Here is a 258,559-nt window from a genome sequence, read left to right as displayed (position 1 = left end):
TCACTACCGCCACTGCGCGATAGCGATGGAAATTTTACCGATGATGGTGCCAATAAAGCGGAGTTACTAAATACAGTTTTCCGTACTTCCTTCACGAAAGAAGACCAAGTAAATATTCCAGAATTCGAAACCAGAACAGCTGTTAGCATGATTGACATAAAAGTAGATATCTTAGGTGTTTCGAAACAACTCAAATCACTTAAGAAAGGCAAGTCTTCCGGTCCAGATGGTATACCAATCAGGTTCCTTTCAGAGTATGCAGACACAATAGCGCCTTTCTAAGCAATCATATACAACCGCTCACTTGACGAAAGGTCTGTTCCTAAAGACTGGAAAGTAGCACAGGTCACACCAATATTCAAGAAAGGAAATAGGAGTAACCCATTGAATTACAGACCCATATCACTGACCTCAATTTACAGTAGGATTTTGGAACATATACTGTACTCGAACATTATGAATCACCTTGAAGAAAATGACGTATTGATTTAAAACCAACATGGATTCCGAAAATATCGTTCTTGTGCAACATATCTAGCTCTTTATTCCCACGAAGTAATGAGTGCTGTCGACAAGGGATCTCAGATCGATTCCATGGTTCAAATGGCTCTGAGCGCTATGGGACTTAACTTCTGAAGTCATCAGTCCCCTAGACTTAGAACTACTTAAACATAACTAACCTAAGGACATCATACACAACCATGCACGAGGCAGGATTCGAACCAGCGACCGTAGCAGTCGCGCGGTTCCGGACTGAGCGCCTAGAACCGCTAGACCACTGCGGCCGGCAACAGAACCTGCATTCATCCGAAAAAATGACGTTTTGCCATTCGTGCATCCAGGTTCGTCGTCGAGTACACCATCGCAGTCGCTCCTGTCTGTGATGCAGCGTCCGAGCCGATAGTCCGTGCTGCTGCAAACATCGTCGAACTGTTCGTGCAGTTGGTTGTTGTCTTGCTAACGTCCCCATCTGTTGACTCAGGGATCGAGACGTGGCTGCGCGATCCGTTACAGCCATGCGGATAAGATGTTTGTCATCTCGACTGCTAGTGATATGAGGCCGTTGGGATCCAGCACGGCGTTCCGTATTACTCTCCTGCACCCACCGATTCCATATTGTGCTAACAGTCATTGGATCTCGACCAACGCGAGCAGCATTGTCGCGATTCGATAAACCGCAATCGCGATAGGCTACAATCCGACATTTATCAAAGTCGGAAACGTGATGGTACGCATTTCTCCTCCTTACACGAGGCATCACAACAACGTTTCACCAGGCAACGCCGGTCAACTGCTGTTTGTCTATGAGACATCGGTTGGAAACTTTCCTCATGTCAGCACGTTGTCTGAATGCTCTGAAAAGCTAATCATCTTTTTCCTGTCGGTTAAATTTCGCGCCTGTAGCACGTCATCTTCGTGGTGAAGCAATTTTAATGGTCAGTAGTGTACATTACCAACGGATCTATAAAAATTCGTAATTTTTTCTAATGCTGTCGTATAAAGTGTTCTTAGAAACATTCTAACCCCTTGCTTGTACGATGAAGGATGTAAGCATCTCCGACAAAAGCAAAGTACGCTCCTAGCGACCTGGTTTAGGGCGTTTCGGATCTCAAGTTCGCCTGTAGGGTGCGTTGTCTTTTGCCGCATTTAGTACCTCTACCGCGTCGATTTTCTTTTCTCTCTGCTCCCTCGTCCGAGAGGAGGTGGAGGAGGCGTCTGTGCGTTGAGAAGGTGACGTGGGCGGGTCGTAGCGAGCAGAACGAAGGCGTGAGTAATCGCCCACGGGTAGGACAGGTGCCGAGCAGGCTGGGGTACAGGTGAATGCGAGGACAAGTTAGACGAGTAAGAGGCGAGGAGCAGGAAAAAAAAAATAAAACGAAGTGAAATAAAGTTGCAGTCGGTACCTGGATGTCTCTTTAACGGACGCCCGGGAATGGCTGGAAAAGTTCAGACCAAGTAGCGCGCCGCTGCAGTGAATGTTAACGCGCGACTTAGCACCCGGTCGAGGAATCCGGCTGGCGTACTTCGCTTCGTGCGAGCTCGTTAAAAGTCCGGCCGGCGGCCAACAGCCCGACTTTGTTATCTAGCCGAGGCGGCACGTGCTGGATGTAGACGGGGATGGAAGTTTCAGCGCTGTAGCAGCACTCAACAAGTATTGCCATCATTTAATAGCCGTGCAGCTGCTGAGGTGTGTCAAATGCTAAGTTCCGCGTTTCGGGTTTTTTTTCTGTGAAGTCGTCGCGTAAGTGTATGACGATGTCGGTGCTGAGATCATGACGCACCAGCTGTCCAAAATGTGAGAGTTATTTCATTTGTTTTCAGAAGCTGATAATGAGATCACGTCTTCCCGAAACATGCTATGTTTTTCAAATTCACAAATCACTCATTTCAGAAGCTGGTGAGTCATAATTTTCGAAATCACCGACTTTTAAATTCGTAAAAAGACAAGGAAAATAGAGGTTGCAGAATTCAGACTCTGCATTTGCTGAGCATGTACTGAGTGGGGGTCACAACTACCAGTCAGAGGCCCATGTCCTTTATTCGCACGAGGTAATGGCCGCTATCGACAGGGGATCTCAAGTTGATTCCATATTTCTAGATTTCCGGAAAGCTTTTGATACCGTTCCTCACAAGTGACTTCTAATCAAGCTGCGGGCCTATGGGGTATCGTCTCAGTTGTGCGACTGGATTCGTGATTTCCTGTCAGGAAGGTCGCAGTTCGTAGTAATAGACGGCAAATCATCGAGTAAAACTGAAGTGATATCAGGTGTTCCCCAGGGAAGCGTCCTGGGACCTCTGCTCTTCCTGATCTATGTAAATGACCTGGGTGACAATCTTAGGTTGTTCGCAGATGATGCTGTAATTTACCGTCTAGTAAGGTCATCCGAAGACCAGTATCATTTGCAAAGCGATTTAGAAAAGATTGCTGTATGGTGTAGTAGGTGGCAGTTGACGCTAAATAACGAATAGTGTGAGGTGATCCACATGAGTTCCAAAAGAAAACCGTTGGAATTCTATTACTGGATAAATAGTACAATTCTCAAGACTGTCAATTCAACTAAGTACCTGGGTGTAGAAATTACGAACAACTTCAGTTGGAAAGACCACATAGATAATATTGTGGGGAAGGCGAGACAAAGGACACTTAGAAGATGCAACAAGTCCACTAAAGAGACAGCTTACACTACACTCGTCTGTCTTCTGTTAGAATATTGCTGCGCGGTGTTGGATCCTTACCAGGTGGGATTGACGGAGGACATCGAATGGGTGCAAAAAAGGGCAGCTCGTTTTGTATTGTCACGTAATAGGGAAGAGAGTGTGGCAGATATGATACGCGAGATTGGATGGAAGTCACTGAAGCAGAGACGTTTTTCGTCGCGGCGAGATCTATTTACGAAATTTCAGTCACCAACTTTCTCTTCCGAATGCGAAAATATTTTGTTGAGCCCAACCTACATAGTTAGGAATGATCATCAAACTAAAATAAGAGAAATCAGAGCTCGAACAGAAAGGTTTAGGTGTTCGTTTTTCCCGCGCGCTGTTCGGGAGTGGAATGGTAGAGAGACAGTATGATTGTGGTTCGATGAACCCTCTGCCAAGCACTTAAATGTGAATTGCAGAGTAGTCATGTAGATGTAGATGTACTTCACTTAGCAAACAAAGGCCACAAACTCAACCTGATGGAAGCCCTAGAAATTAACAAACATCTTGCTCACAGTCCAGATCTCATCCTAAATGACCAGACAGAGCTCAACACTTCCCCTCTCGTAAACTTCAGATAACATCTTTATTGTTCATTACTTCCCACACTCTCTCTTCCAACATATTTCCATTTTCCTGTTTTCATTAAGTTGTTTTGTTTTGTTGAAGTTGTCTTTGTATTTCATATAGACTATAGTTTCAATAGTTAAGGCTTTCTTTTTGACTGGTATTTCTATTACTGTCCATGTTTAACACATATTTTACTTTGCTCACTTATTTAATGAAAACTGTTACACAACCACTGCTTTGATTATAATGTTATTGTTAAAATGCAGTACCATCACACTCTCAAACTGTAGGTTCCTCAAACACCTCCATTTTCCTACATTTACTTATTTCTGTTTATCTTATTGATATTGCTTAAGTTCCTTATGTATTCTGTAGTTACATTGATAACTGTCTCTTTAATTGGTTGTGTATCACTCTCCATGTTTCATACCTCCTAATGCCGCCTTGTCTAGTACTTCAGAAATGGTTCAAATGGCTCTGAGCACTATGGGACTAAATATCTGAGGTCATCAGTCCCCTAGAACTTAGAACTACTTAAACCTAACCAACCTAAGGACATCACACACACCCATGCCCGAGGCAGGATTCGAACCTGCGACCGTAGCGGTCGCGCGGTTCCAGACTGAAGCGCCTTTGTCTAGTACTAATTTTATTTTATTTTATTACTTGATGTTATTGATAGAAACTGTTATGCAGGCATGCTATTCCTATTTTGTGCTAAAGGTTTTCCTGTCTACTCCATTGTTATTTATGTACTGTTTATTTTTTACTTTTTTTTTTACTTTATCATTGCAAAGATGTATGTTTCTACTTCAGTCTAGATGTGTTATTTCTCTTCCAATGTTGTTTGCTAACGTTTAACTTCTTTGGTGATAACACTCAGTAAATGTCTGAAGATGGCCTAGCCGGCCGGGGTGGCCGAGCGGTTCTAGGCGCTACAGTTTGGAACCGCGCAACCGCTAAGGTCGCAGGTTCGAATCCTGCCTCGGGCGTGGATGTGTGTGATGTCCTTAGGTTAGTTAGGTTTAAGTAGTTTTAAGTTCTAGAGGACTGATGACCTCAGAAGTTAAGTCCCATAGTGCTGAGAGCCATTTGAACCATTTTTTTTGAAGATGGCCTAGTAAGCCGAAAACCGGTTAACAATAAAAGTAATATTGTAGAACAAAAGCAAACTGGCGCTTTTCATTTACCGAAAATCGAATTGTTGCTTGTCGAAATAACGTGTATTATAATTCATTCACTTTCGCGTGAGTTCGACCAGTTCTGAAAACATTTGTTTTATTCTGGTGCTGGTACCTCGATAACACTGTTTTCGTATGATACAACAGGTTAACCGAGCGAGGTGGCGCAGTGGTTAGCACACTGGACTCGTATTCGGGAGGACGACGGTTCAATCCCGTCTCCGGCCATCCTGATTTAGGTTTTCCGTGATTTCCCTAAATCGTTTCAGGCAAATGCCGGGATGGTTCCTTTGAAAGGGCACGGCCGATTTCCTTCCCAATCCTTCCCTAACCCGAGCTTGCGCTCCGTCTCTAATGACCTCGTTGTCGACGGGACGTTAAACACTAACTACTACTACTACTACTACAGGTTATTCGTTATCCGCGGATACTTGTTTCTCATGTGGCTGTTGTTGTTCAACATAGTTACTGCAACCAACATCCATTTCAACCTGTCTACTCTCTGCACATCTTGGTTTCCCCCATCTTCCCTCCATTACCAAACTAATTACTCCCTGTTCTATCAAAAGATGTTTTCTTTCAGTCAGGTTCTGCCATAAATTTGCTATTTTTCCAAATTCGATTTTCTTCTTCCTCATTCCGTATCGGCACAACCAACCAAAACTTCATTACTTAAATTTTCAATGTTTATATTAACACTTTGATCATTTCAGCGTCAACATTTCACTCCCATACAAAGCTACATTCCAGGGAAATAACTTCAGAAAGAGGTTTATAAACCTTGGCTGCCATAAGGAAACGAAAGATACTCCTATAGCAATACACGGGCCAGTGACATTAATGTGACTACTGCCTGTGTTAGGGGTCAACGAGCAGTAGTCACTCACAAATGACAAGTGGTAGCGCTAGCTGTGGAGGGTACATAATACGCGTCGCGGGGATGCGGAAAACTGTGCAGTCGTTATCGTCATGCGGAAACAGAGCGATTTACGTGACGTCCAAAAGGGCATAATCATTGGCTTTCGAACCAAGAGTGGAAGCATTTCAGAAACGTCTAGGTTTGTAAACTGCTCGCGTGCTGCCATGGTTAAAGTATCATCATCATCATCATAGGCATTTACTCCTTGGTGAGTATGAAATGTCCCCTGGTAGCGTCATCTGTGGATTCTTTGGTGGCTAAGTAGTCCTATTCTGGAGCCACAGATTCAGGTTTGTTCCTCTCAAGAGCTCCTGTTCTCTTCTACGATCTCTCTTCCTATTCTCCCACAATTGTCTCTGCTTTTCAAAAGTGTTCCTTGGTGAACAATTTGTCATCATTTGGATCTATCTAGGGTTGCAGTTTCCCAATCATTTGTGTTTGACATTTTGTCATATTTGACGTTAGGACATCTTCATAACGCTTTGTTTGTCCTCCCTGATTGCGCTGACCATTCTTCAGCTGGGGCAACATGATTTGCTTAGGAAGAAGGTAGTTTGGCCTTGAGGACGATATGACCAACCCAGAGAAGTTAGTGTTTGACAATTTTTGCTCCAATGCTGGTGTAGTTGGATTCTTCAAAAATGCTGTTGTCTGTTCGCCGATCCTGCCACTTTACTCTCAATGTTCTCATTAGGCAGCGTTGATGGTATTTTTCTAAGCACTTTAAGCGACGCCCATCTATGTCTGGATTTGCAGAAAGATGGCTTCACACGTATGGAAAACACTCTACTATGTCTAGAGGTGATCCATCAGCTGTCATAACTCATAACTGGAGCTGCTGCAGCGTAATTTGGGCCTGGCTGATACAGGACTTTCGTTTTGCATGTGTTAAGCTCTAGGCCAATGGCTATGCATTTAGGATAGTGTGTAGATCCTATGGTACTGAAGTTCGATGACAGCTGTTGCGGTTATTCTGCTTTTAGGTGAGAGTCTGCTAAGGCTGAGTACCTTACTACTAGTAATTTCAACACCAAAATGGTAGGTTTTCTTTAAAAAGGTGGAGAATGGTTCCCAGAAATATGGAGAATAGGCTAGGTGCAATAACACATCCCTTCTTGACTCCTATGGTAATGTTAAACGATTAAAGTATGTTGAGCATAGCAAAAGACGCTATCCAAAACCAATGGAGAGGCAACTGTATTGCACCACATGCCATAAGGTGATAGGGGCCACCGTTGGGCAACTGACAGCCCAGATGAAGCGAGGGGCTACCTACCAACAGTCTCAACAACCGTTCGTGAATGCTGCTGCATATGGACCTTCTCAGCAGGCGTCTTTCCACACATTCATCCTCACTGCTCTTCATCGCTGACAGAGACTGGAATTTTGATGGCTGTACCGCAACTAGACGCCCACTGTGTGGCGATAGGTTTCATTCTCTCTTGGACAGATGGCCTTTTGCCTGTACGGCCCTGCAACGATTGTCGGAAGGGTCTGCACCAGAGGAGGGAACGTTATGGTCTGGGGAATGTTTTCGTGGCATTCCTTTGGTGATCTCGCCATTCTGGAGGCACACTCGATCAACACAAGCGTGCATCTATCCTTGGGGACCTCGTCAATGTACATGCGTGGTTCGGAGAGTTCACTGTACTCTCCCGGTCATCAAACTCTACAGATTTAAACGCCGTCAGGGATCAGCTGGACCACCTCGTTCGAGCTGTTCACGGCCTGGATCCTCAACTGAGAAACCTAGAGCAGCTGGCCACTGCTCTGGAGTTGACACGGCTCCAAATCCCTGATGGTGCCTTCCAGAACATCAGTGACGCTCTCCCTCGCAGTGTCCGGTGTTGCAAAGCTTTTGACAGGTGGTTGCACTAATGTGATAGGACAGTGTCAATCAGGGGAATGTGCGTACAAAAAGTTAGTTGGTGTATCTGTGATTACATTCCTTTAGTAATATAAAATCATCCAGTGTCAGTTGGATATTGGACTATCTCACAGGGTTCCAGAGATGACAAAAATTTCTTTTTTAGTATTTAATACAGCTACTGACGAATTAAATAAAATTAAGATGCTGATATACTCTCCTTATTAAGAGGTAGAATTTGACGTTAAAGGTTTAACGCAATAAGTCAAGTATCAATGTTAAATATATGTATTGCACTTAAACGTTTCAGCAGAAACGTCTCCGGAACAACACTAGATATGGAAAAACGACTTTCATTGGTATGAATGTAAGGCAGAGGCTCATGAAGGTAAATTGGCGTTAGTTGCATCACAATATGTCATTTACGAGGGATACTTAGAAAGTAATGCACCACTTTTTTTTCTCAGCCGAAAACAATATGCCGAATGCGATGCGTTACGTATGTATTATCTGAAGTCTCGTAAGTGAGTGCGCCAAGTTTCCGTCACTTCCGACAGAAAGCTTAGCTGCAGGATAGTTTCAAAATAGCGTCTGCAGGTGATGTACGTTACAAGCAACGTGCTGTCACTGAATTTCTGACTGCAGAGAAAGAAATTGTGGGGGAATATTCAAAAACGCTTGTGCGAAGTCTACGGAGCATCTGCTGTCGATAGAGGTACAGTTAGTCGCTGGGCACGGAGGGTGAGGTCATCAGAAAGCGGTTTGGCGGAGTTCCACTCATTTCAGCTGTAGGGGAGACCATCCACGGCTGTCACACCTGACATGCAGCGAGCTGATGTTACAGCGAACTGATGTTGCTATTCGCGAGAACAGACTCATTACAAGTCGGCAATTGGCACTGTACCTGTCAAAAAATCAGCAAACAGCAAAGGAAATTCACACAGTGAAGCACTGGCTCCGCCTCTAGAACAAGGATTCGTACCGACAGGGCAGACACGCCCTTCTTTGGCGCTGGAGGTAGGCCATAGAACGGGATGGAAATTACGCGAAAAAATAAGCTGTGTACGTAAAACACCATTCTTCAGTGTGTGTAATTCTCATTGCGTTCGATAAACAATTGTTGGAGAAATAAAATGTAGTGAATTACTTTGTGGGCAACCTTCATACAGCCCGAGAGATTCCAAAGCGATTTTAACACTTGAAATAGACGAAACGCGCCGCTATTGCAAATTCCGAGATGCAAGTGTGAATCCCACACTGCTCATAATTGCAATGTGATTTACGTGCTACGATGCAACAATCACTGGCCTTATTACTGTTTACTCTGTTATTAAGTGGCAGCCTGCCAGGGTAGCCGAGGGCACTAATGCGCTGCTTCCTGGACTCGGGTAGGCGCGCTGGCCCCGGATCGAATGCGCCCGGCGGATTACCGACGAGGGCCGGTTTGCCAGACAGCCTGGATGTGGTTTTTAGGTGGTTTTCCACATCCCACTAGGTGAATACCGCGCTGGTCCCCACGTTCCGCCTCATTTACACGACTGGCAGACATTTGCAAACGTTCGCACTATCCCATGGCTTACACTAGCCGCAGACAGCTGGGGTACGCTAATTCCGTCCTGGGGGATTCGGGGTGACGGCACAAAGGGCATCCAGCCACCCTCTGCAACTAACACTGCCAAATCAATAGTAACACGGCCGACCCAGTGTGAAGAGGGACGTAGGCCCCCAAGAATGAAAGAAAAGACTGTATTATTAAGTGGCCTGGAAACAATACAGGTTTCCAGTCATACAACTATGTACGACTGCCATTTGCCCCGCTATTATATTCTAGGTCAGTCATTAATTACGTCTGCTCTGGCCGAGGACAATTGGTTTTTCGTTACTGTTTGTCCGTTCTAGTACAGCAGTAAAGACCAACAAAGCACAGACGACTAAACCTTTCCTTATTTTTCATTGTGCGTGACTAGAGATCTGCATTGTTTCCACTCCACCTAATAACAGTGTGTAAATAGCAACAAGTACAGCGCTTGCTGCATCGCAGTTCGTCAATCACATTGCGATTAAGAGCAGCATGCTATTCACGCTTTCATCTCGGGATGTGCAATAGCGGCACGTTTCGCCTATTTGCTTTGCAATTTCCCGGAACGTAATTGACATATTGCGGTGTAACCAACATCTCCGTTTTTGTGATTTTTCATGTAAGAAAAATTATAAGGTGTGCATAAAAAAACCTAAAAAAAAAGTTTGTGTTGAAAACAATATTTGCTTTCGTTTTAGAATGTCTCATAGTATTTACTTTCACGAGCCTTTGCCTTACATTCATACACTTGAAAGCTGTTTTTAGGTCTTTATTGTTGTTCCAGAGATACTTGCTCTGAAATGTTTAAGCGGACCACGACGTATATTTTGAAGCAACGTAATTCGTGTCGCACAGGTTACCCAGACCGTACTGAAGCAATATTACAAAATGAAAGCACTTAACGACTACCAAGAAATCTTGGACATAATTGCAAATGCTTTCGAAAGTGACACGCCCCCACGAAATAATGAAAGGAAAGAAGTTTATCGTTTACTACATTTTTTCTTTTCTTGCAGTAAAACTTCAGGTATCAAGGAAGAAGTTTTGATCGAGTATCTCTTTACTACTAACTCCATTGGCAACACATTCCGCAGACATATACCATTGAATGTACCTGCAAAATTATATCATTGTTCAACATACAATTCAGGAAATATGATCATAAACGTTAAGCCACTGTATAGAGCCTTTAGATTGTTCACTTGCCTCCACTAAAGCTGTTTACTTAAACAGGAGCACCTCCATGTACCTGAAATAGGTTTCCTAAGCGCTTTCTGGTACTCTAGGAGTCAGGATATAGTTCCACTTTCAGTAGCAGTAGCTGACTCACTATCTGTGTCCTATGAAGTATGGGGAAGAGGATTTCCGTTTAATGTCCATAACTTGGGGCTATCTCCTTGCAGCATACTACGAAGAACCCTGATATGACAGGACCACTTTGCGGTGTTCACACAGCAATAGCCGATTCCGGTTGTCTTATCTTGCAAATATAGCCCGTTTCTCGCATACTTCGGCGAAAGTTTCAATTCAGTCAAATCTTGATAAGACTTCAAACCGAATCATAGATGGAAACTTGATTTAAATGTTTAAAAATGTAAAATTATGCAATTCACAAAACGAGAAAAATGTAACTAGTATCGTATGGCAACAGCATCAGTGACTCATGATTGGAATCAGTCAACTCATACAAATATCTGTGTTTACTAATACGTAGAGGTATGAGGTGGAATAATAACATAGTATCAGCGGTAGCAGCTGGAAAAACTTCAGTTTACTGGTAGAATACTAAGAAAAGCGCAATGAATCTACAAAAGGAGATTGGGTTGCCTACAAAACGCTTACCCGACCCATTCAAGATCAAATAAACAAACACCGTCAGGACCACTTTTTTTTAATTACCGAGTATCGGTTTCAGTCTATGCTGCAGATAATCTTCAGACCAAATACGAACAGGGAAAAGAGAAACCAACAATAAAAATTGCTATCTGAGGCTGCCCATTTATCAACAAAATATAGTGAGAGCTCACACATACCTGGTGCCGCGAAGTGCAGTTTGCCGACTAACGTAAAATGTACAGGTTGTTGGTGGGGTAAAAAAAGGCATAGCGATGTGACGTGCTCGTATGTCACAGGCCAAAAAATTTGTATAGCCATGCGACGAGTGGGTACTATATTAAAACAGTGTCAAACAGATTCCTCCATCATAAAATAGACTGAAATAAATAATATCAAGGACTTAAAGACACGATTATGAAATACACTGACGCGCCAAAGAAACTGGTATAGGCATATTCAAATACAGATATACGTAAATAGACAGAATAAGGCGCTGCGGTGGGCAACGCCTATATAAGACAAGTGTCTGGCGCAGATCGATTACCGCTGCTACAACGCAGGTTATCGGTTATCAATATTTAACTGGGTTTGAACGTGCTGTTATAGTCGGCACGCGAGCGATGGGACACAGCATCTCCTAGGCAGCAATGAATTGGGGATTTTCCCGTACGATCATTTCACGAGTGTACGGTGAATATCAGGAATCCGGTAAAACATAGTCTCCCATATGGCTGTGGGCGGAAAAAGATCCTGCATGTACGGGAGCAACGACGGCTAAAGAGAATCGTTCAACGTGACACAAGTGCAACCCTTCCGCAAATTGCTGCAGATTTCAATGCTCGGCCATCGAAAAGTATCAGCATGCGAACCATTCAACTAAACATCAGCCATAAGCTGGTGGTGGCTCAGTAATGGTGTGGGGCGTGTGCAGTTGCAGTGATATGGGACCCCTGATACGTCTAGATACGACTCTGACAGGTGACACCTACGTAAGCACTCTGTCTGATCACCTGCAACCATTCATGTCCATTGTGCATTCCGACGTATTTGAGCAATTCCAGCAGGACAGCGCGATAACCCACACGTCCAGAATTGTTACAGAGTGGCTCCAGGAACACTCTTCTGAGTTTAAACACTTCCGCTGGCCGCCAAACTGCCCAGACATGAACATTATTGAGCATATCTGGGATGCCTTGCAACGTGCTGTTCAGAAGAGATCTCCACCCCCTCGTACTCCTGCGTATGAATGGACAGCCCTGGACGATTCATGGTGTCAGTTCCCTCCAGCACTACTTCAGACATTAGTCGAGTCTATGCCACGTCGTGTTGCGGCAATTCTGCGTGCTCGCAGTGGCCCTACACGATATTAGGCAGATGTACCAGTTTCTTTGGCGCTTCAGTGTGTATACACTGTAGCACTGGTTGATGCTCTGCTGTCTTGCTTGTCCTTGCTCTTTATACAGGATGTTACAAAAAGGTACGGCCAGACTTTCAGGAAACATTCCTCACACACAAATAAAGAAAAGATGTTATGTGGACATGTGTCCGGAAACGCTTAATTTCCATGTTAGAGCTCATTTTAGTTTCTTCAGTATGTACTGTACTTCCTCGATTCACCGCCAGTTGGCCCAATTGAAGGAAGGTAATGTTGACTTCGGTGCTTGTGTTGACATGCGACTCATTGCTCTACAGTACGTAGCATCAACAGGTTAGTGTTCATCACGAACGTGGCTTTGCAGTCAGTGTAATGTTTACAAATGCGGAGTTGGCAGATGCCCATTTGATGTATGGATTAGCACGGGGCAATACCCGTGGCGCGGTACGTTTGTATCGAGACAGATTTCCAGAACGAAGGTGTCCCGACAGGAAGACGTTCGAAGCAATTGATCGGCGTCTTAGGGAGCACGGAAGATTCCAGCCTATGACTCGCGTCTGGGCAAGACCTAGAACGACGAGGACACCTGCAATGGACGAGACAATTCTTCGTGCAGTTGACGATAACCCTAATGACAGCGTCCGAGAAGTTGCTGCTTTACAAGGTAACGTTGACCACGTCACTGTATGGAGAGTGCTACGGGAGAACCAGTTGTTCCCGTACCATGCACAGCGTGTGCAGGCACTATCAGCAGCTGATTGGCCTCCACGGGTACACTTCTGCGAATGGTTCATCCGACAATGTGTCAATCCTCATTTCAGTGCAAATGTTCTCTTTACGGATGAGGCTTCATTCCAACGTAATCAAATTGTAAATTTTCACAATCAACATGTGTGGGCTGACGAGAATCCGCACGCAACTGTGCAATCACGTCATCAACACAGATTTTCTGTGAACGTTTGGACAGGCATTGTTGGTGATGTCTTGATTGGGCCCCATGTTCTTCCACCTACGCTCAATGGAGCACGTTATCATGATTTCATACGGGATACTCTACCTGTGCTGCTAGAACATGTGCCTTTACAAGTACGACACGACATGTGGTTCATGCACGATGGAGCTCCTGCACATTTCAGTCGAAGTGTTCGTACGCTTCTCGACAACAGCTTCGGTGACCGATGGATTGGTAGAGGCGGACCAATTCCATGGGCTCCACGCTCTCCTGACCTCAACCCTCTTGACTTTCATTTATGGGGGCATTTGAAAGCTCTTGTCTACGCAACCCCGGTACCAAATGCAGAGACTCTTCGTGCTCGTACTGTGGACGGCTGTGATGCAATACGCCATTCTCCAGGGCTGCATCAGCGCATCAGGGATTCCATGCGACGGAGGGTGGATGCATGTATCCTCGCTAACGGAGGACATTTTGAACATTTCCTGTAACAACGTGTTTGAAGTCAAGCTGGTACGTTCTGCTGCTGTGTATTTCCATTCCATGATTAATGTGATTTGAAGAGAAGTAATAAAATGAGCTCTAGCATGGAAAGTAAGCGTTTCCGGACACATGTCCACATAACATATTTTCTTTCATTGTGTGTGAGGAATGTTTCCTGAAAGTTTGGCCGTACCTTTTTGTAACACCCTGTATTGCACCTCTTCTCTTTAATGTTAGTGGGACAGGCGGGTGCATTGAAGTGGTGGACATCGAGAGCTCGTTGTGCCCTAGTGCATCTCTCAGCCGTCAGAAGCGGTCGCGTGCTTAATTACGCCGGTTTGCGGTTCATTAGTCAACCTCTGTCGCTTTTGAGCCTCCATTCAAAGTAAGCTGATAATCGTATCAGCTACCTGCAGCCACAGTTTCAGTTCTGCTTTGTGATCTTCACTATGACAGGAGACGGAGAGTGGCTTTCGCTTATACAGCCAACCCTCCCCTTCACCACCCCTTCAACGTCAACACAAGCGTTTCTGCTCTGCTGCCCACAAACCACCGCCATGAATTCTGAGTTACTTCTGCCTCGCCACTCTCATCTCTGACGGGCAATAAACGGAGAACTGTGAAACAAATATTGCATGACGTAAAGTCTCGGAATTAGCGTTGTTACTTGTTCCACATACTCCAGTCACATACTTGTAAGAACAGTCTAAGATAAAAAAAAGACGTACCACGAAGAAATTATCCGAATGGGACGGATATCGGTAGACGTGAGATACATGTACAGACAAACAAATTATCATAGTTTCACAAAAAGTAGATGATTTATTCAAAAGAAAGGGTTTCAACAACTGAGAAACTTGGAAAGAACACTTAGAAAATGGTATGGGAAGCCTAACCAAAGGCTACGTTTTATTGGTAGGACATTTAGGAAATGTAACAGACCTTACTAAGGAGACTGCCTACACTACGATTGTCCGTCCTCTTTCAGAATACTGCTGCGCGGTGTGGCATCCTTACCACATAATTGTAGGATAGACGGTTGTTGTTGATGTGGTCTTCAGTCCTGAGACTGGTTTGATGCAGCTCTCCATGCTACTCTCTCCCCTGCAAGCTTCTTCATTTCCCAGTACTTACCGCAACCTACATCCTTCTGAATCTGCTTAGTGTATTCATCTCTTGGTCTCCCCCTACGATTTTTACCCTCCACGCTGCCCTCCAATACTAAATTGGTGATCCCTCGATGTCTCAGAACATGTCCTACCAACCGATCCCTTCTTCTAGTCAAGTTGTGCCACAAACTCGTCTTCTCCCCAATTCTATTCAATACCTCCTCATTAGTTATATGATCTACCCATCTAATCTTCAGCATTCTTCTGTAACACCACATTTCGAAAGCTTCTATTCTCTTCTTGTCCAAACTATTTATCGTCCACGTTTCACTTCCATACATGGCTGCACTCCATACAAATACTTTCAGAAACGACTTCCTGACACTTAATTCTATACTCGATGCCATTGCCAGTCTACATTTAATATCTTCTCTACTTCGACCATCAGTAGGATAGACGGAGTACATCGAAAACGTTCAAAAAAGGGCAACACGTTTTGAATCACCGCGAAATAGGAGAGAGAGTGTCACTGAAATGATACAGGATTTGGGATGGACATCATCAAAACAAAGGCGTTTTTCGTTGCTGTGGAATCTCCTCTCGGAATTCCAGTCACGAACTTTCTCCTCCTAAGCGTCCGTCCCGATAGCTGAGTGGTCAGCGTGACGGATTGCCGTCCTACTGGCCCGGGTTCTATTCCCGGCTGGGTCGGGGATTTTCTCCGCTCAGGGACTGGGTGTTGTGTTGTCTTCATCATCACTTCATCCCCATCCGGCGAGCAGGTCGCCCAATGTGGCGTCGAATGTAGTAAGACCTGCACCAAGGCGGCCGAACCTGCCCCGCAAGGGGCCTCCCGGCCAATGACGCCAAACGCTCATTTCCATTTCCTCCTAATCCGAAAATATTTCGTCGGCGCTGACCTACAGCATGATAAAATAAGGGAAATCGGAGATCGTAAGGAAAGATATAGGTGTTCGTTCTTTCCGCGCGCTATAGGAGAGTGTAATAATAGAGAATTGTGAAGGTGGTTCGATGAACCTTCTGCCAGGCACTCAAATGTGATTTTCAGAGTATCCATGTAAATGTACCGGGTGACCAAAAAGTCTTTATAAATTTGATAACTTAATAAACGACGGAATAATGTTGATAGAGAGGGAAAACTTGACACACATGCTTGGAATGACATGGGGTTTTATTAGGAAAAAAAACCCACAAAGTATTGCTAGACGCGTGCAAGATCTCTTGCGCGCGTCGTTTGGTGATGATCGTGTGCTCAGCCGCCACTTTCGTCATGCTTGGCCTCCCAGGTCCCCATACCTCAGTCCGTGTGATTATTGGCTTTGGGGTTACCTGAAGTCGCAAGTGTATCGTGATCGACCGACGTCTGTAGGGATGCTGAAAGACAACATCCGACGCCAATGCCTCACCATTACTCCAGACATGCTTTACAGTGCTGTTCACAACATTATTCCTGGACTACAGCTATTGTTGAGGAATGATGGTGGACATATTGAGCATTTCCTGTAAAGGAACTTCATCTTTGCTTTGTCTTAATTTGTTGTGCTAATTATTGCTATTCTGATCAGATGAAGCGCTATCTGTAGGACATTTTTTGAACTTTTGTATTTTTTTGGTTCTAATAAAACCCCACGACATTCCAAGCATATGTGTGAATTTGTACCTCTCTTTCTACATTATTCCGTGATTCATTCAGTTTTCAAATTTATACTGACTTTTTGATCACCCGATATATGTAGTACTGAATAACAGATTGGTACACCTCTATCCCTCGTGCAAACAGTTATTCGGCTTGGCACTGATCACTGATTGTTAGAGTTGTTAGATGTCCTCCAGAGATCTATCGTGCCAAAATGTCCCCAGTAGATCATCAAAATCGTCACGGCGGGAGGCTCTACTGCTTGTCTTAATGCTTGGCAAACCATGACTTGGCCAGCCATGTCGCCGGATCTCTCCCCATTTGAGAACGTTTGGAGCATTGTGGGCAGGGTCCTCAAACCAGATCGGGATTATGACAATCTAACGCGCCAGTTCGACAGAATTTGGCTCGGTATCCCTGATGGACATCCATCAACACTGTCACTCAACGCCAAACCGAATAACTACCGAGCGAGGTGGCGCAGTGGTCAGCACACTGCACTCGCATTCGGGAGGCGACGGTTCAATCCCGCGTCCGCCAATCCTGATTTTGGTTTCCCGTCATTTCCCTAAATCGCTCCAGGCAAATGCCGGGATGGTTCCTTTGAAAGGGCACGGCCGACTTCCTCCCTGTCCTTCCCTAATCCAATGAGACCGATGACCTCACTGTCTGCTCTCCTCCCAGAAACAACCCAACCCAAACCCAACCCGAATACGCTACGGTCGCAGGTTCGAAACCTGCCTCGGGCACGGATGTGTGTGATGTCCTTAGGTTAGTTGGGTTTAACTAGTTCTAAGTTCTAGGGCACTGATGACCTCAGATGTTAAAGTCCCACAGTGCTTAGAGCCATTTTTGATGCTGTATAACGTCTCGTTTACTAAAATATACTAGGCATTAGGGTAAACCAGAGTGTGCTTCAGATGTTCGAGGAACCTCTTGCAGTTGTCTTTCGCAGATAGGGACGAAATTGTTGGTTTCAACAACAAATTCATCCGACGACATTAGTTCGGAACAATACGAGGGGAGTTCAATACGTAATGCATCACGTTCTGTTTCTCGGCTAATTTCGGTTGAAAAAAATGCGGAATTTGTTGTGGGATGTCGTGGAATATTCCCGCCTCCGCCCCTGCAGTTTCATGAAGTTCCAATAGGTGGCGGTGCTATACTTTCCATTGAAAATGGCGTCTGTAACGTGTGTACGTTCCAAGCAGAGAGCTGGACGGAAACCAGAGCATGGCAGATATTCATTGGCGATCACAGAATGGCAACGGAGCAAAAGCACGTTGAGTCGTTTGTCATCATCGCGACAAGTGCCGATCTCTCGCGTGCTAGCCGGCTCCACACAGCTGTGACTACAGCGATGTTGGAACGTGCGGACACTCTCATTCAAAGTGGTCGAGTGATTACAGCCAAACAGCTCGCTGCTCAGCTGGACGTCCCTAGTGGTGGTGCTGACACACTCGTCCACCAGTTGGGGTACCCAAAGGTGTGCGCCTGCTGGTTTCCTCGCCACCCAACTGAAGAGCACAAGGAGCGATGAAGGGTAATCTAGCTGTGCGTAATATCTTCCGCGATTCGGGGCTGATGCTGACAATCTTTTGTCTAAAATCGTCACAGTCGGCGAGACATTGGTTCATCACTTCGGACCGGAGGCGAAACGGCAGTCCATGGAATGGCGCCGCACCACCCCTCCTCTGAAGAAAACGTTCGATACCGCACCCTCAGGCAGTAAAGTCATGGCGACGGGCTTCTGGGTGCTGTTGTGACCGACCCACCAGTTGGGGTACCCAAAGGTGTGCGCCTGCTGGTTTCCTCGCCACCCAACTGAAGAGCACAAGGAGCGATGAAGGGTAATCTAGCTGTGCGTAATAGCTTCCGCGATTCGGGGCTGATGCTGACAATTTTTTGTCTAAAATCGTCACAGTCGACGAGACATTGGTTCATCACTTCGAACCGGAGGCGAAACGGCAGTCCATGGAATGGCGCCGCACCACCCCTCCTCTGAAGAAAACGTTCGATACCGCACCCTCAGGCAGTAAAGTCATGGCGACGGGCTTCTGGGTGCTGTTGTGACCGACAATTCGCAGTTTTTTCACAAACAGAAAAACAGAACGTGATGCATTACGTATTGAACTCCCCTCGTATTATTCCGAACTATTGGGTCGTCGGTTGAATTTGTTGTTGAAACCACGCATTTCGTCCCTATCGGCGAAAGGCAATTGCCAGAGGTTCCTCGAACGTCTGAAGGACACTCTGGTTTACCCTAGTGCCTAGAATATTCTAATAAATGAGACGTTATACAGGCTTACAGGCATCATCGGGGAACCCTTGCACTCCTTTTATTTCGTGAATCGTGTAACGTGTTCATATGTTGAAAAGATGTTTTCGGCATATGGTCACCCGCAGAGAGCACGTTATTTTGTTAAACCCTTAAACCACTTCATTCTTCCCCCACCAAGATACTAGAGCAAGTATGCTTTTTTCTACTTGCAGCGACAGTGCACGATACTAATATATTCCAAAAAGCCTCGCGCGAAAATGTGATTATTTTTCGGGGAGTCGTATCTCGAATTCCACTGATCACGCATATACGTGGTCAAGTGTTTAGGATAATATTCGGCCTAGCGACCATTCGTACACCTATCGAGAGAACGGGCGTAAAGTAGATATTCTACAGTACTGGTTCAAATATCGCAAGCTTCCTGCAGCCCAGGCAAATTGAGCAAATCGATTGGTTCTTTTGCATTAGGTGTTGTCTACGATAGTCCTTAAGCAGCTTACAAAAGCACAATTTTTTCATGGTCGTTTCCTGAGAAAATCCCGAAAACCCATGTTATTTGGGTACGAAAAGTACAAACTGAAGGGATGGACACTTTTATAATTCCTGTTCTTGATAGAGGGTCAAAATTTTTATTAAATTTCTGAAGATGAATTCTTGGAAAACTTTGCAACTTTTTTCGATGTCATTAGGCGTTGCCAAGATTCACAGTTTCATAGTTGCCGCACTTACACAGAAATCGGGTTTTAGCCTTTGTTGAGGTAAGTTCACCAGGATGATGACTGAACAACAAATGAAAGGTAACGATAACGATTCCAGTAAAAGTCTCCTAATTAAGGCAAACAAAAGTTCACATGTAATTTTCCACAAAGGTTCGTGGTAAAAGACGCACACACGCACACGCGCGCGCGCACACGCACACACTAGCAAGCGTCCAATTCAGAGACGAAGACGTATTCGTCCTTGGTCCAAGTACACAAGGACGGCAACCGGAATGGACTGAACTTCGGGGCTGTTTCTAGCCCCTAAATAGCTTCTCCACCCAAACAGGTTTTGGCGTAGTCATACTTCCCGCAGGCCGTGGCTCGAGCTCCCCCTGCAGGAAGTAGTGCTCGGAATCTCTGATTCCATTATCTTGTATGTAAATAGCCGGTGTTTACCATGGTGCTTTTGGTACGCCTTTGACACAGACAACCTCGTCCTCCGTGGTGTAATATGGGTTGCCGGCCCTCAGGGGCTACCTTGGCTCTGGCATAACAGGTGCCATGTCAGCATACAAGCCCTCCCAGTAGAGTGGCGTAAGGCCGCTGTATTGAACGAAAATTGTGTTGAAAAATAGTGTTTTGTAGCCAAAAGAGTGATGAGTAATATGGCGTATTGTAATGCCAAATAAAACCAACTCACGTTCTGAAAAAAATACGTATTGCATTACTTATACACTACTGGCGATTAAAATTTCTACACCAAGCAGAAATGCAGATAATAAACGGGTATTCATTGGACAAATATATTATACTAGAACTGACATGTGATTACATTTTCACACAATTTGGGTGCATAGTTCCCGAGAACTCAGTACCCAGAACAGCCACCCGTGGCCAAAATAATTGGATGGCGTGTACAGGTACAGTTGCCCATGCAGCTTCAACACGATACCACAGTTAATCAACAGTAGTGACTGGCGTATTGTGAAAAGCCAGTTGCTTCGTCACCATTGACTAGACGTTTTCAGTTGGTGAGAGATGTGGAGAATGTGCTGGCCAGGGCAGCAGTCGAGCATTGTCTGTATCCAGAAAGGCCCGTACAGGACCTGAAACATGCGGTCGTGCATCATCCTGCTGAAATGTAGGGTTTCGCAGGGATCGAATGGAGGGTAGACCCACAGGTCGAAAAAAAAAAAAAAATGGCTCAAATGGTTCTGAGCACTATGGGACTTAACTTCTGAGGTCATCGGTCCCCTACAACTTAGAACTACTTAAAACTAACTAACCTTAGGACATCACACACACCTATACTCGAGGCAGGATTCGAACCTGCGACCGTAGCGGTAGCGCCGTTCCACACTGTAGCGCCTAGAACCGCTCGGCAACCGCGGCCGGCGGCCTTGAACATAGACAACCTAGTCCTCTGTGGTGTTATATGGGTTGCCGCCCCTCAGGGGCTATCTTGGCTTCTGCATAACAGGTGCCATGTGAGCATACAAGCCCTCCCAGTAGAGTGGCGTAAGGCCGTTGTATTGAATGGAAATTATGTTGAAAAATAGTGTTTTGTAGCCAAAGGAGTGATGAGTAATAAGGTGTATTGTAATGGCGAATAAAACCAACTCACCTTTAGAAAAAAATACTTGTTGCGCTACTTAATGAACGCCGCTCGCAAATGCCTTATTTCCTGCCATGGAAACATTTAGCAACTCTATCATGTGTGTATATAAACTCTGAACTGTAACTCAACTAAGTTCACATCTCTTCCGAAACTTTTGAGGAAGAGGTTAATAGCGAAACGTGTCTGCCGTAGAATCTTCGTTATAGAGCGGTCTGACTTTCGACCGGTGACCATTGCGGGATAGAATATACGCACCCCCTTCAGCCCCTCCCCCCTCCCGCCCTCTGCCCACGGCACGCCCACACCATACTAGCCCACATATAATCTGCCAGTAATGCCCACAGCCCGTGTGCTCCGCTTAGCCTCGAGCGGCTTTGTCCGGCAGAATCGCAGCGCGCCGGAGTACAATCGGTTTATCTCCCCTCTGCCGTCGGCAGTCCGGACGTAATCTGCACCGCACGGCGCAGCGAAGCGACTGACAAGCCGCGACGTTTCGGCCGGCGAGCTCATCGTCAGTCGCGTAAACGCACAACAGCCGGTAAGCCAGCGCCGAGCTGAGGGCCCTCAGTTTGGTGGAGGATGTCGAGGGCTGGACGCTGAACGGGGGCTCTAGGCGGAACCCGGGCTCGGTCGTTATACGGGCTTCCTGTCCACTCGCGGAATGAGGGGCGTATTCACTGCCCCCACTTTCGTACCACTCTGTCCGCCACACGATTCGTTTCGAGGACCTGCGTCTCGAATTGACCCGCATAAGGCTGTCTCGTCACACGATTTTCACCCACGCGGACGTCCGTTCAGAACTAAAAAAGGAATAAAAATTATAGTTAACTGTGCCACGCACGACGGGGTCATTACAAGGAATTAGAGTTGCTCTCTACTAGAACTACAGTTGGGTAGTTTTGATACAGTAAATAAATGACTTAGTAAATGGTAAGATTACCTGTAATATTGGTAGAATTGCTAAGGAAAGAAACATAAAAGAATGTGTGAGAGAGGAACTTGGATTCGACGAACGTCTGTTTTTTGTTTGTTTTCAAAAATGGTTCAAATGGCTCTGAGCACTATGGGACTTAACTTCTGAGGTCATCAGTCCCCTAGAACTTAGAACTACTTAAACCTAACTAATCTAAGGACATCACACACATCCATGCCCGAGGCAGGATTCGAACCTGCGACCGTAGCGGTCGCGCGGTTCCAGACTGTAGCGCCTAGAACCGCTCGGCCACCAAGGCCGGCGGTTACATTTCCAAAAATGGCGATAATCGTATTTGTTTATTTCTGCCCATCAAACCAAATACCTACTTTTGTACGTCTACCTCCATAAATTGTGTTAATAGCGATATATATAAAAAAAAGTCCCATCTTCTATTTCACGGCCTTAGAAGTGGAATATCGAAAAATCCCTTCTGAAACGGTCTACAGTAAAAGATCAACACCCTCTGCAAATCTGAAGTTTATATCCTTACTGGTTTGGTGTGGGCGATGATCTGCATCTACATCTACATCTACATAGATACTGCGCAAGCCACCGTACAGTGGGTGACGGAGGGTACCCAGTACTAATAATTTTCTTTCCTGTTCTACACGCAGATACAACGAGGGAAAAACGACTGTCTATATGCCTCAGCATGAACCCTAATTTCTCGTATCTCCTTCGCGGTCCTTACGCGCAACGTATGTTGGAGGCAGTAGAATCGTTCGGAAGTCAGCTTCAAATACCGGTTCTCTAAATTTTCTCTGTTGTGTTTCTCGAAAAGAACGTCACCTTCCCTCTAGGGATTCCTATTTGAGTTACCGAAGCTTCTCCGTAACACTTACGCGTTGTTCAAACCTACCGCTAATTAATCTAACAGTCCGCCTCTGAATTGCTTCTATGTCAGTCAATCTGACCTGGTACGGATCCCAAACATTCGAGCAGTACTCAAGAACAGGTCGCGCTGCTTCCTATAAGCGGTCTCCTTTACAGGTGAACCACTCCTTCCTAAGATTCTTCCAATAAACCGAAGTCGACGATTCGCCTTCCCTAACCCAGTTCTCACACGCTCGTTCCATCTCACAGCGCTTTGCAAAGCTACTCCCAGATACTTAAACGATTTGACTGTGTCAAGTAAGTTACTGCTCAACAACGGTCCTATCAAATTTCCCTGGGGCACTTCTGACGGTATCCTCGTCTCTTATGAACACTCGCCGTCGAGAAAAGCGCACTGGATTCCTTTCCTTAAGAAGTCTCCTAGGCACTCACATATCTGTAAACTTATTCCATGAGCTCGTATCTTCGCCAACAGCCTACGATGGTGCACCGTGTCGAATGCTTTCCGGAAATTTAGAAAAATGGACTCCGCCTGTTGCCCTTCAAGCAGAGTTTCGCACGAGAGATGGTTTCTAAAACCATGCTGATTTGTGGGCATAAACTTCTCTGTCTCAAGGAAGTTTATTATATTAGAACAGAGAGTACGTTCAAGGATTCTGCAGCAAACAGAAGTAGGGATATTGGTCCGTAATTTTGCGGGTCCGGTGTTTTACCCTTCTTATACGCTGGTGTCACCTGCGCTTTCTTCCAGTCGCTTGGGACTTCGTGCTTGGCCAGAGATTCGTAGTAAATGCAAGCTAGGTTAGGGGCCAATGCTGTTGAGTAGGCCGGCCGGTGTGGCCGAGCGGTTCTAGGCGCTTCAGTCTGGAACCGCGTGACCGCTACGGTCGCAGGTTCGAATCCTGCCTCGGGCATGGATGTGTGTGATGTCCTTAGGTTAGTTAGGTTTAAGTAGTTCTAAGTTCTAGGGGATTGATGACCAAAGATGTTAAGTCCCATAGTGCTCAGAGGCATTTGAACCATTTTTTGAGCTGTTTAGTACTCTTAGTAAAATCGAACTGGGATTCCATCTGGACCTGGTGATATATTTGCTTTTAAATTCTTCAGTTGTTTCTCTACTCCGGGAATGCTTATTACTATGTCGTCCATATGGAGTCTGTCCGATGGTCAAATGACGGTATGTTTGTACGGTTCTACTGTGTGAACGATTTCTGGAACGTGAAATTTAAAATTTCGGCTTCCTTTTTCCTATATTTAACTGGTCAACAAGGGACCGAATGGAAGGTTTAGACCCACTTAGCGATATGACGTAAGACCAGAATTTTTTCGGTTTCTCTGCAGGTTTTTTGCTAAGGTCTGATGGTACCAGTTGTATGCTTCGTGCATATAGACGCACGAATCTCTACTAACCTTTGCTTGTCGTCATTTATGCGCTCCCTTGTGAACGGAGAGTGCAACACCCTCTGCTTCCTCAGCATCCGATAAATTTAGTTATTAAACCGTTGTGGGTTTCTTCCATTCTTCATCCACTTGCTAGGCACGTAACTCTCCAGACCACGGTTTATAATCTGCTTAAACTTTGCCCGTAATTCCTCTACATCCATCTTACTGGAAGTAAGTGATGCCAATTCACAGCCTAAATGCGATGCTAATAACTGCTTATCTGCTCTATACAGCAGAAACACTCTCTAGCCTTTTTGACTAATTTATTAACTTTCACAACCATAGTTGCTATAAAGAGACCATGACTGCAAATTCCAGTTTCTATACCGAAATTATCGATGAGGTCCGGCCGATTTGTAGCTACAAGGTCTAAGATATCTCCACTGTGTGTGGGCTGCCGGGCTAGGTGCTCAAAACAGTTTTCTGGAAAGGTATTCAAAAGTACACTGAAGAGGCAAAGAAACTGATACACCTGGCTAATATCGAGTAGGACCCCCGCGAGCACGCAGAAATGCTGCAACACGACGTGGAATGGACTAGACTAATGTCTGAAGTAGTGCAGGAGAGAACTGACACCAAAAATCCTGCAGGGCTGTCCGTAAGTCCGTAAGAGTAGGAGGGGACGGAGATATCTTCTAAACAGCACGTTGCAAAACATTTCAGATATGCTCAATAATGTTCATGTCTGGGGAGTTTGATGGCCAGTGAAACATTTAAACTGAGAAGTGTGTTCCTGGAGCCGGTTCTAGACGTCTGGGGTGTTACATTGTCCTGCTGGAGTTGCCCAAGTCCGTCGGAATACACAATGGGCATCAATGGATGGAGGAGATCAGACAGGATGTTTACACACCATTACAGAGCCTCCATCAGCTTGAACAGTTCCCTACTGACGTCCAGGATCGATGGATTCATGAGGTTGTCTCCATACGTCCATCTGCTCGATATAATTTGAAACTAGACTCGTCCGATCAGGCAACATGTTTCCACTGGTCAACAGTTACTATCAGTGTTGACGAGCCAAGGCGAGCCTTAAAGTTTTGTGTCGTGCTGTCATCAAGGGTACAGGAGTGGGCCTTCGGATCCGAAAGGCCATATCGATCATATTTCGCTAAATGGTTCGCGCGCTGACACGTTGAAGGCGCAGCATTGAAATCTCAGGAAGTGTTGCACTTCCGTCACGTTGAACGATTCCTTTCAGTCGTCGTCGGTCCCGTTCTTGCAGGATGTTTCTCCGGCCGCAGCGATGTCGGAGATTTGATGTTTTACCAGATTCCTGATATTTACAGTACACTCGTGAAATGGTCGTACAGGAAAATCCACACTTCACCACTACCTCGCAGATGCTGTGTCCCATCGGTCGTGCGCCAATTATAACACCACGTTCAAACACAGTCAAATCTTGATAACCTGCCACTGAAGCTGCAGTAACCGATCTAACAACTGCTCCAGGTACTTGTTGTCTTACAGTGTATATCGCATGATTGTTTGCCTGTACCCTGCGCAATGAATCCATAGACAGCCGTCTGGGATGGCCGAGCGGTTCTAGGCGCTACAGTCTGGAACCGCGCGACCGCTACGGTCGCAGATTAGAATCCAGCCTCGGGCATGGATGTGTGTGGCGTCCTCAGGTTAGTTAGGTTTAAGTAGTTCTAAGTTCTATGGGACTGATTACCTCAGATGTTGAATCCCATAGTGTTCAGAGCCATTTGAACCAATCCATAGACATCTCAGTCTATACTCGGTATGTTGAAAGAAGTAACTAGCATTGCATGATCTTCGTATTTACACGCTATTGACCGTACCCTCCCTTTGTATTGAATGACTCTAGAGCTGTCAGAGCAGAATCGGTGGCAGGTAAAAACATCCAACAATTAACTTGGTTTTGCCTACACCTGTTATAGGTCACCAGATGACTTCACTACCACACTCATCTTCGACCTCAAAAGACATAATATTTTTATCTACTGCAATGAATACTCCCTCTCCTATTGCCTATAATCTGTCGCTCCGGTATACCTCTACGAATCGTTAAATATCTCGCAGCCTTCCACTTCGAGTTGCAGTCAGCTCTCGTTCCCAAGAATGATTTCAGCGCAAGAACTTTCCTGTAGGGCAGTAAATTCGGGAACCTCGTTACGCATAAATTTTAATAATATAATTGTAATATCCCTGGTGTAAATACCTTAAAAACATCTATCTTATAGACAAGAGCGTTGCAAGAACTGCTTGAAAGTAATGTTTTCCCGGAATACCGAAAGACTATTTCTGATTTACTCGTATTTTATGACAATTGCATGTAGTCATAGGGCCAAAGACATACATGGCATAACATACTATTAAAGAATCGTCCATAGAGGAACTTATAATTGTCCTAACATAACTCTAGATATTATATGTTCCAAAGTTAAACTCATAAGTGAGACTAATGCATCCAGTGTATAGTGCTTTCGTTTTAGATACTTGAAAGTGGTACAGTCCTACGTCGAATAAAGAAAATGTCAATCGAACGCATCACGAAATCATTTAAAAACATTATCGAGAAGTTTAGCAGAACCTTGTTCAGGTGAAAATCAGCATATTAGACTTGTTAAAGGCGTAAACATATTACGCACTAGTCCCAGAATAAATAAAGTTATATGAATCGAAGTGGTGGACTCGTTTCATTATTAATAACATAAACAGATTTGTTATTGACATGCACACTTCAGCATGCGTGTCAGTAAGAGTTACATCTACAGCTAAAAGTGAACATGATGTCTTTTAAAAGAACTTTATATTATACTTTAGCAGGTTCCTGTCTTTCACAAACGCTTCTATTGCTGATTAAAACTGTGTGCCGGACCGAGACTCGAACTCGGAACCTTTGCCTTTCGCGGGCAATTGCTCTACGAACTGAACTACCCAAGCACGACTCACGCCCCATCCCCACAGCTTTACTTCTGCCAGTAGCTCGTCTCCTACCTTCCAGACTTTACAGAAGCTCTCCTGCGAACCTTGCAGAACTAGCACTCCTGAAAGAAAGGATATTGCGGAGACATGGCTTAGCCACAGTCTGGGGAGATGTTTCGAGAATGAGAAGTTCTGCAAGGTTCGCAGGAGAGCTTCTGTAAAGTCTGGAAGGTAGGAGACGAGCTACTGTCAGAAGTAAAGCTGTGAGTACCGGGCGTGAGTAGTGCTTGGGTAGCTCAGTTGATGGAGCACTTGCCTGCTAGAGGCAAACGTCCCGAGTTCGAGTCTCGGTCCGGCATACAGTTTTTATCTGCCAGGAAGTTTCATAACAGCGCACACTCCGCTGCAGAGTGAAAATCTAATTGTGGCTTTTATTGCTGTTGCCTATCTGCATTTTCTTTCCTCTCAGTTCTCTACTCTAATGATTGTGTTCACTGCCAGAGTAGCAAAACTCATCAATTACTTTCAGTGTATCATTTGGTAATCTAGTTCGCTCAGCATCGCTCGATTTAATTTGGCTACACTCCGTTGCCTCCGTTCTACTTTTGTTGATATTCATCGTACAAACGCTTTTCAAGTTACTGTGAATTCGATTTAGCTGTCATTTCCAGTTCTTTGCCGTCTGTGACAGAATTACGGTGTCACAGGCTCGAAAGATTTTACTTCTTTCTTCTTCCTGGACTTTAATCTCCTTACCAAACTACTTCTTTGTTTCCTTCTTGCGTATGTGCTTTTTATAGCCTTCGGCTCGTGCGCATGCCTGCAAACATGGCTCTGAGCACTATGGGACTTAACATCTGAGGTCATCAGTCCCATAGAGTTATAACTACTTAAACCTAACTAACCTAAGGACATCACACAGATCCATGCCCGAAGCAGGATTCGAACCTGCGACCGCAGCAGAAGCGCCTAGAACCGCTCGCACACAGCGGCCGGCTGCCTGCAAACACACAAAGCACTCTCTCTCTCTCTCTCTCTCTCTCTCTCTCTCTCTCTCTCTCTCTCTCTCTCTCTCTCTCTCACACACACAGACACACACACACACACACACACACACACACACACACGTTGTACTGGCAGCAGGTTCTCCACTAGGCCCTTCGTCCCATTAAGACCAGCCCGGCCTCTTTGGGTCACTCGCTAGTATTGAGGCCACTCTGCTCCAGAGCGTACGGGAGCGTAAAAGAAGGCGGGAAGCGCGGAGCGTGTGTTCTTCAACCAGAACGACCCACTCGCCTTACCGCCCCCCCCCCCCCGACCCCCTCCCCACTAACGGATGTTCTCCTCGCACGGTCGCCAAGAAAGCGGGCCAAGGCCTAAAGGCCACTCGTCGAAGCTTTGGGGGAAGGGGGATTTTATTGTTGATGAACACTGCAAGTACATAAAAGATTAACGTAAGTAACCAAGGGTAAACACAGCAGCAGCTTGACGACAACATACTGGCCATTAAAATTGCTACACCAAGAAGAAATGCAGATGATAAACGGGTATTCATTGGACAAACATATTATACTCGCACTGACATGTATTTACATTGTCACGCAATGTGGGTGCATAGAGCCTGAGAAAATCACTGGGTGTTGTGTGATGTCCTTAGGTTAGTTAGGTTTAAGTAGTTCTAAGTTCTAGGGGACTGATGACCATAGATGTTATGTCCCATAGTGCTCAGAGCCATTTGAACCTGAGAAATCAGTACCTAGAAAAACCACCTCTGGCCGTAATAACGGCGTTGATACGCCTGGGCATTAAGTCAAACAGAGCTTGGAAGGCGTGTACAGGTACAGCTGCCCTTGCAGCTTCAACACGATACCATAGTTCATCAAGAGTAGTGACTGGCGTATTGTGAAGAGACAGTTGTTCGCCCACCATTGACCAGACGTTTTCAATTGGTGAGAGATCTGGAGAATGTGGTGGCCAGGGCAGCAGTCGAACATTTTCTGTATCCAGAAAGGCCCGTACAGGACTTGCAACATGCGATCGAGCATTATCCTGCTGAAATGTAGGGTTTCGCAGGGATCGAATGAAGGGTAGAGCCACGGGTCGTAACGTCCACTGTTCAAAGTGCCGTCAATGCGAACAAAAGGCGACCGAGACGTGTAACCAATGGCACCCCATACCATCACGCCAGGTGATACGCCAGTATGGCGATGACGAACACGCGCTTCCAATGTGCGTTCACCGCGAGGTCACCAAACACGGATGCGACGATCATGATGCTGTAAACAGAACCTGGATTCATCCGAAAAAATGACGTTTTGCCAGTCGTGTACCCAGGTTCGTCGTTGAGTATACCATCGCAGGCGCTCCTGTCTGACATGGAGCGTCAAGGGTAACAGCAGCCACGGTCTCCGAGCTGATAGTCTATGCTGCTGCAAACGTCGTCGAACTGTTCGTGCAGATGGTTGTTGTCTTGCAAAGCCCCATCTGTTGACTCAGGGATCGAGACGTGGCTGTATGATCCGTTACAGCCATGCGGATAAGATGCCTGTCATCTCGACTGCTAGTGTATACGAGGCCGTTGGGATCTAGCACGGTGTTCCGTATTACCCTCCTGAACCCACCGATTCCATATTCTGCTAACAGTCATTGGATCTCGATCAACGCGAGCAGCAATGTCGCGATACGATGAACCGCAATCGCGATAGGCTACAATCCGACCTTTATGAAAGTCGGAAACGTGATGGTACGCAGTTCTCCTCTTTACACGAGGCATCACAACAACGTTTCACCAGGCAACGCCGGTCAACTGCTGTCTGTGTATGAGAAATCGGTTGGAAACATTCCTCATGTCAGCACTTTGTAGGTGTCGCAACCGGTGTGAATACTTTGAAAAGCTAATCATTAGCGTATCACAGCATCTTCTTCCTGTCGGTTAAATTTCGCATCCGTAGTACGTCATGTGCGTGGTTCAGCAATTTTAATGGTCAGTAGTGTAAAAAAGTCTACAGTCCAATTTACATAGTAGTAAAAAAAATATAACACCGTCCAAACAGGACCAACGGCACCGACCGGCCGCCGTGTCTTCCTCAGCCCGTAGGCATCACCTGATGTGCATTCGGAGGGGCATGTGGTCAGCACACTGCTGTCCCAGCTATTGTCACGTTTCGTGACCGGAGCCGCAACTTCTCAATCAACTAACTCTTCAATTGATCTCACAAGGGCTGAGTGCAACTCGCTTACCAACAGCACTCGGCAGACCCGGATGGTGAGGCATCCGGGTGTTAGCCAAGCCCGACTGCCCTTAGCTTTGGTGATGTGATGGAAACCGGTTCTACCCCTGTGGCAAGGCCGTTGGCTACATTTTAGTACACTGAGGAAAAAAATGCAACATGACTGACAACTGGGTCCAGTTGCACCTGGGTACAACATGCTCACACTGAAGGGTTGTAGTGTTAATGACTCACTTGTGACGGCCATCGGCGATAAGATGGCGTTCAGGAGGCCTGTCTGTGCGCCCTTAGTTTTGGCTCTGCAGGCAGTAACTGTGCTGAGTTTAGAGGTGAACGGTGTCTGCAGCATTCGCTGTGGGGTAAATCCATGTCCAACCGGCGAATACCTAGTGCTCCTGCACAGCTTCAGTCATTTGAATGGGGTTACACAATGCGCCTCCAAGAAGATGGGTGGAGCATCTACTGCACATGTTGGGCACAATGTATCGATGGCGTGTGCTGCTTTCAACAGTGGTCTGTGGAACATACCGCGTATGTAGTTCTGGACGTCCAAATAGTAAACACACATGTCAAGATCAACGCATAATGAGAGCAGCGGTGGCCGACCAGGGACGAACTCTGGGCACGTGTTGCACCTGATACGTCACCAGTGACCATCGGGAACCGTCTGCGTGCGGCAGCATTAAGACCACGTCTGCCTCTGGTCAGCCCACCACAGACACCACGACACTGTCAAGCATGGCTACTCTGGTGTCGTGAAAGAGGTGACTGGAGAGTGCCGGCTGCGGTGGCCGAGCGGTTCTAGGCGCTTCAGTCCGGAACCGCGCGATTGCTACAGTCGCAGGTTTGTATCGTGCCTTGGGCATGGATGTGTGTGATGTCCATATGTTAATTACGTTTAAGTAGTTCCAAGTTCTAAGGGGCTCATGACCTCAGCTGTTAAGTCCCATAGTACTCACAGCCATTTGAACCATTTTTGAGTGGAGAGTCGGTGGCGCTCTGTTGTCTCCAGTGATGAGAATAGCTTCTGTCTGTATGTGAGTGATCGACGTGCTCTTTATGGCGTAGACCTGTTAAGTTGGCTACTCTGGAATGCTTTCACCTGCGACACACAGGTATCATTCCAGGCTTCATGGTGTGGGAGACCATCGATTACTACTCGCAACCTCATATGGTGTTTCCCCCAGAGAAAAGTTACCACTGTCTGGTACACTGTAGAGGCTGTTATCCCCTTGCTGCTACCATTTCCCATTTCTTTTACAGAAAGGTGGTGTGCTTTTTCAGCAGGACAATGCCCGTCCATATACGTCTGTTGCTAAATAACGGAGCCTTTCCGACAATCGTTCTTCCCGCGAACCATGTGCGACTGGAACAGGAAAGGGAGGTAATGGCAGTGGCACGTATGGTGCCCTACGCCACACACCGTTGGGTGGCTTGCGGAGTATAAATGTAGATGTAGACGTACAACAACAACTGCCCTGGCCAGCAACATCACCAGGTCACCCACCAATTGGACACGTGTGGGGCAAGGTGAAGCGGGAACTTACACGTTATTCTAGGGCCTGCAAGACCCACCGCCGGATTGCAACAAAAGGTGCAAGGTCGTTGGGACAATCTTTCTCAGGATGCCATTCGACACCTTAATGATCGGCTGCATGCGAGAATACACTCCTGCGCTCTCCCAGCAGAGGACACACTGTGAATTGATGCGACTGTTTGTGCACCCTTTACTGTGACTCGTGTGTTTGATTTGGTCTGATGGATCATCGTATCACAACGTTAATACGTGAACATGAAAACTGAAGTACCGATTTTGAATATTAGTTGTACAAGGAGGCCAATGATGGTTATGTACACATCGAGGGAGCTGCGTAACATGGTCAGCATCATCCAGGACGCAGAGATAGGGATTTCAGACGACGCTGGAAACCGCCCACGCATAATCATAATTTTAATGACAGTTCTGACACAACCCGAACTGAGGAATGTCTCTGTGCAGGATCGTCTAGAGAAATGACATATCCGAGGACCACGAAGTCATATACAATTCGTGAGTGAAGCTGAAATGCCGCGTAGTTTGGAAGTCGCAATCGGTCGGCGACGGCGCAGTCAAACCTAATATACCGTAGCCGATTCATAACGCCATGGTGGCGAGAGTAGTAGGGACGGGGGGGGGGGGAGGCGGTGGCAATACTACAGGCGCCAGCCTACACCTCTAACAGCGCATACACGGAAAATAACCTCTGATCAGCACTTAGAACTTGTCAGTTATATAAAAATATGATGGGAAAATAGATTCCAGACAGTGTTTATGACCTTTCTGAATTACTCAAAGAACCAAGAACAGAAAATTTAGTTGATGTAAATATTGAGTAACACACAATTTATACACAAAAGTCCAGTAATATACAGACATCAAAAAAAGTTTTGCATCACCCCGGTTCCCAGAACTCCTGAAGATAGACGTTCACTGTGGATATTGTATCATAGACACAGTCCCCTTCTCTCTTCAGAGATGTAAACAACCATGAATGAGGAGCGCCCATTAGACGGAGGGTGTCCGACAGCCGATCAGTTCCAGTCATTCCACCAGGAAGGAGGCACACGGCTCGTGTTGTCTGCAGTTCAGCCATTCCTAGACGAGCAATACCGCGATTCGATCTCGTCCGCACTGTTACTTTGTGTCACGAAGGGCTCTCAACAAGGGAAGTGTCCAGGCATCTCGGAGTGAACCAAAGCGATGTTGTTCGGTCATGGAGGAGATACAGAGAGAAAGGAACTGTCGATGACATGCCTCGCTCAAGCCGCCCAAGGGCTACTACTGTAGTGGATGACCGCTACCTACGGATTACGGCTCGGAGGAACCCTGACAGCAACGCCACCATGTTGAATAATGCTTTTCGTGCAGCCACAGGATGTCGTGTTACGGCTCAAACTTTGCGCAATAGGCTGCATGATGGGCAACTTCACTCCTGACGTCTATGGCAAGGTCCATCTTTGCAACCACGACACCATGCAGCGCGGTACAGATGAGCCCAGCAACATGCCGAATGGACCGCTCAGGATTGGCATCACATTCTCTTCACCGATGAGAGTCACATATGCCTTCAACCAGACAATCGTCGGAGACGTGTTTGGAGGCAACCCGGTCAGGCTGAAAGCCTTACACACACTGTCCAGTGAGTGAAGCAAGGTGGAGGTTCCCTGATGTTTTGGTGTGGCATTATGTGGGGCCGACTTTGGCCGCTGGTGGTTATGGAAGGCGACGTAACGGCTGTACGATACGTGAAATCCATCCTGCGACCGATAGTAGAACCATATCGGCAGCACATTGCCGAGGCATTCGTCTTCATGGAAGATAATTCGCGCCCCCATCGTGCACATCTTGTAAATGACTTCCTTCAGGATAACGGCATCGCTCGACTAGAGTGGCCAGCCCGGGTTCCCGGGTTCGATTCCCGGCGGGGTCAGGGATTTTCTTTGCCTCGTGATGACTGGGTGTTGTGTGATGTCCTTAGGTTAGTTAGGTTTAAGTAGTTCTAAGTTCTAGGGGACTGATGACCATAGATGTTAAGTCCCATAGTGCTCAGAGCCATTTGAACCATTTTTGAGTGGCCAGCATGTTCTCCAGACATGAACCCTATCTAATATGCCTGGGATAGACCGAAAAGGGGCGCTTATGGCCGATGTGACCCACCAATCACTGTGAGGGATCTACCCCGAATCGCTGTTGAGGAATGGGACAATCTGGACCAACACTACTTTCGAACTTGTGGATGGTATGCCACGACGAATACAGGCACGCATCAATGCAAGAGGACGTGCTACTGGGCATTAGAAGTACCGGTGTGTACAGCAATCTGGACCACCACCCTTGAAGTTCTCGCTGTATGGTGGTACAACATGCAATGTGTGGTTTTCATGAGAAATAAATAGGGCGGAAATGATGTTTATGTTGATCTCTATTCCAATTTTCTGTACAGGTCTCGAAACTCTCCGAACCAAGGTGATGTAAAACTTTTTTTGATGTGTGTAATTCGAAAAGCGCTCTACTATAGAAGTACACAAAGCAAAAGTAGTGTGTTTATGTAGCCGTTAAGGGGCAGTAAAAGGAAGAAGAGTCCTTCACATTCATAATGCTGGTGCTACATTCTCTATTACGCATTAAAATCTCCAATACCTGAACATCGAAAATTGAAGAGCTACTAACCTCTCCCTTCTCACATCGATCAGGTGCTACGGTAGAAAGGACGCACGAAAGTAACAAAGTTTCGTGAAGTTGCACTCTAGGGACGTTCATGTTTAAGCGTTGCTGATGGCTCATTTGCAGTAACACACGCATAGTGGACAGCTACAATGCCGCAACTGCTATGTCGTTGATGTTGCTGACGGTGGAAACCGAAACTTAGTAACGGAGCCTCCGGGGACAACAAACGTTGTTTATTAGCGTCGTTTTTTCCCTTAGTTTTCTCTAAGAGTAAACGGTACTAACTCTGTGTTCGTTTGTCGCCATCACCACAAAAGTTAGTGTGTTCCTAATTTTCATTATCTTGATTTTGAGTAGCTACAACGTCCCTTATATTATAAGGAAACTATATTTGTTTTAGGCTATGCTTCGAAGAAGAATATTAACCGATCGGACTGAAAGACGAAGAGCAGAAGAGACTCAATTTTTGTGTGGAGAGTTTACGTGACATAACGGCATTCACATTGTGTTGTCATAAGGGTAAAGTTAATTTGCCGCAAAGCCCTTCAAATGATCGAACAGTTAAAGAAAAATCAAAGAATTATTTCACGAATACACGTAGCTACAATGCAACATATGCCACGGATGAGTTCTGCGACTAAAATTTCCCACACTTTAAGATACATGACATCTGCCATCACAGATAAGGTCCACTGACGGAACTGGTCAAAGTTTGACCCCATGCGATGCCAGTACTCTTTAAATGATGAACTACGTGTAACGCCTGTTGTCAGTAAAATGCCCCTGTTCTTGACGTTGTTGCATTTTTCCCGGAACTGCATTTCACGTCTTTAGAATGTACTTCAGTAATAGTATCATCATGATTTTATCCTCATTTCTCCGAAACGCAGAAGCACTTAAAAAATGGCTCTGAGCACTATGGGACTTAACTTCTGAGGTCATCAGTCCCCTAGAACTTAGAACTACTTAAACCTAACTAACCTAAGGACATCACACACATCCATTCCCGAGGCAGGATACGAAGCTGCTACCGTAGTAGTCGCGCGGTTCCGGACTGAGATGCCTAGAACCGCTCGGCCACCGCGGCCGGCCGTCCAGGAAGGAAGTCATTCACAAGATGTGCACGATGGGGGCACGAATTGTCGTCCATGAATGCCTCGCCAATATGCTGCCGATATGGTTGCACTATCGGTCGGAGGATGGCATTCACGTATCGTACAGCCGTTACGGCGCATTCCATGACCACCAGCGGTGTATGTCGGCCCTACATAATGCCACCCCAAAACAGCAGGGAACCTCCGCCTTGCTGCACTCGCTGGACAGTGTGTCTAAGGCGTTCAGCCTCACCAGGTTGCCTCCAAACATGGTTGAAGGCATATGCGTCACTCGTCAGTGAAGAGAACGTGATGCCAATCCTGAGCGGTCCATTCGGCATGTTGTTGGGCTCATCTGCACCGCGCTGCATGGTGTCGTGGTTTCATAGATGGACCTCGCCATGATCGTCGAGAGTGAAGTTACGGATCATGCAGCCTATTGCGTACAGTTTGAGTCGTAACACGACGTCCTGTGACTGCACGAAAAGCATTATTCAATGTAGTGGCGTTGCTGTCAGGATTTCTCCTAGCCATAATCCATAGGTAGCGGTCATCCACTGCAGTAGTATCCCTTGGGCGGTCCGACCGAGGCATGTCATCGACAGTTCCTGTCTCTCTGTACCTCCTCCATGTCAGAACATCATCACTTTGATTCACTCCGAGACTCCTGCGCTCTTCTCTTGCTGAGAGGCCTTCCTGGCACAGAGTACAATGCAGACGCGATAGAACTGCGGTATTGACCGTCTAGGCATGGCTGAACTACAGACAACACGAGCCGTGTGCCTCCTTCCTGGTGGAATGACTGGAACTGACCTGCTGTCGGACCCCCTCCGTCTAATAGGTGCTGGTCATGAATGGTTGTTTACATCTTTGGGCGGGTTTAGTGGCATCTCTGAACAGTCAAAGGGACTGTGTCTGTGATGCAATATCTGCTGTCAACGTGTGTCTTCAGGAGTTCTATGAACCTGGGTGATGCGAAACTCTTTCTGATGTGTGTATTTCAAACAATTACACATTTACGCTGTCCGTTACAACACTCGACATAGCTTTCTTAATTGTAGGGTAGTTTTTCTGACAACTACCGATATAGAGTATGAGATGTTCGTTCCTCCTTAACGACCGATACATAGTTACCACGTCCGTTCTTCTAGAACACCCGAAACCGAGTTGCGTGACCGGACCTTCAGAAGGTCCGAAACAGAGAGACATGTCCGTCACTCCAGAATGCCCGAAGCAGAGAGACGTATCCTTCCCTCTAGAACGCCAGAAACAGTCTGACTAGCGCAGGCAAAGTACTTCGTCTCCCAGGCGCGCCAAAGCCACCCGAAGCTGTCCGAAGCACTTCGCTTCCAATGTAGTTACTCGTATGTTTCTCTAAACTAAGGACATTTAATAAACAGAAACGGCAGACTCGTAGGGTAACCATGAGATATTGTCATACTAAAAAATGTGGCAAATACAATGAAAAGTATATAAATACTTAATATAAGAAGTTAGGCACACCCGAGTGTGCCGACCAATCAGAAGCAAGTTCAGTACTAGTACATACTGTACTATCTGTCGCGTGTATGTCACTCCACTTTTGTGCCATATGCTACTTAGCGTGTATCAAATGGTTCAAAAGGCTCTGAGCACTATGGGACTTAACATCTGAGGTCATCAGTCCCTTAGAACTTAGAACTACTTAAACCTAACTAACCTAAGGACATCACACACATCCATGCCCGAGGCAAGATTCCAACCTGCGACCGTAGCAGCAGCACGGTTTCGGACTGAAGCACCTAGAACCGCTCGGCCACAGCAGCCGGCTTAGCGTGTATGAAGCTGCATCAAGGTGAGCTTCTAGCAAAATGAAACACTGGCGACCACAGCCAGAAATATCATACCGTTTGAGGTGTGGAACCCTAAAAAAAAGTTTTATTTTCCGTAATATAAGAAAATAAGGTTGGCACATTTCTGCCACAAAATACACTTAAGATACATTTAGGAGTTCAGTGCGTTTCCTTACGACTACTTTACGATGCGAGGTGACTACCACTTTCTTCATGCTAGCCAGTAGCACATGATGCAACTCAATAGTACTTCATTCATACAGTATGGAACAATTTGATAAATGAAATGTATCCGGAATTGCGATTATTGACTGCCATCAGCTTTATAATGGAATATATAGTGTCGGAAGTTCCATGCGACTTTTCGCGGATGATGCTGTAGTATACAGAGAAGTTGCAGCATTAGAAAATTGCAGCGAAATGCAGGAAGATCTGCAGCGAATAGGCACTTGGTGCAGGGAGTGGCAACTGACACTTAACATAGACAAATGTAATGTATTGCGAATACAAAGAAAGAAGGATTCTTTATTGTATGATTATATGATAGCGGAACAAACACTGGTAGCAGTTACTTCTGTAAAATATCTGGGAGTATGCGTGAGGAACGATTTGAAGTGGAATGATCATATAAAATTAATTGTTGGTGAGGCGGGTGTCAGGTTGAGATTCATTGGGATAGTCCTTAGAAAATGTAATCCATCAACGAAGGAGGTGGCTTACGAAAGACTCGTTCGACCTATACTTGAGTATTGTTCGCCAGTGTGGGATTTGTACCAGGTCGGGTTAACAGAGTAGATAGAGAAGATCCAAAGAAGAGCGGCGCGTTTCGTCACAGGGTTATTTGGTAACCGCGATAGCGTTACGGAGATGTTTAACAAACTCCAGTGGCAGACTCTGCAAGAGAGGCGCTCTGCATCGCGGTGTAGCTTGCTGTCCAAGTTTCGAGAGTGTGCGTTTCTGGATGAGGTATCGAATATATTGCTTCCCCCTACTTATATCTCCAGAGGAGATCACGAATGTAAAATTAGAGAGATTCGAGTGCGCACGGAGGCTTTCCGGCAGTCGTTCTTCCCGCGAACAATACGCGACTGGAACAGGAAAGGGAGGTAATGACAGTGGCACGTAAAGTGCCCTCCCCCACACACTGTGGGGTGGCTTGCGGAGTATAAATGTAGATGTAGAACGACAGTGAAAATTTCTGCTGGATCGGGACTCGAACCCGGATTTCCCGCTTATCGCGAGCGGTCGCCTTACCATTAGGCTATCCGAACACGCTACACAGCCAGACCCAAACTCCCATACGTCGCCAGCCACGTGTCTACAACCTGCACTCGTGCATCCGTTACGTATATTCCCGGACAGGGGAAACATTTTAGATGAAAGTCCTTTGCCGAATGTCGGCGAATAAATACATTTGCAGTGCCTGTGTTATTCCGAATTAGGATGCAAAGTTCCTGCTTGTCCGAAGGATTTTTGCATCGTAATTCGGAATAACACACGCTCGGCGACATCTTATCGCGTTTTGATACAGTATTTATTAATAAATTAACTTCTCATACTGGACGAAATATTATCGACCATTCAACTATGGAATATTATATCACTGTTGATATCCCCATCTATGTAAGTGTCCAACATACGTCGATCTATGTGTAAACGTTAGGACACAAACAGTTTCGAAATATTCCATACAACACGATTAAAGGCGTACTGATGTGTTTCGTGTGCCATTGCACAGTCATTTCTCGTAGTACAGTAGTTGTTAAAAAGCAGCGAACTGCTACATATTCAACTTTGATGCCTGTTGTGAGTTAAATGTGCGGAACGTTTTTTTCTATATTTTGGAAAATTAAACGTTTTTCTTTCATTTCAAAATTGCTTGACGATATGGTCTTGCAAGCTCAAAAGGCTACAAAAATATTTTTTCCACTAAAAGGAAAGAATTCATGCCAGAAGGGGTTAACTACCATTGTGCCTGTATTGATTCCAGCCTACAGTCCCACTAGTTTACATCTACGTGATTACTCTGCTATTCACAATAAAGTGCCTGGCAGAGGGTTCAATGAACCACCTTAATGCTGTCTCTCTACCGTTCCACTCTCGAACGGCACGCGGGAAAAACGAGCACATAAATTTTTCCGTGCGAGTCCTGATTTCTGTTATTTTATCGTGAAGATCATTTCTCCCTATATAGGTGGGTGCCAACAGAATGTTTTCGCAATCGGAGGAGAAAAGTGGTGATTGAAATTTCATGAGAAGATCCCGCCGCAACGAAAAACGCCTTTGTTTTAATGATTGCCACTCTTATTCAGCTATCACGTCTGTGACACTATCTCCCCTACTTCGCGATAATACAAAACGAGCTGCCCTTCTTTGTACTTTTTCGATGTCATCCGTCAGTCCCAACTGATGCGGATGCCACACCGCACAGCAGTACTACAGAATAGGGCGGACAAGCGTGGTGTAAGCAGTAACTTTGGTAGACCTGTTGCACCTTCTAAGTGTTCTGCCAATGAATCGGAGTCTTTGGTTTGCACTACCCACAACATTATATATGTGATCGTTCCAATTTGGGTTACTTGTAATTGTAATCCCTAAGTATTTAGTTGAATTTACAGCCCTCAGATTTGTGTGACTTATCGCGTAATCGAAATTTAACTGATTTCTTTTAGTACTCATGTGAATAACCACACTATTATTTATTCAGGGTCAATTGCCACTTTTCGCACCATACAGATATCTTATCTAAATCATTTTGCAAGACGTTTTAATAATTTGATGATTTTACAAGACGGTAAATGACAGCATTATCTGCAAACAGTCTAAGACGGCTACTCAGATTGTCTCCTATGTCGTTAATATAGATCAGGAACAATGGAGGGTCTATAACACTTCCTTGGGGAACGCCGGATAGCACTCCCGTTTTACTCGATGGCTTTACTACGAACTGTGACCTTACTGACAAGAAATCACGAATCCATTCGCACAACTGAGGCGATACTCCGTAGGCACGCAGTTTGATTAGAAGACGCTTGTGAGGAACGGTGTCGAAAGCCTTCTGGAAATCTAAAAATATGGAATCAATTTGACATCCCCTGTCAATAGCACTCATTTCTTCATGAGTATAAAGAGCTAGGTGTGTTGCGAAAGGACAATATTTTCTGAATCTGTGCTAACTATGTGTCAATAAATTGTTTTCTTCGAGGTACTTCATAATGTTCGAACACAGTGTATGTTCCAAAACCCTACTGCAAATCGACGTTAGTGATATGGACCTGTAATTCATGGGATTACTCCTACTTCCCTTTTTGGGTATTGGTGTGACTTGAGGAATTTTCCAGTCTTTAAGTACGTATCTTTCTGTGGGCGAGTGGTTGTATATAATTGCTAAATATGGAGCTATTTTATCAGCATACTGTGAGAGGAACCTGTGATCATGGGATACGTCTGAATGGTGGTGATACAGTTTTTAATATCATTTCAAAAACTTAGTGCTGCTGGTGTTAGTGCTTCTTGACATATCCTCCAACATGACACATTTTCCCCAACAATGGATGACTTGGAGAGGACACCATCATCATTTTAAAAATGGCTGCCAATCAGCGGTTTCACTAGATGTCAAAATGGTAGAGTACAGAGAAGAAGTAGCAGCGTGTGTCACCTTGGTTCTTGGATAATTTCCTGTGACTCTTCCTCTTGACAACCACCAGCAAGCAGGGGTCACGAGGATTTGGTGGTATGCGCCTTCGACAGTTTGATCCTTCTGAGCATATCTTGTCTGCACCACGACATGCCATTTCCAAACAATATCCAGCAGACATGGCCCTGGTTGGGCCTTCGCCTTTTTTAGTGGTGATGAGTCCCAACGCTTCCACTGCTTGGTTTGTTCCTGTGCCTTCGAGTCATAACCACCTACAACTCTTCCCCAGTGGTTAAGGAGCTGAAGCAACCACCTCGATTGGCCTGACACAGATGCAACTATTCCGCTGGCACCTCAGTTTTTCAGGCTTGTTGAATGGGTTTGAGCAATCGTGGAACCTAGTGGTGGACGACCTTTCCCATGTTCAGAATGTCGACCAATATGTTGAAAAGTGATTCCTTACTTATTATCATTCCTTTCACTAATGCGCCGACTGCGAAGTGCCTTTCTTTTGGGCACCAGATCTCTGCGCTTCCACTGCGGTTCTCGATTCTTCACAGAGACTTTGTCTGCCACTTCTTTCTTCGTCATTCAGGCTTCTGACCTATGTAACCACAGCGTCATATGACTACACTTCCACCAACTCAGCATGAATTGTTGCAGCCTGCAAAATTAAAACAAAACTGTGCACCGCACTCTGCTTTATTAGTGGACTGTGGGCCACAGTTTGTAGCCCATTATTAACGTTGCTCGGTCTAGATTGAAAAGCCCGGGTACGATTCCCGACACGGTCTGAGATATTCTTTGTTTCGAGGCTTGGGTGTCTGTGTTCTCCCAATCATTTCATCTCATCTTAATTGACGAGCAATCTCCTAAAGTGGTGTCAAATGGAAAGACTGCCTCTAGATGGTTGAACAATTCGAGATGGGGCGTCCTGGCTGATATTGCCACACATTTATTACTGGGCTACGTCATTTTGTTTTGCTTACTCTAGAGGCATTCGGAGGTACCCTTGCTCCAGCGTTTCATTGTGTACCAATATTGCAGACTTGTACCTCCAGACAGACAAAAAATGATTGCTTGAATTGATTTTTTTTCTTGGTGGTGATTAGCTTTTTATGACCGCCCCTGTTGAGACTGCGTGATGCTATTTTTTGTGAAACCACTTGAGCTCATGACGACTCTCCATTTTCCTTCCAGTTCGGCTACTGACACCAGTACGAACACATATGCCCATAGATGATGGTTGGCTACATGCTGATATTGTTGTTTCTCGGTCATGGATCTTTATGCTCACTCTGTTGTTTCCAGACTGCCATTTAAGCTGTAAGTAGGCTGTTTAGGTTTTTATATTGGTAACGCCATGTAGCGCTCTGTATGAAAATCACTGGCTGTGCTGTGTGCAGTCTGTGGCTGGGTGGCATTGTTGTAATATTCGCTATTGTAGTGTTGGGCTGTTGGCTGTAAACAGCGAGTAGCGTTGCGCAGTTGGAGGTGAGCCGTCAGCAGTGGTGGATGTGGGGAGAGAGATGGCGGATTTTGGAGAGCGGATGATCTGGACGTGTGTCCATCAGAAACAGTACATTCGTAAGAGTGGATGTCATGAACTGCTATATATATTATGACTTTTGAACACTATTAAGGTAAATACATTGTTTGTTCTCTATAAAAATCTTTCATTTGCTAACTATGCCTATCAGTAGTTAGTGCCTTCCGTAGTTTGAATCTTTTATTTAGCTGGCAGTAGTGGCACTCGCTGTATTGCAGTAGTTCGAGTAACGAAGATTGTTGTGAGGTAAGTGATTTGTGAAAGGTATAGGTTAATGTTAGTCAGGGCCATTCTTTTGTATGGATTATTGAAGTCAGATCGCGTTGCGCTAAAAATAATGTGTCAGTTTAGTGTTGATCAGAATAGGTAAAGAGAGTAATGTTTGAGTAAGTTCAGTTGTGCTCAACTGTTTGAAAATCAAATAATGTAAGAGGTTTATCAGCACAGTAATTCATTAATTTTTCTAAGGGGACGTTTCAAAGCTACAGGCAAAAGTACAAGCACATACTTCTGTTGGTGGTCATGTGCTACACAGCGATGTTGTTGTTCCTTGTATTACGTGATCTCATTTTGATTAACTGTGATGTTTCCAGAACACCACATATGTGTCAGTACCAGAAAGAGCACATGTTACTGCTGGTGGGGGTGCACTACACGGTGACGTCGTCGTTCCTGGTCGCACTGGGCTTCACAGTGACTGTCTATAACATTTTCATACCACTGCATACACTACCACAACAGGCACATGTTCCCGCTGGTGATAATGGGCTACATGGTGAAGTCGTTGTTTCTGGGGGCATTGGACTCCACGAAAACTGAGTATTCTGTTTCCACGTCGCCACATACACTTCTGGTACTAGTACAACCACTTGTTTCCACTGGCGGTTATTGGCTACAAGCTGATACTGTTGTTCCTGGTACCATCTGATCTCATGACACCTACCTGTTTTTTTTTTTCAGGTCATCAAACATGCATCAGCTCCAGTAAAAGCACATGTTCCCACTGTTAGTGATATCATCATTCCTGGTGGCATTGGGCATCATCATGACTGTATGTTGTTTGTGGGCGGCCACATATGCTACTGACACCAGTACAAACACATGTTCCTGCTGTTTGTGATGGGCTATATGATGATTTTGTAGTTCCCAGTAGCAACAGACCTTATGATGACTGTGTATTGTTTCTAGGCTGCCGCACACACTATCACCACAAGAAACTAGCATGTGTTCACTGGTGATGACTGACTAAATGGTGGTGTCGTCGTTCTTTGTTCCAAAGAGATTCATGACCATTGTTGTGTTGTGTTTCAAGATCGACACATATATTCCTGGCACACATTCCCACTGGCACTAGCCGGCCGCTGTGGCCGAGCTTCAGTCCGGAACCGCGCTGGTGCTACGGTGGCAGGTTCGAATCCTGCCTCGGGCATGGATGTGTGTGATGTCCTTACGTTAGTTAGGTAGTTCTAAGCCTAGGGAACTGATGACATGAGATGTTAAGTCCCATAGTGCTCAGAGCCATTTGAACCGTTTGAACCCACTGGCACTGATGGGCTGCATGGCAATGTCGTCATTCGTTGTGGCACTGGAATTTGTGATGAAAGTGTGTATTGTTTCTAGGCCGCTTCGAAATACTATCAGCACCAGTACAAGCACATGTTGCTGCTGGTGGTGATGGGCTACATGGTAATACTGAGCTGTGCCTGTTGTTTCCAGGTCGCCGCATACGCTACCGGCACCAGTACAAGCACATGTTCCCGCTGGTGGTGATGGGCTACATGGTGATGTCGTCATTCCTGGTGCCGCTGGGCTTCCAGCTGATGGCCGTGCTGTCAGGCAAGGCGCTTCTCCTCAGCAAGATGGCGCTCGCCGTGGCTGGGATGGCGGGCTTCAAGAGGCTGTTTCTGGGCGGATTTGGTCCGGAGTACCCAGTAGCGCCACCGGTGGTGCACCACGAGACATACCCCATCTACCACGAGCACCATGCCGCTTTTGCCAAGTAGTTGCCACCCAGGGCACGTGGCTTGTGTCTGAATGAACTTACTATATGGGACAAGAAGACCAATAGGTCGAAGAGACTGGGTTGCAAGTTACATCACCAAGGTGATGCTGAGAACGTAGTGCTGGATGTCTACAAGCAACAGGGAAGTTGAAAAGTTGTTATAAACTGAACTATTTTTCAGCTGTGTAGCCTGAGCTGTGGACCACATGGCCGAAATGGTATATGGATTAATAAATGTTGGCTCTACCTCAACCTCAACAATGTGTAGTCAAAGACAAAAAATCTGACTCTTGTACACCATCTAGGCTGGGGCAGTTCAGACAAGTCAGTAGCTGAGACCTGAGTTTCTCCTGGCGTATACAACTTTCAAATAACTTCCGGGAATTCAGCCAGGTAACACTTTCAGCGACCGCCGATATTTCGGCGGGAGAACACCCCGCCATTTTCAAGGCAAACTGCAACGGACAGGCAACGTACACTAGTGCCACCAAAGATGACCAAAGTCAGAGCTATCGACAGCGAGATTACGGATTCGCAGGTGAGGTAGCATTGACTCTGTCCCTCTGTTTTTTGACAAGGGAGAGAGCCGGATTCCAAACAAAGTTTAAACAGAAACCTCCATCCCTGTTAACGAGGTTGCTCGCTAATTTAATCTCAACTGCCTCCTTAATAACACTGTTCCAATAGCTGGACGTGCATGCCAATATCTCGGTGTTATTGTATAACATGAGGTGACCTGTATCCAAGCAATGTTCGGCAGTAGCAGATCTACTTCGCTGCTGTAATCGTGTGTGCCGTTTATGCTCAGTACATCGGTCCTCCACAGACCTGGTAGTTTGACCAATATATGCCATGCCGCAGCTACAAGGAATACGATATACACCAGCTTTACGCAGTCCAAGATCATCCTTAATGGAGCAAAAAAGCGCTCTAATTTTAGATGGATATCGGAAAACACATTTCACATCGTATTTCCGCAAAATACGACCGATCTTGTTGGACGTGTTTCCTACGTGTGGCAAAAAGGCAGTAGACTTAGGTGTTGACTCAGAATTATCATCAGTCGCCCGGTTGATGATAATCTTTCAATTAATCAATACTCAATCAATCTTAGAGATATTATGGGAGACAGTAATCCTTTTCTACCAGTCTTCCCGTGCACCCTCTCAGCGAATTGTCTCTGCTTTTGTTTGTAGGAGACCTTTAGAGCACCACAGACCCTCTAAACAGGATGCCACCATATAGTTATGTGGCCTGCCATAATCGACTTTTTCGGTGCTCATTTCTCATTTTGCTCGTACTTCTAGACGATCTATTTAGCTACTGCAACACATACACACAAAACATTAGATCACATTATTATAATTTGAACAAAATGAAACACTTAACTTTGAAATAATCCACGGACACAGGAATGTTATGTGTATTTGTTACTGTCTATGGACACTAATGTATCACCTGATAGAGTACAACATAATAGTCTCTTCTCTCGATGTCCAGTTGTCCATAAGCCTTACTACAAAGAGAGAATGTAAAATTAAACACCTTTCAGCCTCGTCAGGCCCCTGCCCGACGTGTAGCAAGATTCCAACCTCTTGTCCAGTCAAAATAGAGGCCAGCATTCAATGAGGGGTATTAATAGATTTTTGAGACAGCGATCACTTCACACAGTCACCTGCCCACCATGTTGTTGGTGTGAACAGCACCCTAACTCAGTGATTAGTTATTATCATCCAGTGATGGTAACGAACATTGCACTCGCTCACATTGTTTGATTTCTTTGTTGTGTAGACAGAGTTTTGTCAGTTTCCTGTAGGATTATAAGTTTGTTGTGTGTTGTTTCATGGCCATTTTACAAATGACCTTGCAGCATTCAGACATAATAAGCAACGTTTTAATAGTAACGTAATATCATAAAGCAGGCTGAGGGCATAATGCCCACAGTAGCAAAACAAAAACAGCAAAAAAAAAAAAAAAAAAAAAAAAACACACTCACACACACAGTTTTCAATACATGCAAGCAAGGTGTGCCCACATTCATCGTAAGTAATCACACTATTTATATTTGATATTCAATTAATTCTGGTGCGTTACTATGCTTGTATGTGCTCTTGAGAGTACACTCTTGCTCGAAAGTAGCTAGCTTATTTAATAAACTGGCTTGTTATTCTTTAAATTTATCGTGACTGTCGTGCCTACCTGCAAGAAGTCTGCTTTAGATATACAAAATAATTTGTATTGAATTAATACATCACTGTGAGACCATATAGGGAAACTGACAATCAAAAAACGTAGATATAATCTTCGTAGTTTCGAAATACCTGTTGGAGGAATATAACGTGAAAACTTAAAACAAGTGCCAGAAAAGGTTTAACAGCTCGAATGGCATCAGATCTCGTCATGAATTAATCTTTTAGTGACTACATCTGGGATTGCTGGACTGTTGTCTAAATAGACATAATCAAGTAGATGTATATATGAATTTAATTTTTTTTACCTGAGATGAGAACAAGGTCACTAAATAGTTCATCTAACACACACGAATTTACTAACAAATATTAAAATTCCCACCACAGTTGTTTTGATGTAAGGCTTTTCCACAACTTCCTATTAAATGTGCAATCTGTTCAAATGGCTCTGAGCACTATGGGACTTAACATCTACGGTCATCAGTCCCCTAGAACTTAGAACTACTTACACCTAACTAACCTAAGGACAGCACACAACACCCAGCCATCACGAGGCAGAGAAAATCCCTGACCCCGCCGGGAATCGAACTGCAATCTGTCACTGCCTACACAAAGAAAGTAACACGCATGGAACTACCTTTTCACTGAAGATGAACATCACACAACGCAATTTACTCTATTTATGTTTTATTCATTACCCTATTAAGAAACTTTACAATTTCTCTAAATTTATTGTAACTTCTGAATTCTACCCATTCACCTCTTTTTAATGACTACTTGTATTGAAAGCATTAACTGACTGACCAATGCTTCACTTTTACGACGTTACGAATGTAACAGAATGCACATAAATAAAACCTCAACATAGTACCTGCAAATATAAAATGTGTATACGATGATAAACAACAAATCAAGTGTCAAACTTCCCCTTTATTGTTTTGAAAACTATTTGGTAAAATTGTAATGGTGACTAAAGCTTCTAGGATGTCGCAATTACTGATGCATAAAGTTGGCTCTTTAACATTTAAATATATTCTTTTCAACAAATCAGTGCAGACTGCATTAACAACAGAAGCTGTATGTAAACTTATGGTAACTTGAGTAATGCCTACATGTACTTGTTTTGCTAAAATTTAAGCTGTGCTGCAGACCTAGGAGGCTTCAGCAGACGAAATTTTGCATACGCGATTTAAAATTGTGGACATCGTCCTGATCATTAAATGCACTTTTTGAAACATCTATGTTAACAGAGAGTTTCATTGACTGTCTTGAGCGGCCAATTGTCCTAATTTTGGGCTAGATTTTACATCACTATTCCCAGAGGTGTCCATGTTTAATTGCTTACCTATTTATACCATAACATCAAAATCTGAACAAAAAAATTTAAATTTGTGATTTCACTGTTAGAATATTAATTGGTACACGCTTTTACTATTTTATATAACTGTAAACAATAAAAACTGAGTGTAATAAGTCTTACAAAAAAACCTAATAGTGCATATCCATACTACTTGCACTGACACAAATTCCTCATCATGGATGCGTAAGATTTACTAAGTACAACAATTATGTAACTAGAGAAATTACCAGAAACTACAAAGGCGAATTAAGAGCTAGTCCAGAGAGCAACTTGGTAGCAAGCAAAACAGCATAGGAATAAGTAAAATTTCCACTTGTGTTCAAAATCCACTGACAGAAATATACCCCTCTAAGTACATAAGTTTTCAATGTGGTCATTTTTATCTTGTTGTAATTATCTTTCAGATAGTCATCCTACACTCACAAATTTCTGATTGTTTTTATGACACAGGAGGATGAACAGTAGTAATTAAAATTTTTATTTTCTTTCATCTATTATATTTCAACTTATTTTCTATACCTTACAACATGCCCTGCTACAGATGGTAGCCAACGTTGTGTAAACATTCAACTGTACTTCCTGAATCGTAAAAAATGAAATATAAATAATTATGTAGTAAGTTAAAATTAAAATAATCTTTGGAAACAGTCTCACACACACACACAAATTTATTCTGAAGTGATATTGCAACATCATCTTTTGGTCCTGCAATGGCTTCCAGAACGAAAGAATGACGCGACATGAAGTCATGTCACCATCACCATAGAAGCAGACCGTCCTATGGTATAGCAGTGTTGAATATGAGTTGCTCCAGGGCACCACAGAACCTCTATAAACACAATGCCAAGGAATGGATGTATAGCAGAACCTAGTACAATTTTTCGGGGCGCGATCCTCTTTTTGTACATGCACGTAGAGTACCTTGCCACTAATTTGCTCTTACAGTTGAGGATGCGCTAAGCACACGTTTACAGTTTAATTTTTTTTCATTTGAAAGCTTCTAAACACATTTATTGTTTCAAAATGATGCACTTACATAATTTAGCTGCAGTCTTATAGTTCGTATTGAAATCTCTTCTTTCAGTCCCAGGAATGTTTGAGGGACTACTAAAATCCAAGGAACTGGGTTCTCACTGTAGTAATGAAAATCGAAGTTTCGGTTATGTACAGATCTTCAGCTTTTTACTGTTTAAGCTTTGCTGTCCAATTACAATATCTTGCAGTAGAAGGATTTCAAACTTTCTGTTAAAATTGACTACCATGTTTCCACGAGGCCACCACAAGAATTTTTGCAAAGTGCTCCACCTTGGAAGCACCCACACTAATTTCTGTCTCAGAACTGCTGCTTGACAGGTATGTACCAGGCAGTGTCGGTTTAAAGGCAGAGTAAGTTAACACAAATCAGTAACTTTATACAGTACTGATTGTTGTAATTCACAGAGTTTTAATGTACGTAAATTTTAAATTTACTGCATTGCATCAAATAACATCATGTATTATAATCTGAGTGAACTCGTCACTGTTACGTTTAACCCATTAGTTCGAATTTCAGAGCATAGAATGCGAAGTTATAAATAAATGTTTGATATCACCGCCGCGCGGGGTTAGCCGAGCGGTCTTGGGCGCTGGAGTCATGGACTGTGCAGCTGGTCCCGGCGAAGGTTCGAGTCTTCCCTCGGACATGGGTGTCTGTGTTCGTCCTTAGGATAATTTAGGTTAAGTAGTGTGTAAGCTTAGGGACTGATGACCTTAGCAGTTAAGTCCAATAACATTTCACACACTTTTTTGATATTACTAAACAAATTAGTCTATTCCCAATGATTAAAAAAACTAAGTGACAAGATTGTCATATACTGTCTCTTGGCTTTAGTCAACGTTTATTTGATGATTTTTTTTCTTTCTTTTTTACCTTTCGCGAGCACAAGTGACTGGAATTGTCAGTGATTCACACTGAGCTGCTGGTGGTAGACTGTACTCCAGCCTGTGGAATTAACCACTCTCATTACCGCTGTGGTACTCCCCAAGCCACCTGCAACCGTCGTTCGCTGCAGCTTGGCCATCCAGGATCCGTTCACCTTTAGGCTTTCTTCTTTCTTTTTAAAGCTGTTGACGTTTCTATGAATTTCTATTGCTTCTCTGAACAAGCGGGCGTGATAGCCCTTCTCCACAGAGGGAACCGGCGTGTAGACGAATAGTATTACGAGGTCGGTCTCACGCAGCGTGGGCTCCGCAGCGGCCGATTTCTCCACCTATTCCAGCCTGCAGTGAAACTTGTATTCGGCGATCTTGGTGACGATGGATGGTCCAGTTATATATGGTTTTTCCCCGACATCGCGAGTGGATCCCTCTTGTCTTGTCCCAATCTGAGCTACTCTCTAATCTGCTTGGTCCGATTTTACACTACTGGCCATTAAAATTGCTACACCAAGAAGAAACGCAGATGATAAACGGGTATTCAGTGGACAAATATATTATACTAGAATTGACATGTGATTACATTTTCATCCAATTTGGGTGCATAGATCCTGAGAAATCAGTACCCAGAACAACCACCTCTGGCCGTAATAACGGCCGCGATAAGTCTGGGAATTGAGTCAAACAGAGCTTGGATGGCATGTACAGGTACAGCTGCCCATGCAGCTTCAGCAGGATACCACAGTTCATAAAGAGTAGTGACTGGCGTATTGCGACGAGCCAGCTGCTCGGCCTCATTTGACCAGACGTTTTGAGTTGGTAAGGGATCTAGAGAATGTGCTGGGCAGGGCAGCAGTCGAACATTTTCTGTATCCAGAAAGAGCCGTACAGGACCTGAAGCATGCGGTCGTGCACTATCCTGCTGAAATGTAGGGTTTCGCAGGGATCGAATGAAGGGTAGAGCCACGGGTCGTAACACATCTGAGATGTAACGTCCGCTGTTCAAAGTGCCGTCATTGCGAACAAGAGGTGACCGAGACGTGTAATCAATGGTATCCCATACCATCACGCCGGGTGATACGCCAGTATGGCGATGACGAATACACGGCCGGCAGGGGTGGCCGAGCGGTTCTAGGCGCTACAGTCTGGAACCGCGCGACCGCTACGGTCGCAGGTTCGAATCCTGCCTCGGGCATGGATGTGTGTGATGTCCTTAGGTTGGTTGGGTTTAAGTAGTTCTAAGTTCTAGGGGACTGATGACCTCAGACGTTAAGTCCCGTAGTGCTAAGAGCCATTTTTTTGTGCAACTTTCCAGTCTTTAGATATGTGTCTTTCGTAAAGCGAACAGTTGTATATGATTGCTGAAAATGGTCCTATTTCATGTGCATACGACCAAACAAAACTAACAGGTAACAATCTGAACCGGACGACTTGTCTTTATTGAGCGACTTCGGTTGCTACCGTGCACCGAGGACATTTACCTCTAAGTTACTCGTGTTGACATCTGTTCTTCGTTAAAATTTTGGAATATTTGCAGCACCTCCTCTCGTGAACGAATTTCGGAATACCGTATTTGGTAGCGCTGTTGCAGTGGGTCTGCCGTCAGTAACAGCCGGGCGGATTACTTTTTTTTCTCTGCTTTTGTTACCTCACCACGTCGACTCTACCTTTTAACTGCGCATTCTTTCCCTCTCCTCTCTTCTCACCATACATCCACTCCTCCGTCTATTATTTCACTTCCGTACCATCATTCAGCACCGACTCTGCCTGCTGTAAAAAACCGATCCATGCGCCCGGGCTGTTTATTTTCAAAAACGGCCGTTTGGGAATGGGCGTTTTCCATGTGTAGCATAATTGCACCACTCTCTATGTAACTCACCTGTCTGATCACAGTGATTCAGTCGCTCGTCGCCTCTCTCTTCTAGAACGAGGTATGTTTGTCAGAACAAGACAGTATGAGTCTGTGTTGCTGCGCGTGGAGAGCTTTGGCCGGCTTCAGCCAATAGGAACGCAAGGCGGTAGAATTCGGTTCTGTTTCATCACGTTTCCCCGTAGAAAGAAACCACTTCTTTCTTGTTCGTCGCACGAGGCGGCACGTTTAGCAAATAGTTAGGTAGACATTCGTCTACAGTCAATATGAACGAATTGCATTAGCAAACATCAGTATTATGGTTAGATCGCAGATAGCCGCAAGCATTGGAATTGCATCCATATGATTAAGAGATACCATAGAAGTCTGGTTAGTTAAAGTCTTAGAATTTTCCTATGTGTCTGGTGTGCAGATTTAACATGCAGAATATCGGGTCTCTGTTTCCATTTTACTTGATTCAGAATGTGTGGTGATCTGAATTCCTCTACTGTTAGCCATCTGTAAACTCAAGCGACTTATAAAAAGCTTATGTAATAAAATGGAACACCTGGAGCCGTCCTTACTATGTTATTTATTATATGGCTACCAGTTTCGGTGCTTAAGTACACCATCTTCAGATCTTGACTGACGCTGATGGGTCTAGGCCTCAAGATTGTTTACTGAAGCACCGAAACTGGTAGCCATATAATAAATAACATAGTAAGGACGACTGTAGGTGTTCCATTTTATTACATAAGTGAACGGTCAAAGTCCTTCAGACCTCAATTCTGGAGGATAGACATTCAAAAACCATAAATACCTTTTTCCGCTTAGGCCCAAATTTCAAGAGGGTTTGTGATACACTGAAGAGCCAAAGAAACTGGTACACCTGCCTAACATCGTTTAGAGCCCTCGCGAGAACGCAGAAGTGCCGTAACACGACCTGGCATGGACTCGACTAATGTCTGAAGTAGTTCAGGAGGGAACTGACACCATGAATCCTGCACGGCTGTCCATAAATCCGCAAGATTACGAGGGTGTGGAGATCTCTTCTGAACAGCACGTTGCAAGGCATCCCAGATATGCTCAATAATGTTCATGTCTGGGGGGTCTGGTGGCCGGCGGAAGTGTTTAAACTCAGAAGAGTGTTCCTGGAGCCACTCTGTAGCAACTCTGGACTTGTGGGCTGTCGCATCGTCGTGCTGGAATTGCCCGTATCCGTCGGAATGCACAATGGACATAGATGGATGCAGGTGATCAGACAGGATGCTTACGTACCTGTCACCTGTCAGAGTCGTATCTAGACGTATCAGGGGTCTTATATCACTCCAACTGCGCACGCCTCACACCACTACACAGCCTCCACCAGCTTGAACAATCTCCTGCTGACACGCAGGGTCCATGGATTCAGGAGGTGGTCTTCATACCCGTACACGTCCATCCACTCGATACTATTTGAAACCAGACTCGTCCGACCAGCCAACGTGTTTCCAGTCATCAACAGACCATTGTCGCTGCTGAAAGGCCCTGGCGACGCGTAAAGCTTTGTGTCATGCAGTCATCAAGGGTACACGAGTGGGTATTCGGCTCCGAAATGGTTCGCACGCTGACACTTGTTGATGGTCCAGCATTGAAATCTACAGCATTTTGCGGAATGGTTGCACTTCTGTCACGTTTAGCGATTGTTTTCAGTTGTTTTTGGTCCCGTTCTTGTAGGATTTTTTTCCGGGTGCAGCGATGTCGGAGATTTGATGTTTTACCGTATTCCTGATATTCACGGTACACTCGAGAAATGGTCATACGGAAAAATCCCCTCTCCATCGTTACCTCGGAGATGCTGTGTCCCATCGCTCGTGCGCCGACTACAATACCATGCTGAAACTCACGTCTTGATAATCTGCCATTGTAGCAACAGTAATCGATCAAACAAGTGCGCCTGACAGTTGTTGCCTTATATAGGCATTGCCGACCGCAGCGCCGTTTTCTGCTTGCTTACATATCTTTGTATTTGAATACGCGTGCATATACCAGTTTCTTTGTGCGCTTCAGTGTATTACTCCTTTTGTGAAGCTGAAATGTTGTTCAAAAGGAATGTTGGCTACTCTTGCTCGATGTCTATTCATCGCCACCAAGGAAAGTTGTACATTTAATCCAGTGGTAAATTATACTGTTTATCCATTGCGGTTGTTGTTGTTGTGGTCTTCAGTCCTGAGACTGGTTTGATGCAGCTCTCCATGCTACCCTATCCTGTGCAAGCTTCTTCATCTCTCAGTACTTACTGCAACCTACATCCTTCTGAATCTGCTTAGTGTATTCATCTCTTGGTCTCCCTCTACGATTTTTACTCTCCACGCTGCCCTCCAATGCTTAATTTGTGATCCCTTGACGCCTCAGAACATCTCCTACAAACCGGTCCCTTCTTTTTGTCAAGTTGTGCCACTTACTCCTCTTCTCCGCAATTCTATTCAATACTTCATCATTAGTTATGTGATCTACCCATCTAATCTTCAGCATTCTTCTGTAGCACCACATTTCGAAAGCTTATATTCTCTTCTGGTCCAAACTATTTATCGTCCACGTTTCACTTCCCTACATGGCTACACTCCATACAAATACTTTCAGAAACGACTTCCTGACACTTAAATCTATACTTGATGTTAGCAAATTTCTCTTCTTCAGAAACGCTTTCCTTGCCATTGCCAGTCTACATTTTATATCCTCTCTACTTCGACCATGATCACTTATTTTGCTCCCCAAAAAGCAAAACTCCTTTACCACTTTAAGTGTCTCATTTCCTAATCTAATTCCCTCAGCATCACCCGACTTAATTCGACTACATGCCATTATCCTCGTTTTGCTTTTGTTGATGTTCATCTTATATCCTCCTTTCAAGACACTTTTCATTCCGTTCAACTGCTCTTCAAAGTCCTTTACTGTCTCTGACAAAATTACAATGTCATTGGCGAACCTCAAAGTTTTTATTTCTTCTCCATGGATTTTAATACCTACTCCGAATTTTTCTTTTGTTTCCTTTACTGCTTGCTCAATATACAGATTGAATAACATCGGGGAGAGGCTACAACCCTGTCTCACTCCTTTCCCAACCACTGCTTCCCTTTCATGCCCCTCGATTCTTATAACTGCCATCTGGTTTCTGTACAAATTGTAAATAGCCTTTAGCTCCCTGTATTTTACCCCTGCCACCTTTAGAATTTGAAAGAGGGTATTCCAGTCAATATTGTCAAAAGCTTTCTCTAAGTCTACAAATGCCAGAAACGTAGGTTTGCCTTTCCCTAATCTTTCTTCTAAGATCAGTCCTAAGGTCAGTATTGCCTCACGTGTTCCAACATTTCTACGGAATCCAAACTGAACTTCCCCTAGGTCGGCTTCTACCAGTTTTTCCATTCCTCTGTAAAGAATTCGCGATAGTATTTTGCAGCTGTGACTTATTAAACTGATAGTTCGGCAATTTTCGCATCTGTCAACACCTACTTTCTTTGGGATTGGAATTATTATATTCTTCTTGATGTCCGAGGGTATTTCGCCTGTCTCATACATCTTGCTCACCAGATGGTATAGTTTTGTCAGGACTGGCTCCCCAAGGCCATCAGTAGCTCTAATGAAATGATGTCTACTCCCAGGGCCTTGTTTCGAAAAAAATGGTTCAAATGGCTCTGAGCACTATGGGACTCAACTGCTGAGGTCATGAGTCCCCTAGAACTTAGAACTAGTTAAACCTAACTAACCTAAGGACATCACAAACATCCATGCCCGAGGCAGGATTCGAACCTGCGACCGTAGCGGTCTTGCGGTTCCAGACTGCAGCGCCTTTAACCGCACGGCCACTTCGGCCGGCCCTTGTTTCGACTCAGGTCTTTCAGTGCTCTGTCAAACTCTTCACGCAATATCGTATCTCCTATTTAATCTTCATCTACATCCTCTTCCATTTCCATAATATTGTCCTCAAGTACATCGCCCTTGTATAGACCCTCTATATACTCCTTCCACCTTTCTGCTTTCCCTTCTTTGCTTAGAACTGGGTTTCCATCTGAGCTCTTGATATTCATACAAGTGGTTCTCTTTTCTCCAAAGGTCTCTCTGATTTTCCTGTAGGCGGTATCTATCTTACCCCTAGTGAGATAAGCCTCTACATCCTTACATTTGTCCTCTGGCCATCCCTGCTTAGCCATTTTGCACTTCCTGCCGATCTCATTTTTGAGACGTATGTATTCCTTTTTGCCTGCTTCATTTACTGCATTATTATATTTTCTCCTTTCGTCAATTAAGTTCAATATTTCTTCTGTTACCCAAGGATTTCTACTAGCCCTTGTCTTTTTACCTACTTGATCCTCTGCTGCCTTCACTACTTCATCCCTCAGAGCTACCCATTCTTCTTCTACTGTATTTCTTTCCCCCATTCCTGTCAATTGTTCCCTTATGCTCTCCCTGAAACTCTGTAAAACCTCTGCTTCTTTCAGTTTATCCAGGTCTCATCTTCTTAAATTCCCACCTTTTTGCAGTTTCTTCAGTTTTAATCTACAGTTCATAACCAATAGATTGTGGTCCGAGTCCACATCTGCCCCTGGAAATGTCTTACAATTTAAAACCTGGTTCCTAAATCTCTGTCTTACCATTACATAATCTGATACCTTCTAGTATCTCCAGGATTCTTCCATGTATACAACCTTCTTTTATGATTCTTGAACCAAGTGTTAGCTATGATTAAGTTATGCTCTGTGCAAAACTCTACCAGGCGGCTTCCTCTTTCATTTCTTCCCCCCAATCCATATTCACCTAGTATGTTTCCTTCTCTCCCTTTTCCTACTCTCGAATTCCAGTCACCCATGACTATTGAATTTTCGTCTCCCTTCACTACCTGAATAATTTCTTTTATCTCATCATACATTTCTTCAATTTCTTCATCATCTGCAGAGCTAGTTGGCATATAAACTTGTACTACTGTAATAGGCGTGGGCTTCGTGTCTATCTTGGCCACAATAATGTGTTCACTATGCTGTTTGTAGTAGCTTACCCGCACTCCTATTCTTTATTCACTATTAAACCTCCTCCTGCATTACCCCTATTTGATTTTGTGTTTATAACCCTGTATTCACCTGACCAAAAGTCTTGTTCCTCCTGCCACCGAACTTCACTTATACCCACTATATCTAACTTTCACCCATCCATGTCCGTTTTTAAATTTTCTAATCTACCTGCCCGGTTAAGGGATCTGACATTCCACGCTTCGAAACGTAGAACCTCAGTTTTCTTTTTCCTGATAACGACGTCCTCTTGAGTAGTCCCCGCCCGGAGATCCGAATTATTGCGGTTATATTTCACGAATTCACAGCTCTTAGTCGCGTTACCAGTTTCAGCCGCGTGTATTTGCGCTCACGGTCTGTCGTGCGCTGGTATGCTTTTTGCGTTTTCCTGGACTTGATTTCGGGGTTCCCTGTTAGAGTTTTTCGGCCTTTCTGGCCGAGTGGTTCTAGGCGCTTTAGTCCGGAACCGCGCTGCTGCTACGGTCGCAGGTTCGAATCCTGCCTCGGACATGGATGTGTGAATCTCCTTCGGTTAATTAGGTTTAAGTAGTTATAAGTCTAGGGGACTGATGACCTCAGATGTTCAGTCCGATAGTGCTTAGAGCCATTTTTTGTTATAGTTACTTGTTTTATAAAAGACTTCGAACAAGCAAGGTACTTTGAAGCTGATGTACCCAGAATGAATTTTCATTCTGCAGCTGAGTGTGTGCTGATATGAAACTGAAGATTAAAACTGTGTGCCGTATCGGGAGTTGAAACTCCCCAGACTTTGCCTTTCACAGGCAAGTGGTCCAACCACTAAGTTACCCAAGCGAGAATCACGACCCGCCCGCATAGCTTTACTTCCATCAATACTTGTGAGAAGAATGTACTAGCTAAAATGACCTGAAACCGACACAGGCAACCGATACGGCTGATACACTGACGAAAACGAAAAGCAACACCAAAAAACAATTAATGTACGGTACCGAAATTTTGGAAATACACTACCAGCCATTAAAATCGCTACACCAAGAAGAAATGCAGATGATAAACGGGTATTCACTGGACAAATATATTATACTAGAACTGACATGTGATTACATTTTCACGCAATTTGGGTGCATAGGTCCTGAGAAATCAGTACCCAGAACAACCACCTCTGGCCATAATAACAGCCTTGATACGCCTGGGCATTGAGTCAAACATTGGATGGCGTGTACAGGTACAGCTGCACATGCAGTTTCAACACGACACCACTGTTCATCAAGAGTAGTGACTGGCGTGTTGTGACGAGCTAGTTGCTCGGCCACCATTGACCAGACGTTTTCAATTGGTGAGATATCTGGAGAATGTGCTGCCCAGGGCAGCAGTCGAACATTTTCTGTATCCAGAAAGACCCGTACAGGACCTGAAGCATGCGGTCGTGCATTATCCTGATGAAAAGTAGGGCTTCGCAGGGATCGAATGAAGGGTAGAGCCATGGGACGTAACACATCTGAACTGTAACATCCACTGTTCAAAGGGCCGTCAATGCGAACAAGAGGTGACCGAGACGTGTAACCAATGGCACCCCATACCATCACTCCGCGTGATACGCCAGTATGGCGATGACTAATACACGCTTCCAATGTGCGTTCTCTGCGATGTCGCCAAATACGGATGCGACCATCGTGATGCTGTAAACAGAACCTGGATTCATCCGAAATAATGACGTTTTTCCATTCGTTCACCCAGGTTCGTCGTTGAGTGCAGCATCGCAGGCGCTCCTGTCTGTGATGCAGCATAAAGTGTAACCGCAGCCACGGTCTCCGGGCTGATAGTCCGTGCTGCTGCAAACGTCGTCGAACTGTTCGTGCAGATGGTTATTGTCTTGCAAACGTCCCCATCTGGTGACTCAGGGATCTAGACGTGGCTGCATGATCCGTTACAGCCATGCGGATAAGATGCCTGTCATACCGACTGCTAGTGATACGAGGCCGTTGGAATCCAGCACGGCGTTCCGTATTAACCTCCTGAACCCACCGATTCCATATTCTGCTAACAGTCATTGGATGTCGACCATCGCGAGCAGCAATGTCGCGATACGGTAAACCGCAATCGCGATAGGCTACAATCCGACCTTTATCAAAGTCGTAAACGTGATGGTACGCATTTCTGCTCCTTACACGAGGCATCATAACAATGTTTCACCAGGCAACGCCGGTCAACTGCCGTTAATGTATGAGAAATCGGTTGTAAACTTTCCTCATGTCAGCACGTTGTAGGCGTCGCCACCGGCGCCAACCATGTGTGAATTCTCTGAAAAGCTAATCATTTGCATATCACAGCGTCTCCTTCCTGTCGGTTAAATTTCGCGTCATCTTCGTGGTGTAGCAATTTTAATGGCCAGTAGTGTACATTTGTGTAGGTAACATATTTAAGGGATCAGCATTAGATGGTGACAGGTTAATGTAAGTGCCCGATAAGCTACTGCAAATGTGAAATGCTGGTACACTAATAATCGATGTAACCGCCGGAATGTTGAATGCAAGCATGCAACCGTGTAGGCATTGTTTTGTACAGATGCGGGAGGTTGGTTTGTGGGATTGAGTTCCATACCTGTTGCACTTAGTGGGTCATTGCCGTCTGTGGATGATGCCGGAGTCATCATCCGATGATGACCCATGTATACTCGATTGGAGACATACCTGGTGATCGAGCAGGCCATGACAACATTTCGACTCTCTGTAGAACACCTTGGATTACAACAGCATATGTGGACGATCGTTATCCTGTTAGAAAACACCCCCTGGAACACTGTTCACGAATGGCAGCACAACAGATCAAATCACCAGATTCACGTACAAATTTGCACTCAGGATGCGAGGGATAACCACGAGAGTGCTACTGGCGTCGTAAAAAATGGCGCCACAGACCATAGCTGCAGGTGTTGGTGCAGTGTGTCTAGCACCCAGACAAGTTGGTTGCAGGCCCTCAACTGGCCATCTCCTAACCAACACACGGCCATCGCTGGTACCGAGCCGGAACCAGATTTCAGCAGAAAACACAACAGGCATCCATCCTGCGCTCCAGTGAGCTCTCGCTTGACACCGCTGAAGTCAGAAATGGCGGAGGTTTTGTATCAGTGGAACGCGCGCTACAGGGCGTCTGGCTCGGAGCTGTCCTTGACGTAACCGATTAGCCACAGTTCATTGAGTCAGTGTGGTTACAACTGTTGCTCAAATTGTACACCACACTGCTGCTCGCGTTGGTCGAGACCCAATGACTGTTAGCAGAATATGGAATCTGTGGGTACAGGAGGGTAATACGGAACGCCGTGCTGGATCCCAACGGCCTCGTATCACTAGCAGTCGAGATGACAGGCATCTTATCCGCATGGCTGTAACGGATCGTGCAGCCACGTCTCGACCCCTGAGTCTACAGATGGGGACGTTTGCAAGACAACAACCGTATGCACGAACAGTTCGACGACGTTTGCAGCAGCACGGACTATCAGCTCGGAGACCATGGCTGCGGTTACCCTTGACGCTAAACTACAGACAGGAGCGCCTGCGATGGTGTACTCATAGACGAACCTGGGTGCACGAATGGCAGAACGTCATTTTTTCCGATGAATCCAGGTTATGTTTACAGCATTATGATGGTAGCATCCGTGTTTGGCGACATCGCGGTGAACGCACATTGGAAGCGTGTATTCGTCACCGCCATACTGGCGTATCACACGGAGTGATGTAATGGGGTGCCATTGGTTACACGTCTCAGTCACCTCTTGTTCACATTGGCCGGACTTTGAACAGTGGACGTTAAGTTTCAGATGTGTTACGACCAGTGGCTCTACCCTTGATTCGATCCCTCCGAAACCCTACATTTCAGCAGGATAACGCACGACCGCATGTTTCAGGTCCTGTAGGGGCCTTTCTGGATACAGAAAATGTTCGACTGCTGCCCTGGCCAGCACATTCTCCAGATCTCTCACCAGTTGAAAACGTCTGGTCAATGGTGGCCGAGCAACTGGCTCGTCACAATAGGCCAGTCACTACTCTTGATGAACTGTGGTATCGTTTTGAAGCTTCATGGCCAGCTGTACCTGCACATGCCATCCAAGCTCTGTTCGACTCATTTCCCAGGCGTATCAAGGCTGTTATTACGGCCAGAGGTGGTTGTTCTGGGTACTGATTTCTCAGGACCTGTTGTTGTTGTTGTGGTCTTCAGTGTTGAGACTGGTTTGAAGCAGCTCTCCATGCTAATCTATCCTGTGCAAGCTCCTTCATCTCCTACCCACCTACTGCAACCTACATCCTTCTGAATCTGTTTATTGTATTCACCTCTTGGTCTCCCTCTACAATTTGTACCCTCCACGCTGCCCTCCAATGCTATATTTGTGATCCCTTAATACCTCAGGACATGTCCTACCAACCGATCCCTTCTTCTAGTCAAGTTGTGCCACAAACTTCTCTTTTCCCCAATCCTATTCAACACCACCTTATTAGTTACGTGATCTACCCACCTAATCTTCAACATTCTTCTGTAGAACCACGCTTCGAAAGCTTCTATTCTCTTCTTGTCCAAACTATTTATTGTCCACGTTTCACTTCCATACATGGCTACACTCCATACAATTATATTCAGAAATGACTTCCTAACATTTAAATCTATACCCGATGTTAACAAATTTCTCTTCTTCAGAAACGCTTTCCTTGCCATTGCCAGTCTACATTTTATATCCTCTCTACTTCGACCATCATCAGTTATTTTGCTCCCCAAATAGCAAAACTCCTTTACTACTTTAAGTGTCTCATTTCCTAATCTAATTCCCTCAGCATCGCCCTACTTAATTCGACTACGTTCCATTATCCTCGTTTTCCTTTTGATGATGTTCATCTTATATCCTCCTTTCAAGACACTGTCCATTCCGTTCAGCTGCTCTTCCAAGTCCTTTGCTGTCTCCGACAGAATTACAATGTCGTCGGCGAACCTCAAAGTTTTTATTTCTTCTCCCTGGATTTTAATACCTACTCCAAATTTTTCTTTTCTCTCCTTTACTGCTTGCTCAATATACAGATTGAATAACATCGGAGAGAGGCTACAACCCTGTCTCACTCCCTTCCCAACCACTGCTTCCCTTTCATGTCCCTCGACTCTCATAACTCCCATCTGGTTTCTGTACAAATTGTAAATAGCCTTTCGCTCCCTGTGTTTTACCCCTGCCACCTTTAGAATTTGAAAGAGAGTATTCTCAGGACCTATGCACCCAAATTGCGTGAAAATGTAATTACATGTCAGTCCTAGTATAATAAATTTGTCCAATAAATAGCCGTTTATCATCTGCATTTCTTCTTGATGTAGCAATTTTAATGACCAGTAGTGTAGTACGATGCGCCGGAGCCAAACGCCGAAGACGATGGTCTTCTCTTTGAGGAGTGCCATGCGGCCGTCCGGAGCCCAGTTTTCCTGCAACCGTACGTTCTGTGACCCCCACTGCCAGCAGTCACGTGCAGTGGCTACATTCAGGCCAAGTGTTTCTGCAGTATCGCAGGGGGAACCTCCAGAGTCTCGTACACCTTACACGACCTCATCAAACTCAGCGAGGTGTTGATAATGGCCTCTTTGTTTCCTTAAAGGCAATCTTGACTAATATGAACTCACCACGTCCAATCTCAAAGGAAACTGGCGTCCAGGACTATTACAGCGTGTATTTAAAGTAAACCCGACTTGCATCCTCTACTGGCTCTACTAGTGCCATTGTTATACGACTGGCGCTACGGTCGCAGGTTCGAATCCCGCCTCGGACATGGATGTGTGTGACGTCCTTATGTTAGTTAGGTTTAAGTAGTTCTAAGTTCTAGGGGACTGATGACCACAGATGTTAAGTCCCATAGTGCTCAGAGCCATTTGAACCATTTTGAACGACTGGTGCGAAATTTGAATAGACATCACCTTTCAGATTAAGAAACGCCCGTAGCAGCTTTCGTTTACTCCTTCTTGGTGTTGCGATTTTTTCCCTGTCGATATGTTTGGCAAGTGGCTTGTGTACAATTTAAAATGAAAAACTCTGAGGTATTTTGGCTCAACATTTCCCGACCTCCTGTCTTCTGAGAAAACTACCCCGAAATTTGGTGATGCGTGATCGACTCAGAATTAACGAGATCGGCAGATAATTGAAAACTGAACGCTCTTCATCATCACATGTAGCGCCGAAAGCATCTGCCCGGAAAGTAGGGAACTTGTGTTCGATTCCCCGATTCATTCTGCGGTTCTTTTAGCGGTTGTATTTTTTTCCACAGAGAACTGTAAGGAATAATAAGGTTAATAAGTTAAGTAAATTGATAAGTAATAATAACAACGCAGGCACACGAAGTTCGCATCGACTTGGTTCTATAGAGAATTAACATTTTAGGTCTCGTTGTATAAAAGCAGTTCCGACTAAGACTGCTGTAAAGACGAGCACGGTATAAAACAAAACAAAAAACAAAAAAAAAAAGTTCAAATGGCTCTCAGCCCTATGGGACTTAACTTCTGAGGTCATCAGTCCCCTAGAACTTAGAACTACTTAAACCTAACTAACCTAACGACATCACACGCATCCATGCCCGAGGCAAGATTCGAACCTGCGATCGTAACGGTTAGCGTGGTTCCACACTGTAGCGCCTAGAACCGCTCGGCCACCCCGGCTGGCGCACGTTATCACATTGTTGTTGTTGTTGTGGTCTTCAGTCCTGAGACTGGTTTGATGCAGCTCCCCATGCTATTCTATCCTGTGCAAGCTTTTTCATCTCCCAGTACCTACTGCAACCTACATCCTTCTGAATCTGTTTAGTGTATTCATCTCTTGGTCTCCCTCTACGATTTTTAACCTCCACGCTGCCCTCCAATACTAAATTGGTGATCCCTTGATGCCTCAGAACATGTCCTACCAACCGATCCCTTCTTCTGGTCAAGTTGTGCCACAAACTTCTCTTCTCCCCAATCGTATTCAATACTTCCTCATTAGTTATGTGATCTACCCATCTAATCTTCAGCATTCTTCTGTAGCACCACATTTCGAAAGCTTCTATTCTCTTCTTGTCCAAACTATTTATCGTCCATGTTTCACTTCCATACATGGCTACACTCCATACGAATTCTTTCAGAAATGACTTCCTGACACTTAAATCAATACTGGATGTTAACAAATTTCTCTTCTTCAGAAACGCTTTCCTTGCCATTGCCAGCCTACATTTTATATCCTCTCTACTTCGACCATCATCAGTTATTTTGCTCCCCAAATAGCAAAACTCCTTTACTACTTTAAGTGTCTCATTTCCTAATCTAATTCCCTCAGCATCGCCCGACTTAATTCGACTAAATTCCATTATCCTCGTTTTCCTTTTGTTGATGTTCATCTTATATCCTCCTTTCAAGACACTGTCCATTCCATTCAACTGCTCTTCCAACTCCTGTCTCTGACAAAATTACAATGCCATCGGCGAACCTCAAAGTTTTTATTTCTTCTCCACGGATTTTAATACCTACTCCAAATTTTTCTTTTGTTTCCTTTACTTCTTGCTCAATATACAGATTGAATAACATCGGGGAGAGGCTACAATCCTGTCTCACTCCCTTCTCAACCACTGCTTCTGTCCCATCCCCCTCGACTCTTATAACTACCATCTGGTTTCTGTACAAATTGTAAATAGCCTTTCGCTCCCTGTATTTTACCCCTGCCACCTTTAGAATTTGAAAGAGAGTATTCCAGTCAACATTGTCAAAAGTTTTCTCTACGTCTACAAATGCTAGAAACGTAGGTTTGCCTTTCCTTAATCTTTCTTCTAAGATAAGTCGTAAGGTCAGTATTGCCTCACGTGTTCCAGTGTTTCTACGGAATCCAAACTGATCTTCCCCGAAGTTGGCTTCTACTAGTTTTTCCATTCGTCTGTAAAGAATTCATGTTTGTATTTTGCAGCTGTGACTTATTAAACTGATATTTCGGTAAATTTCACATAAGGTAAATAAACGAACCCCATGTCGCAGTTGACAGTGTACAGACACTGACGCATCATTACACGGCGCAATATCCCCCTCTTTTTCCCATCAGTCTTCTTACTGGCCTGATACAGCCCGCCACAACTTCTCCTGTGCCAGCCCTTTCATCTCAGAGTAGCACTTGCAACCTACGTCCTCAGTTATTTGCTGGATGTATTCCCGTCTCTGTCTTTCTCTACAGTTTTAACCTCTACAGTTCCCTGTAGCACCCTGGAAGTCACTGTCTGATGTCTTAACAGATGTCCTATCATCCTGTCCCTTCTCCTTGTCAGTGCTTCCCATGTATTCCTTTCCTCTCCGATTCTGCGCAGAAGCTCCTCATTCCTTACCTTATCAGTCCACCAAATTTTCAACATTCGTCTGTAGCACAGCATCTCGTATGCTTCTATTCCCTTCTGTTTCGGTTTTACCACAGTCCATATTTCACTACCATACAATTCCGTGCTCCAAACGCACGTTCTCAGAAATTTGTTGCTCAAAGTAAGACCTTTGTTTGATACTAATAAACTTCTCTCATCCAGGAATGCCCACTTTGCCACTTATAGTGAGCTGCTTATGTCCTCCTTGCTCCGTCCGTCATGGGTTCTTTGTTTTCTAGGTATCAGAATTCCGTAACTTCTTCTACTTCATGATCACCACTTCTGATGTTAAATATCTCGCTGTTCTTATTTGTACTATTTCTCATTACTTTCATCTTTCTTCGATTTACTCTTAATCCGTACTCTGTACTCATTACACTGTTTATTCCGTTCAACACATCCTGTAATTATTTTTCACTTTCACTGAGGGTAGCAATGTCATCAGCGAATATTATCATTCATATTCTTCCACTCTGAATTTTAGTCCCACTCTAGTACCTTCCATTTTTTCTGTCATTGCTTCTGTGATGAACAGATTGAACAGTACGGGCAAAAAACTACATCCCTATCTTATACCCTTTCTAATCCGAACACTTCGTTCTTTGTCTTCCAGTGTTATTCTTCCTCTTGGCTCTTCTACATGTTGTGTATCACCCGCCTTTCCGTATAGCCTACCCACATTTTTTTTCAGAATTTCGAACGCTTTTTTCAGGTCGAGAAATCATATGAAAGTGTTCTGATTATTCTTCAGTCTTGCTTCCATTATCAACCGCAGCGTCAGAAATGCGTCTCTTTACCTTTCCTAAAGCCAAACTGATTACCATCGAACATATTCTCAACTTTCCTGTCTATTCTTCTGTATATTATTCTTGTGAGCAATCTTGGATGCAAGAGCTGTTGAGCTGATTGTACGGTAATTCTCGTACTTGTTGGCTCTTGCAATCTTCGGAATTGTGTGGATGATGTTTTTCGGGAAGTCTGATGATACATCGCCAGTCTCATTCATTCGACACACCATCGGAAATAGTCATTTTCTTGGCATTTTATCCAATGATATTAGAAATTCTGGTGGAATGTTATCTAACCTTTCTGCCTGAACTGATGTTACGTCTTTCAAACCTCTTTTAAATTCCGATTCTAATACTGAATTCCTTGTCCCATCTCTGTGACTGGGAAACTGTTGCCCAAAGTTTTCGTTAGATTATAAGAAACGAATGATTAATTTGGTCTTCTGGGTATAGAAAAGATCAATCGTTTAAGCGACTAGTTCATGAATGTGTACGTCACTTGCTACAAATCCGGAAACTGATAAGTTTAGTTTATAAAACATAAACACTTTAAAACAAATCTTTAAACACTTTAAAACAAGTTGTTTCTGATATTGGGCTCATGGGGTGGACAAACTAATACCGTCTAGTATGGCAGATCACGAGGGTCAACTGACATTGCGCGGTAGAAGTAATACCTCGAAACTGCACACCTGTGTATCAGCCATGTGATGTCTGTTTTTATCACCAAATTAAGAACCTTATTTCGAGACTTCAAAATTGCAATCAGCTTCTGGAAACCCAGCGGGAATTGTACAACAACTGGACGCAGTACCGATTCACAGAGTAATTCATGATAAAATTTCAGCACCAATTCTTCAGGTAATATTATCTCATGCGTGGTATACATCAAAATTAATTTCCGAAAAGTAAATATTTTTTAAAAGTAAACGAAATCTGTCTTCCGCCGAATCTTCGGAAGGAACGATATATTTGCTCGAAGATTTGCATTCAATAGATGTTCTTGGTGCCTTGAGTAAATTTGCTTCGAATGTTTGTATGACAGGTCCATGTAGTTGTTCGAACGAAATGGAGGTCAGGTAGCAGAGTGAGGAAAGAACGATCGTTAAGCGACCGGAATTAAATTTTTAATTCTTTACTAATCGGAGTCGTTTGCGAAATTTATTTGGCTACTTTGTTATTACTCCTTATTGATTTATTTACCTTATTAGTCCTCGTATTCTACCAGTTTCTAAACTGCAAAAATCTATATGAAGAAAAATCAGTTGGAGCGTGTATGAAAGATCGTCACTTGAGAACGGCTCGACCGATTTGGCTCAATGTTCCCTCTTTGTGTTCGTAATTGTCATGACAAGCTTTTTATAAAAGAAATTTTTTGGAATTTCCACCGGAAAAGTCAGAAATTTGGATGGTGTTTTTGTATGAAGCCGTTAATGAAAGAAATTTAACGGTCGGTTCCACAGTTTAGCTGTCACATGCTTACATAACAATAACAAATTCCAAGCTGAAAATTGATATTTTGCGAAAAAGAATACAACTGAAAGCGATATTTTAGTGTGTTGTCAGTCATGATCATATCTTTGGCGTGTTGTAAAGATTAAATTGATGTCAGATCATGGTAATTTTTTGTTTTACAAACACCAAATTTATTTTAGTTCGCCCTACATTTCTTTGGAAAAAATGCCACCAGTGAGGTGTCGTGTAACACAAGACAGCTATATCATCGTCGAATAAGTGAGACCTACGAAAAGCGTAGACAGCTCTTTACGGCAAATCGAATATGAATTCCTCTTGCGCGATCCATTGACTCCGGAACAATGAATTCATTTCAGTAAATTCGTTACCTTAGTGAAGCTGTTTAGTTTGAATTTACACAAATTCAATGAAAGGTTCGATTGGATGGATCTCTTCCCGACCAAGTGACTGACTGACTGAATCCTTTCTCGACCAGCTCACTGACTGACTGTCCCGACTGACTGACTGACTGACTGACTGACTGACTGCTAAGCACAGCCCTTCTCGACCATCTGACTGACTGTCGATCTCTTCTCGACCTACTGACTAACTGCCCCAACTGAATGACTGACTGAATACCCTCTCGACCAGCTGACTGACTACCAACACACAGCCTTAACCAATGGATATACAGAGTGAAAAATATTTAAACCGACAAATTCTGGGAGGTTGTAGAGGACATAAAAACAAATATTTTTTCCCATGAGGTATTTTTAAACCGGTAGAGGAAGATTTCTCTGGCGGCAAATTAATTAAACCAACAAACACTTTTCAATTTTTTTTTATGACCAAGAGATAACACATTAACACAACCCAATTCCATTTACAGTAGAGTTTCAGAAATGCCTCCATTGACACGCAAACCAAGGTTACACCGTCGGATCATGTTCTGTCTGGCATGGGCAAAAAACCCCAAGAGTATCTTGAATTGTTCCTGCTGCTGCTACTATCCGGGCAACCAGATCCTCTTCTGATGCAACAGGAGTTGAGCAAACAAGGTTGCGCTTCTCTCCCCACACAAAAAAGTCCAGAGGGGACATATCTGGGGATCGAGCACGCCATGGTACAGGACCACCTCTGCCGATCCACGTTTCTGGGAACCGTCGGTCCAGGAATCGACACACACGACGACTGAAATGTGCCGGCGCCCCGTCATGTCGGAACCACATGTGTTGTCTTGTAGGGAGCGGGACGTCTTCCAGCAATTCTGGCAATGCTCTGGCGAGAAAATTGTAATAGTGCCTGCCATTTAATGGCCTAGGTAGCAGATACGGCCCAATTAAATGGTCCCTAACGACACCGACCCACACATTAACGATGAACCGCACTTGATGAGCGCTAATAACTGTGGCATGTCGGTTATCCTCACTCCCAACATGCGAATTGTGCATGTTGAAGACTCCATCACGCCCGAACGTTGCTTCATCGGTAAACAGCACACAGGATGGAAATGTAGGATGCATTTCACACTTTTCCAGGTACCACTGCGAAAACTGTGCTGTGGGTGGATAATCGACTGGTTCCAGGTTGTGGACACGCTGTAAGTGAAATGGACGTAACAATTGCTCTCGAAGGACTGTTCTTACATTCGTCTGATTCGTCCCCATTTTACGTACAATTGCACCAGTGCTGATTGAAGGATCCCGCTCCACATGCTGCAAGACAGCTTCCTCAAATTGCAGCGTTCTTACCGTGCGACGGCATCCCTGTCCAAGTAATCTGCTAAATGACCCGGTATCGCGCAGACGTTGGTACACAGCAGCAAAGGTCGTATGATGCGGGATACGGCGACTGGGATATTGTTGTTGATAAACCCGCTGTGCAGCTCGTCCGTTGTGGTGCGCTACGTAGTACGCACCAACCATATCAGTGTACTCACTCCAGGTGTATCGCTCCATTAGTAAACAGAGACAATGCACTACTACACTGGTGGACAGCAGTTGCCTACAACTGAAGAGATAATATGCCCTCGAACAACTGAAGATAATAATATGGCCTCTAACAACTGAAGAGCGTAATGCAGCCTACACCGGTATAAGTAATCCTCATAGGAAAAAATGACATTAGGGAAAAATATTTGTTTTGATGTCCCCTACAACCTCCCAGAATTTGTCGGTTTAAATACTTTTCATCCTGTATATATATATATATATGTTATACATTAAACACTTTCCGTTAAAACGGCTTCAAGGATGAACATGCTAAGCTGTGCTGTGAAAATATGCGGAATTTTTTCGATTTCACAGGCGTTTTTAACAGGAAACAGGAAAGTTGAGTTCATGGCCTACCCGTTCGTAGGTGAAAACCATGCAAAATACTATCGTTAAAGCTACTATCCTCAAAGATCCAGCAGCTGTAATGGTCTCTCTCATACCCCATGTAGTAATAATGATTCCGACCGATTTACCCATTCATTTAAACTTCTATTCCCATTCGAAGATTCGTTTGTAATAACAGGAAATAAGGACAGAGTGGAAGGAGGAGCAGATGGGCAGAGAAGGCGGGAGGAGATGGATGTTAAGAAGGGGAAAGAGGATATGGACAAAGAGATGAGAGGTGAGGAGATGGAGACGGAGGGGTTGGGATAAGAGATATAGAGGGCAGGGGAGGGGGTAAGGTGATGGACTGAGATATGGAGGAGGAGGAAGAGATGGGCAAAGGGAGTAGGGGAGAGAACAGGGATAAGAGAGGAAACGCAGAATGAGATTGGGACTTATATCCAGTTACCAAACATATTTAGCAGCTGCGAAGTATAGCCAGGCTCACTAGTATACAAACAGAAGAAAGAAAAACTGCAAATGCATCTGGGAATCGAACACAGATTGTTTTGCTTTCCAGCCAAATGCCTTGCTTCCGCCGAGGAACTTTTACCTTATGGGTACATAAACGAGACTCGCGGAAGTTTCTTTCTTCGATTTCTAGAAAAATATTCGTTTGTGGACCCCCACGTATGGCGATGAAAAATTCTCAGTTTTCAGTTATCTGTCGACCCCGTCAGTTATGAGACAATTGAGCATCATGAACTTTAGGGGTAGCGTACTCAAAAACGGGATGGGAGGGGGGTGAGTTGTTGAGCCAAAACATCTCAAAGTCTTTCGTTTTAAAATCTTGTGTTTTAGGCTGTACTCAAGCAACCTGCCAAATATGAGCAGTATCGGTTGACTGTGTACGAGTTTTTTCCCATGTGAGTGGGTCGGGATATCACCACGTAATGTCCTACAGATGAAAAGTCCTATTTTTCACTGAGTATGTTGACCCATGAAATAATTCTACAACGCAATAAGACTTAAGAAATAAGCTCAACACAGATAAACCTACTTAAAGCAACCGTTAATTGGGCATTTCAAATTATATATTACTTAATCCACACATATTATAAAAATGGATACCTCGTATATAGGTGTATGTTCCACATCTCTTCCTAAACCACTGGACCGATTTCAACCAAAAGTGGTACACATATTCATTATGGTAAGGCAACAATTTCCATGGGATAAGAACCACCTACCCATCACAGTCCAAGAGATATGACATCATAAACAATAAGATTCGTATAAAACTGCTGCGTAGTGCATGACGTTTAAATTTATTATTTCTTTGCTGCTAAATCCATATGCAAAACATTTTGCACATGGTGTCCACATATGCCACTGAATGCACGTACAAAATTACATCATTGAATGCTTCAAATGGCTCTGAGCACTATGCGACTTAACTTCTGAGGTCATCAGTCGCCTAGAACTTAGAACTAATTTAACCTAACTAACCTAAGGACATCACACACATCCATGCCCGAGGCAGGATTCGAACCTGCGACCGTTGCGGTCGCTCGGTTCCAGACTGCAGCGCCTAGAACCGCACGGCCACTCCGGCCGGCATATCATTGTATGACACACAGATTATGAGATATGAAGTTGTAGACAATGAGATACGTGAAAAACTGCCGCATCATGCATGATGTTTAAATTCATTACTTCAATGCTGCTCACAAACCAGCGCAGGAATAGCAAAAACGACTACATGTATAATCGACCAGTGGGGGCGAATATACAAGGGCACGCTGAAAAGTTATGGCGCCGAATTTGTTTATACAAATGGTCTTAAGGCTTTATAAACAAAACAAACTTTATTAACATACTATATATTTATTTTTCATGTCTACATATTTATTTCTGAACATGGTCACCCTGACGGACGAGAGACCAGTTTGTTGATACCGTCACTGTAGAGTGTTTGACTTTGTTGACGGAGCCACAATCTCACTTCCGCTTGCGCCGCTTCATCACTATCAAAGTCAAGTCATCGAAGGCGTTCGTTAAGTTTTGGAACATGATGAAAATCGGATTGGGGACTGTATGGTGGATGGGCCATGACAGCGAACCAGAGGCAGATGTCGCGGTGCACGTGTGAGGGCAGGCATTGTCACGCTGAAGGCGTGCGTGCTCCGTGCGTGCACGAGCTTTTCGGATCGATACTCGATTATAGCACCCTGCTTCCCACGCACATCGTTGTTACGTTACACAGCGCCATGTTACACGTTACAATTGGTTGGTTGGTTGGTTGAGGGACTTATGACCACAGCAGTTGAGTCCCATAGTGCTCAGAGCCATTTTTGGTTGGTTGATTTGGGAGGGAGGAGACCAAACAGCGAGGTTATCGATCCCATCGGATTAGGGAAGCGTGGGGAACCATCGCAGCATTTGCCTGGAGCGATTTAGGGAAATCACGGAAAATGTAAATCAGGATGGCCGGACGGGGGTAAAAGCGATGGCTCGTTAATTTTCAGGTTACTATTCCTTGCTGTAGGGGCTGTGGTTTTTGATATTTTGTCTAAACGAGCAAGGTAAAACAGAGCCCACTACTTCCACCACATCATGTGGACTTAGTGCTCACGTTCTCACACTGAGCCGTGAACACTTTCCAGTTTATCAATGGGGGATTATTGAAAATGATCATTACTATTATCGGTGCCATGCGTGCAATGGTCGTGCCAGGGTCGCGATATTGAGTCTTTATACTATCGTTAATGGCGCGAGACATGCACGACCTTATAGCAACCGTTACAGTTCTGCATTATTCTGTGACACTAGGGGTGGTTTGGTTCAAATGGTTCAAATGGCTCTGAGCACTATGGGACTCAACTGCTGAGGTCATTAGTCCCCTAGAACTTAGAACTACTTAAACCTAACTAACGTAAGGACATCACAAACATCCATGCACGAGGCAGGATTCGAACCTACGACCGTAGCGAGGGGTGGTTTCTCGTAATGAAAGGGAGAATGTAAGATTAAAGGACTCATTTACTAAACAGTTGAAAATCGAACAATAATGCAACCAAACGGGGATGGGGGATGAAAGATTCGAATTCAGCAGCCTGCCCCAACGTACGTTCATAACAAGCCACGATAGCAGGAGAAAAGGAATTTTAGGAACTATCGCCGTATTATCAAATGGGGTCCACTTTACTAAAGGAAGAAGTTGCAGGCATGCAACGACCACCACCATGAATCACCCAAAGACTAAGAAAGATGCCCGGGTTCGACTCCCGGCGGGATCAGGGATTTTCTCTGCCTCGTGATGACTGGGTGTTGTGTGATGTCCTTAGGTTAGTTAGGTTTAAGTAGTTCTAAGTTCTAGGGGACTGATGACCATAGATGTTAAGTCCCATAGTGCTCAGAGCCATTTGAACTGTTTAAGAAAGATGCTACTGTGCGTGAATCGCTAGGTAGCCTCCCGTACTAAAGGAATAAAACCCGCAAGACGCGAATCTATTCACAATGACCTATCGGGTTCCCTCTGGGCCGCAGGGCGCGAATCTACAGTGCACGTCGGCGCTCATGCTTACCAAACTTCATCTCCTGGAAGAGGCACCTCCAGTCTCCGGCACACTAGAACTGCACTACTGCCCCTTTGTCCACTATCCACCTGCGGAGGGCGGAGGGCGCCCGCCCGCGAAAAACGGGCGCGCACCTGAACTGGCCAATCATAGGGCCGGAATTTCACAGGGAGGTGACCTCGCGACGTTCAAGTCGAGCAGAAATAGCAGTTACAAGGTTGGTAAGGCAGGTTGGGGAACTGAGAACAGGAGAAACTTTGCCCACTACTGAACTTTCAAACGACACCAGGTGCTACCCTGGCGATCGGAAAAAGGGTGGGAAACGGGGAGCCGTCATGGCTGCTAGGAAGACTGCTGCCCTCCCCCATAAATAAAGAAAATTCCTGGCGCCGAGCTCCTCTAACAGATCAGTGTGAGACAAGCTGTAAAAATCGTCAAATAAATCAGGCAACCCATAGAAATTATTAATATTGCCTGAATTATTATTTTACCGAATACCAGAATGCTAGGATTAGAAACACGAAATGCGAGCACTGAATGGTGAGTGAAGTGCACGTCCCGTAGTTCGCGCGGACGCCGCAACAAGCCACCGCGCCACTTGCCGGCATCCTTCCTGCTCACACTGATGCAAGTTGCAGCTCTGTAGCTGACGTGTGCGCATCGCTGTGCTACTTTATTATGTTTACGATTATTGAATCGCCCGCCGCGTGTGAGATACGGTCAGTGATACGTTTTTTGACCGCGAGAAGCCTATCAGCTGCAGAAATTCATCGTCAGTTAAGGGAAGTTTATGGCTTGAATGCAGTGAGTGAAGGTAAAGTGCGTCAATGGGTTAGAGAGTTTAAAAATGGCCGTCAAAACGTCCATGACGAAGAACGCCCTGGCCGGCCCTCTGTGATCACTGATGATTTGGTGGCTGCAGTCGAAACAAAGATTCGTGAGGACAGAAGATTCACAATTTCCACTCTTTCTTTGGTATTTCCACAAGTTTCGAGATCGGTTTTGTACAGAATTGTGTCTGAAAACCTAAACTTTAAGAAACTGTGTTCTCGGTGGGTACCCAGACTCCTCACAGAGGACCACAAAGGGAAGAGATTTGCCACTTCATTGGACTTTTTGATTCGTTACGAGGAAGAAGGGGATGACATGTTGAGTCAAATTGTCACTGGAGATGAAACATGGGTATCACATATCACTCCCGAAAGCAAGCGACAATCGATGGAATGGCGACACACAACCCACCCGTCAAGGTCAAAGCCAAACAGACGCTGTCAAAGCGCAAGATTATGGGAACTGTGTTCTGGGACCGTCGCAGTGTTTTGCTAGTGGACTTTATGCAACGAGGAACGACAATCAACTCAGATGCCTACTGTGCAACTCTAAAGAAGCTCCGCAGAGCAATTCAAAACAAAAGGCGCGGCATGCTGACAAAAGGAGTTTTGCTCCTGCACGATAATGCTAGGCCTCACACCTCTCAAAAGACTCGGGATTTGATTGATTCTTTTGGCTGGGAAGTTTTGGACCATGCACCATACAGCCCCGACCTTGCTCCTAGCGATTTTCACCTTTTCCGGTACCTGAAACACCATCTTGGCGGGCAGCGCTTCAATGACGACGATGAAGTGAAAGCGGCCATGAACTCTTGGCTGTCGGAGCAGGCGGCCGAATTCTTTGAAGAGGGAACTAAAAACTTAGTTGTACGGTATGACAAGTGCTTAAATAAACAAGGCAACTATGTAGAAAAATAGATAAAAGTGTGTAGAATCAGAAAATAAAAGTTTTTTTACAAAAGTATTTGTACCTTTTTTTAAAAATAAAAACGGCCGTTACTTAAAAAACAACCCTCGTACAATTCCGATCCCTCTAGCGGCAGAGAGCTCCAAATTTGTAAACATGAAGAACAAAGATGCAGAATAGGTTAAATGTATTGGCAGTTGCGAATATGGATAACCATACGCTGCATAATGGACTGACGGCAACGAAAATTCTGCCGGACCGGGACTCGAACCCGGATTTCCAGCTTATCTCGAGCGGGCGCCTTGCCATTTGGCTACCCGAGCAAGAGTCACGGCCATAAGCCGGCCGAAGTGGCCGTGCGGTTAAAGGCGCTGCAGTCTGGAACCGCAAGACCGCTACGGTCGCAGGTTCGAATCCTGCCTTGGGCATGGATGTTTGTGATGTCCTTAGGTTAGTTAGGTTTAACTAGTTCTAAGTTCTATGGGACTAATGACCTCAGCAGTTGAGTCCCATAGTGCTCAGAGCCAGTTTGAACCATCACGGCCATACCCAAACTGTGATATGACGGCAGCCATGTGTCTACAACCTGCACTTGCACATCCTTTCCAGTAAAGGCAGATAAATACGATGTATTGCAGTGCTCGTGTTATTATGAATTACGATGCAAAGTTCCTTATCGTCATTCCATTACACAACTGATGTTTATCCATATTCGCAACTACGAATACATTTAATGAATTTCATAACGGTTGTAGCCCGCCTCAGTGCCTGTTCCTACGGACATACATGCATTTCCGTGGGAACTTTGTATCGTAATTCGGAATAACACAGCCACTGCAATATCGTAAAGATGTAAAATACTAACATCGATTGGTTTGTTTAAAAATCTTTGAGTTTCCGCATAAAAAATTCGGGGACAAAGCTTTACAGTAGGCCCTCGTAACAGAAAAGTTCTCTCAAGATAAACAGACCCGTGAACATGGTAGACTGAAGTCAGCAAACCGTAACAGAGAACTACCAAATTTAAGAAAAGTTTTCCTGCCTGTTCATTACAGTATCCCTTTCCATATATTTGACATGAACAGTATAAATAACGACATGCGTAATGTTGTGTGAATTTTAGTGCCTAATTCTGATATTAACAAAGTGACGAAATACCTTTAAAGACAATTTATCGATTCTGCTAATAGAAAAAAAGACATTATTCTCCGTGATATAAGATCATATGTGTAAATTGAAGAACTGAACACTATAATCTTTGTTAAATTATGAAAGGACTGGAAGACAATGAACTTAGTCGTCTTTTAATGTTTTCTTGTGTCTTAGCGATTGTTTGAGTGCAGAAGGTACGATTGTATTGCGATAGCTTTTGTCTTGCTCTCGTTTAATTACTAGAACATAATTGATGTGTAAAAAAGTTACGAAAATATAATAAGCTAATCTAGAGTGCAGAGTAATCATTTAAGGAACCCACACCACATTTATTATAACGCAAGAGTTTGTGTAGCAACTGCTGCGGAGCTAGCTGCGATCATCTTTGACTGAGAAAGTTGGCCGCCATTACGCGGCGCATTTAAACTTTTTATTTCCACAGGATATACGACGAAGCCGGAGCAGAAGAACTTATTTAAAAATACTATCAAGATTAATTAGCATCAAATCACAAGATTTATTTTATCATTAAGTGACTATTTTCAGTGATACAATTTATTATTGGTCAGGTCCCTCTTTGCATAAATTTTATTACGCTAACGCTTCTGATATTATTTGTAGGGAGCCTGGCGCTCGTTTTCAATCAGAATTTAAAGTATAATTTGGCAACCTGCAAATATAGTATTGCTTATTTGTAATTGTTTCTTACAAGGTTTTATGAAAGATAGCTTTACGAAATTTAACTTCACGAACTTATAGAAGCCTCATATAACTTATAGCAGAGACATTACATCATCTTGCGAAGGGCAATTCAAAACAAACGTAGGGGAATGCGCCCACCAGCTTCCATGTCTTCCGTTACATGAAGTCACATCTTGGTGGAAAATCATTCCACGACGATAAAGAGATCAAAGATGAAGCTGAAATGTGGTTCCGACAACAGGCGGCAACTTTCTATGACTGTGGAATACAAAAGCTTGTGCACCAACTTAAGAAATGTTTCGATAAGGGGCGTGATTATGTCGAAAAATAATAAATAATCCAGTTAATAAGATGTAACTGACGTTTTCTAAATAAATGTTGTATTTAAGGACTGCGAACCATTGTATCTTTTCTTTTCGAAATGTCCTCGTATATCTCGCGAAGAGACCATGAGGATAAAATCAGAGAGATTAGAACCCACACAGAGGCATACCGACAACCTTTCTTTCCACGAACAATACGAGACTGAAATAGAAGGGAGAACCGATACAGGTACTGAAAGTACCTTCCGCCACACACCGTCAGGTGGCTTGCGGAGTGTGGATGTAGATGGATGTAGACTAGCACTCCTGGAAGATAGGAACTGCGGTGACGTGGTTTAGCCACAGCCTGGGGGATTGTTTCCAGAACGAATTTTCTCCCTGCGGCTGAGTGTGCGTTGATATGAAACTTCCTGGCAGGTCAACTCTGTGTCCTGGACAGGGACTCGAACGTGGGACGTTTGCCTTCTCGGGCAAGTGCCCTAGCGGCTGAGGCGTCCAAGCGGGACTTACGACCTTCCCTCACAAATTTACCTGCACCAGTTCCTCAAAGATCCAAGGTTCGATTCACAATATGTTACGAAGTATGAAGCTGATGCAGTTACTTCGAGATTTTCTCCTGCCGAGGCTGCGTGTATGCAAATGATTGTATTCGCCACAAAGGCTAAATGTTTACAGGATATTAGACATATTAGATAACAGACGAATCTATAACGTGCGAATTATAACACTTGGAGGTTATGTTGTACGTGATTAAGAGCTTCATGGACGTGCTCAGTATTGAACTGTGTTACTTACGAATAACTTACCCCTCTGTCGCGGGTAAGACGGAGCAAAGGCCGCGTTTTAAGGGCAAGGCACTTAGAAGCTGTAACAAATTTAGTAAAGAGACTGTCTACTTCACGCTTGTCCGTCCCCTGCTACAGTGTTGTTGTGGCGTATGGGATCCTTACCAGACATGGCTGATGGAGAACGTAAAATAAGTGCAAGGAAGGGCGGCTCGTTTGCACTATCGCGAAAAAGCGAAAAGAAAGTCACGGATATAATAAGGGACTTGGAGTGACAATTATTTAAACAAAGGCGGTTTTAGTAGCTGCGCGATCTTTTCGCGAAATTTGTCATCAACTTTGTCCTCCACAGGGGAAAATATTTTTTTAACTACCAGCTAATTAGGAAGAAACGAGCATCATAGTAAAGGAAGAGAAGGAAAGCTCGCAGGACAAAACTGAAGCGGTTTTTTTTTTTTGTTTACTGCTTGCTGTTCGAAGGTGGGACGGTAGAGAAATAGAAAGTGCTTCGATGAATCCTCAGCTAGCCACTTCAGCGTGAATTGGAGAGCAGCCAGTCGATGCAGTCCTTTTTCCGTCGCCCGGAACGCTGAATGTCGAGCAAATAGTGCAGCGCTCGAAGGGCGCTGCGCACGTTTATCCTTGCCCTACTGAAGTACCACACACACACACACACACACACACACACACACACACACACAAAACGTATCGACCGACCAACCGACCGACCGACCAATTTCGAGGCAGGCTAAACACGTCCCTATTGACTGCGTTCAGTGTCCTTGCGCTGCTGAAGTGACACACACACACACACACACACACACACACACATACACACACACACACACAAAACGTATCGACCGACCTACCAATTTTGAGGCAGGCTAAACACGTCCCGATTGACTGCGTTCAGTGTCCTTGCCCAACTGAAGTGCCACACACCCACACATACACACACACAAAACGTATCGACCGACCGACCGACCGACCACTTTCGAGGCGGGCTAAACACGTCCCGATTGACTGCGTTCAGTGTCCTTACCCTACTGAAGTGCCACACACACACACACACACACACACACACACACACACACACACACACACAAAACGTATCGACCGACCGACCAATTTCGAGGCATGCTAACACGTCCCGATTGACTGCGTTCAGTGTGTACAGCGCCACCCTGTTGTTTTCCTTTGTTGAGTTAATGTTTTACGAGATGCCCTTTAGTTTTCCACAGAAACAAAAACTAGGTTTTACCTTATCTGTTTTAGTGGTAACAGGGCCAAAAGTAGCTAATACAGGGAAAGAAATTTCATCCACATTCTGCTATTTATGCAGATGCGATCCGATCATTTTGTTAGTTATCTAAGGACGGATGATCGCGCATTTCGGGGCTGCTGAACAACATCAAACCATTCTTAACAAAAAAGGATACAGTCATGAGAGGAGCTATAAGTTGCGAGGAGAGGCTGTTAGCTGCATTAGGGTTTCTAGCCACTGGCAGAAGTAAATTGAGCCTCAGATTCAGTGCTGTTGTATCCCACAATTATTAACTAAAATGATTCCTGAAACCATCTATGTGATTTATAGTTGGAGAAAATACATCACGGCAAAGGAAAATAAATGACACGAAAGACGATCATCTAAACATTATCAATGTATTTATGTACGTAGCATAAAAGATGACCTGTAAGTTTAAGAAACTCTCTACATCTACATCGATACTCTGCAAATCACATTCAAGTGTCTGGCAGAGGGTTCACCGAACCACCTTCACAGTTCTCTATTATTCCAATCTCGTATAGCGCGCGGAAAGAATTAACACCTATATCTTTCCGTACGAGCTATGATCTCCCTTATTTTATCGTGGTGATCTTTCCTCCCTATGTAGGTCCTCCCTATGTAGGTCGGTGTCAACAAAATATTTTCGCATTCGGAGGAGAAAGTAGGTGATTGGAATTTCGTGAGAAGATTCCGTCGCAACGAAAAACACCTTTCTTTTAATCATTTCCATCCCAAATCCTTTATCATTTCTATGACGCTCTCTCCCATATTTCGCGATAATGCAAAACGTGCTGCCTTTCTTTGAACTTTTTCGATGTACTCCGTGAGCCCTATCTGGTAAGGATTCCACATCGCGCAACAGTATTCTGAAAGAGGACGGACAAGCGTAGTGTAGGTAGTCTCCTTAGAACGTCTGTTACATTTTCTAAGTGTCCTGCCAATAAAAAACAGTCTTTGGTTAGCCCTCCCCACAACATTTTCTATATGTTCCTTCCCGTTTATGTTGTTCGTAATTGTAATACCTAGGTATTTAGTTGAATTTATGGCTTTTAGGTTAGACTGATTTATCGTGTAACCGAAGTTTAACGAGTTCCTTTTAGCACTCATGTGGATGACCTCACACTTTTCGTTATTTAAGGTCAACTTCCACTTTTCGCACCATTCAGATATCTTTTTTAAATCGTTTTGCATTTTGTTTTGATCTTCTGATGACTTTATTAGTCCATAAACGACAGCATCATCTGCAATCAACCAAAGACGGCTGCTCAGATTGTCTTCAAAATCGTTTATATAGGTGAGGAACAGCAAAGGGCCTATAACACTACCTTGGGGAACGCCAGAAATCACTTCCGTTTGACCCGATGACTTTCCGTCAATTACTACGAACTGTGACCGCTCTGACAGGACATCACAAATCCAGTCACATAACTGAGACGATTTGCATAAGCAAGCAATTTCGCTACGAGCCACTTGTGTGGTAAAGAGTCAAAAGCCTTCCGGAAATCCAGGAACACGGAATCGATCTTAAATCCCTTGTCAATAGCACTCAACATTTCATGTGAATGAAGTGCTAGTTGTGTTTCATAAGAACGACGTTCTCTAAACCCATGTTGACTATGTGTCAATAGACCGTTTCCTTCCAGGTAAGTCATAATGTTCGAACACAATATATGTTCTAAAATCCTGCTGCATATCGACGTTAAGGATGTGGGCCTGTAATTCATTTATAATTCGAAGCAGAAAAACTACAAACTGTGGTGGCGCACATCATCTAATAGATACAACGGATACATAAGGTATGAAGCATTTAGCAACTGTTAGAACCATAAAAAAGTCAAACTCTTTGCTCTTCATTGCAGAATGCTTGAATACAGGCTTGACTTTTTTTAGCACTTATAACAATGAAGCGGGTGTATTTTATGAATTAACGTCCACTAAATAACGATATTTCTGTTTTCAGATTTCATTTCTGACAAGTTTCGGAAATAAAACCTAGAAACAGAAGTACAGAATGTCGACGGAATTTCATTCTTCCTAAGTGTCACACGAAACCGTTATAGATTCGTTAAAAAAATTAAAAATGTGCTTCATTTCTTGCGTCCGTATTGGTATACTCTTCGTACAAACATCTGCAGTGGCTGAATTTCTCCAAAAACTCTCCTCTTAAAGTTTCGTCCACTTCCCACGTATATTAGAACAGCATTTAAACCCGCTCATAGTGACAAAATACGAACTTTTGTCGGCGGTTCGCACAATTTGTTGGGTGATATGTGGTGGTCCCAACCGCCCTACATCCCAATTAGTTGGTCGGTCGGTCAGTTCGCGAATGTGTAGGGCGCTTTACATATGCCGTTCCCCCTACTAACCCGCGGCGACCTTGTGACGTCACACCAACAGCCCATTTGTCCTTGAGGCGGAGGGCAAATCAGCTGATCAGTAGGCCGTTTGCCACGTGCGGATTCGGGCGCGTTCCGCGACATTTGCAAACGGCTGTCTCGAAAAATTCACTTTGTGTTTTTCATAGCATCATCTCCGTGTCCGCGTCAAGAATATCGTGTGAACGACTTGCTTGCTGGAAGCACATCCAGTTTCGAGCAGCAGAAACAAAAGTGTGAACTTGGTTTTCTTTTGAATATCGTTATCGGGAAATTTGTGAATATAATCGCATATGAGTAGAAGAGAAGAGGCGCATTGTTGTTCGTGATTCTACGTTTCCGCGGAAACAGCAGATTATTTTTTCTCTGTTTACGAGATGCTGCGGTCCAAGCCCGTCGGTTATTAACGCGACAGCATTAGCAGAACGGGTATCATTGTTCGTGTTATGGCACTTTCGCGTTTCAAATTTACTGACATTCCTATCGCTGACCCCCCCCCCCCCAGTCACACGTATTTCCCGTTTGATTCTGTATTGTTTGCTGGGTACCGAAGTTGACTACAGTGGCCGATTTAAAGAGTTCACCAAGCGGGGATGAGTTCATGAATGTATTGTGCGATCATCAAGTTCCCACGGATCGACTGAAAACTTCGGAGAATTCACACACGACTTGAGCTGCGACCGGGATGACGGCGTCCTCGACTACGGAAAGGTAAGTTTCAAACTCTCTTTCTTCCGCCTGCTTTGCTGTGACTGCTTACGAGAAAGTACTGTACTTCTTTTTTTACATGCAGCCACAAAAGTTTCTCTTGGATAACTCACTTTTTATTTCAAAACTCATCTATGGGTCTGAAGGTCACGCCATCGCCATCAGATATTTCGTGCCTTTTCGGTGGTGTTTCCGTGTTCAGGCATGGCACTGAAAGATTTCAAGTGACTTGAAACAAGAAATCGACGAGTTTTTTCCCATAGAATGCAGACTTTGAGCCGGAGTTTACAACCATATTTACAATTATATTCTACAAACGGAAATACGGAAGCGTCCGATCCCACCCGTCTGCTTTGACCCATGACGTCACAAATATGGCGGAAACAAAAACAAACGCACACACTTTCCACAAGAAGCCTAATGACACTAACGGGACAAGCGCGGGAAATGGGGTGTTTTGGGTGGGGGGCAAACTAAATATAAACAAATTTAGACGCCTTGCGTAGCTACAACGTGTAAGTGAAGACAGCCATGCATGAATACCCATCCACCTCCCCAGGGGTCGTAACCCCTGCAACCCATAGAAGATAAAGATGCTTCAGTAGCTGATTAGTGTTTTTTGTCTTTTAAAAAAAAAATTCTCACGGGATAGAACGAACAGATCAGAAAGATAAATATAATGAACTAAAACAGAAATTCGAGGAAACAGATAATTAAAATAAGTAAGAAGTGTTTTTAAATTAAAAAAAAAAATCTCACGAGATAGAACGAACAGATCAGAAAAGTAAATAAAATAAAACAGACCTGGAGACAGCCAAACCAAACTCCGCGCCCTCATGACGTCACACACAAACTGGTCGTGGTCTAGGCACTGAGGTGTATTTTTGTTCTTGGCGTTTGGTCTCCAACTGCGAGAGGCACTTTCAGAGGCAGTGCAGATGAAGATACTTGATGGCCTACAAAAATTTCTTTGGTAAGCAAATTTGTGGACGCTGCACCTATTTTTTTAACGGCAGCGTCCGACTCTACCCGTCTGCTTTGACCCGTGCTGTAGTAGTGCTGTCGTGTGTGACGTCATCGCTACAAGGAGTTTTTTAATTGGTTGTGTTTGTAGATATCGTGTTGTCATTTTTGACACTGCCCTCTGGTCGTGAATGTGGACGTGGTATTGGATTAATTTGAGTTTACGTTGTCATCCATCGTCCTAAAGTGGTTTTGAGTTAAGGTAGTTGGTGCGATAATGTGTGTTGTGGAAGTGTTTTCAGTGTGTTATTTTTTGTTTGTCGTTTTTGTTAGGTCTCATTACTTTGGTGTTTTTTGTGCTGAAAGGAGGTTGCTTTTTTTTTTGTATGGATATGACAGTGAAGTTATGTGTTGGGGGGGGGGGGGGGTGATATGTCATACAGCTTCAGCACATTTTCGGTGTTATTGGTGAACATGTTAGGCGTCACGTTTGTGGCAACAACATGAGATAGACGTGAGTTCCAGCGGTCGGACGATGGATGTGTGTGTGTGTGTGTGTGTGTGTGTGTGTGTGTGTGTGTGTGTGTGTGTGGCCGCAGGCTCTTGTAAAGTAATTTTTGATTTGGTTTTATTCCGTAGGCATCCCCGAAATCAAGACCCTGGTCCTCCAGGTTGGGGGTTGTGCTTAGGGCCAGCGACCCTATCACAGGATCCTGTAGGAGAAAATGGATTGCTACGAATCAGAATGACAAGAATGCTGGGCCACCAAACTTGATGACGAACTTGCAAAATTTAAAGGTTATGAATATGGGAACATGGAATGTATTAAGTCTCTATAGATCAGGATCACTGATAAATGTCATACAGGAACTTGAAAGGTATAAAATGGATTTAGTTGCAGTACAAGAAACCAGATGGACGGGTAATGGAAGTATAAACAAAAATAAGTATACAATAATGTATGGGGGAAATGATACACAAATACATGCACTAGGGACAGGATTTATAATAAACAACAAATTGTTACCTTTTATTAGGAAATTTGAGGCAGTGAATGAAAGGATATCTCACATTACGATTCAATGCAAATATAAGACTTTAAATGTTATAAATTGCCATGCTCCAACAGAGGATAAAGAGGACAATATTAAAGAAGAATTTTACAACAAATTGGAACAGGTATATGATACATTCTCGAAAAATTCAATTAAAATAATTCTAGGAGATTTCAATGCCAAGTTAGGACATGAAAATCATTATAAACCTACAATTGGACCTCATAGTCTACATCAGCAGAGTAATGAAAACGGAACAAAACTTATTAGCTTTGCCACTTCCAAAAACATGTTGATCAAAAGTACATATTTTGCACATAAAGATATACATAAACAAACATGGGCTTCAAGAGATGGCATCACAAAAAATCAAATTGATCATGTATTAATCGAAAAACAACATCATAAATGCATACATGATATCAGAAGTCAAAGGGGAGCAGACTGTGATTCGGATCACTTTCTTGTAAAAGCCAAGTTCAAGATCTCACTCTCAAGACATAAATGGTCTAAATTAAATGGTGTTCCTAGGTTTAATACAATGAAACTGAAAAACCCAAACATTCTCAACCAGTACATTAGAGAATTAGAAACACACAAACCTGAAGTGGAAAGTAAAATTAACAATGATGATACTAATCAAGCCTGGAACGCTCTGAAAGAAAGTATCACACGAGCAACTACCTCAGTTTTGGGACATTTTACTACAACTAAGAACCCCTGGTTTGATGCCGAGTGCTCGAACGCTATCGAAGATAGAAAATTAGCAAGGGAAAAATTCCTACAAAAACCAATAACACAAAACAAACTTATTTTTGAAGAGAAACAGAAACTTGCCAGGAAACTCATTAGGAAAAAGAAAAGGGATTTTATGAATTACAAATTAAAAAGAGCTGAGAATGACCGTACCACAGACTCCAGAGGATTTTTCAAGAGCATAAATATGTTTAAAAGTGGGAATATAAAAAATTATGGACAGTTCATAACAGACCCAGATGGCTCCTTGCTAACAGAAAGAAGTGACATTGCTAACAGATGGAAGGAATATTTTAATGAGTTACTAAATGCTCCAACTATAAGCGTCTCTCAGGAAGATGACAATGAATATCTTACTGCTGACCCATCGGACGAAGAGCCCAGCTTAGCAGAAATTAAAGAAAGCATCAAGAAGCTGAAGAGACATAAAGCTCCTGGAAGTGATGGTATAGACACAGATATATGGAAGCTCAGTAAATTTCCTTTTGTAAACTGCTTACACAAAATCATCACCAACATCTGGAAGCAGGAACAGGTCCCACATGATTGGAAAGAAGTAGTTGTGTGCCCTATATACAAGAAGGGGGACCCAACAAATTGTTCAAACTACAGAGGAATTGCGTTACTAAACACAACATATAAAATTCTGACAAATATACTGTTAGCAAGGATAAGCCCTTACGTTGAAGACTCCCTAGATGATGCCCAATGTGGATTTAGACCTAACAGATCGACTATTGACAATATATATGTCCTAAGGATGTTGGGTGAAAAGAAATATGAATTCAATCAAAATGTACATATGCTTTTCATTGATTTTAAAAAAGCTTTTGACAGTATCAACAGGGAATATTTATGGAAGTGCATGAGGCAGATTGGCATCCCTAACAAATTGATAAATTTAATAAAATCTTGCACTTTAAACTCAAAATACAAAATAAAAGTAGCTGGCAAACTTTCTGAAGACTTTGAGGTTAAAACTGGAGTCAAACAAGGGGATTCACTCTCACCAGTTCTTTTTAACATAGTAATCAATAGAATAATCCAAAAAGTAAAGCTACTACAAATTGGAGCACAACTGGAAAGCAAAATTAACATTGTAGCATACGCTGATGACATTGCATTATTATCTGACAGTGAGAATGATTTGAAGCTTCTTACTGCACAATTAATTAAAGCCACAAATGGCACAGGCCTCCAGCTGAATACAGACAAAACAATGTACTTTATCTTATCCCGCTATCCATCAAATAATAATGTACTGCAAATTAATAACACAGCTTTCACAAAGACAAATGAATTTAATTACCTTGGTACAATAATAACCTCTGACAACTCCATAAAAATTGAAATAGAATCACGAATTCAGAAGGCTAACAAATGCTACTATAGTCTCTTGACAGTTTTCAAAAGCAAGTTAATTTCTAGGAACACCAAACTACAAGTATACAAATCATTGATTATACCAGTACTCACCTATGGATCTGAAACCTGGACTCTCACAAAAAAAGAGGAAAACAGATTAAGAGTATTTGAACGAAAAATTTTGAGAAAAATATTTGGACCCATAAGAGATAGGATCAGTGATGAATGGAGATTGCTAAATAACAATGAAATTTACAAATTATATAAAGACTCCGATATAGTGGCCAAAATTAAAGCCAAAAGACTGAAATGGATAGGGCATGTCATCAGAGCACCACCAAACAGGACCATCAAGAAAGTGACTGAAGAGATTCCCACCGGAAGACGACCTCTTGGACGCCCACGCATGAGATACTTGGACAATATTCAAGACGATCTCAGAAAACTAGGACATGACAGACAGTGGCAAATTACTTGTAAAGACAGAGCAAAGTGGTTCAACATTGTCCATTCTGCAGCAAAAAGCCTTCATGGATTGTAATGCTTAATAATAATAATTTATTCCGTAGTAATTGTGATGTTTTGTGTGTTGTATATTTATGGTAGGTCGGTTGTATTTTAATTGATGTAGTTCATATGGGATGTTTGCGTTTTTCAGTTGTTGGCTTTCGTTCCACTTTTCGGAGTTGTAGCTGTTGGTTTTTTGGTATTGTGACCTGCAGATGAGCTGTACAGGTCAAGGCAAATGTCCGACTCCTCTTTTTTGGGGTTGTAGGTACTTGTTTCTTGGTATCGGAATCTGCGATTGAGCTTATAGGTCAAGGGAAATGCCAGATTCCAGTGGTTTTGTTGATCTAGCGGAATTCTGTAAATTAATTTTTTGGGTATTATTTGTTTTGGTATGGTGCGGTGTTTATTTTATTGTTGTATATTTAGCTTGGCCCCGCCCTAAACCCCAATTTTCCGCATTTGCACGTTAGTTTCATTTTAGTTTTTGAGTGAGACGTTATTGTTATTTTTATTTGCGTTTGTTGGCGTGTGTATGCAGTTGCGTCATCGTTATTTTTTATACGCTGGAAGTAGCCATCTCCGCCATATTGATGTCATGGGTCAAAGCAGACGAGTGGAATCGGACGCTTCTCTAATAGCTGGCTCACCTTATGACCAAGTGGCGAGTGACCTTGACACGGACTGATTTTACTCTATACCCGATATAATAATGCATGGTCATTCGAAAACAAAAACCAATTCGTGGCGATGGAAATGCCGCAGCACGAGCACCAACGTTGCTTCAAATTGCGCGATGTCTTTTAGATTAAAAATACAACAAAACCTGACTGATATCTGAAACCTAATCTGCAAGATAAGATATAAGTAAAAAACATTTCCCGCTTCCTTATTCTGATGTTGCGATCTTCAGTGAGCCAACCACAATATCGAATGTCGGCTCTTTAATTTACACTCTTTTCATGGTATTACAGTAGAACTATTTACTATTTCGAGTCATTGTGGTGCCTTTAGTTTGTGCGTTTACAGTCAGATTGTGAACAGCATTAATCATAAGCAACTGAAAGGCCGGAAAGGGTATTGTTGTTCAGATTTCTTTTCAATGGGCTTACAGGCGTTGCAGTAAATTGCTCTGTTGACTCCTTCAGTTCTACGTGCCACTTTGCCGTTATAAAGCCTGGTATATTACATTTTTGAGTGAAAAGTGTATAAACTGTGCTAGTAATTGAAAGGTATAATTTTTCAGTATGAAACGCAGTGTAGTAGATTTCCGTAAATCTAGTTCCAGGGTTTCAACTACAGAAGAGGGTCTGTGTGGTTCGAAAAAATGTGAAGCTGATAACGGACCATCTACTTCATATACGCATAGTAGCGCCGGAATAGGTATTGTTGAAGATAAAACGCAGTCATGTGACGTAATTACTTGTTATTTCTGTTCCCAACACATACCTAATTATCCTGTTCGTTGAAACGACAGTACGCACGTTAGTGTGTAGGGGAGGCAATTTGCGTTGCTCAGTGCGTAAAGATGAGCAGAATATTGGAGTGAGTAAATCACAGGTAGTGTACATTTCTAAGGATTGGCGTAGTATTTCGATGGGTCCAGTTTGCGGAGGTAAACAAGGTCAATTAACATTATTCAGAAAAAAAATTAATAAACATAGGAATTCCGAAGCCCATTTAACTGCATGGAGACAACGAAAGGCTCAAGCCCTCCTACAGTGCCTACTCTAGGACCATTTACTATAGCCACAGTAACTCAAGTTGAACAGCAGAAAGGCATTTTTGAAACTACAAGGAAAGTGTTTCGCACAGCATATTCTGCAGCAAAATATAACAAACCATATGTAGACTTTCAGCCTTGTCAGTTTGCAAATTCAGAATGGTCTCCACACGGGCAAAACACTGCATAGTAAACTGAGTTGGCCCGCCCGGTTAGCCGTTCGGTAAAACGCACTGCTTTCTGGGTGGGAAGGAGAGCCTGGTCCCCGGCACGAATCCGCACGGCGGATTAGTGTCGAGGTCCGGTGTGCCGGCCAGTCTGTGGATGGTTTTTAAGGCGGTTTTCCATCTGCCTCGGCGAATGCGGGCTGGTTCCCCTTATTCCGCCTCAGTTAAACTATGTCGACGATTGCTGCGCCCCGCCCCCCCCCCCCCCCCCCCGTCCCACACACACACACACACACACACACACACACACACACACACACACACACACACACACACACACACACACACCGTCCCCAGTCAATGCAATACCATACAAACTCAATTGTGGCAACATCATAATAGACTTTACTACGGAAACTGCGAGGAAGAAGCTCTGTTCATCCATAATATAGAATTCCAGGGTCTCTGTATTCATTGATGAGTCTACATCTGTTGCTTCAGTCATTGTAATAGTGTATTTAGGGTCTAAAATCAATGATTGTGTAAATACATTCTTATTGGATATTACTGAAAGTATTTGATTGGAGCATGCAGTGATGATGCTCGTGCAGTGCTGGGTAGGAATTCAGGTGTCTTCGAACGACTTAAGAACCAATGGCATTGTTTGTGCCACCGGATTGAATTAGGGTTTGCTGATACAGTCGAGGTTCCTGGCGTAAATCGTGTTATTTTTTTTTTTTTTTTTTTTTTTTTTTTTTTACCAGGCAATCTGCGTTATGTCATCAACCTCCAAAGAATCAGCAGTGTGAAATTAATAATTTATGTAGTCAACGGCGAGACGATGTCCTTTAAAAAATGCTACGTGGCTGTGAACCCTGACCACGAGAAGTTAATCAGCCGTACTTACTGTTAGCCTGTGATCAGAATGACAGCGGACAGCTTGGTCACTACGCGTCCGATTTCGTTCTTCAGTTTTTGGCGGCTTCACGTAGGACGCTTCTGTACTGGAAGCTTAAAGCTGAATTGCGGCTTTCGCTATTAAAAAGACACTGAATTCATGTGAATGAGTTGTATGTGTATCGAAAAGAGCGTGACACAGGTACTGTACACTCATTCCACAGAGGAGTGCTACGAATATATGAGATGAAGAGAGAGGCGTTCTATTACATACTTGAGATGACTCATAGTGAGATTGAAAAGCAAGATTACAAACACCCTGCGCGACTTCAAGTAAATTCAGCGAACCTTTAATGACTGTCGTTCAGAATATGCACAAAGTTTTGGTTGAAACAACACTAGAGAGAGCGATAACATTTGTTTAATGTGACAGGTTTCGGCTGATGTTAAAGCCATCCTCAGATTTTTTGGGCCCCCCAAAGGTAGTGCTGGCGGCTCTTCGGTTTTTCACGTGATACCATGATCGCACACTGAGGTGGGCTAAGAGCTGGTAGTATTGTTGCTTTATACAGGACTCGGGATGAAAAGGGGGCGTCATAGGAGCGAAATTCAGGAACGCAAAAGCAAAGTTCAACAAAATAGGTGTATGCATGACTCATTATTCGTACATAAATACTGTGGAGTAAGATATCCGTACCAATGCGGGCGGGTGGGGGGGGGGGGGGGGGAGGGAGGGAGGATGTGATGCAGAGTAGGGATGACAGGTAGAAAACGACCTGTTTGTATTTGTTGTTTCCTGCAATTTGTTGGCTTGGAATACTTTAAAAGTAGAAAGCGAACATGTCTGTTGTTTGAATTGTTCACGTCATCAAGCATATCGTCAGAATCAGCAATTTGCTGTCCAATAATTTTGGCAGTGTGTTTCGGGACCAAATATCATGCCACGCGGCTCAACACCACACACACACACACACACACACACACACACACACACTTGAGGCCGCCTCTAGACTCAAATGGTGTGTAAAACAATGGAGAGACTGCAAACATTTTCCTCGAATGGCAGTTACTGGCAGAATCACAAGATTCCTCAGAATACAGATGAAACTGCAGGGCGAAATTTGCTAGAAATGCGGAAGAAGTACGTTTACAAATGTGTGTGAAATTCTTATGAATATATATATAATATATGTATATATATATATATATATATATACATATTTGTGTGTGTGTGTGTGTGTGTGAGAGAGAGAGAGAGAGAGAGAGAGAGAGAGAGAGAATGCGGATGAAATTGCGGACAAAAAGCTAGTATTTGAACAAATAACTATATTTAAATATTAAAGATTTCATCTCAAAACTGAAAATCTTCTCGTTCGTTTCATCAAAGACAATATCGACATTTATTTTCGTATCTCTGGCCCGAGAACTTATTCTCGAAATCCACGAATTAATTTGATGGTCTCACGCCAATAACTCTTGCCAATCTCGCAAGCTACCTTATAGTAAATTACTTCAGCTGTTTTACTTCTCGGCATGTATCTCGGGATTACTGTCTACAATGTAGTGAATTGCTGTCTGCTTTACAATGTCAGGTCGTGGGAAAGATTATACAAATATGAAATGTTACACAGTATGCATAGTGCTAGAGTATCTGTACTACTATACCGACAGATTTGCTTCAAATTTTTACGCGCTACAGTAATAAACATTCAGACGGACATGAAAAATGCGTATTGTATAAGTAGAGTATCGTGTAAAAAATTGATGTAAATAGGTCGATAATTTTTCAAGATTTTTCGCAGCAACTACAAAATGTCTTGTTTTACATAGTAGTATAGATACTCTAGTTCCTAGTATATCAATTGGAGATGTTACCAAAATCTGTAAAAGGCCTTGGACGGGTTACTTTAAATTTTTTATAGGATTCTCTAATACTAAATAGTTATATACTTTTTTCTTTGGTTCCTTAGAAGTGCTTCCATCTTTGGCTGTTGGACTTGCTTTAAATTTTTTAACACAATTTTACTTCATTTCACTTTATTAGAACATTTGGGCAGTTGTCGCCCTTTAAGCCTGAGATAGTGATTGCTACTGGTTTTTCTTTAGCCTATTTAATTGCTTATTACGGCTCTGGGGACTCTCGCCTTGTGCAATTCTCGAGGTTCGACTTCTGCAGCACATTCTAGGTGCCTGGTTATATTTCTTAATCGGTGCATTTTTTTCCAACAGTTCTAGAGATTTTTCCTGTATTTGTTGTATGACTGTTGGCGTATTGAGTTCAGCATGCAAGGCATTTATTCTAGTCCATTGAGGGGCTTCGAGCATTATTCTGAAACATCGGTTTTGACTCTTTGTAGCATGTGTTGGTTTGCGTTGCAAGTTGTCCCCCAAGTTGAACAACCGCGTAGTAGAGCTGCTAGTATTGTTGTTTTATACAGTATTGATTTTGTTCAGATTCCCATGTCAGTGATGGCCAAAAGTGGGAATATTGTATGTACTAGTTTTATCATTTTCTCTTTTATATACGATATGTGTTATAAAGATCAACTTATTGTCCAACATCATTCCAAGATATTTGACCTGATTTGTCCAATTTATGTGTGTTCAATTTATTAGTCATCTGTCGCGTAGTTTTGGTCTCTTCCTCATAAACATAGTTGCTTGTACTTTTTTCGGCGTCTAATTTTGACATGGTTTTCACGTGCCAATTCGTCTGTGGTGCTTAGCTGTCTTTCAATTCTTTTTACCGCAGAGTTCGTTCTACTGCTACTTGCAAGTAAAGCGGTGTCGTCTGCAATTTGAGCCAATGCTACGTTGTGCAAAAGAGGTATATCGTTAACATAAGTTATGAACAATGTCGGCGACAGTACCGATCCTTCAAGAATTTGTTCCAACGATTTTATGTTTGATTGGTGTTTATCAATTTTGACAAAGAATTTTCTGTGTGAGAGAAAGTCATCTATGACTTCTATGTAGGGGTGTGGGATACAATTTATATTTTGTAGTTTTACGACAAGGCGATCTTTCCAGACTTCGTCATAAGGTTTCTCTGCATCTAGGAATGCTATTGCCGTGTAATAGCCATTATTCAAGTTACACGAGATGTTTTCGGATATGCGTAGGAGCTGCATCCCTGCCGATATTGTGGTCTGAAATGCAAACTATTCTGGTCGAATGATCTCATTCTCAAGCAGTGGTTATTTTAGCCTTTGTCGAACTACTCGTTCGAAAACTTCGTGTAAGGTTGGAAGGGAGCTAATAGGTCGTTGGCTCTGTAGCAGTTTTAAATCTTTATCCGGTTTTGGTTTTGGTACAGTTATAGATGTTTTCCATTGCGTCGGGAAATATTTGTGTCTGAGACATCCAGCACTGTTAGCAGCACTGTCGATTTTCTTGGAAGCTGTTTTGTTTGTTTTTTACGCCATCTGAGCCTGGGGTTGATTTTGTGCCCAAATTCCTAATTATTTTTCGGATCTCAGTCGGGGTCTTGAGTTGTGGGGCTTGTTCGTTCGGTGTGTTGCCGATGTTTTCCGCTCTTTACCTTGTTCTATTGTCTTCGGCGTCTGGGTTATCGTTATTGGGTACATAGATAGTACACTACTGACCATTAAAATTGCTGCACCACGAAGATGACGTGTTACAGACGAGAAATTTAACCGATAGGAAGAAGATGCTCTGATACGCAATGGTTAGCTTTTCAGAGCATTCACACAAGGTTGGCGCCGGTGGCGACACCTACAACGTGCTGAAATGAGGAAAGTTTCCAACAGAATTCTCATACACAAACAGCAGTTGATCGGCGTTGCCTGGTGAAACGTTGTGATGCCTCGTGTAAGGAGGAGAAATGCGTACCATCACGTTTCCGACTTTGATAAAGGTTGGGTTGTAGCGTATCGCGATTACGGTTTATCGTATCGCGACATTGCTGCTCGCATTGGTCGAGATCCGAGGACTGTTAGCAGAATATAGAATCGGTGGGTTCAGGAGGGTAATACGGAACGCCGTGCTGGATCCCAACGGCCTCGTATCACTAGCAATCGAGATGACACGCATCTTATCCGCATGGCTGTAACGGATCGCGCAGCCACGTCTCGATCCATGAGTCAACAGATGGGGACGTCTGCAAGACGAGAACCATTTGCGCTAACAGTTCGACGACGTTTGCAGGAGCATGGTCTATCAGCTCGGAGACCATGGCTGCGGTTACCCTTGACGCTGCATCACAGACAGGAGCGCCTGCGATGGTGTACTCAACGACGAACCTGAGTGCATGGATGGCAAAACGTTATTTTTTCGGATCTAGGTTCTGTTTACAGCATCATGATGGTCGCATCCGTGTTTGGCGGCATCGCGGTGAACGCACATTGGAAGCGTGTATTCGTCACTGCCATACTGGCATATCACCAGGCGTGATGGTATATGGTGCCATTGGTTACATGTCTCGGTCACCTCTTGTTCGCATTGACGGAACTTTGAACAGTGGACGTTACATTTCAGATATGTTACGACCCCTGGCTCTACCCTTCATTCGATCCCTGCGAAACCCTACATTTCAGCAGGATAATGCACGACCGCATGTTGCTGGTCCTGTACGGGTCTTTCTGGATACACAAAATGTTCGACTGCTGCCCTGGCCATCACTTTCTCCAGATCTCTCACCAACTGAAAACGTCTGGGCAATGGTGGACGAGCAGCTGTCTCGTCACAATACGCCAGTCACTATTCTTGATGAACTGTGGTATCGTGTTGAAGCTGCATGGGCAGCTGTACCTGTACACGCCATCCAAGCTCTGTTTGACTCACTGTCCAGGTGTATCAAGGCCGTTATTACGGCCAGAGATGGTTGTTCTGGGTACTGATTTCTCAGGATCTATGCACCCAAATTGCGTGAAAATGTAATGACATGTCAGTTTTATTATAATATATTTGTCCATCTGCATTTTTTCGTGGTGTAGCAATTTTAATGGCCAGTAGTGTATTTTGAGCTTCGTAAGTGTCTGGAAATATTTCCGCTTTAAATAACGGATCGAAGACTAAGCATGCTGGTTCCTCGATAACAGTCTTTGGTGGTTTTTGTTGGCGAAAACATCTTACCATGTTCCAGTCTTCTTTGCTTTGTAGCAGGAACTGCTAAAGTCGCACAATCGCGCGACTGTATAGTTCTCGAGATAAGTGTCGTGATTCTCAGTGATTGGCGGGGTTTCGAAAATTGTGCCACCTTTTCACATTCTATTCTTTAAGGTCTTCAGGTCTTGAAGGAGAATTCTGGTTTTCGCTTGTCCATGTCATCGTGGTTCGTCTACATGATGTTTGAATTTTGTGAATGTGTCTATGGCTTCGTGTATCTCTTGTCTATTGTTCAGTGCCAGTGTTGGTCGTACATTATTACTGAGGTACGATGTATATTCGTCCCAATTTGTATGTGTTTTTCGGTGTTGGAATTGTGGTTCAATTGCTTTCGTCAGTACAACCTTTAACTGGATCGTGGTCTGATGTTATATCGTTGATTGTTGCTAGTCTTGGGTTTATACATTGTTTTTTATGATAATTATGTCTAGGAAATATGATCTAGGGTCCTTTGCTGTCGGCAAGTGATTCGGTTCTTCCGGGCCAAGGGTAATACATTGGAGTTGTTCTTCCTTTTCATGGAATTCTGTTCCCCTGAGTTTGGTTCTCCGCGAGCTCCAGGCACAATGTTTAGCATCCCTCTCTTCCCCCCCCCCCCTCCACTCCACCCCATAGAATTGTCATATGCATAAAAAATATGAAATATGTCCCGTTCGATTAGTTGTTGATTGGAACTATGATACGCAGCAACAAATGTTATTCTTCCACATCCTGTTTTTAGCACACTGGACTCGCATTCGGGAGGACGACGGTTCAATCCCGTCTCCAGCCATCCTGGTTTAGGTTTTCCGTGATTTCCCTAAATCGTTTCAGGCAAATGCCGGGATGGTTCCTTTGAAAGGGCACTGCCGATTTCCTTCCCAATCCTTCCCTAACCCGAGCTTGCGCTCCGTCTCTATGCCCTCGTTGTCGACCGGACGCAAAACACTAACCACCACCACCACATCCTGTTTTAATCCCTAAATGTTCAAATTTTGGTTGTTTGCCATAGAGTTGGAGACCCCAGTGAGGGTGTTTAGAAATTTTGCAAAGTCAAATGTTGCAGTTGATTGTTGGCTCTGGGTTTGGGCTTGTGGGTGTCTTAGTGTCCATACATTTTGGTGCTGGGGGCCGTATGTTTTGTTGCTGATGAAGCTCTGTATTTATTATTGGCAGTTAAGGAAATTCACGTGGGTTTTGCGTGTGTTCACACGTCTTAACGCTGCCATTGCTTAGGCCGTTCTGTTTCTGATAGTTTCCCTTTGTGAACTGCAAATTCTGAGGGAGTTTGGGAAAGCATTGCAACCTCCGAAGGGGACAGCGTGTTGTTCTTGGGATTTGCACATGTTGGATTTTTCCCTCTTGACATCTGACTTTTTCTGAAGTGTGGTGTCCTGCACATTCAACGCAGCGTGCTGGTCAGGAACAATAATTAGAGGAATGAAAAGATTGTTACCACCGTTTACATTGGGGAGGACCCTCGTTGTTCCGGTATGTTCCTACTGTTGTTCTAGTATTCGTAATGTGTTGTACATCGTAGATTGTTTTGTTGGCTGGTCCTGGTATGAGCGATGCACAGTATACCGGTTGTGCTATTAACTTGATCGTGTTTATGTCTCCTGTTTTAAAATGATGCACTGAAGCATTTTGAACTCTTCTTCGATGTCTTTCTCGGGGATTTCGTCTCGTAGATATTTGAACACAGTCAGTTGGAGGCTATAAAAAGGGATATTATTTGTTTGAAAAACTGGAGGGAGGATTTTTGATCTGCTATTGTTTGAGCGATGCACAGTATACCGGTTGTGCTATTAACTTGATCGTGTTTATGTCTCCTGTTTTAAAATGGTGCACTGAAGCATTTTGAATTCTTCTTCGATGTCTTTCTCGGGGATTTCGTCTCTTAGATATTTGAACACAGTCAGTTGGAAGCTATAAAAAGGGATATTATTTGTTTGAAAAACTGGAGGGAGGATTTTTGATCTGCTATTGTTTGAAAATGATATTTTACATGATTACCTTTAAAAATTACTTTTATTGGTACATTTATGTGTTTCTTAGTTTCTGTGTTAATGATTAGATGGTGACCGATGTACGCAATCGTTATTGCTGGAACTTTTGTTATGGTTCTATTTGTTTTTGTTTTGCTTTCGTCTCCTCTTGGTGTGTGTTACTTGCCTTGGATTTGACACTCTCCTGTTTCCATTTGTTCTAGTGCCGCTAATGGTGGTCAGATTTATTGGCCGGTTCTACAGCTGTTTGTTTCTTAATTTTCTGTCGTGTTGAGCCTGCGTGTTTTTCTGCTTTGTTCCGGTTGTTTTCGGAGTGACTACTTGAGGGTCGGTGTCCTCGCTGTGGGGTGCGCCCTGTTGTGCAAATGTGGCGCCTTGGGGTTGGAGTCCACGTAATATTTATCTTTTTCATGGTTGTTCATTTCTTTGTATTGTGACGGTTTCGGTAGTTCAGTTGCGCTGCTGGACGACCGTTGATTGTTGTGCTCCCCAAAAATAAACGCTCAACAAAACACTAATAAACAGATTTTCTGTTAAAACCAACTGTGAGAAAGAAAATGATGTGATCTGAAAATGTGTGGTTTCGATTTCTTTTTCACAGCCACTTCCAGCTACGATATCAGGGCATTTAAACCATTACAAAATTGTTTATACCACATATATAGTCCATATATGTACACTACGTGATCAAAAGTATTCGGACACCCCCCAGAACATAAGTTTTTCATACTAGGTGCATTGTGCTGCCACCTACTGCCACATACTCCATATCAGCGATCTCGGTAGTCATTAGACATCGTGAGAGAGCAGAACTCAAAGGACTTCGAATGTGGTCAGGTGACTGGGTTTCACTTGTGTCATACGTCAGTAGACGAGATTTCCACACTCCTAAATAGCCCTAGGTGCACTGTTTCCGATGTGATAGTGAAGTGGAAACGTGAAGGGACACATACACCACAAAGGCGTACAGGCCGACCTCGTCTGATGACTGACAGAGACCGCCGACAGTTGAAGAGGGTCGTAATGTGCAATAGGCAGACATCTATCCAGAACATCACACAGGGATTTCAAACTGCATCGGGTTGCACTGTAAGTTCTATGACAGTTAAGCGGGAGGTGAGAAAACTTGAATTTCATGGTCGATCGGCTGCTCGTAAGCCACACATCATGCCGGTAAGTGCCAAACGACGACTAGCTTGGTGTAAGGAGCGTAAGCATAGAACGATTGAACAGTGGAAATACAGGGTGTTTCAAAAATGACCGGTATATTTGAAACGGCAATAAAAACTAAACGAGCAGCGATAGAAATACACCGTTTGTTGCAATATGCTTGGGACAACAGTACATTTTTAGGCGGACAAACTTTTGAAATTACAGTAGATACAATTTTCAACAACAGATGGCGCTGCAAGTGATGTGAAAGATATAGAAGAGAACGCAGTCTGTGGGTGCGCCATTCTGTACGTCGTCTTTCTGCTGTAAGCGTGTGCTGTTCACAACGTGCAAGTGTGCTGTAGACAACATGGTTTATTCCTTAGAACAGAGGATTTTTCTGGTGTTGGAATTCCACCGCCTAGAACACAGTGTTGTTGCAACAAGACGAAGTTTTCAACGGAGGTTTAATGTAACCAAAGGACCGAAAAGCGATACAATAAAGGATCTGTTTGAAAAATTTCAACGGACTGGGAACGTGACGGATGAACGTGCTGGAAAGGTAGGGCGACCGTGTACGGCAACCACAGAGGGCAACGCGCAGCTAGTGCAGCAGGTGATCCAACAGCAGCCTCGGGTTTCCGTTCGCTGTGTTGCAGCTGCGGTCCAAATGACGCCAACGTCCACATATCGTCTCATGCGCCAGAGTTTACACCTCTATCCATACAAAATTCAAACGCGGCAACCCCTCAGCGCCGCTACCATTGCTGCACGAGAGACATTCGCTAACGATATAGTGCACAGGACTGATGACGGCGATATGCATGTGGGCAGCATTTGGTTTACTGACGAAGCTTATTTTTACCTGGACGGCTTCGTCAATAAACAGAACTGGCACATATGGGGAACCGAAAAGCCCCATGTTGTAGTCCCATCGTCCTTGCATCCTCAAAAAGTACTGGTCTGGGCCGCCATTTCTTCCAAAGGAATCATTGGCCCATTTTTCAGATCCGAAACGATTACTGCATCACGCTATCTGGACATTCTTCGTGAATTTGTGGCGGTACAAACTGCCTTAGACGACACTGCGAACACCTCGTGGTTTATGCAAGATGGTGCCCGGCCACATCGCACGGCCGACGTCTTTAATTTCCTGAATGAATATTTCGATGATAGTGTGATTGCTTTGGGCTATCCGAAACATACAGGAGGCGGCGTGGATTGGCCTCCCTATTCGCCACACATGAACCCCTGTGACTTCATTCTGTGGGAACACTTGAAAGACCAGGTGTACCGCCAGAATCCTGAAACAATTGAACAGCTGAAGCAGTACATATCATCTGCATGTGAAGCCATTCCGCCAGACACGTTGTCAAAGGTTTCGGGTAATTTCATTCAGAGACTACGCCATATTATTGCTACGCATGGTGGATATGTGGAAAATATCGTACTATAGAGCTTCCCAGACCGCAGCGCCATCTGTTGTTGAAAATTGTAACTACTGTAATTTCAAAAGTTTGTCTGCCTGAAAATGTACTGTTGTCCCAAGCGTATTGCAACAAACGGTGTATTTCTATCGCTGCTCGTTCAGTTTTTATTGCCGTTTCAAATATATCGGTCATTTTTGAAACACCCTGTACGTCGTGTGGAGTGACGAATCACAGTACACAATCTGGCGACCCGATGGCAGGGTGTGGGTATGACGAATGTCCGGTGATCATCATCTTCCAGCGTGTGTAGTGTCAACAGTGAATTTCGGAGGTGGTGGTGTTACGATGTGGTCGTGTTTTTCATGTAGGGGGCATGCACCCCTTGTTGTTTTGCGTGGCACTATCACAGCTCAGGCCTACATTGATGTTTCAAGCACCTTCCTGCTTCACACTGTTGAAGAGCAATTCGGGAATGGTGACTGCATCTTTCAACACGATCAGGCACCTGGTCACGATGCACGGTCTGTGGCGCAGTGGATACACGGCAATAACATCCCTCTAATGACTGAGCTGAATGCTATAGAACACCTTTAGGATGTTTTGGAACGCCGACTTCGTACCAAGCATCATTGACCGACGTCGATACCTGTCCTCAGTGCAGCACTCCGTGAAGAATGGGCTGCCATTCCCCAAGAAACCTTGCACCACCTGATTGAACTTAAGCCTGCCAAAGTGGAAGTTGTCATCAAGGCTGAGGATGGGCCATCACCATATTGAATTCCAGAATTACCGATGGAGGGCACCACGAACTTGTAAATCATTTTAAGCCGGGTGTCCGGATACTTTTGATCACATAGTGTATGTATTGTTTCTCACATACATTTGGCTGAGCGGTTCTAGGCGCTACAGTCTGGAACCGAACGACCGCTACGGTCGCAGGTTCGAATCCTGCCTCGGTCATTGATTTGAGTGATGTCCTTAGGTTAGTTAGGTTTAAGTAGTTCTAAGTTCTAGGGGACTGATGACCACAGAAGTTAAGTCCCATAGTGTTCAGAGCCTTCACATACATTTGTAAACAGCAAGTGTCGACTCAACAATGTACTATTCTGTTTTCGTAGTCGGTTTGTCACAGAAAAGAAGAAAATTGTATTTATGACTTTCCAGCTTATGATTGGAAAACTACTACGAAAATTGAACCGTCCGAAACTTTGTCATCCTACCCATTCACAATTACAACTACGCGACATACTGTGAGTGAAGCTACTAACTTCACAGATACAGCAACTGGAGGGGTATATCTCATGTCAATTATCCCAACCGATTTATCCACTCATTTTAAGCGACTTCAGTTGCTAGTCAAGGTTTCGTCTGCAGTAACAATAAATAAGGCCCAGGATGAGAGACAGGTGGGAAATGGAGATGGACAGAGCTAGGAGAGGGGAGGGGGGGCGAGGAAGGTAATTAGAACGTATATGCGATTCCAATGCATATTAGCAATTGTAAAGGGTTGCGGCCTTCGCTAAGCCAAAAAAACATTATGAACACTTGCGATTGCAGTCTTTCTCGGCGTATTCCACTGATGAATTCTTCTCGGGTTATCAGCTGATAACCCGAGAATAATTCATCATTTTGACCACTGCCTACCACGATTTTGGACGGCACCTGGTGGCGTTGCGGGCACGTGACTCGGACACAAAAGTGTACAGGCGGAGCGGACATGGACGGGCGATCACCAAAGCGAATATATGGACTGCAAATGGGAAAATCCACTGAGGTAAGCGACTTTCACAAAGGGCAGATTATAATTAGCAGAACTTGTGAAAGATTGCCTTGAAAACGGCGAAACTGGTGGAATGTTCACGTGCTACTGTCGTGAGCATCTACGGAAAGAGGTAGGACAGTGAAACTACCACTACGCGCTGAATGGTTGGACGTCCACAATTCTCCACAGAGCGTTGGTTTCGGTGGGTTCTCTGCTCTGGGATAGGTGTGCAGGACTGATGAAGCTCTCTGCCAAAAGAGCACAATGCTGGTGCACGCACAAGTGTTTCGGAGGACACCGTTCATCGTACATTGTTGAGCATGGAGATCCGCAGCGGACCAGCCCTAAGTGTTCACATGTTAACCCAACGACATCGTGTATTACGATTTCAGTGGGCACGGGATTCGACCGTCGATCAGTGGAAACGTGTCGGCTCTTCCATTGAATGACATTTTTGCTACGCTAGGTCGCCGGTCGTGTCCACAAACGCAGTCATCGAGAAGAGCGGCGGGCCGAAATGTGCAGCGCGCCATGGAGGTAGGCTGGTGGGAGCAGTATTATGGTATGAGAGAGACATCAAATGGCTCTGAGCACTACGGGACTTAACTTCTGAGGTCATCAGTCCCCTAGAACGTAGAACTACTTAAACCTAACTAACCGAAGGACATCACACACATCCATACCCGAGGCAGGATTCGAACCTGCGACCGTAGCGGTTGCGCGGTTCCAGACTGTAGCGCCTAGAACCGCTCGGCCACACCGGTCGGCAGAGAGACATCCTCCTGACTTTGCAACGGACCTATGGGTAGGAATCGAAGACACGCTGACAGCTGCGAACCATCTGCAGCAGTTTATGCTTGATGCTTTCCCCAACGGCGATTTCGTCCTTCAACAGTGTAGTTGTCCATGTCCGTGTCCGTGTTGTAGTGGTTTGCGGAGCATTATAGTGACTTCACGTTGTCTCGGCAACGAAACCCACCTGATGCAAATCCTGTGGAACCCATCTGCGTCGTTATCGGGGACAATCACCGCTTAGGCCAATCAGCGTCCCGTTATTTACGCGAATTACATGACCTGTGCGTACATACCTAATGCCAAATACCTCCATAAACTTACCAACAAATTATCGGATCCCGCCTATGTAGAATAAGTAACGTATTTCCTTCCAAAGACGGACAAACAAGCTATAAAGCAGGTGGTCATAATGTTCTCGCTCATGTTTATTCCTGGTGTGATTGTTTCGGCCTGTTTAGTCTCGGCGTGCGCTTACTGAAAGTCGCCGAAATGCCCTTCCCTAGCGATCGTGGATCTGGGGCGCTACCTCTAGTTCTTGAACGTCAAATAAACCAAATACTCATTGCATGTAGCCAGCATCAAAAATTTTTATCAAATATTTCAAGAAAAATAATGAAATATAATGCGTAGTATACTACCAGTATATTATTTCTACGAACCAACGGCAATCTCAGGATAACTCTAGTCTCAGTACTCCTTTAGGAAAAACCACAAAATATTTCTACACTACTACAACAGACCCGCATTATGAAACGTGATTTGGTAGTACTCCAGCCTAGTGGAGTCTACTGGCTCCTGTACTAGTCTACGTGCCGCATTTCACCATCTAAATACAACTTTCTATTACTAAATTGGCACAAAGAACACTGTGTGTGTGTGTGTGTGTGTGTGTGTGTGTGTGTGTGTGTGTGTGGGGGGGGGGGGGGGGTAGGTAGGTAAACGTTGCTACAACAGTAGAGCGAACGTTCCATGAGACATGTATTTGTAGGTCGCAAAGAGGCAAAATTATTGTTAATTGCCAGTGATCTTTCTTGCACTGGAACATATTTTTGTGACCTCTATCGTTTCAGCCACGAAGGCAATCCTGAGAGCAGTATCTGCGTGGCTGTCATTGGAGTACTGAAGCCGCTCCTTAAAGACCCAGGAGGTCTGGCATTCCTCGCCAATGATTTCTGTCTGTAGACGTATTCATACCACCTAATTCCAGCCCGCACAGTACGTAAATACCTCCCAGTTCATTCACTAACACGCGACCTTCTGTGAGAGTTGGCAAACCAGTAGTATTATATGTGAACGCTCCAAATGTCAGCCTTTGGTGCTAATTCAACGACTGTCGCGACTCCTATAGGCAGTCGTCAGAGGTTTCTGTGAAATGCCGCCGTGACGTAACAACATTCCCTCAATGCGGTCCGCGTGAAAGGGCGTATACGGAGTTCACAGAAGCAATAGTTCTGTCTACCATCTACTTCTCAGCGCTGAGTCTCCATGTTTTATTCATGTACTGCTGGCCATTGTTTTTCAGCTCCGGGAAGAACAAAACAAAACTTAACGTTTACACTATAGTAAGTAGGAATTTTTTTCTCTTATTAATCTTCTGACTAACCTGACACGGTCCGCCACGAATTCCCTTTCTGTGCTAACATCTCCATCTCAGAGTACCGTTTGCATTCTACGTCTTCAATTATTTGTTAGAAGTATTGCAATCTCTGTCTTCTTCTGCAGTTTTTACCCTCTGCAGTTCCCTCTAACCTTACGGAGTTTAGTCCCACATGTCTTCGCACATTCCTATAATCTTGTCCTTTCTTCTTGCCAGTGTTTTCCCGATAATTTTGCGGAGAACCACTTCATTACTTGTCTTATCAGTCCACACCCTTTTCAAAATTCTTCTGCAGCACCACATCTCAAATCCTTCAATTCTCTTGTCTTCCGATTTTCCCACAGTCTTTGGTTTACTGACATACAACGCTGGGCTCCAAACTCACGTTCTCCGGAATTTCTTTCTCAAATTAAGGCCAATGTCTGATTTCAGCAGACTTCTTTCGGCCAGAAATGCCAGCTTCGCCTGTGGAGGCTTTGTCTGTTAGGCTCATCGAGCTCGAGGCGCAGGCGTCGGCTCGTAGTGGCGTTGGGGCAACTGTGGTGAGACCTATGCCTACTTCGGTGGCCTTGGAATCACATGGAACCCCTGATGTCGCTGCGTCTTCCGGCAGTGAGCATCTTACCGGTCAGCCATCACTCCAGGGTGAATGGCGGACAGTGGTGGGCTCGCGCGTGCCTGGCCGAAAGGCGAAGGTGGGATCTGGCCGCGTGGCAGCTGCCTTACCCCTTTCCAACAGGTACGGGGTGCTTCCTAGTGGTGATGACATCGTTTCCGAGCCACCACCGGATGCCTCGCCTGTTGGGCCAGTGGCCGATTCTCCGGCAAGGTCCCGACAGTCACAGAGGGCGGGCCTATTAGTTATAGGGAGCTCCAACGTTAGGCGGGTTATGGAGCCCCTCAGGAAAATAGCGGGTAGGTAGGGGAAGAATGCCAGTGTGCACTCGGTGTGCTTGCCGGGGGGTCTCGTCCGTAATGTGGAGGAGGCCCTTCCGGCAGCTATTGAACGCACTGGGTGTGACCGGCTGCAGATAGTAGCACATGTCGGAACGAATGACGCCTGCCGCTTGGGTTCTGAGGCCATCCTTGGTTCCTTCCGGCGGCTGGCTGATTTGGTGAAGACAACCAGCATCGCACGCGGAGTGCAAGCTGAGCTTAATATCTGCAGCATAGTGCCCAGAGTCGATCGCGGTCCTCTGGTTTGGAGCCGTGTGGAGGGTCTAAACCAGAGGCTCAGACGACTCTGCGACTATAATGGTTGCAAATTCATCGACCTCCGTTATTGGGTGGAGAACTGTAGGGCCCCCCTAGACAGGTCAGGCGTGCACTACACACCGGAAGCAGCTACTAGGGTAGCAGAGTACGTGTGGCGTGCACACGGGGGTTTTTTAGGTTAGAGGGACCCCCCCTTGGGCGAAACGATAAAATACCTGACGGCTTACCAGAGAGGACATTATCATCGTTGATAAAGAACGTCCGTCCTCAGAGACCAAAAACAGGAAAAGTTAACGTAATATTGGTAAACTGCAGGAGTATCCAGAGCAAGGTTCCTGAATTAGTATCTCTTATTGAAGGAAATAGTGCGCATATAGTATTAGGAACGGAAAGTTGGTTAAAACCGGAAGTGAACAGTAACGAAATCCTAGACACAGAATGGAATATATACCGCAAGGATAGGATAAACGCCAATGGTGGAGGAGTATTTATAGCAGTAAAGAATTCAATAATATCCAGTGAAGTTATTAGCGAATGCGAATGTGAAATAATCTGGGTTAAGTTAAGTATCAAAGGTGGGTCAGATATGATAGTCGGATGCTTCTATAGACCACCTGCATCAGCAACCGTAGTAGTTGAGCGCCTCAGAGAGAACCTGCAGAACGTCGTGAAGAAGTTTCGTGATCATACTATTGTAATAGGGGGAGACTTCAATCTACCAGGTATAGAATGGGATAGTCACACAATCAGAACTGGAGCCAGGGACAGAGACTCTTGTGACATTATCCTGACTGCCTTGTCCGAGAATTACTTCGAGCAGATAGTTAGAGAACCAACTCGTGAAGCTAACGTTTTAGACCTCATAGCAACAAATAGACCGGAACTTTTCGACTCCGTGAATGTAGAAGAGGGTATCAGTGATCATAAGTCAGTGGTTGCATCAATGACTACAAGTGTAATAAGAAATGCCAAGAAAGGAAGGAAAATATATTTGCTTAACAAGAGTGATAGGGCACAAATCGCAGAATATCTGAGTGACCACCATCAAACGTTCATTTCTGAGGAAGAGGATGTGGAACAAAAATGGAAAAAATTCAGAAACATCGTCCAGTACGCCTTAGATAAGTTCGTACCGACTAAGGTCCAAAGCGAGGGGAAAGATCCACCGTGGTATAACAATCATGTACGAAAGGTACTACGGAAACAAAGAAAGCTTCATCATAGGTTTAAGAGTAGTCGAATCATAGCTGATAAGGAAAAGCTGAACGAAGCGAAAAAGAGCGTAAAGAGAGCAATGAGAGAAGCATTCAACGAATTCGAACATAAAACATTGGCAAACAATCTAAACAAGAACCCTAAAAAGTTTTGGTCATATGTAAAATCGGTAAGCGGATCTAAATCCCCTATTCAGTCACTCGTTGACCACGATGGCACTGAAACAGAGGACGACCGAAGAAAGGCAGAAATACTGAATTCAGTGTTCCGAAACTGTTTCACTGCGGAAAATCGTAACACGGTCCCTGACTTCAGCCGTCGCACGGACGCCAAAATGGAAAATATTGAAATAAACGATATCGGAATTGAAAAACAACTGCTATCACTTAGTAGCGGAAAAGCATCCGGACCAGACGAGATACCCTTAAGATTCTACAGTGATTATGCTAAAGAACTTGCCCCCTTTCTATCAGCAATTTATCGTAGATCGCTGGAAGAACGTAAAGTACCTAGCGACTGGAAGAAAGCGCAGGTCGTTCCCATTTTCAAGAAGGGTCATAAATCAGATGCGAATAATTATAGGCCTATTTCGCTTACGTCAATCTGTTGTAGAATAATGGAACATGTTTTGTGTTCTCGTATTATGACGTTCTTAGATAATACAAATCTCCTTCATCATAACCAACATGGATTCCGCAAACAGAGATCATGTGAAACTCAGCTCGCCCTATTTGCCCAAGAAATTCACAGTGCCGTAGACACTGGCGAGCAGATTGATGCCGTATTCCTGGACTTCAGGAAGGCATTTGATACGGTTCCGCACTTACGTTTAGTGAAAAAAATACGAGCTTACGGAATATCGGACCAGGTTTGTGATTGGATTCAGGATTTCCTAGAAGAAAGAACACAACATGTCATTCTTAACGGTTCAAAATCTGCAGATGTAGAGGTAATTTCGGGAGTACCGCAGGGAAGCGTGATAGGACCTTTATTGTTTACAATATACATAAATGACTTAGTTGACAACATCGGTAGCTCCGTGAGGCTATTTGCAGATGACACGGTTGTCTACAAGAAAGTAGCAACATCAGAAGACTCGTACGTACTCCAGGAGGACCTGCAGAGGATTAATGCATGGTGCGACAGCTGGCAGCTTTCCCTAAACGTAGATAAATGTAATATAATGCGCATACATAGGGGCAGAAATCCATTCCAGTACGATTATGCCATAGGTGGTAAATCATTGGAAGCGGTAACGACCGTAAAATACTTAGGAGTTACTATCCGGAGCGATCTGAAGTGGAATGATCACATAAAACAAATAGTGGGAAAAGCAGGCGCCAGGTTGAGATTCATAGGAAGAATTCTAAGAAAATGTGACTCATCGACGAAAGAAGTAGCTTACAAAACGCTTGTTCGTCCGATTCTTGAGTATTGCTCATCAGTATGGGACCCTTACCAGGTTGGATTAATAGAAGAGATAGACATGATCCAGCGAAAAGCAGCGCGATTCGTCATGGGGACATTTAGTCAGCGCGAGAGCGTTACGGAGATGCTGAACAAGCTCCAGTAGCGGACACTTTAAGAAAGGCGTTACGCAATACGGAGAGGTTTATTATCGAAATTACGAGAGAGCACATTCCGGGAAGAGATGGGCAACATATTACTACCGCCCACATATATCTCGCGTAATGATCACAACGAAAAGATCCGAGAAATTAGAGCAAATACGGAGACTTACAAGCAGTCGTTCTTCCCACGCACAATTCGTGAATGGAACAGGGAAGGGGGGATCAGATAGTGGTACAATAAGTACCCTCCGCCACACACCGTAAGGTGGCTCGCGGAGTATAGATGTAGATGTAGATGTAGATGTAGTACTGATGCACTTTTTCGTGTCCTCCTTCGTCTGCCATGTAGCAGAATTCCTTAACTTCGTCTACTTCCTAATTCCCAATTTTGTTGTTCACATAAGCACTTACCTAATGTCTGGTACTCCAAATTATTTCCGTCTTTTTTCGATTTATTTCCTCTCCAAATTCTGTACTTATTAGACTGTTCATCCCATTCAACGGATATCGTAAGTCTTCTCCACTTACATTCGAAGCAGCAATGGCATCAGTGAATCTTAACATTGATACCTTTCCACTCTGAATTTTAATTCCACCCTTCAATGTTTCTTTTATTTCCGTTACTGTTTTATCAGTGTATGGATTAAACAGTAGGGGCGAAAGAATACAAAAACTAAAAACTAAACTCCTCCAGAACAGGCCGTGAATGCCCAATGGTACCGGTCGGCCGCCGTGTCATCCTTAACCCATAGGCGTCGCTGGATGCGGATATGCAGGGTCATGTGGTCACCACACCGCTCTCCCGAGACTTCTCAATCAAGTAGCTCCTCAGTTTGCCTCACAAGGGCTGAGTGCGCCCCACTTGCCAACAGCACTCGGCAGACTCAGACAGTGACCCATCCCAGTCCAACAGCGCTGAACTTTGGTGATCAACATTTTTAATCCGAGCACTTCGTCCTTGATGTTCTAGTCTTATTGTTCCCTCTTGGTTCTTGTACATTTATACTACTGTATAAGACAATCCTTAGTATAACGTTGTCACCAAAAACTTCGAAATTTTCTTGACCGATTTACATCAGATTTTAGCACGAAGTGTATACAATTTGTGCAAAAATATGATGTAAATCGGTCAAGAAAACTTCGAAGTTTTTGGTGACAAAGTTATACTACGATTGTCTTATATATTTGTATAAATGTATAAGAACCAAGGGTATATATATAGTATTGCAAAAAGGTACGGCCAAACTTTCAGGAAACATTCCTCACACACAAAGAAAGAAAATATGTTATGTGGACATGTCAGGAAACGCTTACTTTCCATGTTAGAGCTCATTTTATTACTTCTCTTCAAATCACATTAATCATGGATTGGAAACACACAGCAACAGAACCTACCAGCGTGACTTCAAACACTTTATTACAGGAAATGTTCAAAATGTACTCCGTTAGCGAGGATACATGCATCCACCCTCCGTCGCATGGAATCCCTGATGCGCTGATGCAGCCCTGGAGAATGGCGTATTGTATCACAGACGTCCACAATACGAGCACGAAGAGTCTCTACATTTGGTACCGGGGTTGCGTAGAAAAGAGGTTTAAAATGCCCCCGTAAATGAAAGTCAAGAGGGTTGAGGTCAGGAGAGCGTGGAGGCCATGGAATTGGTCCGCCTCTACCAATCCATCGGTCACCGAATCTGTTGTTGAGAAGCGTACGAACACTTCGACTGAAATGTGCAGGAGCTCCATCGTGCATGAACCACATGTTGCGTCGTGCTTGTAAAGGCACATGTTCTAGCAGCACAGGTAGAGTATCCCGTATGAAATCATGATAACGCGCTCCATTGAGCGTAGGTGATAGAACATGGGACCCAATCAAGACATCACCAACAATGCCTGCCCAAACGTTTACAGAAAATCTGTGTTGATGATGTGATTTCACAATTGCGTGCGGATTCTCGTCAGCCCACATATGTTGATTGTGAAAATTTACAATTTGATCACGTTGGAATGAAGCCTCATCCGTAAAGAGAACATTTGCACTGAAATGAGTGTTGACACATTGTCGGATGAACCATTCGCAGAAGTGTACCCGTGGAGGCCAATCAGCTGCTGATAGTGCCTGCACACGTTGTACATAGTACGGAAACAACTGGTTCTCCCGTAGCACTCTTCATACAGTGACGTGGTCAACGTTACCTTGTACAGCAGCAACTTCTCTGACGCTGACATTAGGGTTATCGTCAACTGCACGAAGAATTGCCTCGTCCATTGCAGGTGTCCTCGTCGTTCTAGGTCTTCCCCAGTCGCGAGTCATAGGCTGGAATGTTCCGTGCTCCGTAAGACGCCGATCAATTGCTTCGAACGTCTTCCTGTCGGGACACCTTCGTTCTGCAAATCTGTCTCGATACGAACGTACCGCGCCACGGCTATTGCCCCGTGCTAATCCATACATCAAATGGGCATCTGCCAACTCCGAATTTGTAAACATTGCACTGACTGCAAAACCACGTCCGTGATGAACACTAACCTGTTAATGCTTCGTACTGATGTTCTTGATGCTAGTACTGTAGAGCAATGAGTCGCATGTCAACACAAGCACCGAAGTCAACATTACCTTCCTTCAATTGGGCGAACTGGCGGTGAATCGAGGAAGTACAGTACATACTGACGAAACTAAAATGAGCTCTATCAAGGAAATTAAGCGTTTCCAGACATATATATATATATATATATATGAAATCCTTGAATTTTTAGACGGTCCTCTAAGAAATATTTATACTGATATTGTCTACATATTTTTTTTCTGACGACAAATTGCAGATTTTTTGTTAAAGCTAACTGCAAGAAAGAAAATGCGGTGCTGTGAAAACGTTCAGTTTCGTTAACATTTTCGCAGTTATTTTTAACTACGATAGCAGACGGTTTGAACCAGTGGACAAAACTATATTCTTTCTCCTTATATGCAGTTTTGTTTTGCTGCCACGTTGTTGGTAGTTGATATTTGTGTTAACACAAAATGGGGAACGTTGTAATGTAACCCATTCGCAGATTAAAGCTATGCGAAATAACGTCGTTGAAGCTACTATCCTCATAAATGCAGCAGTTTGGAGAGGTCTCTCTCATATCCTGCGTACCAATGACGCCAAACACTTTCCCATTCAGGCGGAGGACTGTCATATTGGAAGAGGAAGTGCTTCATCAAGCAGAAGAGAATCCATCGATAAGTACTCGAGTCATAGCACGTGACTTGCACGTGTCTCACACGTCTATCTGGCATGTTCTGTACGAACAGCACCCACATCAGCCTTAGAAGGTACACGACAGATTTTGTGCCACGTGCCCATTTCTGTACGTTTTTTACAGCGTTGTGTGAATTTTCGTCACTCCGAAGAAACGCATTTCAACAGGGAAGGTGTTTCGGAAACTAGAAGTAGCCACAGTTTGGATCAAGAAAACCCCAAAGCCACGTGTACACCAATATTTCTGCACGCCATTTGCGTCAGTGTCCGTGCAGGCATCCACGATGGTCGTGTGGTTGTGCCGTACGTCCTTCCTCCCCACGTAACGGGTCCCAGGTACTTGTTACTTCTACAACAAGTGCTGGCGGAGTTTCTGGAAGACGTGCCGTTCGACATTCGCCACGAATTGTGCTTACAGCATGGTAGTAAGGCAGCTCATTTTGTAGTTCGCGTCCAAAACTATCTGAACGTAGTTTACGGGGACAGGTGGATCTGTCGGGGTGGGCCACCTGCTTAGCCGGCGAGATCTCCAGATTCGACCTCCTTGGACTTTCCCTTGTGGGACCACATGAGTCTTCTTTTGGGACGCTATCGAGTCCGAAGATGATCCGATTGCACGGTTCATGACTGCGGCAGAAGCGATTAACCATATACCACGCATGTTGCACAGAGACTGTGCGAACTTACTGCGCGGATACTCTGGTCGTCATATCTAACGGCTGTTGTAATATCACAGTAAATAGGAGTGAAATCTGTACATCTCGTTTTCCTTGTAACATGGAAATGAACCATTTCCGAACATGGGTTCCTATGTTATACTAGAGCTATGAAAGTCCCTCTACAACGTCTAGAAGTGAAACGCCGTTTATCAAAGGAGGAAGAGTGTGTAAGGTAGAAAAATTCGCCTGTTGCTTTACATGCCCTCCTATCGTAGCTCAAAATGACTGCGAGAAAGAATTCAGAACAGCACAATCTCACAACACAGCACAGAATCTCGACGCCTACTTACCAATGTACAATGTGGATTTCGTAGGCGCCGCTCTGCTGTTGACTGTCTGTTTACCTTGTCCACCTTCATTATGAATAACTTCTTGCGGAAGCGCCAGACAGTGGCTGTGTTCTTTGGAGAAGGCTTACGACACCTGTTGGAGGGCGGGCATTCTCCGCACCATGCATACGTGGGGCCTTCGCGTCCGCCTCCCTCTTTTTATTCGTTCCTTTTTAATGGATCGACAGTTCAGGGTACGTGTGGGTTCTGTCCTGTCAGACACCTTTCGCCAGGAGAATGGGGTGCCACAGGGCTCAGTTTTGAGCGTCGCTCTCTTCGCCATAGCGATCAATCCAATAATGGATTGCCTTCCAGCTGATGTATCAGGCTCCCTTTTCGTGGACGATTTTACCATCTATTGCAGCGTGCAGCGTACGGGTTTCCTGGAGCGCTGTCTTCAGCGTTCTCTTGACCGTCTTTACTCCTGGAGTGTCGCCAGTGGCTTCCGTTTTTCTGCCGAGAAGACGCTCTGTATTAACATCTAGCGCTACAAAGAGTTTCTCCCACCGTCCTTACATCTCGGTCCCGTTGCTCTCCCATTCGTGGAAACAACAAAACTTTTAGATCTTACGTTTGACAGGGAACTTAGCTGGTCTCCACATGTCATATTTGGCTGCCCGTTGTGCCGTTCCCTAAATGTCCTCCGTGTTCTCAGCGGTATGTCGTGGGGAGCGGATCGAACCGTCCTACTTCGCCTATATCGGTCGATCGTCCGCTCCAAGCTGGATTATGGGAGCTTTGTATACTCCTCTACACGGCCGTCCATCTTACGCCGCCTCAACTCTATACAACATCGGGGTTTACGTCTTGCGATCGGAGCGTTCTATACTAGTCCCGTCGAGAGTCTTCATGCTGAAGCCGGTGAATTGCCACTGCCCTACCGGCGCGATATACTGCTTTGTCGGTATGCCTGTCGGCTACTGTCAATGCCCGACCACCCGTCTTATCGTTCCTTTTTTGGCGACTCTCTCGACCGTCTATACCGGTTATATGTATCCGCCCTGCTACCCCCTGGAGTTCGCCTCCTTCAGCACCTTGATTTTTCACTCCCTGGAACCTTTAGAGTGGGCGAGGCCAAACGCCACCTTTCGCTCCAGGCTCAGGTTCGCGTTCACCTTGACCTCAGCTCGCTCCCAAAGGAGGTTACCCCAGCCTGGTATACCGCTCGCGGTTTGTCGACCTTCGTTCGAAGTTCGTTAATACGATCTTCATTTATACTGATGGCTCTGAGACAATGACGGTGTCGGGTGTTCTTTTGCTGTCGGGTCACATAGTTTCCAATACCGGCTCTATGGCCATTGTTCGGTCTTCCCAGCTGTGCTATTTGCCCTCCATCAGGCTGTTCTTTACATCCGCCGTGGCCGACATTCTGCTTATGCCATCTGCTCCGATTCCCTGAGCGCCATCCCGAGCCTCAGTGATCCGTATCCGGTTCACCCTTTCGTGCGCCGGATCCAACTCTCTCTTCAGCAGCTGGCGGACGTCGGTTCTCCGGTTACCTTTGAAACGTCCCCTTTGAAATATTATACATGACTGTCCTTAAACTGACGCAATATTTTTAGCGCAACGCAATCTGACTTTCAGTAATCCCTACAAAAGAATGGCCCTGACTAACATTAACCTATACCTTTCACAAATCACTTACCTCACAAAAATCTTCGTTACTCGAACTACTGCAATACAGCGAGCGCCACTACTGCCAGCTAAATAAAACATTCAAACTACGGAAGGCACTAACTACTGATAGCCATAGTTAGCAAATGAAAGATTTTAATAGAGAACAAACAATGTATTTACCTTAATAGTGTTGAAAAATCATAATATACATAGCAGTTCATGACATCCAGTCTTACAAATTTCAAAACTCCGCCATTTCTCTCCCCACATCCACCACTGCTGGCGGCTCACCTCCACCTGCGCAACGCTACGCGCTGTTCACATTCAGCTGCCCAACACTACAATGGCAGATAACAATACAAACTAACCACAGACTGCACACAGCACAGCCAGTGATTTTCATACAGAGAGCTACGTAACGTTGCCAATAAGAAAACATAAACAGCCTGCTTACACCTTTACGTGGGTTCCTGGCCATGTCAGTATCCCTGGGAACGAAACTGTAGATGCCGCGGCCAAGGCTGCGGTCCTCCAGCCACCGACAGCTCCTTGTTGTGTGCCTTCATATGGTTTTAGCAGGGTGATTTGTTAGCGCATTTTATCGCTGTGGCATGCCGATTGGTCCACACTTACTGCAAACAAGCTTCGGGCCTTGAAACCTCTTCCCACGGCTTGGACGACCTCTTCACGCCCTCCTCGGCGGGAGGAAGTCGTTTTGGCCCGGTTACGAATTGGACACTACTGGTTCAGCCATCGCCATCTGCTGACGGCTGCGCCGGCGCCGTTCTGCCCATGTGGGCAATTACTGACGGTACGCCACATTTTAACGTCCTGTCCGAATTTTAACACACTGCGCATTGATCTTGGCCTGCCATGTACTCTGGATGAAATTTTAGCGGATGACCCAGTAGCAGCTGCTCGCGTTCTTCGTTTATACACTTGACAAACCTGTCTAAGGACCTTTGATTATGCTGTTTTCTTTTAATCCCTTTCCTGTTAATGTGCCTTTAATAGTGTTGTCCTTTTTAGTTGCTGTTTTAACGTTGTGCCTTGCAGTGCATTCATAACTTAGTCTGGGCGCTAATGACCACTGTAGTTGTGAGCCCTAAAACCACAAAAAAAACACAGCACAGAAATTTCTTTTCCAGAGTTGCATTTCACAGAAAACCTGTAAATAAATGTTAAAAAATGTGTAGCCTACGTCTGTCTGAATGTTCATTGGAGTATCGTGTAAAATTTTTTAAAGGAAATCGGTAAACAGTCTTTCGACATCTTTGGTAACAACTTGAAACAAAGATTTGTCTTTGTATACACTGGAGAGCCAAAGAAACTGGTACACCTTCCTAATATCGTACAGGAACCCGGCGAGCTCGCAGAAGTGCCGCAACACGACGTGGCATGGACCCGATAGGTAGTGCTGGAGGGAACTGACACCATGAATCCTGCAGGGCTGTCCATAAATCCGTAAGAGCACAAGATCTCTTCTAAACAGCACGTTGCAAGGCATCCCAGATATGCTCAATAATTTTCATGTTTGCGGAGTTTGGTGGCCAGCGGAAGTGTTTAAACTCAGAAGACTGGAGCAGAAATTTCGGGGTGGCGCAAGGTTGTGCTAGAATTGCCCAAGTACGTCGGAATACACAGTAGACATGAACGGTTGCAGGTGATCAGACAGGATACTTACCTACGTGTCACCTGGCAGAGCCGTATCTACATGTGTCAGGGGTCCCATATCACCTCAACTTCACACGCCCCCACAACATTACAGAGCCATAGTTCCCTGCTGACATGCAGGGTCCATGGATACATGAGGTTGTCTCCATACCCGTACACGTCCACCCGCTTGGTACAATTTCAAACGAGACTCGAACTGCTCCACACACTTATATAGGCGTTGCCGACCGCTGCACCGTGTTCTGCCTGGTTACATATCTCTGTATTTGGATTCACATGCTCGTATCAGTTTCTTCTTCGCTTCAGTGCGGCTCGGCTGCTCGTCAAGTCGCGCGTGCCGGGCGCTCTACTGAGGGCGCCAAACGAAATCTCTGTGACCCATTAACAAGCAGTTCTTTCCATCGCACAACATTTACCGACACACTACTTCACTTCTTGTTTTATACACGGTGAGGGTTGGATTGTTTGGGGGAGGAGACCAGACAGCAAGGTCATCGGTCTCATCGTGTTAGGGAAGGAAGTCAGCCGTGCCCTATCAAAGGAACCATCCCGGCATTTACCTGGAGCGATTTAGGGAAATAACGGAAAATCTAAATCAGGATGGCCAGACGCGGGATTGAACCGTCGTCCTCCCGAATGCGAGTCCAGTGTGCTAGCCACTGCGCCACCTCTCTCGGTAATATACAGGGCGACTAGGGCGACACAGAAAAACGGGAACATTTACACTATCCAATAAAACTAGAAGTGATAAAGGAAAGAAATTGCATTCATAGTAATTGAAACCTTACTACTTTGCCATTTACGAAACAGCGATGACAATTATCATTTCTTAAAAATTACGTCCATCATATGGCGTCGTCCTGTATGAATACATTGGTGAAATCTGCTGTTGAGATTGCTCAGTGACCACTGCAACATCTTAGCTGGGATACTGTGAACTGCCTCCCTAATTCTCTGCTTTAGCTCATCCAGGGTTCTTGATCGAGTCGTATAGATTTCGCTCTTGAGGTAGCCCCACAAGGAAAAAATCACAAATGGATAAATTTAGCAATCTAGGGCACCATGGAATGTTACCAAATTGGGAGATCACACGGATGCCAAACAATTCACGCACATATGTCACTGATCGCCGTACAGTGTGGAATGTCGCTCCGTTCTGTTGAAACCGGGCTTCTTGAACGCTGGGAAAGTTGTTCAATGCAGGTGCAACGAAAGTTCGTAATATCTACACGTAACGATAGGCATTGACAGTTACTGTCTTTCCCAGCTCATTTCCGAAAAAATACGGTCCGATAATCCCATAAGATGAAACACGACACCGTACTGTCATTTTACTAGTATGTAAACGGCGCTCATGAATCTCATTAGGATTTGTGTTTGCCCACTAACGGTAGTTCTGTTTATTCTTGTAACCTGTGAGATGAAAGTTTCTCATCTAACATCCGCAAATTGTTCAGAAATTTATCGTCATTGTTTATTTTTATCATCATTTGTTGACAGAATCCTAATCGTAACCGGCAATCGTTGTCCTTGAATTGTTGGACCATTTTTAGTTTGTACAGATGAAATTTTAAGTAAAGATAAAGATTTCTGCGAACACTTATCCGGGACATTCTAACCACTGCTGCTTGCTTATGAATTGAACGCCGTGGGCTCCATAAGACAGACTCGCATACATCATAAGTATTCGCTGGAGAACGCACACTTGGTTGTCCTCTTGGTCTCTTCCTGAGGACAGATCCAGTCTCTTCAATGTTGTTAATCCAACATTTCATTGCGTGTTTCGACGGAATGGCATCGTGACGTTCTAAATTATGAAAACGTCGAAACTATCTCTGCACTGCTACCAAACTATCATTATTTTTATAAAACATTTTTATGGCTAACGCACGCTGTTGTCCATTCCAATGATCCATGATTACTGAAATTGCGTACTGTTTAATCGCTGTCACGAATCCGCAGTGCTGCCACCCGCACATCGCTCTCACTACTCATTTCAAACATTTCCATTTTTCTGTGTCATCCTGTATTGTGAGAGTTGCCAGAAAGTTATGCATCGCATTTTTTTTCTCATCATAAAACAATGGTACGAATGCCAAACGTTACTCATGTATTATTTGAAGTTTCCTGAGATAGCGCGCCAAGTTTTCGTCACTTTCGACAGATAGCGTAGCTGCAGGACAGTGTCAAAATGGCGCCTGTCGATGAATTTCTCACTGCAGAGGAAGAAACTGTGGGAAATACTCACAAATGACTGTGCAAAGTAGTAGGATGAAACTGTATGTTCTGGACTACTTGACCAATTTTATAAAACATAAAAAAAATACTCTTTTACACTCGCATTTTTTATTTTCCATAAGATTGATCTAATGATCCAGAACATACAATTTCATCCTACTATACCTTTTACTTAATAATATAATAATACAATAACAGCTATAATAAAAAATCATTTATTTTACATACATTTACCATAAGTGAATGTAGTAAATATATAATAAAAATAAATATATAAAATTATTTACTTTCTGCTTTGGCAACCATAAGACTATTATGAGTTGTTGTTTCTAAATGTTTTTTGAAGGAAGATTTATTTACAGTTCTGCCACATTTACAAGTAACTTTAATTTTATTTCGTTCCTTACAGCATTCTTTACATACATATTTATGTCCACCTGTTCGATATTTATCTTTATAAAATTCCTCAATACCTTTTTTAATCATACATTGACTACACTGTCTGAATTGTGGCTTGGCACAGCCTAAAGACTGCTTTAGCTCTCACTTAGTGTTGCCATTTAAATAAAATACAATTAATGAGAGAATAATTTCACATTGTGAACATAAGTAAATTAATTAAAATAAATTAGTTAACAAAAGGTAAATTATATTAAAATTTTTATTTTTTATTTTTTCTATCCTTAAAAGGTTTCAGAAATGTGTATAAACATGAAGTTAACACTCTAATAAATTTTTTGTTTTTTATTCATTTATATAGAAGGAAATGTTAATAATTAAAAATTTTCAGTAAGTATTCTATGTTGCGCATCATATGTAAGATTCATTTTACCATATATAATTATATAGGAAGTGTAGCATTTTAAATTTTATCATTAAAAGTTGCACAAAGTTTCATAGTTGTTTTTTGTGTAGTTACAACAATCTTTCTGCGTGTCACATTAATTACATAAATTGGATAATTATTTACAAAAGTAAATGGACTAATATCAATACATGATTTTAGTAAAGTAATTATTTTAAAATCTAAAAATTCATCATATGCTTTTAGAAAATTGACAGATTAATAATGAAAATTTCTTGAGGAAAAACTTCATTTCTGCCATTTTTTCAATATATATTCTGTAGTTTAACATGATCAAATAATGACAAATCAACTAATTGATTATTTTTACGATTTTTCTGAAATACAACAAATACAAAACATGGCATATCAAATCCTGTGGAGTTACAGTAATTTGTAATATCTAATTCAAAAGTAATTTTACGAGATAATCCAGCATCTTCTTCTTTTGAAGTTGATAAAAGGAAATAGGAATTTTAGGACTTTTAAGAATATTTTCACATTGATCAGGATCGTAATTTGGTTAGTATTTAACAACAGGTACACAAATTTCCATAGATTCTATAACAATTTTATCTTCTTCAGCAAGAGTATCTTCTATTTCAATTACAGCATCATTTTTATCAGGCCAAAGTAGAAGTACATATACCAGAAGATGAACTACATGTAAAAATTACAGTTAAATCTCCTTCCCACATAATTTCTTTATAATTTCTACAAAATCCACCAAGTAATGATAACTGATAAAGAACTTGATTTCTTTTAGTATTTATTTTTCCTCTATTAATTATGTGTCCCTCATCTTATTTTGTCAGTAACAGATGAAGTTACATGTAGTAAAGCGTATGAAGAAGTAAAAGGATGCACAATTCTTGATAAAATACTATTTCCTTTCTTTATCATCAGAGAAACAAACAGATTTGCTACAAAAATATCAACTTTTTTTGTTTCATTTTCCATCATAAGTTGGATAATCTATACAATCATTTCCAATAATACTAAAATTCATGTATAAATGTGCATGATTTGGATGAAGCCAACGATCACCAATATTTATTTCAATATATGTCTTTGTTAGGAACATTTAAATTATTTTTAGTTTTCTCATTCACAGGGAATGAATAAGATTGATAACTTTCAAATTTATACATGACACAGTCTAAGATTGTTTTAGCTATCGCTGATTTATTAAGGAAAACATATTAAGATATCTCTAAAACAATCATTACAGTGGCACCAGTAAAATCAATTAAATTATCATTTTCATCAGTTATAGTAACTTCTATATCTTGAATTGTATTAAAATAGGAACATTTACAGGAAAATTTGGTTAAGATAACAAGTGCAATGAAACAACTTAAAAAAGAATTTAATGCTATTTTAAAAATAACTAAAAGTTATATTGGTTTTAAAAATAGAAATGATCCAACTGATTTAAAACATGTAGTTAACAAACAATACCTACAAAAAGAATGTTACAAAACCTGAATACACAAGTATTCTAACACAATTTAATAATTATTTTATCAAATTAAGAAGTTGAAAAAGCTTTTTCAGATAGTTTCTCAAAAACAGATTTAACTCTATACTTAAATAAGTTAAATAATCGTAAACAAAAAGTATATGATAAACAAATAATGGAATTTACTTTTATGACAGGTGGTGAAAAAATGTACAAGTTTGAATATGGTTTCATACTTAAATCGTTTATTGTTCTTAGTAAAAATATAAACAGAGATTTAAACTTCTATGATTTTGATATAACAGTCAGTGTAGCTGATAAGATATATAAAGTAAATAATAATTGTCAATCAATAATGGTAGATAAATCAAATTTTATAATAGTAATATTGAAAGATTCTGTGAAAAGTGTTCTTGTAGATGTTAATATAATTGTATTTGGTGAAACAATTTAAACTTCAATAAATTTTTTAATCTATATAAATAAAAAATCGTACTTCACACAACTATCATATTTACTGTTTAAAATGTAAAAAGTTTACTGATACACATAATCCTCATAGAGTAACAACAAAAAATGATAGACAAAGAATTAAAATCTTTGTACAGTATGTAAAAGTATAAAGAGTAAATTTGTTAAAAAAATTTTGTAAGTGCTGGTGAAGGTTTAAATAATAATAATGTTCGTGAAAATATAATTAATGAATTACATAAACGAATGAGGAAGAATTTTAAAGAAGAAATGTAGTTTCTTTTAGTATAGATGATTTATGGCAAGCTGATTCAGTTGAAATGGATTCTGGTAATTTAAAGTGAATTTCTAAAATAAACAAATGTTAAAAACATTTTTAACAGTAATTGACATTTTTTCAAAATATGCATTTGCGGTTCCTATTAAAGATAAAACAGCTAAAAATATAGTTGATGCATTCGAAATTTCTTTTATATATATATGACCAAATAAATTACAACAGATAATGGTATAGAATTTTATAATAAAGAATTTAAGGAATTATTAAAAATATAACAATCATTATTCAACTTTTCAGAATTATAAGCTTCTATTGTTGAACGATTTAACAGAACACTTCAAGAAAATATGTGGAAGAAATTTGGTTTACAAGGAAATTATAAATGTATAAATGTAGTTAAAGATCTAGATGATGAATGTAGTAATACAAAACATTCTACAATAAAAATGAAACCAATATAAGTTATGGAAAAAAATTTTAAAATAAGTATCATTCTATATGTAGTTGCAGACGAAAGTCTGCTTCGGCTGACGCTAATGAGATAGCTAAATTAAAAAAAATGATAATGTAAGAATTAGTGAACTTAAAATTCTATTTGAAAAAGGATATGCAACTAATTGGTCAACAGAAATATTTGAAAATGAAGGTGTTACTCATTCTAATCAAATTACATATGAATTAAAACATATAAAAGGAAATTTTTATGAACAAGAACTACAGAAAACGAAATATCCAGATGTATACTTAGTTGAAAAAGTTTTCAAAAAGAAAGCTAACAATTTGTTAAATGGTTAGGTTTTGATAATATACAAAACAGTTGGGTAAATAAAGATAAAGTAATTTTCTAGTAGTTCAGTTAAAGACTAATTATATCATTAATCAATCGTTCTTGTGTATAGTTATCCAAAATATTGAAATAGTTCATATGACAGACCATCCTAAACTTTACTTTCACTCTTTGATACAGATTTATTGAATTAGGAGTATAGCTCAATGTTGACATTTCTTCACAATTTGGATGTCTATCTTCGATTTTATATAGCTGTTTCTGTAAATTTTTTGTTGTGTTCTAATGACATAATAGTTCTAAGAATGAATGCTGATCTTAAACAGTCATCAATTGTTTTAGGAACTACATGTGGTAATAAACTATTTGTTCATTTCTTTTACCTATTATTTATGAAGCAATATTAACTGTTTCTTTCAGATTTGGAATATGATCATCTTTCATTTTAATTCTATCATCTGTCATTTTAGTTCTATCCATCTTTCATTTTAGTTCTATCCATCTTTCATTTTAGTTCTATCCATCTTTCATTTTAGTTCTATCCATCTTTCATTTTAGTTCTATCCATCTTTCATTTTAGTTCTATCCATCTTTCATTTTAGTTCTATCCATCTTTCATTTTAGTTCTATCCATCTTTCATTTTAGTTCTATCCATCTTTCATTTTAGTTCTATCCATCTTTCATTTTAGTTCTATCCATCTTTCATTTTAGTTCTATCCATCTTTCATTTTAGTTCTATCCATCTTTCATTTTAGTTCTATCCATCTTTCATTTTAGTTCTATCCATCTTTCATTTTAGTTCTATCCATCTTTCATTTTAGTTCTATCCATCTTTCATTTTAGTTCTATCCATCTTTCATTTTAGTTCTATCCATCTTTCATTTTAGTTCTATCCATCTTTCATTTTAGTTCTATCCATCTTTCATTTTAGTTCTATCCATCTTTCATTTTAGTTCTATCCATCTTTCATTTTAGTTCTATCCATCTTTCATTTTAGTTCTATCCATCTCTCATTTTAATTCTATCCATCTCTCATTTTAATTCTATCCATCTCTCATTTTAATTCTATCCATCTCTCATTTTAATTCTATCCATCTCTCATTTTAATTCTATCCATCTCTCATTTTAAATCTATCCATCTCTCATTTTAAATCTATCCATCTCTCATTTTAAATCTATCCATCTCTCATTTTAAATCTATCCATCTCTCATTTTAAATCTATCCATCTCTCATTTTAAATCTATCCATCTTCCAATTGAAATATTTCTGTGCTTAATTTATCTAATCCTTGTAGTTGTTGTATACAATTATCTTTGTGTTTTATTTGATATTTATCATCTCTTTTCTAATCTTATAATATCCATATTTTAAAATTGATGGTAAAACTTCATGAGTAACCCATTTTTTAAATTGTTTAGCTTCTTTTTTAGAAGATAAAATCAGTCAATATAATCCTGATTCATTAATGAACATAGTGTTTTTTTCATTATGTTAGATTGTCCAAATTCGACAGTCTGAGGTTTTCTAATAATTTTTTATCATCTTCATTACCATGTTTAAAAGCTTTATGTGTTTGATTATATTCTAAAATATCAGCAACATCTTTTGCTTTAAACAATGGATTATTTTCTTCATCAATCAAAATTTATTGTTGTATGTAAGCTTGCTGTTGAACATATCTACAATCGATTCCATTTAGGAGAAATATTTTTATTAGTTTTGCAAAAATAAATATTATGTGAAATTTGTAGTTTCTATTTATGATTAAATGAAACTGGAGAATTTAACTTTTTATAAATCTAATAAAAATTGTTTCTTATAAATGGAGAACCAAAACGAAATGCAAACTAAACTAAAAGGAGATTAAGTACTAATTGAGGTATGTAAAACAATATTGATTGTCCTATTTGTTTAAGTGATGAAAATAATAATTAATTTGTTAAAACAAGTTGCTAACATATTTTTCATAAAGAATGTATTGATACTGGTTAAACGAAACCGAAAATTGCCCACTTTGTAGAACTATTATAAAAAATAGTGCCTGAAAAAATGAAATAATAGATATTAATGCTAGGTTTGATGCTTTAGATGAACCAACATATTATGATGATGATTATTGGTGATTATTTTTAAAATAATTTATATGAATAATTTAAAATTATAAAAATTCACTTTTTACAATTCTAATTATTTTCTATTTAAATGGAGCACATTCAAGTTAAACAAGATTGTTCTGAGGAAACTAAATTTTGTAAATATTGTAATACAGAAAAATGAATTGATAATTTCACTTTACAAAAGTATACAAAAGATGATTACAGAAATATATGTAGAACATGTTTAAATAAACTTCATAAAAAGCGAATTCCTTATGAATGTGGAAAAAGCATTTCTAAATATTATTTCAAGGAACATTTAAGACGAAATCCAAGTGAAGAATTTACAAAAATGAAAAATGAATCTACAATGAATAATGAAGAAGTTATAACTGAAGAGAAAATGGAATGTCAAATTTGTCAAGAAATTAAAGATTTCCATTTTTTTATAAACCCATCACATAAAGATAAAAATAATAATAAATGCAAGAAATGTACTTTAGAATATAATAAGAATAAGAAAGCTTTAACTTTCATCATAATCATTTTTGATTATCTATCCATCTATTACATAATTATAATTTTATTTAATAAAAATAATGTTTCAAAAACCTAATGAATTTTTTGTAATAAATAGAAGAGCAAACTGATTGTTCAACTAATTGTTTAAAAACTAATTGATTGTTAAAGTAATTGTTTAAAAACCTAATTGTTAAACTAATTTTCTTATTTATCAATGATTAAATAAATAATAATCCTTGTCCATCTATTAAATAATTATTTTTCAAAAAAATAATTTTTATATACCTAATACATTTGTTGTAATAAATAGAAGAATAAAATGGAAAATAATATTGTTGTTCAACTAGATGAAGTTGCAAAACGACTACAACAGTAAGTAGAATCAATAATTTATGTGGATATTCAAGTTTACCTAAAGGTGATTTAATTAGATTTATTATTAGTATTTGTTCACTTATTATTAGTTATCATCCGAATATTGTTAGAAATATTACACCTGTAGTAAGTGAAAATAATACAATTATTGTTAAAAATAATGTCTGAAGTAAGTAAAAATCATAAAAATTATTTAAATGAAGTAAGTAGAAAATTTAAAAATATTAATATTTATATACCTGAAGAAGTAATTGATAATCAAACAAATACTGTTAAAAATAATAAAGCGAGTTTAGTGAAAAACTTAGGAAAAAGTTACCATTTTATGATATTGATTATGTTTTTCTAACTAAAGAAGATAAACCATTAAAAGGAATATTTCCATTTTCTACAAATATATTTGTAAAATCAAAGGAATGAAAAACGCTTAAAGATTACTTAATTGAAAAGACATTTGGATACAGATTACAAACTATAAATTTAGAAAATAGTATGGATATATTTGAATCTAACCATTTCATAAATGCAGCAAAATCAAAAAATTGTTGAGTTGTTAAATACTATTTGATAGTATATCATGGTATAAAGATAAAGTTAATTTATATTGTGAATATAAACTACAAACAAATGAAAGTTCAAGAATTTGGACAGTGTAAATGGAACTATACTATTTTCACAGAAAAAGATTTTTATAAAAAATTCAAATATTGCAAAAGACATATTTTAGAAAAAGTATCTAATTTTCCATCATAAGGATCAGGATGTTCATTACATAGAATTATTGGTTTACAATTAAAATATTAACAAATATGCTCCACCATCATATATTGATTTACCAGATAATATTAAAAATAAATAGCATGAATTAATGTGGAAACTAATGATGAAAAATATTTTCTGTGGTCAATAAGATCAGCTTTGTTTCCTGTAGATGATAATTCTGATAAAATAATAAAATATAAAAATGTTGGTCTTTATCTTGATAAACTTCAGAATCTTAATTTCCTGTATTAGATGATCATATTCCATAAATAGAATAATAATTGATGTACCTAGTAATGTTTATTCATTTGATGGTGAAGATGAAAATTGTCAAGTGTATCCACTAAAAACAACAAAATCTACAAACGTAAAACATGTAAATCTACTCTATTTCAAGAAAGGTAATAATTCACATTATTGTTATATAAAAAATTTATCTAGATTTGTATCAAGTCAAGTGATTAAACGTACTGAAGTAAAATTTATTTTTGATTAATGTTTACTACATTTGAATAGTAAAGGAAAATTAGATGAGCACACAAAAAATTGTTTAACTAATAAACCATTAAAAGTTGAAATGCCAGGTGAAGGAGAATTTATATATTTTAAAAATAATCGATTTACACAAAAAGTTCCATTTGTTATTAATGCTGATTTTGAAAGTTAACTTTTAAAAATGGATAATTGTGAACCAAATCCTGCAACACCATATACAATGAAAAATCAAAAACATGAACCAAGTGGATTTTATTATGTTAAATATATACATGGAAATTATAAAGAACCTGTTGTTTATAGAGGACCAAATTGTCATAAAAATTTATAATGTATAAAACAAAAAGTTGAAGAATTTGGAAGAAAATATTGTGTAATTGAAAAAATGAAGCCGCTTGTTCCTGATGAATACAAACTGTATCTTAAATCTGCAGTTTGTTCACTATGTAAATGTCCTTATACAAAAAGAATAAAAAAGGTCATCATGATTATGTAACTGGAAAATATGCTCTATTATGTAATATGTGTAATTTAAAACAACAACCTGGTTTTGTACCTATTTGTACCTATTTGTACTTACTTATTTACATAATTTATCAGGATATGATTCACATCTTTTCGTAAAACAACTTGGTTATGATGATAAAGAAATAGAACTAATGCCAATCAATGAATATAAATATATTAGTTTTGGTAAACATGCAGAAACTTTAAAAATGAGATTTGTTGATACATTTAGATGTAATACTTCTTCACTTGATTAACTTTCATCAAATTTAAAGAAAAATCAACTAAAAATTTTAAAAAGTATATTTCTCTAGAATTATTTAACTTAGTAATTAGAAAAGGTGTTTATCCATATGATTACATGGATTCATGGAAAAATTTGAAGAAGCACAATTTCCAACAAAAGATAAATTTAATAGCGAATTAAATGATTGTGACATAAGTGATGAAGATTATGAACATGCAAAATTAATTTGGGGTAATTTCAGTATTCTGAATCTTAGTGAATATAATGATTTATATCATAAAACTGATATATTATTGTTGAGTGATGTTTTTGAAAATTTCAGAAAAAAATTATACAGTACCAAGTTTATATTGGGATCCCCTGTTACAAATTACTAATAAAAAACTTCAATTATTATATGATTATGATATGCTTCAATTGGTTGAAAAAAGAATAAGAGATAGAATTTCACAATGTTGTACAAGATATGTAAAAGCAAATAATGAAAATTTAAAAGATGATAATAATAAAGAAATATCAAATTATATAATGTATCTAGATGCAAATAATTTATATGGTCATGCTATGAATCAGTATTTACCATATGGCGATTTAAATTGGAAGAACCAAATAATTTTAATTGTAGAAGAATAAATGAAATGTCAAACAATAGTCAAGATAGTTATATATCTTAAGTAGATCTAGAATAGCCAAAAGAATTACATGATTTATATAAAGATTTACCACTAACTCCTGAATCAAAACTTTTTGCAGGTATAAATGAATTTAAACTAATAACTACTTTAGATAAAAAGTGTAATTATGTAGTACATTATAGAAATCTTAACCAATTTATTTTTAGGAATGAAACTTACAAAAATACAAAAAGCTTTAACATTTAAACAATTGGATTGGTTAAAGAAGTATATAGATCTAAACACACAGTTAAGAACTAAAGCTACAAATGATTTTGAAAAAGATTTCTATAAATTAATGAATAATTCTGTGTTTGGTAAAACAATGAAAAATATAAGAAATAGACAACATATAAAATTAGTTTCAAATAGTACAATATGTGATAAAATTGTAGTTAAACCAAACTATTTATTGAAAATCTGGCTGCTATTCATGTGGATAAAACTAAAGCGATATTTAATAAACCAATTCATGTTGGATTAAGTATACTTGGTTTATCTAAAGAATCAATGTATGATTTTCACTACAGAGTTATGAAACCTAATATGGACAAAATATTGAATTATCTTATCAAGATATATATAGTTATATTTACAATATTAAAACTGAAGATTTCTATGAAGATATGAAATTAATGATTATTTTTATACAAGTGATTATCCAATATATAATATATATAGTATTCCATAAGTAAACCAGAAAGTTGTTTGTAAAATGAAAGATGAATGTAATGGAAAAATAATGGAAGAATTTTGTGGTTGAAGAGCAAAAATGTATGCTGATAAAGTTGGTGACAAAATAGCAATCTTATGGAAAATAAAAAATGCGAGTGTAAAAGAGGAATTTATTTTTTATGAGATTGGTCTAGTGGTCCAGAACATACAATATCATCCTATTTAGCCTATGGGGCGTCTGCTGTCGACAGAGGTACAGCACGAAGGGCATGGAGGGTGAGGTCATCAGAAGGCGGTTGAGTGGAGCTCCACATTTTGCAGCTTTCAGGGAGATCCACAGCTGTCACACCTGATGTGTTACAGTGAGGTGATATTATCATTCACGAGGAAAGACGCATTAAGACTTGGCAGGGTTCGCTGCATCTGTCAATCACCAAAAGAAGTGTGGATGCAATTATTGGCACTCTTGTGTATTCAAAAGTGTGTGCAAGATGGGTCCCGCATTGTCTAACAGTGGATTACAAATCGCACAAAAAAAATTTGTCTTGATTTGTTGAAACGTCTTGCAGCCGAGGGGGAAGCCTTATGGTTCCGGGTTGTGACAGGTTATGATACTTGAGTTCACCATTTTGAGTCCGAAACAAAACGACAGTCGATGCAGTCGCGCCATTCCCACTCCCCAAAGAAAAAATTCAAAGCAACTGCTTCCACCAGAGTAAGGTCAATACCACTGTTCTGGGACAGTGAAGGTGTGATTCTCATTGATGTGATGGCAAGAGGCGGACCATTAATTCAGAAACGCACGTCAACACATCAACAAAACTCGAGACTCGCTTCCAGTGACTTCGGCGCCACAGCAACCCAGGTGGTGTTTTGCTGCAACACGATAACTCTCGGCCCCACACACGTCTGAGTACTGCTGAACACATCGCAAAACAGGGTCAGACAGCAATACCCATCCACCCTACAGCCACGACCTAGCCTCCTTGGACTACCACTTGTATGAGACATTACAGGATGCCATTCGTGGAAGACATTTGTAGGAGGATGAGGAAGTGATTCAGACAGTGAAGCACTGGCTGCACCACCAGGACAAGGATTGGTACCAACAGGGCATACACGCCCTTGTTTTGTGCTGGAGGAATGTCATAGAATGGGATGGAGATTACATGGAAAAATAGGGTGTGCAGATAAAACATAATTCTTTCGTGTGACATTTTCATTACGTTGAATAAAGAAATGTTGAATAAAGAAATGTTGAATAAAGAAATGTTGAATAAAGAAATGTTGAATAAAGAAATGTTGAATAAAGAAATGTTGAATAAAGAAATGTTGAATAAAGAAATGTTGAATAAAGAAATGTTGAATAAAGAAATGTTGAATAAAGAAATGTTGAATAAAGAAATGTTGAATAAAGAAATGTTGAATAAAGAAATGTTGAATAAAGAATAGTGCAGTGCATTACTTTCTGGGTAACCATTGTACAATAATGGAAAGCTGTAACATCAGCAATAAGATGGTTAATCAAATCTCCACCATTGGTAGTAGCTGTTAAATTCACTCATTGTTACTTGCATGTGAAAAAAACCTCTGTACCTTACGATTCTCTGAAAACAATTTTATTATTGGTTATCCTACTAAGCAGCGAATTTTTGCAGTAGTAACCTGAGCATTTAAAACTTTTTATTGACTCATGAAGATGTAAGATGGTGACATCATGTCGTGTTACATGACGTTTCTTTTTCTTACCAGTTACACCTTTTCATACGCAGGGTCTGGCCTCCGACACAGGCTCATTTGACATATGTCTCGTTGAAAGTCGGCAATTTATTACTTCAGAGACCAAACAAAATTCCGTGTAATGTGCAGGACTGAATCGAATCGTTCATTGAAAACCTTACACTTTGGGAAATCTGTCTAAACCCCAATCACAGTGAGTGCTTGACTACTCTTCACGATTTCCTTGCATAAATTCATCTTACCTCGAATGAAAATACGAAGAATAGAAGTGGGGAACGTTCGTAAAAATTTCAAAGACTATTTCGTTGCTCTATCCAGTAACAACAATAGGATTCGCAATCGCTTTGAAAAGACAATAGTTTTAGAATCCACATGTAGTGTAAATCGAAAGGAGTAGCCACTTGAAACCCCCAGTGGGATCGTTGCAGAAAATCTTTGTCACCAATACGTTTCTAGTTAAGCTTAAAGACAGGGTTACCAGTGCTGTCAAATAAACATGTGTATTACCTGTGTCGTCCAGACATCTGTGCAAAAGGTTCTCTTTCTTGCACGTATATAAAAAAATAAATCTAGAATCAAACTTCACAGCGAAAGCACAGTAATTTGAGACACTTTACCTTCTTTGGTTCCTGGTTTCAAAGCTATGCCACATGCAAAGGAGGCAGATCCTCCTCAACCAAGGGTTGAGTCAGTTAATTCCATACTGAAAACTTGCAGATTAACAGAAAAGTGTAAAATACTTAAAAATTGGGTAGTACACCTACCCATTGTGCAAAAGCTTCATCAGTCCTTTCGATGTGGTACAGGTGAAATGCAAAGCATTAGGAATACACTAGGGCTATTAAACCATCTGCACTGAATTCGATTACTTCCATTTTACGGTAAGTACTTCTTTGCGTTACGTCCATCACTTTAACCGAGCGAGGTGGCGCAGCGGTTAGAACACTGGACTCGAATTCGGTAGGACAAATGTTCAATCCCGCGTCCGGCCATTCTGATTTAGGTTTTCCGTGATTCCCCTAAATGGCTCCAGGCAAATGCCGGGATGGTTCCTCTGAAAGGCCACGGCCGACTTCCTTCCCCATCATTCCCTAATCCGATGAGACCGATGACCTCGATGTTTGGTCTCTTCCTCCAAACAACCCTACCCAACCCATCCCATCCGTCACTTTACAAATACGCATTAATTTTCTCTGTAAAGACCCAAGAACGACCTGTTCCTATTATATCAAACCTTCACGATTCTCAAAGAAGTGCAGGGGATTCAGAAAGCAGTTACACAGCTGTGTCGCCAGTCAATCTCGCCTTCTCAGCGCTGTCCGTTTCCCAGTTGAACAGAGCCCTGTTGACACCCGGACTCCTCCGGGTACCCGAAGAGCGGCGGGTGTCGACGGCACATCGCAGTACGCGTCCTCCGTTATCTACATCTACATTTATACTCCGCAAGCCACCCAACGATGTGTGGCGGAGGGCACTTTATCTGCCACTGTCATTAACTCCCTTTCCTGTTCCAGTCGCGTATGGTTCGCGGGAAGAACGACTGCCGGAAAGCCCCTGTGCACGCTCGAATCTCTCTAATTTTACATTCGTGATCTCCTCGGGAGGTGTAAGTAGGGGGAAGCAATATATTCGATACCTTGTCCAGAAACGCACCCTCTAGAAACCTGGACAGCAAGCTAAACCGTGATGCAGAGTGCCTCTCTTGCAGAGTCTGCCACTTGAGTTTGCTAAACATCTCCGTAACGCTATCACAGTTACCAAATAACCCTGTAACGAAACGCGCCGCTCTTCTTTGGATCTTCTGTATCTCCTCTGTCAACCCTACCTGGTACGGATCCCACACTGATAAGCAATACTCAGGTATAGGTCGAATGAGTGTTTTGTAAGCCACCTCCTTTGTTGATGGACTACATTTTTTAAGGACTCTCCCAATGAATCTCAACCTGGCACCCACCTTACCAACAATTAATTTTATATGATCATTCCACTTCAAATCGTTCCGCACGCATACTCCCAGATATTTTACACAAGGAACTGCTACCAGTGTTTGTTCCGCTATCATATAGTCATACAATAAAGGATCCTTCTTTCTGTGTATTCGCAATACATTGCATTTGTCTATGTTAAGGGTCAGTTGTCACTCCCTGCACCAAGTGCCTATCCGCTGCAGATCTTCCTCCATTTCGCTGCAATTCTCTAATGCTGCAACTTCTCTGTATACTACAGCATCATCCGCGAAAAGCCGCATGGAACTTCCGACACCATCTACTAGGTCATTTATATATATTGTGAAAAGCAATGCTCCCATAACACTCCCCTGTGGCACGCCAGAGGTTGCTTTAACGTATGTAGACGCCTCTCCATTGAGAAAAAGATGCTGTGTTCTGTTTACTAAATACTCTTCAATCCAGCCACACAGCTGGTCTGATATTCCGTAGGCTCTTACTTTATCAGGCGACAGTGCGCCTTCCGGAAGTCAAGGAAAATGGCATCTACCTGGGACCCTCTATCTAATATTTTCTGGGTCTCATGTACAAATAAAGCGAGTTGGGTCTCTCACGATCGCTGTTTCCGGAATCCATGTTGATTCCTACGGAGTAGATTCTGGATTTCCAGAAATGACATATACGCGAGCAAAAAACATGTTCTAAAATTCTGCGACAGAACGATGTCAGAGATATAGGTCTATACTTTTGCGCATCTGCTCGACGACCCTTCTTGAAGACTGGGACTACCTGTGCTCTTCTCCAATCATTTGGAACCTTCCGTTCCTCTAGAGACTTGCGGTACACGGCTGTTAGAAGGGGGCAAGTTCTTTCGCATACTCTGTGTAGAATCGAATTGGTATCCCGTCGGGTCCAGTGGACTTTCCTCTGTTGAGTTATCCGTACAGGTGAGCTCGACTACCTGTTGTGCGGGCAACAGGATGGAGGGGTTGGCCACAGCCGAGCTCCGGCGGTAGATGTGGTGCGATGCACAGCTCTGGTACTTGATAGTATTTCAGTAATTACAAAACAGATTCAGATGTGTTCTCTGCTCAGACTCACTCAGTGCCCTATGTGCGTTGTACACCGCCCATACCTTAGTGCAGTGGGTCCAGGAAAGCTGTCACTCGCTCACTTTTGGTGGAGCCACTGTGATGTTTCTGTGGGTCCCTGGTCATGTTGGCCTGCCAGGAAACGAGGCTGCTGACGCAGCTGCCAAGCCTGCTGTTCTCATACCTCGGCCCACTATTCCTTCCGATGATTCCTGTATTCCCTCCGATGATCTCTGCATTACCGTCTGTCAGGAGATGGTGTCCCTTTGGCATCGTCAATGGTCCTGCCTTCACGGGAATATGTTTCGGCTTATTAAGCCTCTCCCGGCGCCTTCGACGACCTCCTCTCGGTCCTCACGCCGGGAGGAGATTATTTTGACACGGCTGCGTATTGGGTTGGGTTGTTTGGAGGAAGAGACCAAACTGCGAGGTCATTGGTCTCATGGGATTAGGGAAGGACGGGGAAGGAAGTCGGCCGTGCCCTTTCAAAGGAACCATCCCGGCATTTGCCTGGAGCCATTTAGGGAAATCATGGGAAACCTACATCATGTGGCTGGACGCGGGACTAAACCGTCGTCCTCCCGAATGCGAGTCCAGTGTACTAATCACTGTCACCTCGCTCGGTTGCGTATTGGGCACTACCTTTTTAGCCATCGTCATTTGTTAAGTGGCACCACCCCACAACTTTGTACACATTGCGCCCAAATTTTAACTGTCCGCCACTTGCTGCTGGATGCCCTTTTTTTTTTTTTAACCATTTACGTTCCAGCTTGGGTTAGCCATGTGATTTATCAGCCGTTTTAGCGAATGAGGCGCGGGCTGTCGACTGCGGTTTACTCTTTATCCGCCGAAGAAATATGGGGAAGGCCATTTAATTTTTAGTTTTGGACCTCCATTTCTGTATGTTGTTTTTAAGCCCTTTTTCCATGTGACTGTTTTTAGCTGTCATCTATTCTGTCCATTGGGACTGTGTTGACCCCAGTTGTTTTTTGCGCCCTAAAGCAAAACAAAAAAGTACAAAGAACCTGGCAGTATGAGCCCAATTATTAGTATGATGTTGCACCGCCCCTGACGTGGATGCAGGCTCTGGTTCGGTTTTAAAGGTGTCAGAAGGCAGCCATATCCTCTCCATCACAAGCTGCCCCACAGTTGTTGTATCTGGTCTTCGATATCCTGGATACTGATAATGGAATGTAGTTAATGTCCAGATGGACCTACACATGTTTTATTGCTGACAGATCTGGGGGACTTTCTGGCCGTGGCGGTACCTCACCATCACTCAGGCAGTTCATAGACACATGTGCCATGTGGGGCATTGTCCTTCCGGAAAAACAGCACCATGCTGCTGTTGCGTGAAAGGTGACGTAGGGGGACGGAGGATGTCCGTGACGTATGCTCAGACATTACAGTTCCCTCAGACTCTACCAGCCGTGACCTAAAGACATACCTGGCGAATCCCCACACTGTGACATGAGTATCCCCACGGCCCCTCTACTGGAAGAATGGGACCTCGCTCCAGCTCCTCACCATACTACTGACGACGACCATCCAGCGTAGTCCAGCACCACGATTCGTCGCAGAACTCAATGGGACGCCAATCATCAGCAGGGCGTGCTTCCCAGTCACGGCAGCACTCCAAACGCAGCCTACACGTGGGACGGTAGTTCACAAGTCTGGCTGCTGCTGGGCTCTGGCGAATGGTGCGGGATGGCAGAGAATGTACCAGGTAGTCCATTACTAGTTCTCAGAAGGCTGGTGCAGATGTGACGGGGTTACGATGTGGACGCAGCACAGTACAGTGAGGGTCAGGCATGGTCGATCGGAACCTTGATGACTACTGTGTCTGCCACAGCCGAATGCCCCACAGATTTGGATATTGCACATTCAGCAGCTGGGCTCTTGAAGAGCCACATGGAGGTCCCTTTCAGTCACTGCCAGAACTAATAATGCTGTCTCACGTGACTACACACTGTTTCCGTCTCCTTCACAGTGGCCACTCAACATCTGACTCTGTTCCCGCCCCCTTACATAGCGATTGAGGCCTTGTAACAGCACTAAAGGCGAAAATACACTACTGGCCATTAAAATTGCCTCACCAAGAAGAAATGCAGATGATGAACGAGTATTCATTGGACAAATATATTATACTAGAACTGACATGTGATTACATTGTCACTCAATTTGGGTGTATAGATCTTGAGAAATCAGTACCCAGAACAACCACCTCTGGCCGTAATAACAGCCTTGATACGCCTGGGCATTGAGTCAGACACAGATTGGATGGCGTGTACAGGTACAGCTGCCCATGCAGCTTCAACCTGACACCACAGTTCATCAAGAGTAGTGAGAGGCGTATTGTGACGAGCCAGATGCTCGGCCACCGTTGAACAGACGTTTTCAATCGGTGAGAGATCTGGAGAATGTACTGGCCAGGGCAGCAGTCTAACATTTTGTGTATACAGAAAGACCCGTACAGACCTGCAACATGCGGTCATGCATTATCCTGCTGAAATGTAGGGTTTCACGGGGACTGAATGAAGGGTAGGGCCACGGGTCGTAACACATCTTAAATGTAACGCCCACTGTTCAAAATGCCGTCAATGCGAACAAGAGGTGACCGAGACCTGTAACCAATGGCACCCCATACCATCACGCCAGGTGATACGCCAGTATGGCGATGACGAATACAAGCTTCCAGTGTGTGTTCACCGCGATGTCGCCAATCACGGATGCGACCATCATGATGCTGTAAGCAGAACCTGGATTCATCCGAAAAAATGACGTTTTGCCATTCGTGAACCCAGGTTCGTCCTTGAGTACACCATCGCAGGCGCTCCTGTCTGTGATGCAGTGTCAAGGGTAACCGCAGCCACGGTCTCCGAGCTGATAGCCCACGCTGCGGCAAACGTCGTCGAACTGTTCGTGCAGATGGTGGTTGTCTTGCAAACGTCCCCATCTGGTGACTCAGGGATCGAGACGTGGCTGCACGATCCGTTACAGCCATGCAGATAAGATGCCTGTCATCTCGACTGCTAGTGATACAAGGCCGTTGGGATCCAGCACGGCGTTCCGTATTACCCTCCTGAACCCACCGATTCCATATTCTGCTAACAGTCATTGGATCTCGACCAACGCGAGCAGCAACGTCAGGCAACGCCAGTCAACTGCTGTTTGTGTATGAGAAATCAGTTGGAAACTTTCCTCTTGTCAGCACGTTGTAGGTGTCGCCACTGGCTCCTGCCTTGTGTGAATTCTCTGAAAAGCTAATCATTTGCATATCACAGCATTTTATTCCTGTCGGTTAAATTTCGCGTCTGTAGTACGTCATCTTCGTGGTGTAGCAATTTTAATGGCCGGTAGTGTAAGTAATGCACTCTGATGCTGTTTTACCTGCGACAGAGAATCTCACCTCTAATCATCCGCCGATAGCACGAACGCGTACGAAGTTACATTCACATCCGATTATTTCTTCTGAGTGATTCCCTTTTTTGGGTTAGCTATGTTAGTGGAATGATTATCCTATTCAAACAATATATTACACATCGCCAACAACAATCATGTTTAAAAAATATCAAAAATTGAACTTAATGTTGAGATAAAAAATATTTCACTTTTAAAAAAATGTTTGTTAATGAAATGGAAGGCAGCAAAAGCAATATAACAATCAAAAAGTTTTACTGATATTTAATTCCAAGACAATACACCCAGAAAACAACTAGCCTTAAATTTGGAAATTTGTTGTAAGTTCCTATGCGACCAAACTGCTGAGGTCACCGGTCCCTAGGCTAGCACACTACTACATCTAACTTAAGCTAACTTACGCTAAGGACAATACACACACACACACACACACACACACACACACACACACACACACACACCACACTCATTTCCGAGTAAAGACTCGAACCTCCGTCGGAGGGGGGATGGGGGGGGGGGGAGACTCACGAGGACCGTGACAGGGCGCCTTTGAACGTGCGGCTACCCCGCGCAGCCAACTAGCCTTGAAATTAAAGCTTCAAATAATCATATTGTCTGATTGTTTTGCACCTACTCTTCATGTTAATGAAGCTACTTATGATATCATTTTATAGTTATGTTAATACGTCGCTTTCAACACCTAGCGAACCCAAACGTTGAGCTTGTCTTTCGGCATTGAGGTTTGCAGGCTGTTATTGATCCATTTTGAACGTAACATTTCTCCACTGCTGTCTGTGACCGTAAATGACAAGTACATATCCAGAGTGATCTCAGCATGAGGGAAGCAATGTTTAAAGTTTTATATATTGCTTTTTTTTTGCTACAGTAAAGAATTTGTAAATCCACTGCTCCTGACTCATTAGTCAGTTTCCTGATAATATTTATGAAGCACATGGTACATAGCCTTCAACTGAATCATTTCATTTCCTGGTTGATCGTCTAAATCGTGGTTATATGTATCACTTAAGTTTTGAGCTGAAGTAATTTTACCGCCTAACCAGAAGATAAATAAATAAATAAATAAATAATACTTAAATAAATAGTAAATCAATAAATAAGTAAAATGAAGCACCCAGAAGATATGGACAGATGTCGCTGTAACTTGGTACATGGTGTAAAGTACCAAAATTTAAGCAGTATGGTACAGCGAAATAAAGAGATGGAGACCACTTTGTTTCATAATGCATGATAATATTATCTGATGAAGCCAACAACACACGCGACTTCCTAGACCAATACTATTTGTGTTTACCGTTTATAATTAACGTGAGCATGTTTAGTTAGCCATGAGTTCAAATAATATTTAAATGCAATATTTCTCAAAGTTATTCATCCAGTTTATTTATCTAAGACGCAACAGTAATTAAGATTATATTGTTTGTGAAAGTAATGATCAATTTTCTTTTAAACGTTCTGGTAAAAATCTTAGTTGCAAGATGGTACAATGAAAATTTGAAAAATGTACACTATAGAAATTCATACATGGAAATACGTTATTCAAGATATTCACTGTTCTAACTACAACCAGTTAGATAGATGGTTCCGTTAAAATATAACTCGTGTAAGACCTTAGGAAGGAAAACCAATAATTAAACAGTGCATTCTCCTGTCAGTATAAGTTTTATATTGTCAAAAAACGCATTTGTTAAAAAATAGTTAAGTTCCGAAGTTTATATATTCCAGAACGCTCCAGCCTAAAGATGTAATTGTTTAAAATAACTATTGCCAGAGTTCTATTTCTTTGTTTTTATTCTGTGCAAAAAGCATATTGCATGTTTAAAATTAAACTTTAGTTAAAAACCAGGCGTAATCAAGATAACTGAAATGACACTATTGACTTCTAGAAGCTTCTAACGCATAATAGCGAGTTATATTTCGGAGCGAAGAAGCGAACGAGAGCTCAGTTTCTTATTCTTTGCATGGAGTGCAGTTCTTTGTTCAGTCAGCTGTAGAATGTCTTTCTCTGTTCTTCACACTCATTTCTTTGTAAGCAGTTATTTTGTCTCACTGCAATGCCTCAAGGTGATGTCGTTTACGAAAGCCTTTTTTGTGTTATGAAGTATTAGATCGGTATTTCTTCTTTAAAAGATACGAAGTTTCGATAGATGTTCGCCAGTTACTTTTCAATGCTTGTTTCTGTAATGGAACTAAATTTGTATAGATCTATGAGTAAAGTTTGACCAAAGCAAGCACAACAATAAATCAGGAGTGCAGAAAATACATTGTCCTTGTTATTGACATTAAAAAACCCGTCATCCTGGGGCAACGAAGCCATTCCACGTATATTAACGACTGAAGATAAGCATTAAATATATTTTTATTTTTTATTAGCACTTTCCTTCACAATAAAAATATCAGGCGCCATACCTGCCTTTGGACTTGATAGAAATATCGACTGTAAACAACTGAGCTTTAAGCAATGCTTAAGTTTCATAGTGACTTTCATTGCATGTTTCCTTAAATATAGTGAAATTAGTGTTTGATGAAATATGAGGGTGTTTCAATGTACATACAATCGACAATTCTGTGTGACTTGTAGAATGGTGATCAGGGTGAATTAGTGTTTCGTTTGCGTCCGGTTTCGTTTGCGCCCGGTTTCGTTTGCGTCCGGTTTCGTTTGCGCCCGGTTTCGTTTGCGCCCGGTTTCGTTTGCGCCCGGTTTCGTTTGCGCCCGGTTTCGTTTGCGCCCGGTTTCGTTTGCGCCCGGTTTCGTTTGCGCCCAGTTTCGTTTGCGCCCAGTTTCGTTTGCGCCCAGTTTCGTTTGCGCCCAGTTTCGTTTGCGCCCAGTTTCGTTTGCGCCCAGTTTCGTTTGCGCCCAGTTTCGTTCGTGTGCACTGTCAGCCGCTCTATTTGCAAGTGGAACAGGGTAGGAATTGACAGATACGTGGTACCCTCCGCACGCACTATACAGTGGCTTGCGGAGTACCTGCATAGATGCAGATGTAGACTCCCTGCAATGTACTGTGTCTCTCTGTACCATTTGTCAGAGACTAGCAGTGGCCAAAATAAGGAATTAGCATCCAGTATGCTGGCTGGCACTAAGACGACATAAAAATCGGACGCGTTCAGAGTGGTGACATTATAGGGAAGTATGGTCTGCCGATGAATCGCAGTTATGCGCTACCCTCGCTGACTGTCGTTGGCGAGCATGGCAGTGACCCGAGGAGAGATAAGACTCTCACATTGTTTTGGCGAGGAACAGTTCTTACACCTGGCGTCCTGGTGCCGGAAGCCAATGGGTGTGAGTTCAGGTTATGGCTGGTTCTGACTGAGGGAACTGTGACCTGACGACGGTACAGCAGACATCCTGCATCCTCACGTGTTACCTGTCATGCACAGTATTGTGGTGCCACTTTGCAACAGGACGATACTCGTCCACACATGGTACATTGCAACATGAACTGTCTGCGTGATGGTGGAAGCTGAAGAAATGAATTACATTTGTGCCATGGCTGGGCGTCGAACCCTGGTCTCATTGCTTCCTAGGCAGGTATGCTATCCGTTACACTACCTCGGCACTGTAGCTAACACACACTGTGTGATCAAAAGTATCGGGACACCTCGCTGAAAATGACTTGAAAGTTGGTGGCGCCCTGTATCGGTAATGCTGAAATTCAATATGGTGTTGGCCCACCTTTAGCCTTGATGACAGCTTCCACTCTCGCAGGCATAGTACGGTGCTGGAAGGTTTCTTGGGGAATGGCAGCCCATTCTTCATGGAGTGCTGCTCTGAGGAGAGGTATCGATGTCAGTCGGTGAGGCCTGGCACGATACCGACGTTCCAAATCATCCCAAAGGTAGGATTCAGGTCAGGACTCTGTGCAGGCCAGTCCATTACAGGGATGTTATAGTCGTGTAACCACTCCACCACAGGCCGTGCACTATGAACAGGTGCTCGATCGTATTGAAAGATGCGATCGCCATTCCCGAATTGCTCTTCAACAGTGAGAAGCAAGAAGGTGCTTAAAAAATCAATGTAGGCCTATGCTGTGATAGTTCCACGCGAACCAACAAGGGGTGCAAGCCCAACAATGAACAACACGACCACACCATAACAGCATCCCCTCTGAATTTTACTGTTGGCACTACACACGCTGGCAGATGACGTTCACCGGGCATTCGCCATACCCACACACTGCCGTCGGATCATCACATTGTGCACTGTAATTTTTCACTCCACACGTTTTTCCACTGTTCAATCGTCCAATGTTTACGCTCGTTACACCAAACGAGGCGTCGTTTGGCATTTACCGGCGTGATGTGTGGTTATGAGCAGCGGCTCGATCGTGAAACCCAACTTTTGTCACCTCCCACCTAACAGTCATAGTATTTGCAGTGGATACTTCATGCAGTTTGGAATTCCTGTGTGATGGTCTGGATAGACGTCTGCCTATTACACATTACGACCCTCTTCTACTGTCGGCAGTTGGTGTCAGCCAACAGACGAGGTCGGCCTGTAGGCTTTTGTGCTGTACGTGTCCCTTCACGTTTCCACTTCACTATCACATCGGAAACAGTGGACCTAGGGCTGTTTAGGAGTGTGGATATCTCGCGTACAGACGTATGACACCCAATCACCTGACCACATTCAAAGTCCGTGAGTTTCGCAGAGCGCCCCATTCTGCTATCTGACGATGTCTAATTAGTACTGAGGTCGCTGATATGGAGTACCTGGCAGTAGATGGCAACACAATGCAGTTAATAGGAAAAACGTATGTTTTTGGGGGTGTCCGGATACTTTTGATCACATAGTGTGGCTCCATGGGCTACCCAAATCCAGTGCTATCCCTAACACAAAGCTCACATCTTCAGCTTATGTTCCCCTACTTAGATTGTCGCTGTTGCTGAGGTCCAGTATGGGAATAGCACCTCTACATTGGATGTAATGGGGAGATGTTGGCAGTAGCTAAGGTGTAGGTGGTGATGTAATGGCTAAAATACCTGGCGAGTAAGCGAGGAGACACGGGTTAAAGTCCCGACCACGTCGCAAATTCATTTCTTCAGCTTCCATCATTGTTGTTGTTGTTGTTGTTGTGGTCTTCAGTCCTGAGACTGGTTTGATGCAGCTCTCCATGCTACTCTATCCTGTGCAAGCTTTTTCATCTCCCAGTACTTACTGCAACCTACATCCTTCTGAATCTGCTTAGTGTATTCATCTCTTGGTCTCCCTCTACGATTTTTACCCTCCACGCTGCCCTCCAATACTAAATTGGTGATCCCTTGATGCCTCAGAATATGTCCTACCAACCGATCCCTTCTTCTGGTCAAGTTGTGCCACAAACTTCTCTTCTCCCCAATCCTATTCAATACCTCCTCATTAGTTACGTGATCTACCCACCTTATCTTCAGCATTCTTCTGTAGCACCACATTTCGAAAGCTTCTATTCTCTTCTTGTCCAAACTATTTATCGTCCATGTTTCACTTCCATACATGGCTACACTCCATACGAATACTTTCATAAATGACTTCCTGACACTTAAATCAATACTGGATGTTAACAAATTTCTCTTCTTCAGAAACGCTTTCCTTGCCATTGCCAGCCTACATTTTATATCCTCTCTACTTCGACCATCATCAGTTATTTTGCTCCCCAAATAGCAAAACTCCTTTACTACTTTAAGTGTCTCATTTCCTAATCTAATTCCCTCAGCATCACCCGACTTAATTAGACTACATTCCATTATCCTTGTTTTGCTTTTGTTGATGTTCATCTTATATCCTCCTTTCAAGACACTGTCCATTCCATTCAACTGCTCTTCCAAGTCCTTTGCTGTCTCTGACAGAATTACAATGTCATCGGCGAACCTCAAAGTTTTTATTTCTTCTCCATGAATTTTAATACCTACTCCGAATTTCTTCCATCATTATGATACACAAAAATGAGGCTTACAAGTCTCGAGGAAAATTTTTGTCAGCCTGCTGTTGAGCTATTACTGTGGTTAGCAAGACCCCCATGTACGTCCCCAATAGCAGACGTGTGGGACCAGCATGATGGACGTTGACTCCACCCCAGTGTCAGTAAACAGGATATCAAGGACCAGTTACAAGAGTTGTGGGCCAGCTTGCCCCAGGAGAGGATACAATGTTACGGATTTTTGAGACTCTACCTAACCGTACCAGCTCATGAATGCAGCCCAGAAGACGTCAGAGTGATAAGTGAGCTCACACTGCCAAGCTGTTAGTAAAATTTCACTAGATTCTGTAGTCACTGAAATAACATCAAAACATCTCTCGACCTGGTAACTTTCGTTCCCTTTTACCCTTCTGGATGGTTCACCTTTTTGTTTGTCATTCAGTGTGCATCAACTACGTTTTGAGCTGATGCAGTTATCTTTTTATTGGGAACTGTACCCAATTTTATGTGAAACCTAAAAGAGAAATCAACTAATTTGTATGCCTACAGCGTTTGCTGTAAAGTAGTTTTAAAGAGACCTATGCCAGGAAGGCAATTTTTGGTTTGTAACTTTTCTCAAGGGGTTAACTCGATTTCTTGCGCTTGGATGAAGTAAAGATGTGACAAAAGCACATATATTTTGAGATTGTCCAGTGTTTCACCATTCTACTCGGTGCAGTCAGGTAAGTCGCCAGCCTCCAACTAATTCCTGAAAGCTATCTCCATTTGTCTGCCAGGGAAATCGCAACAGGTTTCCAGTAGTTTTGTTTACTTGTCCCAAGACGTCACCCAAAATAATGTTGAGAGAGCGGTTTCCGCCTTTCATATTTTGTTGTAAAAACTTAGATCAACAGCATATGATTTTTCTGACAACTCTTTGTCCTCTGAAATTCAAAATTCTTATTTTCCTTTGTAGCATCTTCACAAGGGGGTGTTTGTGGCAGTAGTTCCGCATGACCAATGTGTTATTCTTATCCTTTTCCGCAAGGCAGAGGGTTTGGCAGTTCACTCTTTTTCCCAGCAGTCGGATGTAGCTTCATATCTACTAACCAAAGACGTAAAAAATACATAAATTCTCCGATAAGACGAAAAATTTTCTACTGCTGAGGCAGCCATCGGCTGCTGCCTTTACTACATAACTGAGTGAATGCCCAAAGTAAGACAGCCTCTCAGTTAAATGCCAGTATCAACGCTTCAAGCTAATTGCTCTATCCATTCACTGAAGAAGCGTTTTCGGAAGACTGATCACGGCAGTTCTTAATGTCCATGTCATTCTCTTTCAGAATCTTATCGAGGCCGTGGAACATAGAGGTGCACGTGGCTTTGTGGCGTAGGATAGGCACGAGTTCTACAAATCTTTAAAGATATGTTTTCCTCTAAATACCTCGAAGCGTAAAGTAAGCTGATGTACTGGGGCCTGGTTTTCAGCTATGTCAGACAGAGAAACGTCTTTTAAAAAGCCACATTTTCGCCTTTTTTGTGCTGTGACAGGAGCATTTTTGAACCGGTTTCCTGCTTCTCCCTACTACAGCAAGGTGTGCTGCTGATATAAAACGATTTCTGTAAGCTAGTAGAGTTTCGACAGTTTGTTTACATATTTCGACACAGTCGCATAATATAAGGATAACAATCAATCAATTGCTGCACATTTTTCTGGATACTTGGCTCATCGATCTCAACTCGTCGAAAACGCGCGGCCTCCGATTTGTAGCTCGAAAGAGTAAAAAAAAATGTTTATAAATATTGTACTGAATCTGCCTTGTTTCAAGTTTGACATCTTTGATAGTCATATAGTCCTTTCCAGAAATATTAAGACCCTTTTCAGCCCCTTTTTTTGTCACTGTAGTATCACTTTGGGCATGTTTGTATAGACGTAAGTGCCCACTGCACAGATTCAGCGCGTCATAAAGTTTTATTGCTGAACCAATGCTGACTAAAAACATATTTTGGGAGACGTCAGAACACATGCGATGACTCTAGGACCCTTATCATTTGTTCACTACGTCAGTTAAACTACATTTAGGCATCAGACCAGATATTACATGCAAAACCACTGGATTTCGGTCATGGGTAATGATATCGAAAGAGTAATGGAGTTCCGGTAGAACAGCATCATAAGAACATATCATACAAATTTCGATGATTTGTAACGAGTAGAGATTATAGAAGTAGGCATCCCCACAATTGGTACTTTGCATAGCCAAAAATAATGGTTTTTCGGGGTTTTGTCAGGAACCGCCAATCAACGAAGGGTGGTTTTATAAGCTACCTAAGGCTAACATAGACCACACCTAATGCAAAACAATCAACCGATTTGCTCAATTTTCGTGTCTAGAGGAAGTGTTTAATGCTTCAGTTATGACCGTGTACTGTATGATAGTTACAGTACGCCCATTCTTTCGATGGTTGTTCTAGCATGATAAAAGAAAAAAAGTTAAATATATTTCAATTTTTTCAATTTTAATCTGGTAATTATATATGTATTGTTTCACACTAGAATGTCGTGTTCCCAGTTTGGCACAGCTTTGCCACAGGAAACACGAAAGCGGTCGAAGACGTCCGTCTTCTGGTCGGCTCCTTATCGTAGTCCGGAGGAGGCTAGTTTTTGATTACGCAAAGGCTTCTGTTATTTGGAAAAGAACAACCCGGATTTCTTTACGTAATCAGTAACAAATTTATAATTACCTAATGGACCTTTAACAATGAACAATAAGAAAATTGCATTCGCAAATGAAATCATTAATGAATGGGGCAGCTATGAGTTGTATAGAAGACAAGGAGCGGCCCTCTGTCTACGACCAGGATGCCGCAGTATCCTCTGCTGTAGTAAAGGCTGTTTGATATTTACAAAAATAATATGACATGGAGGTAAAAAAAAGGAGAAGAAAAGAATAAGAAATCTGGTAAACAGTAAATATATTCAAATAATTCTCAGAAGCAATTAGGTCTCACTTACAAACAGTATAACTTACATAAGTAACTTTCTGACAGTATGGTCCGATCAGATTTCAGTCTGTCCTGTGCTTACTTCTTGGTTCACGTTTTTGTCACAATTTACAGTCATTACTTTTCTCCTTCCTTCGAGACAATTCTTGCACCGTTCAACACCTTCATAACAATAACCTGCTGGTTTACAGTATCGAACATAAATTACTCGAATTTTATTAATCAATAACTGTGTCTGCACGCTGACAAGACCACTCACTTTTATGGCTTAAAGACGACCTTATTTACGCTTTTACATCACAAGAAGTAGTACGACAAAATCTGAAGACTACAAAGGTTTTTTACCGTCATATTGTTCGGTTAGATTGAAGCGGAACGCTCAGTTCAGCTTCTGTTAAAATGTTTCTTTGACTGCGCAATCAATGTAATAGCGTTCGCGCTAGATGCGCATCTTTACAATTACGAAAATTATGTAAAACAAATGTCTTTCAAAGAATAGGTCTCATAAGTTCATCATTTAATACACAGCTAGGTGAATGCATTTTCAAGGGTACTCACAGCTTTCATACGACGGAAAGCCAAATAATATTACAGTGTGCACATAGTCGCTAGGCCAAGGGCTGATCATCGGTTGCCAGTTCGAGACGGGACTCAAAACTGAAGACAATGATGTGCTAGTCAGTGAGATTCTAGGCCGAAGACGTGACTGTAGTTGTAAAGAAACTGGTTCTCTACTTCTGAAAAAAAAAACCTTTTTAAATAAGAAAACGTAACCTATACAAGGAATCTGACTGCCCCTGTTAGTCATGGACGAAAAAAAAAATTGGCAAAGTCTTTGTCATAATGCAGAATCTTGTGTGGGGCCAATAACACGTCAATTTTAATCTAAAAATGGTATGAAAATGTTTACGTAATAAAAAAATAAATTAGGTAATTCAGTACAATTATTATATAGATGCGGTAAATGACTTTAACGGGGGCCAAATGAACAGTTTAAGTCAATATAATACCAGTAAACCTGCAAAAGTAAAAAAAAAAATATATTGTTGGGGCCTACATAGACATGGCGCATCTGCTAGATGCCCACGAAATACGTAATTTTGTTTTGAAACTGACAGCCAATGAGAAAATAGGTGCAAAAATACTATTGGTCAGTTTTCAAGCAGTAATGGCGGACAGCATCAGCTGGTAATATACGTAATTTGTGGTAGCTAATTTTGTTGCACAAAAAAAAAATATGTACTCCCTCCAAAAGAAGTTACACACAAACATTAAAATAAAATTATGATGAGCAGGAAAATGTCTGAGGATAATTTCGATAGAAAATTATTAATTGAACTTTAGTTTGGCGGGTTTTCAATCTCTCAACAAGACGAAATAATGGAAAGAATAATTATTGGAACCAAACAAAATTGAACCTTGATATTGTGACAGTATTTTTAAAATAAATAATTTAACTGCAGTTGTCTTTAATTTTGAAATGAGAGAGAGCGTAATAATTTTCTTTTAATGTCTTAACTGTTGCTGCAGGCATTGCGATGACGTCAGCGGTGGTCCGCGCGGACGATGTGTGAAGTTAATCCTGGCCCGCGGCGTGAAGATAATAATGGATCCTCCTGTTTCATTAATATTCCAGTTACGGCGGTGGTCCACGTCTCCGTTGTAGTCGAATCAGCTGGCAGCACTGGCGCGATAATAATAGTTCCAGTGTGTGCGTTGTCGTTACACGCGCGACGTTTTATTATTAAAAGTTGATTAATCACGCGGTACGGGTAGGTCGGAATTATGCAATGTCTTTAGTATTTACGATATATAGCCGGTTAATGCCAATACTTCGCACAGTCCTTTCACCGTGTTGCCACAGGAAAATAGTCACATGTGTTTATCACTATAACAGTCCTTTAAACATCAGTTCAGTTTACGTCGTCGTCTTTAAGACAGTTTGGATGATATAATAAATGTTTCTTGATCAAATCACAGCACTGTTCTTTTACTTAACATTTTGGTTTGTTCCACTTTCACGCAATTCTAAGAGTTAGTGTCTCCACACGACAATGGTGTCTGGTTCACGGCTAATTGTCACAAGTTCACACAGTATGTAAAATCGTCACCGCAAACACTCGATATACTTTTCAGGTTTTACTGTTCATTTAATAATGCACGACATCCTAGTAACACAGCGGACGCACTGTAATTAATTGTTCCTCCGCCTATCACCGTCTTTCACACCGAACTTAGAAACGTTTCTCTACCCGCGAACCGGCCACGATACCAGGACAACTCGCACGCACTCTATCGACAGTCGTTCTCTCTCTCTCTCTCTCTCTCTCTCTCTCTCTCTCTCTCTCTCTCTCTCTCTCTATGTGACACAGTACTTCTCCTAGCCTAACCAAAGATTTACAGGGCATATAATATCAGAACACTCATTTCGTACAATATAAAACAGTAGCAAAATAAATAAAGAAACAATATGACGTATTAGCAAATAAAGAATAGTTGAAATAAATGATACATACGTACTATACAAGGTACTGCACAAAAGAAAAAAAATATTATCGACTTCCGGGGAAAGTAATGTCCTTACAATGTGACGTGTTAGATACGAACTTGACTGTAACCACATTCCACGACAACCGGGAATAATAGACTGGGGTGTCATTTAATTTCATAGCAGGACCGCTTTAGTTGTTATCCACGGGATCTTTACAGCAAAGCGGAACGTCCACGAAATTCTACGCCGCGTTTCATTGCCCTTCACGGCAAGTCATCCTGGGTTTACATTTCAGCAAGATAATGCCCGTGAAAGTTTCTACTACATGTCGTCATGCTTGCCAAAGTCTACATTGGCGAGCAAGGTCGCCTGATCTCTCCCCAGTTGAAAACATTCGGAGCATTATGCGTAGGACCCTCCAACCTGCTCGGAATTTTGACGATTTAAAGCGACAATTGGAAATAATTTGGTACGATATCCCTCAGAACATCCAGGAACACTATCAAAGCCAAACCAAATTATACCGAATTATATTCTCACATAAAGGCTGTAGGGGGACCAACCTGTTATTGACTGGCTCAGTTTGGGAAGCTGTTTTTCTTGAATAAAAAACCAAATTTTTCTGAAATAGTAATCGTTCGTTTGTTTCTACATGCACGTCAGATTACCGATTTCAGTCCGATTCAGATAATTCATTCGTGGTGCGTCGTTTCTTGAGTGCGTGTACGTGTTAAAAAATACGCAGCTTATGTCAGTCTCAACGTTTATTCGAGTATCGTGTAAAATTGGATTCAAATCAGTCAAGTATTTTTCGAGATTTTGGGCAACATTTTAAAAGTCAGCACATTCTATTAAGTTGTAGTTTGTAGGTGCTCCAAACTTCGGAATTACGGCACCACTTCGTGCAAAGAAACAGCACGCTTCTAAAGTGGATGCCGACTTAATTCGTATCTGCTGTCAGCTGCAGATTCCTGCAGTGGGAAACCAAACAATATAGTTACGGCTACGTCTCTTTGGATTATAAGGGAGCACACACGAAAGTCTTAAGAAATTTTTTAAATTTAAATTTCTGCTGTGCAGGTCTAGCTAGCGTGGAGTGTAAATGCGTTACCAGTAGTAGTAGTAGTAGTAGTAGTAGTTTCGTTCATCCGTAGATCGCTTCATAAGGATGTTGGACATGTGGTTACACTTCATGAATGAGAAACCCATTTCATGTAGTCAGGATTTTACTTACACAAGTGTCCGATATAGTTACATATACTTAAAGGTCTACTATTTTAATGATTGGACAGATAGTTAGCCGAGAACTTATTGTGGGAACCATCCCGTCATTGTCATGATGTAACGTAGAGAAATCACTGGAAACCTAAGTTAGCCTGGCCTGATGTAGACTGGAGCCTCCACACGCCCGAATACAAGGCCACTCCGTGTAATAACAGAACGATCTCATTCAGCTTTTGCTTATATACAGTACTGTTCATACATCATCTATTAGAATTAATTTCATAAGGTAGGAACCCAGTGTTAGTGACATTCACTTCTAAGCGTCAGTCATCGCACATAGAACGATCATCATCAGTTGAGATCATGCGCATGGCGATGGTATTTGGCTTCCGTTTTCTGTTCCACGACTTGTAATTTACTTGCTTGGGATTGTCTGATGTTGAGCACAAAAAGAGTAAAATATATTAGTATTATTCTCTGCAAAACTTTAGCGTAAAGTTGTAAAGCAAACTGTAGGCTGAAACTATGTTACGAAACGACGGAAATGTTTTATTATTATTTAGTTGCGTTAAATGTTTTACCAAACTACTGTATGTAAATTGCCGAAGTAATCGTGCACTGTATAGAATTTGTTGCTTAACAGAACCTCTTACTCGAAAATTGAGATGTAGCTCCGAACAGTGTTGGAAGTTAATAGGAAAATAAAATATTGCGACCAATGGCGCGATTACAAAGAAGAATGTACCTAACGTAAGCTCTAACGTCACAAGACGAAATAACAGCAGAAATAGCCACAGACGGGCATAATAGTGACGTAGAAAGTGGTCGTATTGTCGCGGGAAGGCAGCAGTTAATTTCCTGAGGAGTCAGCGCGAGACGTGGGCGGTCCTATCCCGACCCGTCCGGGACTGGTCTGGTCTACGTCCGTGGTGGTGGCGGCTGGATCGTTTATCGCAATGACGGAGCGCCCAGCTGCGCGCGGATTAACTTGTCGGCCCCTGGGAGGACGCTAACCCGCGGTACAGCCTGGCGTGGCGGGCGGCCTAACGCAATATCCCGATAAGGGGAAGAGCGTAGGCGGAAGGGTCCGATTAATACAAGTGGGGAGGGGGCGGGGGGGGGGGGCGGCAGGGAACGACAGAGCTATCCCTGAAATACGCATCAGTCACTTCCCTTTAGTTAGTTAATAGCTAGGTTCTTAATGATCATCCATGTCACGAAACTGTCATCCATGTAACAATTAATTTTTTGTACATGTCTCTACATTATAATGAATTATGTTTACTTTCATTCACTATTAAAATTCTTTAATGTTATTTTTCTTTTGCAAATGTTGTGCCAGGTGGCAAGGTCCTCTACGTGGATTCACTGTCACCATTTTGTTCGACCGTGGACCATATCTGTATAAAGATTTACAGCCTACAGGTCGTTCTGCAGCGTGAGAGCCCATCGCTGTCTAGGTGGTCCCTTGGGTCCGCTGTGTTGTCTGTTTTTCCTATTGTATCGCGGCTTTCTCCCATTTTCGTCTGGATCGATGCGACCCCAAACGTTTGCTGGGAATATCGTTCTAAAAGTGACCCAGTAGAATGATGCCACCTTTCCAACTAATAACCCTCGTCTCCGTCACTCCCAGTTGCCGTTCGGCCAACACTTGCTGCCGTAGAGAGCGACGGGACGGATGACACTCCGGTAGATCTTTGATTTCAGGCCATCTTCAATTCGACTATCGCAGGTGATGCCTGTCGTTCGCCTCTTCATGGCCATCCAGGAAGTGGCTAATGAGGCGGTATGACTTCCCACCTTCCTCCTCCACCAGTCGGTGATTGAGGGGGAGGGAGGAGGGGGGGGGGGGGAACGGACGCCAGTGGCAGCGTCACCTATCCCCTTAAGTGTCTCCACCTTTGGTTTTACTGAATACGCTACATCTCAAGAGCTTCTGCACAGGCACACTCAGATTCCGTCTCCGTTAAAATTGTTACTGCACAAGCGTATTTGTACTGCTCCTTTTGCTACGAAATCACACGAGGTTGGTGCTTGAGAGAGGGAGTTCCTTTTCTTACAGTTGATCTTGGGCCCTTCCGTGAGGCTGTGTTACGTGATCGTTGATTACTAAGATTTCTATGTTTTGTGTGCCTTGTGTGTAGAGGGCGGCGCTCGGCTACGGTGTGGATTCTTCGCCCTAAGTAACTTGCGTATCATTCACGTGACACACTGTATACACCAGGTACTCTCAAATCCTTACTTGTACATCTGAAAAATTAGACACTGTTGACTATCAACGGCCGTACGAAATACTTCGAAATTAGACGTTTATATCAGATAACTGAAGTTCAGGTCGAATTCATTGTTACTCTAACATTTTTCTCGCATTTGTTTAACTCAGAAAATATGAGGCATGCAAAGTCGTAGAGGATACTTGTGTAGTTCACTAACCAACAACAATTTTTATGAATTGTAAATTTCTTCGAACACTGTAATAGGTTAGGAAAGGGAAGATTATGTTGGGGGCAAAAAGAATAAAATGTGGATCTTGTGACGTTTCTCAGCGATCGACTCGGGATCTCCATTGTTGGAGGACACGGTGCCCTGACAACGGTACTTGTCTGGGAGCTGGCGACGCATCTGCTAGCAGATAAGGAGCGGAGGCGCTGGGTCGTTGATTGCACGTTATATAGCTGCCAACAGCAGCAGGGGACCTTTATGTATCGCCTCGGTAATCTCCACGTGTCCAACTTGGGCCGACCTCCCGTGGCGAGGAGGAGACGGCGGTGTAGGATAGGGCGTAAGTGGCAGGCGCACGAGCTACACCACATTCCCTGAGATGAATGACGCAACCAGTGAGATTGTAAGTTGTGAGCGAAATTCCAAGCAGATAATGGAGCGAAGGAACGAGTCAGTCGAAACGGGCATGGCTCCCACTGTCTCGTTTCACTAACCCCACTAACAGTCTGACGAAGACAAAACGCTGGCCGGGGTGGCCGAGCGGTTCTACGCACTACAGTTTGGAACTGCGCGACCGCTACGGTCGCAGGTTCGAATCCTGCCTCGGGCATGGATGTGTGTGATGTCCTTAGGTTGGTTAGGTCTAAGTAGTTCTAAGTTACAGAGGACTGATGACCTCAGCAGTTAAGTCCCATAGTGCCCAGATCCATTTGAACCATTTGAAACTAAAAGTGTGAGGTGATCCACATGAGTTCCAAAAGAAATCCGTTGGAATTCGATTACTCGATAAATAGTACAATTCTGAAGGCTGTCAATTCAACTAAGTACCTGGGTGTTAAAATTACGAACAACTTCAGTTGGAAAGACCACATAGATAATATTGTGGGGAAGGCGAGCCAAAGGTTGCGTTTCATTGGCAGCACACTTAGAAGATGCAACAAGTCCACTAAAGAGACAGCTTACACTACAATCGTTCGTCCTCTGTTAGAATATTGCTGCGTGTTGTGGGATCCTTACCAGGTGGGATTGACGGAGGACATCGAAAGGGTGCAAAAAAGGGCAGCTCGTTTTGTATTATCACGTAATAGGGTAGAGAGTGTGGCAGGTATGATACGCGAGTTGGGATGGAAGTCATTGAAGCAAAGACGTTTTTCGTCGCAGCGAGATCTATTTACGAAATTTCAGTCACCAACTTTCTCTTCCGAATGCGAAAATATTTTGTTGAGCCCAACCTACATAGGTAGGAATGATCATCAAAATAAAATAAGAGAAATCAGAGCTCGAACAGAAAGGTTTAGGTGTTCGTCTTTCCCGCGCGCTGTTCGGGAGTGGAATGGTAGAGAGATAGTATGATTGTGGTTCGATGAACCATCTGCCAAGCACTTAAATGTGAATTGCAGAGTAATCATGTAGATGTAGATGAACAAAACGGTCACTAACGGACTCCCCTCTTATCGCCGATCAGTTAAGCACTACACTGCGTGATTACACGCTTGAATGGATTGGAAACAAGGCACAGGTTCCGGAACAATTCATAAACCACATGAAAATGCTTCTGTTGGAGCACAAGAAGGTAAAATACGCTACTCTTTAAAAGACTCTGACAGAAAAGTGGAGAACCAGCTGCCAAAATACTTACTCCTACTTCCTCAGCAACAATTTCTACCTGTGAACATATTCGCACTCTTTTAACACAGAACATTTTAAATACCTTCACCTTGTCTTGTACTCAGCATCTCCCACTGACTGCCACTGTCCATATGTTTTTGTCTTACTGTATCCTCCCCCCCTCCCTCCCGCCTCTCTCTCTCTCTCTCTCTCTCTCTCTCTCTCTCTCTCTCTGACTGACTCGCACTGCTATTGTCGTCGTCCATCTCTCTTTCTCTTTCACTACCATTTTCTCCCTCTTTCCCACCATCAGTCTCGTCTTTCTTTCTTTCCAACTGGCAATGTCTCCTCTCTCATCCACCGTTACTGTCTCTCTGCTACTCGCTTTCAGCATAAGAAAACGCGAAAATGACCGGATTCAAAGATTTTTGAGGAGTAATGTGCAATGAGGATTGTGTCAGCTGGTTCCCTACTTCTGCGTCAGTCTTTTAAAAAAAGAGGCATATTAGCCTTTTTTGTGCTCCGACCGTAGCATTTTTTAACTAGTTCCTTTCTTGTTCCTGATACAGCAGGGGTGCTGCTTATATAAAAAGAATTTTGTAAGTCAGTGATGTTTTAGCACTTTATTTATATGCTTCCACACATTAATATACTTTCACAGATATAAATAAAAATAAGTTTGCCTAATATAACGTTAACACATTATTTTCCATGCAGCGTAAGTTCACTTTACATTACGTAAAAATACACAACATTTTTAGGCTACTTTCGAGTATACAAAAAAAGCCGTTTCTGATTGGCAAGCACAAACTTTGTACGACAAAACAGTTTTTTTTACGATGTTTACGCTGCCAGGTGGCACAACAGAATTCTTTCCACGTCAAGACAGCCTGTCTAGACGCCAAATATCTATTACATAGAGGCAGCGCATCATGAAGTAATTTGACTCAAAGTTCTTCTCCCAAACGTATCTGAACCAGTGTATAAAACAATGCGGATTGCGAATCGTTTCTGTTACGTAGGACAAAAATCTGTAGTTACGTATTGTATAAAGGAAAAACTACGGTTCTCACTCCCATTCAAACAAACTTTTTTATTAGTTAAGAAAGTTTTATAACTGAACCCAAAGTTTCAATCACCAATGAAGTGTCTGCATTAAGCACTTCATGAGAGAACTTTTTGAATCAACTTTTACCTCTAACACCGATTATACAGGAAGTTTGAATAAAAACGCCTTCAATCACAATTTTTTCGTGTTTCATTAAATTAAAAGTTGCATTTCTGATGCTGTGGGTCTATCTTCAGCTTCAGGATCATTTAATACTTGATTTACATTTACTCTTCAAGGAGGTGGAAAGTATTTTCCTGTTACGCGAAAGGTAGATGTGAAGTTTTGTAATTCATAATCAAGTGAGGAAATATTTGAGAAATAGTGAACACAAAAACAGTGAAAAACTTTCCGAACAAAGAAGGAAGAACATTATCAACGTTTTTGAGGTCAGCATACGTTGGTTTATTCATTCTTCCATAGCACTCGACATCACTCAAGGCGCAAGTTTGTTCACATCTTTTAAAAATACATCACAGATGTAGTTTAACCTGAAGAGATCAAAGATGATTATTACAAAGTGTCAGTTATTTTAGTAATTTTAAAGACTTATTTTAAATCTTGTACTTGCATACGCTGCGTGACAAAAGTATATTAGTTACAAACTACGGCGTGCGCACACTTCATTCAACATGCACACGTCACTCCAGATATTCGGATTTAGTTATGACATACGCGATACGCCTGCCATCATTGGCGATAATGTGCACAGACGAATAGCGAAACTCTGCATGACCTTACGAACTGTCGGGACTCCGATTCTGTCGATGCCCTTTTGAATGGCTGTTTTCAGCTCAGCAATGGCTTTGCGGTTATTGCTGGTCACCTTGTCTTTAATATAGCCCTACAAAAAGGAGTCGCATTTCTTCAGATCCGGGGAGTATAGCTGTCAATCGAGGCTCCTCCAGGACATCTAACACTCTCCTGCTTCGATGGGGTCGAGCTTCGTTTCGCATAAACTACATATTGTGAAAATCAGGGTTACGTTTGATAAAGGGGATGAAATCATCTTCCAAAACCTTCACGTACCGTTCGGTAGTCACCATATCATGAAGTAATTTCGCACCGATTGTTCCGTAGGTAGGCATTGCACACCGCACAGTGACCCGTTGAAGGTGAAGAGACTTCTAGAACGCGAAATGCGGATTAGTTCCTCAAATATACGTCCGGAGAGCCTGCCGGGTGCGTTGTGACGGCTACACGTTATCGAGAACTCCTTACACAGTATCCGATTCCTGCTTCGGAAGAGCGCAGCTCTGTGGGAACTACTGTTTTCAGACAAGATGGAAGGAGGGGCAGCACCTCATGTAGGTCGCCCAGTGAAAGATGTGCTTAATGCAACTTGTCACGAACGTATTGTCTCCAGAGGTTTTCCAGATGCATGGTGAGCAAGATCACCTGATCTGAAGCCGGCCGGGGAGGCCGAGCGATTGTAGGCGCTTCAGTCTGGAACCGCGCGACCGCTACGGTCGCAGGTTCGAATCCTACCTCGGGCATGGATGTGTGTGATGTCCTTAGGTTAGTTAGGTTTAAGTAGTTCTAGGGGACTGGTGACCTCAGAAGTTAAGTCCCATAGTGCTCAGAGACATTTGAACCTACTCTGAAGATATGAGACTTATGGCTCTGGGGATATCTAAAAGAACGCGTTTATCAAGGACACGGTCGGTCTCCACCTGGTCTGAAGGCGAGTATACAAGAAAACATTGCTCGGATTCCACCGGAACTGCTGGGAGCAAGTGTTGATCACGTCGTTTCACGGATGTAGCATCTCGTCGACATCTCCGGTTTTCATACGGAACAAATTAAGTGAGCGGCAGATGCTAATAAAACCAACATTATTTCTTTCTCACTTGTTTCATCTTTTCTGTCCACGTCCCATACCTAATCCATTTCATTTGAAAACATTTCTCTAGACCTCTCTTGCATTTACAGCGCCAGATTTGCACCTGGTGGCCAACATTGGAACTATTTTTTTTCAGCGTAAATTCGTTCCGCATTATGACACTAACATATCTACCCAGTTTTGCTGCCCTATCATAATTACAGGCCACGCTGGATCTCTCTGAGTACCTGCACTTTAATTATAACCACTTGATATTTCGTTTCCTATACAGTACAGTGATATTGCCACTAATAATCGTTAGTGTCTAGTGACTGAAGTGCGAATTTACTTTCGAGTGACCAATGTTTACGGAATCATTTCAGCTTTGGCAAGAACGTCTGCCTTCTTAATGGCTCTGCTTACCTTTCTGAACAAAATATCTTGTGCAGCGAGAAGCTTGAAAAGTAAAAAAAAAGAAATATAGTTTTATTAACTGTAGCTAATAAAATGCAGTTTGCAACAGCGGGAAGAGGCCACTTCGATATTCATTACGCAGGCGGTTTATAAAATGAGTTTCGGAGAGAGCAGAGAGAAAAGTGATAGTGCAGACGGGACCGAGAGAGGCTAATAAAGAGAATACCTGATACCGAACAGCAGGTGGAGGGAGATAGCGGGGGCGGGATGTAAATTTTGCGCTGCTGGAACCTGATAGTTTCAGTAATGAAAAATTCCGGGTTCCTCTCGGCGTCGCCTAAGTACGCTGTACAAAGGGGAGCCACGTGAACCTTCGGCCGGCATCTGTGACAGACTCCACAGGCCGCTCGTGTTTGCTCCCACACGGGGCTGAGGCACACACCGTGACGTGTGAGAAGCTGGGCGCGGTGCAAACTCAGGTTGGAGGAAACGTTTTCTTCTTAAAGCCACCGTGCAACTAAACCGTGAAGAAATGGCCCGAAAATTGACCCTTGTGGAACGCGTGCTGCATATCTCAAGTAGTTAACCTTGTAAGCTTCCTATAAGAAATTGTCTGTATGTAAGAAAGCTGAATATCTTCATTTAGAAAACTTTCTCCTCATATAACGTGTGCTTCAAGTAATGTATTGAATTGCTGAGCATGTCAACTTGAAGTTTAATGAAATGCAAAATTTTAAATAAAGAAAATCTAATTAAGTGCGAAAAGAAGCTGTGTGCTCAATGAGAACTATATAACTAAAACTCAGTACCGAAATACATTACGAACGTTGCGTGATACGAAGGGCAATGATTGACTTGGAATACCCGCAAAAATAAATTAGTCGTCTACTCAGAAGAAAATAACTGTTGAAATTACCGATACTGTTTACTGACCAATAATGTGCTTGTGCTAGCATGACACCCGACAGTCCTGACTACACCCTGTTTGCTCAAAAACGGAAGGTGAAATCTGTTCTGAAACAATGGTGGCTTACCTATTGCTTAGCATGCAGCTTTTTGTGTGTCTGCAATAATGACGTTATTTAAAGCAAATACAAATCATCAGATGCACCAGCTGGAGAAAAATAATGTACTATAATTTTTATTTTGGCTTGTCCGAAACAATCTGTGACTTCGTGTGGCGTAAGGTGCAACGCACACAAGATATCTTTACAAGTTTACTACGGATCATGGAGGTGGGTTTTACTCTAAAAAAATGTTCTTGAGAAATAAAACTCTGATTATTGAGAAAAAGACAACACAAAAACCTCTTAACAATTACAGAATTCTCTCAATACAAAAATTACAAACATGCATTTAAAACTTCTCCAAAATCTTCTCAATCAATACAAAGACCAAGAAAGTATTATAAATGATTTTCCATCTCTGTAATAAAGTATTCCAAACTGTTTCTCCCAGGTTGACAACTAACGGATCTCTCTCTCTCTGAGATGCTTCGGGACCTCAAATGGGAGTCCCTGGAGGGAAGGCGATGTTCTTTTTGACAAACACTGTTGAGAAAATTTGGAGAACCGGCATTAGAAGCTGACTGTTGAACAATTCTACTACCCCCGCAATACATTGCACATAAGGACCACGAAGATAATATATGAGAAATGACTCATATGGAGGCATACAGAAAGTCATTTTTCCCTTGCTCTATTTGCGAGTGGAATGGGAAAGGTAATGAGTAGTAGTGGCACAGAGTACCCTCCGCCACGCACCATGTGATGGCTTGCGGAGTATCTACATAGATACATAGATAGAAGAACGCAACTGCTCTCTGCTGTGCCTGAAATAAGAATTCCCCAGCGCTGCTGAACTGACTAGCAAGTGAACCACTGGCAAAACTCAGCGTCAAAGATCTTATTCACTACTCGTGCGGTGCGCTAATTCATCTTCGTCTCAGTACACTAAAGGTGAATTACTTAAAATGGCAAAAATCATACGAGAAACGTACAACCAGTTCTCCTAAAACTCGTTAGCCGCAGCTCATAACTACAGGAGATTTGAGAATGAATGTTAACTAGTTGAAGGGATGGTTGCATTGGAAGTTAAGAATTACGAAGCTTAGGTAACAAACGAACGTCTAAAGACTGTTTCGTCGAAGAGTGTGAGCGGGTGGCTTTATTTAGACCTCGGAATACCACGTTACGTTCCATCCACATTCAATTCTTCTTCCCGCGTTAAAGCCTTCTAGTGATTACGTTCCAATTTGAACTCTTCATCCTGTATCATTCTTTCATTTTTACCAGCAGTCTTTCATTCCTTCGATACTTTTTCTCCTGTTCCAAACCATTTTTTGCTAGTTTTTCTTCTACTCTCCTACCGTGGAATTCTTTCAGTTTTAAATCTTTTCCCTAAAGATCTCTACTTACAGTTCTCCTCCTCCTCCTCCTCCTCCTCCTCCTCTTGTGTTATTTGTTTCATATTTGAAAATCAGTTTGATAAATGTTTTGTCAATGGTTCTACAGTCAACGGCGAATATTACAGCCTATAAAAAACTACTGGAATACAGGGTGTACATAAAATCCGGGAACACTATCAATTATTTATTGCACAAGAACGAAACATTTTACAGATATCATACATATGTCATTTTGAAGAGAAACCCTGAAAAGTTTTTTTCTTCATGTATACCACCACAGCGTAGTTTGATAATTTGCCGATAGTCAGCGCTAGTCGCGAACGTGGCGAGTTCAGGTGTAGAGCGAGCTTTGTGAGTGTCAGAGTTCGACAGAAAGAAGTACGCTGCAGCGTACGGTAAGAAGCCGCCAACAAGGAAGGCCATTTACCACTGGCACAACAAATTCGTTGTGACGGGTTCCTTGTGCCCCGCAAAGAGAAGCGGACGTCCCAGTGTGAGTGAAGCGAATGTGCAGCGCGTACGAGAGACATTCATAAGGAGTCCAAAGAAATCGGTGTGTCGTGCATCCCGTGAACTCGATATGGCTCAAGTGACAGTGTGGAAAGTCCTACGACAGAATCTGTCTATGAAACTATTCAAGTTGGAGCTAGCGCAGAAGCTCAATGACGACGACGACGACGACGAAGACAAGCGTTTTGAGTTTTCAGAATGAGACTTCCACTCTGCAGCGGAGTGTGCGCTGATATGAAACTTCCTGGCAGATTAAAACTGTGAGTCCGACCGAGACTCGAACTCGAGACCTTTGCCTTTCGCGGGCAAGTGCTCTACCAACTGAGCTACCGAAGCACAACTCACGCCCGGTACTCACAGCTTTGCTTCTGCCAGTACCTCGTCTCCTACCTTCCAAACTGTGAGTACCGGGCGAGAGTCGTGCTTCGGTAGCTCAGTTTGTAGAGCACTTGCCCGCGAAAGGCAAAGGTCCCGATTTCGAGTCTCGGTCGGGCACACAGTTTTAATCTGCCAGGAAGTTTCATATCAGCGCACACTCCGCTGCAGAGTGAAAATTTCATTCTAGAAACATCACCCAGGCTGTGGCTAAGCCATGTCTCCGCAATATCCGTTCTTTCAGGAGTGCTAGTTCTGCAAGGTTCGCAGGAGAGCTTCTGTAAAGTTTGGGAGGTAGGAGACGAGGTACTGGCAGAAGTAAAGCTGTGAGTACCGGGCGTGAGTCGTGCTTCGGTAGCTCAGTTGGTAGAGCACTTGCCCGCGAAAGGCAAAGGTCCCGAGTTCGAGTCTCGGTCGGGCACACAGTTTTAATCTGCCAGGAAGTTTCGTTTTGAGTTTTGTTTGCAGTTGCAACAACTGAATGAGGATCGGGATGGCATTGTGCATGACTTAATTTTTGGCGACGAAGCCACTATTCACACTAATGGGAAAGTGAACAGGCACAATCGTCGAATGTAGGGTACAAAGCATCAACAAGAACACATTCAATTTGACCGTGATTCCTTCAAGGTAAATGTTTTTTTGTGCCTTGTCACGTCGGAAACTGTATGGGCCATTCTTCTTCGCCGAGACCACTGTCACTGGATATTCCTAATCACAGCTGTTTCAGCAATGTCTGATGCCTGAAATGCAATCGCACTCTCCGTTCGTCTTTCAGCAGGATGTGGTTCCACCCCATTTTCATCGTGAAGTTCTTGAGTACCTGAACACGGAGCTGCCGCATCGATGGATCGGCCGTCCTACAGAAGGGGGCAGCTGTTTCATGAAATGGCCTCCCCGATCACCAGATCTCACTCCGTGTGACTTTTTTCTGTGGGGACACATTAGGGATCTGGTGTGTGTACCGCCTCTACTGCGGGATGTAGCAGAGCTCCGGGAGAGCATACGGGAAGCGACTGCCATACAGCCGACGATGCTATGCTGGGACGGGTATGGCAAGAATTCTATTACCGTATTGACGTCTGCAATATGTATGACATCTGTACAATATTTAGTTCCTGTGCTAAATAATTGAAGGTGCTCCCGAACTTAATGTACACCCCGTATGCTCGACAACTACAGGGCTATTACAAATGATTGAAGCGATTTCATAAATCCACTGTAGCTCCATTCATTGACATATGGTCACGACACACTACAGATACGTAGAAAAACTGATAATGTTTTGTTCGGCTGAAGCCGCACTTCAGGTTTCTGCCGCCAGAGCGCTCGAGAGCGCAGTGAGACAAAATGGCGACAGGAGCTGAGAAAGCGTATGTCGTGCTTGAAATGCACTCACATCAGTCAGTCATAACAGTGCAACGACACTTCAGGACGAAGTTCAACAAAGATCCACCAACTGCTTACTCCATTCGGCGATGGTATGCGCAGTTTAAAGCTTCTGGATGCCTCTGTAAGGGGAAATCAACGGGTCGGCCTGCAGTGAGCGAAGAAACAGTTGAACGCGTGGGGGCAAGTTTCACGCGTAGCCCGCGGAAGTCGACGAATGAAGCAAGCAGGGAGCTAAACGTACCACAGCCGGCGGTTTGGAAAATCTTACGGAAAAGGCTAAAGCAGAAGCCTTACCGTTTACAATTGCTACAAGCCCTGTCACCCGATGACAAAGTCAAACGCTTTGAATTTTCGGCGCGGTTGCAACAGCTCATGGAAGAGGATGCGTTCAGTGCGAAACTTGTTTTCAGTGATGAAGCAACATTTTTTCTTAATGGTGAAGTGAACAGACACAATGTGCGAATCTGGGCGATAGAGAATCCTCACGCATTCATGCAGCAAATTCGCAATTCACCAAAAGTTAACGTGTTTTGTGCAATCTTACGGTTTAAAGTTTACGGCCCCTTTTTCTTCTGCGAAGAAAACGTTACAGGACACGTGTATCTGGACATACTGGAAAATTGGCTCATGCCACAACTGGAGACCGACAGCGCCGACTTCATCTTTCAACAGGATGGTGCTCCACCGCACTTCCATCATGATGTTCGGCATTTCTTAAACAGGAGATTGGAAAACCGATGGTGGAGTTCATGATCAGCAATTCATGTCATGGCCTCCACGCTCTCCCGACTTAACCCCATGCGATTTCATTCTGTGGGGTTATGTGAAAGATTCAGTGTTTAAACCTCCTCTACCAAGAAACGTGCCAGAAATGCGAGCTCGCATCAACGATGCTTTCGAACTCATTGATGGGGACATGCTGCGCCGAGTGTGGGAGGAACTTGATTATCGGCTTGATGTCTGCCGAATCACTAAAGGGGCACATATCGAACATTTGTGAATGCCTAAAAAAACTTTTTGAGTTTTTGTATGTGTGTGCAAAGCATTGTGAAAATATCTCAAATAATAAAGTTATTGTAGAGCTGTGAAATCGCTTCAATCATTTGTAATAACCCTGTAGAATGTATTCTAAATTCTCCAGCTAGACTTGAATTTCAATTCCTTCTTGCCAAGATTCCTAAATTGTTATAGTCAACTGACTACTTACTTAAATACTTTACGTAGTTACTTCAGTTGGTTTTTAATTAATATTTCTACAGAGATATTTTTCTGCTTATTTTGCCTGATTACTGCGTCAAAAAATGTGAAAAAGTTTTTGACCGCAGTTCAAAGAAGAGTTGAACAGGCATCCGAGCTCCACTTCAGGCCATTCTCCTAATGCAGAACCAACAGATTTGCCTTATTTCGAAGCTATGCTGTTCCGACGAGAGAATTCTAAACCTAGAGCAACAAGCGCAGAGATTAAATCTGTGGAATCCAGTGATAGCACAGAACAAATTAGTGAGTGTAATTAAGATTCTGGTGAAGCCCACAGCCAACCGGGAACATATACGCATCATGTCATTCACTGTCATTTTTCCGCCCTGCGGCACAATATATTCGCTTCTACAGCAGATGAGTTTTTAGGCTACAGGGAAAGACCTCTAGCTGTTTAAACAGTTGACATTTAGTTAACAGAAATGGGAAACGAGACGTTGTGTATATCACGGAAAGAAAAAGAATCGCAGCTATTGTTGAAAAGCGATTAATACGTTGCGTTCTTTCTCACTTAAGACGAATGCCTCCTTTCGACAAAATGATGCCAGTGAGTAAGAACTTGAGTAAGGCAACAGATAATCTACATAGATAAAATTAGAAAAGAAATCGGCTGCAGTTGTTACACAAAAATGAAAAAGTTGTCAGAGAGACGTTGACACTTGCGATATGTTGCCAACCAGACTGCTGTAAATCAATTTTCGTACTGGACGCCCGCTGTAAATCAATTTTCGTACTGGACGCCACAGAAGAAGATGAAATTATTTTTCAGAAATAAATGGAACCGTGACCCAGTTGTCGATATTTATTTCGCGCAGGACAGATGAAAGACTGCGAAACGTTGTGACAGGTACGTCTGAAGTTTTGTTAGGGGTAGAGACCGTATTCGCCTACAACAGGGCGTTTCCCAAGTTTGCATGCATAGCGGAGTTGGGAGGGGCGGACTGTGCAAAGTAATTACGCCAGTATATACAGCACGGATGTTTTGTTAACCTCACGGCGGGTGCGTGCCCAAGTCACGTGAAAGCCGTCTTCCCAGTTGCGCGCGTTAGTTAGTCACTAAAACAACAGGACACGCTCAAAACATAGCCCAGCTAACTCCACACTGATGGACAGTGAACCTGGAAAATCAGGAAATATCGCCAAAACGAAATTTTACTTGTTGTGCGTGTACGGTATACGTGGAAGAGTGCAAGAGTAACTTGGTAGGGGACTTGAGGAGTATAGGGTGCGAAATACAGCGCATACAGCTGCGACCTGTGGAAGAAAGAATGGCTTTAAAGGGGCTCGGCATCGAAATGAGCTTGCATGACAGATACGTGTAGTAAATAAACAACCACCGGCTGAATTACAAGTTATTTACCGACCAACCGGTTTCAAGGTGCACTGCCGACCATCTTAAAGTCTCGCACCGCTAACGGGCGTGGGGTCGGGGATTTGTCCGAAATTGTGTGTGGTGAAAGAGGACCCCAACACCTCACGTGGTTAAAACATTAGGACGCACTACTCGGAAAATCCCGAGAAAAATCAATCCAAAGTTTCTTAGGTGCCTTATGAGTATAAAATGTTAGTCCATTGCCGAGCCGCCGTCTGGCCTAGATGTTTGGGGCTCGGACTATTACGCCAGAGGTCTCGGGTTCTCTTCCTCCTCTGGCACTTTTTCTTCTACTGTTTCATTTTCTTTCATTATTCCACCAATTATTCAGAAAGTTTTCCAAACCTACATTATCTTTAACAAATTAGTTACATTCTCGAATACAAATTTTCTTTTTGTCCAACAACACAATTCATGGCGCTGGTTTTTCCATTTTTCATTGTAAAGTATATAAGGAGAATCATTGGGTTTTTAATCAGAATAACCAATTCGTTTGGGAGACATTCAATTTTGATACATATAATAATCATAAACAAGAACCGCAGTGGTAATTATCGTAAAAACAAACAAAGCAATAATTTTTGCGACATCTGCGCAACATATAAAAGCGGATTTTTTACAATCCCACGGCGTTTGCAATAAATCTGTACAAAAATATGCCCCAGGAGTTTCTGATAATTTTGAGACAAACCAGGCATATTGAATCATGTCTCGGAATATTGGTGACGATAACTGTTGGTGAATTATAGAATGAATTTTTATACAGTCTTCCCGGGAATTAATTTCACGATTCTCCTGTAACAATGCGCTGCAATTTTGCAAGCAACAGAAGAAAAAAGTGCCGTAGGAATCGAACCCGAGACCTCTGGTGTAAGGGTCCGAACGCTAAGCATGTAGGCCAGACGGCGGCTCGGCAATGGACTAACATTTTATACTCATAAGGCACGTAAGAAACTTTGGACAGATTTTTCTCAGGATTTTCCGAGTAGTGCGTCCTAATATTTTAACCACGTGAGGTGTTAGGGGTCCTCTTTCACCACACAAAATTTCGGAAAAACCCGGACCCCACGGTCGTGCCGTCTTCTTGTAAGCGCAATTGCTCACACTCTATGTCGAGGTGGGTAAGGATCGATGGGGGAACATGTGGTCCAGCGTTATCCTGTTGAAAGATAACAGTGACAAACTGAACTTTGCTGCGCCAGACCCGATGATGTGCTGCAGCGCAGATTGAAACCGGTTATCGGTAAATAAAAAGTATTGATCTGGACGGTGTTTTTTATTGTAAAAAAAAGGGTCACGATTCCTAAGACATTGCGTCAACTACGAGATACGGGTATGTCGTTCCACGCTCCTTCGACTATTCACCGAGATGACAAGTCATGCAATAGTGAAATGCACATACAGGGTGGCGCACGAAATGTGTTACCATTTGTTTTTGAATATAAACTTTATTGTCAATACAATCTGAAAGGAACGTATACTACAATGAAGAGCCGTCGATGGAGATTTTTTCTCAGCACATGCTCACCGAGCGAGGTGGTGTAGTGGTTACCACACTGGACTCGCATTCGGGAGGACAGCGGTTCAATCCCGCGTCCGGCCATCCTGATTTAGGTTTTCCGTGATTTCCCTAAATCACTCCAGGCAAATGTCGGGATGGTTCCTTTGAAAGGGCACGGCCGACCTCCTTCCCCGTCCTTCCCTAATCCGATGAGACCAATGACCGCGCAGTTTGGTCTCTTCCCCCAAACAACCACCACCACCATCAGCACATGCTCAGTATGTCCATTTCGTTTCCTAACTTCATTCAAACGAACACTGAAGTTAGTGATTACCCTACGGCACATGTCTTCCGTAATTTCACTGCGTGCTTTAAGAATAAGTCTTCTGAGCTCCATTAAATCAGGCGGACGTTTCGGGAAAATTTTTTCCCTTAGGTACCCCCAAAGAAAAATGTCACATGGATTGAGGTCTGGACTACTGGGGGGCCAATTTTGTCCGTCATTGAATGGACCTGGAAACCTGAGTGAAATGATCCGCATGTCGAAATGCTCGTGTAAAAACTCCAACACAGTGTTTGCAGTATGTGGCCTTGCTCCATCTTGCATGAACCACTGCGTGTTGAAGGGCAAGGCAGTAGCAAGAAGCTGCGGAATGAAGCTATTGCGAAACATCTTCAAATAAAGCTCGCTGTTCACAGTTTCTTCAAAGAAAAAGGGTCCAATAAGTCCGTGACTGGAAATTGCTGTAATCCTCGGAGTATAATGTTGTCGTTCATGAAGCACTTGGGGGTTTTCAGTGGCCCAAAAGCGTACATTTTGTTCGTTAACCACACCGTCTAAATGAAAATGCGCCTCGTCTGAAAATCAAACGTTTTTGAGAGTTTCTTCCCTATCCTCCGCCCACTGAACAAACAGTAGTCTCTGCTACTTGTGTTCTTCAGTTAGTTTCTGTGCGCAGGTCATCTTGTATGGGTACATATGGAGGTCACTTTCAAGAATGCGTTGAACGGAGCGTTTGGATATTCCCAGTTGCACTGCTGCCTTTCTTCACGATTTCCCGGGACTTCTCTGTACAGCAACTCGTACCGCTTCAATATTCTCCGGCGAACAAACAGGCTTAGGCCGAGGTCACTTCGCTTACAATACTGTTCCTTCCTGTACAAATTTATCGTAAAACCTGTGGATGGTCTTCTTGCAAACGACCCATCGTGAGTTAAACTGTTTTCGAAAACGCCTCTGAGTCACAACAAGGCTTTTCGTTTCATGGAAAAGTAACACAATTGCCGATCGTTGCTGTGTCGTCAGTCTTCCATTGTCAGCAATTGCTGCTTACTAGCCTCCTAGCGGCAGTATCGTGAATTAAACATCATTTCGTAACTCATTTGTTTTTCCGAGCTCTGCTGGTACTGCTGTAGAGATCCCAGCGGGATATCTAATGTGCGTCGTAAATTGTGAAAGAAACAATTAGTAACACATTTCGTGCGCCACCCTGTATATAGGTATCGCGGACACAGGGTGTGAAAGGACAGTGCATTGGCGGAGTTGTCATTTGTTCTCAGGTGATCCGTATGAAAGGGTTTCTGACGTGACTATGGGCGCACGACGAGAGCGAAGACTTTGAACGTGGAACTGTAGTTGATCTAGACGCATGGGACTTCCATTTCGGAAATCGTTAGGGAATTAAATATTCCGAGATCCACAGTGTCAAGCCTGTGCCGAGGATCCAAATTTCAGGCATTACCTCTCACTACAAAACAGCTCAGTGGCCGACGGCATACGCGTTTGCGTAGAGTTGTCAGTGCTAACAGACAAGCAACAATGCGTGAAATAGCCGGAAAATTGGATGTGGGACGTAAGGCGAACATATACGTTAGGGCAGGGAGGTGTTAACGGGCAACTGCAGCAGACGACAAACGCGAGTGCCCTTGCTAACAGCACATCGCCTGCAGCGCTTCTCCTGGGGTCGTGACCATATCGCTTGGTCTCTGGACGGCTCGATAACCGTGGCCCGATCAGACAAGTCCCAATTTCACTTGATCAGAGGTGATGGGAGAATGGAGTGTGGCGTAGACCACACGCAGCCATGAATCCAAGTTGTCAGCATGGTACTACGCAAACTGGTGGTGGATCTATAACGCTGTGGGCTGTGTTTACATGGAATGGACTGGGTCACCTGGCATTGTGGACCGAGAGTTCCCCATTCGGTTAAGTTTGGCCGCCTAGGGCAAGTACTTATTGTATTCGACGCCGCATTGGGCGGCTTGCACGTTGGAGATGGGGATGCAATGATGATAACACAACACCCAGCAGTCCCTGAACGGAGAAAATCTCCTGCCCCAGCCGGGAATCGAACCCGGGCCCCTTGGCGTGGCATTCCGCCGCGCTGAGCACGCAGCTAGCGGGGGCGGACAGTGATCCAGCGGAACAGATGACTGGCTGGAAGTGGTTAAGTCCGGCTACGTGGAGACAATTTTCAGCTATTCATGGATTTCATGTTACAAAATAACGATGGAATATTTATGGATGACAATGTGTCATGTCACCAGGCGTAGTGGTTAATAAGAAAAAAAAAGAGAAGAAATGAAAAGAGAAGGTTGAAAATGTGGGAAGAAATGATGAAGAAAAAGGGGGTTTTAAAATCGTTAATGACCGTGAAACAGGGAAAGATTGGAATGCAAATCGGACTTCATATTACAGAAAAGCTACCGGACTTCGTGATTCGGAAAAGCTATTGTTGGGGTGGTCCTTGTGGCGTTTCTGAGCAAAAGTCAAACCAATTTCCGCTACAAAAATTATTTCAAAGAGAACAGAGAATAACAAAAGGTGATTAACAGGGGAAATGGCGTAGATAAGAGTACATTCTTTACTACGTTAATACGTCTTCTCTCGTGCGGCGTTCAGGTCTCGTTCCCCAACAATCTCCTGCTTCATTTCTGCATAAAAAAGTCTTAGCTGCTCCAAAATCTTGCAGAAAATTTCATCGTCCAGGAATTACTAATGTCTACGAATGAATACCATCTTGGTATTGAATGCAATGTATTTTACGGCTGCCTCCATCCTCCAGATTTCATACAAGCTTCCACAATACTATATGTCTGCACATCAATAAGTTTTTACGTGTCAATCAGACCAAGACTAACGAATAAGTTTTTACGTCTGAATCATACCAAGACTAGCGAATAAGTGAAGTTAAGCTTTCGCTCTCAAGAGAAAATAGCGGGTAGAAAACAAAAAGGGTTATAATTTTTGTAGCTTCATTTTCTTATAAATATTTTCTCTGCCGTCGAGCGCTCATACAACTGCGACGGTATAATTTATATCTGAGGGAACGAGTGTAGTGCGGCGAAATTCAAAGTCCCGCTACACAGGCCACAATTGTTCGCGATTGGTCTGAAGAACATTCTGGACATTTTGAGCGAATGACTTGGCCACCCATCGAAAATGTATGGGACGTAATCGAGTGGTCATTTCCTGTACCGGCAACATCTTCGTAAATATAGGCGGCGATACAGGCAGCATGGTTCAGTATTTCAGCCAGGGACTTCCGACGACTTGTTCAGTCTATACGACGTTGAGAGACTGCACTACGCAGGCGAAAAAGAGGCCCGGCACATTATTAGGATGTATCCCACGACTTGTCACCTCAGCGTATGTCAGACTGGTGGCGTGCAGCTATGTTGACAACTCATGACCAGATGTCTTCAGTGGCCGAGAGATCTGTAGAACGTTCTGGCCAGGAGGAGGGCAACAGTGAAACACACTTCCTATTCAAGTGGGCCAGGACAGCAGGAGAAACACGCGGTTTTGTGTTATCCTGTTGAAAGATAACTCCACAGAAACCAGCAAAGTAATGCAGAGCGACTGGTCTAAACAGGTCCGAAATACATCAGCTGCCGTCCAAATTACCGACTACGTGAACCAGATATCATGGTGTTGTCTATGCTAAAGCATACCATACCATTACGCGAGATGTAGGACCTGGTTGTCGACGACAAGTGCAATACGACAACGTCATTTCTCCTTGGAGCCTCCGTACACAGGTAAGTCCACCGTGATGCTGTACGCAGAATCGGCATTCGTAAACATACGGTCCAATATCTTTGACGTTCATTTGTTGTAGATTCCTACAATATATTGTGAGCTCCAACATAATCATGTACACGGTTCGGACAGAGAGATGAAAAACCAGCAGAAAAGTATGTTTGAATATAAATGCTGATGACAGCCAAGCCTATATGTTGCGCTGTTGTGTTTGACCACTAGCGGCACCTGCAGAGAGTTCTCAGTATGTTGAAAGTGTCAGTCGGGGCCAGAACACTGTTTCATTATGTCCGAGCAATGTGACTTCGAACGTAGCCGTGAGAGGGCAAGTTTTTGCTGTTTCACGAGCGCGTACCAGGGCTGAAAAACATCCAATAAGTTACGACGCGGACGAAAGTGCGTATCGAGTGTTCGTCACAGACGGTCATTGAATAGGGTCGTGACGAAAAGATCTGTGAACGACAGTTACAAAAATCATTGCAAAAGTGACTGCCGGATTCGCAAACTCTGCCATCACCAAAACACCACCATTCGAGTTCCATAAGCAGGGAATTGCGTGATGGGCTCGAACTCCAAAAACACTCATCAGTGATGCAAATGCCCTTACCAGGAAAACATGATACAGGAGCCATAAAATCTAGAATATAGAGCAATCGAAGAAAATCATTTGGTCGGATGAATCTTGTTACAAATTGATTTCAACTTTTGGCAGCACGAAACGAGGCGGCGGTTCAGTGACTATTTTTGGCAACAATATAGTGGTATTCTACGGCCCCCTGGTTATACTGCAAGGCCGCACTACTACCAAGGATTATGTGACTATTTTGGCTGATTAGGTTCACTTTGTTCCCCAATGGTCATGATGTGATCCAATACGACAGAGGCCCTGATTCCATAGTCCTGGACCACTCTCTTGAGCACCACAATGAGATGTTATATCTTCCATGGTCACCACTGTCACTAATTCTCAATATTACTGAGCCCTTGGGGTAAACTTTGGAGAGAAGGATGCGTGATCGTTACCCAAACGTGGCACTATTTTTCAGAAAGAATGACACAAGTATCCCTTGAAAACCACACTAAACCTGTATTTATCCATTTCGAGACGACTAAAAGTTATTTCGAATGCCGACAGGTTTCTGACCCTGTATTAGGCATGGTAAGGTGTCGTGTTTTTCATGTTTTATGTCTTCGTCCATCCCACGTCTCTCTCGTACATCCCAGCGAGCATGCACCCGACGATGTCGATCCGTAGAAATCCATCACACGTTTTCCTGCCATTCGAACTCGAACTCCCTGCCAGTCGAATTCCCTGCCAGTCGAATTCCCTGCCAGTCGAATTCCCTGCCAGTCGAACTCCCTGCCAAACCAACTCCCTGCCACCCCAAATTAGACACTGGACTCGCAATCGGGAGGACGACGGTTCAATCCCGCGTCCGGCCATCCTGATTTAGGTTTTCCGTGATATCCCTAAATCGCTCCAGGCAAATGCTGGGATGGTTCCCTTTCAAAGGGCACGGCCGACTTCCTTCCCCGTCCTTCCCCAATCCGATGAGACCGATGACCTCGCTGTCTGGTCTCCTTCCCCGAAACAACCAACCAACCACCCCAAATCCCTGCCGCCCCGAACTCCCTGCCGCCCCGAACTCCCTGCCGCCCCGAACTCCCTGCCGCCCCGAACTCCCTGCCGCCCCGAACTCCCTGCCGCCCCGAACTCCCTGCCGCCCCGAACTCCCTGCCGCCCCGAACTCCCTGCCGCCCCGAACTCCCTGCCGCCCCCGGGCGAGCTGCCTGCCGCCCCCGGGCGAGCTGCCTGCCGCCCCCGGGCGAGCTGCCTGCCGCCCCCGGGCGAGCTGCCTGCCGCCCCCGGGCGAGCTGCCTGCCGCCCCCGGGCGAGCTGCCTGCCGCCCCCGGGCGAGCTGCCTGCCGCCCCCGGGCGAGCTGCCTGCCGCCCCCGGGCGAGCTGCCTGCCGCCCCCGGGCGAGCTGCCTGCCGCCCCCGGGCGAGCTGCCTGCCGCCCCCGGGCGAGCTGCCTGCCGCCCCCGGGCGAGCTGCCTGCCGCCCCCGGGCGAGCTGCCTGCCGCCCCCGGGCGAGCTGCCTGCCGCCCCCGGGCGAGCTGCCTGCCGCCCCCGGGCGAGCTGCCTGCCGCCCCCGGGCGAGCTGCCTGCCGCCCCCGGGCGAGCTGCCTGCCGCCCCCGGGCGAGCTGCCTGCCGCCCCCGGGCGAGCTGCCTGCCGCCCCCGGGCGAGCTGCCTGCCCAAATTAGACACTTGAATCGCAATCGGGAGGACGACGGTTCAATCCCGCGTCCGGCCATCCTGATTTAGGTCTTCCGTGATTTCCCTAAATCGCTCCAGGCAAATGCTGGGATGGTTCCCTCTCAAAGGGCACGGCGGACTTCCTTCCCCGTCCTTCCCTAATACGATGAGACCGATGACTTCGCTGTCTGGTCTCCTTCCCCTAAACAAACAACCAACCAACCACCCGAAATCCCTGCCACCCCAAATCCCTGCCACCCCAAATCCCTGCCACCCCAAACTCGCTGCCACCCCAAACTCGCTGCCACCCCAAACTCGCTGCCACCCCAAACTCGCTGCCACCCCAAACTGGCTGCCACCAAAAACTGGCTGCCACCCCAAACTGGCTGCCACCCCAAACTGGCTGCCACCCCAAACTGGCTGCCACCCCAAACTGGCTGCCACCCCAAACTGGCTGCCACCCCAAACTGGCTGCCACCCCAAACTGGCTGCCACCCCAAACTGGCTGCCACCCCAAACTGGCTGCCACCCCAAACTGGCCGCCACCCCAAACTGGCCGCCACCCCAAACTGGCCGCCACCCGAAACTGGCCGCCACCCCAAACTGGCCGCCACCCCACACTCGTTGCCACCCCAAATTACACACTTGACTCGCAATCAGGAGGACGACGGTTCAATCCCGCGTCCGGCCATCCTGATTTAGGTTTTCCGTGATTACCCTAAATCGCTCCAGGCAAATGCTGGGATGGTTCCCTTTCAAAGGGCACGGCCAACTTCCTTCCCCGTCCTTCCCTAATACGATTAGACCGATGACCTCGCTGTCTGGTCTCCTTCCCCTAAACAAACAAACAACCAACCAACCATCCCAAATCCCTGCCACCCCAAAACCCTGCCACCCCAAAACCCTGCCACCCCAAAACCCTGCCACCCCAAAACCCTGCCACCCGAAATCCCTGCCACCCGAAATCCCTGCCACCCGAAATCCCTGCCACCCGAAATCCCTGCCACCCGAAATCCCTGCCACCCGAAATCCCTGCCACCCGAAATCCCTGCCACCCGAAATCCCTGCCACCCGAAATCCCTGCCACCCGAAATCCCTGCCACCCGAAATCCCTGCCACCCGAAATCCCTGCCACCCGAAATCCCTGCCACCCGAAATCCCTGCCACATGAAATCCCTGCCGCCCGAAATCCCTGCCGCCCCAAACTCGCTGCCGCCCCAAACTCGCTGCCGCCCCAAACTCGCTGCCGCCCCAAACTCGCTGCCGCCCCAAACTCGCTGCCGCCCCAAACTCGCTGCCGCCCCAAGCTGGCTGCCGCCCCAAGCTGGCTGCCGCCCCAAGCTGGCTGCCGCCCCAAGCTGGCTGCCGCCCCAAGCTGGCTGCCGCCCCAAGCTGGCTGCCGCCCCAAGCTGGCTGCCGCCCCAAGCTGGCTGCCGCCCCAAGCTGGCTGCCGCCCCAAGCTGGCTGCCGCCCCAAGCTGGCTGCCGCCCCAAGCTGGCTGCCGCCCCAAGCTGGCTGCCGCCCCAAGCTGGCTGCCGCCCCAAGCTGGCTGCCGCCCCAAGCTGGCTGCCGCCCCAAGCTGGCTGCCGCCCCAAGCTGGCTGCCGCCCCAAGCTGGCTGCCGCCCCAAGCTGGCTGCCGCCCCAAGCTGGCTGCCGCCCCAAGCTGGCTGCCGCCCCAAGCTGGCTGCCGCCCCAAGCTGGCTGCCGCCCCAAGCTGGCTGCCGCCCCAAGCTGGCTGCCGCCCCAAGCTGGCTGCCGCCCCAAGCTGGCTGCCGCCCCAAGCTGGCTGCCGCCCCAAGCTGGCTGCCGCCCCAAGCTGGCTGCCGCCCCAAGCTGGCTGCCGCCCCAAGCTGGCTGCCGCCCCAAGCTGGCTGCCGCCCCAAGCTGGCTGCCGCCCCAAGCTGGCTGCCGCCCCAAGCTGGCTGCCGCCCCAAGCTGGCTGCCGCCCCAAGCTGGCTGCCGCCCCAAGCTGGCTGCCGCCCCAAGCTGGCTGCCGCCCCAAGCTGGCTGCCGCCCCAAGCTGGCTGCCGCCCCAAGCTGGCTGCCGCCCCAAGCTGGCTGCCGCCCCAAGCTGGCTGCCGCCCCAAGCTGGCTGCCGCCCCAAGCTGGCTGCCGCCCCAAGCTGGCTGCCGCCCCAAGCTGGCTGCCGCCCCAAGCTGGCTGCCGCCCCAAGCTGGCTGCCGCCCCAAGCTGGCTGCCGCCCCAAGCTGGCTGCCGCCCCAAGCTGGCTGCCGCCCCAAGCTGGCTGCCGCCCCAAGCTGGCTGCCGCCCCAAGCTGGCTGCCGCCCCAAGCTGGCTGCCGCCCCAAGCTGGCTGCCGCCCCAAGCTGGCTGCCGCCCCAAGCTGGCTGCCGCCCCAAGCTGGCTGCCGCCCCAAGCTGGCTGCCGCCCCAAGCTGGCTGCCGCCCCAAGCTGGCTGCCGCCCCAAGCTGGCTGCCGCCCCAAGCTGGCTGCCGCCCCAAGCTGGCTGCCGCCCCAAGCTGGCTGCCGCCCCAAGCTGGCTGCCGCCCCAAGCTGGCTGCCGCCCCAAGCTGGCTGCCGCCCCAAGCTGGCTGCCGCCCCAAGCTGGCTGCCGCCCCAAGCTGGCTGCCGCCCCAAGCTGGCTGCCGCCCCAAGCTGGCTGCCGCCCCAAGCTGGCTGCCGCCCCAAGCTGGCTGCCGCCCCAAGCTGGCTGCCGCCCCAAGCTGGCTGCCGCCCCAAGCTGGCTGCCGCCCCAAGCTGGCTGCCGCCCCAAGCTGGCTGCCGCCCCAAGCTGGCTGCCGCCCCAAGCTGGCTGCCGCCCCAAGCTGGCTGCCGCCCCAAGCTGGCTGCCGCCCCAAGCTGGCTGCCGCCCCAAGCTGGCTGCCGCCCCAAGCTGGCTGCCGCCCCAAGCTGGCTGCCGCCCCAAGCTGGCTGCCGCCCCAAGCTGGCTGCCGCCCCAAGCTGGCTGCCGCCCCAATCTGGCTGCCGCCCCAAGCTGGCTGCCGCCCCAAATTAGACACTTGACTCGCAATCGGGAGGACGACGGTTCAATCCCGCGTCCGGCCATCCTGATTTAGGTTTTCCGTGATTTCCCTAAATCGCTCCAGGCAAATGCTGGGATGGTTCCCTCTCAAAGGGCACGGCGGACATCCTTCCCCGTCCTTCCCTAATACGATGAGACCGATGACCTCGCTGTCTGGTCTCCTTCCCCTAAACAACCAACCAACCACCCCAAATCCCTACCACCCCAAAATCCTCCCACCCGAAATCCCTGCCACCCCAAATCCCTACCACACGAAATCCTTGCCACCCCAAACTCGCTGCCACCCCAAACTCGCTGCCACCCCAAACTCGCTGCCACTCCAAACTGGCTGCCACCCCGAACTGGCTGCCACCCCGAACTGGCGGCCGCCCCGAACTGGCGGCCGCCCCGAACTGGCGGCCGCCCCGAACTGGCGGCCGCCCCGAACTGGCGGCCGCCCCGAACTGGCGGCCGCCCCGAACTGGCGGCCGCCCCGAACTGGCCGCCGCCCCGAACTGGCCGCCGCCCCGAACTGGCCGCCGCCCCGAACTGGCCGCCGCCCCGAACTGGCCGCCGCCCCGAACTGGCCGCCACACCGGACTGGCCGCCACACCGGACTGGCCGCCACACCGGACTGGCCGCCACACCGGACTGGCCGCCGACCCGGACTGGCCGCCGACCCGGACTGGCCGCCGACCCGAACTGGCCGCCGACCCGGACTGGCCGCCACCCCAAATTAGACACTTGCCTCGCAATCGGGGGGACGACGTTTCAATCCCGCGTCCGGAAATCCTGATTTAGGTTTTCCGTGATTTCCCTAAATCGCTCGATGCAAATGCTGGGATGGTTCCCTCTCAAAGGGCACGGCGGACTTCCTTCCCCGTCCTGCCCTAATACGATAAGACCGATGACCTCGCTGTCTGGTCTCCTTCCCCTAAACAACCAACCAACCACCCCAAATCCCTGCCACCCCAAAACCCTGCCATCCGAAATCCCTGCCACCCGAAATCCCTGCCACCCGAAATCCCTGCCACCCGAAATCCCTGCCACCCGAAATCCCTGCCACCCGAAATCCCTGCCGCCCGAATTCCCTCCCACCCGAAATCCCTGCCACCCGAAATCCCTGCCACACGAAATCCATGCCACCCGAAATCCATGCCACCCGAAATCCATGCCACCCGAAATCCCTGCCACCCGAAATCCCTGCCACCCGAAATCCCTGCCACCCGAAATCCCTGCCACCCGAAATCCCTGCCACCCGAAATCCCTGCCACCCGAAATCCCTGCCACCCGAAATCCCTGCCACCCGAAATCCCTGCCACCCGAAATCCCTGCCATCCGAAATCCCTGCCACCCGAAATCCCTGCCACCCGAAATCCCTGCCACCCGAAATCCCTGCCACCCGATATCCCTGCCACCCGATATCCCTGCCACTCCAAACTCGCTGCCACCCCAAACTGGCTGCCACCCCAAACTGGGTGCCACCCCAAACTGGGTGCCACCCCAAACTGGGTGCCACCCCAAACTGGGTGCCACCCCAAACTGGGTGCCACCCCAAACTGGGTGCCACCCCAAACTGGGTGCCACCCCAAACTGGGTGCCACCCCAAATTAGACACTCGGCTCGCAATCGGGAGGACGACGGCTCAATCCCGCGTCCGGCCATCCTGATTTAGGTTTTCCGTGATTTCCCTAAATCGCTCCAGGCAAATGCTGGGATGGTTCTCTCTCAAAGGGCACGGCCGACTTCCTTCCTTGTCCTTCCCTAATACGATGAGACCGATGACCACGCTGTGTGGTCTCCTTCCCCTAAACAACCAACCAACCACCCCAAATCCCTGCCACCCCAAAACCCTGCCACCCGAAATCCCTGCCACCCGAAATCCCTGCCACCCGAAATCCCTGCCACCCGAAATCCCTGCCACCCGAAATCCCTGCCACCCGAAATCCCTGCCACCCGAAATCCCTGCCACCCGAAATCCCTGCCACCCGATATCCCTGCCACCCCAAACTGGCTGCCACCCCAAACTGGCTGCCACCCCAAACTGGCTGCCACCCCAAACTGGCTGCCACCCCAAACTGGCTGCCACCCCAAACTTTCTGCCACCCCAAACTGGCTGCCACCCCAAACTGGCTGCCACCCCAAACTGGCTGCCACCCCAAACTGGCTGCCACCCCAAACTGGCTGCCACCCCAAACTGGCTGCCACCCCGAACTGGCTGCCACCCCAAACTGGCTGCCACCCCAAACTGGCTGCCACCCCAAACTGGCTGCCACCCCAAACTGGGTGCCACCCCAAACTGGGTGCCACCCCAAACTGGGTGCCACCCCAAACTGGGTGCCACCCCAAACTGGGTGCCACCCCAAACTAGGTGCCACCCCAAACTGGGTGCCACCCCAAACTGGGTGCCACCCCAAACTGGGTGCCACCCCAAACTGGCTGCCACCCCAAACTGGCTGCCACCCCAAACTGGCTCCCACCCCAAACTGGCCGCCACCCCAAATTAGACACTTGACCCGCAATCGGGAGGACGACGGTTCAATCCCGCGTCCGGCCATCCTGATTTAGGTTTTCCGTGATTTCCCTAACTCGCTCCAGGCAAATGCTGGGATGGTTCCCTCTCAAAGGGCACGGCCGACTTCCTTCCCCGTCCTTCCCTAATACGATGAGACCGATGACCACGCTGTCTGGTCTCCTTCCACTAAACAACCAACCAACCACCCCAAATCCCTGCCACCCCAAAACCCTGCCACCCGAAATCCCTGCCACCCGAAATCCCTGCCACCCGAAATCCCTGCCACCCGAAATCCCTGCCACCCGAAATCCCTGCCACCCGAAATCCCTGCCACCCGAAATCCCTGCCACCCGAAATCCCTGCCACCCGAAATCCCTGCCACCCGAAATCCCTGCCACCCGAAATCCCTGCCACCCGAAATCCCTGCCACCCGAAATCCCTGCCACCCGAAATCCCTGCCACCCGAAATCCCTGCCACCCGAAATCCCTGCCACCCGAAATCCCTGCCACCCGAAATCCCTGCCACCCGAAATCCCTGCCACCGGAAATCCCTGCCACCGGAAGTCCCTGCCACCCGAAATCCATGCCACCCGAAATCCCTGCCACCCGAAATCCCTGACACCCGAAATCCCTGCCACCCGAAATCCCTGCCACCCCAAACTCGCTGCCACCCCAAACTCGCTGCCACACCAAACTCGCTGCCACCCCAAACTGGCTGCCACCCCAAACTGGCTGCCACCCCAAACTGGCTGCCACCCCAAACTGGCTGCCACCCCAAACTGGCTGCCACCACCAACTGGCTGCCACCACCAACTGGCTGCCACCCCAAACTGGCTGCCACCCCCAACTGGCTGCCACCCACAACTGGCTGCCACCCACAACTGGCTGCCACCCACAACTGGCTGCCACCCCCAACTGGCTGCCACCCCCAACTGGCTGCCACCCCCAACTGGCTGCCACCCCCAACTGGCTGCCACCCCCAACTGGCTGCCACCCCCAACTGGCTGCCACCCCCAACTGGCTGCCACCACCAACTGGCTGCCACCCCCAACTGGCTGCCACCCCAAACTGGCTGCCACCCCAAACTGGCTGCCACCCCAAACTGGCTGCCACCCCCAAACTGGCTGCCACCCCAAACTGGCTGCCACCCCAAACTGGCTGCCACCCCAAACTGGCTGCCACCCCAAACTGGCTGCCACTCCAAACTGGCTGCCACCCCAAACTGGCATCCACCCCAAACTGGCTGCCACCCCAAAACTGGCTGCCACCCCAAACTGGCTGCCACCCCAAAAACTGGCTGCCACCCCAAACTGGCTGCCACCCAAAAACTGGCTGCCACCCCAAACTGGCTGCCACCCCAAACTGGCTGCCACCCCAAACTGGCTGCCACCCCAAACTGGCTGGCACCCCAAACTGGCTGGCACCCCAAACGGGCTGGCACCCCAAGCTCGCTGCCACCCCACACTCGCTGCCACCGCAAACTCGCTTCCACCCCAAATTAGACACTTGACTCGCAATCAGGAGGACGACGGTTCAATCCCGCGTCCGGCCATCCTGATTTAGGTTTTCCGTGATTTCCCTAAATAGCTCCAGGCAAATGCTGGTATGGTTCCCTTTCAAAGGGCACGGCCAACTTCCTTCCCCGTCCTTCCCTTATACGATGAGACCGATGACCTCGCAGTCTGGTCTCCTTCCCCTAACCAACCAACCACCCCAAATCCCTGCCATCCCAAAACCCTGCCACCCGAAATCCCTGCCACCCAAAATCCCTGCCACCCGAAATCCCTGCCACCCGAAATCCCTGCCACCCGTAATCCCTGCCACCCGAAATTCCTGCCACCCGAAATTCCTGCCACCCGAAATTCCTGCCACCCCAAACTGGCTGCCACCCCAAACTGGCTGCCACCCCAAACTGGCTGCCACCCCAAACTGGCTGCCACCCCAAACTGGCTGCCACCCCAAACTGGCTGCCACCCCAAACTGGCTGCCATCCCAAACTGCCTGCCATCCCAAACTGCCTGCCACCCCAAACTGGCTGCCACCCCAAACTGGCTGCCACCCCAAACTGGTTGCCACCCCAAACTGGCTGCCACCCCAAACTGGCTGCCACCCCAAACTGGCTGCCACCCCAAACTGGCTGCCATCCCAAACTGGCTGCCACCCCAAACTGGCTGCCACCCCAAACTGGCTGCCACCCCAAACTGGCTGCCACCCCAAACTGGCTGCCACCCCAAACTGGCTGCCACCCCAAACTGGCTGCCACCCCACACTAGCTGCCACCCCACACTAGCTGTCACCCCACACTAGCTGCCACCCCACACTCGCTGCCACCCCAACTCCCAGCCACTCCAAATTAGACACTTGACTCGCAATCTGCAGGACGACGGTTCAATCCTTCGTCCGGCCATCCTGATTTAGGTTTTCCGTGATTTCCCTAAATCGCTCCAGGCAAATGCTGGGATGGTTCCCTTTCATAGGGCACGGCCGACTTCCTTCCCCATCCTTCCCTAATACGATGAGACCGATGACCTCGCTGTCTGGTCTCCTTCCCCTAAACAACCAACCAACCACCCCAAATCCCTGCCACCCGAAATCCCTGCCACCCGAAATCCCTGCCACCCGAAATCCCTGCCACCCGAAATCCCTGCCACCCGAAATCCCTGCCACCCGAAATCCCTGCCACCCGAAATCCCTGCCACCCGAAATCCCTGCCACCCGAAATCCCTGCCACCCGAAATCCCTGCCACCCGAAATCCCTGCCACCCGAAATCCCTGCCACCCGAAATCCCTGCCACCCGAAATCCCTGCCACCCGAAATCCCTGCCACCCCAAACTCGCTACCACCCAAACTCGCTACCACCCAAACTCGCTACCACCCAAACTCGCTGCCACCCAAACTCGCTGCCACCCCAAACTCGCTGCCACCCCAAACTCGCTGCCACCCCAAACTCGCTGCCACCCCAAACTCGCTCCCACCCCAAACTCGCTCCCACCCCAAACTCGCTGCCACCCCAAACTCGCTGCCACCCCAAACTCGCTGCCACCCCAAACTCGCTGCCACCCCAAACTCGCTGCCACCCCAAACTGGCTGCCACCCCAAACTGGCTGCCACCCCAAACTGGCTGCCACCCCAAACTGGCTGCCACCCCAAACTGGCTGCCACCCCAAACTGGCTGCCACCCCAAACTGGCTGCCACCCCAAACTGGCTGCCACCCCAAATTAGACACTTGACTCGCAATCGGGAGGACAACGGTTCAATCCCGTGTCCGGCCATCCTGATTTAGGTTTTCCAGGATTTCCCTAAATCGCTCCAGGCAAATGCTGGGATGGTTCCCTTTCAAAATGCACGGCCGACTTCCTTCCCCGTCCTCCCCTAATACGATGAGACCGATGACCTCGCTGTCTGGTCTCCTTCCCCTAAACAACCAACCACCCCAAATTCCTGCCACCCCAAAACCCTGCCACCCGAAATCTCTGCCACCCGAAATGCTTGCCACCCGAAATGCTTGCCACCCGAAATGCTTGCCACCCGAAATCCCTGCCACCCGAAATCCCTGCCACCCGAAATCCCTGCCACCCGAAATCCCTGCCACCCGAAATCCCTGCCACCCGAAATCCCTGCCACCCGAAATCCCTGCCACCCGAAATCCCTGCCACCCGAAATCGCTGCCACCCCAAACTGGCTGCCACCCCAAACTGGCTGCCACCCCAAACTGGCTGCCACCCCAAAACTGGCTGCCACCCCAAAACTGGCTGCCACGCTAAACTGGCTGCCACCCCAAACTGGCTGCCACTTCAAACTGGCTGCCACCCCAAATTGGCTGCCACCCCAAATTGGCTGCCACCCCAAATTGGCTGCCACCCCAAACTGGCTGCCACCCCAAACGGGCTGCCACCCCAAACGGGCTGCCACCCCAAACGGGCTGCCACCCCAAACGGGCTGCCACCCCAAACGGGCTGCCACCCCAAACGGGCTGCCACCCCACACTCGCTTCCACCCCAAATTAGACACTTGACTCGCAATCAGGAGGACGACGGTTCAATCCCGCGTCCGGCCATCCTGATTTAGGTTTTCCGTGACTTCCCTAAATAGCTCCAGGCAAATGCTGGTATGGTTCCCTTTCAAAGGGCACGGCCAACTTCCTTCCCTGTCCTTCCCTTATACGATGAGACCGATGACCTCGCAGTCTGGTCTCCTTCCCCTAACCAACCAACCACCCCAAATCCCTGCCATCCCAAAACCCTGCCACCCGAAATCCCTGCCACCCAAAATCCCTGCCACCCTAAATCCCTGCCACCCGAAATTCCTGCCACCCCAAATCCCTGCCACCCCAAATCCCTGCCACCCCAAACTGGCTGCCACCCCAAACTGGCTGCCACCCCAAAATGGCTTCCACCCCAAACTCTCTGCCACCCCAAAATGGCTTCCACCCCAAACTGGCTGCCACCCCAAACTGGCTGCCACCCCAAACTGGCTGCCACCCCAAACTGGCTGCCACCCCAAACTGGCTGCCACCCCAAACTGGCTGCCACCCCAAACTGGCTGCCACCCCAAACTGGCTGCCACGCCAAACTGGCTGCCACCCCAAACTGGCTGCCACCCCAAACTGGCTGCCACCCCAAACTGGCTGCCACCCCAAACTGGCTGCCACCCCAAACTGGCTGCCACCCCAAACTGGCTGCCACCCCAAACTGGCTGCCACCCCAAACTGGCTGCCACCCCAAACTGGCTGCCACCCCAAACTGGCTGCCACCCCAAACTGGCTGCCACCCCAAACTGGCTGCCACCCCAAACTGGTTGCCACCCCACACTAGCTGCCACCCCACACTAGCTGTCACCCCACACTAGCTGCCACCCCACACTCGCTGCCACCCCAACTCCCAGCCACTCCAAATTAGACACTTGACTCGCAATCTGCAGGACGACGGTTCAATCCTTCGTCCGGCCATCCTGATTTAGGTTTTCCGTGATTTCCCTAAATGGCTCCAGGCAAATGCTGGGATGGTTCCCTTTCAAAGGGCACGGCCGACTTCCTTCCCCATCCTTCCCTAATACGATGAGACCGATGACCTCGCTGTCTGGTCTCCTTCCCCTAAACAACCAACCAACCACCCCAAATCCCTGCCACCCGAAATCCCTGCCACCCGAAATCCCTGCCACCCGAAATCCCTGCCACCCGAAATCCCTGCCACCCGAAGTCCCTGCCACCCGAAATCCCTGCCACCCGAAATCCCTGCCACCCGAAATCCCTGCCACCCGAAATCCCTGCCACCCGAAATCCCTGCCACCCGAAATCCCTGCCACCCGAAATCCCTGCCACCCGAAATCCCTGCCACCCGAAATCCCTGCCACCCGAAATCCCTGCCACCCGAAATCCCTGCCACCCCAAACTCGCTGCCACCCCAAACTCGCTGCCACCCAAACTCGCTGCCACCCAAACTCGCTGCCACCCAAACTCGCTGCCACCCAAATTTGCTGCCACCCCAAACTCGCTGCCTTCCCAAACTCGCTCCCACCCCAAACTCGCTGCCACCCCAAACTCGCTGCCACCCCAAACTCGCTGCCACCCCAAACTCGCTGCCACCCCAACCTCGCTGCCACCCCAACCTCGCTGCTACCCCAAACTCGCTGCCACCCCAAACTCGCTGCCACCCCAAACTCGCTGCCACCCCAAACTCGCTGCCACCCCAAACTCGCTGACACCCCAAACTCGCTGCCACAACAAACTCGCTGCCACCCCAAACTCGCTGCCACCCCAAACTGGCTGCCACCCCAAACTGGCTGCCACCCCAAACTGGCTGCCACCCCAAACTGGCTGCCACCCCAAATTAGACACTTGACTCGCAATCGGGAGGACAACGGTTCAATCCCGCGTCCGGCCATCCTGATTTATGTTTTCCAGGATTTCCCTAAATCGCTCCAGGCAAATGCTGGGATGGTTCCCTTTCAAAGGGCACGGCCGACTTCCTTCCCCGTCCTTCCCTAATACGATGAGACCGATGACCTCGCTGTCTGGTCTCCTTCCCCTAAACAACCAACCAACCACCCCAAATCCCTGCCACCCCAAAACCCTGCCACCCGAAATCCCTGCCACCCGAAATGCTTGCCACCCGAAATCCCTGCCACCCGAAATCCCTGCCACCCGAAATCCCTGCCACCCGAAATCCCTGCCACCCGAAATCCCTGCCACCCGAAATCCCTGCCACCCCAAACTCGCTGCCACCCAAACTCGCTGCCACCCAAACTCGCTGCCACCCCAAACTCGCTGCCACCCCAAACTCGCTGCCACCCCAAACTCGCTGCCACCCCAAACTCGCTGCCACCCCAAACTCGCTGCCACCCCAAACTCGCTGCCACCCCAAACTCGCTGCCACCCCAAACTCGCTGCCACCCCAAACTCGCTGCCACCCCAAACTCGCTGCCACCCCAAACTCGCTGCCACCCCAAACTCGCTGCCACCCCAAACTCGCTGCCACCCCAAACTCGCTGCCACACCAAACTCGCTGCCACACCAAACTCGCTGCCACACCAAACTGGCTGCCACCCCAAACTGGCTGCCACCCCAAACTGGCTGCCACCCCAAACTGGCTGCCACCCCAAACTGGCTGCCACCCCAAACTGGCTGCCACCCCAAACTGGCTGCCACCCCAAATTAGACACTTGACTCGCAATCGGGAGGACAACGGTTCAATCCCGCGTCCGGCCATCCTGATTTAGGTTTTCCAGGATTTCCCTAAATCGCTCCAGGCAAATGCTGGGATGGTTCCCTTTCAAAGGGCACGGCCGACTTCCTTCCCCGTCCTTCCCTAATACGATGAGACCGATGACCTCGCTGTCTGGTCTCCTTCCCCTAAACAACCAACCAACCACCCCAAATCCCTGCCACCCCAAAACCCTGCCACCCGAAATCCCTGCCACCCGAAATGCTTGCCACCCGAAATCCCTGCCACCCGAAATCCCTGCCACCCGAAATCCCTGCCACCCGAAATCCCTGCCACCCGAAATCCCTGCCACCCGAAATCCCTGCGACCCGAAATCCCTGCCACCCGAAATCCCTGCCACCCGAAATCCCTGCCACCCGAAATCCCTGCCACCCGAAATCCCTGCCACCCGAAATCCCTGCCACCCGAAATCCCTGCCACCCGAAATCCCTGCAACCCGAAATCGCTGCCACCCCAAACTGGCTGCCACCCCAAACTGGCTGCCACCCCAAACTGGCTGCCACCCCAAACTGGCTGCCACCCCAAACTGGCTGCCACCCCAAACTGGCTGCCACCCCAAAACTGGCTGCCACCCCAAAACTGGCTGCCACCCCAAAACTGGCTGCCACCCCAAAACTGGCTGCCACCCCAAAACTGGTTGCCACCCCAAAACTGGCTGCCACCCCAAAACTGGCTGCCACCCCAAACTGGCTGCCACCCCAAAACTGGCTGCCACCCCAAACTGGCTGCCACCCCAAACTGGCTGCCACCCCAAACTGGCTGCCACCCGAAACTGGCTGCCACCCGAACTGGCTGCCACCCGAAACTGGCTGCCACCCGAAACTGGCTGCCACCCGAAACTGGCTGCCACCCGAAACTGGCTGCTGCCCCAAACTGGCTGCCACCCCAAACTGGCTGCCGCCCCAAACTGGCTGCCACCCCACACTCGCTGCCACCCCACACTCGCTGCCACCCCAATCTCGCTGCTACCCCATCTCCCTGCCACCCCAAATTAGACACTTGCCTCGCAATCGGGAGGACGACGGTTCTATCCCGCGTCCGGCCATCCTGATTTAGGTTTTCCGAGATTTCCCTACATCGCTCCAGGCAAATGCTGGGATGGTTCCCTTTCAAAGGGCACAGCCGACTTCCTTCCCCGTCCTTCCCTAATCCGATGAGACCGATGACCTCGCTGTCTGGTCTCCTTCCCCTAACCAACCAACCAACAACCCCAAATCCCTGCCACCCCGAAACCCTGCCACCCGAAATCCCTGCCAATCGATATCCCTGCCACCCCAAACTGGCTGCCACCCCAAACTGGCTGCCACCCCAAACTGGCTGCCACCCCAAACTGGCTGCCACCCCAAACTGGCTGCCACCCCAAACTGGCTGCCACCCCAAAGTGGCTGCCACCCCAAAGTGGCTGCCACCCCAAAGTGGCTGCCACCCCAAAGTGGCTGCCACCCCAAAGTGGCTGCCACCCCAAAGTGGCTGCCACCCCAAAGTGGCTGCCACCCCAAAGTGGCTGCCACCCCAAAGTGGCTGCCACCCCAAAGTGGCTGCCACCCCAAAGTGGCTGCCACCCCAAAGTGGCTGCCACCCCAAAGTGGCTGCCACGCCAAGCTCGCTGCCACGCCAACCTCGCAGCCACCCCAAACTGGCTGCCACCCCAAACTGGCTGCCACGCCAAGCTCGCTGCCACGCCAAGCCCGCAGCCACCCCAAACTCACTGCTACCCCAAATTAGACATTTGACTCGCAATCGGGAGGACGACGGTTCAATCCCGCGTCCGGCCATCCTGATTTAGGTTTTCCGTTATTTCCCTAAATCGCTCCAGGCAAATGCTGGGATGGTTCCCTTTCAAAGGGCACGGCCAACTTCTTTCCCCGTCCTTCCCTAATACGATGAGACCGATGACTTCGCTGTCTGGTCTCCTTCCCCTAAACAACCGACCAACCACCCCAAATCCCTGCCACCCCAAATCCCTGCCACCCCAAATCCCTGCCACCCCAAAACCCTGCCACCCCAAAACCCTGCCACCCCAAAACCCTGCCACCCCAAAACCCTGCCACCCGAAAACCCTGCCACCCGAAAACCCTGCCTTCCAAAATCCCTGCCACCCGAAATCCCTGCCACCCGAAATCCCTGCCACCCGAAATCCCTGCCACCCGAAATCCGTGCCACCCGAAATCCCTGCCACCCGAAATCCCTGCCACCCGAAATCCCTGCCACCCCAAACTCGCTGCCACCCCAAACTGGCTGCCACCCCAAACTGGCTGCCACCCCAAACTGGCTGCCACCCCAAACTGGCTGCCACCCCAAACTGGCACCCACCCCAAACTGGCTGCCACCCCAAACTGGCTGCCACCCCAAACTGGCTGCCACCCCAAACTGGCTGCCACCCCAAACTGGCTGCCACCCCAAACTGGCTGCCACCCCAAACTGGCTGCCACCCCAAACTGGCTGCCACCCCAAACTGGCTGGCACCCCAAACTGGCTGCCACCCCAAATTAGACACTTGACTCGCAATCGGGAGGACGACGGTTTAATCTCGCATCCGGCCATCCTGATTTAGGCTTTCCGTGATTTTCCTAAATCACTCCAGGCAAATGCTGGGATGGTTCCCTTTCAAAGGGCACGGCCGACTTCCTTCCCCATCCTTCCCTAATACGATGAGACCGATGACTTCGCTGTCTGGTCTCCTTCTCCTAAACAACCAACCAACCACCCCAAATCCCTGCCACCCCAAATCCCTGCCACCCCAAATCCCTGCCACCCCAAATCCCTGCCACCCCAAATCCCTGCCACCCCAAATCCCTGCCACCCCAAATCCCTGCCACCCCAAAACCCTGCCACCCGAAATTCCTGCCACCCGAAAACCCTGCCACCTGAAATCCCTGCCACCTGAAATCCCTGCCACCCGAAATCCCTGCCACCCGAACTCCCTGCCACCCGAACTCCCTGCCTTCCGAACTCCCTGCCACCCGAACTCCCTGCCACCCGAACTCCCTGCCACCCGAACTCCCTGCCACCCGAACTCCCTGCCACCCGAACTCCCTGCCACCCGAACTCCCTGCCACCCGAACTCCCTGCCACCCGAACTCCCTGCCACCCGAACTCCCTGCCACCCGAACTCCCTGCCACCCGAAATCCCTGCCACCCCGAACTGGCTGCCACCCCGAACTGGCTGCCACCCCAGACTGGCTGCCACCCCAGACTGGCTGCCACGCCAGACTGGCTGCCACGCCAGACTGGCTGCCACGCCAGACTGGCTGCCACGCCAGACTGGCTGCCACGCCAGACTGGCTGCCACGCCAGACTGGCTGCCACGCCAGACTGGCTGCCACGCCAGACTGGCTGCCACGCCAGACTGGCTGCCACGCCAGACTGGCTGCCACGCCAGACTGGCTGCCACGCCAGACTGGCTGCCACGCCAGACTGGCTGCCACGCCAGACTGGCTGCCACGCCAGACTGGCTGCCACGCCAGACTGGCTGCCACGCCAGACTGGCTGCCAACCCCAGACTGGCTGCCAACCCCAGACTGGCTGCCAACCCCAAAACTGGCTGCCAACCCCAAACTGGCTGCCAACCCCCAAACTGGCTGCCAACCCCAAACTGGCTGCCACCCCAAAACTGGCTGCCACCCCAAAACTGGCTGCCACCCCAAAACTGGCTGCCACCCCAAAACTGGCTGCCACCCCAAAACTGGCTGCCACCCCAAAACTGGCTGCCACCCCAAACTGGCTGCCACCCCAAACTGGCTGCCACCCCAAACTGGCTGCCACCCCAAACTGGCTGCCACCCCAAACTGGCTGCCACCCGAAACTGGCTGCCACCCGAAACTGGCTGCCGCCCCAAACTGGCTGCCGCCCCAAACTTGCTGCCACCCCAAAATGGCTGCCACCCCACACTCGCTGCCACCCCACACTCGCTGCCACCCCAATCTCGCTGCTACCCCATCTCCCTGCCACCCCAAATTAGACACTTGCCTCGCAATCGGGAGGACGACGGTTCTATCCCGCGTCCGGCCATCCTGATTTAGGTTTTCCGAGATTTCCCTGCATCGCTCCAGGCAAATGCTGGGATGGTTCCCTTTCAAAGGGCACAGCCGACTTCCTTCCCCGTCCTTCCCTAATCCGATGAGACCGATGACCTCGCTGTCTGGTCTCCTTCCCCTAAACAACCAACCAACAACCCCAAATCCCTGCCACCCCGAAACCCTGCCACCCGAAATCCCTGCCAATCGAAATCCCTGCCACCCCAAACTGGCTGCCACCGCAAACTGGCTGCCACCCCAAACTGGCTGCCACCCCAAACTGGCTGCCACCCCAAACTGGCTGCCACCCCAAACTGGCTGCCACCCCAAACTGGCTGCCACCCCAAACTGGCTGCCACCCCAAACTGGCTGCCACCCCAAACTGGCTGCCACCCCAAAGTGGCTGCCACCCCAAAGTGGCTGCCACCCCAAAGTGGCTGCCACCCCAAAGTGGCTGCCACCCCAAAGTGGCTGCCACCCCAAAGTGGCTGCCACCCCAAAGTGGCTGCCACCCCAAAGTGGCTGCCACCCCAAACTGGTTGCCACCCCAAACTGGCTGCCACGCCAAGCTCGCTGCCACGCCAAGGTCGCTGCCACGCCAAGCTCGCTGCCACGCCAAGCTCGCAGCCACCCCAAACTGGCTGCCACCCCAAACTGGCTGCCACGCCAAGCCCGCAGCCACCCCAAATTCGCTGCCACCCCAAATTAGACATTTGACTCGCAATCGGGAGGACGACGGTTCAATCCCGCGTCCGGCCATCCTGATTTAGGTTTTCCGTTATTTCCCTAAATCGCTCCAGGCAAATGCTGGGATGGTTCCCTTTCAAAGGGCACGCCCAACTTCTTTCCCCGTCCTTCCCTAATACGATGAGACCGATGACCTCGCTGTCTGGTCTCCTTCCCCTAAACAACCGACCAACCACCCCAAATCCCTGCCACCCCAAATCCCTGCCACCCCAAAACCCTGCCACCCCAAAACCCTGCCACCCGAAAACCCAGCCACCCGAAATCCCTGCCACCCGAAATCCCTGCCACCCGAAATCCCTGCCACCCGAAATCCGTGCCACCCGAAATCCCTGCCACCCGAAATCCCTGCCACCCCAAACTGGCTGCCACTCCAAACTGGCTGCCACCCCAAACTGGCTGCCACCCCAAACTGGCTGCCACCCCAAACTGGCTGCCACCCCAAACTGGCTGCCACCCCAAACTGGCTGCCACCCCAAACTGGCTGCCACCCCAAACTGGCTGCCACCCCAAACTGGCTGCCACCCCAAACTGGCTGCCACCCCAAACTGGCTGCCACCCCAAACTGGCTGCCACCCCAAACTGGCTGCCATCCCAAACTGGCTGCCACCCCAAACTGGCTGCCACCCCAAATTAGACACTTGACTCGCAATCGGGAGGACGACGGTTTAATCTCGCATCCGGCCATCCTGATTTAGGCTTTCCGTGATTTCCCTAAATCACTCCAGGCAAATGCTGGGATGGTTCCCTTTCAAAGGGCACGGCCGACTTCCTTCCCCGTCCTTCCCTAATACGATGAGACCGATGACTTCGCTGTCTGGTCTCCTTCCCCTAAACAACCAACCAACCACCCCAAATCCCTGCCACCCCAAATCCCTGTCACCCCAAATCCCTGCCACCCCAAATCCCTGCCACCCCAAAACCCTGCCACCCGAAATTCCTGCCACCCGAAATCCCTGCCACCCGAAAACCCTGCCACCCGAAATCCCTGCCACCCGAAATCCCTGCCACCCGAACTCCCTGCCACCCGAACTCCCTGCCACCCGAACTCCCTGCCACCCGAACTCCCTGCCACCCGAACTCCCTGCCACCCGAACTCCCTGCCACCCGAACTCCCTGCCACCCGAACTCCCTGCCACCCGAACTCCCTGCCACCCGAACTCCCTGCCACCCGAAATCCCTGCCACCCGAAATCCCTGCCACCCGAAATCCCTGCCACCCCGAACTGGCTGCCACCCCGAACTGGCTGCCACCCCAGACTGGCTGCCACCCCAGACTGGCTGCCACCCCAGACTGGCTGCCACCCCAGACTGGCTGCCACCCCAGACTGGCTGCCACGCCAGACTGGCTGCCACGCCAGACTGGCTGCCACGCCAGACTGGCTGCCACGCCAGACTGGCTGCCACGCCAGACTGGCTGCCACGCCAGACTGGCTGCCACGCCAGACTGGCTGCCAACCCCAGACTGGCTGCCACGCCAGACTGGCTGCCAACCCCAGACTGGCTGCCAACCCCAGACTGGCTGCCAACCCCAGACTGGCTGCCAACCCCAGACTGGCTGCCAACAACAGACTGGCTGCCAACCCCAAAACTGGCTGCCAACCCCAAACTGGCTGCCAACCCCAACCTGGCTGCCAACCCCAAACTGGCTGCCAACCCCAAACTGGCTGCCAACCCCAAACTGGCTGCCAACCCCAAACTGGCTGCCAACCCCAAACTGGCTGCCAACCCCAAACTGGCTGCCAACCCCAAAACTGGCTGCCAACCCCAAAACTGGCTGCCACCCCAAACTGGCTGCCACCCCAAACTGGCTGCCACCCCAAACTGGCTGCCGCCCGAAACTGGCTGCCGCCCGAAACTGGCTGCCGCCCCAAACTGGCTGCCGCCCCAAACTGGCTGCCGCCCCAAACTGGCTGCCGCCCCAAACTGGCTGCCGCCCCAAACTGGCTGCCACCCCAAACTTGCTGCCACCCCACACTCGCTGCCACCCCACACTCGCTGCCACCCCAATCTCGCTGCTACCCCAAATTAGACACTTGCCTCGCAATCGGGAGGACGACGGTTCTATCCCGCGTCCGGCCATCCTGATTTAGGTTTTCCGAGATTTCCCTGCATCGCTCCAGGCAAATGCTGGGATGGTTCCCTTTCAAAGGGCACAACCGACTTCCTTCCCCGTCCTTCCCTAATCCGATGAGACCGATGACCTCGCTGTCTGGTCTCCTTCCCCTAAACAACCAACCAACAACCCCAAATCCCTGCCACCCTGAAACCCTGCCACCCGAAATCCCTGCCAATCGAAATCCCTGCCACCCCGAACTGGCTGCCACCCCAAACTGGCTGCCACCCCAAACTGGCTGCCACCCCAAACTGGCTGCCACCCCAAACTGGCTGCCACCCCAAACTGGCTGCCACCCCAAACTGGCTGCCACCCCAAACTGGCTGCCACCCCAAACTGGCTGCCACCCCAAAGTGGCTGCCACCCCAAAGTGGCTGCCACCCCAAAGTGGCTGCCACCCCAAAGTGGCTGCCACCCCAAAGTGGCTGCCACCCCAAAGTGGCTGCCACCCCAAAGTGGCTGCCACCCCAAAGTGGCTGCCACCCCAAAGTGGCTGCCACCCCAAAGTGGCTGCCACCCCAAAGTGGCTACCACACCAAAGTGGCTGCCACCCCAAAGTGGCTGCCACCCCAAAATGGCTGCCACCCCAAAGTGGCTGCCATCCCAAAGTGGCTGCCACCCCAAAGTGGCTGCCACCCCAAAGTGGCTGCCACCCCAAAGTGGCTGCCACCCCAAAGTGGCTGCCACCCCAAAGTGGCTGCCACCCCAAACTGGCTGCCACGCCAAACTGGCTGCCACGCCAAGCTCGCAGCCACGCCAAGCTCGCAGCCACGCCAAGCTCGCAGCCACCCCAAACTGGCTGCCACCCCAAACTGGCTGCCACGCCAAGCCCGCAGCCACCCCAAACTCGCTGCCACCCCAAATTAGACATTTGACTCGCAATCGGGAGGACGACGGTTCAATCCCGCGTCCGGCCATCCTGATTTAGGTTTTCCGTTATTTCCCTAAATCGCTCCAGGCAAATGCTGGGATGGTTCCCTTTCAAAGGGCACGCCCAACTTCTTTCCCCGTCCTTCCCTAATACGATGAGACCGATGACCTCGCTGTCTGGTCTCCTTCCCCTAAACAACCGACCAACCACCCCAAATCCCTGCCACCCCAAAACCCTGCCACCCCAAAACCCTGCCACCCGAAATCCCTGCCACCCGAAATCCCTGCCACCCGAAATCCCTGCCACCCGAAATCCCTGCCACCCGAAATCCCTGCCACCCGAAATCCCTGCCACCCTAAATCCCTGCCACCCGAAATCCCTGCCACCCCAAACTGGCTGCCACCCCAAACTGGCTGCCACCCCAAACTGCCTGCCACCCCAAACTGGCTGCCACGCCAAACTGGCTGCCACCCCAAACTGGCTGGCACAGCAAACTGGCTGCCACCCAAAACTGGCTGGCACCCCAAACTGGCTGCCACCCCAAACTGGCTGGCACCCCAAACTGGCTGCCACCCCAAATTAGACACTTGACTCGCAATCGGGAGGACGACGGTTTAATCTCGCATCCGGCCATCCTGATTTAGGCTTTCCATGATTTCCCTAAATCACTCCAGGCAAATGCTGGGATGGTTCCCTTTCAAAGGGCACGGCCGACTTCCTTCCCCGTCCTTCCCTAATACGATGAGACCGATGACTTCGCTGTCTGGTCTCCTTCCCCTAAACAACCAACCAACCACCCCAAATCCCTGCCACCCCAAATCCCTGTCACCCCAAATCCCTGTCACCCCAAATCCCTGTCACCCCAAATCCCTGCCACCCCAAATCCCTGCCACCCCAAATCCCTGCCACCCCAAAACCCTGCCACCCGAAATTCCTGCCACCCGAAATCCCTGCCACCCGAAAACCCTGCCACCCGAAATCCCTGCCACCCGAAATCCCTGCCACCCGAAATCCCTGCCACCCGAACTCCCTGCCACCCGAACTCCCTGCCACCCGAACTCCCTGCCACCCGAAATCCCTGCCACCCGAAATCCCTGCCACCCGAAATCCCTGCCACCCGAAATCCCTGCCACCCCGAACTGGCTGCCACCCCGAACTGGCTGCCACCCCGAACTGGCTGCCACCCCGGACTGGCTGCCACCCCGGACTGGCTGCCACCCCAGACTGGCTGCCACCCCAGACTGGCTGCCACCCCAGACTGGCTGCCACCCCAGACTGGCTGCCACGCCAGACTGGCTGCCACGCCAGACTGGCTGCCACGCCAGACTGGCTGCCACGCCAGACTGGCTGCCACGCCAGACTGGCTGCCACCCCAGACTGGCTGCCACCCCAGACTGGCTGCCAACCCCAGACTGGCTGCCAACCCCAGACTGGCTGCCACCCCAAACTGGCTGCCACGCCAAGCTCGCTGCCACGCCAAGCTCGCTGCCACCCCACACTCGCTGCCACCGCAAATTCGCTTCCACCCCAAATTAGACACTTGACTCGCAATCAGGAGGACGACGGTTCAATCCCGCGTCCGGAAATCCTGATTTAGGTTTTCCGTGATTTCCCTAAATAGCTCCAGGCAAATGCTGGTATGGTTCCCTTTCAAAGGGCACGGCCAACTTCCTTCCCCGTCCTTCCCTTATACGATGAGACCGATGACCTCGCTGTCTGGTCTCCTTCCCCTAACCAACCAACCACCCCAAATCCCTGCCATCCCAAAACCCTGCCACCCGAAATCCCTGCCACCCGAAATCCCTGCCACCCGAAATCCCTGCCACCCGAAATCCCTGCCACCCGAAATCCCTGCCACCCGAAATCCTGCCACCCGAAATCCCTGCCACCCGAAATCCCTGCCACCCGAAATCCCTGCCACCCGAAATCCCTGCCACCCGAAATCCCTGCCACCCGAAATCCCTGCCACCCGAAATCCCTGCCACCCGAAATCCCTGCCACCCGAAATCCCTGCCACCCGAAATCCCTGCCACCCGAAATCCCTGCCACCCGAAATCCCTGCCACCCGAAATCCCTGCCACCCAAACTCGCTGCCACCCCAAACTCGCTGCCACCCCAAACTCGCTGCCACCCCAAACTCGCTGCCACCCCAAACTCGCTGCCACACCAAACTCGCTGCCACACCAAACTCGCTGCCACACCAAACTCGCTGCCACACCAAACTGGCTGCCACACCAAACTGGCTGCCACCCCAAACTGGCTGCCACCCCAAACTGGCTGCCACCCCAAACTGGCTGCCACCCCAAACTGGCTGCCACCCCAAACTGGCTGCCACCCCAAACTGGCTGCCACCCCAAACTGGCTGCCACCCTAACTGGCTGCCACCCCAAACTGGCTGCCACCCCAAACTGGCTGCCACCCCAAACTGGCTGCCACCCCAAACTGGCTGCCACCCCAAACTGGCTGCCACACCAAACTGGCTGCCACACCAAACTGGCTGCCACCCCAAACTGGCTGCCACCCCAAATTAGACACTTGACTCGCAATCGGGAGGACGACGGTTCAATCCTGCGTCCGGCCATCCTGATTTACGTTTTCCAGGATTTCCCTAAATCGCTCCAGGCAAATGCTGGGATGGTTCCCTTTCAAAGGGCACGGCCGACTTCCTTCCCCGTCCTTCCCTAATATGATGAGACCGATGACCTCGCTGTCTGGTCTCCTTGCCCTAAACAACCAACCACCCCAAATCCCTGCCACCCGAAATCCCTGCCACCCGAAATCCCTGCCACCCGAAATCCCTGCCACCCGAAATCCCTGCCACCCGAAATCCCTGCCACCCGAAATCCCTGCCACCCGAAATCCCTGCCACCCGAAATCCCTGCCACCCGAAATCCCTGCCACCCGAAATCCCTGCCACCCGAAATCCCTGCCACCCGAAATACCTGCCACCCGAAATCCCTGCCACCCGGAAACCCTGCCACCCGAAATCCCTGCCACCCGAAATCCCTGCCACCCGAAATCCCTGCCACCCGAAATCCCTGCCACCCGAAATCCCTGCCACCCGAAATCCCTGCCACCCGAAATCCCTGCCACCCCAAACTGGCTGCCACCCCAAACTGGCTGCCACCCCAAACTGGCTGCCACCCCAAACTGGCTGCCACCCCAAACTGGCTGCCACGCCAAACTGGCTGCCACGCCAAACTGGCTGCCACCCCAAACTGGCTGCCACGCCAAACTGGCTGCCACGCCAAACTGGCTGCCACCCCAAACTGGCTGCCACCCCAAACTGGCTGCCACCCCAAACTGGCTGCCACCCCACACTGGCTGCCACCCCACACTGGCTGCCACCCCACACTGGCTGCCACCCCACACTGGCTGCCACCCCACACTGGCTGCCACCCCACACTGGCTGCCACCCCACACTCGCTGCCACCACAACTCCCAGCCACTCCAAATTTGACACTTGACTCGCAATCGGGAGGACGACGGTTCAATCCCGCGTCCGGCCATCCTGATTTAGGTTTTCCAGGATTTCCCTAAATCGCTCCAGGCAAATGCTGGGTTGGTTCCCTTTCAAAGGGCACAGCCGACTTCCTTCCCCGTCCTTCCCTAATCCGATGAGACCGATGACCTCGCTGTCTGGTCTCCTTCCCCTGAACAACCAACCAACAACCCCAAATCCCTGCCACCCCAAAACCCTGCCACCCGAAATCCCTGCCACCCGAAATCCCTGCCACCCGAATCCCTGCCACCCGAAATCCCTGCCACCCGAAATCCCTGCCACCCGAAATCCCTGCCACCCGAAATCCCTGCCACCCCAATCTCGCTGCCACCCCAATCTCGCTGCCACCCCAATCTCGCTGCCAACCCAATCTCGCTGCCACCCCAATCTCGCTGCCACCCCAATCATGCTGCCACCCCAAACTGGCTGCCACCCCAAACTGGCTGCCACCCCAAACTGGCTGCCACCCCAAACTGGCTGCCACCCCAAACTGGCTGCCACCCCAAACTGGCTGCCACCCCAAACTGGCTGCCACCCCAAACTGGCTGCCACCCCAAACTGGCTGCCACCCCAAACTGGCTGCCACCCCAAACTGGCTGCCACCCCAAACTGGCTGCCACCCCAAACTGGCTGCCACCCCAAACTGGCTGCCACCCCAAACTGGCTGCCACCTCAAACTGGCGGCCACCCCAGACTGGCGGCCACCCCAGACTGGCGGCCACCCCAGACTGGCGGCCACCCCAGACTGGCTGCCACCCCAATCTCGCTGCCACCCCAAATTAGACACTTGACTCGCAATCGGAAAGACGATGGTTCAATCCCGCGTCTGGCCATCCTGATTTAGGTTTTCCGTGATTTCCCTAAATCGCTCCAGGCAAATGCTGGGATGGTTCCCTTTGAAAGGGCACGGCCGACTTCCTTCCCCGTCCTTCCCTAATACGATGAGACCGATGACCTCGCTGTCTGGTCTCCTTCCCCTAAACAACCAACCAACAACCCCAAAACCCTGCCACCCCAAAACCCTGCCACCCGAAATCTCTGCCACCCGAAATCCCTGCCACCCGAAATCCCTGCCACCCGAAATCCCTGCCACCCGAAATCCCTGCCACCCGAAATCCCTGCCACCCGAAATCCCTGCCACCCGAAATCCCTGCCACCCGAAATCCCTGCCACCCCAAACTCGCTGCCACCCCAAACTCGCTGCCACCCCAAACTCGCTGCCACCCCAAACTCGCTGCCACCCCAAACTCGCTGCCACCCCAAACTCGCTGCCACCCCAAACTCGCTGCCACCCCAAACTCGCTGCCACCCCAAACTCGCTGCCACCCCAAACTGGCTGCCACCCCAAACTGGCTGCCACCCCAAACTGGCTGCCACCCCAAACTGGCTGCCACCCCAAACTGGCTGCCACCCCAAACTGGCTGCCACCCCAAACTGGCTGCCACCCCAAACTGGCTGCCACCCCAAACTGGCTGCCACCCCAAACTGGCTGCCACCCCAAACTGGCTGCCATCCCAAACTCGCTGCCACCCTAAATTAGACACTTGACTCGCAATCGGGAGGACGACGGTTCAATCCCGCGTCCGGCCATCCTGATTTAGGTTTTCCAGGATTTCCCTAAATCGCTCCAGGCAAATGCTGGGTTGGTTCCCTTTCAAAGGGCACGGCCGACTTCCTTCCCCGTTCTTCCCTAATACGATGAGACCGATGACCTCGCTGTCTGGTCTCCTTCCCCTAAACAACCAACGAACCACCCCAAATCCCTGCCACCCCAAAACCCTGCCACCCCAAAACCCTGCCACCCGAAATCCCTGCCACCCGAAATCCCTGCCACCCGAAATCCCTGCCAACCGAAATCCCTGCCACCCGAAATCCCTGCCACCCGAAATCCCTGCCACCCGAAATCCCTGCCACCCGAAATCCCTGCCACCCGAAATCCCTGCCACCCGAAATCCCTGCCACCGGAAATCCCTGCCACCCGAAATCCTTGCCACCCGAAATACCTGCCACCCGAAATCCCTGCCACCCCAAACTCGCTGCCACCCCAAACTGGCTGCCACCCGAAACTGGCTGCCACCCCAAACTGGCTGCCACCCCAAAACTGGCTGCCACCCCAAAACTGGCTGCCACCCCAAAACTGGCTGCCACCCCAAAACTGGCTGCCACCCAAAAACTGGCTGCCACCCCAAAACTGGCTGCCACCCCAAAACTGGCTGCCACCCCAAAACTGGCTGCCACCCCAAAACTGGCTGCCACCCCAAAACTGGCTGCCACCCCAAAACTGGCTGCCACCCCAAAACTGGCTGCCCCCCCAAACTGGCTGCCACCCCAAAACTGGCTGCCACCCCAAAACTGGCTGCCACCCCAAACTGGCTGCCACCCCAAACTGGGTGCCACCCGAAACTGGCTGCCACCCGAAACTGGCTGCCACCCGAAACTGGCTGCCACCCGAAACTGGCTGCCACCCCAAACTGGCTGCCACCCCAAACTGGCTGCCACCCCAAACTGGCTGCCACCCCAAAATGGCTGCCACCCCACACTCGCTGCCACCCCACACGCGCTGCCACCCCACACGCGCTGCCACCCCAATCTCGCTGCCACCCCAATTCCCTGCCACCCCAAACTGGCTGCCACCCCAAACTGGCTGCCACCCCAAACTGGCTGCCACCCCAAACTGGCTGCCACCCCAAACTGGCTGCCACCCGAAACTGGCTGCCACCCCAAAGTGGCTGCCACCCCAAAGTGGCTGCCACCCCAAAGTGGCTGCCACCCCAAAGTGGCTGCCACCCCAAAGTGGCTGCCACCCCAAAGTGGCTGCCACCCCAAAGTGGCTGCCACCCCAAACTGGCTGCCACCCCAAACTGGCTGCCACCCCAAACTGGCTGCCACCCCAAAGTGGCTGCCACGCCAAAGTGGCTGCCACGCCAAGCTCGCTGCCACGCCAAGCTCGCTGCCACGCCAAGCTCGCTGCCACGCCAAGCTCGCAGCCACCCCAAACTGGCTGCCACCCCAAACTGGCTGCCACGCCAAGCTCGCTGCCACCCAAACTCGCTGCCACCCCAAATTAGACATTTGACTCGCAATCGGGAGGACGACGGTTCAATCCCGCGTCCGGCCATCCTGATTTAGGTTTTCCGTGATTTCCCTAAATCGCTGCAGGCAAATGCTGGGATGGTTCCCTTTCAAAGGGCACGGCCGACTTCTTTCCCAGTCCTTCCCTAATACGATGAGACCGATGACCTCGCTGTCTGGTCTCCTTCCCCTAGACAACCAACCAACCACCCCAAATCCCTGCCACCCCAAAACCCTGCCACCCGAAATCCCTGCCACCCGAAATCCCTGCCACCCGAAATCCCTGCCACCCGAAATCCCTGCCACCCGAAATCCCTGCCACCCGAAATCCCTGCCACCCGAAATCCCTGCCACCCGAAATCCCTGCCACCCGAAATCCCTGCCACCCGAAATCCCTGCCACCCCAAACTCGCTGCCACCCCAAACTCGCTGCCACCCCAAACTGGCTGCCACCCCAAACTGGCTGCCACCCCAAACTGGCTGCCACCCCAAACTGGCTGCCACCCCAAACTGGCTGCCACCCCAAACTGGCTGCCACCCCAAACTGGCTGCCACCCCAAACTGGCTGCCACCCCAAACTGGCTGCCACCCCAAACTGGCTGCCACCCCAAACTGGCTGCCACCCCAAACTGGCTGCCACCCCAAACTGGCTGCCACCCCAAACTGGCTGCCACCCCAAACTGGCTGCCACCCCAAACTGGCTGCCACCCCAAACTGGCTGCCACCCCAAACTGGCTGCCACCCCAAACTGGCTGCCACCCCAAACTGGCTGCCACCCCAAACTGGCTGCCACCCCAAACTGGCTGCCGCCCCAAACTGGCTGCCGCCCCAAACTGGCTGCCGCCCCAAACTGGCTGCCGCCCCAAACTGGCTGCCGCCCCAAACTGGCTGCCGCCCCAAACTGGCTGCCGCCCCAAACTGGCTGCCGCCCCAAACTGGCTGCCGCCCCAAACTGGCTGCCGCCCCAAACTGGCTGCCGCCCCAAACTGGCTGCCGCCCCAAACTGGCTGCCGCCCCAAACTGGCTGCCGCCCCAAACTGGCTGCCGCCCCAAACTGGCCGCCGCCCCAAACTGGCCGCCGCCCCATACTGGCCGCAGCCCCAAACTGGCCGCCGCCCCAAACTGGCCGCCACCCCAAACTGGCTGCCACCCCAAATTAGACACTTGACTCGCAATCGGGAGGACGACGGTTCAATCCCGCGTCCGGCCATCCTGATTTAGGTTTTCCGTGATTTCCCTAAATCGCTCCAGGCAAATGCTGGGATGGTTCCCTTTCAAAGGGCACGGCCGACTTCTTTCCCCGTCCTTCCCTAATACGATGAGACCGATGACCTCGCTGTCTGGTCTCCTTCCCCTAAACAACCAACCAACCACCCCAAATCCCTGCCACCCCAAAACCCTGCCACCCGAAATCCCTGCCACCCGAAATCCCTGCCACCCGAAATCCCTGCCACCCCAAACTCGCTGCCACCACAAACTCGCTGCCACGCCAAACTCGCTGCCACCCCAAACTCGCTGCCACCTTAAACTCTCTGCCACCCCAAACTGGCTGCCACCCCAAACTCGCTGCCACCCCAAACTCGCTGCCACCCCAAACTGGCTGCCACCCCAAACTGGCTGCCACCCCAAACTCGCTGCCACCCCAAAGTGGCTGCCACCCCAAAGTGGCTGCCACCCCAAAGTGGCTGCCACCCCAAAGTGGCTGCCACCCCAAACTCGCTGCCACCCCAAACTCGCTGCCACCCCAAACTGGCTGCCACCCCAAACTGGCTGCCACCCCAAATTAGACACTTGACTCACAATCGGGAGGACGACGGTTTGATCTCGCATCCGGCCATCCTGATTTAGGCTTTCCGTGATTTCCCTAAATCACTCCAGGCAAATGCTGGGATGGTTCCCTTTCAAAGGTCACGGCCGACTTCCTTCCCTGTCCTTCCCTAATACGATGAGACCAATGACTTCGCTGTCTGGTCTCCTTCCCCTAAACAACCAACCAACCACCCCAAAGCCCTGCCACCCCAAATCCCTGCCACCCCAAATCCCTGCCACCCCAAATCCCTGCCACCCCAAAACCCTGCCACCCGAAATTCCTGCCACCCGAAATCCCTGCCACCCGAAAACCCTGCCACCCGAACTCCCTGCCACCCGAACTCCCTGCCACCCGAACTCCCTGCCACCCGAACTCCCTGCCACCCGAACTCCCTGCCACCCGAACTCCCTGCCACCCGAACTCCCTGCCACCCGAACTCCCTGCCACCCGAACTCCCTGCCACCCGAACTCCCTGCCACCCGAACTCCCTGCCACCCGAACTCCCTGCCACCCGAACTCCCTGCCACCCGAAATCCCTGCCACCCGAAATCCCTGCCACCCGTAATCCCTGCCACCCCAAATTCGCTGCCACCCCAAATTCGCTGCCACGCCAAACTCGCTGCCACCTCAAACTCGCTGCCACCCCAAACTCGCTGCCACCTTAAACTCTCTGCCACCCCAAACTCGCTGCCGCCCCAAACTCGCTGCCGCCCCAAACTCGCTGCCGCCCCAAACTCGCTGCCGCCCCAAACTCGCTGCCGCCCCAAACTCGCTGCCGCCCCAAACTCGCTGCCGCCCCAAACTCGCTGCCGCCCCAAACTCGCTGCCGCCCCAAACTCGCTGCCGCCCCAAACTCGCTGCCGCCCCAAACTCGCTGCCGCCCCAAACTCGCTGCCGCCCCAAACTCGCTGCCGCCCCGAACTCGCCGAAAACCCGAACTCGCCGAAACCCCGAACTCGCTGCAACCCCGAATTAGACACTTGACTCGCAATCGGGAGGTCGACGGTTCAATCCCGCGTCCGGCCATCCTGATTTAGGTTTTCCGTGATATCCCTAAATCGCTATAGGCAAATGCTGGGATGGTTCACTTTAAAAGGGCATGGCTGACTTCCTTCCCCGTCCATCCCTAATACGATGAGACCGATGACCTCGCTGTCTGGTCTCCTTCCCCTAAACAACCAACCAACCACCCCAAATCCCTGCCACCCGAAATCCCTGCCACCCGAAATCCCTGCCACCCGAGATCCCTGCCACCCGAAATCCCTGCCACCCCAAACTCGCTGCCACCACAAACTCGCTGCCACGCCAAACTCGCTGCCACCCCAAACTCGCTGCCACCTTAAACTCTCTGCCACCCCAAACTGGCTGCCACCCCAAACTGGCTGCCACCCCAAACTGGCTGCCACCCCAAACTGGCTGCCACCCCAAACTGGCTGCCACCCCAAACTGGCTGCCACCCCAAACTCGCTGCCACCCCAAAGTGGCTGCCACCCCAAAGTGGCTGCCACCCCAAAGTGGCTGCCACCCCAAAGTGGCTGCCACCCCAAAGTGGCTGCCACCCCAAACTGGCTGCCACCCCAAACTGGCTGCCACCCCAAACTGGCTGCCACCCCAAATTAGACACTTGACTCACAATCGGGAGGACGACGGTTTGATCTCGCATCCGGCCATCCTGATTTAGGCTTTCCGTGATTTCCCTAAATCACTCCAGGCAAATGCTGGGATGGTTCCCTTTCAAAGGTCACGGCCGACTTCCTTCCCTGTCCTTCCCTAATACGATGAGACCAATGACTTCGCTGTCTGGTCTCCTTCCCCTAAACAACCAACCAACCACCCCAAAGCCCTGCCACCCCAAATCCCTGCCACCCCAAATCCCTGCCACCCCAAAACCCTGCCACCCGAAATTCCTGCCACCCGAAATCCCTGCCACCCGAAATCCCCGCCACCCGAAAACCCTGCCACCCGAACTCCCTGCCACCCGAACTCCCTGCCACCCGAACTCCCTGCCACCCAAACTCCCTGCCACCCGAACTCCCTGCCACCCGAACTCCCTGCCACCCGAACTCCCTGCCACCCGAACTCCCTGCCACCCGAACTCCCTGCCACCCGAACTCCCTGCCACCCGAACTCCCTGCCACCCGAACTCCCTGCCACCCGAACTCCCTGCCACCCGAAATCCCTGCCACCCGAAATCCCTGCCACCCGAAATCCCTGCCACCCGAAATCCCTGCCACCCCAAATTCGCTGCCACCCCAAATTCGCTGCCACGCCAAACTCGCTGCCACCTCAAACTCGCTGCCACCCCAAACTCGCTGCCACCTTAAACTCTCTGCCACCCCAAACTGGCTGCCACCCCAAACTCGCTGCCGCCCCAAACTCGCTGCCGCCCCAAACTCGCTGCCGCCCCAAACTCGCTGCCGCCCCAAACTCAATGCCGCCCCAAACTCGCTGCCGCCCCAAACTCGCTGCCGCCCCAAACTCGCTGCCGCCCCAAACTCGCTGCCGCCCCAAACTCGCTGCCGCCCCAAACTCGCTGCCGCCCCAAACTCGCTGCCGCCCCAAACTCGCTGCCGCCCCAAACTCGCTGCCGCCCCAAACTCGCTGCCGCCCCAAACTCGCTGCCGCCCCAAACTCGCTGCCGCCCCAAACTCGCTGCCGCCCCAAACTCGCTGCCGCCCCGAACTCGCCGCCACCCCGAACTCGCTGCAACCCCAAATTAGACACTTGACTCGCAATCGGGAGGACGACGGTTCAATCCCGCGTCCGGCCATCCTGATTTAGGTTTTCCGTGATATCCCTAAATCGCTATAGGCAAATGCTGGGATGGTTCACTTTAAAAGGGCATGGCTGACTTCCTTCCCCGTCCATCCCTAATACGATGAGACCGATGACCTCGCTGTCTGGTCTCCTTCCCCTAAACAACCAACCAACCACCCCAAATCCCTGCCACCCGAAATCCCTGCCACCCGAAATCCCTGCCACCCGAGATCCCTGCCACCCGAGATCCCTGCCGCCCGAAATCCCTGCCACCCCAAACTCGCTGCCACCCCAAACTCGCTGCCACCCCAAACTCGCTGCCACCCCAAACTCGCTGCCACCCCAAACTCGCTGCCACCCCAAACTCGCTGCCACCCCAAACTCGCTGCCGCCCCAAACTCGCTGCCGCCCCAAACTGGCTGCCGCCCCAAACTGGCTGCCGCCCCAAACTGGCTGCAACCCCAAACTGGCTGCAACCCCAAACTGGCTGCAACCCCAAACTGGCTGCAACCCCAAACTGGCTGCCACCCCAAACTGGCTGCCACCCCAAACTGGCTGCCACCCCAAACTGGCTGCCACCCCAAACTGGCTGCCACCCCAAACTGGCTGCCACCCCAAACTGCCAGCCACCCCAAACTGGCTGCCACCCCAAACTGGCTTCCACCCCAAACTGGCTGCCACCCCAAACTAGACACTTGACTCGCAATCGGGAGGACGACGGTTCAATCCGGCGTCCGGCCATCCTGATTTAGGTTTTCCGTGATTTCCCTAAATCGCTCCAGGCAAATGCTGGGATGGTTCCCTTTCAAAGGGCACGGCCGACTTCTTTCCCCGTCCTTCCCTAATACGATGAGACCGATGACTTTGCTGTCTGGTCGTCTTCCCCTAAACAACCAACCAACCACCCCAAATCCCTGCCACCCCAAAATCCTGCCACCCGAAATCCCTGCCACCCGAAATCCCTGCCACCCGAAATCCCTGCCACCCGAAATCCCTGCCACCCGAAATCCCTGCCACCCCAAATTCGCTGCCACCCCAAACTCGCTGCCACCCCAAACTCGCTGCCACCCCAAACTCGCTGCCACCCCAAACTCGCTGCCACCTTAAACTCTCTGCCACCCCAAACTGGCTGCCACCCCAAACTCGCTGCCGCCCCAAACTCGCTGCCGCCCCAAACTCGCTGCCGCCCCAAACTCGCTGCCGCCCCAAACTCGCTGCCGCCCCAAACTCTCTGCCGCCCCAAACTCTCTGCCGCCACAAACTCGCTGCCGCCCCGAACTCGCTGCCGCCCCGAACTCGCCGCCACACCGAACTCGCTGCAACCCCAAATTAGACACTTGACTCGCAATCGGGAGGACGACGGTTCAATCCCGCGTCCGGCCATCCTGATTTAGGTTTTCCGTGATATCCCTAAATCGCTATAGGCAAATGCTGGGATGGTTCACTTTAAAAGGGCACGGTTGACTTCCTTCCCCGTCCATCCCTAATACGATGAGACCGATGACCTCGCTGTCTGGTCTCCTTCCCCTAAACAACCAACCAACCACCCCAAATCCCTGCCACCCGAAATCCCTGCCACCCGAAATCCCTGCCACCCGAGATCCCTGCCACCCGAAATCCCTGCCACCCCAAACTCGCTGCCACCCCAAACTCACTGCCACCCCAAACTCGCTGCCACCCCAAACTCGCTGCCACCCCAAACTCGCTGCCACCCCAAACTCGCTGCCACCCCAAACTCGCTGCCACCCCAAACTGGCTGCCGCCCCAAACTGGCTGCCGCCCCAAACTGGCTGCCGCCCCAAACTGGCTGCCACCCCAAACTGGCTGCCACCCCAAACTGGCTGCCACCCCAAACTGGCTGCCACCCCAAACTGGCTGCCACCCCAAACTGGCTGCCACCCCAAACTGGCTGCCACCCCAAACTGGCTGCCACCCCAAACTGGCTGCCACCCGAAACTGGCTTTTACCCCAAACTGGCTGCCACCCCAAACTAGACACTTGACTCGCAATCGGGAGGACGACGGTTCAATCCGGCGTCCGGCCATCCTGATTTAGGTTTTCCGTGATTTCCCTAAATCGCTCCAGGCAAATGCTGGGATGGTTCCCTTTCAAAGGGCACGGCTGACTTCCTTTCCCATCCTTCCCTAATACGATGAGACCGATGTACTCGCTGTCTGGTCTCCTTCCCCTAAACAACCAACCAACCACCCCAAATTACTGCTACCCCGAAATCACTGCCACCCGAAATCACTGCCACCCGAAATCACTGCCACCCGAAATCACTGCCACCCGAAATCACTGCCACCCGAAATCACTGCCACCCGAAATCCCTGCCACCCGAAATCCCTGCCACCCGAAATCCCTGCCACCCGAAATCCCTGCCACCCGAAATCCCTGCCACCCGAAATCCCTGCCACCCGAAATCCCTGCCACCCGAAATCCCTGCCACCCGAAATCCCTGCCACCCGAAATCCCTGCCACCCGAAATCCCTGCCACCCGAAATCCCTGCCGCCCGAAATCCCTGCCGCCCGAAATCCCTGCCGCCCCAAACTCGCTGCCGCCCCAAACTCGATGCCGCCCCAAACTCGATGCCGCCCCAAACTCGCTGCCGCCCCAAACTCGCTGCCGCCCCAAACTCGCTGCCGCCCCAAACTCGCTGCCGCCCCAAACTCGCTGCCGCCCCAAACTCGCTGCCGCCCCAAACTCGCTGCCGCCCCAAACTCGCTGCCGCCCCAAACTCGCTGCCGCCCCAAACTCGCTGCCGCCCCAAACTCGCTGCCGCCCCAAACTCGCTGCCGCCCCAAACTCGCTGCCGCCCCAAACTCGCTGCCGCCCCAAACTGGCTGCCGCCCCAAACTGGCTGCCGCCCCAAACTGGCTGCCGCCCCAAACTGGCTGCCGCCCCAAACTGGCTGCCGCCCCAAACTGGCTGCCGCCCCAAACTGGCTGCCGCCCCAAACTGGCTGCCACCCCAAACTGGCTGCCACCCTAAACTAGACACTTGACTCGCAATCGGGAGGACGACGGTTCAATCCGGCGTCCGGCCATCCTGATTTAGGTTTTCCGTGATTTCCCTAAATCGCTCCAGGCAAATGCTGGGATGGTTCCCTTTCAAAGGGCACGGCCGACTTCCTTTCCCATCCTTCCCTAATACGATGAGACCGATGTACTCGCTGTCTGGTCTCCTTCCCCTAAACAACCAACCAACCACCCCAAATTACTGCTACCCCAAAACACTGCCACCCGAAATCACTGCCACCCGAAATCACTGCCACCCGAAATCACTGCCACCCGAAATCACTGCCACCCGAAATCACTGCCACCCGAAATCACTGCCACCCGAAATCTCTGCCACTTGAAATCCCTGCCACCCGAAATCCCTGCCACCCGAAATCCCTGCCACCCGAAATCCCTGCCACCCGAAATCCCTGCCACCCGAAATCCCTGCCACCCGAAATCCCTGCCACCCGAAATCCCTGCCGCCCGAAATCCCTGCTGCCCGAAATCCCTGCCGCCCGAAATCCCTGCCGCCCCAAACTCGCTGCCGCCCCAAACTCGCTGCCGCCCCAAACCCGCTGCCGCCCCAAACCCGCTGCCGCCCCAAACCCGCTGCCGCCCCAAACCCGCTGCCGCCCCAAACTCGCTGCCGCCCCAAACTCCCTGCCGCCCCAAACTCGCTGCCGCCCCAAACTCCCTGCCGCCCCAAACTCGCTGCCGCCCCAAACTCGCCGCCGCCCCGAACTCGCTGCCACCCCAAATTAGACACTGTACTCGCAATCGGGAGGACGACGGTTCAATCCCGCGTCCGGATATCCTGATTTAGGTTTTCCGTAATTTCCCTAAATCGCTCCAGGCAAATGCTGGGATGGTTCCCTTTCAAAGGGCACGGCCGACTTCCTTCCCCGTCCTTCCCTAATACGATGAGACCAATGACCTCGCTGTCTGGTCTCCTTCCCCTAAACAACCAACCAACCACCCCAAATCCCTGCCACCCCAAAACCCTGCCACCCGTAATCCCTGCCACCCCAAATCCCTGCCACCCGAAATCCCTGCCACCCGAAATCCCTGCCACCCGAAATCCCTGCCACCCGAAATCCCTGCCACCCGAAATCCCTGCCGCCCGAAATCCCTGCCGCCCGAAATCCCTGCCGCCCGAAATCCCTGCCGCCCGAAATCCCTGCCGCCCGAAATCCCTGCCGCCCCAAACTCGCTGCCGCCCCAAACCCGCTGCCGCCCCAAACCCGCTGCCGCCCCAAACCCGCTGCCGCCCCAAACTCGCTGCCGCCCCAAACTCGCTGCCGCCCCAAACTCGCTGCCGCCCCAAACTCGCTGCCGCCCCAAACTCGCTGCCGCCCCAAACTCGCCGCCGCCCCGAACTCGCTGCCACCCCAAATTAGACACTGTACTCGCAATCGGGAGGACGACGGTTCAATCCCGCGTCCGGATATCCTGATTTAGGTTTTCCGTGATTTCCCTAAATCGCTCCAGGCAAATGCTGGGATGGTTCCCTTTCAAAGGGCACGGCCGACTTCCTTCCCCGTCCTTCCCTAATACGATGAGACCAATGACCTCGCTGTCTGGTCTCCTTCCCCTAAACAACCAACCAACCACCCCAAATCCCTGCCACCCCAAATCCCTGCCACCCCAAAACCCTGCCACCCGTAATCCCTGCCACCCCAAATCCCTGCCACCCCAAATCCCTGCCACCCCAAATCCCTGCCACCCCAAATCCCTGCCACCCCAAATCCCTGCCACACCAAACTGGCTGCCACACCAAACTGGCTCCCACCCCAAACTGGCTCCCACCCCAAACTGGCTCCCACCCCAAACTGGCTCCCACCCCAAACTGGCTCCCACCCCAAACTGGCTCCCACCCCAAACTGGCTCCCACCCCAAACTGGCTCCCACCCCAAACTGGCTCCCACCCCAAACTGGCTCCCACCCCAAACTGGCTCCCACCCCAAACTGGCTCCCACCCCAAACTGGCTCCCACCCCAAACTGGCTCCCACCCCAAACTGGCTCCCACCCCAAACTGGCTCCCACCCCAAACTGGCTCCCAACCCAAACTGGCTCCCACCCCAAACTGGCTCCCACCCCAAACTGGCTCCCACCCCAAACTGGCTCCCACCCCAAACTGGCTCCCACCCCAAACTGGCTCCCACCCCAAACTGGCTCCCACCCCAAACTGGCTCCCACCCCAAACTGGCTCCCACCCCAAACTGGCTCCCACCCCAAACTGGCTGCCACCCCAAACTGGCTCCCACCCCAAACTGGCTCCCACCCCAAACTGGCTCCCACCCCAAACTGGCTCCCACCCCAAACTGGCTCCCACCCCAAACTGGCTCCCACCCCAAACTGGCTCCCACCCCAAACTGGCTCCCACCCCAAACTGGCTCCCACCCCAAACTGGCTCCCACCCCAAACTGGCTCCCACCCCAAACTGGCTCCCACCCCAAACTGGCTCCCACCCCAAACTCTCTCCCACCCCAAACTCTCTCCCACCCCAAACTCTCTCCCACCCCAAACTGGCTGCCACCCCAAACTGGCTGCCACCCCAAACTGGCTGCCACCCCAAACTGGCTGCCACCCCAAACTGGCTGCCGCCCCAATCTGGCTGCCACCCCGAACTGGCTGCCGCCCCGAACTGGCTGCCGCCCCGAACTGGCTGCCGCCGCGAACTGGCTGCCGCCGCAAACTGGCTGCCGCCGCGAACTGGCTGCCGCCGCGAACTGGCTGCCACCCCCAACTGGCTGCCACCCCCAACTGGCTGCCACCCCAAACTGGCTGCCGCCCCAAACTCGCCAAGGTCCGCGCCACGCCAAGGTCCGCGCCGGGCCAGCTCGGCGCCGGACGGACGCCCTGCCGGACCGACGTCCTGCCACGCCAACTGCCTGCCAGCCCAGCTCCCTGTCAGCCCAACTTGATGTAATTGCCACATAATGTGAAAACTGAACTGCCAGAGAGTCAGTATTACACGTTTTTCGTTATTTCTGAGATCATATAGTGTAATTAGTTATTAAATGTTCGATTAACAGTAGATCCTAGTCCGAATGGACAACCTCATTATATGAATGGCATTCAGTGACTTATGCAACACTTTCTATTCCGAATGCAGGTTGGTTTTATTCAGGATTGGAGTACACCATTTCATTCGCCACACTCTTCACTGAAAAATCCTATTTTAAAATGCAATCTTCGTTCAGTGCGACGGCCGTATGCCATCTTAATGAGAAGGTCTGTGTGCCATCTTGGTTCCACTCTACTGGTCGACATGCAGCCAACATCTTACTGCAACAATAATCTCCCCACCATCCACGTACTGCTTCTCACGGAGTGTGTCCTTCACTGTGCCAGACAGATGGAAGTCGGAGGGTTTGAGATCAAGGCTGTACAGTGGATGAGGGAGAACAGTTCAATGTTTTTTGGACGAGTGTGTCAGCACTACCAACAGAGACGTCCAGCTTATCCGTGCCGGCCTGTGTGGCCGAGCGGTTCTAGGCGCTTCAGTCTGGAGCCGCGTGAGCGCTACGGTCCTGCCTCGGGCATGGATGTGTGTGATGTCCTTAGGTTAGTTGGGTTTAAGTAGTTCTAAGTTCTAGGGGACTGATGACCTCAGCAGTTAAGTCCCATAGTGCTCAGGACCATTTAGCTGTTCAGCGTGGTGTTTAATTGTCGATCACCTCGAATGAGTGTGTCCACACGTTCCAGTACTACAGGAGTCACGGCTGTGTGTGATATTATTGTTCATATTTTTAAAAAAAATTGTAGTTATTTTATTGAAACTGTTGAAGCAGAAGTAGAGACATCTTGTTTGAAGCGAAATCGATTCTGAAACTCTTTGATAAGATTAAAATGAATGTACATATTAAGAAAAGGGTGTAATATTTACTTTTAAATATTGTAAAGATATCTATTTGTTATAATTATTAAATGTAAAAAGGTGCTATAATGTAATTATGTATGTAATAGTTACTGGCACTCACTTAGGGCTGTATGAGATATGTGAAGTATAAAAGATCGAGTAGTTTCGTCAGGAATGGAAAGCTGTGTAAGCGTAGGAAAAGGTGGGAGCGGAAACTTTTGGCGCGTTTGGCGGGCGCCAACAAAGTCGGTCGGTGGCCAGTGATCTTAGAGGCAGCACCTACAGTGCCAGCACAGTGTGGAGTGCGCCATATTGTTGCATCTTGCCTCGGTTGGAAACTGCAGTTTGTCACGGCCTGGTATGGGGAGAGAAACGGATTATTGATTATAAGATGGATCATGGCTATGAAGAGGAAATAAGTCTGACATGGATAACTGCTCTTGGCCGTTCTGATATTAATGCAGTTGTTGTCACCAACACCACCGTCGCTGATCCTAGCTTACAGGTACGACATTTTAGCTATGTATTATAGTGTGTGCCAGGAAGTTTAAATGTGCTTTAAGAATAATAACCATCACCCAAATTAACAGTTGTGGCGACCTGGTAATTTATCCCGCTCATAAACCAAGCAGGATCCTAGCCTGGTAATGAAAGTTCCGAGTGACCTGTATTCAGTCAAGACTGTGAAATCTTTAATATATTGTTGGCAAATCAGTGATTAATCAGTGAAACAATTGATGGAAAGAATAACTGAGAATTTCATAATTAACATTGCTATTATTTTCTGTGTTAAAAATGATTACGTAAGGTTATGCCAGATTCAGAGACCACATTAGATAAATTGTTTGCAGCTTTCACATTACGTATTAATGAAAGGGAATACTAAATTGTTGATTAATGGTGATAAATAGTGAGGTTAAACAGTTTATAGTGAATCAACGAAATGTTGAGTATCAAATATGTTGATGTAGAAACCCTCCTGTTCGAAATTACTTTTGTTTTCATGAAATCGGTCTGTTTGCTTAAGCAATTGGGCACTGTAGTTTTGTTTTGAGGGGCTGAACTTTTCTTATATTGCTGAAGCATCTTTTATCTAAATCTAAAGTGTAGTCTAACTACCGTTCTTTGCCATACCTCCGAACTAATGAATTATTTCAAGAAACGAGTTAGTCTGATGCTTACTCCGTAGGATAACACACACGGTTATTTTTGTGCTTTTGCTGTTCGGATAGGTAACTGTATTTCTGTTTGTTACATTGCTTATTATTAACAGTATAGTATGGGAATATTACAGTTGGCTTTGCATGACAGTATGTTTTGTAAACCAATTCAGAGAATACAAAATACACGCAGGTATTACATCTGGTTTTACATATCAGTAAATAACACACACAACACAAGGATGAATATTACATGTGGGCCGGCATGCGAGAGCTCGGACAGGTTTACTCGACCTTGTTGCGATGACGACACACTTCTCCCAACGCTTCGCAGAGCTTTTGGTCTGGTCACTGCCACGTCTCCATAGACACTCTCTGCAATCACCTATGAATATCTGCGATGCTCTTCTTTTCCAGCAACAGATACTGCATGATAGCTATCTGCTTGGATAGCACCTCCGTTACAAATGCTATTTCGAAGGCTACGTAGCATAACAGCGCCGCCTCCAGTTGGAACTTCATGAAACTACAGAGGCTTAGGCGGGAATATTCCATGACGTCCAACAAGATATTCATTTTTTCAACTTAAACCGCCCGAGAAAAAAAAATCGTTGTATTACTTAGTGAACGGTCCTTGTACTATAGACACAGTTTCTACATTAAGGGCAACTAGATGATCGTGGAGCCCTCTGACATCAGTTTTTATCTATTTTGTATATATTGTTTTACAATTTTATATCTTCTTGTATTTTGCCCTTAGATAGTAATTGTTCAAACATATTATTTTACGAAACTTCATGGCCTTAGATAGTAATTGTTCAAACATATTATTTTACGAAACTTCAGGGAAGATTAAAACTGTGTGCCGGATCGATACTCGAACCCGGGACCCAGAGTTCGAGTCTCGGTCCGGCACACAGTTTTAACCTGCCATGAAGTTTCACATCAGCGCACACTCCGCTGCAGACTGAAAAGTTAATTCTGAACATTATTTTATGTTCGTAAATCCATGTCCCAGATTCGTACAAACCATCATACTTTAAATGTACACACACCAAAAAAGTTTTACATCACTGCAGTTCCCAGAACTCCTGAAGATAGACGTTGAGCTTGGATATTGTACCACAGACACAGTCTGTTCAGAGATGTCACTAAACACGCCCAATGATGTAAACAACCATGCATGATCAGCGCCTATTAGACGGAAGAGGCCCTACAGCCAATCAGTTCCAGTCATTGCACCAGGAAGGAGGTACACGGTTCGTGTTGTCTGTAGTTCAACCGTGCCTAGACGGTCAGGAGCAGATACACACAGACAGGAACCGTCGATGACATTCATCGCTCAGGCAGCCCAAGGGCTACTATCGCAGTGGACGACCGCTACCTACGGATTATGGCTCGGAGGAACCCCGACAGCAACGCCACCATGTTGAATAATGCTTATCGTGCAGGATGTTGTGTTACGACTTATACTGTGCGCAATAGACTGCATGATGCGCAACTTCACCCCCAACGTCCATGGGGAGGACCATCTTTGCAACCACGACACCATGTATCGCGGTACAGATGAGCCCAACAACATACCGAATGGACCCCTCAGGATTGGCATTACGTTATCTTCACCGATGACTGTCGCATATGCCTCCAACCAAAAAATCGTCGGAGACGTGTTTGCAAGAAACCTGGTCAGGCTGAACACCTTAGACACACTGTCCAGCGAGTGCGACAAGGTGGACGTTCCCTGCTGTTTTGCGGTGGCATTATGTGGGGCCGACATACGCAGCTGGTGGTCTTGGAAGACGCCGTAATGGCTGTAAGACACGTGAATGTCATCCTCTGACCGATAGTCCAATCATACCGGCAGTATATTGATAAGGCATTAGTCTTCATGGACGACAATTCGAGCTTCCATCGTGCACATCTTGTGAATGACTTCCTTCAGGATAACGACGTAGTTCGACTAGAGTGGCCAGCATGTTTTCCAGGCAAGGACCCTATTGAACATCCCTGGAATAGATTGAAAAGGGCTGTTTATGGACGACGTGATCTACCAACCACTCTGAGGGATCTACGCTGAATCGCCGTTGATGAGTGGGACAATCTGGACCAACAGTGCATTGATGAATTTGTGGATAGTATGCCACGACGAATACGGGCATGCATCAATGTAGGGGGACGTGCTACTGGGTGTCAGAGATATCGGTGTATACAGCAATCTGAAGGTCTCACTGTATTGTGGTGCGACATGCAATGTGTGGTTTTCACGAGCAATAAAAAGGGCGGAAATGATGTTTATGTTGATCTCTGTTCCAATTTTGTGTACAGGTTGCGGAACTCTCGGAACCGAGGTGATGCAAAACTTTTTTTGATATGTGTACATACTCTGAAGCGCCGAAGAAACTGCTAAAGGCGTGCGTATTCAAATACAGAAATATGTAAACAGACAGAATACGATGCTGCGGTCAGCAACGCCTATATAAGACAACAAGTGTCTGGCGCAGTTGTTAGATCGGTTACTACTGCTACGGTGGCAAGTTATACAGATTTAATGGAGTTTGAAAGCGGTGTTACAGTCGGGGCACGAGCAATGGAACACAGCATCTCCGAGGTAGCGATGAAGTGAGGACTTTTCCCCCACGACCATTTCACGATTGTACTGTGAATATCAGGAATCCGGTAAAACATCTAATCTTCGACATCGCTGCGGCCGGAAAAAGATCGTGCAAAAACGGAACAGACGACGGCTGAAGAGAATCGTTCAACGTGACGGAAGTGCAACCCTTCCGCAAAGCGCTGCAGATTTCAATGCTGTGCTATCAACAAGTATCAGTGTGCGAACTAGTCAACGAAACGTCATCCATATGGGATCTCGAAGCCGAAGGCCCAGTCGTGTACCCTTGAGGACTGCACGACACGAAGCTTTTCGCCTGGCCTGGCCCCGTCAACACCGACATTGGACTGTTGATGACTGGAAACACGTTTCCTGGTCAGACGAGTCTCGTTTCAAATTGTATGGAGCTGATGGACGTGTACAGGTATGGAGACAACCTCATGAGTCCATAGACCGTGCATGTCACTTTTGCTGGCCGCCAAACTCCCCAGACATAAACAGCTTATTCGGGATACCTTGCAACGTGCTACTCAGAAGAGATATCCACCCGCCTCGAACTCGTTAGGATTTATGTACAGCTCTGCAGGATTAATGTGTCAGTTCCCTACAGCACTACTTCAGACGTTTGTCGAGTCCATGCCACGGCGTGTTGCGGCACTTCTGTGTGCTGTCGAAGCCCTACACTATATTAGGCAGGTGTACCAATTTCTTTGACAGTTCAGTGTAAGTGTCGATTTATACACTTAACAAAAGGTAAAATCATAGTGTCCTACAATTACTGCATCGATTGATAACGTTTAGAATGTGTTAACGCATACGAATATTTGAGCGTAGCAGATAGTAAGGTATGAAATGTAAGGAAATGATCACATAGCCTCACTTGTAGGTAATATAGGTGGGAGACTTCGGTTACTTGGTAGGATACTGGGAAAGTGTGCCGGCCGAAGTAGCCGTGCGGTTAAAGGCGCTGCAGTCTGGAACCGCAAGACCGCTACGGTCGCAGGTTCGAATCCTGCCTCGGGCATGGATGTTTGTGATGTCCTTAGGTTAGTTCGGTTTAACTAGTTCTAAGTTCTAGGGGACTAATGACCTCAGCAGTTGAGTCCCATAGTGCTCAGAGCCATTTGAACCACTGGGAAAGTGCTTTCCGTCTGCAAAGGCAGTGAAGGCATCCTTAGGTGTACAAAAGACTGCAGTACATTCGGTTTTACATATGTGGAAACGACTCTTCCCTGCGAATTTCACACACTTCAACCGAAGTTCAAAGACAGGCTCTTGACGTGGATTTAAGGAAGAGTCCAGTAATTCCATTCGGTTTACAGCATTGCAGCCAGTAGGTGTAAGAGCCGAAAACTAAGTAGAAATGAACTGCTTGGGCGTTCCAAAAGGAACGAAAACCATCAAATAAAGTTTCTTTATGAGACACTTCGAAGAGGAGGATTGGTTGTGTCTTTGGTTCGCAACCATCTGTATCACTAAACGGCTAGTGCGGTGCAGAGCTGTAATTGCAGGTTGCCTATCTCACGGCTTACAGGAGCAACAAAAAAATTTTACAGTATTTCATACTATTACCGACCGCATTTAAAAATTTAAAATCCTGTCATAAACTACTCGTTAAGCGCTATCATTTTATCTTAAAGGTAGAACACAAAACGTAAAGTTTTGAATGCAGAACCAGTGCGTATTTCTTGAGACAGCTAACTTACGGCGCGCAAACTATCCAGACTATATCAGTCCAGTATTCGAGAATGAGTGCACTTTGCACCTCCCAACGAACTTCACACATAACTTCAAAACCTCACTAAACTCTTTTCCGCTGATACCAACAACAAAATAGCGAAAAGGAAAAACAATTTTCACTTGCTATATTTTCGCCGTTCAAGCTGTTAAACGTCAGCATCAGATATGACATTTTCATTTATTATTTTTTATTGCTAACTCTGTTCGCAACACATTTTAGCACTGAATGATCCTGCAAAATTACGGCATGTGCTTGGTGGGCCGTGACGTCTCAAATATTTAGAAGCGCGAAAAAAAAATCGCTTTTTCTCAAGAGCAGTCAAATTACCCATACTGCATTCATCCCGTAGTCGACAATGGGAGCAGTTAGCGACATTAAACTAACTCCGAACATCAATTTAAATTTCTTCATTGGTCCGTCGATGAATAATCTGAAACTAATATAATTAGGGTAACCAACAAAGGATTCACATGCTTAACGTCAAAAATTTAAGACATTATCTAATCGTATTTGTGGAAAGAGAATAGAATGTATAAGATTTTCTGATGACATGGTATTAGTGGCAGAAGGTGAGGGGACAGTGAATAACATGCTCAAAGATCTGAATGAAGCTTGTGTGGAATATGGGATGCAAATAAACACAACAAAAGCAAAGAGTATGGTCATAAGTACAAGACGCAGAGTGTCCAATATTAAAATAGGACAATCTACCATTAGACAAGTAAGTGAATTTAAATATCTGGGAAGCACAACAACTGAAGACTTGAGATGTCACCAGGAGGTGAAAACTCGAATTGCCATAGCGAAGGAGGCATTCAACAGAAAGAGGAGACTCTTATGTGGCAAATTAGATAAAGGACTGAGAAAAAGGCTTGGCAAATGTTTTGTCTGGAGTGTGGCACTGTATGGGACAGAAAAATGGACTCTGAGACGAGAGGATGAAAAAAGATTAGAAGCATCTCAGATGTGGATGTGGGGGAGAATGGAGAGATTAAGCTGGATGGAAAGAGTGAGTAATGAAAGACTATTGGAAAGGGTTGGTGAGAGAAGATGTCTGCTGAAGGTTGTAAGAGAAAGGAAAAAGAACTTGTTGGGACATTCATTGAGAAGGGAGTGCTTGCTAGTAGATGCTTTGGAAGGATTGATTTGTGAGAGAAGACTGAGAGGAACGAGATACAAGATGATAGACGACATAAAAGGAAGAGGAAATTATGCAGACCTTAAGAAGATGGCAGAAGACCGGATAGCCTGGAGAACTACCATGTGAAAATCTGCCTTTAGGCAGAACACTGATGACGATGATGATTATTATTATCTAATTTTCAAAGTAATCACATGTTTGAAGCTGTTTTGTACATAAACGTCTGATTCTATAAGGAATCGAGAGTGGGCAGAGAGTAGTAGTCTTCTGGTTCTTCCACAAGATCGAAGAACAGTTTATTCTGAATGGTACACGACAATTGCTCTGGTACTGTTCATCGATGGACTCTGGACAGTCAGCTGAGAACGTCACATCGTTCTCCATCACACAAGAAGTGAAAGCAGCTGATAAAAACATGGAACTAATGTCTCATTGCGTGTTTTCTCACTTTGTTTTATCGTCTGACGATTTCTGTGTGTTCCATTCTGTGAAACATAAAGTTCACAGCGATTCGTATCACCTGAAGAAGCTGTTGGATAGTTCAGAACCAAATTTTTTAGGTATCAGTATCGGAGTCTTCTAAATGTTTCAACTGATGGTTCGAACGTACGCGGAAGTGTATACATTTTAGTCCTTTCCGAGATTTTAGGAAGTATACATACTGTCGACATTATAATTTACAAGAACAGTTACTTCGCAATTGTTACGTCACCTTGTAACTAATGGAAGTTTTCCCTTCTTGCTGCTGAATATGTAACTGTACGTTATCAGCGGTATTCAGGGTTTGTATCTCACAGGTACTGCGGTAGCATTTCTTTATTGTTTTTGCCTCCCACTTAAATCTGAAACAAAAGCTACTGTAAATGGATTTTGTTCTCTGGACACAATGAGATCCAGTAATACAAGGCTTCCTCATATGAAACAGAAATGTAATCCGCAGAAAAGATAACTTCCACATTCGGTGCCAACTGTAACCGCTGCCATATTTCGGATGGATAAGACACCGGTGACAATTTTCACAAAATCACTTCTGAGGATTAAAACAGTGGTACAGTACCTGCTTACTATTGTTAGATACAATGAGATCAAAATGTTTAATGCGACCAACTGCGAGGATGTAACGAGATTAGTCGACGTTCCCACAGAATGTGCCAACGAATTCCTTACTTCCTAATTGTCTTGGCAACTTGATGTTTTTTAGAAGGCGACTAGAGAACATCAAGGCTACAAACATTAGTAGACTTGTCGGCGCCAATTTGCAAGTCAGTGGTTTCTCATTTTCGAAACAGAAAAGCTTTCTGAGAACAAAGTAAGCAGCACTAGAGGATATGCAGCTTAAAAAAATTAGTGGCCCTCATTTTCGTCTTAGAACAAATATACAGATGATATCGACTGTGTTCAATGAAACTGAGGAAAGAGGAAATAAGGTGCATATGCATTTGCTGCAATATACCACTTGGCTCTGAATCGTTATTCCATAAATTTCGTGGAAAACAGTCTTTTTTTCACAGCGCTATCGTGTCAGTTTTCATTTGGAAGAAAGTGGAAATAACTATTGAATACACTGCATGGCAAAAAAGAGGAGAACCCAGAACAGAAGGACAAGGTAAAACTTCACAGGTTTGAGAGCGCTTGTGATGTGAACTTCATGATTACACCCGCTCTGCCCTGGATGCAAAACCTGATTCGACCAGGAAAGGTGTCAAAAAGCCGTTCTATTCTCTCCTTAGGCCAGCTGACCCACAGCTGTTGTAACTGGTCCTTGACATCCTGGATAATGAAACTGGGACAGAGTTGACATTGGAGCCTGTCCTACACAAGTACTGTCGGGCACATATCTGCGGATGTACTGTCCATGGGACTACCCAACGCTACACATACAGCTCATAGACACACATGCAATATCTAGACCCGTATTGTCCTGCTGAAAAGTGCCACCGCGACACTGTTACAGGGTGGCATGAAATAGGCGTTAGAAAGTTTGCCTGCTAAGACGTAATGATGAGAGACATACACTGAGGTGAGAGAAGTCATGCGATACTTTCTTATATATATACTTACATAGATATGGTGTCTGTCCTATCTGACATGTCCGAAAGAACAGACACCATTGATGACCTGCAGCCGTCTAGAACGAAATTAGAATTATATATTAATATCTTCAGCTGCTGACGGGCGTTGATGCATATCAACGGGGACAGGTGAAAATGTGTGCCCCGACCGGGACTCGAACCCGGGATCCCCTGCTTAAATGGCAGACACTTTATCCATCTGAGCCAACGAGGGCACAGAGGATAGTGGGACTGCAGGGACTATCTCGTGGACGCCTCAGCAGCTAAAGGTATTAATATATTAATTCTAATTTCGTTCTAGACGGCTGCAGGTCATCAATATCCATATAAGTTCTGGAAATACCTGCCACGACTTCCTCCTCCTGTGCGGATGCACGCATATTACCCGAACTCTTACAGGACTTGGTAAGAATGTCTCCCACGAGTAATGAGTGTGTTGGGGTGGGACACTACCAATGTAGTGTGTGGACATATAAGGTGAGAATGTGGGTCTCGCGGGATGCGTGCGCGAGATAGTCCCTGCAATCGCACTATCCTCTGTGCCCTCAGTGGCTCAGATGGACAGAGCGTCTGCCATATCAACACGGGATCCCGGGCTCGAGTCCCGGTCGGGGCACACATTTTTTCCACCTGTCCCCGTTGATTTTATATATATATATATATATATATATATATATATATATATATATATATATATATATAAACGCCCGTCAGTAGCTGAAGGTATTAATATATAATTCTAATTACTTTCTAATTGGTGTCCGACCCCTCCTGTCCGGTGTAGTGCAGCAACTAGACGTGGCATAGAGACAACAGTCGTAGGAAGTTCCCTGCAGAAATATTGAGCCATGCCTCCTCTATACCCGTCCATAATTGCTAAAGAGTTGCCGGTGCTGGTTTTTGTGCACGAACTGACCTCTCGATTATATACTATAAACGTTCGATGGGATTCATGTTGGGCGACCTGGGTGGCCAAATCATTCGCTCGAGTTGTCCAGAATGCTATTCAAACTATGTGCGAACAATTGTGGCCCGGTGACATGGCGCTTTGTCATTCATAAAAATTCCGTCCTTGTATGACTGCAAATGGTCTCCAAGTAGCTGAATATAACAAGGACCCAGTGCATTCTTTATGCACACGGTTCAGACCGTTACGGAGCCACTACCAGTTCGCACAGTGCCTTCTTGTCTACTTTGGCACATGGCTTTGTGGGTTCTATGCCACTCTGGAACCCTGCTATCAGCTCTTGCCAACTGAAATCGGGAGTCGTCTGACGAGGCCGCGGTTTTTTCCAGTCGTCCAGCGTCCAACAGATACGTTGTTTCATGCAGTGTTGCTTGTCTGTTAGCACTAACAACTCTACGCAAACGCCGCTGCTCTCGGTCTTTGAGTGAAGGCCGTCCACCATTTCGTGGTCCGTAATGAGAGATAATGGGTGAAATTTGGTGTTCTCGGCACACTCTTGACGCTGTCGAGCTTGTAAATTGGAATTGGCTAGCGATTTATGAAATGGGATGTCCCATGCACCCAACTCGAACTACCACTCCGCGTTCAGAGCCTGTTAATCTCCTCGTGCGGCCGTAATCACGTCGGAAACCTTTACACACGAATCATTCGAGTATAAATGTGCACTGAAGGATGTGCAGATGAGGTCTTGCAAGATCCAGGATGATGAGATGAAATCGATGAAAATTTAAATACCTGGGGTCGGACATAGAGGGAGGACTGGAAAGCGAGATACAACACAGAATAAATTGCGGTTGGAACAACTGGAGGAAAATGAGTGGAGTGTTGTGTGACAAGAAAGTGAGCATTGGGTTGAAAGGGAAAGTGTACAAGTCGGTGGTAAGGCCTGCTATGATATACGGGTCAGAGACATGGCCAATCACAGTAGACCAGGAAAGGAAGATGGAAGTGGCGGAAATGAGGATGCTGAGATGAATGTGTGCGGTAACAAGGAAGGACAGGATTAGAAATGAATTTGTTAGAGGAGCTGTGAAAGTGGGACCCATGGGGAAAAAAAAAAAACGAGAGCCGACTGAGGTGTTACGGACACTTACAGAGAAAAGGGGAAGAGTATATCGGAAACAGAGTTGAAGATACACTCCTGGAAATTGAAATAAGAACACCGTGAATTCATTGTCCCAGGAAGGGGAAACTTTATTGACACATTCCTGGGGTCAGATACATCACATGATCACACTGACAGAACCACAGGCACATAGACACAGGCAACAGAGCATGCACAATGTCGGCACTAGTACAGTGTATATTCACCTTTCGCAGCAATGCAGGCTGCTATTCTCCCGTGGAGACGATCGTAGAGATGCTGGATGTAGTCCTGTGGAACGGCTTGCCATGCCATTTCCACCTGGCGCCTCAGTTGGACCAGCGTTCGTGCTGGACGTGCAGACCGCGTGAGACGACGCTTCATCCAGTCCCAAACATGCTCAATGGGGGACAGATCCGGATATCTTGCTGGCCAGGGTAGTTGACTTACACCTTCTAGAGCACGTTAGGGGGCACGGCATACATGCGGACGTGCATTGTCCTGTTGGAACAGCAAGTTCCCTTGCCGGTCTAGGAATGGTAGAACGATGGGTTCGATGACGGTTTGGATGTACCGTGCACTATTCAGTGTCCCCTCGACGATCACCAGTGGTGTACGGCCAGTGTAGGAGATCGCTCCCCACACCATGATGCCGGGTGTTGGCCCTGTGTGCCTCGGTCGTATGCAGTCCTCATTGTGGCGCTCACCTGCACGGCGCCAAACACGCATACGACCATCATTGGCACCAAGGCAGAAGGGACTCTCATCGCTGAAGACGACACGTCTCCATTCGTCCCTCCATTCACGCCTGTCGCGACACAACTGGAGGCGGGCTGCACGATGTTGGGGCGTGAGCGGAAGACGGCCTAACGGTGTGCGGGACCGTAGCCCAGCTTCATGGAGACGGTTGCGAATGGTCCTCGCCGATACCCCAGGAGCAACAGTGTCCCTAATTTGCTGGGAAGTGGCGGTGCGGTCCCCTACGGCACTGCGTAGGATCCTACGGTCTTGGCGTGCATCCGTGCGTCGCTGCGGTCCGGTCCCAGGTCGACGGGCACGTGCACCTTCCGCCGACCACTGGCGACAACATCGATGTACTGTGGAGACCTCACGCCCCATGTGTTGAGCAATTCGGCGGTACGTCCACCCGGCCTCCCGCATGCCCACTATACGCCCTCGCTCAAAGTCCGTCAACTGCACATACGGTTCACGTCCACGCTGTCGCGGCATGCTACCAGTGTTAAAGACTGCGATGGAGCTCCGTATGCCACGGCAAACTGGCTGACACTGACGGCGGCGGTGCACAAATGCTGTGCAGCTAGCGCCATTCGACGGCCAACACCGTGGTTGCTGGTGTGTCCGCTGTGCCGTGCGTGTGATCATTGCTTGTACAGCCCTCTCGCAGTGTCCGGAGCAAGTATGGTGGGTCTGACACACCGGTGTCAATGTGTTCTTATTTCCATTTCCAGGAGTGTATATACCAACTTGTACAGGGAAGAAACTCAGTTAATGCCTAATTAGGCTGGCGACCGTATTATTGTTACGTTGGTAGCATCTTCTGAGTTGCTTTTGGTCCATCCTGACGTGTAATTGCAATTCGAACATACTTGCCGGATCACTGTTATTTCATACGGAGCTCCATCGCAGTCTTTAACACTGGTAGCATGCCGCGACAGCGTGGACGTGAACCGTATGTGCAGTTGACGGACTTTGAGCGAGGGCGTATAGTGGGCATGCGGGAGGCCGGGTGGACGTACCGCCGAATTGCTCAACACGTGGGGCGTGAGGTCTCCACAGTACATCGATGTTGTCGCCAGTGGTCGGTGGAAGGTGCACGTGCCCGTCGACCTGGGACCGGACCGCAGCGACGCACGGACGCACGCCAAGACCGTAGGATCCTACGCAGTGCCGTAGGGGACCGCACCGCCACTTCCCAGCAAATTAGGGACACTGTTGCTCCTGGGGTATCGGCGAGGACCATTCGCAACCGTCTCCATGAAGCTGGGCTACGGTCCCGCACATCGTTAGGCCGTCTTCCGCTCACGCCCCAACATCGTGCAGCCCGCCTCCAGTGGTGTCGCGACAGGCGTGAATGGAGCGACGAATGGAGACGTGTCGTCTTCAGCGATGAGAGTCCCTTCTGCCTTGGTGCCAATGATGGTCGTATGCGTGTTTGGCGCCGTGCAGGTGAGCGCCACAATGAGGACTGCATACGACCGAGGCACACAGGGCCAACACCTGGCATCATGGTGTGGGGAGCGATCTCCTACACTGGCCGTACACCACTGGTGATCGTCGAGGGGACACTGAATAGTGCACGGTACATCCAAACCGTCATCGAATCCATCGTTCTACCATTCCTAGACCGGCAAGGGAACTTGCTGTTCCAACAGGACAATGCACGTCCGCATGTATCCCGTGCCCCCCAACGTGCTCTAGAAGGTGTAAGTCAACTACCCTGGCCAGCAAGATCTCCGGATCTGTCCCCCATTGAGCATGTTTGGGACTGGATGAAGCGTCGTCTCACGCGGTCTGCACGTCCAGCACGAACGCTGGTCCAACTGAGGCGCCAGGTGGAAATGGCATGGCAAGCCGTTCCACAGGACTGCATCCAGCATCTCTACGATCATCTCCATGGGAGAATAGCAGCCCGCATTGCTGCGAAAGGTGGATATACACTGTACTAGTGCCGACATTGTGCATGCTCTGTTGCCTGTGTCTATGTGCCTGTGGTTCTGTCAGTGTGATCATGTGATGTATCTGACCCCAGGAATGTCAATAAAGTTTCCTCTTCCTGGGACAATGAATTCACGGTGTTCTTATTTCAATTTCCAGGAGTGTATTCATGCAAAACAACAAGTTGTAACACTACATAACATAGTAGAATTTTAGAACCAGAAAATCTATTGAACTGATAGTTTCACGTTCTGTACTGATATGGAAAACCATGAATACATAACACTACACTATAATGTATACTACAAAACTTTATACTGTCTATTAATCTGATTAAAATCGGACATAGGTTACCCTAGAAATTGCACTTTCGTGCCACACACAAAATGTCAATTTTGATAAAGATAAAACACTGATAAATTTTGACTTTTATATTGACATTAACGCTTGCTGGTCAAACCAATTTAGAACACTTCAGAATTCAAATGAATGAGGGAGTGATCCTGAAACTGTTATGATTGCTGTATTTGAAAAAAAATGATTACTGAATTAATTATGCGTTCAAGATTTCCAGTATATAAGTTACTACTCTTTTCATCTTATTTACTGCTCATTTAAATGCCTTTAAATCTGTCTCGAAATAATAAACTTCATTACTATATCAATACTAAAGTTATCTTTCAACTTCGTCAGACCTTCGGTATTCATTTACTGGTTCATTAACAAAACATTTCTTTTAACAGCATTCTAACATAGCTAGTTCTGCAAATAATTGTTATTAACACAAATTTTAATTTTCATTTCGGGACACTCGGATTGTACAACATTTGGAAAGGACCCTGTGTAGGTTAGTTGTGGTGATAATTAAATGATGCAAAAGTTCTGGTAAAATTTAGGTTATTATTGCACCCAAACAAACACAGTTCACTCTCTGATCCACACGAATACAGTACTAAAAGTTTCAACCTGCTAGTATCGATGCGGCGGTTGGCGGGCGGCGAGATGGCGAGGCACAGAGCACACATACAACCACAGCTATGGCTCTTGATGTATCGGCACTTTAATTCTTCCGAGCGTCACAATACTTTCCCATTTAGTGCCTATGGAATTTTGCTGTCTGGGGAACGGCATACCCGAGGCTCAGTGAAGCTACGTCTTCCAGGAGAGCCCCCTCGCTCCAGAAGGTGTTGCCCAAACCAGTGCCAAACTCCAACAACCACTGAGCCCGTTGCGCCGTGCAGTGCCCGCGTGCATTTTCCCGCGCTCGCCTGCCATCCACCTTTTACCGCTCCCTGACAGACTGGGTATTCACCCGAGGTTTTGCATTCTACTTATCCTAACACATTGCCTACGTATGGACCAGACGCACAGTTACAATTTTAAACATCTTACAACAGTTTCAACATTTGTTACATTTCAATTCTATTACAATATTACTTGACATTTGACATAAACATTACTATTCACATTGAAACTTGTTTACAGTTTTCTTAATACAATGGCATGAAACAAAAAAAAAATTGAAATCAGGACATCAATTACACAAGTTAATCGAAAAATTGGATGGGAAGAATTACTTACATGTACAATATTACAGAGTCGTTGTTGTTACAAGCGGTGCTCTCAGATCGATGAGTGATGGTTCGTGAGCTCTCCGAAATTATCCCTGATGATGTCAATAAAACCTCTATTGACAAGATTTTGACGGAGCATCTAGGGTATTCTTCCGAGGCTCGTCTGTGTTTTGAAAGCAATCTATGAAGACTTTCCTACTGGCTTGCTAGGCCTAACGCAAGAAAGGCCTTTCTGTTGGGGTTGTCTCCCGCAGCCTTTGGAGTTTCTCCTCCACCACAAGGCAGTGGTTCCCTTTTCATTTAATCCTCAAAAGGAGTGTTGCCTTATCTGCCAGCTACGTCGTTCTGAAGTCTTCCTTCTCCGCCGTCGCTGCCATTAAGGTATTCACCTGTAACCCTGGGCATGGGTTCTGTGTTATACCCGACGGGATATAATAACTAACGAAATTAATAGGAGGTTACAGAAGGGAGGCAATTTCTACCAAACAATAAAACACCTGATTTAGAATAAGGAAGTTTCAGAAAAAGCAGAACTCCTTATGTATAAGAATTATTACTTCCCTATTGTCACCTATGGTGGAGAAACATGGACAATGACAGAAAGGGACTGGAGCAGACTGCAAGCAGGGGAAATGAAATTTCTCAGAGCAGTTAAGGGAAAAACAAGAATGGACAGAGTAAGGAATGTAGAGATTAGAAAGGACCTTAAAGAAGAAAGTATGAGAGAAGAAATTGAAAAAAAAGAGATTAAGATGGTATGGGCATGTTCAAAGGATGCATCGGCAGAGACTCTCCAAAATTATAGAAGAACTAAAGATGAATGGGAAAAGACTTAGAGGGCGCCCAAGAACACGGTGGAACATGGGAGTGAGAATATCTGTAGAAAGGAGAGTTGTGACCTGGCAGCAAGTGAAGGAAGAAAAGTGGTGGGAGGACCGAGCCAAATGGAGAGGACTCGTCAGCACCCAGACCCGGCAGTAGCTGGAGCTGGATTCGGATATAGACAGATAGATGGATCTAGGGTATGTTAAGGTTTGTACGAGGTGGTTGCCAAGAAAGTTGACCGAAGACCATAAACGTCAGCGCGTTGAAGCGGCCCCAGAACTTCTTTGCATCACGGAACTCATCGCGAGGAATACCTCGACTCCATAGTCACTGAAGACGAGACTTGGGTGCACTGCCGCACACTCGAAACAAAAGAACAGTCCAAACAATGGAAGCATCCAGAGGCGTCGAGATCGCGAAAATTCAAACGAACGCAAAGTGTCGGCAAAGTGGTGGCAACAATGTTTCGGGACAGGAAGGCGGTATCGTTGTGCGAGTTCCTGCCCACCGGTACAACAATCAACGCTGTCCGGTACTGCGAGACACTGAAAAAATTGCCCAGTGAAATTTAAAACAAGAGCAGGGTTATGCTGTCCGAGGGGGTGCGTTTGCATCAGGATAGCGCGCGACGGCACACAGTTAAAGCCACCAACGAACTCATCGCAAAATTTGGATGGGGTACTGTCAAACACTCACCCTACAGCCCGGCCTTAGCCCCCAAGTTACTGCCATCTCTTCCTCGAAGAGTGACGGTTCGTGAGCTCTCCGAAATGATCCCTGATGTCAACAAAACCTCTATTGACAAGAGTTTGAAGGCGCATCTAGGGTATGCTAAAGCCGTCGGCACACGGACCGTGCTGTCCAACGTTAACGTTGAGCGTGCCAAGTTCAGCGTGCTGCTGAACGCTCAGGAACGGTGCGACTTGTGCATACGGTACGTGGGCCCCAACGTGGTATACGCGATCGCAACGCACTCCAGCGGCAGTCGTGGGATGTTTGTAGTTCGTAAATCACACTGTTTACTCAACGGGAGCGCGTAAAATTCCCACGTTAGCTCTATTAAAACGCACATTTCCTCCATCGCCCACGAAAAGGAACGTACCATGTCCAATCAATAAGGACACAGGTTTATAAAAGTTCCGTTACAAACAGTGCCGTACAAATTTGGAATACTTCTCCACATAAGAGAAACATTATTTCATCATTCCCACATTTTAGTAAAACACCAAGGTCAGTCTTACTTGTTCAGTGTTCCTACCCAGTAGCAGAATCTTTGCAACAAGAAAAAGGAGCAAAATATCTTTATACAAATAGCGCAAGCTGTCCTGTAGATTAAGCCAATCGAACAACGTCACCCCTCAAAAAAACGGTGAACTTATATTTACATAAAATCAAATATTATAGTATATACTTATATTAAACTAATGATAAAGTATCAGAACCCAATAAAAACGTAAATGTTAGGAAAAAATTTGGAAGTGGCAAGTCACGAACCACCGCCCCATCAAAATATTCTACAGGGGCAGTGACGCTAGTCACTACGCTACACCAATAACATACTCCAGGCGTCTAATCGTAGTATCTTACCTCTTAGAAAACCTTAATCGCAGATATGTTACTAATTGAAGTTTAATTATAACAAATTGTACCAAGATCAATGCATTTTGGGTAGATCTTCAGTGTGTCGCTGGCTTCAAATAGCCTACTCTCATAATACGCAAGTTACAATGATTTTTTTGCCACGAATATGATGTTTCTCATTATTTTATTGGAACGAATCACACAATTAACAACGGGATTTTTTTAGTGATTCTCAATTTTCTGGTGCTCAGAAATCGCATATATACATATAGGCTTGAAATGAATGCCAATATGGCGCCTCACGACTCTGTACTGAAGGGAGACGGCCTGCGTGTGACGTAGGTGGCGTTTTGCCATCTCATTGGTCAACGCTCAGACGCACGCTCAGAATATCTGACATGCCAGATATTGCTCTGCACGTTCGGAAAGACTCCCGAACGTGCTATTCCACGCTATGACGTCAGAAACTCGGCACGCTCAACGCTCAACGTTCGGATGCACGGTCCGTGTGCCGACGGCTTAAGGTTTGCGCTAGGTGGGTGCCAAGAACACCTGGGTGGAACGCATTTCGGGGACAGAGAAGAGCTGGAAGAAGCGGTTCTCAGGTATCTGCTCCGCTATGTGGCAGATTTTTTTGACTCTGGCACTCAAAAGCTACTACACCGCATGGCGAATATGTAGAAAAACAGGTTGAGGTCTGAACTTTCGAAAAATGTACGCATTCATGAAATAAACGTGTTTTGCAATGTGAAAATATTGGGAACCTTATTTTACGGACACCTCTCGTAATAGTAGGTAAGAGTAAAGGTTGCGACGCAGTAACCACGATATATGCATGTTTGGGGTCTGGCCGCGAGTTGTGCACGGATAGCCGAAGCGGTTAAAGCGAAAAGCTGAAGATCCAGGTTCGAGATCCGGTCTGGCACAAATTTTCTTTGCCCGTTCGGCTTCGGGGATGGTAGATCAATATAAGACGCCGTCAACCAAGCACTGACAGTTACAAATAGCATCAGCGACAGATACGTGCCCGCCATTCTAATCGACAAAGCCGGGTCTTTCGACAACTTGTGGTGGCCGTCCCTCTTCGCCAGGTTAAGGGAAATGAGGCTATCAGCTCCGCTCTACAATAGCCTCCACGACTACTGCAGAGGCAGAGTGGCGGAGTGGAGGGCTGGAACACGGAAGGCTGTCAAGAGAACAAAGGGATGTCCACAGGGCTCTATCTGCGGACCAATATTCTGTGATATCGCAATCGAGCCCTTGCTGAACACCCTGGACCGTGACGACAGGGTAAGAGGTGTGGTGGCTTACGGAGATGACCTGCTCGTAGTGGTGACAGCCAATTCGAGAGCAACACTGGAGACAAAAGGCACGCGACTGCTTCAGAGAATTAACAGTTGGTCCAAAGAAAATAAATTAAAAACAGCTCCCAACAAAACCGTATGTTTATTGCTCAGAGGGACACTACAGAGGAGTCCAATTCTAAAATTAGACAGTACAAGCATACAGAGGAAGCAAGCCACGCGATATATCGGACTGCATCTAGACGAAAAACATACTTTCAACCATCATATAAAATTGACACGGCTTCGAAAATTATGCACAAACTAGCAAGACTAGACACAGCTCAGTACAAATTACCTATTACGACGATAAGGACCTACCACATTGCGATATTTGAATCCATCGCATGCTTCGCCGCAAGTGCTTGGGCTCACAGACTGAACATACAGACTAACAAGACAATTGCAAGACGGGGTCAACGTAGTGTTCTCCTGAGAATGACCGGAGCCTTCAACACCACCTCAGTAGAGGCGCTTTGCGTTCTGATGGGGACCTGTCCTATAGACATAACAATATGTTACAAAGCTGCATTTTACTGGCTTAAGAGGGACGGGCTCGATAAAGTCACCGAAATTACAGGAACCAACATTATGAACAAAACACAAATGAAACAATGGTGGATTCAGACATGTCAGAGAGAGTGGGACGCATCCGACACGGGTCGCCGAGTACACTCTTTCATTCCTGATGTACACGAAAGACTACATCTGGAACATCTCGACCCAAGCCGGGGTTTGGTCCATTCCCTGGCAGACCACGGGCCGTATCCGCCACATTTAAAACGTATGGGACTAACTAACGACGAAGTATGCGTATGCGGAGAAACAGCGACACCAGAACATGTCACATTGATGTGCAACACGCTAGCACAAGTGACACCTATACAGAACGACAATGACATTGCCACAATAATACGTAATCCAGATGACTGGAACACAATAAATAGAGTAGCCGATATTCTATCGAACACTCTGCACGAAGAATACGAGCGCCAAAACCCATATGGAAGGAGGCGTAGACAAGCAAAAAAAAAAAAAAAAAACACAACAAACCACATAGGAGGACACAAACACGACCACGGATTCCGAAACCGAGGAAGGAGCAGCAAGTGAACATGACTCAGGAGGGATGAACACGTAAGGGACCAAAACCAACACCGAGCGAGGTGGCGCAGTGGTTAGACACTGGACTCGCATTCGGGAGGACGACGATTCAATCCCGCGTTCGGCTATCCTGATTTAGGTTTTCCGTGATTTCCCTAAATCACTCTAGGCAAATACCGGGATGGTTCCTCTGAAAGGGCACGGCCGACTTCCTTTCCAATCCTTCCCTAATCCGATGAGACCGATGACCGCGATGACTGGTCTCCTTCCCCAAACCATCCAACCAACCAAAACCAACAATGTATGACACTGCATGTCACAACACAGTCACAAACAACACAACAATCATAAAACAAATAAACACCGGCACCACATACTAAGACTAGTAATAAGGTAATGTCACTTGGGAGGAGAAGGCTCGAAGAACTTTTATTCCGAGGCGGCTCCTCCCCAATGGCACCCTGCATGGTGTTTAAAGTATACTACACACAAGCAGTAATGTATTGCTCGTCTTATTGTGTGCAGACAGATGTATATTATCTTCTCTGTTCAAAGCTATAATCAATTAACTTCATATATCAGAAATATATTAAGTTATTTAAGGAATAATGCATTCAAGTAGCAATGAACTATATTCTGTTTCAACTAACAAGTTACAAACATAAGTGTATTTTTCATGTGAAGCTAAAATTCATGTATGAAGTTCTCAATGAGCATTTAATCTGTATAATCTGTGTAAACATACATTAGCGCAAACCATTTCAGATGAGAATAGCTCGAGGTTGTACCGAGACCTTCTCATCTGAAATAGATAGAAATAGGCCATTGCTAACCAACATGCTACTTAGACTGTATTACTCATCCAAACACAGCATATCACTTCCCTCTATATATTACAAATTATTCTTAACCACGCTCATTGTGAGCCGCGCGGGATTAGCCGAGCGGCCTAAGGCGCTGCGGTCATGGACTGTGCGGCTGGTCCCGGCGGAGGTTCGAGTCCTCCCTCGGGCACGGGGGTGTGTGTGTGTGTTTGTCCTTAGGATAATTTAGGTTAAGTAGTGTGTAAGCTTCGGGACTGATGACCTTAGCAGTTAAGTCCCATAAGATTACACACACACACACACACACACACACACACACACACACACACGCACGCACGCACACACACGCTCATTGTGTTACATTTTTTTTGTTTTTCTTTGACATTTGCATTGTATATAATACATTCTCATCAACTATGTAGTAACAAATTATATGGAACCATTTTAACAATTGTTAAGCATTCAATTCGCTGTAACCTCAAAGAAATTTTTATATATTATGTTCTTTATGTTATTTTTTTTAAAAAAAGCATTAACAACTGTATAACAATAAGACTGTAACAGTGAGTAGTCTTTGCTATTAGATTCAGAAGCATCCTACCCACCTTACATTTCAAGGTGGTGGGGTACTCTGTACTGTTAATGAAATAAATAAATAAATACATGTCCGTAGTCCCTTTTACAGCTGATTGTTGTTCATATTCGCGAATACGAATATATTTCATGTATTCAGCGAAACGTTAGAAAGAAATGGCACCAAAAGAAGTTTCTTTCATCGTCTTTGTAAGAGCTTCATAGGTGGCTTTCGTGCTGGGCATGAAGACTTTTTGCGCCACCCGGATTCGAATCACGTTCTCCTGAAAGGAAAGCTGTGGCACAAGCGTTCATTAGCGACCTCGGCTATGCGTCAAGTGGTATTACGTTTTTCGAGCAGACCTGCACAACATTCATATAAAGAGGTTTGCGTTCGTTACACAGGTGTATAATATAATTACACGTCAGCTGCACGCGCGACCGCGCCGACAAAGGGTCGTTAAAGCGGTGGCAGGGAAGCCCATAGCTGGGCTCTGCTTGCGGTTAATTTCATTTCTTTCTCTCTTTTCACCGCGTCGCCGTGACACATTCACGGCGGATATTAAAATTAAATACCGCACGCAGAGTCGGAACCAAGTAAAGTCCCAGCTTTCGAGCGCTAAACTCAGTCAAAATTAAGGAACTGTACTACTGAAAGATCACCGTCAAACCTCCTTGCCTAGGAACGCCAGATGAAAGTTCATGCCGTCAAGCCCTGAATGAAAATTGCGCAACGGATAACTGGGGAGAGGAGCTTGAGAGCGCTACCTAGAGAGCGTGCCCTTTCTGTACGATACTAGGCAAGAGGCTGGAGGGCTCACACGCTGATGTGTGGGTCCCTGCATTCTATATCTTCTATTTTTAAATGAATTCTTTTACCTTGACTCCTATGTGATTTTTTTAAGGTATGTTAAAGATTGAAGACAATTGATTACCCATTTATTTTAAACATTATCACACGACTTTACAGCGATTGCAGCAATTGTTCCAGTTTACAGATATTACGATTTTACAACTTACAGCTCGGGTGTATTACTTACTAATCCGTACGCACATTTCTACAGGCAAGACGGAATTGCGTTGGCCCAATGTATACCACCAAAGTCTCCCAATATTTTACATAGGACATCCACTATGTGAGGAGGATAACGGGCAAACTGAGGACCAGACACATTAACGCAGGGGGTCAAATTTCCGAAATTAAACGGAACATTCATTTCATTATACAATCCGAAGCTGCAAATAAAATTAGTGCAAATATTCAAATACATCTCTTCCACGCGTGAACATACAGACAGACGCACTGATGACACGTCTGCTCACTTACCCGTCTTGTACATCTACATTTATACTCCGCAAGCCACCCAACGGTGTGTGGCGGAGGGCACTTTACGTGTCACTGTCATTACCTCCCTTTTCTGTTCCAGTCGCGTATGGTTCGCGGGAAGAACGACTGTCTGAAAGCCTCCGTGCGCGCTCGAATCTCTCCAATTTTACATTCGTGATCTCCTCGGGAGGTATAAGTAGGGGGAAGCAATATATTCGATACCTCATCCAGAAAAGCACCCTCTCGAAACCTGGCGAGCAAGCTACACCGCGATGCAGAGCGCCTCTCTTGCAGAGTCTGCCACTTGAGTTTGCTAAACATCTCCGTAACGCTATCACGGTTACCAAATAACCCTGTGACGAAACGCGCCGCTCTTCTTTGATCTTCTCTATCTCCTCCGTCAAACCGATCTGGTACGGATCCCACACTGATGAGCAATACTCAAGTATAGGTCGAACGAGTGTTTTGTAAGCCACCTCGTTCGTTGATGGACTACATTTTCTAAGGACTCTCCCAATGAATCTCAACCTGGTACCCGCATTACCAACAATTAATTTTATATGATCATTCCACTTCAAATCGTTCCGCACGCATACTCCCAGATATTTTACAGAAGTAACTGCTACCAGTGTTTGTTCCGCTATCATATAATCATACGATAAAGGATCCTTCTTTCTATGTATTCGCAATACATTACATTTGTCTAAAGGGTCAGTTGCCACTCCCTGCACCATGTGCCTATCCGCTGCAGATCTTCCGGCATTTCGCTACAATTTTCTAATGCTGCAACTTCTCTGTGTACTACAGCATCATCCGCGAAAAGCCGCATGGAACTTCCGACACTATCTACTAGGTCATTTATATATATTGTGAAAAGCAATGGTCCAATAACACTCCTCTGTAGCACGCCAGAGGTTACTTTGACGTCTGTAGACGTCTCTCCATTGATAGCAACATGCTGTGTTCTATTTGCTAAAAACTCTTCAATCAAGCCACACAGCTGGTCTGATATTCCGTAGGCTCTTACTTTATCAGGCGACAGTGCGGAACTGTATCGAACACCTTCCGGAAGTCAAGGAAAATAGCATCTACCTGGGAGCCTGTATCTAATATTTCCTGGGTCTCATGAACAAATAAAGCCAGTTGGGTCTCACACGATCGCTGTTTCCGGAATCCATGTTGATTCCTACAGAGTAGATTCTGGGTTTCCATAAACGACATGATACTCGAGCAAAAAACATGTTCTAAAATTCTGCAACAGAACGACGTCAGAGATATAGGTCTATACTTTTGCGCATCTGCTCGACGACCCTTCTTGAAGACTGGGACTACCTGTGCTCTTTTCCAATCATTTGGAACCTTCCGTGCCTCTAGAGACTTGCTGTACATGGCTGTTAGAAGGGGGGCAAGTTCTTTCGTGTACTCTGTGTAGAATCGAATTGGTATCCCGTCAGGTCCAGTGGACTTTCCTCTGTTGAGTGATTCCAGTTGCTTTTCTATTCCTCGGACACTTATTTCGATGTCAGCCATTTTTACGTTTGTGCGAGGATTTAGAGAAGGAACTGCAGTGCGGTCTTCCTCTGTGAAACAGCTTTGGAGTGCTTCTGTAACACTCTCAGTATATGGCGGGCACCCGGAGGTCTTCCTGGGCCCCGGTGGAGGGGGTGGTCGAAGCAGTTGGCGGTGACCAACCTGGCCAACCCAAATCTTGTGACACTGGAACGTCTTTGACTTTGCCATGCCTGTGCTGTCTCTCTGATCCCCTACCCAGGAGTAAGGTTGGCACTACTATACTACAGAACTACTTCCTTATTAAGATTTGGCCATGCTTTATGGAAAGGTGTTAGGAGGATTAGGAAAGTTCATGTGCAGATTCACATTCACGTACAAGGTATACGTAATACACATCACATATAAATACGTATTATGAAGCTTGACACATTCCTCTCCACCCGTCCACATGGGTTCTATTGCACCCGCTGCCGGCCGCGTCGTGCAATAAAATTGGCGGCAGAGCCGCCTCCGTTTGTATTTCCCGGTGCGAGCGAGCAGCGAAACCTGCTGTTTGTGGAGCGGAAACTACTGTACCGTTTCACTACTTTACAAGAAAAATAACGCAAGACGGATAAAGTAAGGAGAGGAAATAGAAAGCAGATTAGCAAGATGAACCGTGATTTATTTTCAATGAATATTCTTAAGAATTTATTTTATTTACTAGCGATTCATCAAGAACATTACCGAGCGAGGTGGCGCAGTGGTTAGCACACTGGACTCGCATTCGGCAGGACGACGGTTCAATCCCGCGCCCGGCCATCCTGATTGAGGTTTTCCGTGATTTCCCTAAATCGCTCCAGGCAAATGCCGGGATGGTTCCTTTGAAAGGGCACGGCTGACTTCCTTCCCTAATCCGATGAGACCGATGACCTCGCTGTTTGGTCTCTTCCCCCAACCAATCCAATCCAATCCAAGCCAATCCATCAGGAACATTAACACATTTAATCACACTACGTAAGCATGAAAGTAGTTTCCAGGGAGTAACTGATGAAATCATAACCAAATTCCTTTTAACAAATGGGAATTTTATTCGCCTTAGTAGTACCTAAAAGCATTTTTTAAAAGAAACATTCAAAATTATAATCAGAAAGCACCCTAAATATCAAAGTTACAATTTATTCAGAGGCAAAAAGACACAAGTTTTGACTGTATGAGCTTTCGGTCAGAGAACCTTGCCGCTCCCTTTTGACACGGCTGTAGTTACGACCGCTCACAACAGCCTCTGAAAGACTATACTGGTGCAAATCTGCAACACACCAGATCACTTTAAACTAAGGGTTTTTAACAATGTACACAATCCACGCCCCCCCCCCCCCCCGTAGGAGGGATGGAAATGGTACAAAACACTAATAAATAAAAAAAATGAACCTTTCCACCGAAGGTGCAACTTGATTTTATCTTCTAAGAAAAGTCTTACAGTGAAAGGGTGGCAACTTTATATACTAAAATGATAATTTAAATAACAGCCCATGAAATGCAATCTTATGTAAAATTCTACAAGGTTGGCCAGACAATAGTTAAGATGCTCTACAGTACACAGATACCATAGGCAATAATATCAAAGTTTCCAAAGATCAAAACATATTTCAGGTATTAGGCAGTTACACTCCAAGCAATAAATTCGTTAACTCACCAAATCCGACAAACATGACAGAGGCAGCTACTAACGTACGGTAGATTGATCGGGAGATTACCGAACATCCCGAACCGCAGGTTGCTCTAACCCGCCCCTACTCCACAAGGGAAAAACGGACCATCCAATTTATAAACAACCACCTTCCAGCGGGTGGGCAAACTGAGAAGAATGGTGGGACGACCCCAAAGCAAAACAGCTGGTGACCTCACCAAGAAAACAAGTAGAATTTAACAAGAGCAAATCAAACAAGGTATCACCAATCACTTAACTTCTAATAAACTGCGATTTCTGGAGAAGACCTGGCGCAGCACCCCCGGAATCACTCTCCCGAACCGTCCGCTGCCAGCCGCTTCAACGGACGCAGGAAGGCGCGCCGATTTCCCGTCTCACGGCGTCGCAGCTCGCACCGGCCAGACCGATTTCGTGGGTTGACTCCTGTTGCTCTCGTGTCGACCGCGAAGCCACCACCCCTCGCTATACGGCGCGGCCCACTGGACTCACGTGGCGACCTCACATGCGCCTACACTCAAGACGGACAAGTCATCTGGTGTCTCAGTGCGCGACCGTCCAACCGATCGATGCAACCGCCAATGACCATTGCCTGAGCAAACTCGAGCAGACTGGCGGCCTAACACACAGACTCATATGCAGGAACTAAGCCCCGACCGGACGACCACTCGCTGAGTTCTCTTACTGGCGGAGTGGAAAGACTCTTATCTTTCCGGCATTAAAGGTAGATCCGAACAACAGACATACTAGCACTTCGAACGACAGACAGAACTGCAAAACAAATGCGGACGAGAGACAGACTATCAAGCAGAGGACGAGAGACTGACCCAGACTGACCGACTGGCGAGCTCATAGCGCCCCTTAAATGCCCGTGAACAGGCAACCTTTCCCCTTTCCCTGACTGAATTCAGCTGCCTTTCTTCAGTTTCTATCCCGTCTCCATGGTGGTCTTCCTCCGGCTTATGTTTGGTAAATTGGGCTCGAATCCAGTATTTGTTTTCAGCACCTGCCACGAATTCTTCAAGCGACATGACCAGCTCATTGCTGTTTCAAGAAATTGACTCTTCACGTTATATCATTACTCTGTGTTCTTCATCTAGTACCAACTGCTCTTTTTCTGTCTTTGTGTAGGCCGGCCGGTGTGGCCGAGCTGTTACAGGTGCTTCAGTCTGGTGCCGCACGACCGCTACATTCATCCGACAGGGATGCAACTTTCGAGACTTGTTTTCCGTTCGCCTGTGAAGGTTCCTAGACCACCCCCCCCCCCAAAAAAAAGATGATTTCAGAAAATATGACGTCATACACAATGAGATGACGTCGTTCCACACACCACACTTACGTCTAGCATGTGTCTGCACATTCGTCAAGGGTAGGCGGTGAAGTGGACGACGCGCATGTAAGCCCGTGCCGTAATAAACGGCGACGGACTGTCACCCCTGATAGTGTGCGATGTGTTACATTGTCCCACTGTTGCGCCAGAGTCGGGGAGGATGCAGATCTGTCCTGCAACGCCATTCGGATGAAGTGTTGATCTTCCCGGGGGGTCTGGGGTGTGACCTGATCCATCTCGTCGCGTTCTACGGTCTTCAGTAAATCATTCCACATACTGCACTGCCGAAACACTTCGTCCCATGCGAGCAGCAGTTTCGCGGGTGGATGCATCACATCCCCTCTTGCAATAATGCGCCCTTTCAAACTCACTGATTTTAACGGTACGGTTCTCGCATACGTCTACGAGGCATCCTGCACGTCTGCTAAGATCACACTGATCCATTCCTTCGGTTTATGGCGACAACGAGAGTCGCAGGTGGTGTTCCGCCACGATATCGATGTTGACCTTTAACTCTTGGGCCGACATTGCTCCAATGCTAACCATTTCTGCATAACATATTACTGTACATTTTCTGGGAATATGAACGTCCTATGTCAAGTCGTCAATGGTGTTCTGTTTTTCCTGAACATACGCTGACTACCTCTGCAGATGACGAAGAAATTGATGAAATGTATGATGAGATAAAAGGAATTATTCAGATATTGAGCAAGCAGTAAAGGAAACAAAAGAAAAATTCGGAGTAGGTATTAAAATCCATTGAGAAGAAATAAAAACTTTGAGGTTCGCCGATGATATTGTAATTCTGTCAGAGATAGCAAAGGACCTGGAAGAGCAGTTAAATGGAATGGACAGTGTCTTGAAAGGAGGATATAAGATGAACATCAACAACAGCAAAACGAGGATAATGCAATGTAGTCGAATTAAGTCGGGTGATGCTGAGGGAATTAGATTAGGAAATGAGACACTTTTGGGGAGCAAAATAACTGATGATGGTCGAAGTAGAGAGGATACAAAATGTAGACTGGCAATGGCAAGGAAAGCGTTTCTGAAGAAGAGGAATTCGTTAACATCCAGTATAGATTTAAGTGTTAAGAAGTCGTTTCTGAAAGTATTTGTATGGAGTGTAGCCATGTATGGAAGTGAAACATGGACGATAAACAGTTTGGACAAGAAGAGAATAGAAGCTTTCGGAATGTGGTGTTACAGAAGAATGCTGAAGATTAGATGGGTATATCACATAACTAATGAGGAGGTATTGAATAGAATTGTGGAGGAGTTTGTGGCACAACTTGACAGGAAAAAGGGACCGGTTGGTAGGACATGTTGTGAGGCATCAAGGGATGACCAATTTAGCATTGGAGGGCAGCTTGGAGGGTAAAAATCGTAGAGGGACACCAAGAGATGAATACACTAAGCAGATTCAGATGGATGTAAGTTGCAGTAGGTACTGGGAGATGAAGAAGCTTGCACAGGATAGAGCAGCATGGAGAGCTGCATCAAACCAGTCTCAGGACTGAAGACAACAACAAGTGTATTTAGGACTAGATAGTTTATCTAAGGGTTTTGATGAATCATTTTGCGACTATCAAAACGTGAGACCAATTGCCGTGCTTTTTGTCTGTACTAGCTGTGCTTAAATCTTTTACACCACCAAGGGCCCGTAGATCTTATTATTTGACATAAATTTCTACTTCATACCTCTACCCCTTTCTTACAAAAATCTGTCTTAATAGGCAGCTGTCTCATTTGATTGCACTAACCAGAAGCGTGAATTTTTTTTCACTGCCAAGGGATCGTAGCCCTTCGTATCTATATCTGTGGTAATATGTAAAACCGTCTTGTCTGAACACGCTAATCTCCAAAACTACAGAACGAATTTTCTCGGGGGTTTTCACAGGTTCACTTGGGCATAGCATGGGGCAACATACAGGCTTCATTTCATCGAACTCGGACCACAAAAAAATATATCGTAGTTTAAAGTTTTAACAGTCTACTCAGCTTATTAGTGGCAGCGTAGTACACCAGAGAACCTAGAGATGGCTGTGTTAGTTTCGTAGTAAGCCTAAGAATAAATGGATGTGGCTGTCAGTTCTTTTCAGCTCGGTGACAGAAGTGTTTTCGGAAATTAACGTCAGTGACAGAGCCAGGCTGCGGCTCGCGTTGGGGCTGTTTGTAGGTTTCCGTCGTCTGTCGGAGCCCAGCAGAACGTATAGTATAATTGACATGGTTGCGGTTGTTTGTCTTCTTCTCGTGTTGACTGGCGCCACTTGGTTCCGCAAGCGTTGCCTGTCCGCTAGTGGCAGCAGCGGCGGTTATCGATATGTGATAACTGTTGCCCTATTTTTTTTTTTTTGGGGGGGGGGGGGGTCGTGTGAGTGGGGAAGTTCAGTTGGGGACTCAGGTCCGCGCAGTGCCAGAACACGCCGGGACCGCTGGCGGCATGCATGGGCTGCTAGATGGAAGGGCTGTGGTCACGAAGGTGCACAACCTCGTCGTAAACCGGACCCTTCAAACCTTCAGTTGAGTGCTCTTGGGTTCATGTAGACAAGCCTCCACCATTATGAGATCTTGCGATTCTCCAGTGACTTGGGCTCGTGTTGTTGCTCGTAGTGTTGCTGAAACGAAGAGCAGCGAGTGGAGTGCTTGATTAGCTTTTCCCGGACTTCAAATTACTATTTATTGCGTTCAGTTTGTTACTATTTGTTAAGCTCAACCAGCGGCATTTTTCCTGCCCCGTGGCCGCTAACGCCGCAGTTACCTGCCCTGGGGGTTAAGTGTATGTAACGGCAGTGTACGTTTCCTCGCCTTGCCGCCGCTGTCGTGTGAGGTGTGTAGTTTTGACAGATCTCTTCACTGTAGGTTGGTTGGCTATTCTTCTACTCTGGTGGTAGTTCCGGGTGCTCTAAGCACAGTATTCTGCAGGCGGAGTTCAGACCGCCGGTTCCGGCTTTGACGTATTTTTACATCTTCGCATTTGGTTCATTGGACGTCAGGTAGCCTCATCAAGATTATGACAATTATTCGTTGGACTGCCACTAGTCTGAGTTACCATCTTGTGAAGTGAATGCAATTCTTGGCTGCGTATCTCGTCGCTCGCGAAAGTGATTTTTTTTCTTTTCTTTTTTTTGTCGGACCTACTCTGAGGTCTATTCCTGGTGCACCGTCTGCGACTGGCCCTTGTGTTTTATTATTGTATTTACTGTTTTATATAATTGCCATTGTTGACGTTATAGCAGGTTTAAATTGTTGTGCTACCAAGTTTACCATCATTTTGTCTCAACCGTTTGGTGATCAGATGCTTGTCCTTTCAGCTTAACCTTTGCTGTTGTATTTGCTGTTTTACTGTATGCTTTTCAATCTATATATATAAAACAAAGTCGGGTTTGTTACAACACTTATAACTCGAGATCTGCTGGACCAATTTTCATGGTTTTTGGTTTGTTGGATTTGTCTCCGCCCCGAATAGCAGAATACATCTTACAAATAATGAAAAATTGACGAATAAAAATTTTCATGGTTTTTGATTTGTTGGATTTGTCTCCGCCCCGAATAGCAGAATACATCTTAAAAATAATGAAAAATTGACGAATACTTGAAAAATGCGTTATTTTCCCTAAAAGTTCTTTAGTTTCGGAATTGTCAAATTTTTTGTCAAAATCTGTAAGTATTGATTGACATTTATGCATGCGTTCATAAACTATTTAAAATGGATGAATAAACTATTATGTGTATTTTTTTAAAAAAAGATTGAAAAATACTACGCGTGCGTTCAGAAATGTGTAATGAATACTTAATCTATTTATATAAAAGAAAGTCGTGTTAGTTACACTGTTTATAACTGAAGAACGGTTGGACCGATTTGGCTGAAAATTGGTGGAGAGGTAGCTTAGAACCAGGAGACGGGCATAGGATACTTTTTATCCCGTTCGACGGCTATAAAACGTAGTATAACAGAAACGCATCTGGCGTGGAATAACAAAACGCAAATTAGATTTAGTAGTTCAAACGAATGTACCCCTGTTGAACCCCCAACAAAAGTAAGTTTATGATACATTAATGAAGGCAATTGATGATGGAAATAGTGGTTTATGTTTCCTGGATGCCCCTGGTGGAACTGGCAAGACATTCCTCATGTCAGTAGTTTTAGCCACTGTTCGTGCGAGATCCAACATTGCGGTTGCAGTTGGTTCTTCCGGAATAGCAGACACATTGTTAGAAAGATGCCGTACGGCTCAGTCAGCATTAAAATTACCGTTAAATCTTGAAGCTATTGAATAACCAACATGTAATATTACAAAAAACTCAGCAGTGGCCGACGTTTTATCAGCATCCAAGATCTGGGACGAATGCACAACGGCTCATAAACGTGCATTAGAGGCACTTAACCGAACATTGAAAGATCTACGCAATTACTCGAGATGTTTTGGAGGAGCAATGATTTTACTGTCTGGCGAATTCCGCCAAACAATGTCAGTAGTTCCAAGATCAATAGCTGCAGATGAAATAAATGCTTGCCTCAAATCATCGAATCTATGGCGCTTTGTGAAGAAACTTTACCTGACAACAAACATGAGAGTTGCATTGCTTAATGATGCATCTGCTGAAGATTTCTTTGAGCAGTTGCTGACTATCGGTAATGGTCGAGTACCTGTCGAAGAATCGAGCGGATTGATTTCATTTCCTCATAATTTCTGTAACTTTGTCTCATCGAAAGACGAACTTATCAACATAGTATTCCCAAACATCATTACTAACTACAAAAGTAATGAATGGTTGAGTGAGCGAGCAATTTTAGCGGCTAAGAATAAAGATGTAGATGACCTAAACTACATAATTCAGAATGAGATCATTGGTAAAATGCATTCATTCAAATCTATTGACTGTGTAACAAATGAAGATGAAGCCACGAACTATCCAATTGAATTTTTAAACTCTTAGGATGTGCCTGACATACCACCGCACAATTTACGCCTAAAAGTTGGCTCCGTAGTAATCATGCTTCGAAACATAAACCAACCAAAACTGTGCAACGGTAAACGTTTTGAGGTAAGTAAATTGATGACCAATGTTATTTACGCGACGATACTCAAAGGAAAATTCGAGGGTGAGGAAGTTCTCATTCAGAGGATCCCGATGGTCCCAACCGATGTGCCGTTTGAGTTTAAAAGACTTCAATTTCCGATCCGTCTTGCATTCGCCATGACCATTAACAAATCAGAAGGCCAATCCTTGAAAGTTTGTGGTTTAAATCTGGAATATTCATATTTTTCAAATGGTCAATTATATGTGGCATGTTCACGGGTCGGAAGACCATATGCGTTGTTTGTTCTTGCGCCTGATAATAAAACAAAAAATGTCGTGTATCACAAGGTACTGAATTGAAGAGTGGAAGCTATGCACCAAAAAACATAAAGAATCATTAAAATACTTAATTTTTATTTGTCCTAATAATAAATTGAACTTAACATCCAAAATCTGATTATTTATTGGCTTTAAGGCGGAACAGAGTTCGCCGGGTCAGCTAGTTTTTTAAATTGACATTCTTGGCGTTAGAGCACGTTTAAATAGTTGTGCTACCAAGTTTACCATCATTTTGTCTCAACCGTTTGGTGATAAGTTGTCTGTCTCGTTAAATTAACCTTTGCTATTGCATTGCTGTTTTACAGTATGTTTGTTAATTTTTTTTTATATTTGCCGTTCTTGACGTTAAAGTCCTTCAGCCGTGCCTGTGCTTACTTGCCTTAAAATTCTTCTTGGGATCACATTGGCTTGTTTTTAAAGCGTCATTTGCTGTGTCTGTATTTTATGCTCATTTGGTAAATTGTAATGGGCTGAAAGCACTATTAATTGCACAGTTGTTTATTCCTTCATTAATAACGTGTGATATCTTTATTTATTGCTGAGTCTGAAATAATCGTTTTAAAATAAATATGTGTAATTGCAGAAGGGAACCAATAGTATCTGATTACGGCCTCGTCCACAATCTTAACCGAATCCTGCCTTCGTTGATCACCAGGTTTCAGTGACAGAACTAAGCGGCGGAATCTTATCTGTACGTATAAAAACTAACATTGAATTTACTTGGCTAGAATATTTGAATTTAGCGTTTTTGCTTTGTGTCTTAAGGACTTAACGAAATTAGTTTGCTTCAGTAGATCGATTTTATGTATTCTTGACTTCTTGGCTTGAAAAAAAAAATGGAAAGTCATGGCAAGTTCTTCATCGGTCCCTAGGCTTACACGTTACGTAATCTAACTTAAGTTACGCTAAGGACAACCCACATACACCCATGCCCGAGGCAGTACTCGAACCACCGACGGGGGCAGCCGCGCGAACGGTGGCAGGGCGTCTTTGGCTGGGAAAGGCGAACTTCTTGGAAAAATGATCCTATTAAGGATTCCGTCTCTACCGATTGAGATACGGAACCGTAAAAGGCGCCGCTATGCAAAGGCCTTCTTTAACTTCCTTAGCGAAGCACTGGCGTGTATCTAGTTTGACATAAATTTCAAGTTTATAGCTCTATCCACCGCAATAGTCAGACAGACAATCAGACAGACAAAAGAATGATCCTATAAAGATTCAGTTTTTACCAGCTGATGTATGGAGTCCTAAAAAAGTGAAAAATATATTTGGACGTGTGACAGAGTGAGTTAGTGTCACACACGGTCGGCCTTGAACTGACCACGCTCGGACCGACTGCAACAGCTCACAGCTTTTAAGAGATAGGGCGGCAGCTTGTGTTGGGGGAGGCAATTCGGCGGCAGCTGGCGGCTGTTTGGAGAGCAGATAATTTGTTGGGGGAGGGAGAGGCAGACCACAGCTCTCCCAGTAAATGAGGAAGACTCACCGCCTGCCAGCGACAACGCCATCTGTGCCAACACTAGAGGGTGCGCCTTGCACCTAAGCATTGCTGTCTGCTACTGGTCCACCGTGGCACGCACGTAGTGGAGTGTCTATAACTTTCTGACCAAAAGACAGTGAAGCTTTATTTATGTGAAGTTGTGAGCATGGGGTTGCTGTTCTGTCGTTCCGTGCAACGGATTAATCTGAGATGTACCCTTTACCCTGTGGCTCCTGCAAGATGCAATTTCCACCCCCCACACTACTACAGAAGTCAGACAGACGCTCCTAACGTTCTAAAGAGAAATGCCTGAAAAACTTTCAGCAATAAATATATTCTGGAGTCGTCCGCTGTAAGGAAATAACATAAAAATTCACAAAATTTCTTACGTAACTACTGGGATACTTGGGTACTGGACTAGTGCTATTTAGTGTAATAAAAACATTAAAACTAGCAAAAATTAATAATTTTTTGCAAAAAATCTGAGGAATCACAATGGAACTTTCACTTATGAACTTAACACGTTATTTCCAGGTTCTTTTCGGAATGTGAAGTTACCTCTCAAGGATAGGATTCGTGTTATTGACTTCGCAGAATGGCTGAGAGCCACGCCTACTCAATTTGAATAATTATCCGTTAGAATGTTGCTAGGTACGGTCGAGGCTGTCGCTTGTGAAATGCAGTGAAGTGTACTGTTGTGCAGGAAATATGGGGCTCGCAATAGCTGTAGCCCACAATACCTTAAGCTGCGATGACTGCTGTCTGCGCCGCTCGCTGCTGACAAATAAGATAACTCTCGTTCTATCTGGATTGACCTTCGCCAATCAAACTCTCCCTACGCCTTAATGAAGTCAAGGACTCCTATTCGCCCCTAGTCTACCTGTTGGCGTGGTACACCGGTCGGATAACCAGTCCACCACAAAGCCACTCAAAAATTCGCTCGCAGGTGTTTAACTATAACTCTGTCCGGTCACACCGCACAAGTGTGTCGGCCAACACAGTGAATAACGTTTAACCGCAAGGACTCAATATAGAGAGTCGCACTCCGATTCGCTCTCGACAGAGCTGCTCTCCCAGTGAAGTGCTGAGGGGAGAATTGTTCCTCGCTCTTAAAGTACATGTACGAACACACACGCTCTCCTTACGTGTTCTCGCTCCAAGAGCGACAACGGAACGGCGTCTCTCCACTCCAGACGTGAAGGGGTATATCTTTCGGTCTCTTCCACTATTCCTTCAGCTCAAGGCGTCAGAAATATCGTCTGCCAGTCAGCATTGCTCTTCTAAAACGGAGAATGACGTTTCGTTTAAGGCGACCAATCCGGAAATCTGTAGCGTCGGCGTTTGGCGTTTGCTGTCTCCCTGTGAAAATCTCTGAAACTGAGTGCTATGTTCGTAAAGAACGCGTAGGCTGGATGCTCCCACACAATATAGCGGAATTTGCTTTTAAGCCGAACACGAGGTCGTTCTCCCCTTTCATTAGGACAAACGCTGTCCGCTCCACGGGCGGCCGCCGGCCGACGTAAATAGGTTGACTCATCCTCTGAAGGGACCGGCGCACTGGTGTGTGGTGTTTACCTCTTCCAAACTAAAAGCTTTTGTGACTGTCGTGTCTTGAATGTGTGTGTGTGTGTACACCAGCCTCAAGTATTTCAACCACGGTGCGCACTTGCGATTTATTAGTTATTTGCATGTCGTTTACATGAATTCATACAACATTCACTTTATCTTATCGAGTATAGGTTCGAATGAAGCGTCATGATGTGTAGAATGTGACTGTGAGGGCAGAATATGTAAGCAATGAAGGTCAGGATACCAAGACGTCTTACAAAGTGTATATTTTGTCTCGAAAATGACTTATTAATAATACTGTGGTTGCTTTACACACATAACTACACTACTGGCCATTTAAATAGCTACACCAAGAAGAAATGCAGATGATACATGGGTATTCATTGGACAAATATTTTATACTAGCCGGCAGCGGTGGTCTCGCGGTTAAGGCGCTCAGTCCGGAACCGCGCGACTGCTACGGTCGCAGGTTCGAATCCTGCCTCGGGCATGGCTGTGTGTGATGTCCTTAGGTTAGTTAGGTTTAAGTAGTTATAAGTTCTGGGGGACTGATGACCACAGATGTTAAGTCCCATAGTGCTCACAGCCATTTGAACCATTTTTTTTATACTAGAACTGACATGTGATTACATTTTCACGTATTTGGGTGCATAGATCCTGAGAAATCAATACCCAGAACAACCACCTCTGGCCCTAATAACGGCCTTGACATGCCTGGGCATTGAGTCAAACAGAGCTTGGATGGCGTGTACAAGTACAGCTGCCCATGCAGCTTCAACACGATACCACAGTTTATCACTAATAGTGACTAGCATATTGTGACAAACCAGTTGCTCGGCCACCATTGCCAGACGTTTTCAATTGGTGAGAGATCTGGAGAATGTGCTGGCCACGGGAGCAGTCGAACATTTTCTGTATCCAGAAAGGCCCGTTCGGGACTTCCGAATGCGGTCGTGCATTATACTGCTGAAATGTAGGGTCTCGCAGGGATCGAATGAAGGGTAGAGCCAGGGGTCGTAACATATCTGAAATGTAACGTCCACTGTTCAAAGTGACGTCAATGCGAACAAGCGTTGACCGAGACGTGTAACCAATGGCACCCCTTACCATCACGCCAGGTGATACGCCAGTACGGCGATGACGAATAGACGCAATGTCGCCAAACACGAATGTGACCATCATGATGCTGTAAACAGAACCTGGATCCATCCGAAAATGGCGTTTTGCCGTTCGTGCACCCAGGTTCGTCGTTGAGTACACCATCGCAGGCGCTCCTGTCTGTGATGCAGCGTCAAGGGCAACCGCAGCCTTGGTTTCCGAGCTGATAGTCCATGCTGCTGCAAACGTTGTGAACTGTTCTTGCAGATTCTGCAAACCTTAAGTTGAGTGCTTTTGGATTCAAGAAACCTCCACCATTATGAGATCTTGCGATTCTCCAGCGACTTGGGTTCGTGTTGCGGCTCGTAGTGTTGCCGAGGAGAAGAGCAGCGAGTGGAGTGCTTGGGGAAGGCGGATCTGATTAGCTTTCCTGGACTTCTAATCACTATTTATTCCGTTCAGTTTGTTACTATTGGTTAAGTTCAGCCAGCGGTATTTCTGCTGCCTCTTGGCCGCTAACACCCCAGTTACCTGCCCAGGGGTTTGTGTATGTAATGGTAGTGTACGTTTCATCGCCTTGCCGCTGCTATTGCAAACGTCCCCATCTGTTGACTCAGGGATCGAGATGTGGCTGCACGATCCGTTACAGCCATGCGGATAAGATGCCTGTCATCTCCACTGCTAGCGATACGAGGCCGTTGGGATCCAGCACGGCGTTCCGTATTACCATCCTGAACCCACCGATTCCATATTCTGCTAACAGTCATTGGATCTCGACCAACGCGAGCAGCAATGTCGCGAACCGATAAACCGCAATCGTGATAGGCTACAATCCGACCTTTATCAAAGTCGGAAACGTGATGGTACGCATTTCACCTCCTTACACGAGGCATCACAACAACGTTTCACCAGGCAACACCGGTCAACTGCTGTTTGTGTATGAGAAATCGGTTGGAAACTTTCCTCATGTCAGCACGTTGTAGGTGTCCCCACTGGCGCCAACCTTGTGTGAGTGCTCTGAAAAGCTAATTATTTGCGTATCACAGCATTTTCTTCCTGTTGGTTGAATTTCGCGTCTGTTGCACGTCATGTTCGTGGTGTACCAATTTTAATGGACAGTAGTGTATGATTTGTGATTTGAATATTCAAATGGGGGGAAAGTAAAGCCGGCCGGTGTGGCCGAGAGGTTCCAGGCGCTTCAGTCTGGAACCGCGCGACCGCTACGTTCGCAGGTTCGAATCCTGCCTCGGGCATGGACGTGTGTGATGCCCTTAGGTTGGTTAGGTTTAAGTAGTTCTAAGTCTAGGGGACTGATGACCTCAGATGTTAAGTCCCATAGTGCTCAGAGCTATTTGAACCATTTGATTTGTGGAAAGTAAATACGAGTGTCAGACAGAAATATTAAGAGCTCCTATTTTTTTACTTTTATTGTACATGAAAAAGTGCCATATACGCAGGATGACAGCTTCAACATCCACTATTAATTTGTCACTTTTCGATATAATCACGTTCTTTGTCCACTACTGTTCTTCCGTCGTTGAAACAAGTGCGCGTATACCTGGGCCTATGCGGTGAAAATCATGATCCCTCTTCCGCATCCACTGACACACAGAATTTTTCAAAGTCTCCGAATCTTCAAAGTGATTCCATCGATGAGCTGCTTTGACTGGCCGAACAGGTGGCTGCCCGTGGTACCAGATCACCACTGCTTTGTTGGTGACGCAGGATTTCCCAACCAACTTTTGCAATTTCGCCAGTTGTGAAGTGACTTCTATTGTTGTGTACAAGAACAATATCCGCCTCAACTTTTGATGTGGGAACTCGCTAAAGACGTGCTTTCAACAATTCCAAGATTTCCACCCATTGGATAGAGTTTATTGCGCACCCAGTGCCTAAAAAATCAACCCGAATCAGACCGTCTTCATCCCAAAAGGCTGTCGATGTAACCTTCGCATGACGACCGCGAAGTTCTGAAGTTGTTCCTTGTCGACCATGTAGTGTCATACCAGTCTATCGACTGCTTCTTAGATTCAGGTTCAAAAATATTAACTCAAGTCTCCTGTCCAATGATACGAGGGTTATCCCAAATGTAAGGTCTCTTATTTTTTTATAAGTACATAGACCTATTTATTTCCACAATGATTGACATCAGTTTACAGTTTCAGCTACTTTTCGACATAACCACCATTTCTGTCGATGCATTTTTGTAGACGCTGTGGCAGTTTTTGTATGCCCATGTCATACCAGCTCGCCGCCATGCTGTTCAGAAAGTTATGAACCTCTTCTTTCACCTCGTCGTCGGAGCTGAATTGCTGGGACCACAATTAACGCTGACAGGTACTGTGAGACTCTGAAAAAAAACTGAAACGGGCAATTCAGAACCGGAGAAGAGGAATGTTGAGCAAGGGCGTACACATTCTCCACGACAACGCTCACCCACACATCGCTCGGCAAACAGTTGCTCTCCTGCAACAGTTTCAGTGGAACATAATCACCCACCCACCCTATAGTCTCGACTTGGCGCCCAGTGACTATCACCTGTTCTCTAGGTTAAAAGATTCAGCTCCAACGAAGAGATGAAAGAAGAGGTTCATAACTTTCTGAACAGCATGGCGGCGAGCTGGTATGACATGGGCATACAAAAACTGCCACAGCGTCTACAAAAATGCATCGACAGAAATAGTGGTTAGGTCGAGAAATAGCTAAATGCTGAAGCTGTAAACTGATGTAAACCAGTGTAGAAATAAACAGGTCTATGTACTTTTACTTTTGGAATTACCTAGTAGATATTGCCAAAAACGTGTCCGCCCCCCCCCCCCCCCCACATTAATCGACTGTAATAAGTTTGATGGAGTATTTTTTCTCTGATGTGTATTCTGGAGGACAGCTTTTATGTACCCAGCATGCACATACCTGGAAGTGGCCCAGTCTTTTTTAACAACGGCCATCGCAGTGCCACCCCCCCCCCCCCCCCCCCCGTTTTCTTCGTGTCACGAGTGTTTTGCCCGGATTGCATTCTTCTCCTGTGCCAACTTCGTCTTAGAGTAGCTATGGCGACTAATGTTCTCATTTATTTGTTGGATGTATCCAGTCCCTATTTTCCTCAACAGTTTCTATCAGCTGCTCCTAGTACAATGCAAGTTAATCCCTGATGTCGTAACAGATGCCGTGTCACCCTGTCTATTCGTCTTGTCGTCTTGTCATTGTTTTCCAAATATTCCTTTCCTGTGCGCTACTGCAGGAAACCGCATCATTCCGTACCTTATCCGTCCACCTAATTTTCAACATCCCTCTGTACCACCACAATTCAAATGGTTCGATTCTCTCCTGTTTTGGCTTTGCCAACAGTCCATGTCTGACTGCCACACAATGCTGTGGTCCAGAGGTACATTCTCAGAAATTTCTCCCTCAAATTAAGGCCTGTGTTTGGTACTAATAGACCTCCCTTGGCCAGGAATGCCCTTTCTCTCATTGCTACTATGCTTTTGATGTCCTCCTTGCTCCGCCCATCATGGGTTATTCTGCTGCCTACGTAGTAGAAGTCCATAACTTCCTCCACTTGGTGATCCCAAATCCTGACGTTAAGTTTCTCACTGTTCTCATTTCTGTTACTCGTCATTGCTTCTGTTTTTCCTCGCTTTACGCTCATCCAAATTATGTACTCATCAGAATATTCATTCCATTCAACAGATGCTGTAATTCTTCACTTCCACTGTGGTTGACAAAATCAGCGAATCGTATCATACACATTCTGTCACTCTGAATTTTAACCACACGCTTGAACCTTTCTTTTAGTTCCGCCATTGCTTCTCCAATGTATACAGGGTGCTACAAAAAGATACGGCCAAACTTTCAGGAAACATTCCTCACACACAAATAAAGAAAAGATGTTATGTGGACATGTGTCCGGAAACGGTAAATTTCCATGTTAGAGCTCATTTTAGTTTCGTCATTTCAACGTGATCAAATTGTAAATTTTCACAATCAACATGTATGGGCTGACGAGAATCCGCACGCAATTGTGCAATCACGTCATCAACACAGATTTTCTGTGAACGTTTGGGCAGGCATGTTGGTGATGTCTTGATTTGGCCCCATGTTCTTCCACCTACGCTCAGTGGAGCACGTTATCATGATTTCATACGGGATACTTTACCTGTGCTGCTAGAACATGTGCCTTTACATGTACGACTCAACATGTGGTTCATACACGATGGAGCTCCTGCACATTTCAGTCGAAGTGTTCGTACGCTTCTCAACAACAGATTCGGTGACCGATGGATTGGTAGAGGCGGACCAATTCCATGGCCTCCACGCTCTCCTGACCTCAACCCTCTTGACTTTCATTTATGGGGGCATTTGAAAGCTCTTGTCTACGCAACCCCGGTACCAAATGTAGACTCTTCGTGCTCGTATTGTGGACGGCTGTGATACAATACGCCATTCTCCAGGGTTACATCAGCGCATCAGGGATTCCATGCGACGAAGGGTGGATACATGTATCCTCGCTAACGGAGGACATTTTGATCATTTCCTGTAACAAAGTGAAGTCACGCTGGTACGTTCTGTTGCTGTGTGTTTCCATTCCATGATTAATGTGATTTGAAGAGAAGTAATAAAATGATCTCTAACATGGAAAGTAAGCGTTTCCGGACACATGTCCACATAACATATTTTCTTTCTTTGTGTGTGAGGAATGTTTCCTGAAAGTTTGGCCATACCTTTTTGTAACACCCTATATATTCAACACCAGAGGCGAAAGACTACATCCCTGTCTTCAACCTTTTTTAATCCGAAAATTTTGTACTTGGTCTTCCACTCTTATTATTCCCTCTTGGCTCTTGCATATGCTGCATATTAACCGTCTTTCCATATGGGTTAGTACTATTTTACTCAGAAACAGGCGTCACCCTGTTGCCTTTACCTTTTTAATCGTAATACATGTGGGGGGGGGGGGTAATGGAAACTGATTAATAATTGCTGCTTGAATAATTGAAAAAACTGATTGGGAAAAATAGTTGAAAGAAATAGGAAGGTAATTCCTCAATACGTACACAACCCGGGGTGAGTTCAACTGATAGCAATATCGAGGTCAGTATTCATAATTTGCATTACGTATTGCTTCACATTAATTCCATTATGCGTGGCCTTCATTATAAAAATGCCGATGCAGGATCGCTCCACCGCTGCTCTCGCAAATTCTTGCCTGCTCCGAACCTCCAGATGCAGAATCTCGGCGTCGGGAGAAATGATGAACACAAAAGGACGCACATCTCACATATGCATATTAATTTTACCTTTTAATAACTCTTTATAACGGTTTTAATGTACGGTTCAGATACACAGTTTTTTTTAACAGTGGTGGTATGTCTGATCAAAGCATACGTCCGCACGCTATTACTGAGAGAAGCAAACAGGTGAAAAAATTGTAGAGCCTATTTATTCTCTTTTTTTTCATGCAGATGTATCATACCATTACCCTTGCCACAAAGCAACTCATTAGTTTACCTTTGGCATTGTGTATATATCATTCAATTTACATATACACACATTAAAAAAAGATTTGCATCACCCCGGTTCCCAGAACTCCTGAAGACAGACGTTGACTGTGGGTATTGTGTCACAGACACAGTCCCTCTGACTGTTCAGAGATGTCACTAAATCCGCCCAAAGATGTAAACAACCATGCATGAGCAGCGCCTATTAGACGGATGGCGTCCGACAGCCGATCAGTTTCGGTCATTCCACCAGGAAGGGGGTACACGGCTCGTGTTGTCCGTAGTTCAACCATGCCTAGACGGTCAATACTGCGGTTCGATCGCGTCCACATTCTTACTTTGTGCTGGGAGGGCTCTCAAGAAGGGAAGTGTCCAGGCGTGTCGGAGTGAACCAAAGCGAAGTTGTTTGGACATGGAGAGGATACAGAGAGGCAGGAACTGTCGATGACATACCTCGCTTAGGCCGCCCAATTGCTATTACCGCAGTGAAAACAATCGAAGATGGCTGTTCAGATTGTCTCCTATGTCGTCTATGTAGATAAAGAACTGCAGAGGGCCTATAACACTACCTCGGGGAACGCTGTTTTACTTTCCGTATATTACTACGAACTGTGACCGCTCTGATAGGAAATCCCACCGCGATGGAGAGTTTTTTAAACCTTGTCAAGGAACACGAGTGGCACGATGTATATAGTCCCAGTAACATAGATGATAAATACACTCCTGGAAATTGAAATAAGAACACCGTGAATTCATTGTCCCAGGAAGGGGAAACTTTATTGACACATTCCTGGGGTCAGATACATCACATGATCACACTGACAGAACCACAGGCACGTAGACACAGGCAACAGAGCATGCACAATGTCGGCACTAGTACAGTGTATATCCACCTTTCGCAGCAATGCAGGCTGCTATTCTCCCATGGAGACGATCGTAGAGATGCTGGATGTAGTCCTGTGGAACGGCTTGCCATGCCATTTCCATCTGGCGCTTCAGTTGGACCAGCGTTCGTGCTGGACGTGCAGACCGCGTGAGACGACGCTTCATCCAGTCCCAAACATGCTCAATGGGGGACAGATCCGGAGATCTTGCTGGCCAGGGTAGTTGACTTACACCTTCTAGAGCACGTTGGGTGGCACGGGATACATGCGGACGTGCATTGTCCTGTTGGAACAGCAAGTTCCCTTGCCGGTCTAGGAATGGTAGAACGATGGGTTCGATGACGGTTTGGATGTACCGTGCACTATTCAGTGTCCCCTCGACGATCACCAGTGGTGTACGGCCAGTGTAGGAGATCGCTCCCCACACCATGATGCCGGGTGTTGGCCCTGTGTGCCTCGGTCGTATGCAGTCCTGATTGTGGCGCTCACCTGCACGGCGCCAAACACGCATACGACCATCATTGGCACCAAGGCAGAAGCGACTCTCATCGCTGAAGACGACACGTCTCCATTCGTCCCTCCATTCACGCCTGTCGCGACCACTGGAGGCGGGCTGCACGATGTTGGGGCGTGAGCGGAAGACGGCATAACGGTGTGCGGGACCGTAGCCCAGCTTCATGCAGACGGTTGCGAATGGTCCTCGCCGATACCCCAGGAGCAACAGTGTCCCTAATTTGCTGGGAAGTGGTGGTGCGGTCCCCTACGGCACTGCGTAGGATCCTACGGTCTTGGCGTGCATCCGTGGGTCGCTGCGGTCCGGTCCCAGGTCGAAGGGCACGTGCACCTTCCGCCGACCACTGGCGACAACATCGATGTACTGTGGAGACCTCACGCCCCACGTGTTGAGCAATTCGGCGGTACGTCCACCCGGCCTCCCGCATGCCCACTATACGCCCTCGCTCAAAGTCCGTCAACTGCACATACGGTACACGTCCACGCTGTTGCGGCATGCTACCAGTGTTAAAGACTGCGATGGAGCTCCGTATGCCACGGCAAACTGGCTGACACTGACGGCGGCGGTGCACAAATGCTGCGCAGCTAGCGCCATTCGACGGCCAACACCGCGGTTCCTGGTGTGTCCGCTGTGCCGTGCATGTGATCATTGCTTGTACAGCCCTCTCGCAGTGTCCGGAGCAAGTATGGTGGGTCTGACACACCGGTGTCAATGTGTTCTTTTTTCCATTTCCAGGAGTGTATAATGCTTTCCTTAACACATTTCTCATTCTCTTTGAGAGTTGCTTTCCATTAAAACGTTGTAAAATGGGTACTAGCAATAATAGGCAGCCTGAGTGGCTGACCAATGGAATACGGATATCATGTAAAACAAAGCGGGAATTACATCAAAATGTCAGTAGTCACAATCAAGCTACAGTAGCCCATTACAAACAGTATTGTAAGGTGCTTAAAAATGTTATTAGGAAGGCAAAGTGTATGTGGTATGCAAATAGAATAGCTAATTCACAGAATAAAATTAAAACCATATGGTCAGTTGTGAAGGAAGTGTCTGGCCAGCAGCACAATGTAGACGATGTAAAGTCAGTTCGTGGTAAAAATATTTCTGTTACTGATAAATCAGATAGATGTACAGTATTTAACAATCTTTTTCTGAGCATTGCTGGTGAATTAAATAAAAGTTTAGCTTCTACAGGGAATCATATTACTCTCCTGGCAAATGCTTTACCGAGATTCATGTCTGAAATACTCCTCTGTGATACAGACAAGGGGAGATTGAGTCAATAATTCAATCACCGAAGACTCTCATGGTTATGATGGAGTGCCTAGCAGAATATTAAAGTACTGTGCTGCACATGTTAACCTTCTAGTTAGCCATATTCGTAATTTTTCCTTTAGAAATGCTTAGTTTCCTGAACGATTAAAGTACTCAGTAATAAAGCCGCTTTATAAAAAGGGGAAAGGTATAATGTAGATAATTTTAGACCTATTTCCATGCCATCAGTGTTTGCGAAAGTTATTGAAAAGGCTGTGTGTGTAAGGATAATTGAGCATTTTATATCACATGATTTGCTATCAAATGTTCAGTTCAGCTTTAGAAGTCGTTTAAAAAGTGAAAGTGCTATATTCTCTTTTCTCTGTGAGGTACTGGATGGGCTAAACAAAAGGTTTCGAACACTTCGTATATTTTTTTTATTTAACTAAGGCATAAGGAATACTCTCTTTCAAATTCTAAAGGTGGCAGGGGTAAAATACAGGGAGCGAAAGGCTATTTACAATTTGTACAGAAACCAGATGGCAGTTATAAGAGTCGAGGGACACGAAAGGGAAGCAGTGGTTGGGAAGGGAGTAAGACAGGGTTGTAGCCTCTCCCCGATGTTGTTCAATCTGTATATTGAGCAAGCAGTAAAGGAAACAAAAGAAAAATTCGGAGTAGGTATTAAAATTCATGGAGAAGAAATAAAAACTTTGAGGTTCGCCGATGACATTGTAATTCTGTCAGAGACAGCAAAGGACTTGGAAGAGCAGTTGAATGGCATGGACAGTGTCTTGAAAGGAGGATATAAGATGAACATCAACAAAAGCAAAACAAGGATAATGGAATGTAGTCTAATTAAGTCGGGTGATGCTGAGGAATTAGATTAGGAAATGAGGCACTTAAAGTAGTAAAGGAGTTTTGCTATTTGGGGAGCAAAATAACTGATGATGGTCGAAGTAGAGAGGATATAAAATGTAGGCTGGCAATGGCAAGGAAAGCGTTTCTGAAGAAGAGAAATTTGTTAACATCCAGTATTGATTTAAGTGTCAGGAAATCATTTCTGAAAGTATTCGTTTGGAGTGTAGCCATGTATGGAAGTGAAACATGGACGATAAATAGTTTGGACAAGAAGAGAATAGAAGCTTTCGAAATGTGGTGCTACAGAAGAATGCTGAAGATTAGATGGGTAGATCACATAACTAATGAGAAAGTATTGAATAGGATTGGAGAGAAGAGAAGTTTGTGGCACAACTTGACCAGAAGAAGGGATCGGTTGGTAGGGCATGTTCTGAGGCATCAAGGGATCACCAATTTAGTATTGGAGGGCAGCGTGGAGGGTAAAAATCGTAGAGGGAGACCAAGAGATGAATACACTAAGCAGATTCAGAAGGATGTAGGTTGCAGTAGGTACTGGGAGATGAAAAAGCTTGCACAGGATAGAGTAGCATGGAGAGCAGCATCAAACCAGTCTCAGGACTGAAGACCACAACAACAACAACAACAAGGCATTTGATTGTGTTGATCACAAAACATTGCTCCGGAAGTTGGACCATTACGGAAAACAGGGTGTAGCTCACAATTGGTTCACCTCTTACCTTAGCAACAGGCAGCAAAAGGTCATTCTTCACAATGTTGAGTGTGGCTGTGAAGTGGGGTCTGAGTGGGGTACAGTAAAGTTGAGTGTGCCCCAGGGATCAGTGTTGGGGCCACTCCTGTTCCTTATTTATATAAATGATACGCCCTCTAGTATTACGGGTAACTCTAAAATATATCTGTTTGCTGACGACACTAGCTTGGTAGTAAGTGATGTTGTGTGCAACATTGGCTCGGTTTCAAGTAGCGCAGCTCATGACCTAAGTTCATAGCTTGTAGAAAATAAACTACCGCTAAATCACAGTAAAACTCAGTTTTTACAGTTTCTAACACACAAGTGAACAAAATATGACGTTTTAACATCACAAAATGGGCATATGATTAGTGAAACTGAAGAGTTCAAATTTGTTGGTGTTCAGATAGACAGTAAGCTGTTGTCGAAAGCCCACGTATTCGAACAGTATCTGAATTGAGTGATTGTTCGGCACGGAAATTAGTATACCTTGCTTATTTTCATTCGCTTAAGTCGCATGGTTTTATATTTTGGGGTAATTCTTCCCAATCTAAAAGGATATATTTGGCTCAGAAACGGGCGGTTCGGGCAATAAGTGGTGTAAGTTCACGAACCTCTTGTCGACCTCTGTTCACGAGAGTCTGAGTTTTTTGACATTGGCCTCTCAATATATATATATTCCTTACTGTTCTTTCTTGTTAACAATATTAGCTTATTTCCAAGAATAAGCAGGTTTCACTCGGTTATACTTGGGCAGAAATCAAACCTGCATTTGGATCGGACTTCTTTAAGTTATGTGTACAAAGGTGTGGAGTATACTGCTGCATCCATTTCCAATAAGCTACCACAATAATTCAAAACTCTTAGCATTAATCCACGCGCTTTCAAATCGAAACTGGAAAGTTTCCTCGTGGGTCACTCCTTCTATTCAGTCGAGGAGTTCCTTGAAAAATTAAGCTGATTCTGGTTGTAGTGTTGATTGCGTTTACTTAAACTTATGGACTGACTTCTTTCGGGTTCATAAACATTTATTTTTATCTGTAATTACTTTTATGTTGTAATTTCGTGTACTGACACGTTCCATGACATTGGAGATTTGCTCCGCAATTTGGTTCTACGGAACGTGACGTGTGATTAAATAAATCACGAATCCAGTCGCTCAAACTGAGACGATACTTCATAGACACGCAATTTGATTAGAAGACGCTTGGGACGAACGGTGCCTATAGCCTTCTGGAAATCTAAAAATACGGAATCAACCTAAGAACCTTTGTCATTACTTCGTGAGACTAGAGTCTAGTTGTGTTTCACAAGAACGATTATTCCGGAATTCGTGCTGACTTCTTGTCAATAAGTCGTTTTCGTAGAGATAATTGATTATGTTCGAACACAGAATATGTTTCAGAACCCTACTGCAAATCGACGTTATTGATATGGATATTTTATTCCGCTGATAACTCATATTTCCTTTCTTGGGTATTGGTGTGGCCTGTTCAAGTTTCCAGTCTTTAGGTACAGATCTTTCCGTGAGCTAGCAGTTGTACTATATGATTACTAACAATCTGAAAAGAACCTGATTGGCTTACAATCTGGACCACAAGCCTTGCGTTTATTAAGTGATTTAAGCCGCTTCACTACGCCGAGGATATCTACTTCTAAGTTGCTCATATTGGGAGTTATTCTCGTAGATTCGAATTGTGGAATATTTTCTTCGTCCTCTTTGGTGAACGAATTTCGGAAAACCGTATTTAGTAACTGTGCTTTAGTCACACGGTCAACAGTAACATAACCATTGTTATCTCGCAGTGCAGGTATTGATTCCGTCTTGCCGCTGGGTGTACTTTACATACGACCAGAATCTCTCTGGGTTTTCTGCCGGATTTCGAGACAGCGTTTCGTTGTGGAAACTATTAAAAGCATGTCGCATTTGAAGTCCGTGCTAAATTTCGAATTTCTGTTGAATTTCCCGATCTTGTGCATATCGGGCTCTTTTAAATTTGATTGTCAGACACTGTCGACCGGAATCTAAACAAGTATTTCATTATGATATGATATATGACCATACAAATTTCCAATCTTTTCCCTGTCTAGTCTCGCCACTTTCCCCGAATGATGATGAAATGCTGAGGATGGCACAAACAGTCTCCAGGCAGAGGAGTATGTCTGGAATCACTTTCCTGTGTACTTAAACATCGGGCCACTGGCACATCGGAATGCCCCACAAACTTGAATACTGCACAATTTGACCAGCTGGTCAAATTGAGACCCCCAATGAGACGCCTTTCAAACTGCGTCGGGTGCTGATAACGCTGTCTCATACACGTACGCGGCATTTCAGTGTCCTTCAGAATGATCTCTCAACACCTGACACAGTTCGCGCCCCCTTATATGCCCCAACGTGCCTGATAACAACACTAATGGAACCTGGTGACCGTTCCATCTGATTAGGGGGATTACAGCTCTAATCATCTAGCCTCGCGTGGTAGCCACGCGGTTTTGCTCGCCTTGCTACGGTTCGTGCTGCTCACCCCGTCGGAGGTTCGAGTCCTCCCTGGGTCGTGGGTGTATACGAGGTGTGGCTAGAAAAAAACCGGACTAGTACTGGTGAAACAAT

The 258,559-nt window shown here is 46.1% G+C and overlaps 7 protein-coding genes across 7 annotated transcripts; 4 read left to right on the top strand and 3 right to left on the bottom strand.

Annotated features, from left to right (window-relative positions):
- The first annotated feature begins 82,928 nt into the window (after positions 1-82,928).
- Positions 82,929-171,587, top strand: LOC126428379 (DBF4-type zinc finger-containing protein 2 homolog). Its single transcript, XM_050090306.1, has 2 exons — positions 82,929-82,954; positions 171,101-171,587. The coding sequence occupies exons 1-2, from the start codon at positions 82,929-82,931 to the stop codon at positions 171,585-171,587; spliced, it is 513 nt and encodes a 170-aa protein (XP_049946263.1).
- A 1,151-nt stretch (positions 171,588-172,738) lies between these two features.
- On the top strand, positions 172,739-174,556 carry LOC126428378 (uncharacterized). Its single transcript, XM_050090305.1, has one exon. The coding sequence runs from the start codon at positions 172,739-172,741 to the stop codon at positions 174,554-174,556; it is 1,818 nt and encodes a 605-aa protein (XP_049946262.1).
- A 263-nt stretch (positions 174,557-174,819) lies between these two features.
- On the bottom strand, positions 174,820-178,298 carry LOC126428377 (loricrin-like). Its single transcript, XM_050090304.1, has 2 exons — positions 177,782-178,298; positions 174,820-175,256 (listed from the first exon to the last, which is right to left on the bottom strand). The coding sequence occupies exons 1-2, from the start codon at positions 178,296-178,298 to the stop codon at positions 174,820-174,822; spliced, it is 954 nt and encodes a 317-aa protein (XP_049946261.1).
- Positions 178,299-181,456: 3,158 nt separating this feature from the next.
- Positions 181,457-190,584, top strand: LOC126428376 (uncharacterized protein FLJ40521-like). Its single transcript, XM_050090303.1, has 2 exons — positions 181,457-181,867; positions 189,829-190,584. The coding sequence occupies exons 1-2, from the start codon at positions 181,457-181,459 to the stop codon at positions 190,582-190,584; spliced, it is 1,167 nt and encodes a 388-aa protein (XP_049946260.1).
- Positions 190,585-197,563: 6,979 nt separating this feature from the next.
- LOC126428373 (annexin A7-like) lies at positions 197,564-198,109 on the top strand. The gene has a single exon (XM_050090301.1). It carries the CDS (start codon positions 197,564-197,566, stop codon positions 198,107-198,109), a length of 546 nt encoding a protein of 181 aa, XP_049946258.1.
- Positions 198,110-198,303: 194 nt separating this feature from the next.
- Positions 198,304-199,200, bottom strand: LOC126428372 (uncharacterized). The gene has a single exon (XM_050090300.1). The coding sequence runs from the start codon at positions 199,198-199,200 to the stop codon at positions 198,304-198,306; it is 897 nt and encodes a 298-aa protein (XP_049946257.1).
- A 1,384-nt stretch (positions 199,201-200,584) lies between these two features.
- LOC126428371 (loricrin-like) lies at positions 200,585-208,619 on the bottom strand. The gene is made up of 4 exons (XM_050090299.1): positions 208,242-208,619; positions 205,162-205,643; positions 201,886-202,626; positions 200,585-200,882 (listed from the first exon to the last, which is right to left on the bottom strand). Exons 1-4 carry the CDS (start codon positions 208,617-208,619, stop codon positions 200,585-200,587), a joined length of 1,899 nt encoding a protein of 632 aa, XP_049946256.1.
- Between the last annotated feature and the right edge of the window lie 49,940 nt (positions 208,620-258,559).

The sequence above is a fragment of the Schistocerca serialis genome, chromosome 12 (assembly GCF_023864345.2).
Source record: "Schistocerca serialis cubense isolate TAMUIC-IGC-003099 chromosome 12, iqSchSeri2.2, whole genome shotgun sequence".
Classification (NCBI taxonomy): Eukaryota; Metazoa; Arthropoda; class Insecta; order Orthoptera; family Acrididae; genus Schistocerca; species Schistocerca serialis.
This window is presented reverse-complemented; position numbering and strand designations above follow the sequence as displayed.

Excerpts from the sequence above, each read along its gene's own strand:
- LOC126428371 (XM_050090299.1), bottom strand. The coding sequence starts at position 208,619 with ATGTGGCAATTACATCAAGTTGGGCTGACAGGGAGCTGGGCTGGCAGG. Across the intron at positions 205,644-208,241 it reads CCAGTTTGGGGTGGCAGCCA|CCAGTTTGGGGCGGCAGCCA; the intron begins GTTTGGGGTGGC and ends TTGGGGTGGCAG. Across the intron at positions 200,883-201,885 it reads TCGGGTGGCAGGGAGTTCGG|CGAGTTCGGGGTTTCGGCGA; the intron begins GTGGCAGGGTTT and ends TCGGGGTTGCAG.
- LOC126428376 (XM_050090303.1), top strand. The coding sequence starts at position 181,457 with ATGGCTTCCACCCCAAACTCTCTGCCACCCCAAAATGGCTTCCACCCC. Across the intron at positions 181,868-189,828 it reads CTGGCTGCCACCCCAAACTG|ACTGGCTGCCACCCCAGACT; the intron begins GTTGCCACCCCA and ends CTGCCACCCCAG.
- LOC126428378 (XM_050090305.1), top strand. The coding sequence starts at position 172,739 with ATGAAATCCCTGCCGCCCGAAATCCCTGCCGCCCCAAACTCGCTGCCG.
- LOC126428373 (XM_050090301.1), top strand. The coding sequence starts at position 197,564 with ATGGCTGCCACCCCACACTCGCTGCCACCCCACACGCGCTGCCACCCC.
- LOC126428372 (XM_050090300.1), bottom strand. The coding sequence starts at position 199,200 with ATGGGGCGGCGGCCAGTTTGGGGCGGCGGCCAGTTTGGGGCGGCAGCC.
- LOC126428379 (XM_050090306.1), top strand. The coding sequence starts at position 82,929 with ATGACGGCGTCCTCGACTACGGAAAG. Across the intron at positions 82,955-171,100 it reads GCGTCCTCGACTACGGAAAG|CTGCCTGCCGCCCCCGGGCG; the intron begins GTAAGTTTCAAA and ends CCCCCGGGCGAG.
- LOC126428377 (XM_050090304.1), bottom strand. The coding sequence starts at position 178,298 with ATGCCAGTTTGGGGTGGCAGCCAGTTTGGAGTGGCAGCCAGTTTGGGG. Across the intron at positions 175,257-177,781 it reads CCAGTTTGGGGTGGCAGCCA|TTCGGGTCGGCGGCCAGTCC; the intron begins GTTTGGGGTGGC and ends GTCGGCGGCCAG.